The sequence below is a fragment of the Motacilla alba genome, chromosome Z (assembly GCF_015832195.1).
Source record: "Motacilla alba alba isolate MOTALB_02 chromosome Z, Motacilla_alba_V1.0_pri, whole genome shotgun sequence".
Classification (NCBI taxonomy): Eukaryota; Metazoa; Chordata; class Aves; order Passeriformes; family Motacillidae; genus Motacilla; species Motacilla alba.
This window is the reverse complement of record NC_052046.1, coordinates 64,240,054-64,524,392: the sequence shown is the minus strand read 5'-3', so window position 1 is coordinate 64,524,392 and position 284,339 is coordinate 64,240,054. Positions and strand designations below refer to the sequence as shown.

Genomic DNA, 284,339 nt, shown 5'->3' with positions numbered 1-284,339 from the left:
CTTCACTGCTGTCTCAGGGGTCAGCAAAGCTGTGCAATCACTGTGTTGTCAGTATCCCGCTTATGGTTTGTTTGTTTGCAAAGAAGACTTCATAATTATTACAAGGTATATCTGCTTTCAAGGTTTGCTTTCCACTATCAGGAACAAGATAACTGCATCGAAACCAGAATGTTTCCACTAACGGAGTATGATATTGTACTGAGAAGAAATGGAGTCATGTTCTTGAAGCATGGTTTATTCAGACGGTTTTCTGCCCTCCAGATTAAGTTATTTTTCTGCCCTGTTCAGCAGAAAATATGTACAAGGTTCTGCATTAGGAAAGCCAGAGAGGGTCACCAAGGCATTTTTCAAAGGGATGAGTTATTTAGGTGGAAAGAGTTTGAATCCACAAAAATATTTTTGGGAAGTGCATAACTCCCTTTTGTAGCAGGTTTTTGAAGGATAAAGGCACTGGGGTTAGTTTTTCTGCCTTCTTTCTCCCAGACTCTGGAACTTGAAGCACTAGAAGCTGGAAGTCATTTTCGTGGGAAATTATTTTTAATTTTTCACAGTTAATCCACTTTTCAAACACAGCAATTATGAGATACACATTAGCAAAAGCTGCAACACTGCAGCACTCTGGGACAGGAATCTGAATAATAGCCAGACTTTGCTGATTCGTGAGCATATGACCATTTCCTCTGTCAGCACCACAACCACTCACAGGACAACATGGTAATTTTATCTAAATGAATGGGAAGGACTTCAGCAACATGAGAATGAGACAAATCTTAATCAAGATGATCTCCTCAAGGGCATTTTATGCCAACCAAGCCAGATATTTACTCACAAAAAAACAGAGCCAGGAAAGACATTCATTTTTCTGGGGAAATGATGCTGCTTTCATCTAAAGGCTTCATCGTTTTGAAGAGAGTGTCCTGTTAATGAAAACACACAAGCAAAAAGACCTAAAGTAATTTCTCAATATACTGTAGGACAGCTAAAGGTTTTGAAGATTATGTTTCATGGGGGGTTCATTTGCATGTTAGATTAGATTAGCTGTAGTAATGTATAATATCATATCTATATTTATCATTCGTAACAGTATTTTCCTAATTTTACATTGCTGAGAACATCTGCTGTCTAGCAGATGAAAAGCATTGTTTTTATTCCAGCAACCTGCAGTTACTGTGATTAGGAAAAACATTTGAAAAATGAAATAGGGGATTATGTGTTTCAATAAAAAATAAATGATAAGAGGTTTTTACATTTTAAAATAATAAAATATTCAAATACAAATTAATTTCTACATTTCTTAATGAAAATACTTGGAAGGAAGAATGACATCCTGCAAGAAATTGAAAATGTACTTTTACTTGTCCCAGTTAGGAATGAAAAACAAAATTCAAAATGTGATCACCAAGAAGTAAACTTATTCATATTGAGTCAATACTAAAGGATATACAATATACAATAAATTGCAGCTTTTTTTTTTTCTTTAAATCTTCTGTTGGATTTTGGCCTGGATTTTTCTGTAAATAACACCATTGTTCCATATTCTGAAATAAGACAACATGCAACATTATTTAGGAACACCATGAACTCTTTAGCTAAATATTCTTCTTTAAAATTATTTATTTGCATTTTTTTTCCTGTAAGGAAATTTAGCATCATGCATGTGTTGGTCAAATCAATCAGAGTGAAAAGACCATTTGCTGATGGCCCAGTGCAGTTTGTTTGAGTGATGGAAGCAAGATCCAGTGCGTCCTCGTGCAGCAGCACAGGAAAGAGCCAGCATGCCAGCTTGTACTCTATGTTCCTATGTGAGATAGAGAGACTACAAGTTATGATTCACAAACAAGTGTGAAAATTTACCAATGAAATAGACTTCTCTCTACATAATTAGCAAAGTAATCTGATCAAGGAATGGATTGAAGCAGTGAGAACTACCAGGAAGTAAATTGTCAAACTCATTCTGCAAGAACTGAAGAAGCAGCCCTAGACAACAATACACTCATTATAATCCACTGTCAAGGAGACAACATGAAAGCTAAAATAAATAAGAGCAATTGTGCAAAGGTAGAGGAAAAAAATTAAGTAATCACCAGTAAGTAAATGAAGAGCAGCAGTATACACAGTGACTGACATTCCCATGGGAAAAGGGGATTCTCAGAGTAAATCACAGTAGATACAGTAGGGGCAGGGAAATCTAATCCTAGCTTTGTATCTTTGACACAATACAAGCTGGCACTGTTTGGAAAAAAGAAGAAATACCCATAATCCCAGTGAAATTTGAGTTTGAGTCTGCTATGCCTTCACGATGGTAAATACCTGTGCTAGCAAGGTAGCGCAAAACAAAAGTTCACCGACATCTGCAACAGTCACTGCTGCAAAGCTTGTTCATCTGCAGTTACTCTGTTCCACTGCTGGGTCGTTGCCAATTTCATTATGATTGCAAAACAACTGCAGCATAATCCTAACATTATCAACAAGTTGTAACAACAGAGTAGAGAATATGGCCAGATGCTGTTAAAAATCATTCCAAGGACAATCTGTGGGAAGTAATGTAGGCTCCACATAGGACAAGGCTGTTGCTTTGAGCTGATTGCAAGTGTGGATTTGAAGGAGTTCTACCCACAACATAGCAATGTAAGCAAGGTAATCCCACAGGATATATTCAATGCTAAAAAAGGAGTAAGACCATCTCTCTCTATCAAGCAGGAAGATGGATCAAGGATCTCGATTTCAATCAAGAATTTGCAACAAGTGGAGGGAGTGGGATCAGCAAGACCCCTCCTCCTCACAGATGCACAAACAAATATGCAGGAATGACAGAAGAGGCAGTGCATGAAGAACTCTTACAGAGAACTCTAAGTGCTGATTTGCTGAGATAACAATTGGTTGCTAAAGTCAATGAGAAGAAAAGGTTATTCTTGAAGACTTTTAAAAGCATATTCTGACATTCAGATCAGAGCAGTGTATAGATTAATGGCAGCTATATATCCTCCGTTAAAGGGTGCTATGCAGCTTTCATAGGGAACTTATTTAACATCAGGTTTGGAGATGAAATCTCAATACTTGTAATCAGCTACTGAGATCTCTCAGGAGCACCGATCCAGATTCAGAGACTTCAGGCAAAGGATAAAGAACAGAATTTTAAAACTCATGTTTCCATGTCATTAGCCTTTCTCCTAATTTCTTGAGTTTTAGTTGTTAGAATGAAGGAGATACTGTATTGTAAGACTTTTTTACAGAACAATATTATTTTCAGGTCCACGTAACAATGACATAAAATATTTTTCTATTTTTATCTGTCACAGTCTCAGGCTGTGAATTATTTTCTTATGTATTATTATAAGTATCATACTAGTAACCACAAAATGTAAGTTCTTACCCAGCAGTATAATAGCCTGTAACTACTACTCAGAACTGCCTCCAAAGAGATAAACTGACTGTGATCCATTAAGAATAGCCAAGTAACAGCTCCAAAGAAGCAGTGATTACTCAATGTTAGTGGTAAAAATAAATATACAAAAACTGCTAAATATGCAAATGAGCCTATGGATCCACACGGCCACGTGTGGACACACAGCATGCTGCCATGCTGACCCCCAGGCTCCTTTGGACAAGCTGGCTTAGATCCCCAGGGCAGCTTCACTGGGTCTGCACGGTGCTGCAGTTGGGCTGTGAGCTGACAAGCTCATTCAGGTATGTCTCAGTTGTGGTGTGTTGCACATGCAGGCTTTTCACCAAGTTGACTGAGGCTTAACAGTCTGGGACATCTAAGCCCCTGTTGATACAAAATGAAAGCTTGCAAGCTTCCCTGTGCAGTGCATTATAGCCACTATGTATGCAAAATATACTTCCAGTTAACAGGAAGAATGGAGGTTTCCTTTAAAAGTTTGAGTTGCTGCATCTAGAAATAATAAAAAGATAATAAAAAAGAAAAGAAAACTCTTTCAGAAGAAAAATTGAGCACAGCACTGTTATTAAACCTGTTACTGGAGAATTGCAGTGCCAACAGAAATTAAAAAGAAAACTTGTTAGCAAAAACAATTTCTTCAGCACTCAGTGTACATTAGGGTATGTACAGTATGTGCATTACTGTCCTATTGTTTGGATCCTCAGGAGGAAGAAGAGATGAAGAGCAACACAAAGTATAAATACATTTAGAATTTATTTCTGGATAAACAAAGTTATCTCGTCACTGTGACAACATATGGAGCACTAAAAGACAAAGAGAGAATAGGTGAAAAGAGCAAATTATTTAAAATCTTGGAAGGACAAATAAAGATGTCTGATGCATCTGTAGCCCAATTTATTTATTTATTCCATAAGTTGTTTTGCTTGAGGTTGCACTAAGGTTACATAAAATATTCCTAGTCAGAATTATACATGAATATGTACACAGACACTCTGCAAGCATTGTACTACTTGTCACTGCTTTTATTTTAACTTTATTCAGATCACCCTAGGCCCTGTGGGACTGAACTGTTGTTTACTGTCTAGAAGCTGAGGCATGATTTTCTCTGGAGATAACTGCCTAAAAAGAGCCTTTTGACCCAATGGAAAGTCTCTACTAAGAAACCCTTAAGGGAACACTTTCAAGATCTCCGTAGTGCTGAGGATGAAAATTTATAATGCAAAACCAGGCCTCTCCTAATTAAAAGCATGAAATTTTTTCGGTTTCAAGTTTTTCTCCCCTCATTTATTTGCATAGAGTGCCAAACTGGCATTCTTACAAAAGCATTGAACCCTGGTAATTTTGGTTCAGAGAGGGGCAAATGGGTAGACGGAAGTGCTTATGGGAAGTTTTTCTTCTCTTGTCCCTTTGCAGCTTCAGTCTAGTTGCTGAATCAGTGGAAGAACAACGACTCAGCAGAAATATCTGTACATATCCACAGTGTGTAGCCGCTTGACCTTAAAATCTGCAGGTGGTACCGTGATGAAAAGAAAGTTCTTGCATAGTAGGAGGTAAAATAAGGGGGCACTGGGGATGGTCACTGAAGGAGCATTCAATGGTGACAAGTGATGCACTGCAATTAATCAAGATCACACAAAGAGAAATACAGTTTCTGATCCCATGATATTCACTAAAATCACACAATTTTTCTACTCTACCCTCTGGGATAGTTTTTTGTTGTTATTGTTGTTTTAACTGTGCAAAGAGACACACTACTTTTGCTTTCCCCTCCACATAACCTTTCTTCCTATTAATGTTCCTGCAAGGGAAAACTGGAAAGCATTAAGCAATAAATCATACTGTAAAATAATTTATTCCTAAACAAATAAAACACACCTATGGGACTTTTTCTTTTTTCAGAAATTCTAACCAGCAGCCTCTAACATTCTTCTCTTAAGCATTCAGGGAAAGTATTCACCTCAGAGATTAAAAACCCTTTAAAATAATTATGGTGCCTATATATTGTATGCCAGACAACAAGCATAGAAAATGCTTATGCGTTACTAATGTAAATGCAGACTGTAAGACAGGAACAAATAACTTCATGCAGCAAAAGCAGATAAACTCAGCTACGAACTAAAACCAAAATTCCTGACGGTATACACAAAGTGAAGAGTTCTAGAGAAACAGTTTCAAAAGAATTATACACATCTGAACACATACTGTGTACATGGAACCTCACATTCAGCTTTGAGAGTGAAATTGCAACACCGGCTTTATAGCCATTAAAGCAAACAACAGTCTGTCAGCTTCAAAGAGTACAACAGATTTGCTGGGGGTTATGCAAAGAAGCGAAGGTATCTTTCAGATGCAATAAGATGTCTTTCAGCAAGTCAGCTTCAAGTTTCCTTTCAGCTTCAAGTCTTCTGCCCCAGCATCATTTCCTCCACCTTTGCCTTCAGTGTCTCAGTAAGGGAACAGCAAACTGCTCTGGCCCTGTGAGCAGTAAGAGCAAGCAAGAAAGTGTGACTAGGAAGCAATCATTTGTGGACTTCATGTATCAACTTCATCAGAGCCAGGCTTAAACCAGGACATTCCTCCCTGATCTCTTTGTAAGCAAACAGTCACTGGTGACATTGAAAGGAGGACTGCAAATACATGTTCTGCAGCTGCTTTGCTGTCCAGCTGATGGAACTGTCAGAATCAAAAACATGAAATAAGAACTGGAGTTTTAACAGCTTTGTATCTTTGGTGTACCAAGACTAGAAAAGGCACTAGACACTGCTACAGCCTTCAATAATGAACAACAGATTCACAAACCCAGATTAATGTATTTTCTGTGCCTCCTGTTGCCCCTGCACATAAGATCCAATAGAAAAGGCAGAGGGAGGAAACCCAAACAAACTAAGAATAGAGACTACAGGGAAAGCAAATAAACCAGAATAGTTCCTGGAAGAAAATTAATTTTAAGGGTTTTAGTGGTGATTTGGATTCGACAGATAGAGGCAGCTATCCAGGCCAAAGGGACTACACAAGAAAAAGCACCATCCAGAGACTCTAGAGAAAGACAAAGAAAGGAGATAAAAAGGAAGGAGCATGACAAACAGAAACAGACCAGGAAAGAGAAGGAAAACAGTAGTAAATGGGAAATTTTTTGAGTACAGCAAGACAGTGAAGTATGATGCCAATGAAGACACACAAGAAAGTGGTGGTGTAGGCTAAACTACAGTCTCTAATGTCCCTCAGCAAAGCAGCTGCTTCATAGGACTGAGGGAGCAAGGCTGGCAGAAATGCAAAGTAAACAAATAACATTATAACTCATTATAACTGTATGCACAGCACAGACATCTTTAAAAGTTTTGGCATCAATGGGGGAGAGGAACGTTGTGTTTTGACAGATTGTCCTGGCTTGAGGCAAACTGTCATGTTTGTCTAATAGTGGGTACCATTAAAACCTGGAAAACTGGCAATATAAAAAGTCTCTTCAAACCTTCCTCTGTAAAGCAAATCTGGAAAAATAGCCATTAAAACTCTAACCTATTTAACCTAAATAGGATAGCTTACTTAAATAGTACCTCAGTCAACAACCATTTGAATTCTTCTTTCGTCTTCCATATGCCCTTGGAGTGTCATTGTGAAATTATGACAATGACAACAGTTTATGTGTTACAGAACAAGTCATTTGTTGCAGAAAGCTGTTGTCAACAAGCCTGGTAAAAGCATCTGGCTTGCTCTGCAGAGAAGCATTATTCACAGCCATTCATATTTTTAAATCATATCTGTGTACACTCAATGTTTACCCACAGCAATCATCAACAAATGCTTAACTGTGATACTTCAGATCTACAGACTATCTGTAGTGCTACCTCAATGCCCTGAGGTCTCTCTCATAACAAATTTTTTGTATTGTGTTTTTTGTGGTCTGTCTTTTGTGGTTTTGTTTGTCTGTGTCTCTCTTTGAGGGTTAAACACAAGAATAACCCCCTTTATAGAAGTAAACAGAGAGAGAATGGAAAATGGTTTCTACATCTGTCATGTGACCAGAAAGCTTTTCTTGCCCTCTCTAAAATTTTATACCAACTGCATTTCACCGAAGAGCCAATGCAGTTACTGTACCTATTCAACTATTTATAGACCTTTATTGGTATTTTTGTAGATAGATACCTTTTCGTAAAAGTGGCAGAAAACAGTAGATCTGAACTTCGCCTTGAAGACAAAACCAAGTTAGTGAACTTCACAAAAGCCATGCTATGCACTTTGGTGATAGGCAACATGTTGCTTTCCATCTTGCAACCAGAATAACTAGACTGCAATCAGGGAACACTCCTTAGTCAGCCTTTTGCAAAATAAATCTCATCTAAAATCCCAAATGTCAAAGCACAGAGACTTTGTTGGTGTCATGTAGGAGAAATGTCAGTGTCACAAGAAGGTGAATGTGAAACTAGGCCAAAAGCACCTATCCTTTGTGTGTAGTTCAAAATGTACACAGCATTCCCTAGCTACTGAATGTTTCTTGAGATTCATGATCCATGCATCTGACCTCATACTATAAGGCTGTACACTTTCTAGAGTAAAGTTTGAGTGCAGATTTCACTTATCATTCTGGCAACTACATACGTAATTATCAGAAACAAGGAAAAGAAAAATCTCTGTAATCATAACCCAAACATGCAAAGGTTAATATTTAAATCAAGCAAGACTTCATTTTTGTCTGCACTGTGAAAGGTAAATAAAGATCAGCCCTCTAACTGGATGCTACAGGAAGTGATTTATATCCAGATTACACAGTACTCAATGAATCTCACACTCAGCTTTCTGTTTAAAATCTGAGAATATACCCTTAAGATTATTATTTCAACTCTTCATCTCATTAGCTGCTCCACTGGACTTTGATTTAAATCAGATAGGAAAACCTCTGTTCTTAGAATCCCAATGGAACAAGAAAATCCCTATCTAAACATTTACAGGCATTAAGGAGTGCCTATTAAAAAGGTTTGTGTTGGTTTAATGCCTTACCCCAAATTATAGTAAATGTTCAAGATTTTTTATACAAACACATAAAATTTCTGAAGATACTATTTTAAGCACTTCCTGGCTTTCCACCTAAAGCCACTGCATGGCTGAACCTAACTATTTAGATGGCATTCATTTTATTTATTTTGCTGTGGTTGTGCCTGCAGCCCACACTCACATCTCCCTTGTTCAGCAGTGATGCAAACCAGGGACCTATGTGCTCTGTGCTCATCTCTAACTCAGGTTCACCGAATATCTCCAGAAGAGATATTTTTATGTTTTATCCTTTCTTTCCTATCCCATATTTTCTATAAATTCTTCAAACATTTTATTCTGTTTTTAGAAATTCTCTGCTATTCCTAAATGGCAAGCCCCCTGCCAGGGCTCAAAGCAGGGACTCAGCTTTGACTGTTTTCCCTCACTTAATACTCATTCACATGCCATAAATTCTGTATGCTTCCTCCTGTTAGGCATTACTGCCCTCCTTCCCTTCCTAACAGTCCCTTATGTTGTTCACATGCGTGTTCTAGATGTGCTTGCATTATATACTTAGTTCCATCACAAAAGCGCAATTTTCTCCTACACCTCCTTCCTCACTGTTGCCATTGTTTTGGCCGCTGCCTGAGTGAGGACTTTCTGGTCCAAGGAAAAAACACTTCCCTCTGACAGATTTCCTGCTTCCTATTTTATACTTCATTTTCTTACCTGGATGAAATCAAAACCTGTGGTGGTGCCAGCTTTCCAGGACAGTATCAACACTCCCATGCCCCACAGAGAACAACTGGAATGGAGCACATGGGCTCACCAGGCACAGTGCAACACCCCTTCTGTTTTCTGATTCCTGACGAAATCTGCAGGCTCATCCAGTCTCCTGCCACGTGGCACACTCACAAACAGCCAGAAGACATAAAACTGACTGTGCTGTAGGTCCTCAGACTTTGACCACAAACCAGAATGTGGCAGCTGATATTTAATGCATTAGCGGATAGTAGAGGGACTAATTCAAAGATTGTCATTGAATAATAATAAGGTGTTTTCTTTTTATGACAGGGCCTGCAGCAAACCAATTTTTCAATATGACCTTTTTCCTGGTTAGCAGGAACAACTATATTCTGATCAAAAAACCCCTTAACTTTCAGACTTCATCCTAAAGTGTTTATTATTCAGGAAAGATGTAATTATTAGCTATTTAGCAGCAAATGCAAGTTATACAGAGAAGTCTAGCTTTGGAAACATAATTGGCCCAAACATAATGGTGATATTTAGGCTGGAATAAAGGCCAGACTGAAAGCAGCCAAATGAGCAGTGGTCTTGCAGATGATTGTGAAAGAAGAAGTTTGTGAAAGAAGAAGTTTGAACATGCCATTTTATGCAATGTACCCACAAAGGCACTATAACACAGTGAGTAGATAATTAAACAACAACCAAATAATGATTTATCAGGGAAATAATCTAAAAACTCTGTGGGATGTTGGAGAGTGCCATGAGTTAAAAGATGAAATAATTCCTTTTGGCAATTTTTATTTTAACTCAATTCTTACCATACAAGGATTTAAATTCTATTATGCATATAAATTCTGCTTGTTTCAAAAAGAAATTTAAAAAGAGATGCTAAACCTCAGATGAGAAGCAATTATTGTTAAAAAAAAATCCCATTTCTCATATGCAGGCCAAAATTTAGGCACCACTACAGAAACAACTTTTCTTCACATCTTATCAATCAAAATAAAATTTATCTTACTTCTATGTTTCTCAAATGCTCCTGCTTTTTAGTCTAAACAGGTGAAAGAGAAAGTTGAGTATTCACCTCTGATAGTAATATGTCACGATAGTTGACTTCCTACTGCCCAGCCAGGCCATGGCATTTGGCTCCTCATCCATACCTCCATTGTTTTAAGAAAAGAAAAACATTTGCATCAGGAATTGTTAAGCCTTCACTGTATTCAATTCCCAGGAAAAACATTTTAGTTCATGTCTGACCACTCCTTCACATTTCATTGCATCCAAGTAAATTTTCCCTGTATTTTAGATCTTCTAAAGCAATGTGATTTTAAACTGCCTCATCTTATTGAAGTAACATTTAAAGAAAAGAGAGGAATTTTGTCATGAGATTCCTGCTGGGGTAAACCAAGCAGGAACCTCTACCATAACAAATAACCAACCTTATCTTCCTTGGGCTGGATTTCAAAGAACCTACAAATGCTAGGGGCGTAGAACTGTTCAGCTGTGTGCCCACACAGAGAAACCATGCACCTAAAACAGCACCAGCATGATTTCACACTATGCAACACCTCCAGAAGGTGTTTCGACTCTGAAAATGAAGATAGACAGCATGAGACAGAAATGTTTGAACTAATTCCCTGAGAGGGCCTGAAAACTCTGTAAAAATGTATTTCAGCCTCAAACATAGTCAAGAGAACCCCCAAACAATGCCAGAAACACAGATGTTTTTTACTGTCCTTGTTTATTCCAGTTTAAGGAATGCTCCTCAGAAATCTTGCTATTAATTAGCTGTGCATGTGAAAATACAGGCCAGCCACAGAAAACTCATATTTGGTTATTAGAAATTATTAAATATCATTAGTATATATCACTGCATCACTTTGCTACTTCCTACTAATTCCAGTTTTCTCCTCTTTCTAATCAATCCTCAATACTTAGCATATGCTTGGTGCTAACACACTGTCCTACGTTACAATATAAAGATGTATTCTATTCCCATCCTCAAGAGCTGTTGAAACCAAGAGGGGCATTGTTTTTCCCTATCTCCTGTTAATGGGCCCATCAATGCCGTGCCAGATGACTCAGAGATAACTCCCTCGGGGAGCCATTTCTGTGTAATGGGTAATCAAGGACCCACTGCATGACTCAGAATGATATCAGCTCATTGTGAGATGCTCTGCCCAGGAGAGAGGAGCTAGGCATCCCCACCTGGACATAATCTGGGCTTTGGGACACAACAGCTGCCCTTACCCACTGGTTTCCAGAGAACAAGAGCTACCAGATCTTTCCTATAGGATCACCACTTCAACAAGACCATTTAATCTGGACTGCTACCTTACTAGCAGGGTATCAGGTTGTATTCTGACTCTGTCAATGTTTTTTTCTTTTGTATTATTGCATGTATTTGGTTTTTCCCCTTTTCCTAATAAATTGTATTTCTGACTTGGAGTCTCTCACTGGTTTTGCTTTCAAACCAGAACACACATAGTTCATATTAAATAATTAATCTACCTTACAGACTCATTTCCAGTTAGCATCCTTTTAAAATCACGGTGTTTATTTTGATCAGGCAAATGACAACCCGTGTTAATTTATTTCATTCTGTTTAAGTGATGAAAGAAAACAACCTCTGACCTCAGTATCAGGTAAGTTTATGGAACAGTTTATATTGAGTGTCATCATGCAGCACTCACAGGATGGCCAGGGTATTAAACCCAGCCATCATGGGTTTAGGAGGGGTAGGTTGTGTTTGACCAACCTGATCTCCTTTTATGACCAAGTGACCCACCTGGTGGATGCAGGAAAGGCTGTGGATGTTGTCTACTTGGACTTCAGCAAGGCCTTTGACACTGTCTCCCACAGCACACTCCTGGAAAAGCTGCAGCCCCCAGCTTGGACAGGAGCACTCATTGCTGGGTTAGGAACTGGCTGCATGGCCGAGCCCAGAGAGTGGTGGTGAGCGGTGCTGCATCCAGCTGGGGCCAGTCACCAGCGGTGTCCCTCAGCGGTCTGAGCTGGGACCAGGCTCTGTTCAATGTTTGCATTGAGGACATGGATGAGGGAATTGAGTCTTTCATTAGTAAGCTTGCCGATGACACTAAGCTGGGACCGTGTGTTGATCTGTTGGAGGGTAGGATGGCTGTGCAGAGAGACCTGGAATGGTTGGATAGATGGGCAGAGTCTAACAAGATGAAATTTAATAAATCCAAGTGCCCAGTCCTGCATTTTGGCCACAATAACCCCTGCAATGCTATGGGCTGGGGACGCTGTGTCTGGACAGGGCCCAGGCAGAAAAGGACCTGGGGGTGCTGGTTGACAGCTGGCTGAACATGAGCCAGCAGTGTGCCCTGGTGGCCAAGAAGGCCAAAGGCATCCTGGCCTGTATCAGGAATAGGGTGGCCAGCAGGAGCAGGGAGGTCATCCTTCTCTGTACTGGGCACTGGTGAGGCCACCCCTTGAGTGCTGAGTCCAGCTCTGACCCCCTCAGTTTGGGAAGGACATTGAGATGCTGGAGTGAGTCCAGAGGAGAGTACAAGGCTGGTGAGGGGCTTGGAACACAAATCCTGTGAGGAATGACTGAGGGAGCTGGGGTTGTTCAGCCTGGGGAAAAGAAGACTCAGGGGTGACCTTATCACTCTCTACAACTTCCTGAAGGGTGGTTGTAGTCAGGTGGGGGGGTGGTCTCTTTATCCAGGCAGCAACTGACAGAACAAGAGGTGCTGCGTCAAGGGAAACATAGGTTGGCTATTAGGAAGAAGTTTTTTACAGAAAGAGTGATAAACAGCCTGCCTGGGGAGGTGGTGGAGTCACCATCCCTGGATGTGTTTAAGAAAAGACTGGATGTGGCACTCAGTGCTACGGTTTAGTTGAGGTGTTAGGGCATGGGTTGGACTCAATGATCTTGAAGGTCTCTTTCAACCTAGTCATTCTGTGAATTCTGTGAATTATACTGATGTGGACTATTAATAAAGCTAAATATTACTACAAGACACATTTCTGACAGAAGGTTTTGGGGTTTTTATTAACAAATTTCTATCCTTGTATTTTATTCTGTCATTTAGACATTTATTTTTAGAGCACAAATTCAGACACCAAAACCCCTTTTATAGAAGTACAGATGTGGAATGGTATAACTTACCATATTTAATGCCACCTCACTGCTTTTTTAAAGTCCACAATTAAAAAGTCCTACTACTAAAAAACCAGCAAGAGTTTACTTAAAAAAAAAACAAATTTCACTTTCTATAGGAAAGGACAGTTCTTATAAATTTCTCTAAATCCTAGCATAAAACCAGTAAAATTTCAAAGTCCTTTTCCCCACTCCCCTCAACTGGTATAATTTATTTTAAGCTAATTTCACTATTGCACAACTCCTGTCTGTAATTATTTGTAATTTCATCTTCAGTAAATAAGCTATTTTAGAATTCAAGAATTAAAAATTATCTTTCCATATTAGTACTAATAATTTAAAGAAAGAATGCCATCAAGGTGGAAGATAAGATGTGCCTGGAAAAACCTAGAACCAGCACAATCTGAGAATGAATCCTACAATCTATGACCTAATAGTGGCCTTCCATTACCTGAAGGGAATTCACAAGAAAGATGGAAAGGGACTATTTATAGGAGTATGTAAATGACAGAACTAAGGGGAATGGCTTCAGACTGACAGTGGAAGTTATATTAGGAAAAAATTGCCCAGAGAAGCTGTGGATGCCCCATCCCTGGAAGAGTTGGATGGGGCTTGGAGCATCCTGGGATAGAGGAAGGTGTCCCTGCCCACAGCAGCAGGCTGGAACTAGATGATCTTTAAGCTCCCTTCCAACACACACCATTCTATGGTTCTATTTTTTTTTTTTTATTCTAAATACTATTATTACCATCTCTAAGGGTCACAATATCTAGAAGCCTGCAGCTGACGAGATATTGTCCAAAGAGATAAACTCTTAAACCAAAATGAAGTTATAACTTCAGTGAAAAAGAACAAAAAGTAAAGGAGCAACAAAGACAGGAATTGTGCTGGCAGGTGACAAGAAAAGTGAATTGTTTCTGCCCCGTTTTGCATGGACTAGATTAACAGTAAATACATAGCTATGTGTGATCTCACTCATGTCCAGAGTAACAGTCTACCTGTATTAAGTTTAAGCAGATGTCTTAGGAGGACATGTTATTTCAAGCCCTGAGCTGCAATAGTGCTATTAGGTTTTCCCCACTGTAGATGGTGTAGCAAACTCTCCACCGTGCTTGTTCACAACTCTTCTGCAAAGTTTTATAATTTCTGCAAGACTATAAAGGTGACAGGGTCATAGGTACAAAAAACTGTAGCTTTGCAGTATGCCTCCTAAAATCACTCCTAGTTATTGATAGCAATCCAAACAGTCCCATTCATGCTCAGATCACTTTTTTTGGAGAACTATTAAAGAAAACTTATGATTACCTTTCTTCATTGAAAGCTTCCTTTTTGTTCTCTCTAAGTCCCATTTTAAAAAATTGCTCATCTACTTCTCACTGATTTAGGATACATAAGGAAACATCAGGCAAAAGTAACAGACCTTTTTGTGTGCCTTAATAAGCCTAACAAAAGCTGTGAAGTATCTTGACACAGAAAAAGAAGCTTTCACAACAAAATGTATTTTAGCCTGTATTATTGCAGATGACAGGGAGCAATGATAGCACCTAGAAGAGAGGCAAGTTTCTTACCATTCAAACAGGGATATTATCCAACAATATTCCAGTTAGCAAAAATCATACCTGCATTGGCTTACAGCTTTTGTCGTTATCTCTAGGCATTGTTTGATCTTAATATCAAATTACTTTTACGAAGTTATTGAAGCAACTAGAATTTTCTAGTTTGTGAATACAAAAACCAGGAAAGGAAATGTCATCATAACTCTTATGTTTTCTCATAAACTCTTCCATACAAAAACCACAGGATGCCTTTTATACACATTTCAGTTCTGTTTGGTGCTGTGACACCATTTTTTTTTTATTTAGAGGATTACCAGTGACACAAATCTAGCATTGAGAATCAGGTTCAGTCGTGAAGAGCTCAGACTCTGATCTTGTGGCCACTCTTCAGGAACTTGTTCCTGGGTGAAAACAGAGAATTTATCATTTCATTTTTGTAAGATACCACTTTCAGCAATGTCTTCATCGTGACCAGAGACAGGACCCAAGGGGATGGTCTGAAGTTGCATCAGGGGAGTTTTAGGTTGAATATTAGAAAAAGGTTCTTCCCCCAGAAGCTGGGTGAGCACTGGAACAGGCTCCACAGGAAAGTATTCACAGCACCAAGCCTGAGCTCAAGAAGTGTTTGGACAATTCTCTCAGGCCGTGGTGTGACTCTTGGGAGGGTCCTGTGCAGGCCCAAGAGTGGTTCTCCATGATCCTGGTGGGTCCCTTCCAACTCAGCATAGTTTTTAATTCTATGATTCTTTTAAAACTCTTTAGAAAATTCAGAATGAGCTTGTAAATAGTTTGGAGAATGGCTAAAGAAAATTATCAGTTTTTTCAGACTGTTAAAAAAATTTTTTTGGGTGTTCTAACAAGCATCAACTACCATGCCTAAAAGCAATATAAAGTATACCTCCAGTTAATGGGTTTGGGATCATCTTTTCAGCTTAAAGTCAATTACCATTTACAGACATGAATTCCTAAAATCTCCTAATTTGTCCCTATATTTTGCATTCAGACTTGCTGGTTTCTAGTAAGAGCAGCAAATAATAATAAAAGAGCAGCATCTATAATAAAAGATCATTCACATTCAGAAGTAATGGCTAAATTCAATAACATTTAAAGTGCTGGTACTTAGCTTCAAACAGCTTTGTTTTTCCATGGCATATGAGGAAAATGACTGAAAGCAAAGCAATTATTTCCCAAATTGTTTAAAGAAATCACTGTGATGCTTAATTTTCATATAAGTATTACAAATTGCAGTATCTTCTGAAACCAAGTAGGTTTGGTTGCTAAGGCTGCACTGAAAATAGTAAGCTTTTTCAACTTTCCTCTAAATTTATTTTTATCCAAAAAACACGCACAAAAAAAAGATGATTTGGCAATAAAATAATATCAACTGTGCTCATTTCTATCAGCTTTAAAGTGAAATATATATTATTGTTGGGGTTTTTTTAAAAACGGCTTTAGAGAACACAATTTTTATGAAAAGGATTTGAAACAGATGTTTCACTTTTAAGTAGAATACACTTGCAAATGTCTTTAAAATTAAAAATAACAATATGTCAAATGGAACAAAAATTTAAAAACTGACTCATTGTATTGCCTGTAGTCCTTTCTTCTTTTTGCTATGAATAGGTAAAACACTGCATTTTTGCCAAAACTGCTAATGTCAAAAAAAAAAAAATCCACAAAATGTTTACGTCTTTGTCATGGTTTGACAGGCACCCATGAAATATACAAAAAAACATTCACTCATTCTTCTCTGATATAATTGAGTGGAGGAGGGAGTAAGGAAAATTGAAGGGTTCATGAGTTAAAGATTAGGAGAAAATACTTAAGGCTTACTCAAAAGGTATAAAGAAAAGAAATAATTAACAAAATTAAAAGAGGATAATTAAAACTAAAATAAACATTTAGATCACCTTTTTGCCCTCCAGCCCCTCCCATCTTTCCACCCACAGTGCAAGGAGACAGGGCATGGGAGTTTTTGTCAGTTTTTCACTCAAAATCTTCAGTTCGCTTAGGGAGACAAATTTCTTCTGCTATGCCGTCGGGTTACCCCCATGGGAGACAGTCCTCTGTGAACTTCTCCAATGTGGTTCTAATTTTCAAGAGTAGCACTCCTGCCCGATCTGCTGTAATGTGAGTCCCTCCCATGGGCAAAACAGTCTTCTCAAACAACATGGTGTGGGACATTTTAGTTCAGGGTGTGTAGTCTTTTAAGGATAAGTTGCTCTAGTTTGCAAGCCATGGCTCTCTTTCTCTATTTCTGGAAACAAGGGTGTTCTATCTCTCTCTGTGAATGTCCCACTAGAATACAGCTTTTCAGTGTCCATGTGCTCCAGCGTGAACACCTTTACTCACAGGCATCGAGTGGACCTCTGCATCTGCCCAAGCACTTCATGAGTTACAGGGAAACCATTTGTTGTATTGTAGCCCTCATTGTGCTTGTAGAAGAATCTCAGCTCTGATGTTCAGAGCACCTCCTGGCCCTCCCTCCTTTCATCAACCATAGCGTCACCATGTTGTTTTCCTCTGGTGTCCTCACCTTCCCCTTTTGTCTCAGCTTGAAAAGACAGGTGTCTGCTAAGGAATGCAGGAGCCTCTCTTGAAATGAAAAATGTAACCCCCCCCCCCCAAATTATTAAAATTTTGAAATTAAGGGGCTCTCAGGCAAAGATATGGGAGTAGGAATAACAGTTCTTTATTAGGAAAAAAAATAAAAATAAAAAATAGAATTTAAAAGAAAATGCAGTAATGCAAACCAACAGTGACAGAGTCAGACTACGACCTGACACCCTGTTGGTCAGGGTGTTGGTAGCAGTCTGATTAAATGGTAGCTGCAGTCTTCCTAGAGTGACAGATGTAGCTCTGTGGAAACAACGAACCTGTAGAAAGGATGTAGTTTTCCTCTGAAGGTCCAGTGGTGGTGTGGATGGGCCTGGTCTTCCTCTGGGAGTCTAGTGGGAAAAGACTGCTGTTGCAGTGTGATGTCATAGTTTGCCTCAGATCCCCCGGGTTTCTCCCTGAAGATCCCTTCCCCAGATGTGTCAATCACCTCTCCTTTCCCCACCCTGACCCCTGCCGAGCACTGTCAATCTTGAAACTCCAGAAGGACATCGAGTGATTGGGCAAGATCAAAAAGATGCCTCCTATCCCCTGGGGGGCATTGGGCCATCCAGGTGTCCTTTGTCCCTTGGGACCTGCTGTCCCGTACCTGGCTGGTGGGTTTCCTCTCCATCCTCTCCCCCTCTCCCCCAGGTAAAAGGGCAAGCAGATCACACGGTCAGGAGTCCTGTTGGAGCTGTTGCCAGATTCAGGGGCCATGTAGCCCAGAATAAAATCTCTGGATTAAAACCTTCCATCAGAACTGACTCCTTACTTCACCATTGCCTTAAAGCTTCTCTGGCACAGGAAACCTGGGGAGCAATCCTCTCTGAGAGTAAGCTCCAGCCACACCACAAGAGCTCTGGCATGCCTGGACTTGCCCTCACGTGCTCTGCTGCAACATCTAGCTAGCCAGAAGTGTCTCTGGGGTGAAACATCTCTGTTGCTGCTATTTGGCTTAGCTGCAGCGGCCAGGCAAGCCAAGGCACATTCCTTCAGCAATATTGGTAATATTCTAAAAGGCTGCCTGTGGTGTTCTAAACTGCAGAGTATATCCAGGTAGGAATACTTGGCTCCTCCCCCTGGGCAGAGCATCTCACAATGGGATGATGTAATTTTGTCAGTCATGGTGTGAGACTCAATGGTCCATTAACAGAAGATACCTCCCTGGAGGGAGGATGGGTCATGGAAGAGATAAAGAAAACTGCCCCACCTGGTTTTAACAGGTGGCAATAGAATACACACCTGTGCTGACATCTTGCATTTGCCACCTAAGACACCTTTTCTCTAACTTGGGAGAGAATTGGTGTCTGTGGGTTCTTTTCTTAACAAGTTCTATCAACTGAACAGTTCTTACAGGGTTTAGCAGTGCTGAAAGGTTGATTCTGTCCAGGCTCTGCAATGGGGAATCGCTCATGTTGGCCACGTGGTCCCCACTTGCTGTAGTGCGGTATTTAAACCATTTTGGTTTAAATGGTTTCTCCCAGTCCTCTCCCCGTTGTAACTAAGTGTTGGCTCAGCCCCGGGTTTCCCACCACCCTCCTGATTGGTCCCCTGTTCCCCAAGTTCAAGTTGTCAGTCATATTCCTCCACCCCTGTTACCATTGGTTTTTGCTTAATCATTTTGTTAACCCCTCCTTAAGTCCCTGTCTGTCACCTAATGACTCCACCCTTTACTCCAGAATATTCTCTCCTACACATTGGGTGATTGGACCAAGGGAAGACACCCCGCCCCATTCTATTTTATATTTGCTAGCTGGGACATCCATTGTGGGAGGTGGGCTGAGAGAGGCATCGGGGATGCCTTGGGAGGAGGCATGTGTATGAGGCAGTCCCCACCTGTCAATCAGTGTGCCACTCACCCGCTCCCCACTCCTTCGTTCTAGAAGGTTCTGTTGTCCTCTGTCCCCCATTAGTCCCCTGTCATGAACCACTCCCTTCCCCCTTTCCCGTTGGTCCGTGCCCTGTCAACCCGCCTTAACTCCTCCTCACTCTCCGCCTTTACCCCCCTCGAATATATACCCGGACCCCCCCCCAAGGTCGGGGCTTTTTTGCCTCTGCTGCTCTTCGGGGAGAGTTGTACCCCTGCTCCCTTCTATTCCTTTCCTGAAATAAACTCCTCCGGACTTAGCAAGCAAAGAAGCCCCCCTGCGCGTCATTTACTGGTGAGGCGTCGATACTATCCGGGCTTGGGCGGAAGGTTGGCTGAGGGCCCAAGGGACCTGTCGGGACCTGCCCAAGGACAAGACACCCCCGCAGCTTGGCGCCCGAACGAGGGACCTTGGGCATCCCCCAAGTCCCTTTTGAGCGACTCCAGAATTCTTTGGATGCGTGACCCTGAGGACTTTTGGAATACAAGCGCCGTTCGGTGCCGGCTCCGAGACTAGCTCCCCCTTCGTTTTCTGGAGGGCTGCTTGGCTCGGGCTGCCGACAACCCCTGGCTCTGAGCAACCACCGCGGCTTCGAGGAAGCTTCCAGACGTCCAGGGACCGGCAGCAGCCCACCAGCCCCTCTGAAGACCCTAGCTACATTAGAGTGAGTGACGGTTTTTATTGTTTCGGTTTCTTCAGAGGGAGGGACATTAATAGCCACACTTTAAAAAATCATGGGCAACCGCCTGACCGTGGCTCAGCAGGGGATATATTTCCAAGTTTCTTCTACCCTGGTTGAGGGAAACATTTCTTTTAAAAAAGGGGATTTGAAGGCTTTTGTTAAATTTCTGTGCAAACATTTTCCTGAGGTTAATCAGGAAAACATTAAATCAGTTTCGTTTTGGGGAAATGTGGGGAAAAGGATTTATGAGATGCAGGTCGTGGGGAAATTTAGGGTTGGGAAATATTTTCCTATTTTCGATTTAATTTACAGCGCCGTAAAGGCGAAAAGGGAGTTTGGGGACCCCAGTTCTCCTTCCCCGCTTTCCACCCCCCTCGACCCTAACCCGTTTTCCCCTATGAGTGGGATGGGCGCTGGATCCTGCCAATCGGCACAGGGTCGCCGTCTGCCCCCTGCCACCCCCCTTCCCACTCAGTCCCTTTCCTTGCCCGGGACTGGCCACCCCGGACAGGGCTCATCCCGTCGCCCTGCACCTAAACCCCCTGTTCCCAGTTTAGATCCCAGTTCATTCGTTAACTCTCAAAATGGCGCTCGCCACGTGGCGGGAGATAAAAATCATAGAGACGGGACACGAAATGGCGGCTCCTCCCACTCCCCCCCTCCGGGTGCCCATCAACCGTCGGGTTCTGCCCTTCCGTCGTGTCCCCTCCCACCTATACCGTCGATTACGTCAGCGTCGGGACCCTCCCTTCCCTCCTCCTTGGGCACACCTATGGGCGGGACCTCGGTGGGCGGTGCTAACCACGCCTCCAGCGGCAGTCCCAGCCCACCCTCGTGCCGGCCCCCGACCCCACCCACTGCTTCCGATTCCCACGCTACTGGAACCGGATGTGGCGTAGACCGGAAGAAGGCCATATTGGCTTTCAAACAATCACACCGCCGTGCCCTGCCGGCTGACCGCAAGGCACGCATTCTCATCTCGTCCTCCGATGAGGAGGAGGAGGAGGATGACAACCGCTCCTCTTCCGATACCGGGCCGGGTAGCAGCTGGCGGAGGATCCGTAAGGAGGCTTTGAGGGAGGGGGACTTGGACCTAGTGAAGGACCTTGACAGGTTTGCGGCTCCTGTTGTTGTGAGGAGGGGAAATCAACCGAAGTGGGAGCAAATTCCGTACAAGGAATTGAAGGATTTAAGGAGGGCTGCCAAAGATTATGGACGTAACTCTCCATATTTTAAAAATGTCTTGGACTTGATGTTTAACGGATATGACCTTGTCCCCCACGACCTCAAATACATTGCCTCATCCTTGTTATCTCCCACTGAGTACATGGTCTGGGAGGGACATTGGAAAAAACTGCTGCGGCCTCTTGTGAATAAATACAACCTGCAGCAGCTCCTAGGGGAGGGCAACGATGGTTTAGAAGCCCTCATGGGTGAGGGTGAATTCGATCGCCCTGAGGATCAAGTACTGCTACCTTTTAACTTGTTAGCAGACGTTAAGCAGGCAGGCAAAGCAGCACTGTTAAAAGTGCCGGATGACTCCACACCTCTTCAAAGCTTTGCCTCCATTCGCCAGGAGGAGACTGAATCTTTTATTAAATTTGTTGACCGCATGAGGGAGGCAATTGATAGACAGATTGACAACCCGGACGCGAGAGGGGAACTGTTAATAAAGATGGTGATGTCTAATGCAAATGCAGAAACAAAAAAGATCCTGAGAGCATTGCCCCAGGACCCTGAACCAACTATCACCGACATGGTAAACGCCTGCACTAGAGCCTCCTCCCTCGAAACCACTCTGACCAAGGTTGTTACTAAAGGCATGGGGGAGGCCATGACAACGGTAACTAAGGAAATGGGGGAAACCATGACCACAGTAACAAAAGAAGTAGGGGAAGCTATGATGAACTTACAGAACATCAGGTGCTTTTACTGTGGCCAATTAGGGCACGTGCAAATGAACTGTCCACACTACCTGGGACATTATAACCCTGCTTCCCCCGCAAGATTCCCCCGAGGTCCCCAGCCTTTCTTTCAGGGTCCGAGATACACCTACAACCCGGGAAACGGATGGCAGAGCGCGACACGGCCCCGCGCGACGACAATAAATGGACGGCTGCCTCGCCCAGCGCTCCCCACCATCAGGGAGGACGAATTCCCAACAGGGTCGTCTCTCAGACTCGAGACCTTGACAACGGGATCCGGTTCCTCCGTCGTACCCGCAACCTCAGCAACAACACCAGGTACCTGCTCCACAGCGGTGTCACCCTCCTGCTGACCGACGAGGACCTGGTAAGAGTACCGGCGGGCTTCCTGCCCCCTCCTTATTGTGAACAAACCACCACAGTGCTCATCCTCGCTGACACTCGCCACACACCTGAACACATTACAGTCACACCTGAAGTCGTCACTCTCGAGCCCAGAAATGAGGTAACTGTTTCCATCACTTGCATAGAGCCGCCTTTTACCCTGCAGAAAGGGACTCCTTTTGCACAGATGTACATCTTATCTGAGCAAGACCCCTGCGCTGCGGACAACGATTACAGGGTTTTTCTATCCCAACATGTCACTAAAGAGAGGCCTGTACTGCCCGTCTCCATCTCCTATAAGGGGAAATCGATCAAAGTGCGGCTCATGGCAGATACTGGGGCAGACATCACCATCATCCCCAGATCTATGTGGCCCAGCAACTGGGAATTGGTGTCGCCTTGTGGGACCATTTCAGGCGTTGGGGGGACAGTCAATTCACTACGGAGCAAACACCATGTATGTGTAGAGGGACCTGAGGGTCAAATCGCCACCATTCGGCCCTTTGTTATTTCATCTAATGTAGCCCTGTTAGGCAGGGACGTGTTGTCCCAGTGGGGGGCCCGCCTCGACATCCCTGACCCCAAGTGGGATTTTTAGCATGGGCCACTGTGGAGCGCACTACCCCGCCGCTGCGTTGGAAGACCAATACGCCGGTGTGGGTAGACCAGTGGCCCCTTCCTCAGGAGAAACTTAAAGTGCTCACAGAATTAGTAGAAGAACAGGTCCGCTTGGGGCATTTAGTACCATCCACCAGCCCGTGGAACACCCCTATTTTTGTTATCAAGAAGTCAGGCAAGGACAAGTGGCGCCTCCTGCAGGACTTAAGAAAAGTAAACAATGTCATTGAGGACATGGGACCCCTGCAACCAGGCCTCCCCTCACCCTCCATGCTCCCTAGGGATTGGCCACTGGCAATCATTGACATCAAAGATTGCTTCTTCAACATCCCCTTGCACCCGGGAGATGCCCCCCGATTTGCATTTTCCGTCCCCACCACCAATTTAGCAGAGCCCTTTAAAAGATATCACTGGACCACCCTTCCTCAGGGAATGAAATGCTCCCCTGTGCTCTGCCAGACTTTTGTAGCGCAGGTGTTGTCACCAGTCCGGAAATTGTTTCCTGATGCGGTCATCCTCCACTATATGGACGACATCTTAATTTGTGCCCCAACAAAGACGTACCTGGACGCGACTCTCACCAAAACACTTTCAACCATCAAAGACGCAGGATTCCAGATTGCAGCGGAAAAGATCCAGCTCTCTGCACCTTGGAAATACCTTGGCGTTTTGATTACTGAGCGAACCATCGTGCCCCAACACCTCGCTATTAACGACGATCCCCGGACACTCCGAGACATGCAACAGCTTTGTGGGATCATCACTTGGATTCGCCCGCTCCTGGGACTCACCAACGAAGAACTGTCACCCCTCTTCGACCTTCTCAAGACACCACCAGGAGACCCAGGAAGTCCCAAGAAAAAGAACAGCGAGCTGAGTCTTCCCTGCCCTCTGACACCTGAGGCGAGGAAGGCGCTGCAAACAGTGGCCGACGCTATCAGGACTCGGCAGGCACACCGGGTTGATAGCACGCTTCCGCTGAATCTCTGCGTATTGGGTGAGTGCCCCAGGTTTTATGCCTTGTTATTCCAGTGGGATGATAGGTTGAAGGATCCACTCCTTATCATTGAGTGGGTTTTCCTTCCATATCAGCCCTGAAAAACTGTCACCACCCCACCTGAGCTAATTTCAAAATTAATCATCAAAGGTCGCCAACGGCTATTAACCCTCGCCTCTTGCGACCCAGCGTGCATCTTCCTCCCTTATAATTTGGACCAATTGGATTTTATTTTACAAACTAACGAATACTTACAAATTTCACTAGATAGCTATCCCGGCCAGATTTCTATACATTATCCTAAACATAAGCTTTTTAAGCACACGTTACATTTGGCTCCAAAATCTCTCAAAAGTAAAACACCTATAGCAGATGCTGTCACTGTGTTCACCGATGGTTCGGGAAAATCCCACAAGTCGGTGTTCACCTGGAAGGACCTGGACACTCAGAAGTGGGAGTCTGATGTCCAAATTGTTGATGGCTCCCCCCAGATTGCAGAACTTGCTGCAGTAGTGAGAGCATTTAAAAAATTCCATCAGCCAATTAATTTGGTCACTGATTCCGCCTATGTTGCCGGGATAGCAGGACGGGCAGAGCACGCCTTGTTAAAAGAAGTCTCAAATAAAAAATTGTATAGCTTGCTCTCTGATTTAATTTGGCTGATCTCCCACAGAGAGCAACCTTACCACATTTTGCACGTTAGGTCGCACACAGAGCTCCCAGGGCCCATAGCCGAGGGCAACCGAAGAGCAGACTCTCTCGCCATGGCTGCATTAACAACCCCCTCAGTCCCAGACATTTTCGCACAGGCTCGCTTGAGCCATGCGTTTTTCCACCAGAACGCCCCTGCCCTGGCCAGACAATTTAAAATCTCCAAAGAACAGGCCAGAGCAATCGTTTCCACATGTCCAAATTGTCAATCCCACGCACTGCCATCAATAGCAGTTGGCGTGAACCCAAGGGGACTGCAGGCTACTGAACTTTGGCAAACTGACATTACCCACTACACTCCATTCGGACGACTAAAATACATCCACACCTCAATCGACACCTTTTCAGGGGCTGTGTTTGCCTCCACTCATACAGGGGAAAAAGCCAAAGATGTTATTAAACACCTTCATATGGCCTTTGCAACACTAGGCGTACCCAAAGCAATTAAGACTGATAATGGCCCTGCTTTTACCTCTAAGCACTTTGCACTTTTTATACAGAATTGGGGCATTAAACACAGCACCGGAATCCCACACAACCCCTCAGGGCAATCCCTAGTAGAAAGGGTCCACAAAGAAATCAAAAAATTATTAGACCACCAACACTGTGTTAATCCCTTCTTAACTCCGGCGGAGAAGTTGTGTAAAGTTCTTTTTGTAATGAATTTCTTAAATTGTTCGGATAAGGAGCCGAACCCCCCCATTCTCCGTCATTTTCACAACTCCACCTATGCTCATTTAAAAGAAAGGCCACCAGTGTTAATCAAAGACCCTGATTCAAAAGACATAAAGGGACCATATCCCTTGGTAACCTGGGGGAGAGGGTATGGCTGTGTTTCCACCGAGCAGGGCCCTCGATGGATCCCAGCAAAGTTTGTCAAGCCGTTTGTGGAAGCCTCAACTCCAGCCGCCGCGGACGCCGAAGTGCCCACCGAGACTGCACCCCCTGATGAGAATGCTCAGGACAGAACTGTGGCATGGCGCAGGAGAAAAAAGAAAATCTCTCCTCCCAACCTTGCGGCAAGAGTACTCATTACCAGGAGATACTTACCCACCATGCCGGACACTGCTATTCTCCCATCCCCACCTATCCCATTCCCCTTTCCCCCTAACCTCATTCCTAGAACCCACAAACCCCAACCCTAACCAATATCCCCTTCAAGTATTCGAAAAAAGAAGGGAGGGGGAGAGGGGGAAGTAATATCAAGGGACACGATAGAGGTGTGGAACCAAGAGTTTTTAAGATACTCACCCCGTCCTTTCTATTATAGAAACCAACTTTAGGATGGCTCACAAAGCTCCCAGAACACCCCTGATGCTCCTCATCTGCGCCTCGCTCACATGGGTATCTGCAGCCTGGATCGTACAGCAGCCGAAGGAAAATATCTGGGTCACCCTTGCAAAGTCCATACAACAGGACAGCTTTTGCATGGCCATGGGAAAAGTGGACGACCCACTGTCCACATGCCTGGTGGGAATGCCCCTGTCCCCAAGAGACCATCCATATGCTGGTAAGGAACCCAACCCTGTAGACACCTGGGATGAGTGGACGAGGATCCTCCCGCATGCACCACAGGAACCCCAGGAATTGGACTTACTGGGCTCCTTCCCTGCCACTTACTGTGTCAACTTTTTCTATAAACCAAAACAAGAACATTGGCACATGATTGGACAATCCCAAGAAAAAATGGGAAAAATAGAAAGAAAAGATGTGTCCCCTTATTCCAAAAAATATACCAACTGGTGCAACTATACCAGCCACAAGGCATCTGAATCCACGTTTACTCCCAGGTTGCTCCCCAGAGGTGTGTTCCTTATCTGTGGGGATAGGGTGTGGGCAGGGATCCCATCTAAGATCCAAGGGGGTCCCTGCAGCCTTGGCCAGCTCACTACACTCACCCCGAACAAAACACAGATTCTGGATTGGAAAAAAGACAAACAATTAACGAGACAAAAACGTGCGTACACTCAATTCGACCCTAAATGCAATGACCAAATTTATGATTGGAGTGAGGGCAAAAGGATCGCAGCATCCATCTTTCTGCCATGGTACGCTGCTGCGAAAGCCCTCGGGGAGCTTTCCCATCTGGGGTGTTGGTTGAGTAAGCAGGCCAAAGCTACTTCAGCCGCCCTGTCCGACCTTTTGGCGGATGAAGAAACCACCAGGCACGCAACCCTCCAAAACCGGGCTGCTATTGACTATCTTCTACTCGCCCATGGCCACGGGTGTGAAGACTTTGAAGGACTCTGCTGCTTCAACCTTACCTCCAGAAGCACCTCCATCCACGAAAATATCAAAAGGATCCAGGACCAAGTATCCACCTTACTTACAGAGACAAAGATTTATGACCCTATGGACCGGGCGCTGGCGCAATGGGGTATTCCTGGGTGGGCCACTTCCATCATCAAAAGTCTAATCTGGGTGGTTGTCATTCTTATGATAGTCTCCATAGCCATCATGTGTCTTAAAAAGACCATAAATAAGGCATTCAAAAATGTCTTTTTAATTAATAGAAAGGGGGGAGATGTGGGAGGTGGGCTGAGAGAGGCATCGGGGATGCCTTGGGAGGAGGCATGTGTATGAGGCAGTCCCCACCTGTCAATCAGTGTGCCACTCACCCGCTCCCCACTCCTTCGTTCTAGAAGGTTCTGTTGTCCTCTGTCCCCCATTAGTCCCCTGTCATGAACCACTCCCTTCCCCCTTTCCCGTTGGTCCGTGCCCTGTCAACCCGCCTTAACTCCTCCTCACTCTCCGCCTTTACCCCCCTCGAATATATACCCGGACCCCCCCCAAGGTCGGGGCTTTTTTGCCTCTGCTGCCCTTCGGGGAGAGTTGTACCCCTCCTCCCTTCTACTCCTTTCCTGAAATAAACTCCTCCGGACTTAGCAAGCAAAGAAGCCCCCCTGCGCGTCATTTACTGGTGAGGCGTCGATACTATCCGGGCTTGGGCGGAAGGTTGGCTGAGGGCCCAAGGGACCTGTCGGGACCTGCCCAAGGACAAGACACCCCCGCAATCCATTATGTTAGCCCTACCCTTCTTGCCTTTCCTCATTGGTTCATTCAATGTAACCGCCCTTCACTCCACCCCCTACATAAAATGCTGTCTTCTGTGCACTGGGTCTTTTGTTCAGTTGGCCTCCCTGGAGGAATAAATTCTCTGGACTGCACTCCGGCTTAAGATCTCATTTTCTTCGCCTTGCCTTTCCTTCGCCGTCGCCTGACTCCTGCAAGGTGCTGCTTGGAGCCTAGGGTTTTATCGCCCGAAGCTAGCCCAGGCAGTGCCCCCTCTGCCATTTGGGCTGCGTGTCAGCTCCCACCTGGCACAAGCCTCCTCCCAGACTGGGAGTAGAGCCTTTTGCGGACGCCGCACGGCACCCACTGGCACAGCACAGGTGGCGCCCGCTGCCACAGCACCTCTCTTCACGCAGGGTGCTGAAAAGGAGAAGCCGCTGCCAACGCCCCTGTCCTTCTGTCCTCAGCACAGCAGGCTAAAAGTAGCGAGGCAGGCAAAGTCCACTGCTGGCTGTGCCAAGATGGCAATGGCCACGTGCCCACTTGCAGTGCCAGCCCCGCCTGCATGCCTCCCCATCCCTTGGAAGGAGGACTGTGGGCAATTTTTCTTCCTTTCTTAAATATATTTTCACAGAGGAGTGACCAACTTGTCTAATTCGTTGAACTTCAGAGCCGTCAGGGATTGGCTCTTCCAGACACAGAAGCGTTGAGCAACTTCTCTCAGAAGCTGTCTCTGTCACTTCGGCTGCCCCCACCAAAAAGTGAGGCTGTGTTAAACCAACATTGTCTTTTTGCAAATAGTTCTCTATCTCTGCTTTTCATTCATCCAAAATGAAGCCTATGAATTGAGATTGAATTACAATAAGAAGCAAGATGACAGCACTCAGTATTTCCCAAATAATTTTATTCTGCTTAAAGCATTTGTGCTGTCAGCCGCAGCAAAATTTATTGCCACGGAAATCTTGGAAAAGTCAAATGTGCTTTTCTAAAATTCAACATCTCTTGCAGATATAAACGAGGCCCTATCTGTGAAAGCCTCTCTTTCTATTAGTTAAAGTGGAAATGAAATGCCACTTCCCATCCCCTTTTTAGGCAAGAAAAAGGGAAAAAAAAAGGAGGAAAGAAGGAAAAAGCCCCCTCACAAAGACAAGTTCTTATATAAGCAGTCACAAATAATGCTTGTTACCCTAGAAACTGCCACTTCCCATGGGATTCAGTTTGCTGCCAGGCTCCACAGCATTCTAACAGAAATTTACTAGGTTTTGGTCTTGAGAAATAATTCATGTTTACACAACACAGACACATGTACACTCCAGAGGGTTAACACCCAAGCAAGGAAGGCATTTATGTTTCTGAGTAATGCTTTGTGTACTTTCTACTTTTACTACTTAGTTCTGAAACCCTGTCGGAGAGTTGATTGCATAATTTTTCAAACACTGAATTTGAAATTAAGTTAGCTTTGTGATGTAGAGAAAAATAGCTAATTTAACTAATAACTAATTGGGACCACTGAGGCAAGGGGAAAACAAGAATTCAAAATAAACAATGTGGATAATATGCACAGGGTCATTGCAGAGCACAGGTATATGAGTGTGCCACTTGTTCCAGAAGAATTTCTCTATTTTGTATCATTCTAGCAAGATAAAGCAACTCATAGATGGTGGTGCACTGTGACTGCTAACACAAAGTGAAGAGTGGGAACATAATGGAAGGGAGAGTGAATTAAAATCTTAAATTCATGAGACATACTAAGCCAAAATAAATAGCAAAACTGTCAATTTTCAGATTTTTGGCAGCATAGAACACCACCACTTTTGTGTTCTAACATTTCTTTTTGTTTTTTTAGGAAGATGTATGTTAACAAAAATCATCTTTTTGCATCATTACAGTCAACATATCAGATGTTGGCTTTAATCTGTAGTTATTTGTCAACGTTTTTGTGGGTCTTAGGTCTTCAAAGAGACAAGAGCAGTTGTGGGTTGCAGTAAAGTTGTTCATTGCATGAATGCATCAGTCTCGAAGGCAAGGAGTTCAGAGTATTAAAGTCTGTGCTAAAAACTTTCTGGCATAAAGTCCTGAGCAGAAGCAACAGCAGAAGCAGCTCCCGCCTTTCTTCTTCGTTCTTCTTTCTTCTTTTTTTTTTTGCACCTCAGTACAGGGGGATTTTTATTCATAAATCATCCAATCAGCTAAAGGCACGATTCTAAAACATTCTTTCTACACCAACCTGATCTTAATTCTAATTTGCGAAAGTTGTCTCAATTCTTACCCAAAATTTATGTACATGATTTTATCTATTTACGCAAATATAGTATCTGCTTTCTTACCTAAAATCTACGTATGTAAACGTGAGTAGTTTTACCTATTCTATCTAGAAACACAAACAATGTTCTACTATGTTTTTGTTATGACTGGAGCTAAGTTAAACTAGGCTCTAGGGCTTTTACTAGCTAACACAGTCTCTTAAGGCACTTAAGATGTAAAGATGTAGTTCTACTTACTTAAAACTAAGACTTACACTTCTATTTCATATCTGTGTGGCTTAATGTATTTCAGCTTCGCTAGAGGCTCTAATTCAAACTCTGCATTCTTTTCTCTCTCTGAGGGACTCAGAGAGCCTTCCAGTTCATGCATTCCAACATTTGTTCAGTCCAAAGTTAGATTAGCACAGAATAGCCTAGGAAACTATTTCATAAAAGAGATGTTCATTAAAATACAGCTGCTTCTCATCAATAGGGAAATGTGAGCCTGGAAGTAATTATTACGCGAGAATTGGTCAGAACTTTGTCTTTAACTATGCTTGTGACAGTAGTTTGTACATAATAGGAACATGAAGTTCTTGAACATGGGTGATAGAGGAGCCTGCTTCTACCCTTTTAATATTGCAGACTGCACTACCATGTAGCAAACAAGCACAGTAAATCAAAAACCAGATCATTTGTAGCCCTGTTCAGTCTATGACTGCAGCTTGGGACTTGAAAAAGATTGGAAGCTTTTAATGCAGGCCAGTCTTTGTTCAGGGAAGTCTAAACTCTCTGCGCTGCTGTCTAGGGAAGCTCTGGCAACCGGATTTTAGATTTTTTTCTTATAAAAAGCAAATTAATATTTTAAATAAAAACAGAGTTTTCAATTGGAAATTAAAATAATTTCAAAATGTCTGTTGTAATATGCCTAGTGACAGTGAAGCGAAATAAGAAGGCATAAGGGCATAATGGCTGGAGGTGCAGTTCAGTTGAACATGCAGCTCCAACCAAAAATTACGGATCTTACATGGATATACTGAATGCTATATTAAGATCAGGCTAAACACTATAATATGACACTCCCAGTATTACAGAACACTGTAACAAGACACTCTGAGTCTTAACTCTTTCAGCTTTAGGCAAGAATGGAAGGGGCAGAAGGAAGGGGCGGAAGGAAGGAAGTGGCGGAAGGAAGGAAGTGGCGCAAGGAAGTGGCGGAAGGAAGGAAGTGGCGGAAGGAAGGAAGTGGCGGAAGGAAGGAAGTGGCGGAAGGAAGGAAGTGGCGGAAGTGGCGGAAGTGGCGAAAGTGGCGGAAGTGGCGGAAGTGGCGGAAGTGGCGGAAGTGGCGGATGTGGCGGATGTGGCGGAAGGAAGGAAGGAAGGAAGGAAGGAAGGAAGGAAGGAAGGAAGGAAGGAAGGAAGGAAGGAAGGAAGGAAGGAAGGAAGGAAGGAAGGAAGGAAAAGAATATCGAAATTCAATCTCCAGTAACAGAGTTTCACCAATCCAAGGTTCAGGCCAATAGGAAATACATTTCAACCCACAAACACCTCTTAAAAGGCAATCAAGAACATTACAAACCACTATAAATTATGGACCAATTTTCAACAGGGGTGAGTGTTTGAATAAAGATGTTTTCATCCACTGTGTGTAATAATAATTATTAACTGCTCTCTCAAGAATATTTCCTGCATCTTCATCTGTTACCAGAGTTCAAGGCAGTAACTGCTGAAGCCTTAGGATGCTGCAAATAATACGAGCTGTCAAGTCTGACATAAGACAAAAGATATAGTGTAATTAGTTTAATTTGTCATGTTCCATCATAATCTCCAAAGAAGATTATACCTGACATTAATAATATGATAGCAATTCATGAGAAAAATTAATTTTTAAGTTAAAAAAATTTTATATTTAAAAAACAGACATCCATAAAGGTAACAAGCCTCAGATTGTGAGAAACACCAAACTAAAGTTCCTCTACGCTACTGATTACTTAAAGGTAACAAGTCTATTTTTAGTTTTAAGAAATATTTATGAAAAAATGGGGCTTCCTTTTATAATCCACTGCACAAAGGAAGAATGTTTCTGTTCTGCATTTTGTCCTGAGAGTACCCACCAAAACCCAACCGGCTTCCAAAACTTTCTTCCCTTTCCAAGGTCCACTTCTGCCTCCCGTGCACTGGCCATCTCTCCTCCAACCCTGTGGTAACTTTCATGTTTTAATAATCTCAGCTGCACATCCTCATCAAAGGCTTTCTGAACACTCACTAGACAGTTTTACCTGTACCCTTTCTGACTCACTCAGGGAACACATACCAAGTTTAGTCTACTGGGATTTCCCTTCAGAGGGAAGCCATGCTATTCCAACCCCTCACACTTCTCATGTGTGCTCAGGTTCCTCGAGTGATGCCATAGCCTAGGCAGCTTATTTGCTCCTCATTTCCATGGGGTTCAACACTTGTATCTGCTTCCTTTAAATCAAGCTCGTTCCTCTAGACCCTTGCTCCCTCTGTTAGCAAGGAGATGCTGGATGACTTTGTCAAGAGAGTCAGAAGATGGAGCACAGCACAGACATATCCTACAAGGGTGGGGGCTGCAGACAGGTATTTTTGCATTGATGTGCTTTACCAGCTGTTGCTCCATCTGCAAGCCAACCAAGCCTGGCATCACCTCAGTTTTAATGGGCAGCCTGATGTACCCCTGCTCCAAGAACAGTAATTCCTGCGTGGTTGGAACACATTTTTTCAGAAGGGACTTTGCTCCTGTCTGAAAATATGACAACTCCCTTAATAATCAGGTTTTGACACCAATTGATTAATTCAATGTTTAAGGGAAAAAAAATCAATCCAATATCCTTGGGCTGAGAATTCATGCAGTTTTTCTGGTACAAATAATTTATTGTGTGCACAAGACTTTCCCCAACATTTTCAGCAATAAAAATTTCCAAATTTGTCAGTCTCATCACTCAAGCACCTCTGACATTTTGTCCTCCAGTCATCTCCTCACTTGTTCCCTAATTGACTTCCTGCTTTTGATGCATTTAGAGAACTTTTCACTACCATCTTTCATTTCCATAAAGAGTGAATTTTCCAACCATCTTATAGTCCTGTTTCCAACTAAGCAGTCCATCATACACTGTCTGCCTTGTCCTGTGCATTTAAGCAGGCTTTTGAATTATTAACATCAGCCTTTCTTAACAACAACCCTGTAATAGCTACCCAAAATCTTCTCATGAGTCAGATATGGTTTAATGAAATGCTTTGCTTGGAGGTTTCTTGCTTTTTGGACTGCCTCATTTCTAAATAATTAAAACATGTTTAGGATTTCTGTGGATAAATTCTGTGTGTTACCTGACTTCCTCATTCCTATAACAATTATAAATCTAACTATAATGTAAATGTTACTCCAGAGGTATACCAGTAACTCATCCATAGGTAAGTGTTCAGCTGGAACAAAGTGCAGAAAAGTTTCTTCTAATTGGCCAAGAAAAATTCTTTGAGAAAGCAGCCGTCTGTTAAATAAATAAAAAAACTCCCTACATTTAACACACATTCTAATAAAGATCTTTTTATTCAGCTATAGTGTGTAATTAGGGTTCATATTAACTAATGCTGATCAAAGAATTTAAAAAAGGCAGCCTTTTCCAACTTCAGAATTAGGTTTGCATTTTGATAGTGGGCATTTAATCCTTCAGCCAGTTTATAGCATCCTGATGATGTCATCTTATCTGGATGATTAAAAACAGCTTTAGTCTTCCAATCAGAGAAAATATTGTCTAAAAGGGAGCCTTAATCAGAATGATTACTTGTGTGTAGAAATTGCCACAGCAAGCAACATTACTAACCCTCCCCCTGCAAGAAATTTAAACTTCTGCCAGTTTATCAGTCAGGATTACTACCTTTTCACATCACATGAGAATTAAATGAACTTCTGGATGAAACGCATGAGAAAACCTTTCATGTGTGAGTAGAATACTGCCTATTACATATTGTTAGGAGTTTGCTTTTCTAAGTTCTCTTTAAAGGATGCCTTGGATGATTCCAATTACTGAATGAAGCCATGGTCATGTCTCCTCCGATTGACACATATACTTTTGCCCTTTTTTTTTCTGGCAATATTTATATGAATTAGTATTATGCATTAGATGCTGTAATAAGGTTTATGCCTTCTTCCTTCGGCTCAATATCAAATAAATACAAATAATAGTGCTCCCAAAATTATTTCTTGTGATATAAGCAAGTATCAACTAATAATATTTTTCAAACAGACAAAACAAGATTCTTTCCCTGGAAAATTGGCCACCTGAGGCAATCTTTTAATTCCAAAAAGGTCTTACCTTCTGGCTGAAGTTCTAAAGTAATCAACAAGAACTCCACAGGAGATACGAAAGCAGGCAGCTGATTGGAGGTTTTACAGCAAAAAAAGTGTCACAGCTTTGTATTTCTGAAGTCCAGATCCTCTAATGTTAAAACCAGTGGCAATCTTCCCATTAACTGGAAGCCTAAATCATGTAAGTAGGGAAAATGCCAACATTTATATGCATTTAAAAATATACCTCTTTTTGAGGCCAGACAGAAAAGTTACCAATTACTGCAGTAGGAATTTCAATACTGATTAAAATCTTGGATGACTCTGCAGTTAATTATCGAAAGCATGTATTATATGACAAGAATATGTAAGAGTAAAAAAAGATTCCCCCCCCCCCATTTCTTAGAACCTAAATCTAAGAAGACAGAAGAAGTTATTTCAAATGCATTACCGGCCTATTTAAAATGGAAGGCAGATAAAAACATTCAAATATTCAAAGACAGCTGCGCCTCAAATCCAGTGTTCAATTCTAGGCCTCCCACAAGAAGAAAGTACATTGAGGTGTTGGAGTGACTCCAGAGAAGTGAATGGAGTTGATGGGGCTTGGCCTCGAGAAAAGGAGGCTTAGGGAGAATCTTGTTGCTCTCTGCAATGACCACAGAGAGGAGGGTGTGGCAAGGGGAAGGTCAGGCTGTTCTCCTAAAATACAAGCAACAGGACAACAGGAAATAGTCTCAAGTTGCACCAGGGGAGGTTCAGTTTGGATATTAGGGGAAATTTCTTCCTGTTAAGGGTTGTCAAGCACTGGAACAGGCTGCCCAGGGCTATGGTGGCATTAACCATCCCTGGAGCTATTTAAAGACCTGCAGATGTGGCACTCAGGGACATGGGTTAGTGTGGACTTGGCAGTGGGTTAATGGCTGGACTCAATGATCCTAGACCTAAATGACTCTGTTTCTAGAACTGGGTATTCCAGCCTTCTAAAAGCCTCTCTGAAATGTTAAAACTAATATCTGTGAAGCACTTAATAATCTCTGAAACACAGCTGTGTTTTAAAATTGGACTCATTGGAGCAAAATTGGATTCAGATTGGAGCAGTCTTTAGAGATCATTGTATCCCACCTCTGCTCGTGGGAGTGGTGAATGATTCTATTTTTCCCTAAGTCTGCAGTTCTACTTCAAAGTTATTAAACTGATAGGATGGCCAATATTTACATGAAGGTTTATCTACCATTTTTACTGAGACCCCCATCAGTACTTCTTGCTTCAATATTTTTTCCAACTATCTCTTTCACAAGAATAATTCTGAAAAAAAATCAGCTAAATACTGAAAGTCTCATAAAAATAAAAATAGTTAAATACTGTAGAAAGCATTGCTATAGATGGACAAGTAAAAATCTTGCATAGTCAGTCACTTGGAGCTGTAGCTATTCTGTATATCCTCCTATTTTTCTTCATAAAAATTGGAAGATGTTCACCACGATTAACATTAAAAACTTAAAATCACTGAGATAAGGCAAAAAAAATTAATTTGCATTTAATACATTCTTTTTTTCTGCTCTCATCCACTTAATTTAAAAAGTTGGTGTTCCACCACTCGATATTCCAGTGCACAATGACATTCTCTCTCCCCTTCTGCTTTTATCCATTTGCAGACTATAGTTCACACCATGAAGCTCTAGCCTGCAACATTCCTGACCTGAAATAGACTTCTAAAGGCATTCCAGTAGCTCATGCTTTTTTTGAACATTTTTTGACTTCCTGAAAAATCAGCTAATGTAAAACACTACAGCAAATTGTGGCTTGCTCCATTTTTTCATAGGGTTTCAGCTGTCAGTGCTGTTCTCAATGTTCTTGCATATTTTAGCACTTCTGCCTCATCACAGAAAGAACAGCCCATGAGGAGCTTCAGCAGGGGAAGAGTCTTGCAGAATGCAGCAATAATCCTACCAGACATCATACTTGGTATTTACCATAATATACAACAAAGCTTGAAAGCTTCTTAATTGTTTTAAACTGAAATTAATAATAAAGGAACTTAACAGACAAAAGTTTTGCTCTTTCAGAGAGCTTCCCAGACTACAAAATTGCACCATCTACTTATTCACACTGTGTAGGGCTGTTCAGTATCATAAAACACCACAGAACTTGAATTCAGGCCATGCTCAATTGGAATAAAGATTATTTATTCTTTCAGAACTCTCATCGGAATTTCATCTAAGCTTATGAGTATGAAAGTGTTACACACACAGCCTCAAGCTCTTGCTTCCTACCATCACTGCAGCCCAGACTGATCACAGCATTCTGCTGAGACATCTCATCAGCCTCCTTAGCCAGGCAGAAACACATTTCATTGCTACCTAGAGAGATTTGAGGCCAGCACACCATCTTCTTCCACATCTTGCTTTTTCTGACACTGGAACTACACTCCTGCTGTTCTTGTACCGTGCTCCTCTGAGGTTTCCAATTAATTTCTCCAGCCCTTCCCTGATACATTATGGTGAATTCTTTCTGTCCTTCCACTCGCTACAGAAATTAAAGCACTGTGCAAGGCTCTCCTTCTCCTCTTAAAGAGAAACTCCCCCTCTTTTTACTCCAGGACGATTTCTTGATAAGTGATACTAAGCATAAGCAAGGTGAAAACAACTTGTCTTCTAACAATGGATGCAATGTGTTTAGTTAATTTCCTTACTTTCTCTTTTGTTTTCAACAAGACAACTGATTCTAGGTTTTTCCCCCAAAAGTGATAGTCTTCTTTCCCCAGTTCTTCTAATGCAGCCTCTGTAGGTTTACATCAATGTCATTCTCTACCGCCAAACTCCCTAAGATTAAGTTAAGAATGGTGTGAGACACACTGGGTATTGAAATATTAGGGTAATGATGCCTTGCTCCTTTCAAATATTTGGGCAATGTTCCCTTGCTCCACACTCCTTTTCAATGTGGAAAGGAAGCCTTCCACATCCTGCAGACCTGCAGAATGAAGGTAGTTTGATCTTCCCTGAGTACTTTTGTGATGGAAGAGAAAAAAAATTACCCTGGCAAAATCAATGGAAAAAGTCACATAATCCATCAGAAGGTTTACGAAGACTTGGAAAGTTGGCATTACCTTCTGGCTAAAACAAGGTACTGTGACACACAGGAAAAAAAAATCAGTAGGTCAAACATTATTGTGCTCTTCTAAGGATCTGTGTATCTGGCACATGTTTGTGCCACTCTTACAGTGTTCAGTGTCATCACCCATTATGGAAACTGATGTCCCAACGAAGAAATTACAGCAAAACATTCATGCAAAAAGTCATCCTCAGATTCATCAATAAACCCGCACTTGCCAGCTCCAACAACGTGCAAAGGGATGTGCATTTTACTGTTGGTTGCCAAGCTTGACATTGTCTTTAAAGCTATTAGCATTGTATTAAATCCACATTTTTCAGTTTTAATCTACATTTTTCCTACAACAGCTTAACAACTTATTATACTTCTCTTCTCTACTGTAGCTCCACTATAAAAGTAGTCTTATTCAAAGCATTTTTTCTAGTTTTTGCTGACTATATTCTCACAAAGGATGATCTCTTCCGATTCAGTCCATTCAGCATGTAATGCTTTAAAGGTGAAAATAACTAGCTTCAACCACACCACACTACAGAACTTTTAAAAACTGATTATGTTGGAAAATTTGTTTCTGATTCCTTGGTACCATTAAAACTTAGAAAAAACATAAGTTATCTATTAACAATTCCTTGCTTAGTCTGTATTAAAGGTAGTGTAAATAGTATTTCCCATGTTATGAGGGCTGCAAGTGCGTTTGAGTTAAGTGAACACCATGACCATGTCTGAGCACACTGACAAACAAATCACCAAAGATAAAATACCAACATGTTTGTTATGTCTGAACTCAGCTATGTCTGAACTCATCGACCAATCTCTTAGTGTAGCCATACAATTATAGCACTGGACAGTGCTATAACAGAAAGGTAAAGGGGTGGCCCTTTTCGCAAAACAAAGGAACAGAGCAAAGCATCTATTTCACAGAAATCTAGGACCCTGATTTTCAAGTTGTTTTCAGATGTTCCCTGGTCTACAGCTGTATTTTTAAATGTCCTCTTTTTCTCCTACACAGCAAATGAATTCACAACAACAGCTGTTTATAATACCCTTTTTATTTTTCAGCCAGAAACACAAATTAATTTGATATTTCAATAAACAGTAGAGTTTATTCCTTAAATAAACCCACTATCTCTTTGGCATCTGACCATACTCTGTTTTTCAAACTAAAGACAAACAGGAAGACTTTACTTTCAAGATCAATGTTCAATACATTAAATTTACACCAGTGCAGTTAACTTTGAAAAGTACACATTGGGGTTTTTTTTTGTGTTTTCTAATAAACCTAAAAAAGATTACCAAACTACAAAATGCTCACTAGTGGGCTACCTTCCTTTTAACTGTGAAGCGACAGCATAAGAACTCTTCATTTCCCAGAGCACATGCACTAACTAGTACTTTCTAGTAATTCTGAGCGATAAAAAACAGAAAAAAAAAACTTGACTCTATCAGAAACAACTGATCAAATAATTTATGCTTCAAAGCAATATGAAATTATTTTTAACTTCTGCAGAGGTCATCAGGCAAAATCAAGTAATGCACTGCTTCAGTACAAGACTGCACCTAAAAAAAATACAGGATGAAAACTATTTTTCATTTTTAAACTAAAGTAAAATTAAAACTAATTAAACAAAATGTTTCAAACACATCTAGGAATACTGCTGTCACAACTGCATTTGATGTCATATTTAGATAAAATTACCCAGTGCATTATTCCACTGCAAAATTCAAGATCTCTTTAACGCTGACAAGAAATATTTCACTTGCACACTTGTCAAGAAAAAAATCTGCCCTCCAGAGCTCGTGTTCAGTGCTTCAAGTCAACAAAATTTCCAAAGCTATGCTGAAGTTGATACCTTCTGCTACTACAGATAAAATGAAAATCACAAATTAAAATCAAAAACATTACCAACATACCAGTACAGACATTCCATTTTCTGTCTCTAGACAATGTAAAAAACAAAATCTAACAAAAAACAAACAACCCAAAAATCCCAAAAACAAACAAAAAACCCACTTTACTTCCTGAAAGATTTGCGTTAAATAACTTAAAAGATTTATTCTGAATATGTTTTACAGAATAAAAAGGACAAAGCAATTACTTCCATGCAGAAACTAAAAAAATAATTTAATAGGATTCAAGTAGCAAATGTTTATTTTATGAATAAATCTCACCCACATCACCAGTAAAAGCGCAGTCTCAAAATGTATGAATTGGATTGTTTAAATAGCAAGTGATTCATCCAGTCAAACTCATTTTCCTGTCCATGCTGTAAGAAAAACACATACATTTTACTACAGAAACAAAAAGTAAACCCAAAAAACCTCCTTGGGTACTTATCCAAGAGCAGTTTCTGATATCAAACCAAAATTAGCAACAACCAAGCAGACATCACAAATTTTTCAGTGCTGAATTACTGTAAACACTAGATGTAGCAGTACAGGAAAAAAATATTTTTTTTGTTAAAATGTGTCCAAAGAAATATCCCCTAGTTGCAGTCAAATTTGCATCAGAAGCTGCTGGATCAGGAAAGATTTCGCTCTCCAAGTATTTGTAGAACATTGCATTTCCAAGACCGTATTCAAATAAATTACTTCCTGGTAACACTGAGCTGATAAAACCACCCACAATGTGGACAGTCATGTGCACAGTACAACAGTGGATTTCTGCAGCAATAGACAAAAGATCAGAAACCATTTCTAAATTTAAGATGATAGCTCATGTGCTATTCCTTGCCAACATACGATCCCCTCTAAGAGTAAGGTGTTGGAGCTGGTATTGTAGCACCTCTGCATCAGCAGGTTCCTTAATGCTCATTTTGTCTAAATTGAGGTAGTCTAGGGATTTTGAATGAGCCCTTTTACCTTTCAGAAGGCAGAGAGGCAGGGGACCATGAAGTGCTTTGTAAGATTCATATGGTAAAGCTTTACTGTACCTATCCCCTGAGCTGGGCATCCGTCTCCTCCTCCTTCCATTTACTGCTGGGATCTCATAGGGCTGGTAGTACCTACTTCTAGTTTTGTACAAACACGAGGAACGTGAAAGTCCTGAATCAAGATGTTTGGAGCCCAAGCTAGGACCAGATTCTCCTTTATTCTCTTCACTTCCAATATACTTATGGGCCAATTTTAGTAGCTCCTTTCCAGTTGTGAAGCCAACCAGGTAGTTAGAATCCATGTGAAGGATCTGATATCCTGCAACTGTCTGCCTCAATGGTGAGCAGGGGGTGCTGGAACAGCGTGGCTTTTCTGCTTCCGTCCTGGCTGCAGAACTCACCTCTGCAAGAGGCACAGAGAGGGTGGAGAGCGCACTTCTGGTCTCTCCAGTCACATCAACTTCCATTTTAAACACAAAGCTTTGCTCCTAAAAATAAAACAGAGCTTGATCAGAAAATGCAACACAAGGTGCTGAGAGAGGACAACGGAAAAGGAATTTTTTATCATCCAGAAGTCATAAACAGTACTTCCCTATTCAGCTGGTCTTAGCTCTGCATGGTGTCACATTAACAGACCTATCACCACAACTGTCTTTCAAAATTATCTTGGGTGGGTTTTTTTAATAAAAGATACCATAAACATACCAATAATTCTAAATAGCTAAAAACATACTTGAATACTATCATACACAAAAATGAAGCATCTTTCTGGATCATTTTTTCAGCCTTTTGGTGCATTTGATTCTTTGTAGTCCCGCACCTCTTGGAGCATCTACATCCATTAGCAGATCCACAGCACCTTCCTCCATCTTTACTTTGTAATTTGTCTACTGACAATATTATTAAACAAAGCTCTCAAAAAACATGCCTAAAAAGTACGAGCTCATTCAGATATGACCATGGACCAGACCTGATCTGAGTGTACTGCAATGCTTCCATCTTCCAGATGTGCACACAGCTTGCTTTAAATTAATGGAATGGCATCCTAGCTGTTTCATACCTGTCTGATTAGGTCATCAGCAATCTTCACATACTCCCCAAGAAAATTCACCTATCATCTTATTCACAATCAATCAAACACACACTCTTTTATTCTAATAGGCTTCTAATGTATTTCTAACAAAGTAGACTGTGTTTAATGAATACAGCATTAGATTCTTATAAGCATCTTAAGAATAAGCAATATTTATTTGGTTTTATCCTATTTCTCTTGGAAACAGATTATTTTACCCTTCCCTCACAACTATTCCAAATGCATAATTTGCTGCCTTTACAAACAAAAGTGCTCACTGCAAGCTATTATCACCTCTTACATGGAAAGATATGGTCACCATCAAAGCAAGTATACACCAGCAGGTGCTGGAACACTGGAAAGCCTCCTTTTCATTTCTACTTTCAGCATCATCTGAACCATTTCAGTGATACAGCTACTTCACAAAACAGATCACATTTGTGATCTGCTTTCTTCATTTCCTGCAAATCCATGCTTTCTTCATCATCAGACCCACCTTTGCTCTAAAGGTCAGCTAGTGTAGTCAATATACTTGACAAAAAAAAATCAGCATAACTATGTCACGTTTGAAGGCAACAAAGGAAGGAAAGTTAGCATCCAAGTGTTAAGCTGAAAGAATACTAAAATTCACTATATGTGATCATAAACTACATTCAAAAGCTCAATAATATTTCACAAATAAGTTTAACTTAAAACACGCTTCCAGAAGTTTACAAACTTTTGAAGCTACTACTTGCTGCCATTATCAGGCTTAGAACGTCACAGGCCAACGACACAACAAACAAGGAAATACTTTACTCCATCTTCTGCAATTAGACACCCCCCAAAATTCCACTAAGACAACTCTCCACTGATTTGTTTTAAATAAGAGAGGGAGCTGTGTGCAATTATCACTTGGCAAAAGAAAATACTAGCCTTATGCAAAATATAAGATTACCTTATTCCTGTGAAGGGACAGGGAAGGAGTAGTTCAAATAATGTTCTGTCAGAGAGCGGAAATCTGTTTCAAGACATATTGGGGGCTTGGAATACGTGGTAGGGGGTGGGTGAGGCCTTGCTCTGGTGAGGTGGTACCTTGCCCCAGCCCCACAGAGTCTGTCACTCATGGCACAATGGAGGGAGCTCCCCAGAGTTGCCTCACCCAGCCCCCTAAATGGCTGAGCAACCAAAAGACCCAGCTGGGAGGAAGGCTTTTTAAGAAACTGACCATAATGCAAGTATGTTGCTCTTTAACTCTACCTTCATCTTGGACCTTTACATCACTGGAACCCTGGATGTGGTAGCTATGTATGTTTTTCTACATCTTTCCTGTCTTTCTCCATTTCTCCTTCTAACTTTCTTTTCACAGAAGATATTGTCAAATGGGTTTAAAGGTTTTCTATGTTCAGTGGGCTATGTCTGTGCTGTGGTGTTTCATGTTGTATTAAATCAATTGACAAAGTTCCTCATCATCTATAATTCACTAGTAAACTTTGTGATTTTTTTACCTCTTGAAGGTATCTGGTTGGTATTTCTACTTTGCACCTACACAGACCAAAACAATCTTGTTTTAACCCTGGATTTAAGTGACTGGGGTCTGATGTTCCTACCTCTCCTTCCCTCCTTAGTCCCCAGTCAATCTGCTGCTCCCTATGCTAATCAATTAGGAGTAAACAAAATACCCACAGTTCTGCCAAAGAGGATTTTATTTGCCATTAACAGACTTATATTACGGAGAGACTATTTTTATGTTCCTTTAGTCTTAAACGGTCTCTTTTCATTCTCAGTTGTGGTATACTTAGGATTCTTCATTACCAGTTTTGTGAACCATAACTTTTGCAGATATACTTCATCCAGTGAGCTTTTAAGCATTCTGGGGTTGGACTAATGGTCTGGGATTGGACTAAATTATCTCCAGAAATCCCTTCCAACCCTAACAATTCTGTGAATCAATCAAACAGGTAAAACAGTTAAAGAATTAAAATACTGAAGCAAACCAGACACCAAAATTTTTCACTGCAGAAAGTCCACACAACTAAATAATGCTTCCCATGACATTTAAATGAATTCAATATATATTTATGCAGTCAATTACCAGTTGTAGAATAGCAAAAGCAGTTGTTTCCTACTTTAACGCCATATCAAGCAGTGAAACAGTAAATTTCATGAGGCTTCAGCTGCTGAGACAATGATATTAATGACAATTTCTAAAGCTGAAATTATGTACCACCAGGAACCACAATTACTGGAGGCACAGCACATAGAAATTCTGCATTACAATTTTCAGCTACTCTGTGATTTTAGGCAAGAAACCTAAGTATCTGTTCTTGCTCTTAATTCCCAAGTTTTACCCTGCAGTTTGGAAATCTCTCCTGGAACCTTTCAGAAAGACTCCATTTGTTCTGTTATAAGAAACTGAAATGATGCTAGAAAATGTATAAATAAAATGGACTTACAGCAAGATTGGAAATTAATCATATTACCTAGTCACATATAGACAGCAAAACCAACAAAACAAACAAATAAAACCAAGCCCAGAACAAACAAATCACTTATCACAGCAGTATGTGCCCTAAAGAAGAGGAAGGAGGAAGATATCTTCATGCACTTCTGGGATTCAAAATCTGAAAGTAACACAAAGGCTGCTCTTCTCAGAGCACAACTTTTAAAATTAATTTATTTTGTTTGAAACATGGGCATGTGCTCTGGTAACCAAGAGCAATCAACTTGGAAAAGTAACCATGCAGAAGGGAAGGAGTCAGCACAATAATTACCCTGGGTAATTACTGCACAATAATTACCCTCACTGTAAACCAGTACCAAGGAAAATGAGAGCAGAAAGTCTTCAAGACAGCAAGGTCCAGCCTAAATACTAAAGGTTCTGAAACTACAGAACTCCCATTCTGTGCTGCAGTGTGAAGAACAGTTATCAAAACCAAGAAACCTGTCAAACATTTGAAAGCAACAGCAGCATGAGAAGCTGGTGTCACAAACATCAAAAACTAAAGGGACTGAGCTAGAGACTGCTAGCCAGTGACAGGAATGACTGGCCAGCTCCATAAGCAAAGGACCAAAACTCAGCATGGATGTGTTCAGCTCTTCTTTCCCAAGATTTTTAATGCCAGTTACTCAAGCTGCCATATGGCTTCAAAATTATTTGTATCCTTATCTGGGAAAACAGCCAGAAAAGACATAAAGACATTATTTAGAAAATGCCTATGAAAAAAAAATAGAAAATAATTTGAGATTCACAGTGAATGTCTGTACCATCGCCTATAAACAGATATTTAAAACTTTTTGACAGTATCTTTAGGACATTTCTACGGTTATAAAGCATTTGATAACTTCTGTTATGTTCACTGCTGTTTACAAGTAAAAGCTCATCAGTAATAACACTGGAAAAAACAGTACTTCAGTTTAAAAAGATTCTTTCTTCAGATCACTGCTGGCTTGTCTTCTTGCCTCTCAAACAGAATGACAACAGAGTGATGCCAATTCAAGACAATTTATAATTAAAGATTATTTTTGAATCTAAGCAAGGAGACTATGAACAAGATGGAATATACTTTGCTGCTGGTCTGCATATTAAAAACACATAGAAAGTAACTGAAAGTAGCAGTTACCAAGAGAATTAATTTGACCAATACCTACCAGAGTGGCCATCAGAATAGAATTCAATGAGATTTTACAAGATTTTATCAATTCTCTGTATATTTAAAGTAAGCTGTCATATAAAGTAACCAGATGTAATCCAGATAAGTACTGAGAAAATTGTCTAAAACACAGAGCAGAGAAATAATGAAGATAAATACTAGACAAACTATTAACAATCACTGTATGACCTCAAAGAATACATTAATATTTTTGGGATAGTTCTTTCAGTGTAAAACCATCAAAATTTCCACATTTTGCAAATATAAATATTTTCTGGTTATTGAATCTTCCACAAAGTTATCAGATACCATTCATATCCTTTTCATAACACGGGACAAATGAAAAACAGACATGCATGACACACTAGGGCCTGATATCACAATATATGCACTGTAAATAATTTATTGTTGAAATGACTTCTTGCCATATGCTTCACTGAACTCAAAATCTTGTGGTTTTTTTCTCTGATAAAGTGTTAATTCTTCTGTTACATGCATTACTTACTGTCTTTCTGAGGAAAGAAATGTGACTTACCAAATACAAACTTTAATTACTCAGTATTTGAAAAGAAAGAAAGATGAAGAGCATTTTTCCTTGATAAGTCCTGTGCTTTTGTAGAAAGTCCACATTATTTGGAACTACTGTAAGTTACTCTTTCTGGGAGTTGCTGCTATCAGGGCGACCCCCAGATGTGTTAGAAAATCTTTTTCCCAGCCCTGCTGTCGAAGAAGGAGTCAGAAGTCTTCGGCTGTCGTTCTCAAGGTTGTTTTTTAATTGTTATATAAAACATTTTCTGTCTGGCCTGCCACGATCTGTTCAGCAGGTCAGCCAAAGGCACACTCCCCTCCCACGAGGCTGGTGCTATCTTTTATACTAAAAATGACATGTACTATATTTACAGTTCTGCTCCAATACCTATCACCTATGTTAGACAGTCAGCTTCTATTCTGAACCAATCTAAAAGTGCCAACATCACCCAAATCATGGAGGCTAGGAAGAAGAAGGAAGAAAGACAAGGCATGCCCTGATTCCTCCGTCTTGGAGCCCATGTACAAAGTCCCAAACCCCCATGTACAAAATCCCAAAATTTTTCCCTTCACCCTGTGATCACTACTATTGTGCTATCTAAACTTCTGTGACTTGTAATTCTTCATACAGAGTTGGTAATGTGCCTTTGGCTGCATGCCAGGGTCTCAGAGCCCCCTGCCAGCAGCTCGGGCCATCCAGGGCACCCAGAGGGGCGTCCTGAGTTCTGACAACTCTTAACAAAAAAAACCTGGTTCTCTGTAATTTGGTACTTCTATTGTTACTTATCTCCTCAGCTAGAATCTGAAGTGATTTTACAATATGCCTTTTTTTTTTTCCTTTTAGATAAGCATTAGGTTTCTGTACTTTCAGTAAATGTTTTCTTCTTCAGAACTGATTCTTCCTCCTAGATGCCAAGCCTGTATGTAGGCCATACTTTTAGTTAAGAATTACTAAGATATGTCACGTTGATAAAATGATAGTAATTGCAATAAGAAAAAGGATGCCACCATGATATTTTATGAAAAATCCCTTAGCCAGGATTTTGTCTCCTGAGAAGCTGAGAAGCCTCAGAAAAGAAATGTAAACAATAATTATCTGCTGCTTTGGAATGTGGTAGGTGATTGTCTGATTGGTTCCATGTGAATTGTTTTAATTTAATGACCAAACACCATCAGCTGTGTCGGACTCTATAAGTCTGTCACAGGTTTTTATTATTCATGCTTTCCTAGCCTTCTGTCTCTATCCTTTTTCTATAGTTTAGTATAGTTTTAGTACATAATTTTCTTTTAATATAATATCATAAAATAATAAATCAGCCTTCTGAAACACAGAGTCAGACTCTCATCTCTTCCCCTGTCCTGGGGATCTCCAAACAGCACAAATGGAGATGGCAGTGGTGATACCAACTGTAAAAGAGTCAAACATACTGAACAGAGATATCAAGCCAGTTTTGACACTTTCCCTTCTCTGTGCTGCCATTACTTGATATATACAGTGCACTTAGAAGACAAAAATGTTTATCTGTTAGACATCAGGAGTAAGTGAAAAAGCCCAGCATATGTGAAGCCAGGACACCTTTAATTATTTCAATTGTATCCTTGTGAAGAGTGAAAGATAAGGTCTACATCATTCCCCTTGCATTCTGAAGGGAAAAAAAAATGTTTGCTGTTCCTTACAAGAAATTCCATACTTCTCTAAGCTAAAGAGAATGAGGGCAATATGAAATTGTTGCACCACATAGGACAACATTCAGATGAAGTAACAACTCAGTGTAGCACAGATTTACTTCCTCAAAATTACAAGCAAGAAAATGAAATTATGCATAAGACATACACTGTAATCCTACAGACCTTAAGAAAACATGAACTGATATTACTGAATTAATAAAGCCAGCACAGTAACTTCAGAATGTAATGTAAAACAACAGCCTACAAAACAACTAGTAAAGTGTGTGCGTGTGTGTGTGTACTGGGGGGAATGTTGTTCTTGTCAACAGGTCAAAAATTTAGCCATTTAGCTATGCAGCGTAACAGGCAATAAATACCACATGGCTCACAAAAAACTAGGATTTACTAAGTGTTCCTTATGAAAAGATGATTACATCAATTTCTACTAATATGCCCCTACTCCAAATAGCAGGAACCAGTTTTTAAGATTCTTGTTACTAACAGTTTTAAACAGAAAACTATTATGATCCAGAAAACTACCTTTTAAAATTGAGGACCATCATAAGTGCACTATTGAGAAACTACAGCTAGCAACACAACTGAGTACCTCAGACTGGATCAGCATGACAGAGCATACAATTTACAGAGAAAAGAGACACACAGAATGTAAGGAGTCTGACCAGACTAATGAATTTTGTATGAGCAGACTTAGCAAGCAGGAGAAGTGAAATAAAACGGTGGGAAAGAAGGCCATTTAACATCACTCTGCCAAGCAATACTAGACAGAAGTCTTTAACAGACAATAACTTCTCTAAAATATTTAGAGCCTTCCACATGGACAATGAGACTCCCTTGTTGGACTGAATCACAGACAAACACTTCCCCTTCACTTGGTCAGTAAAATGATGCTCCTGGCCAGCATAAAGGTGGCTGTTTACCATGCTAACTCATGAAAAAAAGAAACAGTGAGATACATGCCAAGTAGCTGATGCATATTGTAACATAAATAATCTTTATTCATGATTGGATTAGGAAGTAAAATAATGTTTCCCTTATAATTTCATTTTTACTTCTCTGTATTTTTGATCTTCCATCTTTTCAACTAAAATCTAAGTTTAATTTTCAAAGTTCTTATTTTCAGGTCAGCCCACTTGGGAAGACACCAAACAACCTGAGTTGTCAACAAAAAACTAAACTGCCTTTTAAAAATAAGAGACAGAAACAAACAAATAAAAGGAGAGCGCTTAAGGTATTCCGGTTTTCACCAAATAAATCCTGATTTCTTTTCTTTAAAAATCAAAGGGACTATGGGTCTCCAATGTTTTTGTGCTAGAAAAAAAAATTCAGGTTGGGTAGTATTCTAGACTCACAAGTTAGTGCAGGTCAGGTGACATTATTTTGAAACATCAGCCTAAACCATACCATATTCAGCCTTTGACTGGGAACAGCTATTCAAGGAAGGAAACTTTAAAAATAGACCTACTCATAAATATTATGAAAAATATATTCAATCAATGAAATTTAGTTTTTTAGGTTTTTTAACAGAAGCACTTTAAGCCACTTGTTCTTTGTCTTACCTTGCTACAATTTGCACCAGATATTTAGATATTTGGTGGAAAGGTTTTGATGCCTTGAGAGGCCGCCTAGAAAAAGAGGCTAGACAGTGTTGAAGGAATAAAGTAGGTATTTATTAACAGGCCTTCAAAGGATACACCTTGAGCAGTACAAGAGCCCGGCTGTGGCTACACTCATGATGACAACTGGTCACGAGGTTTCACACTTTTATTTTTGTTCAATTTACCTATTGGGGTTAATTGTCCAATTACAGCTTCAGGTAATGAAGTACCTCCTCCTAGTTTGCTCTCCTCAATTCACTGTTGTTAATACTTTTTGGGCCTGAAGCTGCAACGGTGTCCTTGGTTCTCAGGCTGGAAAAGGATTGTTTTGTCTAACTAAACTGTGAAGAGAACTTGCTAATTTAAATGAAGTTCCGAGTTATACACTAATGCAGTCCAGAATCTGGAAAATATGAAACTTAAAACTTAAGGTATCAGTTTCACACTCACTTATACCATCCACATTGATAAAGGTCACTTTCTCAAGCTTACTAGAGCAATGTACATAAAGGCTTTAAAGTTTTGTTGTTTGCCTGCTTCTCAAATGCTCCTTCCCTTACTTAAATGCTGCTTTAAAACAAGTGTAATGCAAGTATAGAGTAACAATTAATAAAAGCCCAACAGTACATACAGTCACAGTAAATTTCTACTAAACTTACAACTAGTGTGAACAGAAATCTTCTTCCCAGAACACTCAGTTCTCACTCATCTGACTTTGCAATACCATACCGCATTCGCATATGATTGTGATTACACACTGCTGGTGGCCAAGCCAGCCGCATAAGGCTGATCAAAAAAGAGAATGTACAGAAAGCTACATTATAATGTCAGCGGTCTTATCAAGAGCTTAATTTCAGTGATCCTATTGCCAGTGCCTCATTTCCCGCCGCTTCAAAGCTACTGTGAGAACCACGCTCTATCCTCATTATCCTAACAAATGCTCTTTCTCAAGGGGGAAGAGAGACAACTGAAGCAAGCACATCCTGTTAGTCAGAATATAGTTCAAAATATACCAACAGCAGGAGGGTGGTGAGAGGAGCAGCTTTCTGACATTGATTCATTTCTGCATGCAGCTATGCAAGCACATGAATGACATCCTGGCCCATTCTAAAGAATACAGTAACAAAGATTTGTCCATAAGAAGCATTTGCTAGTGTTCATATTTTCTTATTTTCTTTGTAATAAAGAATATATTTAGGCTAGGCAAAATATATCTAAACCAGCATTTAAGTAATATATACAGAGAATTAAGATCTAAGATTGTTTTCCTACATTCTGCATAGCACTCAAAACAGCACAGCAGCTGTTCAAAGACATTTTTCCAGTAAATGTGCAGAGAAAGAACTGGAAAAACATGCCTGCTAATGAACCAAAGCAGTTTAGCAAGTTTAATACTCTGAAATAACACTTTATTACACCTTTGAGCGCACAAAGGCAGTCCCTGAGCTTCACAGGCCATACAGTAAATATTAAGACAAAACTCTGAGCCTGTCTACTCTTCACGAAGCAAAATTTATTACAAAGCAATACAAAAGTTACCCACAGAAGGCTGTGCACTAGTGCACGTTGTCATGGTCAGATTCAATAGTAAGGTCATATTCAAGTCTATCACTTGTCTGAGTATGGGGCTGCCAGCGCGCTTTAAACTGCAACTGAGGAGACGGCTATGCATACTAAATGCATACATACACTAATACGAGATATAGCTGCAAACAAGCAAGTTCTGGGCTTTTCCACCACTTACACCGCCACCCATCGGGTGGCACGGAGAGCACACAGGGGCAGCCTCACCGCAGGCTGCAGGCCCCGCATGGCAACTCCTCGGCTTCCCTGTACACATGGTAATCACCACCAAGCGTCCTGCTCTCCTAGGGCTGCCGGGCAGCTCCTGCCTCGCTCCCCCTTACCGGCTCAGCCCCGCGCAGTCGGGGCCGCGGGGCGGGTTCCGGGGCCCGCAAGAGCGCAGGGCCGCAGCCCGGGCACGGCCCCGCGGCTCCCAGCCCGCGAGCCCCGCTGCCGCCGGCAGCGCGCGGAGGAGCCGGCGCCCTCCGCAGGCGCGGTCCGCACCGCGCGACTCCTTAGGCCTCCCCGCCGGCGGCACCACTGCCCATCCAGAAGGCTCCCGCCCTACGGCCCCTCCCTGGGACCAGCTCCGGGAAGCGAGGGCAGGGCCAGAGGCCGCGGGGCCTGGGCTCAGCTGCTCGCTCTTACCTGCGGCCCAGCGCGGCGGGGCCCGAGCAGCAGCAGCAGCTGGCGGGGGCGGCGTGTGGGGCGCTCCGGTTCGCCGGGCCCGCCCGGCGCCGGGCTGAGGGCGGAGCGCAGCGGCGGCTGCGTGCTGTGCATCCTGGCCGCTCCGAGCTCCCCCTACCTCCCCGCCGTGAGCTTGTGTCTTTCAGCTCTCCTCAGCGTGGTTTAGTCAGCGTTAGGCCCCCCCATACCATTTTCCATCGTATACAGCTGTAAGAGTGGATCAAGCAACCATCTCTTGGTGACTTTCTCATCAGGAGAATACCGCCCACTTGTGTAGTATTTCCAACCAGACTACAAAGTTTGAACGCCGACTAGACAACAAACCTTTAGTAATGCGTTTTGCTGTCAACCAATTAGATCATTTCCCTATTGCATTTTGCTGCTCGAACAAAGATGCTATTACTGCAGCAAATCTTGCAAACAATTGCTTAACTTGGCTTTTGTAAGTAAAATAAAAAGAGAAGGGGAAGAAAAAGTTTGATGTCATAGTCCTGTTTTTCCCCTTTAATAATAGTTACGAGCTCTACCACGCAGCTCTTGAACCCTGAGAGGTGGACTTAAGCTAGGTTTTGTTCCTGAAACTGAGTCTTTAAAGACTTATTCTTAAACACACAGTTGAAGTTTATTATTCTGATTGGGAAGGCATGGATGACCCCTGTACCGAGGCTGTGTTCTGTTCTCCCTCTAGTCCCAACAGTCCTGCCAAGAAAGTTGCAGGTGCTTTGGTCTTGAATTGTGCTGAAGGGTGTTGGCATTCCATATGCATCCAGACTAACTGTGAACCCAAATTTTTCTGGAATTTGTGTTCCTCGGAATTTTCAGCTAGAACAAACAACCCCATATAAAATAAACCCCAATGTTTTTATAAGGAATTTTAATTACAGGCTCTGCAAGTCCCTAAGAGTCATAGGGTTTGCAGGATCACAAAAGTGCTCTAAAAACTAAATTAGTAAATTTAGCACAGAACATGGGGAATGAATCTGGTCAAGCAGCAGTCTAAAAAAAAGGAACCTGGAGTGTAGTTCAGGGGCATTATGATGCTCCTTGTTGCTCACAGTAAACAAACTGCTTTGGTTCATGTTGATACCTTCAATACTAGCCTGAGCGGGAAATCCCATCTTCCTATGTTGTACCGAGATATAAATGAGGCTGTAAGATCTTGTGAGTTAGTATATCACAACTTTCTTCCAACAAACTCCTGCTCTCCTCCCAACAACTTCCTGCTCTCACTGTCAACTGAGTTTTCAGTCAGACTCTGAAATGGAGTTCCAAGGAGGAGAGCACAGGCAGCAGTTGGATATTTTAGTATTTAATTAGCTGTAAAGTTTATTAACATTTATCACACTGACAAAATTACCATGGTGCAAAACTTTTAAATTCCTAGGCCCCAGAAGAAAGGCAGATTCTGAAGACTTGTCTCAAATCTAGTATTCAAATTCCAAACCAAATATTTGAAAATGAATCTACAGATTCCTAAATCCCCATAATTTTCAAAATTTTGCATTTACAATGCAATCATCCTGTTAAGATTTTCTTAAGATAAACTACTATATTTCATTGCTTTTGTGCAATGTTTATCAAGGCATCCAAGGTTTTACATGAAAAATAAAGATAATTTAGAAAACTTGGGCTTTGTTTTCCCATATAAGAGCTGATTAACACTTGTAATCCTACTGCAACACAGAGAGAAAGAGATCATTACAAGCCATTTTCTCTGCATCATCCTGGCGAGAACATGAAATACCAACATCTTAGACTGTCTGTGCTCATCTGTAGCTTCCCACATCAATGACTGTCAATTAGAATGACAAGACAAGACAATTTGTAAGTAAACACAATATTAAAGGTAAAATACATGGAAAACAGCTCAATTTCTATTATCCTCTTCAAGCTCTTCCTGATTTATTATCCCTACAGTCCTTTTATCAAAAGCCTTAGTTTTCTTGCTGTTCCTGTATTCCATGTTTGTACATTGGAAACTGCTATGGTGTTTTGAGCATTTGTGAAGTTATTAAACTCAACTGCTGAAAGCTGAGCAATTTATAGAATATTTACTCATTGTGTTTCTTTGGCTTTCTGTACATAGATTTAATCATTAAGCCAAATAAGACAAACATGTTTACGAAATACTCACTTTCCTTTTGCTTTTGAAGAATTGTAGCCATTATTTTGAAAAGTGTAAAATAATTTATATTTTTTAAAAATTATAAAATATTTATATTTTTCAAAATAATGTAGCAATTATTTTGAAAAAAATATAACATAAACCCACAATTTTTGCTGGAAATCCAGAACCACATTTAGGATAAAAAACAGGGCACTAATTTGAGAGGAGGCAGGGAAGAGAAAAGCAGCTCTGAGGAGAGTATGGCTGATGTGGCAGAAGAATGTTATATTAGGGGGGCGTGGAGGGAGGTGGGTGGGTGGCGTGAAAGGAGTATGTTTATATTAAAAGACAAAGAAAGAAATACTACATACTGCCATATAATTTGGAACCTTTGCCATCCAAATTCAAAAGTTTAGTAATTTCTTAAAGGATTATTTGGGTAAGTTAAAAAACTTAGCAGACAAGTGAATATAGTGAAAATCAACTTAAAACCTAAACAAAATTTTTAAAGCATATAATTTATTAAAATACCATCTTAATTTTTATATAACAGTTAAAAATAAGTTTAATAAGTGTGAAAAGCATCCCTTGATTTACTTATTGGCTCAAATTGACTTTTTTGCCTAATTAAGCTGATTTCAGCTGGACTAACAGCTGTTTAAGCAAGATGAATTTTGTCTGATGGACACAAACACAGGAAAGAATATGAAAAAGTGGTGGGTTTAGAGCCTTGTGCATTTTGTAGATCTTCAATTAGTACCAGCTCTGATTCAGAGCATCTTCAAGCTATAAACAGACCTGTTCAATGTGAAAGAACACTCTGTCCTACACCTTGAGATCTAAAAGTTATTGGGAAAGGGAAATTAAATTTTGGACCAGTCTTTAGCAAAATTTGCACTTAGTGTGCACATGTATAGGGAGAGGCAACAGAAAATAATTGCCAAGGTTGCTGTAGGCTGTTAATTGAACATAAGTAAGTTTATCAGAATCAAACTGTGCATTGTTAAGGAGCAAGAGAAGTGATGAAGACATGTCTATGAGTGGACCTGGTTGCTCACAGAGTTGGAACAGTTCCATCCTTCAAGGCTCTCAAGTGCAAGCGGGATTAAGTGACATTGTTTGGTCCCACAGATGACCCTGATTTGAGCAAGACACTGGACCACAGTCTTCCTGAAGTCATTTCCATCCTGAGTTACTGTGTGTTCCTATGACCCTTGTTTAACATTATTGCTTTTGTATTGAATGCATAGCCTATGTTGAGTTTAAAATGTATGGCAATCAATAACAGAATAGAATAGAATAGAATAGAATAGAATAGAATAGAATAGAATAGAATAGAATAGAATAGAATTAGAATAGAACAGAACAGTTGGAAGGGACCTACAGTGATCATCTGGTTTAACTGCCTGATCACTTCAGGGCTGACCAAATTTAAAGCCCATTATGAAGGACTGTGGAATCCTCTGGCTCCTTCCCCTCAGGGAAATCCCCAGAGCCTTGCCTTGCAAGACTGTGTCATAGAGTTTTCCCCACCTAGGCTGTTAGAGAGGACTTAACCCATGATTTTCTGCAGCACTACTGCCAATCTACATCAGATTGCCTCCCCCATTGGCCACCTAACCCTGCCCACCCCAATTATTCATCCTTCATCCCCCCTGCAGGCTGCTGCCCTTGGCCCTGCCCTTAGCTCGCCCTGTACCCTCAGGTCATTGGTCACTGACCCCATTTTTAAGTTGTGCAAATGCATAATTTTTGTCTTTTTTCTCTGGTCCCTTTGGTGTGGTGGATACAATAAACCCTCGCTGGAATATGTCAAAGACATAATACAAAGACATAATAATACAAAGACCCTTCCTTATATATAAGTTTTACATACAATAATTTAAGTCTAGATATATTCCCAGCTGTCACCCAAAAGAAAAATGAAAAAGCTATCAAGAGTCTGAAAACAAATAAGACAGGAAGTCTGAATGGACTTATACTCAGATTTTAAAAGGTTCACAAATTTTTAGTACTTATATTAGTATACAACAAATAATAATCTTATTAAATAAAGGAGAAGTTATTCCTTCTTCTGGAGAGATGAAATAGGAGATCTGGTAAGACAGGTGCACTCAGACCAAACAAGCTTTGTTGGAAGCAAAGATACTGCCATTATATTAGAAGTATTCTGGATCTGTTGCAAAATGCATGTCACCCAATTACCTTGTTTTCTCTTGTCAGTGACTTATCTCTTTGACTGAACAGGATGGAGATCTGTAAATTCTAATTTTCAGAACTCTGGATTAGAAGTCTATTTCTATATATTATATTTGTACATTGTGTGGCACAGTGACAACTTTTCAATCAAGTATGTTTTTGCTTTTTTTAAAGCAAGTTCACTTTAGAACTGGTTTTGTATCAATGCAGAATTTAAGCTTCCTGTGAGGTCTTTTCTACACTAGCTTCTACCTTTTATGATGTGGATGTTCTCTGTATTTAGTGCATTCTCCTCCTCCTAGGCCCACGTTTGATGCCATTCACACACTCACACATTCTCTTTTTTATAGATAAAATATTTGGCCTATTTTTTAATTCAGCATATGTTTTTCACAGTAATACACTCTGGACTGCTTTGGTGTCACACCAGTTTATATATTTCAGAGCACAAGATGGTTGTTTTTAAGGCTAAGTGAGGGAATAAAAAAAATAGCATTTAAAAATACTGCATGAAATTTGTTCTCACAAAAGCAAGCAAAATGAAACCATTATTTAGAAAGAAAAATAAAAGAAATATGAACTACTACTAGAAAGTATACTTCTTTTACTGCTTCTTGCAGAATTGACTTTCTGGAAAAGTTTTTGCTAGTTTTTCTTCAGCAAGTTACATATAGGACTGTCAAAAATACAGTTGGTGTAAATTGATTAGGAAAAAATGCAGGAAAAATAAAGGAACATTATGCTTCTCTCATGTTAGATGACAGAAAGTAGTCTTAAATCCCTACATTCTGTCACTTGTCTATTGCACTGAAATGGCTTTTAAAAATCTTTATTACATGTCTTCTGACATTATCCTTTGAAATGTTTTTGATGCTATTGTTCCACGTATGATCATTATTTTTGAAATAATATACATATTATATGACAATATGTATAATTATTTCTTGTATGCATACCTCCCTAGGCTTGTTTGTATGGATTTCTACAAAACTGAACTTTGGAAGCACATCTGCTTTCCCTTAACAGCCTCTGCATGCTTGGATAATTACATAACTGAAATTTATTGATTATAATAAAGAAACATAAAACAGGATTTAAATTAATTTTAGGAGTTTTCACACACATTTTTGTGGTTTGGTCTGTTTTTTAATGATGCTTCATTTTTGAAGAAATGCTAAGCTAAATAATTAAACTACATTGCAGGGTGATAATATTTTGGGAGTCACAGTCATATTTTGACCACTGATTTTCTGTAAACATATTTTTTGGCCTCTGCCAAATCTGGTTGGAATAGGATGTATAGTTCAAAAAAGTTTAAAACAGAATTAAAAATAGGTTCAAACCTGTACAGTCCACTTTGTGTCCTACTGTCAGTCTCAACAGCAAGTAGAAGAGCACTCACAGTGGTCCTGTATTTGATGATGTCATTCTGGAACATGACAAAGCACAAAGAATGTGTGACTGCTACTTATCTTTTTGAGGAGAGATTTCACTATAAAATGATACCATCATTTCTTTTATACCACATCCTTACCACCCAGAGTAATTTTGGCTTATTCGTAAAGTATTGGCATATATGTAGATTGTTTTCCACTGAGATGACTTTGTCAGCTACTCACTATACTTCACAGTGCTTTTAAAAAAATACAATAGAGAGAAATTGACAGTGACCTTGATTTTATTTAGAAGCACATAAAAAAAGTAATGTCACAGCTTTGGTTGACTGGAATGATACATATACTTAAATTGGTAGGTTTTCCTTTTAAATGGTAAACAAGGGTACATTCAGTTGTATGCAAGACCAAACATTGTAAATAACACAATTACACTACGGAAAATGAAATGCTTGAAGTATATAGCTGTGAAACCCTTAATATTTTTGGTATTGAATCAGCATTGTTAGAAATCATCTGCTGAAGCCATTTTATATATGGTAAACACTGAAAAAAGACCCTGTGAAAAAGTGAATGTAAATAGTAACTACTGAATGTAACTAGTGCAACTTGCACTGGCTCTGGAGACAAGTAAGAGCCCTACCTAAACATTTTACTCATAAGCTGTCTTCTGCAGCTTAAACATGAAAGGAATTACCTAACTTTTAGTTATGAAGTCCATTCTTACTACTCAGCCACTTGAACTTAAAGAAGTGGTCTATATTTTCATACATTTGGGGTACTCATAAGCCAGTAATTTTTATGCCTCAGAAAAAAATTACAAAAATTGCTTAGATTGGATAATTATTCTAAATAACACCATAACTCCACATTCCACCAATTTAGAAATGCTTCTTACATCTCATAAAATGTTTAATGTTTTTTTCCTTTTTTTATTTTGTGGTTTTGTTTTTTCCTTTTTTTTTTTTTTTTTTTTTTTTTTTTTTTGTTGTTGTTTGGTTTGGTTTTTGTTTGGGTTTTTTTTTTGGTTAGTTTGTGTGGGATTGTTGGTGTTTTTTTGGTGGTTTTTTTGTTTGGTTTGGTTTTTTGGTGGTTTTTTTTTTTTTTGAGAGTTGCTGTCAACCAGTAGATTGGAAGGAGGGAGGTATGAAAATTCCCAGGTCATGACAAATCCTGAGTATTTTGCAACAGTATGCACTGAGTTCTGGTAGTCCACAGTCTCTCTCTGTGCTGAAAGGATGACAATAAAGCATAGGTGGAATATTTACAATTTTTAGAATAAGCCTAGTAGCAGACCAGCTGTAACCATTTCTCATTCTACAAAAACTGCTTTTTAGTATCACCTTTTTATAGAAACCCATGGCAAGGAAAATAAAACTGTCTTTTTTAGTAAGCAAAAGAAGGTTTTGATAAAAACATATAAAAGACAGTTTTATGTGCTGGATGATATACAGGTAATCTGTATACAAGCATGTGTACTAAACAATAGATGAGAAGGTAGATTTGAATGTTACAGGTCTGATGTAAACACAGGGAAAAAAAATAGTCAAAAGTGCTGATACATGAACTCACTCCATCATGCCTAATTATTGCAGCATATATAATATAATATAATATAATTAAAATGCAGAAAATATCTGCTTATCTCCAAACCAGAGAAAAGAGATCTCTTTGGAAATGTAGTTAAATTAAAAAAAAGTCAAGATGCATGTTCTGTTTCAGCACACAGAAGAAATTCACAGGGAGATTATAAACTCCTGAAAATAGAAGTTTATGATGACAACAGACAATGCTTTTCATTCCATTTCATTACAGACAACAACAGAGCCACTGTAATACGTATCATATTGTTTTTGTACATGTTTACAGTAGATATTTGAAGACACAGAAAAGGTTCATGTGCAGCTTTTCCATTAAAAGCTGTGACATTCATCAAACTATGTTTTAGAAAATGAGAAAAGACACTTGACGTAGATACTGTGCACACTAGTTAACCATGTATAAAGATGTTTAAGTGCACTATGAATTGCAGATGCAGACATGAATGGCTTTTGACAGCTCCGTAACTTGCTTGAATGCACACTAAAGATCTGTTTAAGAAGATGTTTCCAGTTTTGTCCGATCACTTCTTTTCAGAAGGAGTTTCACCAGAAAGTTCTGCATCTAGAGAGGCCTCTTCAAGAGATGGTTTAATATTAGATATATTAACAGGACATCCATGAGTAGCTGTACAGATAGAGAGAAAATATGTATTAGGTTTTACACTAAACATCCATGCTAAAAAGCACAAAGGCAAGAAAAATGCACGTTATCTAGCACAGAAACAAATAAGCTACACTATCTAATGAAATCAGGAAATCCAAGTGAAATTTGGTCTCTAAACAGCACAACCATCCAAGGACAGTGTAGCGGGCCAACAGTTCAGACTAGTAATTATAGACCAGTCAGCCTGACCTCAGTACCTGGCAAAATAATGGAACAGTTTATATAAAGTGCCATCTCACAGAATTTACAGGATGGCCAGGGTATCAGACCCAGTCAGCATGGGTTTAGGAGGGGTAGGTCATGTTTAACCAACCTGGTCACCTTCTATGACCAGGTAACCCGCCTAGTGGATGCAGGGAAGGCTGCAGATGTTGTTTATTCGGATTCAGCAAGGCCTTTGACACTGTCTCCCACAGCATACTCCTAGATAAGCTGGCAGCCCGTGGTTTGGACAGGAGCACTCTGTGCTGGGTTAGGAACTGGCTACATGGCCGAGCCCAGAGAGTGGTGGTGAGTGGTGCTGCATCCAGCTGGCGGCCAGTCACCAGTGGTGTCCCTCAGGGGTCTGTGCTGGGGCCAGTTCTGTTTAATATTTTTATTGATGACATGGATGAGGGTTTAGAGTCTTTCATTAGTAAATTTGCAGATGACACTAAGCTGGGAGTGTGTGTCGATCTGTTAGAGGGACAGAGGGCTTTGCAGAGGGACCTGGAATGGTTGGATGGATGGGCAGAATCTAATGGGATGAAGTTCAATAAGTCCAAGTGCCGAGTCCTGCATTTTGGCCACAATAACCCCCTGCAACGTTATAGGCTGGGGACGGTGTGGCTGGACAGTGCTCAGGTGGAAAGGGACCTGGGGGTGCTGGTTGACAGTCGGCTGAACATGAGCCAGCAGTGTGCCCTGGTGGCCAAGAAGGCCAATGGCATCCTGGCCAGTATCAGGAATAGTGTGGCCAGCAGGAGCAGGGAGGTCATTCTTCCCCTGTACTGGGCACTGGTGAGGCCACACCTTGAGTGCTGTGTCCAGCTCTGGGCCCCTCAGTTTAGGAGGGACATTGAGATGCTTGAGCGTGTCCAAAGGAGAGCAACGAGGCTCGTGAGGGGCTTGGAACACAAGTCGTATGAAGAGAGGGAGCTGGGGTTGTTTAGCCTGGAGAAAAGGAGACTCAGAGGTGACCTTATCACTCTCTTCAACTTCCTGAAGGGTGGCTGTGGTGAGCTGGGGGTCGGTCTCTTTCTCTGGGCAACAACAGACCGAACAAGAGGACACAGTCTCAAGCTGTGCCAAGGGAGATGCCAAGGCTAAAATTAAGGAGGAAGTTTTTAACACAAAGAGTGGTCAAATACTGGAATCATCTGCCCAGGGAGGTGGTGGAGTCACCATCCCTGGATGTGTTTAAAAAAAGACTGGATGTGGCACTTGGTACCATGATCTAGCTGAGGTGCTAGAACATGGGTTGGACTCGATGATCTTAAAGGTCTCTTTCAAACTAGAAATTCTGTAATTCTGTGAACATACTAATGATTGAACACATCATCATGTTATTGGCAGCTTTAGTCCAAACAGAGTCACTGAGCTCTACATTAGGTGCTCAGAAAACATCTTAGAAATTTAGCCATTTAAAGAAATAAATTTACTCTGTCTTACTTGGAGATAGCTGTCATACTTGAAAACAAAAGCTAATGAACTTCAGGCCATAGAAAATGAAACAATTCAGAGGATAAGAGAAAGTAACTATTAACACAGTTTTACTGTTAAAGTTATTTGTGCAATGCCATTGAGTTCTCACTGACCCACAAAATAATTCTACTGATGCTGGGAATGTTAAGAAAAAGCTGCCCTATGAAATAATGTAATATGTAAGGAAGAATTATAGTGCTGGAAATAATCAAGTTAGTCATTCTGCCTTTGACAGAATTTACTTACATAAGGTTAGTTTCTCCACCACTAGCCTTTCAGGCAAAGTTTCAAGTGGAGTTGGTTGAATTTTTGCAGGGGTAAATGTATTTAAAGAAATTTTTCTTCCTGAAAGGGGCATCATGTAAGTTGGAGAAGCTGAAATGATGGGGAGAAAAAAAATCATTAATAATTATTCTGACCTAAACCAGATGTCAAAAACTGTAGCCACAGGACTGTGTATCCATCCAGCAAAATAGATACCACATTTATACAACCAGCTGCTCAGCTACCAATTTTTGACTCTAGTGTCAAACCCTTCCAATATGAAAGACAAGTCTTAAAATCTCTTTTTTACAACAGAAAGCAACACAGTACATTCACGCTGTTAAGGCAGAATTTCAGTAACAGGTGCCTTGCCAGAAGAGTGCTATTTCTCATAGGTTATGAAGATTGTACCTGAATAGGCTTTAAGTCCAATATGTCTATAAAAAGTGCACACAATGCATTAATCTCTAGATAACCTCCAAATAGTACAGGAAAGCAGGAGAACTAAACATCTATGACTTTAATTTTATCAGATCTATTTTCCAATCACTCCTTGGTAGAAAGGTGACAACCATATGGTAGGAGTATGACACATTTTGTTTTTCAATATTTCTTCATCTTGTATACTCTCAATTCTGAACTGCTTTTGAAGACACACAAACTTCCTAACCAGTATAAAAAGACATTTTAAGTAGCTGAGAATTTTCATATACTTACAAACCTCTCTGAACTCTTTTTCAGTAATATCAATTTTCTTAAATTGCTTACTCCCTCTCAAACATAGGAGTATTTGAGAAGGAGTATCAAATAAGCTGCTGATTAAAATCTAAACTGTATAAAATAATGGGGGGAAAAATGAAAAAATCCTGGAGCAGAAAAAAGGGATAAGTCCAATTTCAGTTTACCAATGCTGTTGTATCAGTACTTTGATCAGGAAACAGTGTAAGTTTCCTGATCAAAGCATTATGTCTTTAGACTCTTCCTTAGGAAGAATTATTTTCAATCACCTAACACATCCTATTATGTGGTAAATCTGACCTAACTTAAACAATTTCCAAAGACACAGCACTAGAATCACAATGGGAAATAATTTCTCCAGACACATGCACATGGATAGAATTCAGCTGTATTTCCTTTCAAGATCACCCAAACACGCAGCACAAACTGCTAAAAAGCTAAGTAATTGCAAAATACTCTACAAGTGAAACCCCAAGTAATACTGAAAGAAACAGGAAATAATGAAGTTTTAAGTGTAAATGCAACACTATTCTGCTGAGGTTAGTGAGAGTACAACATTAAAGTATAAAGCTGGGAATACTTCATGCTCCCTGAAAAGCATTACCTGTAATTCAGCTGAGTGTGGACAGTACAGAGAAGTCAATGTAATAATAAAGGAAATAAACTAACTATGATTTCATTAAATCTGTAATTTACTACCTAAGCCAACAGAGATGCTACTTCAATGAATTATATGTCCATACCCACAGAAGGATAGTGCAAAATGTAAAATTATGGTTTATGTACATTTTCATTTTCTTCAACAGCAGTATCCTTTTTTTTTTTTAACAAGTTTACTTGTGAGCTGCAAACACTGCAAAGATTAACTAGACAACAGTTAAGAATTTAAAATTAACGTAATTACAAACTATAACCAGTACATGTCTCCTGTAGATTTTCCCTTGATGGAGCAGCAACAGAAGCAAGAAATTCATCCACCTGCTTCAGAGACAAGGAATTGTGTAGAGTTTCCAAAGGGCAAATAGAAGGCACCATCGAATACAGTTCAAAACCTAAAAGAAAAAAATAATAAAAAAAGAGATTTCCAAACATAAGACAGGATTTAACGTACTGCATTAATGCATGATAAAATTGCTTAGTTTACATGAGCATGTGCAGGCATAAGTTTCTTGAAATCATGGAAATTAAGGATTACAGGAGTTGAAACAAGATGAGCCAGTTTCCAGCTAAAGATACAATAGATGGGATACAAGTCCCATGTACACATGAAGTACCCGTGTACACATAAATTATTCCAACACAAGACCTGTGCCCTACTCCCAAATCAGTTCATGTAAGATAATCTCCCTTTAAGGCAAACTTATCAGATCACTAAAAAAGGAAAAAAGGTCAGGAAAAGGTAGTATTTCTCCTACTCATTCTGATACCTGGCACAAGACTAAATAGGTAACTCATTCATGCAAGAAAGTAGGATAGCTATTTTGTTAGCAGACAAGAGCTAAAAATGATGTATCTTCCAAGAAATACATTTGCAGAATTCATGTTTTTTCATCTTCAGTATTCTGTGAAAACAAGCTGTTGCCTTTAATATCAAAGGAAAACCACTGTTAGCATTTTTATACTTGAGGTTACAGGCTTTTACTTTCTGAGACAGATATACACCTCCCTTTATGCATTTAAAAACAGTACTGAAAGACTGCAAGTTTCATATATTGGAACAGGTATGTAAAGCAACCCAAAAATCTAAAAATTTACTGGACTTCGCTTTTCTATGTTAGTATTGATATACACTAACCATGCATATCCATATTACTAACAGATTAAGAAGCATTTAAACATCTTGGCTAAAAAAAAATTGCAGTTCTCTAAAGTGATTCAAGTCTGGTAACTCAATAAACAGCGTTTCATCCAGTTGCATTTCAGAAGAGGAAAACATGTCCATTAGTGTTTTCAAGATACAGCTGTAACATTACAACTTTGCAATTCAACACTGTAAATTTCTTCTAAGACATTTAAATGAAGAAGCAATAGTGAATGAAATAATGTTTAGAATTTCAGTTCAAGGTACATTTATTAGAGACAGCATTATGACTGGGAACTGTTCTTTCCCATAAAATAATAAGCAACAATGTTCCTGTGATATCCAGTGTTGTCCATTCACTCCCCATCAGTACTTTGCATAAAGAAGAAATTCAGCAAGATTTCAACCCCTAAATGTCTATACTTATATTTAGACCCATCTTGGCCATATTCAAATTTTGGGATCCATTGCTACAAATATTCAACCAACTGAGATAGACTTATGTCAGCTTCACTTAAATTATAAACAAAATGTTGCATTTCATGAAAACGCGGGGTTTGTGTACAAAAGAAACACCATCATACTATTAATTTCTATTCTCCTATAAAGTCAGTAGCTAGCCTTCAGTGTAAGCATTAAGATGTTTACCATACATATTAATATCCTAAATAACTATATGCATGCATGTAAAGCGCAAACCCTTTCGTTGCTTTACAGTAAAATGTAAGATTTCTCTTTTCCCTGACAGAAAAGTTCCTATCACTTGAATGAGAATTTTTTTTTTTTAACTTTGCAGTTAATGAAGTGGGACAATGTCAGGTTAACTTTTTAGTAACTATTATTGCTATAGTGCATGTTATAGAGAACCAGAGAAGAATTCCAAAATGCACTAATGCCCTTGAAAAGAAAAAAGAGAAGAAATAAAATTTTCTTGTTTTAGGAATTTCCCTTCCAATTTTTTTTTTTTGTTGAATTTTGATAATTCTGCTGTCAGCTAGTCATATCCCAGCATGTCATTGTAGTGTCTTTATTTCTAAGGGATATGGCATAAAACATAATCGGGAAATCTATGTGTACTGATTTTTTGAATGTTTTCTGATAAATATTTTATGATGGTATAAGAAATAAATTTTAAATTTTATGATGAAGAAGCCACACAGTATCCCTTTAAGAAGGCAACTCCCTGTACACTAACAGCCTTTGATTTTTGCCTGTATTTATTCTTAAAGCATCACAAGGCAAGCCAATGAAAGGGTTAACGCAGCATCTCAAAAAGCCACCCTGCTGTTTTAAGATTCAAAAACTGTAGAGACATACCACTGGAGCCTAGAAATTCCACAGAGGAAATGGACCAGCACCTAAAGAGGTGTGGGTGTTGTGCAGAGGCCCAGAAAAGAAGGTATGGCACTTTCAGAAGATACTTGTTTCACCATGTTCCTTGAACTAAAGATGGGGTGGGGGTGGCGGGGGGGTAGTCTGAAATGAGTTAAGAGGGTGTGATAACAACATAAAAGTAAGAAACAAACAGAGTGAAAGGGACAAGGATAATTAAAATGATAGTCCAGAGGACAGACGAAACAACATCAACAGGGTGTTATGTTAGTAGAGAACCCCTGAAAACCTGCAATATACTTAGGGTTCATAGGAGCTCATACTGCATGCATCTTGTCAAAGATGTGTGGCAAAACTGCCACATTAAATGAATCAGAACAATAAGTGTGATCGATAAAAGCTATTTAGATCCTTTTTTTAAAAGAATGAAATCACAAAAAGTGACTAAATGGAACAAAGAGGAATTCTATTACTAGCCACAGATTCTCAAATGCAGTTCTTACTTTCTGACCTTGTATGTTTTGGGAATATTGTTTGGTTTGAGTCGTAACATAAAAAATGGACTCCTGACTTTTCTATTTGAGATGAAACATTAGATTTGGCATTTTAGATCAAACACAGTCTTAAAAATAAATTTAGCCTTACTACAGTTTTCCTTCATAAAGCACTGCAGTGCAAAAAAGCCACTATCGATTTTAAATGAATGTAACAAAATACAACTCTGCTCCTAAGCAAGGCTAAACAAAAACTCAAGTCTTCTTTTTTTTAAAAAACTTTCTTTCTAAGCAAATGTATTTTGAATCTAACATGAAAATACTGATGATTTCCACTGCAATTTCAATATCACTATCACTGACCTCAGCCAGCAGTCATGCACATTTTAAAACTACAGTGAAGAGATCTGGAAAAGCTACATTCAGGTCCAGTTGGTCCTGGGTATATCTGGGGCCTATTCAATCATGTAGAAAGGGAGGCGCAAAATATTTTGCTGAGGAAGAAAAAGACATACCTCTGTCCTGTGTGTTAAACGAGAAATTTTGAAAACTGAAGACAGTTAACTTTCACTCTTGAAGCTCAAGAGGTCAATGCTGCTCAAGAAGTCACAGCTCTCTTGCTGTGATTTTTAGTGCAATATTTAAATAATTTGCACATCTGATGAACAGAGAAGTATGATAAGGTAAAATAAATTTTTGTCCCATAAAAATATAGCAATTTAGCAGGAATAGAACCAAAGCTTCTGCTTCAGTTTTTGTAATTTAGCATCATTTCAAGAAGATAGTCATAAACTCCAGCTGTCAATTCAGTGATTTATTTTAGAATGGGCAGGCTCAGAGAATCAGCTCAGCAGGAGAAAGACAAAGAAGAAACAGCAGCTATCAAGAAGTCTATATCTAGACAAGATCAGATTTCACTGTCTGTATCTTGTACCATACACATCTGATCACACAAGAACTTCTGGAGAATAATTTATTAGAGAGATCATGATTAACAGTAGTACTTAATTTTTTTTGCAGATTTTTCTAAGTAATTAATTTTGATGTTGTATTTATACTAATGAATGGTAAAGAAAGTATTTAGGGTATCTAATGATTACAAATATATTTGGAATTGTGCTTGAAGTTAGGAATGACAGACGGCTGGATGATACTGTACACCCCATATTTGAAATAAAAATAAAAGGGATGAAGCAAGAAACCTTTTGTTTTTGATTTTGTTTTTAAAAGAAAAGCAAAACGTACCATTGGTTGGGTGTCGAGCAAATGAGATAGAAAACCTTTTAACAGCAGAACCGCGTGTGGTGTCTGAGAAAGAGAAAAACAGGTACCTGAAATTTGTAACAGCTACCAAAAGTGGGAGATTTTAAAATAGAAAAGGAAGAAGAAAGGAAAAAAGAAAAGATGAGAAGGTATTAGAAGTGAGTGGCATGCAGAAGAGACCAAGGAAAAGGGCTAAAATCTAAGCAGACGTTAAAAAGAAGAAAATGTGGATTGTTGGTAACTACAAGATGTGTAATGACGTGTATGAAAACAAGCAGAATGAGCTGGTGATTCTGGCATACAAGGTTATTCAGGTTAGAGTTGAATACTGAGAAGTGAAGTGGGGGGGGAGGGGCAAAACAGCATGAATACTGTTTCACCTCAGAGTTATGAAGGTGTGCTTTGGTATCTTTAGATTCTGAAATCTAGTGAGTGAGTTTCTTCTCTATGCCAGATTATCCAAAACTGAGAATCTCCTGCTCCTTTGTAATCGGAACCCCACAAAAAAAAGGTCAGGAATCCTAAAATTTTCACCATCAGTATTTAACTTATTACTTTATAATTTCATTCCTTATATATGCTCTAAATAATTTAATTTTGAGATCAATTAGCAGTAATAAAAACCAGAGTTTTATTAAAGAATTTAAAAACAAAACTTTCAGTTTACTTAAAAAATGCACTTGCTGGAATCTCCTGGCGCACATTACAAGTCTGTGATCTGATGTTCAATTCAAGACAAACAAGAATTAACTATGCTATTAAGTTAAACATAAGCAAGCTATGGGCAATAAAGAAGCAATAGAAACTCATAAAATTAATACTAAGGCCAAAGATTCTAGGATTCCATTAAAATCTTTAGAAGTTCAATGTGGCACATGGGTCGTGCGTGCATGTGCTAGAGTGTGCACATACCATCTATGAAGCCAGAAGAAGTCAGCTTTTTACGATGCGTACGAGCATAATCCTGTAGGTTAGGTGCACTTGAAGAACCCCCGAGCACTGAGGTGCTAAACAGGCCCGCACAGTGAGACCCTGATGGGAGTTAGAGAAAATACATACAACAACCAGGTGTTCGTCCATTCACATTGGGGATGCATGCAGCATGCAAGCACATGGCTCTTACCACACAAAAGGCAGCTTTTGGCAGTGCCTTGGACAGGTTCACAATATGCTTGTAATGTCAGAGTGGGACTTGTAGGCTGAAACTATCATAATTTATTGTGCTTCTACTCATGAAACAGCACACTCTGTTATATGTGCAAAGAGAGGACTGGCTTTAACAAAGTGAGTTCTTGTCCTGTTTTCACTTTTGGTAAAAAAAAGTTACCAGTTAGCATCAATGTAAACATAAACAAAACAACAAAACAAAATGAAGATGAAGATGATAATGATTGATGATGATGATGCGAAAGTTGTGTCTTTGAATACCTGTATTCCTGAAACAAATATAAACTGGAAAAATGCTACTCATTGCTTTCATCCAAATCAACCTTTGAGATGACAGGCTGCTATGAAGTACTCATGCAGTTCCACAGACTTAGTATGTGGAAATAATTCTAACCCCAACAAAATCTTAAAACAAATTGGAAATACTCTATTCTTTACTAACAATGTTACAAACTGAAAAAAACTGAAAGTTTCATCAAGTTTAACTTGACTTCCTTTCCTGAGAAGACTTTTGCACAGCTCCATGCAAGTGACAGTACTTTGTTACAAATCATGCATTCCTGCCACTAGAATGGGAATTAAAACAAATCACTGACAGCCACAGATAAAAATATAAAAATAACTTTTGTAATCATCAACCATTAATGAAACTTACATACCACAATGAACAAAATGGGGGAAAAAGTTGCAAGTTTTTTCCTTTACACTACTAGTTGAAAGGAGAAATGATTTTTCATTCAGAACTTATCTTTTACATTTTAGACAAGTAATGGCAGATTTTCTTTTGAAAACCAGCAATACTTCCTTTCATTACTTGTAACAGTCCAGTGAGGGGAAACATTACTAGCACATGTGACCAATTAGCCAAAATAAATTGGTGCCTGGTCTGTGGCAAAAGCCTTTCACAACAAATATAAACCTTAATCTACAAGGAAATACACCAACTTCCACAAGCCATATTGTGTCACACAAAAGAATATTCCTTTAACTTTAGCAAGCACATAATAAAATCCAGGACTTCAGTAAACAAGAGGACCTGATTGTATGCATTTTGCTATGGGAAAAATATAATGGGAAGAAAAGCATCACAGAAAGATTAGACATACAAAAACCACGTATCTTTGTCAATAAAGGAAAAGCTACTTCTAAGTTTATGCATCTAGGTGATGCAGTTATATATATTTATTATTTCCCATGAAAAGACACACAGAAAAAAAGCAATATTGATTTACAGCAGTGCATAATTTCATTTTTTTGCATGTGAATCATCTGTATGCCTGTTTTAATAAATCAATAGAAAAGCACCACTTGAATTAAGAAAATTTTAAAGAAGCCTTTGAATTATAGCATGATTCATACTAATGCTGAAAAGAAGAAATTAATTTTAGGAGAGGAGTATGTGCAAAACCCTTGATTCTATCAAGAAACTTTATGTTTGTTCCCATGCCCCTCCCCTCAGAAAAGCATCTTCACTTTCATGAATTGCCCACAATAGAAAACAGAAATTTTAAAGAAAAGTGTTTTAACTGTTTCCAGAGCAGGTCGTTTTAATCCATAATATTCTTGCAAAATCCAAAAGCTCAATCAGAAACTACATTATCTTAAATATCTGCTTTATGTTAAAAACAATCCTGTATACCTATTGTGAGCAGTACATAATCAGTAGTATGAAGGATCTCAAACAATTTGCTCTTTTCAGTTATAACTTATTTTAAAATTTTGTTGCAAAAAAATTTGTCCAGTCCATAGGCAGACACTCAGCCTATGTTATTAATAACAAGTACTATTGGGTCCTGTTAACAAAAAAGCTATTCTAAGAATATACAAATATAGAGAACAGCAGGCAGATGAAAAGCTGATAACATCAAACAAAATTCAACTGTAGGCACATACCTAAACCACTCTGCTTTTGTTCCAGAATAGTTCTTGGTGTTCGTAAGTTACTATTGCTTTCTGATAGGACCTGGATGTAAGAAACAGAAAAATAAGGGAAAGTAGAACAGCAGCATGAAACATCCATTTAACTTGATACAGCAGCCTGTTTCAGACAGACAGGTGTTAATAAGCTGTATGATAAGTGTTAGTAAAAATATGTAAAGGAAACATGAGAGATCATGCAATATCCCCTTCTGAAGGGAGTCCATTTCACATATGAGTTCCTTGCAATGAAGTGGTGCAAAGCAAGAATGAGAAAGGACACAGACCAAGGCTGATATGAGAACAAACATTTCAGACATTTTATTTCATTTTACCAAATGCACTTTCCTAAACTGCGCCTGTATTGAAAAAAGGAGGGGAGGGAAGGAAAGACAGACAAGCTATTGAGGACACCATACGATCACTGACCATGCACAGGCTCAATCAGTATAATCTTCAGATGCTCACAGCCTTTGCTGATATAAACTTTTCCAGTGTATATAATTTTAGAATTTTCTACAATAAATTGTGAAGATTTTCAAACTAAAAGGATATGGTTACAGAACACCATCCATTGTCCTACATGTTAACAATATCTTGACATTCTGAATAGCTTTAGATTTTCACTGGTACATCCAAAACATTTACTGTTTCCTTTTTTCCTTGCTTTTCCCTCACCCCCCATTACAAGGAGCAATGTTCAAAATATTGTATGAGTCAATGGATGATGTACTGTGTTGGGAGTTTCAGATACCTCCGGATATAGATGGCAAGAATTATTAGTGCTAGAGTTTTTTCCCTGCAATAGTTAATACCAGGCCACTGAAAATATGATATATGCAAAACAAGTTTTGAATAGCAACATGAAGTACCAAATAAATTATTTTAAACTGAATCGGTTGCAATTATTTATTTTTTTTTTAATTTACCTACCACCAAATTAAGCAATGCTGGTTTTAAAGTCTTAAAGGACAACTAAACCAAAGCATAATTCTCTTTCATTAGGAAGTACACCAAGTCTTTTTTACTGTGGTAACATTTGCAATTCCTATAAAGAAACCAAATGTTTATGAAAGCGTGTAACACATTCAGTGGAAAAACATGCACTTGGTCTTTTTCCCCCAAACATTCTTGGCACATAATTTTAAAAAGTGGAAGGTATTGCTTGAAACATAATCCGTAACCAGGGATTAGATGTCCTTAAAGACAGTTGTTGCTTGGAATGCATAAAATGTTTAATGAAGTAAAGTTTAAAAACCTGTTGCCATGAGCCAAAAATACTGGATGTGAAAGCCAGTGATTTAGGGGAGACAGGGGAAGAAGTGATTTGTTCCCCTGATCTGCGTCTTCGACGCCCAGTACCCACACCACTGGTGTAATGCAGCCAGGTACCAATACACTCTGGGCTAGACACACTCAGGGGGCTCTCTTCCTGGAAGTGAGAAAGGGGGCAAAAAACAGCAAAGCATGCAAAGTTAGATACAACAGAGCCAAATGAACAGAAAAGAAAAAAACCCAATCTGCTTGCACCCTTTTACATACTACCTTTAAAACTATTAAACAGCGAAGAGAGAAGAGTAATAATCCTATTTTAGAAAGCTATCAGTTTCACTTTTATCTCTTCATCCGATTATACCTTTTACTACAACACTTCAATGAAATTTCTAGTGGACTAGTATTGGATATGAGAGAAAATATTTGTTATGAATAATTGATTCATAATTTTAAGAATTTTGCACATGTTGGAAACAGAACTTCTGTCACCCTTGACATACTGTTTAATAGTTTTTCCCCTCCTAAGTACATTAAACTTTCCTATTTATTACTTAATAGTTTCCATCTCTAGTCTATAAGCTTATCTGAATGCTTATTTTGCTTATTTTTAAATTTTAGAATTTCCTTTGAGGCTTTACAGCTGACTCATTGATAGTAGCACCAAACTGACTGGTAGTAGTTTTCCAAACTTAAAAATGTCCTAGAAGTTATCTGATGCTGGACACCTTATCAGGACTTCAAGGGAGTGTCAGGCTAAGCACCCTCCCATATCTACATCATTACATATCATTAGCAATAACATTCTTTGTAATACAGTTTGCTTCCCAATGCCAATGAGCTTTACATTCTGGTTTTACCACTATAACTCAGCTTTTTTTTCTTTTCATGACTCAGTCACAGTTGCATTCCTTCTGTAAATATTGCTGACTATAACCCAGATTAAAGTTTACATATAATCTCACACCTGACAGTGTCCTTTCAAATTAATGGACATAGGTGAAAACATAATTACCTTACAGGAGGAAAAAAAAAAAACAAAAAAGGGGTGGAGGGGGCAGGGGAAAAGAAAAAAAAAAAAAGGAAAAAAAAAAGAAAAAAGTTCAAGGCAGTTGCAGTTTAAGTTGCAGTGACTTTTTAAAAATGTTCCAAAATACTGTTTAGTTTAAATATTCCAAATACTAGTTTTGCAGATTTCAGTAGGCCAGATGGAACTTCCTATTTTACTTATAACACAAATATGTTTTACAGTGCTTGTTTTCTCTAAATTGGCTATTTCCTTCCAGGAAATAAGCACGCTCTGAATGCTGAAACACATCCCATTTTAACATTTATTATCTGCACAGTCAAAATTTGGCAATTTGTGCTTCTGATATCTTGTGAAAGTTAACTTCCATATAGTTTATGAAAATGGTTGAAAGTCTGAAGTAATAGACTTTTAAGCTGTGCATAAGTGAACTCATAGCTAGGAGGGGAGTTTGCATGATCATCGCAAAAACAGCTTTTAAAAATCAAAAATATTGATGTTGTGAGCAGTTGTTTATGAAAAAACTTGCAAATAGAAAATGTAAGACATTAACATTTATTATGTCTGTTAATTTATGGAAGTCATGTGAAGTCATACAGATATCCTTATAGAAGGGAACCATGCATCTTTTTCTCTCCATACTGCCAATAACCAAGTGATTTCCAAATCTGTAATGCTTTTACTGCATACAGACAACTCATTCCCAACACAAACATGAAAGAAAAAGCTTTTGGTGTGAATCTTCATTTCTGATGGTTTTAAGCAACTGAAAATGAGGCAATAAGACGCTGTTAGTCTGCTTCTAGCATTAATATCACAGAAGTGCTTCTATGCACTATCTGAATTTCCATTCAACCATCCCAATGGTTTCAGTGATACAGCTGTGCATCCCCCCCACCTCTGTGACATTAAGCCATATCTGTGAAGCACACCTAGATGTCATGGCTTTCAAGACAGCAAACTAGATTGTTCAAGATGTTACCTACAGAATTCATGAAACAAACACCAGCCACTTAAAAAGAAAGCTTTCAGTTTATCTTTCTTACCTTCAAAAGCTTGACAAGTGGAGTCACTTTCACTCCACGTGAAAGCAAATACAGCAGAAGATGTCTCACGTCCTGCACCTCCCCATCCACCCTAATCCCTCTGTTCCCTTTAAGCACAATCACCCTGAAAGTTTGCTCAATTCCCAGTAGTAGCTCTCTTGTAAGGATGAATACAAAAGCAATGTATGTTAGTTTGTAGATGTAGGTTTAGACTGAAAGAGTCTTCATTTTCAAATATCAACTTTTCTAAAATAGCTTAAAAAAAAAGCAAGGAAGTCTTATCACAGAATAGTAATAATTAAAAAAAATATCCCTTCAGAGAAATTATTGCCATGGAGGATTTCCCACTGAGTAAGGGCAAACCTTCTGTAAGATCTATCATGCTGGTTCTTTATAATCAAAAGCAGAATTACATGTGGTTTTGTTTTCTTAAAAGCACGCAAAAGTTAATGTCTTTGACAGAAATTATCTGGAACACAAACACTTACTTCAACAGAACCAATCTTCCTGGATCTTGGAAGGGGTGACTTTCTGTGTATGTGAATTGGGTCTGATACCATTGGCTTGAACATCACTACTGATCGATCCGTTTCATCTCGTTTAGGAGCATGTACCTCCTCATCACTATCATTTCTATGAGAGGTTTTCTTTGAGCCTTCATTCTACAGAAAATACATAATTCATTCTCAATTTCTCTGCACACCTTCAAACATGTAGACAGAAGTGGCTCTTAAATAAATATTCCGCATAAAGATAAAACAAGCTAATTTTAAAAATACAAGATGTAAATCACATATTACTGAAAAAACTGTTCTAGACTTTAATAATCTACATAATAATCTGTTTCTTCTTCTTCTATTTAGAAGAATTCCAAGTTTTGCTCTCATTCCTTCCTCAAAAAGCAGTCGTAACTTCACCATATATTCTGGAAAATATCAATCCTTCCTCAACAATATGTATTCATAAACATGCCAAATTACTTTCTTAAATAGGTCTTCCAGTTCCCAGAATATTATTCATGTGACACTCTGATGTTGATATCACTTCAATTTTTTATTTATAGAAAAAATTGTGGCAAAACTTTAGAACATCCAAATTATCTGTGTCCTTCACCTCAGTGCCCATTCAAAACAGAAAATATTGGGACTACTTATCTTTTACTGCATGGTTTTCTACCTAAAGAAAAACCCATACTTGTATTTTTTACATAAGAATTTTAAAGTGTTTATTTTAAGTATGTTCATATCCAAAAAACCTAAGTTTTGCTTTACAGAAAGGCATAACTATTACCTCTCTGGAGGCAGGTCTGTATCCATATCCGGATGGCAAATTTTTATCTTCCTCACAGCCTTTAGCTCCTGGACTGAAATGCAGCTCTACATGAAAACGTTCTTCCGAAGAAAGTTCCTGAAGTAAAATAATAGGTTTATACTTTAATAAGTAGCTCAGCACTACTAATTTCTGAAGATATTTATTCATTTTTAAATACCTTGTTTGGATCCTCATAGAGCATGATAACAATCTGTGTCATGTAATTGAGTTCATTGACCACATTTAAGTAATCCATAGCTCGTTTCCATTGTTCATCTTTTGATTCCTTATGGAGGAAAAAAAAATCAACAAGTAAAACTCAGCTATTTTCTTTAAAAAGACAGATGATTTCACTTTTCCCCCATTTACACAGATTTTCATAGTGGAAGTGCAAAGCTCATCACAGTTAAGGAAAATGAAAAAAAACTAATTATGAACCTCCATGAATGACTTAAAATTGCTTATCAAATGACTGAAAAGTGAAGAGCAAACTTTTAATATGTTATTTCAGTGTGTCTTTCATGTTTTTTCACCAATGATGATATGTAGACAGAGGCACTGTTTTCAATTCTCCTGATGAGAACTGCTAATATTGCAAAAAATTCATTTCAGCTAGTATATTGTGAAAAATGTTTTTAGATATCGCACTAACAGAGATATCAGCCAAACAGAGTAAACAAACTTTCTAGTATATAGAGGAGGTACAAGCATCGCATCCCAAACTACTTAAATGAAGAGTCACCTTTTTCATGCTGTAGCAAAGCATTTAGTAATCCACCTTAAAGAAAAATTAAGAGTTTATCAGACTTAAACTTGGAGTGTACCTGTTGTAGCATGCCACAGAGATTTATAAATGCTTTTGCCATCACTGAGTTTAGTCATCTATTACCAGAAGCAAGTATGTCAACCCTGAATCATAACTTGAGAATAAAAGCTGGAAGAATTATTGATGACAACAGAAGAAAAAAAAGAAGTATCTGGCCTTTCCACATCTATTTGTGATTCTAACACATACAGCCAACGGAACACAGCATTACTTTGATGGAAATTAGCATGCTAATTAATGTGCGATTTATAATGTGTTTCTGCATAAGTAATAGAAAATAAAATGTTTGAAAAAATGTGATAAATTTCAAAGACACTTAACGTTTCAGTTGATACAGTCAGAGGAAGAGTCTGGATCCTCTCAAAATATCAGGGTTTTAACAGAGAAACTTACATCACATAAGGCACCGTAACGAAGGGTGGATAACAGGGAGTGGACGTGACTCTCACTGGTGAAATACAGTCGGGTACGAACATGGCGTTCTGGGGACATAACACCCCTGGAGTAGCTTAAAAAAAAGAAAAATGTTATTAGACCATGATAAGATGTGTCCTTATTTTTAAAATAGCTGTTAATAAATAAATAAATTATACTTTCTAATTTCTATGAGCTAAGAAGATACTTCAAATTTGAAACCTACAGAATAGTTCTAATTTTTATGGTAATTAATGTAACCATGTAAAAAAGTAACTGGCTTACAGAGGGTGAAGCTTATTTACAGTATCATCATCTTGAGTTCTCTGAAGGTCAGAACGAATTTTTCTGACTAGAGGAGTACAGTAGCCTTTGGCAATCTCCAATTTCTCAGCTTTAGAAATACCATATTCCTGTGTAAAAACAAACTGACTTTTAAAATTCAGTTAAAGATTAATATGCCTTCTTGTTCACAGCTTTTATATTAAAGCAAATTAGTCATCTGTTAGTTTGCTCTGGCTACAAACAATTTTTTAAACATTTTTACTACCTATGATTAGTGATGTAGCTTCAATTAACAAGCAGTTTGCCTTTTTGCTGTTTGACTTGATACAGACAAAAAGTTTTTCCTTTATTAGTTAAACCAAAGAAGTGGATTTACCTTCTCGTATGATAAAGCTCTTTTTCGTAACCATAACATCTACGGAGACATTCTGCCTTCTTGTCACCATCTCCATCTCCTATCCTGCCCCCAAAATGTTGTGTTTTTTCGTTTCTTTTTTTTTCCTTTCTTTTAACAGTCACTAAAGAGATGTATTGGTATGTCTACCTTAGTTTGGAGTAAGCCACACCAGAGACTTCAATTTATGACAAATAACAACACAAATGGTATTTATGTACAACTGGGAAATTACTGGTGATATTAAATGTTGTAATATCATCAATATTTAAAAGTATGTTCTTCCAGGAGCTTCATACTCTGTGCTGCACATGGTATGAAAGTTAGAATGGATCTTCTTTTTACCCTAGAGAGCAACACAAGCACTCTTCCTTTGCATTATGTAGGCTATCAAGTTTTATTTGTTCTTCTTCCTTCAGTATGTGTCCTCGTTTTTACCTGCTCTTCTCTAACTTTCTGATCAAAATTTCAGATTAACAGACCCACACACAACAATGCATTCTAAGCATCAGAACTATTTTTGTCTTTTATGTCAAGGAGTTTGAGAGATGGGGAGAGGAAGAACTCCCTTCACATGTTGCATACAAGATGGGTAAACACCTCTTCTGTAACTGCAGGGACACTTGGGGAAAGCTTTAGTCTCTTCTGTCCTGTTATCACAAATCAACTTCATGACCTGCCACCTCCAAGATTTTAGACCAAAACAAAGTTTAACAGCCTACAGAGCACGATTAGTTTAACTTGTAAGTTTAACTTGTCCACTTCTGGCCTGAAATTCTATGAAATTTAATGTCTACATTCACATCATGGAGTCTTACCATTTTGAAAGCAGAAAGGTCTTTTTAAATTAAAATTGTTTAAAATTAGTTAAATTTCATAGATTAGGATTAACATTGTCATTTGGAAAGAGCCAATTCAAAAATTATATTTCCGTAATACAGAGAAACTAAATTAAAAGCAATTTAAGAAAACCTAGTTATTCACAAAGGCAACTGTTAAAGCTATGATGGATGGTGAAGATGAACCATTTTATTTTAATACACTGCTGCAAGGAAGGAGGCATGTTCACACCCTAAGTATCTAGAAAAATTCACCCTGAATTAATTAATTATGAATTAAATTTTTCTGAAAAAATCCCAGTCAGCTTGCTACTGAAAAATATTAAAGGCTTCTATTATTGCAATATGTGGGAGCTCCAAAAGAAAATGCAAAGTAGACATTTTCACAAAAATTTTAAAAAGCATTTATTGTACACTTTCTTGTATTTAATAACTGAAAATGCTTACCTGAGGAATCACAATGTCAGCTAAAGCCTTTGAAAGCCTATATAATTCCATTGTGTTTTCTAATTTTAAGGATCCATTGTGTTGTACATCATATTTTATACAGTCATAAATATCAGGAATTTTGCTAATATCATATCTTCCATTTTTTGTTTTGAAGTCTTTTTCCAGCTTGGCCCACCTGCGCAACATCAGTTCTAGAGTTTCACTGTGGTACAGCTGAATATCTGTATAGACATGTATCTCTTATAAGTAATTAAGGCCATTCAAGTAACAAAAGGACATTTTAATTACATAGTAGTAACAACTGATTTATAGAGGGATCAAAGTAAGTTATTATTAAGAAGGGAAGACAGCAGGACATGAAATTAATTTTAGTGCTGAAAGCACCACAATTACATAGCTCTACTATGACAGTAAAACACATTGCTGCAGAAATGCACCACTCGCCCTTAAATATAAATGTACCTAGATAAATTAGCTTTAGTACCATCAATTTTTCCTATTACTTTTGTGGAATGCTGAGTTTCAAATAACTAAGACAAGAATTTCTGCAAACATTGGAATTTCTGAACACCGAAGAGCCCTTACCTGAAATATAACCACATGTTCCTCATGCTTTTTACTTCAAAACTATGCATGTGAAATCAGACAGTGAACATACTTAATCACTGGTTGACTACTGTTCTGCTAAAAGTTAGTTTAGTGAAGAAGTTACATTACAATTCTCTTTCATGTATGTTAACTAGAGAAACTAAATACAAGTACAAAAACTTTTCAGTACCTGCAGACTTTGGGTCTTCCATTCTTTGCCTGATCTGAGAAGTCAAACTCTGTATCAAGTAATAGACCTTGTCACAAGTCTTTACAGGATTTTTAATAACCTGCATTGATTTTATCAGTGAGATGCTTCCAGATGGAGTGAGCTGCAATTTGAGATAAACACAAAATTAACTGAACAGACTAGATTTGAAAGACCTGGTGAGGTAAGATGGAACATGTCAAAGATACCAAGTACTGGAGAAAAAGAACTCAAGCAGATTGCTATGACCATTTTTAATAATTTATCAACTATCTATCACCTCTGAGGCATTAAGAAAATACACCAAAACGTAGTACCATTTACTAGAGATTGAAAGGTAATAAGAAATTCACAGAGCAATTAATTCTATACAGTAAATGTGAGTAACTACAAGAATTCATAAAACCATTTCATTATTCCAAGACAGGAAAATTGGGAAGATGTTTAAAACTTCGTATATACTTAGCAAGCTTCCATATCTTCCTTTCAAGTAACTTCTGTATTCAAAAGCTTACAAAAGTAAATTCTGTTAGAAATGTTGTCATTAAGCTACATGCCTCACAAAATATTTTTTGCTCTATAGGAACCAGATTTGCAATAGTAACTGGTACCTTAAAAAAAGTTTGCCTGTTCCTATCATAGGTTTTTGTTTCTACAGGACTGCAGGACATAAACACAAAAAGAAAGCCTTTAAATGCACATATAGCAACATATTAGATGTTCTCCAGAACTGAATAAATTATAGAAATGGTAAAAGCTACAAACTATCACTATCAAGGTGAGTGTCACTAAAATAATATAGTCAATGCATATGTGAGGCTTAGCCTCATTTTTTTCAGAAAAGTCTGAAGAATTCATAGTGACCAATGATATGGAACAGTAATTTATACACAGAACACACACTTATTTACACTTTCCTCAGTTTACTGAAATGGCTGGAGTAATTTGGATGTGGAAAACTTCTGCTCTCTACCTAACACTAAGCAGTTCCTATCTCCCTGTTATGATGTAAATAAATTGATTACTTATACATAATAGGAAGGAAGGCACAGGAATAAACCCCATACAATTTTCCCAAATCACAAGTAAATTAAAAAACCTACACAAATAAAGGATCACCCCAAAGTTTTTATTGCTTTATAATCCCTAAAGTTAGTAACTCAGTGACCAAAGAGCACTCTATTAGGTCTAGCCAGTTTCAAACCTTATTATATCTATATAACAAACATCAATAAATCCTTGCATTTTCCAGTTACTGTTGAATCCACTGCTAGGAGTGGTTTGCATGATACATTATATATTTAAATGAATCCACACAGGGTACATACATGCAGGGTGTATTATTCTTAATTAATTTCCTCTCAATACTTTTTCAAAAATAGTAGTTTAAGCTTAAACCTCATTTGAGGACTTGTATTTAGTTGTTATACAAGACAGAATATAGAGACGAGCAATTGAAAGATAAAGAAGTTTCTTAACTATAATGAACAATACATTTAAAACCACAAACAATGACACGGTCTGTACTAAGTCAAACTATATTACTATGTACTAATTTAGCATGTTAATGAGATATTTCATTTAATTCAAAGTATTCTACTGGTTTTCATTATCTTAGTATTCTAAGTAAAAAAAAAGACCTTGCAGCAGATTAATGATTGAAACAAGCGCAGTAGGTAGGAAAGCATTTTGTTACACCACACACTGTCAAAGTAAAGATTACAAAAAATGCAAACAATATAATGTCATTTCTTAAATAATTAAAATATTTTAATGGAACAGTGTAAAAAGTTTACAAACAAGATCCCTGCCCACTCCTACTTCAAAGTTTGTAGCTATTCTGATTACCGTAATTGCAGGATGAAGTTATCTCAGCCCCAATGGGTACAGCCACCTTTGCACTTCAAACTATTTGCAAGCACGCAAATAATTTTGCAAAACAGATACATAAAATCACTGCTCAGTATTTTGCACAGGAATTTTCATAGTTATTTATTTTATTTAATGGGAAACTAATCATATGCTAACCTTATCATAGTCATCAGCAGTAAATTCTCTGTCTCTCTGGAGAATTTCATGGAGCCTTGCTTTAACACGATGTTGACAGCTGCTTAAAGAATCACTGTCACTGTCCAACAGACCATTCATATTAGCACTTTTTACCATCTGGACAAGAATAGGAGTCAGCTCTCCCTCTAAGGCCAGTAGTCCCTGAAGCAAACAATACCATTATTCAGGCAAATAGATGAAGATGAAAAAATAAATATCTTAAAAAAATGCCCAAAACACTAACTTAAATTCAAGATGGTATCACTTGGCTATAGGCACAATAACTGTATTTACAGAGAAATGGGTCCCTATACACTGCTAGTCTGCAGGATTGATACAGATGGTGCAATAGTGGCGGTGACATGCCACAGAGAATTTTCCCCAACACCAGCTGTTCGGGTCTTGGATTGCAGGGAGTGCAGGTGCCCTCTCCCTGAGGCTGGAAGAAGCAGCTGCCTGACTTGTGGGTAACATGCTTTGCTCAAGGACTTGTGTTACCAGAGAGGAGCTATGGGAAGGGTTTGCAAACCAAACAGCATCTGGCAGGATAAACAGCAGATAGGTAGGGTCTTACAGAGACTCTACAGAGGCAAAACCCCAAGCCATGTGAGTCACAGGACAGTCAAAGGCCTTGAACAAGAGGTGAATGGAGAATGAAGAAGTCTGGAAATTTTTGTGACTTTTCTGGCAATGGAAGGGCTTTGGAATAAAGAAGGAAATTGTGCGGTGTCTCTTCAAGCCTGCTGACCAAGGGAAAGCAGGTGAGATGGCTGAAATATTTCTGTACAAACACATGCAGCATAGAAACAAATAGGAGAAACAGGAAGTCTGAAGACTTATAGAGCTTTAAGTTAATTCACATTAGAGAGATATTGTAGAATTGTTTACATGAATGAACTTTTGCTGTAACTAGATATAGGACCTTTTGGAAGCCAGGTAGACATCACAGTATCATGGTAAGCCTCTATCACAGATCCCCCAATTTAAAAGGGGAAATGGATGAAACCTTCTTAACACAAGTGGAGAAAGCCACCTATCTGCAGGCCTTGTTTCCATGAGTACTCCTGGCCCTGGATACCTCTATGGCAATATTGCAGGGGACAAGGAACCAAGATTTCTGGAAAATGCGTAGGACAATTCTTTCACAGGGGTCACTGATGAACTATTGAGCACAGGCATTGCCCTGGGCCTGTTACTCACAAGTGTCAGCAAAGTAAAGGCAGACGGCAGTCTTGGTAATTGAAATCTGATGAAGTAACAGATCCATGGAGAAGCAAAGAAGACAACCACTTGCATTAGAGCCCAGGATTTCAAGTGAGCAGACAGTTCACTTGTCAAAGCAGCTTGTTCACAGAATCTTATGGAGAAGAGGACAAAAGTGCCTCAGACAGGGCTGTTTAATTAAAAACTGTCTTCATCTGCTCAAAAAACTTCAAATGTTTGGCACATTATTTGGATACTTTTTCACACTAAAGTACTCTTTGAAAATACCTTTTTCTAATAAACTGTAAATCTCTCCCAGACTTCAAAAGAAAACACAAACCTGAGAATATCAGAATTTTAGAAATGAAAATACCATTTCACATTGTACCTTTGCAAAAGCTGCTGCAGTCATCTGAACTCGTCCCTCATCAGAAGCATAGATTTTGAGATCATGTCGGTAAGTGCTATGTAATCTAAGTAATCCACATCCAGGAAATCCAGCATAATCTCCTACCAAATAAACATTTTTCTCAAACTCTCATCTTGCACTTGATTATTTTCAAAAGTGATTTATGACACTCAGTTGATTTTCTTGGAAAATTATTATGATAATTTTCTTTTTACCTTGTCCACCTGGATACATACACCTGAAAGCTCTTCCAAGCTCCTCTGCTTGAACCCTGCCTGCAGGGGTCAGCTCTCCTCCCCATTTTAGAACCAGAAGCAGGGATGGCTCATTTCTTCTATTATCTAATTTTACACAGGGAAAAAAGCTTAGTACTTAAGTATATTGTTAATTTTTTTTTTCCAAATGAACAAAAAGTATTTGGTCTATAAGAAGCTTCATCAAAGGACCTCTTCAACATTATGAATCTTTAATAGTATTCTAACATTAGGGACATATTGACCTCGTGAACTAAATGGGCACTTTAAACAGAGAAAACTTAAGTAATAAAACTATAAAGAGAATAAACGTGAAAAATATTTACCATGGATCTGAAGCAAAAAGTAAATCAAGACAGAAAAATTAAAACAAATTGGATGCTAAACACCCTACAATTTGTGAACATTTTAAAGATAGTAACTGTTGAGTGAGATTTTCTTATACTGGTACAAAACACCACTTTGGTGAATCACTGAAGTTTCTTTTCATGTTACTCTTCTGTTGCACAAGAGCAGGATTAGAAGACACATTTACTACCGAGTTTTAGGTGTACAATTCAGCAGATGAAAATACTGTGAATATCTGCTAACTATACATTCTTTCAAAACAGAATATTCCCTCTTTTTAATATCAAGACATGTTATACCAGTAGTCCATGATTACGTATATACACATAATATTAAGTGGTTAGGTACAAAAGTAGTACAATACCTTCCTCTTCACTGGAAGTCTTAGGGCAGCCATGAGGAAGATATGTTAACTGAACTTTGCGATTGATGCCTGAAAAATGCCCATACCTTAAGCAGGAACAGGGAAAAATGAGAGGGGAAGAGGGAGAGAAACATTTTAAATATCTTCCTCCAAAACTGCTAAAATCCTGTAAAAGGATATAATAAATCTCTGTTTTTCAATTATTTGTGCATTTGACCAACATTTATTGAAGCAGTCCTTAGAATAAACATTAACTCAACAAGCACAGAATTAGCAGAAATAACAACTATGCTATAATGAAACATCTTAAAATACAATCTAATTCTACCTTTTACAACACTGAACATAAAACTGGAACCTTCCTCCCGGCCCCCAACAACAAGCAGTACTGGACATGGCACAAGTAATTTATCTATTCAGATCCAAAACTACAGCGGCTATCAGTATCCAGAAACGGGTCTCACAGTGTAGATGGCTACTGGCTGTATAGCCCATGAAGTTCTCAAGCAAAACTCAGTATTTAAAACAATTATTATAAATTTCAATAATAATTGTCTGTTGCCTGATATTTTTTAAATTAAAAATTCCTATTACCATTTCACAGTCTTAAGATACCAGATCTTTAATAAACCTTGAAGCCATTTTTTTCTGCTGTTTTCTTTGTTTTGTTGGGTTTTAAAGGTTTTTGGTTTTGTTTTTTTTTTTTATTGTTCCTAAGTATTTCAGGCTTAGTATACAAAGACTTATTTATCTTCAATCCTCAAAGTTTGCTGAAAGTAGACAAGTAAGCATGGTGATAATTCTTACTGGCTTTATCAGATGTCATTATGTCACACTGCAAGAAGCAGACCCTGCTTACAAGTATTTTCATTTTAAAAACATGCAAGAAGACAAAATTTGACATCAACAAAAACAACCTTTTCTTTTTGAATGTACACTGAGACAGTAGATACAACAATAAGTTAAATGAAAAAGTCAAGAAGAAAAAAAACAGAGTGATGGCCCATTTCAAACATGGCATCCCTTCTATTCACAAACATTGTGCTTGAATTCTTATATTATTATGTATTTGATAACGTTGCAATCCACACAGTAACTGGTGGAACAAGTCAAAACAGCAGATATAACTTCATTGCTATGAAGCCTGAAAATTAGACACTTACATTTCTAACACAGTCTTTAGCTGTTCAAGTTTTGCTTTACTTTCTTCAATTTCAGAATCATTGTTTTGCCCAAGTTCTACAAGGAGCTGCCTTGCTATATCAAGTACTTCCTAAAGAAGGAAACAGAGGATTTAATTAAATAAATGGATTTCTACTTACAAAATATTACAGTAAAACAAATAAAGAAACTTGCCTGCAACTGTTTTGGTTTTTTCAGTTTCAGTTTTCCAGATTTATATCCATCACATTTTTCAAAGAGATCAAAAAATCTTTAAGATAAAGAAAATTAATTTAAAAATTCAATTAATAAATTAAATTACTACTACTTGAACAGGAGGCACTTAAAGTGATCTAAAATTAGTATAGACCTTTACAGTATTTGAAAGTCAGGTTAAAACCTGCAGTACAGAGGTCAAACCAAGTTTTATTCAAATCCCATCTCCCCAGGAAGTTTTCAATACATTAGGGAAATAAGAGTACTGAAAATGACTTAGTCAGTCTCCTACTGACTTTCTAAGTATTAAAAAAAAGAGATGATATTCTATATATTTGAAAGATATATTATTTGAATATGCAACTATACCAATTCTTAATCTTCAAGAATGATTCTGAACAGAAGTAGGGACCAAAACCAGCAAGTGAGCAGTCCTACTCTTCTTCAGCATGCTCTGAATGCAAGAATCTAGTGCCAAAATAAATAATTCCTTTTTACTGAAACCTAGTTCCAGGTCAATTATGTAAGTTGTCTTATGAATGCCAACATAAAGATGGTACCTTCCAGAAATTCAGAGTCATTAAACTTTTACAAAAATAACTAGAAAAAGTAATATGACATTGCATACAATAATAGTTATGATAAAAAGCAGAAGGCAGAAGCCATGGTCTAATGGAGAACTGGAAATATTCTCTGCTGCATTATTTTTAATAAAGGCATTTATAGACAGAAATGCATTTTGCACAAAAATCAAACAGGACAGTTCACAAGGCGCAGTATGTGTTGAAGGAAATCTGCACAAGTAAGTTGACAGTCCTGCTAGAAAGAGAGGTGCATACCTGCAATTATTTGCAGTATCTAAAACTGTTAGATTTAGAGGAAAACAAAATTGCCATTGTGCAATTCCTGGTTAATTCACTGCTTGCTTAGCCCCAAAATCCTATACTCTAAAATATGGGAAATAACTTTTACCAGGATTCTATTTACCTCTGATGTTTTACTTCCATTTTCATTTTTTGCTTTGGTGTTCGATCCCCATGGCGTATTACAGCTATAACACATCTAAGCTCCATCCTGAAATTTCAAGGGTTGTATTTCACAAGTCTGTACACAAAGGTCTTTTATTTTAATATTAAACCAACTACAATCCAGACAATTGACAAAGTTGTAGTCATCCGACATAACTACAGAAGTGATGAAGTATATAGTAAGAATATAAGGTTAACTGAAAATAGTGTAAGGTATAAAATAGAAATACTGATTTTAAGACTTAAGTAACTATAGAATATCTACTTTAAGTAGTTTTTAAAACAATGATTTTGAGGATCATTAAATGAGAGAGCATGTGTATTAGAAGCACATATTAAGTTGGTGCTGGAACAATGATTAGCAGTGGAAGTTATGCATAAAAGACGCTGAACTACAAAATCTGCTGTTCTATACTCAGCTCAACTAAGGGTGAGAAGCTCTGCCTGCTGATATAGCAATAGTGATTCCTTCCTTGTTTTCAGCACACAAACAAGCATTTACAGACCAATGTGAGCATGCCTTGCTAAGAGAAAAAAATTCACACAGAAGTTACATTGGGAGTTTGCACAATTTAGGCATAGCTACTGTTTTCTTACATTGTTCCAGAGGTGGTTGGCACAATAGGAATGTCTTCAGCTTCCAAAGGAATTGACCATGGTATTTGAAATTGGGGAGCAAGTTCTCTCATTATGATATTTCTAAAATTGGAGTTAAAAATAAAAAAAACCAAATAAGTAAGTTTAAAGCACAGCTTATACAACACATGCAAACTCAAAACAGATTATATATATGCATTTTTATTAATGTAGCTTTGGAGTACTAGCAGCCATGAATATATAGATACATATTTTTCTTTTAATTGCACAATAAAGACCACTTAATAATTTAGAGCTATTACAACTGCTACAGGACCATTAGACTACTGGCCCTGTATTTGTAACGAACTTCAGCTTTTCAACTCCAGTTCCTAAAAGAGTTCCTTGGATAGGAATTATTCTTGTTCATTTATACATGCAGACAATTGGCTTTGCTGCCTGACTAAAAGTGCCTAATAATCACCAAGTCCTTTTAATCAAAGAGTTAACTGTTGTCTTTTACTAGTAGTTTCTCAAAAGTTTCTGTGATATAACTGGAAAAATAGGTACAGTCTCTCACTGTAACTATAAAAGGACAATGCAGTCTCTGCCTCAAGAAGGACAGTACATATAATGTCCTGTTTCACAAATATTTCATCAAAATACACTGAACTTCAGACTAATAGCTATGTAACAAGTAGTAACATAGACAGGAAAAAAAGGTCCACACCTTAAAGTAGAATAAGCCAAAATATAATTGCTAAAAATCTTGAAAAAACTTGCAAAATCCTTCACATAATAAGATTCCAGACCATTAGATCATGCAAAATTCATGCTGCATCTCATCAGTGCAATCTTACTGTAAAGCAGTCACAATGTGCTTAGCCTACTTAACATTTCCTTGGCATAGAGTTCTATACCCAATTCTGTATGATCCCTCATTATACTTTTCTTTGCCTCCAGTGGCAGAGACAAGATGGTATGATAGAAGACGCTATGATTTTATTTCAGTTTGGTTTTACAAGTATGAAATCCACAAATATACAAGTAAACACCAGCTTCAGATCAAGGACAATGTACAGCAGTTTGGACATCAAACAGCAGCAGACACAACCATCCAGCAGCACTTCACTACTTGAAAAGATCTCAGCTACCTTTAAAAACTTAATCTTGATTTCAAAATATTTATTCAGTTAGCTATAAGCACTTTTAAAAACACAGATGTTTGGGATAACTTTAGGAATAAGGAATTCAGTTAGTATTTTTTTATTGACTTAGGGTTCTCTTTAAGGATTTTTCAATTGTTTAAGTTAATGACTTTTAATGTGATATTTTATTTTTAATCAATAATTCATAACTAATAGTAATAAGAAATAATATTAATAGTAACAAGAACTTATTCATAGTAATAAGTAAATAATAGTAATAGGAAATTTGGCAGTACATGAACTACAATAATATTCAAGGGAGTTAATAAGCAAATCTGAAATAAATCAGAAAACTCTTACCCCAGTATCTTAGCACAATCATCATAGTATTTCATGGAGTTTTTCACAAAACTGAAGCCATTCACATCACAGACATAGGACTGTCCATTAGCACGTAGCAAATCAAAGCCACAAACTGTTTGCTGTTTTAAAGAATAAAAGTTCAAGTGATTTAGGATTGCTTATTCTAAACAAATTTTGTATTTTAACTAGCTATTCATCTGAAAACACAACCAAAACATGTCACACTTTACACTTACTACCTTGTGTGAGTTCCATGTTAGGTTCACCCATATCATGCAAACATCTTTCTGTTTTTAACTTTTTATCCCCAACTTGATTTTATGCTTCCTGTATATTCCTAGCAGTATTAGTATTGAAGGTCAAGTTCACAAGAGCACAAACTTCAAGACTCACAGCAACCATGGGCCTAAAAGTCCCCCTTTCTGACAGTGGTTTCACACTACATACGGTTTTTAAGGATGGCAGGCAAGAAATCACAAAAAATTGAAAAACCATTTTTGTTAAAATTTTACAAGTTAGTTTTGACATTAACATACTATTGATGTTCATTAGTAGAGGATACTAGAAGCTATTTCAACATTACTTTTTAAGATCTCAAAGCCCACTTCTCTGATAGAGGCCCATACCCTACAGAATGCCATCACAGTCACATACAGGTAAAGGAGATAGAAAGCCTTCTTATAAAACAGGTGAAAGGAGGGTAAGAGAATGGATGACGTTTTGAACAAAAGAATCCTTGTAACTATACACCAATCTTAAAATTATACAAAAATCAAAGCTATCAAATGAATATAAATTTATTCAAGTAAGTAAGTACCAAATTAACAATGAATCTGTATCCGATGAAAACACTAGGTAACAGAAGTTTCAAAAACTTTATTGAAAGTGTGTTTTGCTAACTTAGAAACTATTATCAAAAAGTGTGAAAATACTATACACAAAATAGATACACTGTGGGCTAGCAAAGCACAACAGGAACATGTAAATTCAGGAAACTAATGCAACACAAGCAACTTATCCAGAACTTTTCAATACAATAAAGGAAAAATCAACCTTGGTTAAAAAAAGATGTCATATGGAAGTTTAACCTTCCAGCTTCTAGGAGTTCTGCACTAATTACCACTACTGGCTCATGCTCTAAAACACTATGGATATTTCATGTAACAAACAATTAATTAACACTAAATGTTTGATCAGATAGGAAAGCAATCATCTTACCTTAAAGGCAAGGCATACTTTCCAAGCAATTAACTTCTCTCTTGCATTCAGGATGACTGGATATCTCACTTCTTTTCCTTCGCTGTCTCGTTCTACTTTGCCATCCAGAGCTGGAGACTTCCGGGCCTCAGCATGAGCATAGTCTGGACCTACTGTGTATACCTGTATTGAAAAACAGGAGCTCTTGATCCAGTCTATTTAAATGATGTTGCATAAATTTGCAAAATGTATGCATATAACTCAAACATGACAACAACATCAAAAGATACTAGCGGTTTCCGTCATTGAAAAGGTCACACTAAAGTATCTTCCTCGGTGGCATTCTCTGCCTTCAGAGAACACACATCATTTACTGACAGCCTGGGATAAAACAAGAAAAGGAGTAATTATAAAAACTCAATTATTAAAAATTAATTTATCAGTTATGATAGCACAGAGATGTAAATGTTTTCTTCTCCAAAACATCTGCAGAACCTGGAGAACAGGTTAATTTGAGAATTATTTCAGTTTACTTACAGAAATCTGGCTGCAGGATTAAGCAGAATTTAATTTAAACTTAATTTAAAAAGTATGTTTACATTTTAGACAGGACTAAACAAAGCAAGGATCTGCCCAGCTTTAAGATGACAATCTTAAGACGACAATCTTAAAGCTGGGCAGATTCTTGCTTTGTTTAGTTCTGTCTAAAATGTAAACATACTTTTAAAATTAAGAATATAACTCCAGGCAGGTGCTTGAGAGAAAAACTGTGTTATCTCTCTACTGCAGTTTTCATGTTCACTGAAGGGTTTGGGGCATATGCTAGAAGAGATCTGTCAGCAGCTCTCAAAAATAGGCTACAGATTCTTTAACTAAAAAACAAACTCCAAGCATTGATTAAAAAAGTATTCAGCTAAAGCAGATAAGTGCCATACTGCCAATTCAGGAGAGAGGGTAAGTTTAGCGAAACTGCCTAATGTAACGTCGATAGTCTTGTTAAAAAATCCATTATTATTTGGAGTATTAAAAGCCCACTGCTGCTTGATGACTACACTGCAACTAGGCAAAATAGTCCCTAATCCTCAAGCCATTTAGATCTCTTCTTGTTGCAAGAATCTTTGTGGAAAGTTTGTAAAGCTCTTAGACAAACATCTGTAAACACATATTAACCTATTGCAAAGTGTTGCACAGAATAACCTTCAGAGGAGTACACCAGGGCATTTTTCTGAGAACATGGAAAGAGTATTCCCCTCATGCACCAAGTGATACCAAGAAGCTGACTGCAGTTATAGACCTTACACTCTTCTACACCTGCAATTTTTAATCTAAATATGGTGATCTCTTATGTATATTGTAAAACATTGGTTTCACATGTTTCGAAGTGGGCTTAAGATAGCCAAAATAAACACAAAGGAAAAGAAGTAATCTTCACACAAGGCTGTTTTAACACGTACTTTGTTATTGCTCTGTTTTAGCATTCTCTTGTAGTACCTAATACCTCTGTTAAGAATCTAAATGAAAGAGTGAAAATTATTACAGATAAGGTCCACAAAAGTTATTTTCTTTGACTCCATTAAATTTTAGCAAGTAACTTTTGCTTATTAATTCGCATACTGAGATCTACTTCAGTTAAGATTTCTTTGCAACCTTTAACCTTCAGATAAAATATCTAGGCAGCATCTGTTGGCATGGGAAAGAAGATGCTGTTCTGACACTAATACGATACAAAAGAGGAAGACAATATATTGGGTAGCAAGCCTCCAGCACCCGATTCTAACAATGCAAGCACAGCTGCTCTACATTACAAGTACTATGGTTTAGCTAGAATCAGAATTGCGCATTTTTTACTTAAGAACTGTAGTAAAACTCAATTAAAATTAATCTTTGACAAAGATTTAAAACTGACAAGCTCTTTGAGCACTTGATTGTTCTAAATATAAATAAGAATGCACAGTTGTCATACCTTCACATCAGTTCCATCTGTAGGCATGAATTCCTCATAAATATAGGAGCCTGTTTTCCTCACACTGCTTTCAGGAGAATAAACACTGCTTCTGCTGCCAATCTGAAAGATGTATTTTTCCATTAAAAAACTTAAAAGAGTACTGCTTGAGAAACTTTGAAACCACCTAAAATAACACACTTGTACTAAGAAAACACTTCATGTACCAAATGAAGCAAACTTTTGACCATTACCAAAAGATTTTTCTAAGATTTTAGAAGTACATTCCTGGTGTGTGCTAAGAATCTGCAGTAGCTAACCATCTACTGCAAGAAACATAGACCTTCATTCAATCTGTATGTTCTGAAATTTCTCTGATCTGCCACTATTCCTAAGCAAGCAGGACATGACAGAATTACTATGCAATCCTGTTAGACACCTAAAGCTTTTCAATAGCTTTAGTATCATAACCTCACCTTTCGAAAGAGCCTCTGGCTTCCACCCCCAGCAGACGTTGGATAATAAATGTAAACATTGTGGTCCTCAGCACTAACCGGCTTTTCTACAAAGGGCTTCTGGAAAATTTCTCCATTCACTTCCACATGATCTTCTCCTTCAATCAAGTTGCATTCTGAGGAACAGTGCAAAGAACAGAGCTGTAACGGTATACTAATGGCGTGCAATTAGTAAGAGATCTACATTAATTTGCAGTTTGAAAAAATAATATTCTATTATATCTTTGTTTCTCTGATTTTCACTGACTGCACAATGACTGATGATCACATGCAGAATATTTTTGCTGTATCAGGTCTATATTATGTTATTTAAATACTGTGTTCTGGAATTACTGATGATTCCCTCAGTGTCAGATAGGAAATCGTCTCCTGCAGATGCATAAGGTGCATAAGATGATATATTTTAAGTGTTTTGAAGACAGAGAAGTGCTCGTTGTCTTTTTTTGCCAGTGCCTTTCTCTGAAATATCAGGGAGCTGGCAGGTGAACTGTACACACAGTGTGGTGTCAGATGCTACAGCCATCTTCCATAGGGTTAGAACCATCTCATACTGTGTGATAAATGCACCCTGAACATAAAATTAGGTCCTTTGGTACTGGTATCAGCAGTCAGGAATCTGGTATTCAATGCTGGTTAACTGCAAGCAGCAGCTTTAATTTCACTTTTGAAGAAAAAATGTGTCCTTTTTTCCGTAGATCACACAGACATTTTAATACAAAATTCTCTTGACCTGTCATTGCAATCCCTTACTGTTGCTTAAAGTCTTCATTTTAGTGGAAAAAGTTCAGGTTTTTATGTAGGTACACAAAAAATTATTTCCAATTTATATTCATAGTACAGCATTTGCAGATAGATCTAGAACAGATTTCAAATATATGGCTGATTATACTCAGAAGGGGAAGAATTCAATAGCCTGACTTGTTTCTGTCAATATTACTTTCCAAAGGAAAATTACTAATAATTGTGGTTAATATAATATCCTGAATGCTGCTCTTTAGAAGCTCCCTTTAGTAAAGAGACCTTTATATTCTAGTTATTCTATGATGTCTGTAGGATGTATGGTGTCTAGAATCATACTTCTCAGTTGCATACTTGTACTGCCTTTGGCAGGGATGGAGTTAATTTTCTTGACAGCAGCTGGTATGGTGCTATGTTTTGAAGTTGTGACAAAAAAGTCTTGATGTTTTTGTTAATGCTGAACAGTGCTTACGCAGCCTCAACCTCTTTTTTTTTCCACATACTTCACCACACAGCCAGTAAAGGTCAATCCACAACAACACTTTAAACAGTGGCGTAGAAATCAAACTGCAAAAATGAATTGTCTGTGAAATTTAGCTTTCCACTATGTCCATACTGTTCTCCAGTGGAAACAGTGAGATGCTAATGGTTGCTATTTTTTCTCTGTTCTTTTTACCTTGGGGATTGTTTGGATCCCGGTTCAGAACTGCATAGCGAGGAAGTAAAATTCCTTCAGCTTTAAGAATACCATAGACTTCTCTTCTAGAAGAAAAGAATATGAAGAAATGAGCCAGCAAATCCTGCAAATATTTGCATTTTGCAATCTATGAGTAAAGGAGGAGAAAAATAAACACAATTTTTTTTCAAATCACACAGGGTAAGGTTACATATAAAATACTCTATTTACTAATACAATGCTTTAAAGGTCACTGACACAGCGGTACCTTTGCAGTGATCTCTTCAACATCAATAAAAATGCACTTTGCAATGCCAGTCCTTTCCTATTTGTCAGTGCAACAGACATTTGCACAAAACAATTGTCTTGTTAAAGGAGATTTTCAACTGTTCAACTTTATACAGAACAGTAAGTGAAGGCATCTGAAATAGCAAGTCTGCTCACTGTTCAGAAGGTTTCAGTGTTCATATATTTTGCTGTTGTTTTATTAATGTTTGCTATGCATGACCTCAGCTCCAAAAGAAAAATTGCTTTCATTAACCACATACCTTTGAGTACCAACAACATCTGTTAAGTATGATCTTTACAGAAAAAAAAATACTGTAAATCACATGAATTCTACAATTATCTGAGCTTGTACAGCTGCTATACATACCTATCCTGTATGTATTTTAAGAGTTTAAACTTTTTTTATTTGCTAAGCTTTAGAAAGATGTATCAGCAAATTTCTAACTTGGTAAATCTTCAGATACATTAATGTTAAAAACAGCAAAAGAAAAAAACCACACCTGAAGACCCATTCCAGAAAATTATGCATACATTAAAAAAGTGTAACATTCACTGTAACTTTATTTAAACTACTGTACAATTAGGGAATCAAGGGAAGGTTGAATTAGAAGAGATGTTAAAAATCATCTAATTCCAAACCCTCCACCATGGGCAGGGACAAAACATTGGAACTGTCGCTATGCAATAACAACAAATTTTTATAGTCTCTGACAAAAATGGCTTACTTTAAAAAGGTGATAAATGTTATTTACCTGTCTTGTATGTGATACTGCATATTCAAGTCATTGATTATGAATGGATTCCTGAGTTTTGCATAAGCTACTGCTTTGTCCAGTGGAAACCCTAAAATGTTTATTAAGAAAAACAAATTAAAATTACAAGACACATTACCAGTAAATAGTTTGAACCTTTGCATTACATCACTATTTCCACTGGTTTCAAACGTATTTACCAGTGGGACAGCTATTCTTATATTGTGTCAGACAAGACTTTCTCAAGCAATGGAAACAATATCACTTAGAAGTCAGTTGTATTATAGTAAAGAAGACAAAAGAATCACTTCCTAGGAAAATCCAATAAAACTGCAAGACAAAAAACGTAAAAGGACTTTCAAAGAGCTTAAATAATTTAGATGTCACAAGTATTTATGGTATTATTACAAGATTTACCTTTAGAGTGAAAAGAAATGAGACAGTCACATAAAGGCCAATTTTCTACTGGCTCGTTCAAAATAACATCCTCTTCAAAAATCACCACAGTTATATACTTAAACATGGAGAGGCGTTCAAGAATTTCTTTCATTGGTTTGGACTTTGATTTCTTAGCCATTGAACAAATCCCAACTGCAATTTGTCTTTCTGGTGGCTGGAAAGGAGGCAGGGGGAAGGGAAAAGTAATTTTTATGTGTTCTCAAAACACAACAGGGTTTTAGCAGCACAATACTAGAGCAGGTATTTTCTCTTAAAATTCACATGCTACCATTAATTTAGTTTTTAATCAGGTAAATTGCTAGCAGATAACAAAATGCAGCGTAACAGCATATCACACTGCATCCTCACAAAAAACGCCTCAAGAGCGAAACCGTTTAACAGCTCTATATTACTTTTTTTGAATATTGTTACCAGGAACAAACAGCTATGATCAAAGGCTAAGTCAAAAGTGTCAGATCAGAACAAAATCATACTTATGGCTTACTCTGAAATTAACTGGCAATTGATTTTTCAACTATGTCATTTTTTATGTCTAATTAACAGTCACAAGGCCTCTCATACACTAATATTACAAGTGAATTATGAAAAGGAAAATTAGAAAACAAGTAACTACTTTTCTAGATTTCTGAACCATTTAGTGCATAAACAGTTTGCCTTTTTCTGCATACTCTATATTTACTTTCACGTTAAACTTTCAGTAACTTTTTTCTGTCAGTGATATTTCTAAAGACAATGGCCAACCTACTCTGCTCTATAAAGGAAACAAACAAAAACCCACAGATCAATCCTTTAATTCAACTTACTGCTTTTTGAAAACCTAGCCAGCTACCTTCCCTTGCCAAAACAGGGGAATTGAGCTACCTGAGCTACCCGAGTGCTAATTTTGCACTGCTACTCTGCATTTCCAAGTTACTTTTAATCACGAGAAGTGCTTTAGCAATGCTGTCTTGCATTTAAACTTTTTAGACAAATTCACAATTAGTGAAAATTTAATCTATTCCATAAAATGCAATGTTGCAAAAAGAACAAACAACAAAGAGTTTAAAAAATGACACTTTGACTCATGCATAATATCATTAAGAGTTTGTCTTAAGCAAGCTAAAAATCAGTGAGCACAGTGCTCAAAATACAATTCAGAACACTTTACAGATATAATAAACTAAAGTATAATTACTGATGAACTTAGTATGCACTTTCAATACACCAAGAGAAGGAAAGAAAAAAAATCAAAAGTTAACTCTGAAGCAGTTGACAGCACACAAAAGAAAAAATCCCAATAATTTTTTTGCTTCCAACTATCCAAATAAATAAAACAGAGGCTTACGCCATCATCAAGTTCATTCCCAGAATCCAAATCAAGTCTCCAAATCATGCACATCAACCTCGGTTGCCCTGAAACTCTCTAAAATTGAGCACACCTACTTCACAGTTCAAGGTATACTTAATTCTCCAGTGTTCCTTCTTTTCCAAACATTACTGACACATTATGATCTGAATAGGAACAATTTCTCACTTTAGAACACCATTTCAGTACTAGACTTATGTGAGCTAATGCCATTTTGGAAAAATAATTAAATACTGAAAAATATTTTGAAAAAATATTTTTTATAACCCATTTTTGAAAAAAATTTGGAAATCAAAAATAATGCTTGAGAACAAAGAATAGTAAACAAGTGTCCCTACAGTACTTACAGAGTCATACTCTTCCTCCTCTTCTTCCCCATGGTCATAAAAGTGTTCATAATCTGTAGATCTGGCTGAATCCAATAATCCTTCTCCATCTTCTCCACCCACAAAGAATCTGGGAGGATCATTCTCCGTCGCATTAACAGACATGGTTACAAGACCTATAGAAATCTATGTAAAAATTGCAGGCACTCTGGCAGCTGAGATCCTGGGCATGTTTCCTACTTACACGGGAACACCAAAGTGCCCTGCTCTTTGATGTTGCTTGTGGACTGTTGCCACTGCGATTGTGTTGTTTACCAGGCACTGTTTAACTCGTTATCATCTGCTCATTACTGATCAGAATTGCTGCTCCAAGAAACCCACAGTGCACTGCTGCTTCCCTGAGATGGTATAATTTTTAACCTACAAGGAATAGACAAGGAAAAAAAAAAAAAAAGAGAAAAAAGAAGACACACTTGATAAAGGGAGATAAAATAAACTCTTTTTACTTAGAAAAAGTGTTTGGACAATATGTACCTCTGAGCAAAGCACCAGAAATAAAACAGCATGCACCACACACAGTCTACACTTTTAGATGTATGTTTAGAGCATGGAGAACAGTTTCAAAATTGCTATCAAACTACTGTTGCATAAATTTTAAAACCAGAAAATATAACTCACAGAAGTAAAAGCTAGCAAATACATTTTTTTCCTTACTTCAGAGGGCTTAAATGGAGAGCATATATTTTACATGAAATATACAACAAAAATATTCTCCAATATTTACAATTTTTAACTCACTATCCATGGCATTGGCTGTTTTTTCCACAGAAATTTTGTGATCAAATGACAATGGCAAACAGACTACTGTTTGTGCTAGTGAAAAACATAAAGCCACCCTTAGGACTATTAAAAAAACCCTAGTCTTAAAACTCAAATGAATCTTTTCTATGAAAACAGAATGTGACAGCTTGCATCAAAGTGTTGCCTTATTTTCACTGAGAAAAATTGAAAATTACAGAGATGAACACTAGCACTGCCTTCTGACAAAAGGACTTCTAACCACTAATGTAGCAGTGAAGTGAACAGATCTTGTACCCTTTTAACCTGTCATGTGAAAATAAAATATTGGCAAAATAACTTGTATACAGAAACAGACCCACAGACTAGGCATGTGTTATTTTAACTAGGTAACTGATGCTGTGAGATGTATATGGCTTTATAAGATTATTTATAATGCATCACTACTACTTACAATATTAACAAGCAGTTACTTTACAAGCAGTTTAGAAGCTCATCTGATTCAACCAGTTAGGTTGTTCACTTGTACGGCATTACGCAAGTGCCATTCAACAGTGATGCCTCAGCAAAACTGAATTTGTTTTCAAATATCAGTGAAAATTACTTTGGCTGTCCTATGAACTAAGTGAAGCAATAGTAAATTCCCACTAGTGGTTAACCATGAAGGGGAATGGCAAGCAAAGCAAAAGTTGCTCAGAAAGAATCTGTCCTAATTCAGAGGCTAGGTGTGGGTGAACAATGCTGTCTTGGTTTTGGAGACAGGTTTCAGGGGAAAATGCCCTGGAATGAGCATTTCCTCCAAAGAGAAAAAGCTCTTCAACAACTCCCTTTTCTTCTGCCAATGAGAAATTGATACCAGCAATCTACCCAGAAATCTACCCTCCACACACCCAGACACCCACCAACAGCAGAACAAAAAAAGCTCAGAAAAATGCCCAGGGAAAAAAATACAGAGGCTGATCGCATGCCCAGGAATAAAATGGCTGTTGGTCCCTTTAGCCTCTGGGAAGGGGAAGAGGAGATCACATAGCAGCCCAGAGCAGAGCACATGGAAAAGCTGTTGAATTTCTGGCATGAGTCTCCTCTTTGCAGCAGGCAAAGTTGGTGGATTTTAATGTCCTTTCTCATTTTCGTTCAGCTCCTCTGAGCTCTTGGGTTCAGGGTGGTCCTGCGGGCTCCCCAGACAGGCCAAAAGGAAAAACAAGGCAAGCAAAAAACAGTTCAAGGGAACAAAAAACCAAAAAGCTGCTCAGAGGATTCCCGGCACAGCCTCCAGGCTACGGGAAGGGAAGTTCCAGGAAGTTCCGGGAAGGTCCCAGGAAGGGAAGGTTCCGGGAAGAGAAGGGAAGGTTCTGGAAAGGGAAGGGAAGGTTCCGGGAAGGGAAGGTTCCGGGAAGGGAAGGTTCCGGGAAGGGAAGGGAAGGGAAGGGAAGGGAAGGGAAGGGAAGGGAAGGGAAGGGAAGGGAAGGGAAGGGAAGGGAAGGGAAGGGAAGGGAAGGGAAGGGAAGGGAAGGGAAGGGAAGGGAAGGGAAGGGAAGGGAAGGGAAGGGAAGGGAAGGGAAGGGAAGGGAAGGGAAGGGAAGGGAAGGGAAGGGAAGGGAAGGGAAGGGAAGAACCTTCTTGCTTCAAGTTAGCAAAAAAACCTAAAAACCTAATCCCACAAAAGAGCAATGAGAAAAGCAATGTCCCCATTCCACACTGTCCAGAACACACTGGAGAGAGAGAGATTGAATGAAGCCCATGCCCAGTGTTCCCAGGCTCTGGTCCTGCCCCCTAGTTAATCTTAAAGATACTGCACACATTTCTGGGCATAAAGCAGATGATCAGGGAATAAAGTATCATCATAAAATTACCCCAAGACAAATACAAAAACTTCAGACCCAGAAGTTGAAACTGAGCTCTGAGCATAAGGAACCTGGGCTCACAGAAGAGGATTAAAAAGATTAATTTCTTAATGCATTTACTATGTATCTGTTGTTCTTCAATTCTGCTAACAAAAAATTACTTTCCCTTAGAATGTGGAACTGTAGCTGTTTGCCTTTCAAGCAGTAAGAACAAGAAGAATTTCAAACCCCTAAATCATCTGACTGTCACAAGAGTTAGAAATTGGGTGTTCAAGTAAAGTAATCCTGTTTATGACATGGTAAAGAAAGAGAGCTTTCCAAATCCTATTTCTAGCAAGCTTCAGAAAGGCAGAGGTTATTCCCAACATGTACTGGCAACTAACACAGAATTTTATAAAGATATTAAACCAAAAAAGATGCCCCCAAAAAACCACTGATGAAGCAAAAAAATGAAGTTCCTCTTGTATCACCTTCTATCCTACTACCCAAAATCTGTATTGGCTACCAGTTTCTGAACAGCTTTCTAAAACTTAGGAAAAAGAGGGAAGAACAATGATTTGAAACAAATAAGTTGCAGGTCTTAAGATTTTTAGGCCTTCTTTCCCCTACCTATTCCTGTAGTACACTTTGTGAAAGCAGAAGAAGTTATGAAGTTTGTGTACAATTGGTGACTGGTTATTTCATGGGGATATCTGACACTAATCAAGTCTTTCTAGCCCAAAAGGCTTACTTCTCAAAGGAAGTAAAACCAACACAAATAGACTGAAGGGAAAGAACAACACATTTTTTTATAAAGATACTACCTGAAACACTAACTTCCCCAACAGTCCTATCTGAAAAGTCATTGTTCCGCTACCTTCCTCATTCAAGAATCTGGAGACTTTTGCTCTTATGAGTGGTAAGTACATTGCAGTAGGGCTTCATGTGCAGAAAAAAGACTTTGAACAGCCACATAGTTTGCTTGGAATTAACAGATTATTTTCTCCAAGATTAACACTGTTCACCCATTTGAGGGCAAATGAATAACTAGATTGCCACTCCATGCTACTCACTAGGCCCCAGAGTTTTCATGCTGTTTGTAAAAGTAACACGGAAGGCTATGGATCAGAAAAGGATACTGACATTTTTCAGGCTTATAAACTACTGCATGAACTCTACTGAAAACTACTGATTTGCATATAAACTGGCATTCTGACAGCTGATGGTTGCCAGTTTAGCTCCCTGACAGCAGATACTGTAAGCCAATGTCATTCCCATAAATTTGTGTCAGGATATATTTAATAAATTATCTATTTTTTTAAATTATTGCTTTCAGAGATGGGAATTAAAATTCTTTTCCCCCATGTCCTACAATAAAAATTGAGATACCCCCTTCTTTCTTGTGGTATTTGAAATAAAAATAAATCAAGAAAAGGGACAAGCAAAGAGAACTACTAAGTGACTGCAACTACAGTGAACAACTTACACAAGTCTCCCAAACACCATCTACGGTTATCTGACATCAAAAATGCAGTAAGATCACACTTGAGTTAACACATGGTTCTCTAGCTGTATGCCAAGAAGAAATAATAAATGGCAGAGCAAGAAGACGGAGCTCTCTTCCTGCTTCAGAAATACTATTAGTGCTGACCAAAAAAGCTTCAGGTACATGGTGCCCTATGCAGAATTCCATCTTGCTGCCCCTTGAGCATGTAAGAGTCTTCCCAGCACCATTTTTCTGTATTAAGAAGTGAGCAGCAGCAGCAATAGAAAGGGCATAGGTACTTTATGTTAGATCTTCATTAGCCTCATTAGACAGTGAATGTTAGACAATTATGTACTTATCTCAGCCATGAACAACTGTACTGTAAGCCAGACAAAAGCTTTGTATGTTGGAACATACACTGACCTATTTCCAAAGAAATAACATCCTATTTCCATCAATAACACCCAACAATCATCTCTCACTGTGCTATGACATCTCCAGGTAAAATTAACTACACTATGTTCTGTTTAAACTTCACCTGTTGCACAAGGCTTCTCTTTCACAGCTTATAGATTTAAAAATGTTTATTTTTTTGAGAAATGCACTGGTGCTCTTAAAAAGACTTTCAACCAAATGTCTGGCCTGTCTGCAACATGACATATCTTGGCCAAAAGCGAAAAAAACCCCCAAAAATAAAATCCCAAAAAGGATAAGAAACCATTCCAAATATATAATATCAGAGATTTTGATAGCCTGTGCCCTGCATTCCAAGTTCTGTGGTGCTCTACAAATTTTTCATCTAATGGAACATCTCTCAATTTCCATAAGAATATTCTTGTCAAAGGAATTCCACAGAATATTCAGAAAGAATAAGCCAAAACCTAGTCTTCACTATGTTAAAAGATATATCTATAATTTTCCTGACCCCATCCTACATGTTTCAGGAGCTCAGGAATCCAGCCCTGGTGTTTCTCATATTTACTTAGACCATAATAAATATTACTATTCCAGTAACTTTCAGCAACAAATCAGCTCAACGTAGCGGCAGTGGTCTGAGTAGTCGTGAAAAAGGAGCTCAAAGTTTTAACACTCACATTTTGAATACTAATAAGAACATATACAACTCCTGTACAAACAGAAGCATTTCACCAGATTGTCTTCTGTGTCTCTGCAGCCATCAGAAGAACAAATACACACTTTCTATACTGAACACTAATGGAACAAAACTATAGCAAAAGTGCTTCTTATCTATTATCTCAAGAAAAAAGACAACACATCATGCATTAAATAGTTACAAAATATTTTTAAATTACCAACCACTCAGGAAGACAACTTTTTAAAATGTCATTATATCAAAACAGTTTACCTTCCTTGTGGAATTTACAAACAAGTGACAAAGAATCATAAGCAGTGCTCATCTGTTACATGATTTTGCACATATATATTCATAATAGTAACAAAACAGACCACTGCCCCGTCCTCTACCTCCATACTGCTTCTTTTTGTCCTGGTTTAGGGAAAATTTGGGAGAAAACCTATAAAAGGGTTCCTCTAGAAAGCAAATTCAAGTGGCCCTTCCCCTAATTGGTTCAGGAAAAGATTTCTTTGGAGAAAAATAGAAAAAACTGTTTATTTCACAAGCAAAGCATTCACTAGCACACACACACAAAAAAAACCAAACAAACAAAAAAACAACATTAAACAGTAAAACCTCTCGCTGCTTTGAAGAGATGACAAACTCAGAAAGTCCCCTTGGTGGGCTGTAGCTCAGCTCACTCAGTCTCTTATCAGTCCCTCTGGCGCTGGAAATGCCGCGGCCCAGGCCCAGCCCAGTGGGCCACAGGTGGGAGTTCCTGGTGCTCTTCTGGTGTTCAGTCCAGAGCAGGTTAAAACAGGTCCAAATAAAAAGAAAAACCACAGTGCAGGGAACTTCTCTGCCTTAGCTAGCTAAAAACTAGCTAAAAGCAAAGGAGAGCTCTGTCCCGCTGTCTGTCCATCCACAGACAACACAGTCCAGTGGAGGAGTGAGAACAGTGTCTGAAAACGAACTGCGTGCTTCTTCTCTCCCCCGCTTCATTCTCAGAACCAATCTTAAAGGTGCAAAACTTATTTTTGGGCTAAACAGACAAATGGGGATATGAGCATCATAAAATCACCCCAGGACAGTTTTAAATACGTTTCACTTTTTTCATGCTGTAGGCATATTCCAACTGCATCCCTTTTCAGCTTCCAGCAATTTAAATATAGCACTAAAACACAAATAATGTTAATAGAAATTTTTCAGATAGTCTCAAGTTGACAAAAGGTTTTCAACATCTTCATGCTAGAACCACTATAGCTAATATTTTCATTAATAGTACATTTAACAGCGAAAATCTTCGCCTGACTCCTGCTGAGGCATTTTACCCATTTCAAAACTCAAATTCTGCAATATGATTTATGGTGCAAGAAACCACCAAAGACAGACAGTTTGTTGGGTTGCTGGTGACGCAAGAAAAAAAGCATGAGGAGGAAACAAGGTGAAAGCAGAGGACAGACAGGAAGAAGACAGGACCAGTGGAGTCTGATAGTTGAGAGCACCGAGCACTGCAATCCCAAGAGCTCTCCATGCATGTGTGACACCTTTCTACAGATGATTCAAAAAAAGTTGATAATACTTCAAACTTAAATGTGAGACTTCAGAACTGCCAACAAGAACCAATACTCAACAACAGCATTTTTTTCAGGTCTGACAAACAACCAGAAAGAGAGAAGAGACAGGACAGTCAAAAAGCAGAAAAAGAGGATGCCAAACACAAAAGCTGCTGAAGACAATGCTGCCAGTAAATATGTGATTTGTTTATTGCTTTACCTTACTAGCAAGAGATACATTGTCCCTCCAATTTAAAACTGGACAGAATTAAAACACATAATTTCTCCTGTGTCATGTAATCAGTAATAAAAAAATTAACATTTACATACAGATGTTGTTCTGCTCCCCACACGCATCCTGTGAGGTGCTCTTAGCAGTAGCTGTCAGCACATTACTGAGATGGACTAAATCTGAAAAAGTTTTATTTAGCAGCTCTGTCCCAGGATCTCTTAAACACAAAGAATGTTATAGTTACTGCCTGATAATTTTTACACAATAATAAAACCTCAAACCCAAACAAGCTAAACAAACAAACCAACCAAACCCCAACAAAGAACAGAAATAAACAAATCAAACAATAAATAATCAAAAAAAAATCACGAAAATTCAAGGGGATATAAGGGTTTTAAATAAGTACTGGAATTCACAAGGTCCAAGTATAGTATATGAAGCTGAGAAAAACCTCTGTCTCTCTTCAGCAAATACTAACTTCAATAGCCTTACGAAGTTTATCATACCTTCAGTAACTCAGCTCTGCTCAGTAACACTAGAAACGACATTGATGTGCAAAACAACAGACAAGAAATAGGCTAAAAAAGGTAACAAAGGAAAAAAGGGTATTATAAAGACTACATCACACAGATTTACAAGAACTAAGTCACCGGCTCCAATCTTGCATCAAACACTGAGCTTTTGATTTCACAATATGCTAACATATTCCCTAATCATGACAAGAATCTCAAGAAAAGATGAAAAGTAGCCTTTATTTGTTGCTTTTAGCCAGATGCTGATACCGCCTACAAGCCAAGCACTGCTCTTAGACTGCCACATGAAAAGATCTATGCAAATGACAAGACAAAAAGATAGATCTATGCAAATGACAACTGCAAACATGTTAAATTCTTTTTGTCAGTAGGAGCACTGCAGATATTTTTTACAATGTTCCAGAAGCATTACTATATAGCAGTTTATGCATTACTCCACCAAATTACAGCAGCTCCCATTCCAAAAGAGACGATCCACCTTCCAGTTTCACTGTACTGAAACCTGAAAAAACCTTCTCAAGAATAAAAGGAGTCTTCCTTGCCAGGTAAGTGCCAGTACCGGGATTTCCTGGCAAGGTTGTGGTGGTGAGTGGGCTGCAGGGTTGGTTTCTGTGAAAGACACCAGAAGCTGTCCATATGTAAGACAGAGCCATTCCAGTCAGCTCCAAGATGAATGTACTGCTGCCCAAAGCTGAGCCCCTTGGCCATGCAGGTGATGCCTCTGCTATAAGATATTTAGGAAAGGGTAAAGAACACTGCACAACAGCTGAGAGGGGTGGCAATAACTGAGAGAAACAATTCTGCAGACTCTGAAGTCATTCAGAAAGGACATGCAGGAAGTGGTCCAGGCACTTAGAGATTCCCCGACAGCTCGCTGTAAAGCGGGCTGTGGCCCTGTTGCCCATGGAGGTCTACAGTGGAGCAGAGATCCACCTGCAGCCCATAGGGAACTCCACATTGGAGGTAATGGATGTACCTTGAAGGAAGATGTAGCCCACAGAGAGTCTGTGCACCTTGCAGGAGCTGTGGCCCATGGAGCAGACAGAGGGCCAGAAACGCTGTTCCAGGATGGAGCCATCTTTTACTTCAGGGATCATATTAAGTGCTCAAGTGGCTCTTTATGGATGAATAAATTAATATATTAGAAAAGTTATGTAAAAAATGTGTCATTGTATTATAAAGCACCATAGAATGGTTTTGCTTTGAAGGGTCCTCAAAGATCACTTGGTTCCAAACCCCTACCATGGGCAGAGAACATTCCACTAGACCAAACTGCTCCAAGCTTGATCCAACCTGGCCTTGAAGATATCCAGGTATGGGGTATCCACTTCTCTGGATAACCGCACCACTCCCACAGCAAAGAATCTCTAAATATTTAATCTAAACCCCTTGTTCCTCATCCTGAAAGTCCTTTCCCCTGGTCCTATCACTACAGACCTTTGTAAATAGTCCCTCTCCAGCAGCTTTCTTGTAGTCAGTTTCCTTTTACTTACTGGAAGGTGCTCATAGAAGGCCACTAAATTTGTCAAATTTGCCTTAGTGAAGTCACATTGGCTGTCATCCATCACCTTCTTATCTTCCAAGTGCCCCAGGAGGATCTGCTCCATGATTCTGCTTAGTAAGCACCTGGTGGCCAATTAATGTGTTTTCTGGGGAAAAAAACTATGCACTGTTACTCATACTCCATCTTCAGCAGTAATGTATACATGCAGATGTTTTTACCCACACACTTTTCAGCTTGGTGGTTAGGACACACTTCTGATTAACAGAAAGCAGGGAGCTGAAACCTCTGAAACCTCCTCTGAAACAGGAGAGAACAGAGATAGTATTTGTCCTGTTCCATTCAACTGCTCTAGCCTAACTGCTCTAACACTAGGCTATTATAATCCTTTCACCTTCTATCTTCACCACTAAGTGGGTTTTTGTGTTTTCTTTGTTTGTTGTGCTGTTGGGGTTTTTTGTTGGTTGTTTTTTTTTTTTTTAAGTGGCCTCTGGATTGCTTTTTACAGGAGAGGGAATCAGTATTGCTGATTCAGTATTCCAAGCAGAAGACAAGTTCTTAGTCTGCCAAATCTTACCAATGAGACACTTCCAAGCACCCACTCTCAAGCACCAGGAATCTAGAAATACCCACCTTACTGGCATTTCCTACTGGAAACAACTCTGCTCAGGAATACCTAACATTTCTCAAAACTCTGTATAGCTAGGCTAGCTAATAAGCTTCAGTTGCCTAAGTTTTTTTCTGTGGACCCTTATTATTTTCCAAGAGCAACAGGTGTTTGCATCAAAAAATATTTGTACCAAAAGTAATATTGAGTCTGATCCTCTGTACTACAGTATCTTAGTGACAGAAAACTGCGAAGAGCCATGCAAGCCAGGAGTCTGTTAAGAGGCCAGCTTTGTAGCAAGGAAATATATACCTTCTAGGTTGTTCAAAAATAATATTTCTAATCTTAAAGCACAACTGTTCCAGTTTTCAAGCCACCTGGCTGATTTCCCCACGTCTACCTTTTCTCCCAGTAATTATATAGTTAGTTAGGCAAAGTATTTTCAGTAGTTTTGAATTACCAAACCTAAAGTGAAATAACTTTTCAATGGGTCTTTTCCTGACCAAGCTCTTTGCTTGCAGAACTTATTTTTCCCTAGCAGTTCACCAGTAGAAGAGTAACTTTTCAGCACAAGTAAAACTCTGAGTTTTATCTTCAAATATTGCAGTATCACAGGCATATTTCCACTCTCTGGTTGAAACCGCAAAATAAACCATTACTATCCCTTAACAGAAGCGCTAAAACAGCCTTAGAAGTCTAGAAAACTCCATCTAGCAAGTATCATTCTCTTATCTTCCACACAGAAAGGCAGTGTTATTTTAAACTGGCAAACTACACAGACTGGTATCTGGCATGTGTTTTAAGTGTCTCCTGCATAGCAACAGAATAGATAACCTTCACATTCATTAACCTCCAAGTTCCTTTCTAAATCTCTCTGTCTCTAAATACTCTGTCAAATATACCACATAAAATCATTTATATTTGAGATAAGTTTGAATATTTCAGGGAGACTGGCTTCCAAGATTTTAAAAATCCCACTCACAGATGTCAAAACAGCTTCTCCAGATTCTCACAAAGAACTTTAATTCGACTTTGTAGAGATTACAAGTTCTGCAAAAAAAAATCTGTACTCAAGTTCATTTGGCTCAGCCTCTGGAGGCTTGATCCGTTAATTACAACCGCCAGAAGGGTGAAACTTTCTTCCATAGAAAGAATAAGACAACCAAGACAAGCCAAAAAGTATAAAAATTCGAATTTCTCACATTTTGAACCATAAGAGGCCTATTACATTAGCATTAAGCACAAAAAAGTTTTATGGAGCAAGAATAAACTTTTTACTGATCAAATCAAACCTTGTTCACCAAGACAAGGACGGATTCAATAAGAATTTTGATACTCCAAGGAAAAAAACAACAGCCTTGGCTTGTCACTTTGAGTACAAAGATGATACAGAAGGGATGCAGACTAGTTGGAAAGATACAGGCTAAACAGATAAAGGGAAACAGCGCTTAAAAAGGCCGATACAACAATGCAGAAATACTGTTACAAACAGCTGTAAAGGTACACCAGGAGTAGAAGTAGTTGGTATGATAAAGAAAACTACTTATTTCCTTGTGGTTATGATACAGATATCCCCTAGTCTTCCTGCTCGTGACTAACTATAGGGAAACAACAGAAGTGCCAAACCCCCAGCATTTTCAAAGATAACCAATACTCTATAAAGTACCCACCTTCCGGAAAACACCACGAAAACGAAGATAAATATAACACAGGCTTACAGTTTTCCCATCTCTCTCATCTCTGCTCCTGACATGTAATTAATTCTCACCTTCGGGGCTTCTGGTGCTGCTTCTCCCCCATCCCCACGTTGATTACAGACAGCCATCTCCCTTGTTCCAACTTATTTTATACTGAATTTATCATCAGTTTTTGGGATGTTAATAGAGTGCTCCAAACGCAGAGCTCCAAGAGGCGCTCAATCACTTCCGTCCCCGTTTAGGCACACACCACCTTTCACCCCGTGTGCATCTGTACCAAAACGCTTCACCCGACACTGGCAGCGCCGCACACCGCAGCCTCACACACCCGGCGTGCGGCACCGCCGCTGCTTCACCGAAACCCAGTCCGAGAGCAGAACCACCCAGAGACAAAGCGCTGACCGCGCACATGGGCCGTGCCCGCCGCAGCAGCCTTGGGCGTGCCCGAGGAACAGGCGGGGGAGCCCGCGGGGCTCTGCCCACCGCACGCTGCCCGCCCACTGCGACATCGCCGCTCACGGGAACTCCCGCTCGCCTCAGCCACCACGGCTGCCTACCTGCGTCCCGGCCGGGCCAGGAATGGGAGAGAAGGGGAGGCGGGAAAGGCGGGAAAGGCAGGAAAGGAAGAAGGGAACGGCCGCCTCACCTGCCCGCAGCAGCCCCGCAGTCCCCCCAGGAGGCGGCGCCGCGGCTGCCCCGCCTCGCCCCCTGCGCTCCCTCCCGCCACTTCCGGGGGCGCCACAAAAGTCTCGGGGCGCCGCCGGGGCTGTGGCTGTGGCTGGTCTGGCCAGGAAGCTGTGGCCCCCGCGACGGGCCTTGCCGGTGCCTCTGCCGGAGCAGGTGCGTGCCCGCGGCAGGGCGGATGCTCACGAGTGCGCCCGCCGGGCCGAGAGGGCGGCGAGGGGCGGTGGCGGGAAGCAAAAAGTTCGCGTTGGCGTCGCTTCGTGCATGCGCGGGCGAGGCCCAGAGGACGATCACTCGCGACCGCCGCTCCCGGCATGCCGTGCGCGGGCGCGATGCACGCTGGGATGCGTAGTGCTGTGGGCGGGAGGGATGCGGAGGCGCCTTCCCGAAAGGAATCAGTGGAATTCTGGATGGCGGCTGACGTTACTGCGGGCGGCGAGACGCGACGTCGCGTGCCTACCCACTCAGCGTCATAGGCGCCCTCCCCAGCCTCTGTCGCACGTTGCAAAATCAGGGAGGAATGTAGGCGAGTCTGTCCGTCTGATATACGCATTTTTGGAAGCACCTGGGTTAGAAAAGCGGTGTTTTACTGGTGACAGCCTGTAAGGGAACAGGAGGGGGACTTCTTACATGAACATATACAAAAAGAGGGAATGCGTTCAAAGAGAACAAGTTTAGACAGAATATTAGGAAAAAATCTTTGCTGAGAGGATGGTGAGGCACTAGAACAGGTTGCCCAGAAAAGCTGTGTCTGTCCCATTCTGGAAGTGCTCGAACTCCAGTGGGTTTGGGGCTCTGAGGAATCTCATTTAGTGGAAGGTTTCCCTCAGCCTGGCAGCAGTTTGGAAGTTGATGATCTTTAAAGTCCATCCCAACGCAGACCAATCTGTGACTGATTCAGGGCTCCACAGGCAATTCCTGTTTCTAGTAGGAACAGCAGTTAGAAGTAGGGGAATGGGTCAAAAGCTGGACTAAAAGAATAGTTTTGCACTTAGGATTGTGTTTGTCTGTAGGAGAAAATGGGCATTAAATGATGAAATAGCTCAGTTTTAGCAGGTGTGACTGTTTAGGCTAAGCCACTAAACCTAAAAGACGAATGGTTATATGGAAGTTTCCTTCTCTTTGCTAAAATATTTTCTAGTGTATACTTTTTGAGCTTCTACGGTACTAAAAATTGGATAGCTGATTTTATGTCTTTGATTTTTAGACTACCAGATGCATTATGAGTATTGAGATATAGCATATGAATTACCTGAAAAATAAGAAAACCAGAAGATTTCATAAATTGCTCTTTTTAGGGCTGTTTTATGTGGCATTTTTGAGGAGTAGGCCAAACAAAGTCAATCAGGTAGTGGGGGAAAAGATTAGTAGGGGCACAAGAAATTAAATGTTCAGGAAGGAAGCTCATATTAGACAGCAGTCCAGCAGAGTTAAGTACTTAACAGTTTGCTGGATCAGGATCCTACTAAATTAGTGTATGTGGGTGCTACATAGCGCATTCTTTCTTCATTGGCTTGCCTGAGCTCTTCGAAATGCTTAGAAACTGAAACTGCCGCTGCAGAAATGTGCATAGCATGTCTGCTTAGCAGAAGTGTACGCTGTGGTCCTGCTTAGAAGAATTTTGTTGCTGTGAAACTACATTTTATTAAAAGGGGCAGTTTTGGAATCCATGGAGAATATTTGCTGCTTCAGGCAAGTTTAAAAAGTACAGGAAGAATAAAGATTGTTCTGTAAGATCTTTCCTTCCCGTGTGTGAAAGTCTGTCAAACCAAAGGAATCCATCATCCCTGTGGTTAAGTGACAGGTCATACTGGGCTAGTTTTGACTTCAGATAACTTAAGTGCAGGACTGGCCTTGAGGAGGCCCCTGAGTAAAACTTGAATGTGTACCCCTGGCAGATGGGATATTTTAGTTGCCCTTCACCAATGTTCTTTTACTGTCAGAAATACTAGTTAATTGATTTCTTTTAAACAACAGAAAAATGAAATTACTTCATGGCAGCCTCACCTCCTTTTCTGCTGTTAGTTATCCAATTTACCAGCTCAGTGAGTTGGTTTTAGCATGTGCTGTCAGATATAAATTTACAGGAAGCTGCAGTGTCAGAACAGTCCTGTGTTCTGGCTCCTCTCCTTCCCTGTTCTGAAACACTGTCTTTCTTCACAGGTGAGGTCGTGGTGTTGGGAAGTACATCTGTGCTAGTTCTCTCAGGTATGAAAATTTTACTTGAAAACACTAATGCTGAATGACAAGAGACTTGGCTTATTTGAAAACCAGCTCTCGGTTGTATAAAATGAAGAATTCAGTGAGGCAAAAGCCTTGTCACATTTTGAATGGAAAGTTCCTGTCATGCATTTGCCATTGCTAACAACAGTGCTTAGCTCAGGGTGCAGGTTCCAAAAATGACATATAGCATTTTATTTTCTGGGAGGAAAGGATGAAATGAAAGCCGGCATAATCACTCTTAAGAGGTGTTTACCTCCTTCCCACCACCAGTATAGTAAAGGTAGGTCAGAATCTATAAATTGAGAAATAGACATCTTGTCCTACACAATTTGTTTCCAAATAGCATCACCACATAATGAGATGTTGTGCATTCCAGAGTGACTGGATACTGTCACTTCCCCATAATTATAAGCCACTCAGCACATATGGCAGACAAACTAATTTGTCTTTTTAGCAGGCTACATAATGTCACAGTCTGGCATTGGAACATTGGCAGGGTAAAAAATAAATTTACTTAATGCTGTGGATAACCAGTATTCACTATGAAAGTATGACATGGCTGACCCTAAGCTTGATCCTGCCCCTGCAGACATTGATGAGAGCAGGATTAAACTGCTGCCTCGTCTATGCCGCTGGAAAGTATGTGGGAAAAAAGCAAACCACTCAAATGATGTAGAGGCTGCATCAATAATCCTGCCTGTGAATATTTCAATTTTTATTATTACATAATTATTTTGATGCTATTCTTGCTAAACCCATACAGGTTCTGTATCAGTGGCCCATTTTACTAATGACATTATTGCTTATTAATGTTGTCAGGGAAGTCAGCTTGTGTCAAGGAACGAACTGTTACCTCACATGCAGAGTCTGGTTTGGAATTTCAAAATCTAGTTGTCTGATTAATTAGTGAAAAAAACAAATTTCCATTCATTTCTGTCTGGGAAGTTGTTTTTTTCTCTCTTTGCCTGAGTCGATTTTTTTGAACTGAGGTGGATCTTTGGACAATTTCAAGCACAACCGAATTTGAGAGGTATCCAAGAATGAGAAGAACAATTTCTTTCTCTCTGATACCATTTCCTTTCCTTGTCCAATGAGTGTAGTAGAAGCCTCCATTGTGCGGAAATTTTAAAATATAGTTTGACAAAACCAGCTCTGCTTAGAACAAAATTAGTGTTTCAAGCAGTGCTCCTTGTTGCTAAAGTTGATGGTGGATGTGTATAGTGGATGGTGCAACCTCTTCTTAGAGGCTACATAACCAGGATGCCTCTGAGCTTCGAAGAAATCAGTATAAACTTGACAAGGTGCTTCTCTGACAATTAATCTAATAAATTCTGTCCATTTTGTCCAGATTGGCAATGGTTCGTAGTGGAAAAAGTGGTGGGCTTCACTTGAAGCAGATTGCATACTACAAGCGAACAGGGGAATATCATCCCACAACATTATCAAGTGAAAGAAGTGGAATCAGGAGAGCTGCCAAAAAATTTGTTTTCAATGGTAAAACTTTTCTCTCAAATTATGCTAAAAATAGACATTAAGGTGAAGATTTGCTAATATGAAAAAAGTGAGATCTTGCTCTGCAGCATTCTGTGATTTTAATAAGCATTCTCCATGAGACAAATGCTCTGCAAATCCCTGGTTAATATATAACAGGATGTTTGTAGAAATGGAAGCTCAATCTGCTTTAGTCTATTCCAGGACAGGTTTATTTATCTATCTAAAAGCCAAATCTAGTTTTACATATTTTTATACTGTAGAAATATGTAGTCACTGCAATCCATAATTGAAAGGATTACAGAAAGGGAAATAGATCTGCAGCTAGAGACAAGGAATGCTCCATCCAGTGTGGGGAACGGCTGGCAGAAGTACAATGACAATTTTGCCATCAGTCACCTGAGAGCCTGCAAGCCCTTCCCAACTTTATTGCAGCCTTGGGAGATATATGAGCCCCTATGATCCATTGTAGTTTGCTGTACTGTCTCAATCCCATCAAAACTGCGAGTGTTGTGTAGAGAGAAGGCAGGGAGGAGTTAAATCTTTGACTATCAGTGTCACGTTGCTGGCAGGCACTCAACAGCTTCACAAACAACAGTTTCAACACTCCTACCTCCCCTTTCCAACCCCAGTGTTTGTGCTTCAGTCAGATTTCCTGTGGGAATGCTGTTTGCATTCTGACTTGCACTTAAAACTCCTTGTGTCCAGATAATAAACATAACTGAACTAATGGCTCTTTGGAGGCCATAATTGAAATGTTTGTAAACAAAAAGCTATGTTTACAAAAGTGAATTTATTGTAATAAATTCTATTCTGAGTCATGCTCAATAATTTAGTAAACCAAACAGAAGACAAAGCATTTGCTTATAATTTGCTGGTACTTCTTTCAGAAAACAAGTTGTTCTATGTTGGAAAAGACAGAAAACAAATGCGCCTGGTAATTGTTTCAGATGAAGAGAAGAAAAAAGTCCTCGAGAAATGCCACAAAAATGCTGCTGGCACTCATCATGGTATATCAAGGACACTGACTTTAGTGGAGTCTAATTACTACTGGACCTCTGTAACAAATGATGTCAAGCAGTGGGTATGGCTTCATAGCTACAGAATACTTTATGTAGTCTGTTACAAGTGTTTGGTAATCCTATGAACTTTGGTACAGCAAGTGCCCAGCCTGTTTCACAGGAGGAAATGTAAGCTTGCAATCAAACTGCAACTGGTCATCTTGGCAGTGCATGGTGTTTCTTTTTACTCTTTTACTACTGGCTTGCACACCACTGTGGTGTGGTGGGGAGCCATAATCTCTTTTGGTAGGCAGGACACATCCAGTCCCTGAGAGAGATTTCTTGTGCAAGGACTCTCACATATCTTTCTTAGGATGCAATGTGCCATCACAAGGATGTGTGACCAGATAAGAATATGAAAATAGTGTCTCTGCTTTACAATAAATTGTGTTCAGGAAATAGTCAAACACACCAGAGCTTGGGAAAGTTCCTTCTCCTCCACCCAAAGATACAGGCATAGGAATCCCTAGCAGAATTGGATTGTTCAGGAAAGTATGTAAATAGTTTAAGGCCAAATTACTGTTGCTATTGGCTTGCTGCACCATGTCAATACTTTGAGTTCATGTGCAACTGTTACATGACATGAAAATGAGTCTGTCCTTTCAATTTAGATTGGACAAAGGTGATCTGTCCCGTAGATTAAGTTGTTGTGCGTGGAAGATAATGTATACTTCCAGTGTTTTTCAGCCACAGCATACATAGATGAGCCAAAAGGGGAATGATTAGGACTTCCTTTCACTCTCAGTTGCTTCCTACTTCCTTTGTTATTTACAAATAGTAATGGATTTTAAAATTTGTACTGTGGACTTGAAAGAGCACAGTGCTTTCAGAATGGAGAGAATTCAGCTATGAGTTCTTTTACATGTCCCTTTCCTGGCCTTCACTATTGTTGGTTTTATTTTGGTTTTATGCTGTTTCTGAAAAATAAAAATCTAAGGGTAAAAAATTGTAAGAAAAGTGATAAATTTGTTTTGCATTGCCTGGTCTGACCTGATTTACAGAGAAATAGTGGAGATCTATGATTCTGATGGTTGTCATTATCTCACCGTCACTTTTCATTGATAACACTTTCTCTGACGTCTTCTCTAGGTGCATGCTTGTCAGCATTGCCAGGTGGCAAAGAACATAGCCACCAGAGTACCCAAAATGCACCCTATCAAAGCAGAGGACCCATGGACAGCAGTCACTATAGAACTAATGGGACCTTTCAATGTTACCAACAGAAGTCACAAATACATCATAATTATGACAGATTTGTTTACAAGATGGACTGTTATCTCACCACTGCATGACACTTCAGCAGCTGAAATTGCTAAAGCAATCATAAATGTGTTTTTCTTATATGGGCCACCTCAAAAGATGTCTATTGATCAGGGGAAGGAGCTTGTTTATCAGGTAATTATTTACATGGCTGGTTAATCGCTTTTTTGTTGTTTTTTCCCCTCAAGAAAAATACATTTTCCCTTATACTAGATTTGAATTTCAGAATTTTTTCAGAAAGACTTTAGTACTAATTTTTTCTTTAATTGAAAAAGAATTGGTCAAACCAATTATTTGTAATTGTAATGCTATGCAATGTTTCCTATCACTTTTTTGTTTGTAAAAAGAGCACAGTAAAATTATTTCCTAGCAGTCATAGTGCAGGTTTTGTCACTCGCTTGAATTGATATAAATTTGTACACTGCATTCTGATGTATGTCTTTCATCCATTTTGCCCAGTAAAGCAATAGCTAAGGGTATTTTTGAAGTTGACTTACAATGATTATGAAGGACTTACAACACTTTGTTCGTCTAAGAGATGATGAAGTTATCAGATTGTGACATGGAGGTAATGACAGATTGAGTTAAATGGCAAAAATGTGGTTAGGAACCATCAATCACTGGTTCCTAAGTCCTACTTAATGCTTTAGCTCCCATTCACAGTCCTGGTGTGTTCTGCGCCAATATATATGCAAGATTTTTTCCAGTCACCATCGTATCAACCAAAGGGGTGGAAATCTGAGGTGTTTTTACTTGAAATGGGATACAAAACAGGAGAAATGTTCACTAATTGTGTTCTTCTTATTTTGAAGATAAATGAAGAACTGTTTGCACTGTTTGGAATGAAGCAAATTGTATTGTCTTATCCTCAGACACATGATGTAAATGAAAGAATGTCCAAGACAATCAAAACTTTCCTTAACAAGTATTGCATAGACCATCCAAATGATTGGGATGAACATTTATCTGCTATAGCCTATGCTTTCAATTTGACAAATTTGGTATGTGAAGATTCTTCTTCTTTTGACTGCAGTCCTCCAAAAGGTTGGCAAAGCTGTATGCTAAATTTCCTTGCTTTTGGTCCCCATATAAATAGGAGCCAGATCAAAACACCCCATATTTCCAAATGTTCAACCGTAACCCACATGTTGTTGAGCCCATGAATATATGTGTGGAAGGAGAACACAGTAGTTTTGCCAAAATATTTGAAGCAACTAAAAAACTCAGTCAAGCACTGGAAGAAGACAAAACCTCAGGTTGCCAGGTAAATGTTATGTATTTGCATTTTACTAGTAAGAACATTGAAGATAAAAAGGTCCGAGGTATAAAGTATGACTAACCTTTTAAAATAATGGGGGGGGTTGAGTGGTGGTTTTTAGTTTGTTTTCCTTCTCCTGTGATCCCTTAATTTCAGTGTAACACATATGTATTTGGAAGGAGTAACCTTAAAAGAGACCTATTGTCAGAAGTTTACTGTGTCTGACTTGGGGGGTGGAATAGAGAAGTAGAAAACTATTGCTTATGGAGTAGTGATTTATGAAGATAAAAGAAATTTCTTCATCACTTGTCAGTCCCACATAATTAAAAACTACACACATCTAAAACCACTCAATGTCATGCTTAATCACTCTTAACCAATGCTACAAAATTGCATGAGTACTTTTGGGGAAAAAAAAGTAATTCACATTTATCTTTCTGTAGGCAGATAAAAAAACTTCAGATGAACAAAAAATCAGAACTAAAATCACAGTCAAAAGGAAGTCAAAACAATTAAATACCCTTCAACTTAAAGTTGGTCATGAAGTCCTCAGGCAAAGAAAAAACTGGTGGAAAGATGGTCGTTTCCAGTCGGAATGGATTGGTCCTTGTATCATAGATTACATCACAGAAAATGGCTGTGCAATATTACGAGATTCCACAGGATCCAGGCTGAAAAGACCCATCAAGATGTCTCACCTCAAGCCATATGTAAGAGGGTCCAGTGAAAAAGGTGTATACAATAGTTTTTAAGTTTGTATTTTTATATATGTAAAAAGAGTTGGGTTGTTTTGTTTTTTTAACTTCTCTGTTGTGCTGTTGGGTTACTAGAATGAAAAAGTATCTTTCACTAACCAGTTGGAGTTATATTACTTAGCCTAATAGCTAAGTAAGGAGAACAGTGAGTGTGAGTGACATCAAACTCTGCAGAGCATGGAACAGAGCTCATGAATAATGTTCAAAGTCTTTTTAAAAATAGCCTCTATTAAAGTTGCTTCTAATCACTGGCTTGGATCTATTTGTGCTGGCTGACAGAAGTATAAGAACATGCTAGAAGTCTAAGCAGGCTGACCTGTATTCAAGGAGCATTTTCTGCATCTATTTTTGTGTAGGCAGAAGTTACTTTAATTTTGCTTATGCAAAGGAAACTTTTTTTTTTTTTACAACATTGGTGTGTTTTCTAAAGCCTTAAAATAGAAGACTACATCAGGGAACTGATTTTGGAATAGTTGATTTTAAATTGTCCTATTAAAGAAGTTAGTGTTTCTCTTACAAGAATAAATAGACTTGTCATGCTCTGTGGTAGGATGGCCAGAAATTTCCAAAGATTTGGATAACCAACTTCTGCTCTTGGTCTTACATATTCAGCATGCCCTTTTTCAAATCAAACAGTGGCAGCTGTTTCTTTTCTGCTCATGATGTCTTTGAGTCACCAGAGGCATTTTCAAAAAAATTAAATACTTAGTATACAGAAGACTTCAGTCACAGAACAAGCTGCTTTGTACTTCAGAGTTCTTGGAAGAGCAGAACAATTCCCACACTATTGGCACGTGTGGTCAAACTTTGGTTCTTGTAAATATATAAACTACATTGAGATGGTAATTTCTTCCATCACCTCTTAAAGCTGAGAGATTTACAAAGCTGAAACTAGTTCTGGAATTTCATGTAACGAGCTGAAATATTTATGTCAGTCATCAGTTATGCATTTTGTAACTAAGGTACTGATTTCATGTCATGTAAGGAGGTCTCTATTTTTTTTGGATGATCACTCTGGGCCTTCTGGTTCCTCATTAAATTGCTGATGCATGAGGAGGAAGTAACATGCATATCAAGTATATAGATAATGAACAGCTATTACAATAATTTTTGGTAAATTGTGTCACTGTATAAAAAAGCTGAAAGTAGTGGTCTTTGTAGTGTTAGAGGCTAATATGTTTGCTGTTGAGTAGTGCAGAAGCAGTGTGAAAATGCAGAATTCCCTTTTTAAAGAAGTGACTGTCTTGGTCTTGGCTGGGATAGATTTTGGTTGGGTTTTTTGTTTTGTTTTTTTTACTTACCTACTTTACTTACTTTTTAAGGTTTTAGGAAGCCTGTTGTGTGTTGAACTGAGATTTCCCAGTGAGAGCATGAAGAAACCACATTTATCCATGTGCATGCACAAAGTGAAAGAATCTACATGTCCATTTATTTTAAAGCTTTAGTTCAGTAGGTGACTAAGATAGACATCAAGCTAATCATTGACTTAGCTAATAAAAGCTCTAAATGTGGGTCACCCCAAGGATTATTTTGTGGATTTAACGAGATGCCAAACATTGATCCTCAGTGAAACCGGGAAATTCACATAATCAGTTTACTGTCACTCAAACATTCTTATCCTGTTTTGGAAATTGTATTGAAAACTAAGTTAGCACCTCACTAACATTTCAAGTACAGCTTCAGAACTCTGAACTAATGGCTACTTTCCTTTTACAGGCAACCATTACATTCTACAAGGTGCAGTAGTTTTTGACCATGACTATATTGGCTTATCTGAAAGATCTAATAATTCAAGCCAAGCACACTCTGTTGCTGAAAAAGAAATAAATGCCTACAAAAGAGATATCGTGTCTGCTGTACAGACTCCACCTGCAGCCTGCAGAGACCAAGAATCAGCAGATGGTAAACATGAGTCTGAGCTGAGAGAAGATCATTGCATTGAACCAAACACTACAAAGCCAGAGCAATGGTCTTCACCTTGTTGGACCCTTCAGACAAAGACAGAAGATACTTAAGCATAATCTTCTATCACATTTCATTGCCAAGCAGTTTGGAACTACTGTGGCAAACTGAAAAAAAAAATTAATAGCTCCAGCTTCCTTAGCACGATCCACTTTACTCCTTTATAAATCTAAGAGTGCTTCAGGTATCTAATTTGTCTGGGTGTTAAGAAAAAGCACTAGTAAAAGCACATATTCTGATCATGCATTTAAATTCCAGATTTTGTTGGTAGAATGACAATGTGACCATGCCTTACTGTTATCCTCTCAGGACAGAATGCATTATTTCACTGTAATCACCTTATCCATTTAATCCTTGGATGACTTGCTCCTAATGTGCACTGTGAGATGAATTAAACCTAAGCAAGTTGGTGTAAAGTTTCCCTCCACTACTGAGAAGCTCATGTCTTCCTTTTCCTGTTATATAACAGTTTTCTGTTCATTCTGAGAAGCTGCAGCATCTGACTGGTACAACTTTTAATTTCTAGTCTAATCCATTTAAGATCTCACAAAACAACAAAACTGCCAAAATCAAATACATGTAGTGTTCTATACATGAAACAATGAGGGCTTCAGTTGTTCCCTGCTCATCAAAAGTCTACTAGTGTAGGCAATTTTAGTATTTCAGGCATGTGAAAAAATCTTAAGAGCATTTAATATTAATATGTGCTTTTTCCACAAACATCTGGTTTCTCCATTATTGTTACCTCTTGACTGAGCCTGTGCATGCTGGGAAATTTTCCATGGAGAGTGGGCTATGAAAGATGAAGCAGTGGTATTAACTTATTCTCTGATTTGCTTGAGTACTTTGTTACTGGTCTGGACTTCTGATGAGAAGACTGTTTCTCAAAGTCAGCAGCATAGGAATTTTTTCACGTGGAAAACTGATGAGTGGAAGTCAATTTTTGTTACTGTTTTGGTTTTGTTGGTTTGGTTTTGTTTGGAGGTTTTTTGGGGTTTTTTTTGTTGTTGTTGTTTTTGTTTTGGTTTTTTTTTTTTGGTTTGGGGTTTTTTTAGGGAATTGTCATGAAGAAAACTAGCAGAAAACTGAATTGAGGAATTCAGCAACTTATGGATGATGCTGTGGAAAATTTGCTTATCTTGCTCTCTGAATGTTTGTGTTCCCTCTCATTTCTGCTCCTGAATGTCATGTGACTTAATACAGGTTAAGGAAGGTACTATTTATGAGGAGTTTTCAGTTAATTTTAGGCAATTGGATGTGGTCATCAAGGCTGATTAGGTACTTACCTCCTACAGAAACTTACATGTACAGTACAGTATGTCTTTAATGTCATGGGATGCATCTGTGTGAGAAAAGAGCTCAGCACTATGACAGAATCCTATCTTAAACTTGAAATGAAAAATAATTAATACTCAAACTGTTTTGTGTCTTCTGAAAATGCAGTCCTACAGATACAGTTTTTCTCCACGAAGACTTCAGAAAGTCTTTCTGAGTACATTGTGTCTATGCACACATGGAATAAATATTTATTTTTGTATGTCATCCTTTTGAAGAAAATATTACTGTCGGGGATAAAACTGGAGAGTAAGGCATTGTTTGTAAGACTCATTTCTGATTTAGTAGCTGCAAAAGAGAACCAGCCTCTCTTGTTTTTCTCTTACTCCGAGTGATCACTTCCTGAATTGTGCATGGTACAGCAGCACTCTTTTCTGTGGTAGCCCTGGGGTAACTCAAGTGCTGTAGAGTTGTTAGAGCTACACTGAAAAGAAAGAAAATGCTGCAGTGAGAGAGTAATGGGGAAAACACAGAAACATTTAACATACTGTGTACATTTAACATATTGCTGATTGCTCAGGCTTCCTGGTAATTTTGATCTACAGTACTAACAAGCAGGCATTTGTGACTTACCAGTGCACTGAAATGTGGCCTTCTATGGATGGGGGAGGTTCATTGAAATAAAATACAGGGTTTTCAAACTATTGACATGAAGAACATCACTGGAAAATGGAAAAAAAACACTGTTTGGCCAAAACTGACACAAGGAAGCAAGATTTAGCAGTGTCTTCAAGAAATTGGTAATATACTCTTGCACCTATTAGAAGACCTGCCGACTTGCTGTTTATATCTCGGTAACAAAACTACGTAGAAATTTTGAATGAAAAGCAGCACACTAAAAGCTTTCGTTTGAAGAAGGCGGCTCTTTCAGATAGAAGTAACCAGACAGTAAACTGAATTTTAAAGCATTTGATTCTGGAGCAGTTAATCCTGAGAGATGCATTCCCTGGTCAGTTCTCCTTGCAGCTTGTGTGTAGATGAAGGGATCTGCAGCAACCTTGCTGCACTGGTAGCAGAAGCAGGTGTGCCAGTAAACAATAACTGTTGTAGGAAATACAGCATGTCGCCACTGCCAGGCAGTGCTGCCCTGTTACAGACAAGTAGTGCAGTAATGAGCAGATCTCTTGGATACAAGTTTCTATAATTCTGTAATACCACATACTACTCATTACTCACATGGGTGAGCCCTTTTTGGCGTGCTTGAGAAGCATTTCAAAACTCATCAGCAGAACTGGAGCATTCAGGGCTGCAGCTGGTGGCTAGAATTGGTGCCTTGAATATGTAAAATGATATCTGAGTAAGTGGGTAAAAAGGAAATAAATCAGATTTCACTAATTCAGTACCTAAAATTAGTTCATAGTTCTTGGCAATTAATGCCTTTGAATTCCATATGCCTCACTTCCCCCTTCCGTACAGAGTAACACCATATCAGATTCCAGACAAACTGCAAAAAATACTCATTACTCTTCACAAAGCTGGCAGACATAAAAGCCCTGATAAAAGCCCCAACAGAAAAGCCCTTAAGAAAATGACTTCTATGTTGTGCAGCATTTCAGTGATATGCAGTAAATAATACCTGTGCTTCCCCACCAGATTGATTCTGAGTCTTTAGCTAGTCAGAAACATCATCCACCACTCCCAGAGAATAAAGACCAAGAAGAAGGAAACCAGAGCGCATAGTTACACTGTCATACCGGCAAACAATTTTTTTAGAGTCTTAGCTTTCGTGTGCTCGTCTCCAGCGGGAGACATTCCGGGTTTGTGTTGGAGCGTCGGTCGCACGGTGGCAGCCCGGATCCGCGGCGCGCAGGGCTCGCAGGGGCGGCTGCCCGCCCCGCCCTTCCGAAACGACGTTCGCAGCAGAATTTTCGGTAATTTTCACATCGAATTGTCGATAATCACGGGAGCATGAATACACTTCTGAGAGCAACATGACCCGCATTGTGTGAAGGCTGCGGGACTGACCTGTCACGTGAGCCAGAGTACAAAAACACTTTACGTGCTTTGGGGAGTTTTATACCACAGCTACCAACTGTGGTAAACTTTCAGTACAGCTTTACACCTGCCAAGCACCTTTCAGTACTCGTTACACCTTGGTTGCTGTGACCAAGATCTCTCAGGCAAGTGCCTGGAATAACGCCATGCCTCTGTTTCCTTATGTGTGGCACAGTGTGTGTGACCCGAGAGCCGACCCGAGGAAACACGGCAGAATAGTGGAATTCAGTCCTTTTTCCTGAAAGTAATTTTCTCTTGAGCAGCTGTTTTAGGATGTGTCATGGTTGAAGGAAGCAATAACAGATGGGAGAGGGTACTCAGAGCAATGAGGATTGCAGTGGTCGGGGCAGGGTTCTGCCCAGAAACCCTAAATAACATGTAGCACCAACTTTATCCACTTTGGTAGCTGCCTGATCTCCAGTCTGAAAAAAAAAAAATTCTTCAATTCTAATTAAAAATAGTAGAAAATATAGGTTTTTTTTCATATGTCTCAGAAGAATAACTATAGTCTGTAATTAATAATTTCCCTAGTTTGCTGAACTGTTACCACTGACTATTTTCTAGGAAAAAAAATTACTGCATCTTTAAACCAGTACTTTGGCACAGTGCCCTACAAGAATACTGCCCATACATCATCTGTATATTTTCTAAAAGCTTATACAGTGAAATCAGACAGAGCTTCACTCACAGGATTTCATGCTTCACATGCAACCCATTAATAAGAAATATGAGTGGAATGGAGATGAAGAAACAGTAAAATAAAGTGCCTTCATGACCTGTAGTATTTAGAAAAAATCTAATGCAGCTTCCAGATTGACTACCACACAGTATCTCTCCAAAGTACATGCCTCAAATGCCAGCTGAATATTTAGGTTTTTAGCCACCATGTCCAGAAACAGCAAGAAGTTTGCAGGTTTTGCTTGGACTAGCAGCTATCACTATAGATCTTAAATTCTCCTCTACACTATCAGCTCCCCTCTTTTCTTCTGCCAGTAATGCTTAGCTATACAGACAAATCTACTTTTTCCCCATTACTGGAGAAGAGCCTAAAGAGCAGTTACTGTGTAAATTTTACTAACATGTTTTGATAATTCATATAAAAAAAAATTTTACATTTAAGAATTAATAAACCCCAACAGGTAAAGGCAAATCAGGGTGCTAAAACTGTGATTTACTAGCATCTGTTTTACATAGAAAATACAGTGGCATAATTTCAGCTCTTAATTAACTTGAATATTTGGTTCTGTTTTTGCATTTTTTTTTACTGGACAGTACAGGAATCCATTCAAACTGTAAACTATAAAATGACATAGTCTTTAAAAATTTAAAGGTTGTCCTAATGTGCAATTAAGTAATTAAATAATAAAGTTGCTCTTGAATTGCTCAGCAGTGATGGTCCCTACAACTTTTACTGCTAATACATATGAAGTCTTTCAAACAAGTTTTCACTTGTGTATTTGAATCACCAAGACCCTTCTCTGTAGCATGACACATGCTTAATCCTAATCCATTGTAGCACGGCAGCCATTACTGACCTAAGGACTCTGATAAAACTTAAATAAATCTCGTTTTGGCAAGGAAGAAGCTTTTGCAATTCACCACAATGATCTATAATTCCTCATTTACTCTACAGTGCACTGCTTGATTAGAAATCTACTTAATCAAGATGTTTCCCAAGGAATCAATTTATACCTAATAATACTTGGTGGCAAGGACAGCTGCTTAATTAGGATTGTAATTTCAGTTAACTGGGACACCTTCAGGTGACGAGGGTGGCAACCTGTGTGTTACAGGTCAGTGCATCCTCCTCATGGCACCTTGCAGTTGCCCCAGTCTGCCCTCACTTACGCAGGTTCACAAAAAGTACCAAAAATTACCCAATGTCACTTGCCAGTGGATCACAACCACCTTCCCATAACCCTTCCCATGGGTCAGACTCTTTAAAACAGGGAGATACTTAATACAGTATAGAAAGGTGCTTACCTACTTGGTCAGCCTAATTTTAATGAAAATATTCAGCTCATACAATAGCCAAGATTCTTCCTTCTTAAAAAGGCTTAAGAAAAGATTAATCAACAACACATGGAAGGTAGTACCACATCTTTTAAATCTTAAAATGTGCAATTACATGTTGTTCATTAAAGCATAGTCTTACCTGGAGCAACTACTGAAAACTAATTTAAACATGCTTTCTAAAGTTTAGACTGAATAATTCAAACAGAATTCATCATATTAGCACACAGAACCTGTTAGGATGGATGATGGTCTGCTGGCTTATTAAAATGAGAACTGATTCAGAAATCTTGCAGGCTCCTTTTTACATTAATTTTTCTATTGCAGTATGGAATCTCTGGTACATTGTTTTCATAAGATGCAGCTTTCATAAGAGACTAAGAACATTCAGTGCCTTCAAGCAGGTTCAGATGTTCCAATACTGCCATTGCACCTGTACAAAATTAGGAGTATGAAACCTGAGGTGCTGAAATTTGATTGATGCTGGAAAGTAGTTGGTGGCCTGTCCTTGCAGTTATTAAAAATGACCGAATGTCTTGGGTTGAAAGTGACCTTAAAGATCACCTAATCCAACCCCTCTGCCATGGGCATGGACACTTCCCACTGCCCCAGGTTGCTCAGAGCCCCATCCAACTTGGCCTTGAACACTTCCAGGGATGAGGCATCTACAGCTTCACTGGACAACCTGTGCCAGTGCCTCAGCATGCTCAGAATAAGGAATTTCTCTCTAATATCCAATCTAAATCTCCCTCTTTCAGTTTAAAACCATTGCCCCCTTGTCCTATCACTATAGTCCTTGGTAAAAAGGTTCTGTCTTTCTTATAAACCCACTTTAACCACTCAAAGGCCAAAATGAGATCTCTTGTCCAGACCGAAAAACTGCAAGAGAGGTACTTCAGCCCTCTGACTCTGCTTGTGGCCCTCTCTGGACCCAACTCCAACGGGTCCACATCCTTCTTATTTTGGGGACCCCCAGGGCTGGATGCAGCACTGCAAGGTAGAGTCTCACCAGATCAGAGTAGACTCTCCTCCCTCATCCTGCTTCTCTTTAGGCAGCCCAGGATTATTGTAGAGACCAATGTCTGAACTTCAGAGAGCTGAGATTATTAATGATTAAAGCTCATTAATCTATTTTAGCCTCTACTTGCAATTAAACTCTTTGGCTGATTCACTCTCAATAAAGCATTATCTAGAATTGGAGATACAGCTCAAGTAAAGAAAAGGACAAAGAGGGAAGCTGCATATTACTTCCACTGAGCTCTGCTAATGGAAGCACAGAACACCCAACATAAGGTGACACCTTGGACATAAGGTGACCCTTATTGACTGCTTTTGAGAAAACCCTGTGATCTTTTAGAACTGATAGCATATATGCCACCTACCACAGCTTTCTTAACTGCTGTCACTGAAAACTTCCTGTAAACTAGTGACTGAGCATTTTGCAGACAGCTTCAGAGGATTCTTCCCAGCTGATTAATTTTTATCCATATATACGAGGATAAAGGCCACTGCCAAAAATACATTGCCTTGCTTTCAAAGGTGAGAAAGAAACACACGGTTTCCCTCGTAACATTAGGAAAACAAAAATTTGCAGGAGAGGAAGCAAGAGTATGCACGAAATACATTTGACATGAAACTGTGTCTGTACTCCAGCATTTCAAATGGCCATCCTGGAGATTTTGCTGTATGTGAGAAAAGAAACCAGCCTGTAATGGATTTTAAGTTTGGGGTTTTGGCTTTTTGGGTTTTTTCCAAGAAAAAGGGGATTTATAAAATCTTGCTGCAAGAAGAAACCTTACCTTTTTCTCCACTATCATTACCCTTATTCCCCCATAGACCTTGCAAAACCACCACAAGGCGCTTAAAGCCTATTTTCCAATCTCAGTGCCAGCAGTAGCCTATTACAACACCTGCAATGATGATAATGAAAACTGTTTCATAAAACTCTGTGGCAATTACAGCTGTGTACACTCTGCTCATAATAGCAGTTTTAAAAGAACATTAATTATGCTCTGATCCTCAAACTGGACTGATTAGTCATAATGATGTTACACAATGATTCACACTCTAGATGACTCATACAGAGAGGATAATTATCCAGCAGGACTTCCGTAAGTCTGCTGTTAAATGAGAGAGCTCATTACAGGACTGAGGGTTCCTGTTGAATGAATGAAAAAGAAAGTGTGGAGGAAAAGAGAAAATTAGAGCTTCTAATCAGGCAGTATTAGATGCCTACCCTGACTAATTTGCATATTTAATTTGAGACACAGGTTTCTGCTCAGCTGTGACCATGTGTTTTATTAAGGAAATACCTTGCAGCTTTATTATAAAAGTAAAATCCTTCTTTAAATGTTTAAGTTTGACTTTGTACGTGTACGAAGATTATTATTCTTTGAAAAAAAAACCAAACTTGTGACATAACAAAATATTTTTCCAGCTTCCATGTAAAATAGCAATTTTTTATCAGCTGCTAGAATGCATTAAAAATTTTACTGTTAAGTGTCTCCTGTAACTTTTAAAAAAGTCATATACAAAAATGTGCAAGCAAAAATTCCAAAGTACACTCTGACAGCCAATGCTCTGCGAATACTTTATTACACAAATTACATTCAGCTTCTGAAAATAGTGTTCTAACAGTGATACCATCTAAAAATAAGACATTCCAGAAACACATCAAGTTAGGAAGAAGAAAAAAATTAAATAGAGACTTTTTTCTTTCCTTCAATGCAATATCATGTTAGTGATTTAAAAAAATAGAAGAAGACTTAGCAGCTTCATTTTCTTCTGGCACTGTATATTCTCTGTAATGCAACAGGTTAAGGACATTGAAGAGGAAAGGCACAAAACAGAAATTGGCAACTCAATAATTAAGGAAAAAATATTTTGATGAAGCAGATAGTAAGACTTATTTACAAGATCCCCATATTTGATGATAAAATACTACTGCTTTAAATCAGTCCTGCAATTAGAAGACTTTGCTTTATTAAGATGTTCACATAAAAACCAACGGTACTGATATGGAACTTCCATATACTCCTTCACTTAAAAAACATAACTAAAACCAAACAAAAATTAAAGGAACCAGTGTACAGCTCCACACAGACTAGAACAGTTTACAATTAAATATACAAGATCTTAAACGTGCTTAAGGGAAAAGAAATCTGACATTCTGGGTTGAACTGTATAATGGAGAACTCAAAGGTTAGTTTCAGGATGATGAAGGTGCTGGTGGCAGTGGAGACGCTGAACACTCTTCCTCGGAATCAGTGCCATCATCTTCGTCTTTTTCTTGATCACTTCCTTCAGTGCTCAGCCGGTCAAACCCTTTTCGACTGTAGCCTTTGTGACTTGCAAAGAAGTTCCCAAGGTTAATTCCACCACCACCTTTCCCTGTGAAAAGGAAAGGATTTTCATAAGGTTTGCTTTAACTGTAAGGGGGGAATAAAAATCTATCCACAAATTAAACATTACAGTGGTGATTGTTTCAAGTATCCTTCCAGAAACTGTTTTTAAAGTTTCAGCCTATGAGTCACAAAAGCTAAGTGTATATAATAGGAAGGAAGAAGGAAATTATTCTTAGAAGTTTCAGACTATGCTTTTTTAGCATCCATTATTTCATTAATTCTGCAGAGGTTATTGGCATTCCTACCCATTTGCCCTTAGTTTCAAAGTGCTTCATTTAATTCACCAGATCTACAATAACTCATTACAGCTCCTGCTCTCCCACTAGTAGTGACTCATCCTCTTTAGTGGGCAGATAATAACAAATAGAAGTTGTTGTAAAATAAATTTTCAAAAACCCCTGATCTTTGCCCCCAATCCTTCCTTTGAGAAAGTTCCATCAAATCTGTTAGTCAACATGAATACAGAAAAAAGCCTCCACTTATTGCATTTGAAAATATCTTCAGTGACTACTTACCTCTAAGTCTGCCTAAAATTCTGCCTGAACTAGAATCAAGTTTGCGTTCCCCATCAGCTGAAAAATAAAGTAAATTTCAAAAATAAATGAAATCCTGAGTGTTCTGTGATCAAATAAGTACCTGCATTTTCTGATAAAAATCACAGACATCCAACAAACTAAATAGTAGCTCTAAGAAGCCATTTATGGCAGTACTGTAATAGACTAAAATGTTAGCATATTCGATACGCAATCTAGAACATTTGGTATGCTAACATGTTTGAATATAAAAGTCAGGAAGCTGTATGCTGAAATCTTCAAATAAAATACATCAAATTCAATTGCATAGCCATATTAGACTGCTGAATGGCCTATTCTGTCACAGTAGGTCCTGACCAGTGGCAGAACTGTGTTATGTACTCCATGTACATTTTCTTCTCTGGATGAAAGTATCTTGATAAAAGAATTTTGTGATACGAAATAACACGTCTAGTGATCAAATGCCCATCGTAGTCTGCCAGTTTATGAAAAATAATGTTATTACACAATACAAATTTAGAACCATTTACATACCTTCTAAGTACCAATTAAAGCTTTCAGAGCTATGGATTAAGGTGCACTATGGAAGCATGTCTGACTTACAGAATTGACTAGGTAGGAGAGAGCAATAATACAAAATCTCTTGTAACGGTATCTGCTTTCATTTTGCCTGTATCTCTGTAATACCCATATGGAGTCTTTTGTTCTTAGCAGTTTAAAGATCCCATACTAAAAAATCAAACTATGCTTGCAGTATTAAAATTTCTGAATTCTAGGCAATACAACATGAATTTATTCTAGTCATTTCCGAGATACCAGTTTTTGCCTTGACACCAATTAAAGTTTTTTATACATGTTCTGAAGAGGTGCTAGCTTGAGGCTAGCTTAAAGGCTCAGGGGGCTGTAGGTGCTGTGTCCCTGCCAAGCTGTAGGTTTGCATGCAGCACCACTGCAACTGATCAGGAGGGCAAAGGCACAGGGAACTGCTCTCTTCATACCCTCACCCCTCGGTGTTCTGTGATATTTGGAACTGGAATAATAAAAGCCTGTTCTCTAGAACAGTTTACTCACAGTTACCTCCATAGACAGTTGTCTTCCTCCACCGAATAAATACTAAAATTACCAGCAGGACAACAACAGGGATAATAAGAAGAGTTGTAATAAGAACAAAGGAAACTCCAGTGCTGCTGGCCTGTTGTACCAAGTGCTGCTTATCCACATTCTTTAGAGGGTCTCTTGATTCTGGTTTGTTTTTCAATCTGGCTTCAACAATTGTTTCTGATTCTTTAAAAAGAAAACAATTTCCATATGTAATCCATATGCATCAAGCTGCTGCTTGAACAGCTGTTGCAGAACAAGGAAACAACAAGCTAGGATACCTTAAGTGCTTTGTAACAAGAAAAAAAAAGAACGAAGACATTTTTGGCTTTTGCTGATGTTATCCCAAATAAAAGGAAGAGCAAGTCTGAATGATACCAGTCACTAGCAAAGACTCCCTCCCCTTTCCTCAAATAAGGAAAGGAGATGTGCCAAACAGTTCCGTCCTAAAAAGTATCTACTATTTAAAATACAGGAAATTACCCCAATGATCCATTTTTTGCAAATAACCATTTGGTGTAACGTCAATTAAACAACTGATCTCCTTTTGACAAAAACATTTCCACAAGAAATGCAGAAACCCAGTATACATCATATTATCATAAAGACAAAGAAACAGTTTAAAATCTTTCTAATAAAACTGTGGCAAAGGGTTAAATTTTCAGAACTGTTACATTCCATGAAGGAATTTTGGTTCTACAAATCTGGAGAGCTTTTGAAAACTGCATTCAGTCTTGCTGACTAATTTGTTAACTCTATACCCACAAGGAGAAAAACTACTTCAGAAAAACCTTTATGATGTTGCAAATGCTTTGTGACAACTTTTAGTAAGTAAAACTGTCTACTATATGTAGTTTGAATTCAGACTGAACAGCATGTCTTTACAAGTAGCTGCATCACAAACACTTTCAATCAACACTGTTTTGATTATGTATCAAAATTAAAATGATGTTCTACTCTGAAGGAGTAGCAAATGGTTCAGTTGATAAATGATAAATAATATGACATAACAATGATAAATATTATTATAAAAATGACAAATAATATCATTGTTATCACAAGTACAAGGACAACAATGAGACAATGAAAACAGGCTGTCTGTTCAAGAAGAAGTTACCACTAAGGAAGATTTTCTTTCACCATCTTTCCCACCTCTGGGCAAAGTTACAGTTCTCCATATATTTTCCCCCCGTGTCACAGTAGTACAAGCATTAGCAACAGTCACCAGGAGGCTGTCAAAGTGCAGGCTACTCCTCTCCATTTATGAAGCATTATGACACAAAGTCCATTGGTTCTTCTCTTCCAGTGGAGTTGAAAGATGTTAATTTCAGCCTACCTACTCTAAACAGTTTTAGACATTGCTACTTAAAACCTTTTTCTTACCCTGGTGTTACTATTGCATTTCTTCTCTATGACATTAGAAGTGTCAGCTAAAGAAAGCCAAAAGGTATTTACAGATCCCTAGATATACAGCATGCTGTAATGTCAACACTTCCCTTTCGAGTGCTTCAGGCAGGCTGGTGTAGCAATGGAGATAAACTAAAAGGGTAACAGTGATGGCAGTAAGCATTTCATTGTTTCATTAGCCTTCCTTATTCTACTTTATTCTATATGCTTTCAGTTGGCAGTTGGGATTTTTTTTACTTTTCTCTGTCTGTATATATATGGCTGAGGCAAACAACATAAGCTCTGAATTTAAGCAAAGAAAACCAGTTAGGAACATTTGAATATTTTAAATGCCTTTATAAATAGTACCATAATGTGTAGTGTTGTTCTGAAAGGGAAATGAACTACAAAAAAGAATACAAATGGTTAAAATTACTTTTCATCTCCTTTAATTGGTATTTTACTCCTTTGAATCTCCTCTGTGTACTGTCTCCTTATATTGTTCCTATATGCTTTCATGTTATTTTTCCTTTTAATTTCATTTTCATGCAGATTAAATAAACAAAAAATCTAGTAAACCTATGGGAAGAAATGTAAACAGAAAAAAAATAGTGTTTCTTGCCATATGGTGTGACTGACAAGGCTGTGTACTAAAAGACTACACAGGAATATAAACCAATTGTTGTTTCAAATAATCCTTTTTTGGTGGTGGAAGGTTGTAGAGCAGGGGAGAGTGCTGGGGAGTAACTGTCACTGTTGTGTTTTACAGCTATTTCTGCATCTAACGGAGCTGCCACAGATACCAATCTGGAACATACCAGATGGTAGAATGGAATTAACCTACTGGTAAAATTTTTATTCTGTGACAGTGAAGCACTTGTCATCACTGGAAATAAAATGTTTAGTTTGGCTGTGAAATAGCATCTACCAGGTAACAGCGTTACAAGCTTCCTTCTACTGCTTCCTATAGGAACTCACAAAAACAGGTCAAACTAGTCAGCATTTTGTCCCTTCAGCTTGGCAGAAGCAGCCCTAGTCTATGTGAACATACTGATCCCTTCATTTTCATTATGAATCAGACTAACCTTTTGTCTCCTGTACCTCAATACCAGCCTTTTTAACTGACCGATGGTTCATTTCTGTAAAACAAAATCATTCTTCAGGACAACTGATATTTCAGAAGGCACTCAGTGACATCTTCCTGCTATCTTTCTCAAATGTACAGTAAACATTCCCATCAACACCTGAATTGCACTACAGAGAGTCAATATAAACTATTCAGTAGTTGACAAGGCCAGAGAAAAAAAGGAAGAGCTCAGTTCATGAAAGTTTCTTGCAATAGTCAGCTTTTATGAAACAGAAAGATTTTATGTGTATGCCTAAAGGTTCATAGATTCCCGCAAAAATAAAACTGTTTAGTATAATCAAAATCATAGTGAATTACAGGCTGGTTGAATCAGGGTTTCTTAGCTACTCCTCTTTTATACTTCAGCAAAAACTAAAAAGAAAATCTTATACAAGGACTTCCCTCATCTAACCTGTAAAAATTCCATTACTTTTTTATTCTCATGTTTCTTTGAACAAAAGCTGAGAATTGTTCATGTTCAGTTTACTAGATGCAGATAAAAATATATCCAATCAGAATTACAATTTATCTCGTCCAGTCTCCTGTTATTAAGAGCAGCTGATACCAAACGCCCCAAAGGAAAATCCATTAATTATAAACAAGACAAAAAAGGAATAAGTAGCTTAGTCATTTATAGCAGCCGACTCTTACTGGATGACTAACATCCTGAAGCCTAAGACTTCTTGTCTGTCATAAATTTTTTTATCCGATATAATGGAGCAGTGGATTATATTTTTATTCCTGTAAAACATGTAACCTCTCTCTGAATCCTGCTAAATTGAAGTCTGACTAATCAGGTTCCTCTCCCTGAACTGAGGCTGCTTGCCTTGGGGGTTACTAGATAAACACTGGCAAGTGCTTCCTCTGTATGAAAACAGGACTTCAAATTATAGATTAATTTCTAGATTAATCACTAGATTAATTTTCTAGTGATGAATGCTCCTAATGAAATGAATATAATTTTTAATTTGACCTGTGTTTTTATTTCATACCTTGGGAGTTTTCTGCATGATAACCTCACAGGAAGCAGTTGAGTTCTCAGCCAATGATACACTGAAATTACTAAAATTTTAGAGTAACACTTTTGTTTAAGCAAGTACTGACAATGGATGTGTAAGGCAAATGCATGTTGATTCCTTCTGTGACAAACTCATGTGCCCAGGACTCTTCTTTGACAGAGTGCACAACAACGCTGAAGTACAATCTTAATGAAAACTGAGGAGCAGCACACAACTGCTGCAGGTGAAGCTTGTAGTGCACGTAGATCACTCATTATGCCACTAGGCTCTTGACCAGGAGTACTAGGTAAGTGATAATGACCTGAAGGTACAAAATATGAAGTTAGGACAATAAGGACAAAAAGAACGTACTTTCCACAGATGCAAACTTCCACACTGCTTTGGCATGAACATCTCCAACAAATACTGTTCTGTCTTCTGAAGCAACAATATCATGTGGCATCACAAAGTTCTGTGAAAATAAGCAGTCACAGATCATTCTTAAGTGTCTATGCTTTCACAAGTCCTCCTTAACACCTAACTTGAGCCTGGTCATATTCAATCCTGCTTTAGACTGGAAAATGCAGCAGGTGCTGGGGTTAAACCCAAACGTGTGAAAGGACAGGAATTCCATTTCTATTAAATGTTTGCCTTCTCCAGGGATAACAACATAGAGATTATTCCATATATTAATGCTAAAAATTATATTAATATTATTTCTATTCATATTGTTACATTCTGCTTTATCCACTGAAACACATATTTTCAAAAACAGTCTTGGTTTGAAGCCCACACATTTAATTTTTGTTAAAGTTCATGTGCAAAACAGCTATTTGCTATACTCAGAAAAAAATATCTATCAATATAATTTAAAGTTGGACTGCAAATAAAGAGTGTATGTGGTACCAAGAAGTGGGAATATTAACATTCATTCCTTAATCTAAGACAATATACAGAAACTGTTAAAAAAACCCCCACAATTTTAATGTACGATACTGCATGAAGGACATTTAGCCTTGACTTACTCACTAGTATTCTGTAAAGAGAGATATAACCATACAGTTGCATATTATTTCTCCTTAGGAATAAGCTCTATTTTTTGACAAATTACTAGCATCTAAATATATGAATCTTTCAATTTCTTCATTAGTCTCTTAAATTAACTCTTAAGAACTGTAATGGAAGTAATAAAGTAGGCTTATCCTGCCTGAAGCTATTATCTGTAGGAATCATCTAGAAGTTAGTATAATTTTCAAATGCGTACCATACGTAGAAGCTAATACCCAAAATTCTAGTGTTTTTATTTAGTACTATAAAGAATTCCTTTTGAATACCTTACATTATAGAATGTCTTATTTCCAGCAATAAACAATTTTCCAATTTCTTATGGAAGTTGGAAAAGTAGAATGTTACCAGTGTTCTCATATATATATCATTATATGTAACAGGCACTCTGTGCAGTACTCTACCTTTCTAAGTGGAATGAAAGTATCAATTATTTCTCCAGTAGAGAAGTTCATCACAAATCCTTGCACTGATTCTGCCTCTCCAGGATAGGGCATTCCATTAACTGCAAAGAGGAGACCACCTGCAACAACATTAGATTTGCCTTAATAACACACACATAGCAAACTGCAGTGAAGATGGAACTGTAATAGTTTAAATGAAAAAAGCTGTCTGAGAGATAGAGAGACAGAAAGATAACTCAACAAGAAGCTAAACTACGAGAGGAAAGTTAAGTGAGGTATAACTCACTGAAACTTTGTCATTTAAGAGATGCACACTTAGTTCAAATAAGAAGAACCAGCAAGACAATATTTTACATATAGTTTAAATGTAAAAGGAATGTGAAAGTGTTAAAACATAACCTCAGGAATGCTGTGCTATGGATGGTTGACCTGATAGCACAAAGTTCTTTCAATGCATCAAAAGCAGAAAGTCAGCTGGGGAGTAAGTGGGACCACAGAAGGAAAAGATGTGAAGGGCAACTCAGGGATTAGAGGCCTATGGCAAAGAAATGGGTTTTGTCAGTTTTTTCTGTTTAATATGCTGGGAAGTTTCTAACACTCAATTTTTTTTCTTATTAAAGAGATCAGAGGAGACAGCTCAACAGGAAGCACAAGGTATAAGACAAGTTGGAGGTTATTAATTTATGAGATTTAGATGGCATTCACTCAAATTCAGAAGAAAACCAAATGTGAAATCAGACTTCAAGCCAAATTAAGTAACCCAGCACTGCAAACAGCCACTTGTCTAGAAGACTAGCAGGATGCTGAAGTAGTGCCCACCTACAAAAGGGTGCCTGCAAACACACATTACCAACTCTGGCATCCTTCTCCAGTAAGATGGTAGAATCCATAATGAAGACTGAGACATGGGTGAGTGTGAGCTGTCAGAACAAGGTGTGGCTTCTCTAAGGGTTATACCTCAGCTCTGAACAGGGAGAAAAAGTACACAGGTAAGCAGATTCTACAGACATATTTGTGCTTTCAGAAAACCCTTGACAAGGTAGTGCATCAGAGGTTATTGAATGTGAGTTATCAAAGGGCTGAACAAAAGATCCATTAATGAACAGGAAGCAAAGAGCTAAGCTTAAGGGCAGAGCTAATAATTCTTCAGGACAGAGAAGTCTGAATAGTGTGATGTTGAAGTGATCAGAGTCAGAAATTTTATTCAATAGTTTTCATCAATGACTGAAAAATGGGGCAAACAACAACACCTAGCAGTCTGAGGAAGATAACTGAGTTCTGTGGAGAAGTCAAAAGCTTCATGATACTAAGGAAGTCCAGAAATACTTTTTATACAAATAAGTTGTTAAACAGATGACAGAACAGCTTCTGGAAAGACAAATGTAAATTGATGTTTCTTCCAAAAAATAATCTAGATCATGCCTATGTGATGTTTCAACTTGGAGCTGGTAGCTACAGCTCAGGAGAGACATCTCTAAGCCATCCCTAAAAGATTCCTGAAATCTCCACCTCCAGGTACAGTATCAGACAAAATCTCAGTAGAATGTCTGGCATCATGAGGAGCAGAATTAGGAATGGAGGGGACAGTTCTACACTATGCAAAAACTTAGCATGCACACATATTGAGTACTGAGTGCTCTTTTACTCTCTGCATCTCAAAAAGATTCCAATGAAGCTAAAGACGTTGGAAGAGAAAGGCAAATATGATACTTAAGGGGCTGAAGCAATTAAATAGCTTATGGGGAGAAGCTAAGGTAGCTGGGGTTCTTTGGTTTGAAGAGGATAAAGCAAGATGAAGGAGCACCAGACTGGGGGAGTGTGGAACTGTTATTCAGCTCCCAAAATTCTCAGACTGAGTAGCACTCAATAAAACTAGGTCACTTTTTATACTAAAAAAATAAGTAAAGTGGATAATGAACTTCTGGAGCCTGCAGTGGTGGAAGGCCAATGAAGCAGACAATACAAGTCAGTTTGAAATGGGATAAGAATTTATGGGCAATATGTCTGTAGAAAGATACTATGAAGAACAGATCAAAGGTTACCTCCTAAAACTGCTAAATAAAGGGTTTGTGGATGCATAGTGAATAGGAGAGGAATGACTACAAAATGCATCCAAGCTTACACACACTCTCAGAATGCCTCTTTCCACTGTCAGAGACACATAGATATCAAGCCTCTCATCCAGCACAGCATTTTTTTACATTCTTGCAGATACAAAAGAGAGAAACATGATATTAAATTTGGTATTAAGGAGTCAGGAGCCCAACATGCCAAAATGCCTCATCCAGTTCTTAACATTTACCTTACCTTCAGTATCAGTATTTAAAATCCAATCCCAAAACATAATATAGTTCCCAGAACTTAATATAGTAATTGTTAACCAGACTGTGATATTAAAAATCACAATGTTTTCTGTTTGCTTTCACTTCTCTGGTTTCATGAAACCAAAAAACCCTTCTTGTTCATTTGGTCTTAATTTTGCTCTCTTCAATGGAGTTCAAAATTAGTATTTAGAAATGTTATTATTAATTACAATTCATTATTTACTGATTAACTGTGCAGTCACCAGGAAGCAGTAAGATCATCTACTTGTTGATTTCACATTTAGGGAGTAATCAGTCATTTTTTAGAAACAGATTAGATGCAAGCTTTCCTCGTCTGCAAGCAGGAAAAACAGGTAGCTTTCAAATTTTCCATTGCATCAGGACTACTCTAGAAGATAATTAATCTTCATCCCAAGATAACACAATAGCACTTCAGGAAATGTGACATCGTGGCACAAAGTAACTACTTAAAATATGAAGAACAAGAAAAAGGATTACCTGAAACGTATGAAACTGCAAATAACTCTCTTCCAAATGCTTTGTGTTTGATCTCTCTTATGAACTCCCCAGTCTCCAGCCTAAAGCACTGAATTCGACCATTTTCTCTGTCTGCAACGCACAGCTGACTTAAGTCAGGGATCAGGGCTAAGCTGTGAGGGATACGAAACTGCCCAGGCCTGGATCTGCCTAGAGAAGTCTCTGCAATAAAAAAAAAACCCCAAGTTTAAGTACACACTGAAACTATCAGTCTTACTTAGAAACAGCAGCATGCCACATAATGCAATGTAACCCTGGGAAAAGACTAAGGTCAGCTTGCTTTCTTCCTAGAATTTAGGTAAATAACTCACAGTAGCCTATTTTGTTTTCTTTATAAATCCCAAATTTAGAATTTGCAATTTCCTGAGAGTATTCAGCATAGTTACAGTGATACATAAATGTGAGTCAGGCAGAAATATAATTATTCATAAAATGTAAAATAGATGAAATCACAGCATAAATCTGGCAAAAAAAGATTTTTTTCTTATATGTTTAAGAAAAAATCTGACTTTATGAAAGTCAGAATATTTTCTTGGTCCACAAAATAGGACATGACAATATTTATTCTGAAAACAAGATAACAAACCCCCACTTTTTATTTTTAGTAAATATATAACCACTACAAGTAGCTGTAGAAAAAGTCAAGAGAATATTTGGATGCAAGAACAATGCTGAAATTCATGTAGGGCCTGGAAGGTATTTCAGTTAGAGAAATTAATTAAAAAAATTAATAGTAACATCAGCAAGTTTCTGGTTCATGATGAGCTCATGGTAACAGCAGTATGAGTAAAGTACCAAGAGCCCTGACTGTACCTTCTCCCCATTGCATCACAAACAGTCCATTTGGAGAGAACTGAATAATCCGACTGTTGCAGTAGCCATCAGAGACATAAATGCTGCCAGTGATTGGGTCCACGGCCACATCAGTTGGTTGACAGAAATGATTTTTGTCACTGCCTGGTTGCAAAGGTACTCCTAAGATCAGTAATGGCTCTTTGTCATTGGCTCCTAGCTTGAAAACCTTTTTTTCAGTCAAAAGGAAAAGAAAAGAGGTGTCAGTTATGGAAGTTGAAACCAAAGACCTTAGGTGGCCTAGGGAAGAACTCCTGTAACTGTGTATAAAATAAATTTACATTCTAAACATAATCTTAATATATTGACCATAATATTTATTATTAGTTTTTCAATAATCCTGATTCTAGCAAACTGCTTAAAATACAAACTTCCTGTCATTGCAAAGCAAACAATTTAGTTTCACTTTCTAGGCTTAACTGCATCAATAAGCAAAAGACAGAACAGAAAATTACAGAAGGATTTTGATAGGCTGGAGAGAGGGCTCCATGAGAACCTTGTGAAATTCAACAAGGCCAAGAGCAAAGTCTTGCACCTGGACTGGGGCAATCCCAAGCACAAATACAGGCTGGGAGGAGAAGGGATTGAGAGCAGCCATGAGGAGAAGGTGTTGGTTTGTGAGAAGTTCAACATGAGCTGGTAATGTGTGCTCACAGCCAGAGGTTAACCATGTCCTGGGCTGCACCCAGAGCCCCGTGGGCAGCAGGGGAGGGAGGGGATTCTGCCCCTCTGCCCCGCTCTGCTGAGACCCCACCTGCAGAGCTGCCTCCAGCCCTGGGGTCCCAGCACAGGAAGGACACGGAGCTGCTGGAGAGTCCAGAGGAGGGACACCAAGGTGATCAGAGGGATGGAGCACCTCTGCTGTGAGGAAAGGCTGAGAGAACTGGGACTGTTCAGCCTGGAAAAAAAAGGCTTCTGGGTGACCTAATTGTGGCCTTCCAGTTCCTGAAGGGAGCCTAGCCTACAAGAAAGATAGAAATGAACTTTTTACAGATGCACATAGTGCTAGAATTCCCCATTCAAGTGGGAATGACTTCAAATGGGGAGTTGGTTTAGATTAGATATTGGAAGGAAGTTCTTCACCACAAGGTTAGAGATGCCACTGGTGAGGCTGCCCAGAGAAGCTGTGGCTGTCCCTCCTCTGAAAGTGTTCCAGGCCACGTTGTATGGAGCTCTGAGCAACCTGGCCTAGTGGAAAGGTGTCCCTGCCCATGGCAGGGCAGCTGGAACGAGATAATCTTTAAGGTCCCTTCCACCTCAGACAATCATTCTATGGTCTGAGTGTGTGATTCTATTATTTCTACATGCTGTGTCCTCAAAGCAAATTATTCAACACAACTATATTCCATGAAGTGCACAGGGGGGAATTTCTGTAGGCACATTTTTAATGTTATTCTGAACAGGCCTAGATAAGCAATGTATGTCAAATCTCTAGGAAAATATATTTTTTTTTTAGCAAAATATTATGGTCCTGATACTAAAGCTTCAGAAACATACCTGATGAAGAGCTACATCAGTGACCCAGTAGTTACCATTTTTATCTACACTCAAACCATGTGGTAAATAAAATCTGCAAGCACAAATGTAGAAGAATGAAGTTAAAATCGTTTTTCTGGAGGAATGATATATATGTGAAGATTTCATTTTTTATCTACAGATCAAAAATGCTGCACATACTAACTACATGTAGCATTTAATGAAAAATACAGCTTTACAGATTAGAATTTTCTTGACAATAGTGTCTCAGTTATGAAATTCAGTTGATCTCAGATATCTCATTCAGGCTACCTTAGCATTTATAAGGACAATGTACAATATTCACTTCTGTTAATCTGGCTGGTAGATGAAATTATACAAAATGTTAAAAAATAGAGGTGATAGAGATATTAAATTAATTTTATTATTTGTTGACTTTGTTTATTTATTTACTTTAAGATACTCAGGCTAGAAGTTCACAATTGTATATAAATGCACAAACATAATATAAAACACAAAAAAATTAGTTTAGGGACTCTTTGGCATAAAATATGTGGAAATATTAGTTCAATTAGTAACAGAAAAAAACCCCAACTTACAGACTTTTGCCTGTGGAATGGAGCAGTTTTGCATTACTTGGATTCAAGACAATAATTGTGTTCTGTTCAATTGGTCCAAGTCCTCTTTGCTGATAGACAAATTTGCTGTCAAAAGAACTGTACAAAAAGAGTGAAATAGAAAGCCAGCATTAGAAGGTTCTACTGATGAACAATATACACAGAACTTAAAGCCAAGTTTTGTAGTTCAGTTCCAGTGTGGGGTTATTGGCTTTTTTTCTTTAAATATAAACCTTATTACATCACTCTATAATTGTAAGAGTTAATAGTGTTGTATGTCTGAATTTTCTACAGAGGTTATGACTTCTAAACTAAAGGAGCACCAAATCAACACAGCAACAATTAAAGATAGTCCTAAAGCAAGTAAGTAAAAACCCCTTTTCATATTATTTTGTTTAATAATTTCATTGTCATGGCAACCCAGAAAAGAGAAATTCAACAATATAGCTTAAGAAAAAAATATAGGGAATCACTAGGGCATATCTGCCAGTAAAACCAGGTATACTTTGTACCATCTAAGGCAGTCTGTGCATGTTTGTGTGTCTTCTGCTTTTTCAATTTTCATATGCAGTTCAGTATTTTGCTAGAGCTTACTACTACAAGATTCAGTTCTTATGGTTCTTACTCTTTTCACAGTGTGCTTACGCAAGACTATAGGATATTATATGCATTCCTCCTAATCCCACAAAATTGCACTCAATTTTCAAGGTACATGGAATATATTCATAAAAAACATTTGTACCTGTCACTGTTTCATATATTAAGAATCAGGATAAACTTTCCAGAGGACATTTACTAGGCATGAAATTATCATATGCTTCCAAAAAATAAATATATAGTTGTCTAGAGAGATATATAGATATATTGATGTAGATATAGAGAGATATATAAAAATAAAAATAAGGTTGTCAGAGACGTTGGCTCTTACTCTAATCTGTTAAAATATATGTTCAGCTTTTAGTGAAGGTAAACAGAGTGCAAAATATTTTGAACAACATTTCAGGCTAAATGTTAGAGCATGATGTTTGATGTGAATGAAAAATGCATGAATACAAGGACCATTCCCTGCTCCCACTTTGTATTTTAAAATCCATTTGTTAATCCCAAGAGAAATCCAACCATGATTGATGCTCCTTGGAAAACAAGAATATACTTTGTAGTCACAGAGAAGGCTATGAATAAACCATTAAAACTATGTATTGTACAGCTCTAACAGTCTCACATCTCTATAACATTAAATATTTATATGTCTAGAATTTTTAATGTGGAAAAGTAGTATTGGCTTTATATATAACCAGAAATATCAATACAGAATATGTTTAAGTTTCTGCATAGGCTATGATTAAAAAATAGTATTTAGATACTGCCATTGCCTATCGTAACTATCTGTAACTATTGAATTTCTGGTAGAAATAATGTCTGATGTCAAAATAATCCTTTTGACAATGAATGGTTAAAAAAAAAGTGAAAGCTACTAAAACTCTCCTCAGAGTTCTGCCATCATGCAGAGGAAGACAATGGATAATGGTAATGACACACAAAGGCCTATACTGGTGTTGTACCTGCTTGTTTGAATGTGATTCAGCAGGTGCTGTTATATTCTTTACCATTCATGAACAGTAATCTGCCATAAGAAGTCCTCTTTATTTTGAAGTTTTATTTTAAAAGGGGTCTAGCACTCATAAGGGCTTGCTCTAGCTATGGATTACCAAACTGTAGCATCAACAATGGACAGATTGAACTAATCTTATTTTTAATCTACATAGATAGCTACAGAAAATCTACACAAATTATCAAAGAAAAGAATCTTAGTGATGGTAGATATCGTACAAAACAAGCCCCATCACAAACATGATTGTATCTGCAGAACTGACTACCTAGACTACTTAAAATAATTATTTGCTTTCCTTATTATGATTTTGCTTCTTAGTAATGGTGCTGTCTAGACGCCTAGAACAAGAGCCTAAGTATTTCCTGCTCTTACCAGATCTTCTGGGAACTAAGTGATTTCAGTGTAAACAAGAGATTGTATGGTATGCAGAGAAATTCTAGTGAACTTGACTTTATGGGAGTGATCTTCCATTCATCTTCTCCCTGTCAAACTTCTTTTCTAGGAAAATGACTAGAATGCTACAAAATCACAGTCACTCTTTTTTTCCCAGTGCTTGAGATTAATTTTCAGGCAATGTTCCTTTGTTTTAACTGATAAATAAGAACACAAGCAATGCTGACTACTTCCAGCTTAAAAGCAGCAAGACCAAAACCACACAACAAAAACAGCTAAAGACAGTAGTTGTATTGCTCTAAAACATGGTTTCCTGATAGGTTCTGCACTTTGATACTGAAGGACAAGTAAAATCCACTGCATATCTACTACCTCTAATTTCAAACTCCAATGTAATTTCATAGTTATGTTTCCACTTCTCATCTGTCCACTTTACAGTAATGCAAAGAATTTCTTGCTGAATTTATTATCCTTCTTGTGGGCTACACTGTAAATTGAGACAGACCACCTGATCTCATAACCTCTGAAAGCACAACCCTGAGGTCTTGATATTCTTGATCAATATCCATCACCACTGTGGTACTGTACTCAGCCTGCCTACCTTGACAAGAATGCAGCAACAAGAATGTAACTGATATTCTCTAATAAGTTCTTTATAAATTGGAATAATAGCATACATTTTTCATCACAAAATGCAAAATAACTTCCAGCTGATTCACTGCTTAGCCAGCTGAATAGTTTTAATTTTTTTCTTTCTACACAATACATGCTGGTTATAGCAAAGACTGTTCTGAAACGGAAGAGACAATGCTGTAGAATTGTCTTAATTATTTAAGAGGATTATTTTTTTAGAACCATATACTGAAGGAATGTTACAGCCAATGCTACTGCAAAACTGCTACTGTATTACAGTGCTTGTCACTGCATCACCTTTGTGCTTTAAAGTAGACTGAAGTTACATTTTGCAACAGCATAGATCATTCAACCTGCTATATTAACCTGAATGAGGATCCAGCTTTTGTGGCATATGTTAATAACACATATTATAAATATTTGTGCATAGCCCAACAGCACAGATTGTTTTTGTTTTAAGCATTGAAACAGGAAATAAATTCTGGGCTTTCAGGCTATTGATTTATCATGTTTCTAATTTGGTAAAGAATATTCGATTAACTGTGTATTTGTAGCTAATGATAAAAGTTAACTTAAAAGTCTGATAACTTCTTATGCCTCCCCCATACAACTGTAATGATAAACCCCTTCCAAATACCTTTTTTTTTTTTCTTGAAAAACGAGAACACCTATTACTCCTTCCTTTTTCATCACAACGCATGAAAGGGACCTCAAACTTAATACCCATGTATGTACCCAAAGGTAAAAAGGGAAGGCTGACTGGGTGAGCACATTTCTGTGTTCCTCTTCTCCATGCCACAAAATATGGAACAAGTGCTTAACAACAGGCATGTTTTCGAAATACATTTTGAAATCATCATACTCTATATAAAAGGCCTACAGAGTTCTAGTTCAGCTGACTTAAGGGTCCCTAACAACACTAGATTTCCTATACATTGATTAACTATGCTCCACAAAAAGAAGAAAGAAAGTAAGACTTAGTAACAAAACCCCTCAAGAACTAGGAATTAATAATTAGTTATCTTTATGGAAGGCCATGTGTAGTGTTACTGAGCACTGGTGGTACATACATACTACATATTTCCACACTACATATCAACTCCAATCTTCTTCTGCAGCCACAGCATAATGAAGCTGAAGTTCTATCTGTATCTCAAAATGGTTGATTCATCACACACACCTGTTGTTTTAGGGAATTTGTTTTGTTTTGTTTAAAACCTATAGCTTTCCCAATACTGCTGGATCTCAAACTCAAGTTTTGTGCTCTGGATTGTTGGTATACTTCGATTGCCAGACACTCAAAAATATGTATTTTAGAAGGACCAGCCTATTTTCAAATATTTTTACAATTCGTTATTCAACAACACAAAGAACAGCACTTATGTTCCTGAGTAGAAGGATAAAAAACCAGCTTTTACACAATACTTGAAGTCTGAGTAATATGAGTTATATAATGCATCATTTAGTCTGTATTTATATACACTTAAGCTGGAGATATCGCTGATGCATGAGAATACTGTATGAAAAACAAATGATTGCCTTATCTGCTGCATTATGTTATTTACCTTAAAACCCATATAACCTTTTTTCTTTCATGAAACACTATTCCAAGCATAATTTGTTATCATAATGTTCAGAATACTGTCCTATTTTTCAGACATGATGTTATCTTTAAATTAATTCATCAGGATTTGAAAACAGCCCTACCCTTTAGTCTTATAGCTACATATATATATGTGGAGAACAGATGCTTAAAAAGGAGAATTTTTTTTTAAAAGATTGTATTTGAAAAGGGTACCACATCACATGTTACAGGCTTGTACTACTTTCTCCCAGTATTTCTTGCAATTTCAAAAGTATCTGTATAAACACATATGCAATTTTAAAAATCTAATACATAAGAACACTGTAAAAAAAAAAAGATAGTACTCTTTATTGGAATATTCTGTTCTTAAAATAATATACCTCTGATTATATAATTTTACAAAAACTAGAAGGACCACCATTCTAGAGTTCAGTTTGAGTGACGCTAAATGTAGCAAATTTTATCAAATGAGTAGAACAAAGTTAGCTTTGAGAGAGTACCTTGTAACAATCCCTTTTTTTTCAATGTACATAAACACAAAGAAGAACAGACATAGCTTTGCACATCTTAAAGCCAAGTACTATTTGTAGTACACCATACTAAAACATAATTCACTGAGGCTAATTATCCCTGCTAAGAGACATGGAGAGGTAGGGATAATTAATCTCAGTGAATATCATACTAACGTGGTCATATAGTTTAAGGACATAATATACTATGTTCTTTTCCTCTGGAGACATATTCTTACTGTCTAAAGACCTAATAACTCATCATCTTGAATTGTCAGTCACCATTTCTGTTCTGAGTCTCTGAAACGCACTTTCAGCCAAAGAACTGAATTTTTAAATGGAAAAAGAACTTCAAGATCAAGTTCTCAATAAGAATTGTCTTTTCTTGAGAAGGTATATAAACAGCACACAGGAATTCAACCTTCTGACTCACCATTCAGCAAGGGTCTCTACTTACTTTTCATCCCAAACATGATCACCTCTGTGGAAGACAACTAGGTTATTTTCAGGGTCCAGAGCCAACCCAGAAACTTGGCCTAATTTGAGGTCTAACCCAGCCCACTCCACAGCCTCTTCTATGTGGAAACCTGATGAAATAAATAAATAAATAAATAGATAAATATGAAAAACCAGAAAGATAATCATGTAGTATATTTCTTAAAAAAATCCAAATGTGGTTAACTGGGATTTGGTACAGACTATTGGGAATTACATGGACATTTTGTTACATGCAGTACTTCCATTCAATGCATTGCAATTCAATCCCAAGCATAGTTTTAACACAGTAAAGCATGCACAAGCACTGGCAACCTGCTATGTATGGATGACAGAAATGTCAAAACTGCTTTTGACTCCATTATTTTCTCCAACTTATATATGTATACATACTCTAGATAGTTTTAGAAGCTCTGTAAATACTTTATACACTGAAAGATTACAAAAATATACAATGGAAATCAGCAGGAAAATTTAAGTATTAACTATCAGTGTTTGATTAAAAAATGCATAATAATGACCATGAATCACTAAATGTGATTTATGTGTAAGGGAAACATGTGGAAGGTGAATCATGTTTGGGTGGTTTTTGGGTTTTTTTTTTTCTATTAGAACTTTTAACACTAAGGAAAGAAGACTTCTTGTCCTAAACTGTAAAACTCAAGTAAGGGAGAGAAGTTTCGTTTTAGAGATTAACATTAAAAAGATAAAGGTATGGTCTCTTCAAGCTCTCTTATGTAAAAGCAGACTGACAATAAGAATAAAAAGTGCAAACTGTTCAATATTTGAAAAGTGGCTGAGAGTTGATGGCAAGGATTAATTTCTCACAGATTACCTACTTAAATAGTATTTGGAAGAGATTGCTCTTGTGTGGCTCTGGCAGTGTATTAAGAGACAAATAAACTAGATTATCAAAAATAAAAAATGTCATGGTAAAAGAGATCTCACTAATGCTGACAAAATAGAAAGAAATGAAAACCAAAAAATTCTAAAATTTGTTCTACATGTTAGGAAATCCACCACTCCTTCCTTTCAGAAATTGATTTGTTGAGCATAATTAAGGTATTTCAATGCATAATTGAAATACAATGCATAATTAGCATGGAGGCACATATAGCCAAACTGATGGCAAATAAGAAGCTATTTCTTTGAAGCTATGTGAAACTGGAGCCACTTCACTAACAGTCAGTGTGTTTGAAAGCAACCATGCTTTTACTTTGCAACTTTCAGTTCACCCAAAGTTTGTGAGTTCTGCTCTCATCCTAAACACCAGTCACTGGGGTACCATCTAGGCAGGTGAAAAAGATTTCCAAATTCACAAAGTGCAAAGACATCCTGCTTTGAAAGAAGGATGATCACAGACCACAGACCTTAAAACACAGCACCCAAGGAGCCTGAGAGGGTTCACCTTCACCTAGAAGTGATTTCCCAATGAAAGGCAAAATTTATGCGAAACCATGTATAAAATCTTTGAACCACCTGTGCAACCCATCTGTCCTGATAATACCCTTCCCTTGCATTTCACTTGGAAGAGATGTAGTCTGAGGAGGAACAACTGGAATGGAGGGAAAATCATCCTCTACAACCTATCCAAGAGAAATATGAAACCAGTGCTGAAAACCTACAGCACTAGGAGATGTTTTACCTGTTTGGACTCCAATATCATAAGCTAGAGTAGGTGACCTAAAAGAAACCTAAACGCTATCAGCAGCTGCAGTGCATCCAGTAATCAGAAACTTCTAAAACAAGAAGTCCTGCCCTTTAGAAATCACTTTATGGTAAACTCCAGAAAGCTTGTCTATGTTTCATGTTACAGAGGCCTCAGCCTATTTTAAAAAAGCTAGAAAAAAATAAAAGACTAAACATAGGACCTCTATTTTGGCCTCTATTTAGTCTCTCAGAAGACACATACTGTAAAATAGAGAATGTTTCTACTTAAAGGAATAGATTTCTGATAGATCAAAACAATAAAATGAATGTCCAGTGAAATACAATCTAGTCACAAGAGCTCTAGCCTCAATACAATACAATCTTTAGATTTTATCACATTTTTTCCAAAATTTGTTAATTAGTATTGTATTTTCTTTTTCTTTTCAGTCCATTCTGAAAGTCCTTTATACAGGTTTATCTCAAGGCAACTAGCTTTTAACAAAAACTCACTAAATTTAGACTTCCTTTATCTAAGACTTATTACTTATTTCCCTACATGAATAAGTGGTCCATGGAACAGTTTCATATGAGGCTAATGAAAATTACTTTCCCCATAGAAGTAATTTATAATTACTTAAAAAAAACAAGATCACCAGTTTTCTTGTGAATGAGATCTCTAAACTAGGTACCAGATCTTCTAGTTTTCAACTTGGAGTAGTTCCTTTCATTAAAAAAAAAAAAAAGAAAACAAGGAAGAATTACCTAAATTTAGAACATGCAATTAAATCTCTAAAGAAGTGAAAGATGAAAGCCTTATTTACTGACAAAATTGTAATTTAATATCCAGAATTTCCTGGAAGATCATTCTAGCTTTTAACTTTGTGAACTTTAAGTCATGTTGTACTCCCTGCCATGAGAGCACTCATTTATGTCTTGACAAATTTAATTAAGCAATGCACAAAGGAGTTTTGGAAATTGGAGAATTAGACTCTTTGACATATTTAGAGGGTATAATTGTACTAGTTGCAGTGATATTAAATAACCTGACAGATTATTGACCAGTCTAGGTTAACAAGCTAACCACAGTGCAGGAAGAGCAGTAGAATAAAGTTTGAACATTTATAACAACTTTACTTACAACATTTTTTGAACATTTATAGCAACTTCACGAGTGAATTAGCTACTTAGTATTTCAGGTATTTGGTACTTCAGGCCAATTACATGTTAAAATTGGAATATTTGCAAGACTAAAAATATTAAACTATTTTAATACTGGTGATTTTTAAACAGTTAAATGAAATCAATTTAATAGCAGAGTCTTGCCCTAAGAAAATTGAGAATTTTTTCAATTCAATATAGTAAAGGTTTTACAAAGGGGATAAATTTTTCATTAAATCAAGATAACTTTTCTTCTTCCCCTGAGGAGAAAAATTCTCTTACAGAAGATTTTGTTTTAAATACATAAATACTTCCCTAAAAAGAAACAAAATATATGCTTAAATATTTTATTGCTACAAAAGTTTTTAGCAAAAGATGGTAACGACAGCTTCTGCAGGTCAGGAATTCTGTAATTAAAGGTATTACAAACATTAAAAAACACCCCAAAAAAGCTTATTAGGAAAATGTCAGTTTCCTTTTTTCCTATACCTCAAAACTGCATAATTTAAAAGTTCATTTATTAATTAGTTCCCCACCAACAAATTACCCCCAAATGAATACATAGCTACTGACATATCCAAGAAAATACTTTCTGTAGTTAGAATTCATGCTATAAGATATGTCAAACGGAGCCATTTATTCAGCTCACTGCCATTACCTCTTCTGGATCAGAGAAAACAGAAAGGAATTTTCTTCTTTCTTTGTATGCACCACATGTTATCAGTCTAAACTGAACAAACTATCCACATGAAAGACATGCTATCCACATTACTTTCCTGAACATTTAATTCCACTCAGGCTTATGCAATTATTTATGATTTACACCTATGTCAGGCATATAGTAAAATTTCACCTGTTTTTTTGTCCCTCTGCCAATAATTTTATAGGCTCTTATTTAACTGGATTGCACAATGTAATGTTGGCAAGTCCTCATCTTTGGTTTTCTTTTAAATACAAACCCAGGACTTATAAGCAGAGACAACACATGTTAACATTATGAACTGAAATAAAAATCAAATGGTTGATGGATGATACATATATGTGTACAAAAGTACTTGGAAACATCAATCTGGGTGGTTACAACATAAAAGCTGGCATGTGTGGCTACAGCTTATGGATACAGATGGCTTTCATGCACACATATCAGCTTAATTTACGAGATACTCATCACATGCTGCATTATCTGGCTTTCCACATTAGCAAGTAAGGCTAGGGACAGTCAATATCACAGAGACCAAAATGCAAGTAAAACAAACACAGTAATTCCACGGTTTCTGCTGTCATAAAAACCTGAAGGGAATAAATTATATTTCTAGCACAATAAAACTGCCTGTACAAGAATATTTGGAGAGTCAAGCCCAATTTGAAATCAGTATGCAGAAAATGTTACTTCTGAAGAATTTTTCAGGATTACCTACCACTCTTTCTGAATGAGATAAAAATATCTGATAGAATTACAACAATAAATTTTATAAAATTGTGTATCTGACAGATCAAGGTAGCCAGCAAACTCATAAAATGTATTGATTATCCCAGTGACCATTTTACAGTAGTTACTTTATTAAATTCTTCACTTCCTGTGACTACTATACCCTATGTGTACCTTGTTTTAGCATAATCAATAGAAAATCATTAAGTAAAAGTCGTAAGAGTAGAAAATAATACTATACTGAAGAACTAGTGTTGTGCCATCAGCACACATGCTTTCTTCACATATGGAGGGGGAAAGGACCCCAGTGAAACACCTCTAAATTAGAGGGAGAACATTTCAATAATTAGGAAGAATGTAATGTAAATCACTTCCAAGCCTCCATTGAAATTCCCTTCAGATTTTGCTAATGTGGATCACAGCTCTTGCATTGCATTTCACTGTTTAAAATTAACCCCAACCCACCTCCTTTTTGTTCTTTTTCCCAGCCTCCCTCACCATGTTTAGACTGTTGTAAAGAGAAATGTCTGTTCTCTGGTGGCCTCAAGGTAGACTCTAGTCTGTGGAATTTCTGAGTTCTGTCTCTCACAAGAATAGTATTGTCCCTTTCATCATGATTTGTGATCTCTCTGGCAAGATCCTTCTTTTGGACTACATTAGCAATCTCTGCTACAAGATCTGATTCTGCCTTTTCTGTAGGGTTATGCTTATGCACATGTACAACATCTTTCCTTCCTCCTAGCAGCTTAGAAAGAAGTGAATAGAAATCACCTGTATAGAAAAGAGAAAAGATAAAAGAGAAAATAAACCAATTATAACAGATTGAGTCGTTTTAGAAGGCTTCAGCAAGGTATAATGTAACAAAGTTATTCAAAAAGTTATTGACAAAAGTAGCAAAGAGGAACTGTTTCATCCTGAAGAACTGAACAAGACAGGTTTCTAGTATGAAAAGATACAGTCAAATCCTTACTGAATTTAAATTACATACAGATGCACACTTTTACCTGACCCTCTCGCATCAAAAAATCATCACCTCTGGAGATATGTTCTTGGGAACAAGGAACAAGAGAAAAAGAGGAAGGGAAAATGAAAGGAAAGGGAAGGAAAAAGTGTGTACATCTCAGTAAAAAAATATTTATGATGGAATTATCTGGATTTGCCAGGCTACTGCAGAGAGAGATAAATCAAAGAGGGAAAAATTCTATAGTTTATCAAATTTTTCACTTACAAAGACAGTAATAGACAATCATGGTACTTTTAAAAACATATTTCTGTTTTTAAGTCTGCCATTGTATAAGAAGCTTAAGCTATAAGAATACAGAATTCCCCATTTACAAGCAGATTCCATAGCACCCACTGTAAAAAAAAAAATGACATGATCCATTAAATTTGCTTTTATTTATTCAGTCTGGGTTATACTCCTTCTTTTTCTCCAAATAGTAACACTCCTTAGTCATGATATCATCTGGCAGTGGAGGCAAAACTTTCTTCTCAGTGTGCTTGCTAGCAATAAATTTATGACTGTAACTTTCTTAGGCATTCAAGAAACATTTCAGTACATTCCAGAACAATAGCTCACAGCAAAAAAACCCCATGAAAACAGAACTTATTAACCAAATATCTTGGCTGCCTGAAACTATTATCAGTTCTATTAAATACCACTACATCATTTGAGTGGAAAGAGACATTCAACATACTTTAAAAGTTACTGCAAGTAGGTGTCCTTTTATTTCAAACACAAATCACCTGTAATTTAAAAACTGTATTATTTTATGACAGGCTATATGGGACATTTTTTAGAAAAGTGACACCATAAATAATGAAGCAACAAGGACAAAAACACCACCCCACCCTACCCCTGCAAAACAAACAAACAAACAAAAAAACCACAAACAAAAACTGTCATGGTTTGACGCTGGCCCAATGCCAGTGCCCCCATGAAAACCCATTCTTCCCTGGTGTCTGCTGTGAGATGTGATCAGAGACAGAGCAAAGCAGGCCTCCACTTGCAACAAAAGAAAAAAACTTTATTATTACACAATTACAATAAAATTAACACACAGAGCAGAATGGAAAACCTTTTAAAACATTTCTCCTCCCCCCACTCAATTCTTACAGAATATTACAGAACCTTAGATCTTAATCTAGTCCATCACCCTTCAGATAATCAACTCAGTCCATCTCCACCCTTCAGATAATCACTTCTCATTTCATTAAGGAGAGAAGGAGCCCTCCTTGTGCCACCACAGGTAAATCCCCATCACTCAGCAACTACACGTCGTGACTTCTTCCTTCCATGTTCAGTGCTCTCACCACTGCACATGGACCAGAGCTGCTCTTAGGGTTTCCCCTTTCAAGGACGCCTTGCCCAGTTCCACAAGAGAACGACAGTCTCTCTCACCTCATTTTTGGGACACCAGTCCCCCCCAATATTTCACCCCCTGGGGCCGAGGGGTCTCACCATCTCTTCATCACCTGTCGTCTCCGCACACATCACTCCTTTGGCGCAGCCTCCCCCTAAAATGCAGTCTCTGTATTACAGGAAAGGTTCTATCCATGGCTAATACAAGAAAAGTCCAGCCAAAAGCCACTCCATCATCTCCTCCACCTAGGATTCTCTCAGCTTCTCCCAGTCTTTCTTCACTTGCACCACTCTGGATCACACTTGCACATTCCTTCTTATCCGTCTCTCTCTCCTCTCTCAGCTCCCGGAGGATCAACATTTGCAAGGTTTTCCATCGTCTCACAGAAGGGTTAAAATCACAGTCTCAGCTTATCTCGAACTCCCACACGACGGGGGGGGAAAACGGGCACTCTTCCCCTCGTCGGCCCCCCCCTTCTCCTCCTCGGCCAGGCCAGTGCTATCGAATTTCAAGATAGCACTGGCACCTCTCTCTCTCTCTCTCTCCTTTTAAGAAAGGGGGGGCTGCCCACTACCTCTCCGAGTTCTTCCACCCTTCCGTCTCTTCCGTCTCTGCCCAAGGCTCCGGGCCTACCTCGCTCAGCCGCGTGGCCTTTCCCCTCCCCCACCCAGCCCGAAGCTGGGCAGGGGAGGTCTGAACTCTCCTCCGACCGGAACCAAAAGAGGAAGATCCCCCCTGGGAGCTATCGCTTTTAACCCCTGTGTTCTCAGAGGCGGATCCATATCCTCAATGGTCAAACCAGGTGCCAATATCCACATCTGGGCACCTATTGGTTTGACCACTACCACCTCCCAAAAACTCATTTCCTCTCAAACCACGACAAAAACAAAAAACCCCAAACAAACAAACAAAAATTAAAAAAACCCCCACCTATTCAGAACCAGAATTCAGAACCAGAAATCATCATTTGCAGCCTGGGACAGAGGAAATAAAGTCTTTTGAAAATGATCCTTAGAGGATCCATCATGCTGTTAAACAGTCCCTGTTCAATGATTTTGAGTAGAATTGCCTTCCTTGCCCTTGGAAATGAAATATCCCAGATGACACAGTTTGTCAGAAAATGATTACTGAAGTAACAAGGCCAATTTCAATAATATTAACAAAGCAAATAAAAGAAGAGACAAAATCATTAAGCTCTACAACAAATAGGAATTATTTGCTTCCAATGCAATTCTTAAAGCTAGAGCACTCCATTATCTTAATACTGTCATTTAACAAGTCCAAGTACTGATTCAAAACAAATCCAAACATTTCAAAAGTGTATCACAGGAGTTTTGGATACAAACTATATCTATACTAAGAAAATTTTTTAATTACTAAAGGAACCATCAACTGGTGCTGAAGCAGAAACGCAGCTGAAATTTCCTTTAGTAAGGAAACATTTAGTATTAAAATACTCTACACTGGCCTTTTTCTTCCCCAACATTTTAAAAATTAAATTAATGTCACACAAACCAAATGTTTTGGTTTTGTCTGTGGCTGGAGACCTACAGATGACCTATAAGCAACCATTTCCAATGAGAGGTCTGAGTGGTAAAAGCATTGGTCTCCCTAATGTAACTATGAGAAGTTTCCTTAAACAAACAAGCCTGATGCTATTTCAAACTGCAGGCCTTTTTAAAGCAAGTTTAATCATCCTTGCACAGTTTACGCTCTCCTAGCTCTGTAGCAACTGTCTAATCAACTGCCTTGTAATTATTGGCTGAAAAGTACAACAACATACTACAGTTGTTACAAAGTTTTCAGAATGCTAACAGTTTATATGCTCATTCTACTTGAGTGAAGAAGTTTGACAGCTTCATGCTCCAGCCAAAAGCACTGTGTTTTATCTCTGGTGTGCAAGTGTTGTCACAGAATAATTAACCTGGTCTCTAAAACAGATATTGCTTCTTGATTGAAAAAATAAAAAGAAGACAAAAAAGTTCTTTTGTTTACGTGTCTGATATTAGCTGCTTCAAAATAAACTGTTAAAAGATAGGGCTCAATAGAGGACAAGAAGAAAAGAGAGCAGGAGAATTCAACTCAAAAACACGAAATGCCCAGGGAATAATTTTTAGGACAGGATGCTTTCATGAAAAGTCAGTGGTCCTTATGGGAGCTATTAATCAGGGATTCAAGTCCGTGATCTGTTTTGGTTTTCTCCTAGAGCTGAGCCAATGACCATAAGATACATGACAAACCTTTGAACACTGGTTTATAGAGTAGGGCAGTTCGAGTGCTATAGCCACTTTCCATGGGCATACATGAGATATTTTTGAAGCTGAGCTTTTTCTGTTAGAGCTTTCACTAAGCAGGGGTTTTGTAACCACAGCAGTTAAAAATATTTAGGAACTATCTGAATGTATGGAAAAGGGTGTGCATCAGAGAAAAGAAGTGGTTAGAAGTGTAGGTGCCCTGAAACTGTGATCCTTTCCTTAAATGAATGCGTTTGAGAAAATGAATATGGAATCTCAACACACACAAAGATCAAAAAAAAAATCCAGGAAGTCTACATATGTGACCAGTATCTCCAAACTTTTGGCACGAACACTAGGCTGAAGTGTTAATATCCTGGCATTTTGATAAAACTCAGAGTATTTAGAAAGCACAAAAGACTTGAAAACAAAGAATTTAATTTTGCTGATTACCCAGGGTTTGCAACCCTACCCTAAATTCCACACTCTGAATGCGCATCTAACTTTTTTCAGCTTTGCTTGTGATGTCCAGGCAGATTCCAATAATTTGTAAGCAGTGTAATTTTAAGAAATAGTTCAAAATTTACTAGACATAACTAGCGAAGAGCAGACTCATGTTGATTCTGAATAAAAGCTGCTCTGTGTAAAGCAATATCCAGCAAACATCAAAGCACAATCTTGTGTTACTACTTTGCCGTGGTCTTGTACCAGCTGGAACAGTTGGAGGTGTTGTTTGCCTGAAGATACTCAGTAGGATAGGAACACTGGTCAATGCTTGGTCTTGTTTGTGATGAGACAGCCTGGCCTTTAGAATGCCTGAGTATAACTAGACAAAGACATGGGTGAATCAACAACTTGATCTTACTGAAGAAACTGAAATCTAGCAGTGCAGGCTCTGAGAATCTGCCTGATTAGGTCACTTTCAGAGAAGATACTTGTATTTGTTATGTGCAAGCTATCAGCAGTTTCCTCTACAGAAAAGATAATTGGCTACAAACACCTGCAGCTTATTCTTTCTGGAAGAAGTGTTAGCTGTCAAGACCAACATCTCAAGAGTGAAACAATCCACAAGCATATTCCAGTAAATTTAAACCTCCTATGGTGGCTCTACACTATCGAAACTCTTTTATACATCAATGTATTGATTTACAGTCAAACAATCAAAGTCATAACATTGCAGAGAGCATAAATCAAGGGTCAGAGAATGAAGACCAAAACATTCAATTTAAAATGGCTTATTTCCATGCTTGTTGTACACTTTTCCTGCTTCGATATGCAATTTATACCAATTGCCTTTTTATTTTTTTTTGCTTAGATATGATGGTCTTTTTTTACTGTGCTGAAAATGCTTTTGTAAAGACTATGAATAGCCTTATCCTAACCAAATCAAAGGCTTTGATTTTTTTTTTTTTTACAACTTTGAGCAGGATCATTCACCGTTGAAAGAGCAAGCAAATCCTCTGCTATTCTGAATCTCCCTAATTGTAATTTCCTAGAAGTATATATCACTCCTAGTATCTTTTGTGGAGGCCCAGGGGCCTACCATTGAAACTTTAACCTCAGGGCAAAGAGAGACACCCCTCTGAATGCAATGGTCTCACCCATGGGCATTTGCAGGCTCATGTTGATGCAGCAGGTTTTGTTGGTACCACCCAGCTCAACTGCTGTTTTACCTTGTCTGTACTCCCCCTAGAATGTTCTCCTCTCTTGTCCCCTATTGGTCCTGGCTTACTGTATCGCTCCGCCTGTTTTCCCCCCATATAAAAATCCTGTGTCCTCAGCCCCATTTGGTCTCTGTCCCTGGACCCTCTTCAGCGCAATAAACAGCATCTGGAGTTGCACACAAAGACCCGTCTCTCGCCTCCTTAGTCAGCAATTTAAGCAAGCGTGCTCTGGGCTCTGGGAGTGCAGGTCGCTCACAGAGGCTAGTTGTGGACACACCACAACAATCTTTTAGTAGGATTTTCTTCCAAGGTTTAATTCAGTCACTTTTATCTCACTTTTGTACTCTCTTTAAGAGATCTCATACAATCTGAACCCTCAGCATGTTGTCAAAGCCTGAAAACATCTGAAGATTTTCTTGTATGTCTGGCCTTAATCTAAAAATGTCTCAAACACTTCATTCTACACATCCCACATCAAAACTGGAACACAAATTTTTCTTTTGTTTCAAGCTTCTCCTAAGGATTTTTAGTCACCCACCAAATCAAACTCCTCTCTTTTCTCACAGCCATATACAAACTAGCAAGGGTAGATTATATAAAGCATTGATTTTAGAAAGAAATGTAACCCATGCTGGCATAAAAGTACATCCTCTTCTTGGTTGATGATGCTGCCATGGTTTTGCCATGTAACCTTATCACAAAAGCACACTATTGAAAAACTAAAGAACTACCTGCATGCTGATTCTCCTTTCCTCTTCCTTTCAACATGTGCCCCATAAAATATTGTAGGTCTCCCTTCACATTTCCCCCTCTTTTTTTTTTTTTTTTTTTTTTTTTCCCTTAAGGAAACCAAAGAAAGATGGGCAGAGAGTAGAGGCGCGGTATCTCCTTCTTTCACTTAAACCAATCAGAGATTTCTATCCCAGATGCAAAAAGACCTCATTCAATGTATTTTCATTGTAACCAGCTTTTCTAGGAAATGCAGAACTTTACAGAAAATACGCAACTCAACACAGACATTTCAGTTTCCCAACTCACAGATCCAGCTGCAACCTAGCAAAATATTCCCAGCTGTCTAACAAATACCTTGCGCAAAATACTTCTGTGTGTGTGTACATGTATGTGCAGTCATATGCAAGTATACCATACAACTGAAAATAATTAAAAGATGGGATAGGCATCCAACAGGTAATAAATAGGAGATTATTGTGTAACCTTTATTCAGACCCCATTTCATAGAGATTATGATGTTAAACTTTCTTACAAAGAAAGTTTCTCCTACAGTCAATGGTCATCACAATATATGTATATTTAACTTTATTCAAAGATTCCCTTTCCAAAAACTCCTGAAAAATATTTTAACTTAACAGAAAGATTTCTCCTAACATTTTTATTCCATCATGTCTGTTTATGAAACACATGCTCACATTAAAGTACTTCAGCCTGTACTGCAAAATTAAGGTCCTTGATTACTGCTGCTTTGCTAGACAAACAGAATGGTCATTTATTTTGCATGTCCACCTAGAAACATCTCAGAGTGTGAATTTACAGGGTACTTTGTATCATATTCCACACCTTACATTCAAGCCACATTTCCAGTCAGTTTCAACAGGAGCTCTGGATTTGCAGACTTAGCTTCAGTTCTTTGCTTTGTACATCCTAAAAGACTGGGAAAACAGATCTCAACATCAGACTACCCAGATACCTAGAACCACTCTGCAAGTCTTGTAAGAGTCTAGAGAAAAACACACTGTAATCAGAGAGCATCAAATTGCCTTAGACTACAGAGCCGTATTATTTTCCTTCTGTTGTGTACTACTTCTCTCACTACACACATTTTAATCTCTAACACGGATCAATGAGGTGTTTTCTGTGCAACCTATCTCACCACTAGGACAGCAATTGTAATGACTGCAAATGTGAAGCTTAGCTTTATAGAAGCTAACATCTGAATGCTGGACTGAAACTGCAATATTACTTTAAACAGGAGATTTAATGGGATTTTAGATAATATATTCAGCTGTGAAAAAGGGACCTCACATGAATCTGTCTGGGACACTGCAAAAGAAAGATCTTAAGTTCCTTTATACTGAACTTTCCCATTTGAATTCCAATTAAATGTCTATTAAGTTATTATTCCAACTGTAATAACTGAGTCTCATGGCAACGAAGAAATTATGAGAGAAAAGGGAAAAAAATCCCACTGTATTCATAGTACCAACACTAGTGCTGAGAGCAACTGCAACTTCGACTCACTTCAGATTCCATCATCAGAAGCAAAATATATGTTACCGTTTTGGTACTAACTCCTAAATTCCCTAAGTCAGACAGAAGTAAAAATGTACTTTTTAAAGAGCTATGACAAACATAATACCAGAAGTACAATGAAAATCTCAACTCTTTTCTCTCCCATATACGTGTATGCAACACACATATGGGTACACACATGCCATTCTAAAACAAAACCCAAAATCTAATTTTTGGTTTATATGCTGCCAGTGAATTTTCAGCTCAAGCCAGCCTTGAATTTTGCTTTAAGCCATTAAAACATAATTATATTTGATTACCTTTAATATATTAAATGTATTTTATAATAATATAAATATAATAAAATTTTGGTATTAATTTTAGTAGAAAAATTTTGTCCCTTCTGCTTCAGTTTATGGTTAATACACACAAAATGGGATATCAAATCATGAACCAGTCAAAACATTAAATACTGGACATTTGATTAACCATCCCCTGTCATACACTTTCCTTGTTTTTAAGAAGCTATTCTCCTATTGTTTATATGCACAAGTTTCTAAAGCTTTCAGGTACACCATCAGCAAACTTTCTCAGTACTAAGGGCTGCTTCACTCCTTGCATACCAAAACAAACCTGAACAACACTACACTGTACTATGCCACAGAAAAGTGATCAACAAGGAGAATGAAACACATTTAGGTATTTTTTCAACAGGTAAAGACATATGACAGAGATAATGATTGCTAACAAATACATGATTTTTGCTCCTCTGTATTATTGAGTATAATTTAACCAAACTTCTATTGAAAAAAAAATAAACATACACATTATTTGTTTTACTAGGGACTTGATGATTCAACAGGAACGGGAAACTTTCCAATACACCAAATGTCTAAATCAATTGCATTTTCTGCAATAATTCACTTCCTATGAAAAGTTAATCTTCACTGTTGTTTCAGAAACTATATCATGAGGTCAGTTTCATTAAGATAAGTTCAGTTAAATTTTAACACATCAGGGATTTGGCTTTGTCTTCATGCAGAGTGCTGATTCACTTTGTGATGGTTACTGCTTGTTTCTATATATTTGCGTTGTTTATTAATGTGCCTCCAATGAGTGAAGATGATGAAATTGAAAATTTAATGTAAAAGCAATGATAACACCTGGATGTACCAATATAATAAATATCCTGTGTGTGACCAGGAGGTCCTTCTATACCCAGGCAAATATGATATACACATTATTTGCAGGCAGATACTTTCGTAAGGCAGACTTTTTGGTTTTCCCCTTTTGAAACAAATCCTTAGATTTAAAAGTACTGACAATAAATGTTGTCTCTTTGGCCATATCTCTAACCTCCAGGTTAGTAATTACCTCTGACGCCTTTTCTCTGGTTCTAGAATTATGAGCCAAACACAGTTAAGGGATGAAAGGGTTATCTTGGTATCTAATAAGGATCCTTAGGTGCAATAATTTGTCAAGGTGGAATAGTTGAAATGCATACACATGGTATATTGCATATATAATTTTATGGACTTTGTAGATTAGTATATTTGACAAAGGTTCCTTAATGAGAAGTCTAAATGAATGGCATGACATTTCTTTATTTTAAAGCATTCTTCCCTACATGGGGCTTGAATCCAGTTACCAAGCATGTTCTAGAGAAGGCTTTGGTTTCTCAAGATAGTGTAAGGCTTTTTGGCCCCCAACTGTGAGGCCTTTAGGATGTTTGGTTTTTTGCCCAGCACAATATCAGGACTATGCCAAGATATCAGGCTTAAAGAATTACAAGTATGTATGCTAAGAATACTGAGAATATATAAAAGGTATATAAAAAGAAAGGGCAAAAAATCATCATGGCATCACCTCCATGGGAGCACAACAATTGAATAACTATTTCAGAGTTTATTGAAATAACAGTGAAGTAACAGTGTTTATTTCAGTTGCCTGAAACTAAGAAGGGGAAAATAAGTTGCTAAAAGATAATAAATCACAGAGAAAGAAACCCATGCAAGATCAAACACAGAATTATTGGAAAATTGTTGATGTGCTTTCTTCAGAGCAAATCAAAGGCTGAATTTACTGAGCAACAGCTCAGCAGCAACAGAACTAATCAAAGACTCAGTTCTGGTGTCTCTGTTCTCTGTAGATAAGGCTATCATACAGAATATGTCATGCCAGACCATAAAGGGAAAGCCTTATGTCTTTTACCTCTGTGAAAGGATGTATTTGTATAATGACCTCAGCCCCAGTGGATGTATACATGTGCTTCCATGTAGGGTCCACTGCCTCCTCCATCCAAACTGTAGAATTTTCCTGTCATTAAGGTTTTGTTCAAATTTGGTTCCTACTGGCTAACTCACTGAACTTACTTGAGGAGATGGACGAAGTGGCAACACCATTGCTTAAAACTGATTTGCTCCACAAAACTGGACTCCTATTTCTATGTAATTTTTACAGGCACATTTTGCAGACCATTTTCAGCTCCTGGTTTCCCCAGTCTATCTAGGCAGCACTTGCAGAACCAAAACCTACTTCCTAAGCCAGCCACTCAACTTTCCCTCTTTGGAGACAAAAATAAAACCAAACCTGAACTGGTTTTTATCTTATTTATCTTAATATAACAATTAAGAACAGGAAATTAAATTCACAGCAACTACTGTGTTATGGTATTTCACATCATGAACCCAAGTAATTCCAAATGAACAAAAAAAAAAAAAAAGTGTGTTTCCATAGAAACAGGTTAGATTATGACATATATTAACTAGTGCTCTCAGCAAACCAGACTGCATTGCGGAAATGTCTTCAAAATACATTTCAAAGACAAAAAAAAAATAAAAATTTAGCAGCAGAACCTTCTTCAACACTTATTTTCAAACACTAATGAATTCAATAAAACATATATATATAACAAGAACCTTGATCAAATGCTAATGCACTTATTGGTAATGTAAGGGTAAACCAGATTGTCAGCATGAATTTCAACATAAATTTGTAAGCAGATAGCTCATTCTGCTCTGAAACAGATTAAAAAAATTGAATTGCTTTTCTTTCTTAAAAAATACATCTTGACTTGACTAAGATAAAGATCAGATATGCCACTGTAAATACTGTTTCTAATAGTTCAAAGTTCTTTCATTCAAGACAGTTTCACACTCCAGAAGCTGGTTTTATGTAACCAAAACTTAATTATTTAACTATAAGAAACAGCAGACTACATAACAAATCTAACCCCTTTTGGAGATGTTATCAAAAATTCTAAACACTGTCCAATCTTCGCTCTTCTTAAAGGCAAAAGTAAGTGTGCTCTAATTTAGTCCTTGAACCTCAACATTGTTCAATGAAAACTGTATCAATCTGTAGCTGACGAGGTCTTCTCCTTACTCTAAAGAAAAATCCTGACACTGAGGCAATTTTTATCTAACATTATATGACTCACAAGAACTTATAAGTAGAGTCTAAGATATTTCTGAAACATAAATAATATCCTGAGTATTTCTAAAATCTTTATAGCACTCATAGATTTTTTTTCCTCCAGCTAAGTGCTATGTATATTTCTGTGTGAGTTATAATGCATACATATACACAAATATAGCAAAAGTAACTTGTTAAACAGCTGCACTCAACTTCAACTCAATATTTGCATGTACAGCAAATACTGAAGCATAAGAACATTATTCTCTAATACACACATGGTAATACAAACTGAGAAATCAATGAAGAGTTAATAGCAAATAGTTACATACAGAATACATGCATGTACAAATAAATCACAACCTTTGTCAGCAAATTAAACAAAGAACAGGAAAACATTATGAGATTAAAATGCATTAATAAATTTTACCTACAAGGCTAGAGATCAGTGGTAAACTAATTCTTTTTATCATTTCTTATAGCATACAATCCTATTAGCTTTACAGAACATTGCAAATAGCATCAATTAAAGATAAACAGATTAAAAACTTCATAAATCATTAAATTATTTATGTATTTTACATTAACAAGTCCTTTACTTGACATAGAAATAAACAAGTACATACCCTGATCCAAAATCTCTGCCTCTTCTTTTTTGGCCTGCTGCAGCAAATAACTTGCATCATTATCTTTGGTTTCTAAAAAAATGGATTTAGGATATGATGTTAGCCTTTGCATGTGAATGAAACTGAGTATCCCCCCCACTGTGGAAAAATGCCCTTTGGAAATGAACATTTGGTGCTTTTATATATAAACAGTAGTTGTATTGAAAAACACAGCACTAAAACAACCAGAATAAAAAAATTAAGATTTATATTAGAAGATAGAAGTAGAAATAAATATAGAAAAAAAAATGTACATAGAAATAAGCAAGTGCATACCCTGATCCAAAATCTCATCCTCTTCTTTTTTGTCCTGCTGCAGCAAAGAACCTGTATCACTATCCTTGGTTTCTGAAAAATGGGTGTAGAGTATGATGTTAACCTCTGCATGTGAAGGGAATTACCACCCTACTGAGGAAAAAAATACCCTCCTGAAACAAATACATGGTATTTTTATCATAGTAGTCATACCATACAATGCAACAGTAAAAAAGTGAAATAAAAAACTGCAACTTGTACTTGCTACACAGACACATCAGTCAGACTACCTCTAGATAATACTGTTGCTGCAATTTATAGGCCTACAACTGTTCAATGTAAAAATTTGATTCCTCCCACAACACGGCAGTGGAATCTAAAAAACCAGGGCAATATTATGATTCAGTTTTGTAGGAAATAGACAGAAGACAAACATTAAGAAACTGTTAATATAAAGTTTGGCATAGAAAAAGAAGCCAGTCTTCAGGGCACACAGGCCACACAACTGTAAAAATATGTTAGAAATTGGAAGACAACATGAGAAAGAAACAGACAAAAGACTATAGCAGACATTTCCAACAAAACCTACAGCAGAATCCCCTGATGCTTTATTAATTAGCAATTTGAATTTTATGCAGAACTGCATTACCCCAAAATGAAAATTTTGCATAATAACACAATACAGAGAAATACATCAATGAGCATAAGACGGCATGAATAAAAAGGATTACAAGTGTTTTTCACCTTCATGATGTCCATGCATCATCTTCATCACATCAAACTTGACTGGAATAGGAATATTTGCCTCCTGTGGAATATTTCTGAACATTTCAGGGTTTGTGTTCTGTGTGCAGGTCATATATGAGACAGCATGCTTGGCTTCCATGTAGTACATAATGTAAAAGTTGCACATTTCATCATTGGCAGTACCCCTACACAGTACAGAAAAGATGTGGCACTTAGAAAATAATGAACTGAATGGCTATTATTTAATTCGTCCAACTTGTTTAACAGAATACTAAAATATTACAATCAAATGTTTAGACATCCCAAACTAAAGCATGCAATACCTGCATTGCAGTGAATATCAGAAATTTCTTTTGATTTATACTGGAGAAAAGCAGTGTGGACAAATGCAGCAGGATAAGCACAACCACATCTGCTTCAGACAAAAAGCCCACATATCTCAGAACGTCCTAGCAATTTGCTTTTGATTTCACAGAAAATCGCATCACCTACTTAAACTGCTCTTCCTTCTAATTTCTACAGAATACCCCATAGCGTTCCCATTGTGTTATCAACTGGGCACATGTTCTGATTAAATATGACGGAGCTGTATCATTCATTACATTACTAATCACTTTTCTACAAATCTTGGACCAATGTTAATTTGAAATTGTTGCAAATAACATACATGTTTCATTCTATTTGACAAATCTTCCCTCTTTCCTCATCAAGTGCATTCATTTACTGTCCAGTCACACTGGTTCTAATACTGCAAAATTTATTTTTGTTACATATTAAGCTACCACAATTATCTCTTAAAGAGAACAGAGCACTGCCACCTTGGGAATAACTTGTTTGTAAGCTTCTGTAACAAAACATAAGTGCAAGTGGAATGATAAAACACTAGCAAAATTCAGCTCTTTGATAAATGTTGTACATGTACTTGAAACAGAAGTGGCCCTTCTCTACTGCTACATAATCCTGTCTTCAATAGAAAAAACAGCTGGCACAAATAAGTTTATTTTTCTGAAAAATACTACTTGGTGAAGCAGAGTATGTATGGCCTCTTTATAACTGTGGTCTGATTCTTCCTCTGCCATATAGGTTGATACTTTTTGTTTAGAGCTACAATCCTGAAAATTAATAAGCTAGGACTTCTTAATGGAAGTTCATATAATATAGGGGATTACATCAAGATTTCTAATTAGCTTTCACAATTAAACAGTGAGCCTACACTCATTTAAAAAATACAGAGGTGTTCTATTAGCTGTTTGCAAAAGACATCAGCGCTGACTTTTCCAGCAGCATTCTGCAGCATTCATTTATTCACCATAGCAACAATAATAACACAAGCCAGAGGGGAGAAAGGGAAGCATGGGAGAAGAGACTGTTTCAAAAGGGGAATTGGTTATTTTTCCATGCATTGGAAGTTTGGCATCCCTTGGAGACTACAAAACTGGGCAAGCTCTGCTTAAGCTTTTAGAAAGCATTAATCTTCACTGTTGGACCTCCAATATCCATCACTGCAAATGCTTCCTCTTTAAAACTCCAGTAAAAAACTGGATGTGGAAATTACACAAACTGTGGTTCATCTGACATGCTACTGTGTCTAAGCATTTGTAGTGGTTTAATTTCAGGTGGCAGTAAAGTACTGCTGCTCACTGCCCCCAGTCCTGCCCTCCCCAGAGTGGGACAAAGCAAAACTTGTGGTAAAATATAATAATACAAAATATTAATTGTTAATAAATAAATAATGGTAATACTAAAAATAATAATGGTAATAATAATAAACAATATTACATGATTCATACAATATACATTCATATATTATAGTGCAAACAAATAATAATAAATATAGAAACATAATAATTATAACAATTACTGTAATGAAAAGGACAGAGAGACAGCTTTCCCACTGAAAGCATACTAGTACATTGAAAGAAAATACCACCATTTTCCTAAGACTGTTTCTTGAACTGTAAGGATTATTCAACAAATAAGAACTACTCAGGGTAAATTTACAGAAACATGACAGAAATGCTTTGAGCTTGTGAAAAAAGGTCAGCAGTTAAATTAAGGTTTTATGTTTTCAGTGTCATGGTATCTGTAAAAACCTCTCCTCAACTCACTTTTTCCAACTGTTACACATCACTATCTTAACTGTCCCCTGGAAAGTTTTAAATCCATGTTGAATCCTTAACCCTCCATTGAGATGCAATCTTAGGGTGCTCAATGCATAAAAATCTCTTTCCTTGGAATGCTGCAGCACACACTCCCAGAACAGAGAGATTTCCACAGGTTATTTTTGTTTCTCTACATATGCATTAAATTATAGTTCAAAGAACCACAGCCAGCTAAGAGAGTATTAATATTAAATACATTTTTACAGCTGTATTTGTCCACTTGATCTTATAGGGCTGTGTCTATCACCTGCAGCTGAGTAGCATCAGTGAAGCATCACAGTTCAGATTTTCCTATTTTTTATTATTAGTAATTTCTGGTTTGAGTGTTTTTCATAAAAGCCTGTACATTTTTATACTGAAAAAAAGGAAATTTCAGTATTGGTCCAGATTTTTTAAGGCTAGATTTTGCAATAGGTCAAAATATCAGAATTTTATAAGCTTCTATACATTTTTGTTTTGAAATAGTGTAGAGAATTGTGAAGCTTTATTATTTCACATTAAAAAGTTAATATTGTCACCTGATTAAAAAATATATTTTCTAGAATTGATACTCTGAATCCTTCTCTAAGAACAGATCAGCCCAACATCTGACTAAGTTGTCTGGCAGTACAGCTTCACTTCAGAAGCGTTCTGAACACTTCAGCAAAGCGAATATTCACATAAGTAACATCAATGGACATTGTGTGAAGTTAAATCTTAAGTAAATCAGACAGCATAACAAAACATTCTGGCAGAAACTCTTTCTTAGAATTACCATGGAAGAAGACATGAAACAAAAACATTTCTACATATAACCAATGCCCTGGTAAAACAGGTTCTGAAATGGAGCAAATAGATAAAATTTACCCTATATGTGTCTCTGTAGTTCTGCCTTCCCCACTGAACACACATCTGGCTGCTAAGATATCATCATAGCTGATGTCTACTGGATATTTCACAGGGTAGAATGCCTGAAAAAGAGGATGATTCACCACAATCAGTAAAAGTGCTTCATATTCTCTCTGTTAATAGACGCTGAAGAGAAATACGGTGCTACATATCTGAAATGACTTTTGCATCATAAACTAATTATGATAATACTTGGCAATATTCATTTCCAGGGGCACAACAGCACACAATCGCTGGAAACACCATGATGGCAAATCTGTGGACATGTGATTTCGAATTCAGTTTCTCAGTTTGAAACAAAGATAATTAAAATTTACATTCAGAACTGAAAAGAACCCGACCAACCTGTGGTAGTTGTGGACTCTGCCTACCAATCAATGTCCATTGACCATTTCTCACTCTGTATCCACTTACTACTTTACCTATAAAATATCAATATACATGAGAAGTGAGATATACTTAAAAAATATGTTGCAGGGTCAACATTTTTCTGTTAGGTATTTGATATTCCTATGTTTCTCTTACCTAGTCTGTGTGTGTGAACTCTGTAGGCAAAAAGGTGCATTGGAGACCTTTTGTAATGGCAGGCAATGTCTGCATCAACCACTGTGAAAATATGATAGCAATAAACAATGGCAAACAGATCATTTATCAAACAGAGAGAAGTTGAATTACTGTACTTCATTCAGCATGGTTTACAAGAAGCATACGTACAATGGACAACAGATGATTTCAAAAGATAATAGAAGGTATCCTATATTTCTGCACTGTCCATCTCAAGACATCTTCAAAGAAAAACTAATAAAATATAGTCCAGGTTACTTGAAAATTACTTAATCTGCTGACATATATATAAAATCTTTCTGGCTGAAAGCCAGAAGAACTTCTCTTGGTGTACGCTACTACTATTTAACAAAATAAAGTAATACATTTATTTACAGACTATGTTGAGGGTTGCTTAGAATAAACATAGCTATGGTAAATAATCTACTCAGGGGAAAATTAAAATAAACAGATATAATTCTAAACTGATACGATTTACAATGAAGTCTTGATTATAAAGGCCCACACCTAATTGACAAAGAGACTTTGTCACAGAAGTGGTGTACAATGTTTACAGGGTAGTGTTAGATGCAGTAACAATAACTAAGGAAGAGCCTACAGAAAAATCCTGACGCCTTTCTGAGAGAAGTTACACACTTCCTGTTTTAACAAATTTCATGCTCCACTTAAGAGCTGTAAATTTGACTGAAGATGAGAAGGAAGTTATCTGCAACTACAGAACCGTTTGTTTGCCCTTTTCCCTCACCCTTCCAATTGAAAAATTAAATTCCTACATTGACCAAACATTCTTGGGGATAGTGGAGGATTAATTTGGCGGATTTTCATATGGGAGAGCAAAATATTTTTAATTTCAGTTCAAATTTAAAAATGTTTCAAGTTGCTGAATTCACTAAACAGTTGGAGTCAGCTGAGCCTTTGACCACCTCATTGTATTTAGGCAGCTAACAGTGAATGGAACAAATGGTGGTCTTGGTTATCTCCTTAAAAATTTGGTATAACAGAGTACAGTCAGTGTCCAACTTCCTTAAAACAGTACATCCCATGCCAGCCAAAGAAAGGATTTGGGGAGTTTCCAAGATGAAGTTTAGATAAAATTCAGTATTCTGTACAGAAACAGTTGGGAAACTTTTTATTACAGGTTTGATTTTTTGGTTTTTTGTTTGGTTTTTTTTTTAGCATTTTGACCTTTTAACCAACCAGGACTTTTACTCCCAACATGGGAATAAAATTCATAAGCAGCTCCTTCCTTGTAGAAATTCATTTTTTAAAACTGAATTCTTAGTAGAAGCACAAAAGTTGTGAATGACATATGAAGAAGAGTCCAAAGCAGTTTATGGCTTTTTAGAGGGGAGAGGAGGAATTAGAAAAGAGGTAGGGCATTTTTTATAAAATATAAAATGAAAATAAATTAAAGAAATACTCACTATTATTTGTGCACACTGTGTTCATACATAATTGATTGCCTTTACTGATGTAATCATAGGGAAATATCTTAATCTTAAACATAACTATTTTTTCCCTCATTTGTTCAAGCAGTCAAATAAATAATTTGTCCATCTACATATCAGCAAGCCTCAGCCAAATTTTCTTCCACAATAAGCAACAATAATAGGTCAGATGCTGAAATCATATAATCACTTTGTAAAATGATAACTCACCTTTCTTGCCTGGTGGTATGACTGTGTTCACAGACATCATAAGATACATTCCTGCAATCAAGGGCTGCCTGCAATGGAAAATCCAAGCTCTGGTAAACAAGTCCTCTGTAAAACATAACTGCAAGTGACTCGACATCCAGTACCATTTGATACCACTAATTTCTAAACATTGGATTGCATCTGAAACAGGTCTCCTAAAAATGAAGCTGTTTCAAAGCAGTTCCACTCTCCCTCTCTTTTTTTGCTACCATTTCTAAAGCATTTTATGCAAAGTATGTGAAATAGGACAAAGCTATCATCTGCATAATTGTTGTTCTCATCCCAGATTTCTAAATATGAAGCTCTTAAATTATATCAACCCAGTACTCGTAGCACAGCTGTGTCAAGTTTCTTAGCAGTAATGAATTTTTTTGCCAACAGATGATACAACTTCATAATTCTTAATATTGTGAAGTATGTATTATTTTTATTTCAAATGTTGTCAATGGAATCCACAATTACTATTCCAATTAAAAAAATAGGTAAGCATTTTTAAAGATACTCACTTTTGATGTGTCAGATGTAAAGTTACACCAGAGCAGTCCTTGTGTTTATCTGTACAAATTGTGAAAGTTTCATCATTAGCAACTGAATCCCTGCAAATTACTACATATTAACAAGATTTTTTGGCTATGTAAAAAAAACCAGAACAAGTTTTAATCTTACTGTGTGCAGTAAAATTGTTACACTGTGGAAATACTACTGAAATTTGCACAAATCTGATCATCTCAGTACTGCACTGCACTTGTACTAATATAAAGAAAAACTTCAGTGGATGAAAACTACTGTACTAGAAAATTTAGATCTTTATCAACTAGCATCTGGGAAATGAAACAGTATCATGTTTACACTAGTAGAAAAAGTAGGTTTTTTTCAAACAAATGTATATTTTAGTCACATTTTGAAAAATGAAAGGTTTATGAAAAGCAATAATTTTAGACATTAATAATGCAGCTGCCAGAAATCCTCGTAATCAAAGTCAGCAGGTGAACTTGATATACCAATACAGACAACAATTCTACTTAAAATTGGATATCCTCGAAGGTGAGTAAAAATAGCTACTTCATTTGTCAGTGTATTGTATCATCATTAGCTGATACTTTTGGCATTTTAATTTAAAGACCTAGTCGTCTTGACAGTTATTAAATTATAGTTTGCCATCTGGGAGTTCTATCTTTGCTCCTTTTTAAGCAAGTTTCTTTTTCTAATGCTTATACAATAACAGCGGTAGTTAGAAGATGGATCTAATTCCAAAGTAAGTAAGCAGAACATTCTGAAAAAATATTATCCAACAGCAAATGTTTCAGGTAAGAAAGAGATCAGAGTATCTATAGTAACAAGCAGTAACTTCTGAGAGTTTTTCCTCTTATAAATAGCCAGATTGCAAACTGAAAAAGTAGTTCATTTGATCAGAAAAAAGGATAATGGCCAAAGTGGGACAACACATGGAAACTTGACAGAAAACTTGAAACTTGACTTAAAAACTGTCAGTTCAGTTTTTCACACATTAGCTATTTCAGTCACCCTACACGTCACTAATAAGGGATAATACTCAGTTTGCTTTTCACCACCACTGATCATAGAATTTACAAGAATTTGTTTTCACTATGTTCACAAAGTAGATCTGTAAATTAATGTAGGTGTTATTCAATTGAAATAGCTCCTAACACAATTTTACTGTGTTCTGAAAATGCTCATTATCATGGCTTCTACAAATTCTTAGTTACTCCAGCTCTGTGCATCACAATAAACACTGTTGGACTTAAAAATCTGAATCACTATACCACAGCTGCACCTTTACAAATAGCAACAAAAAAATCTAAGTCTTCATTGTACACAGAAGAGAAAAATAAGAACAGTAGCTCTTTCATCAAGATTACTTACAAGAATCAAGACTACCAAATCAAGAATCCAAAAGTGCCAAAAAGACTAAGCTATTAGGACAAAAGAAGGGGAATGGTAAGAAAACATTCAAGAGAAAGAGAAACTAAACTCCTTTTCAATGGTTTTATAAGTTCAATATATGTGTATATTGTTCATCCTCCTCCTTGCAGGCAGCTTCACTTACAATCCCAATACCTCAGTGTTTGCTACAAAGGTCTTTGTAAAGTCACTTCTGCCCCACTCTCCTCATCTTAAACTATTTTTTTCTTACTTATGTAGCACAGATGACGTTCCAGAACTCAGTTTTTTATAAGTTTAATATTGTTAGAACTCTGCACTACATGAATTCCAATGGAAATTGGAAAATGCTTGCTTCCTCTCAGAACATTATTACTTAAAGTAATAAAATTTAAAATTTAAAAATACAATCAGTCATTTTGTGTCTCTCAGTTTTGGAATTTAGTTGAAAACATCACCATTCTAGCTTTTGAAAGCAGCTGCAAAATTATTCCCAAGACATCAAACTAATTTCATATTTGAAAAATGTAGCCTTTACTAGGTCATAGTCATAAAAGTAGCACCATAGGAGGAGGAGGAAAAAACCCTCAAATATTATTTCTGTTTGATAATATTAAAGTATTTTGACACAATTTGAATTTTCAGAACATGTAAAAAATGCTGACTGCATTTTCATCTAAAGAGAGCAATTTCAAAATGAACTGAAGATAGCTGGAAAGTTGCTACTAATTATTACAATTGTTACTATATAAGGCAATCATCTAAATCAGAATCAGGAGAAGCACAAATGAACTTCAAGTTCATTTTTGAAGTATTTGATCTACAGTGTTAAGAACAAAAGAATGTGTTAAGAATAAAATAATGGATGGATACATTAGTCTAAATCTTTTAGGAATTCCTACAGTGCTTTATAATTCTGTTTGTAGTTACATTTAGTCATAACTGAACTAAATGTTTTTCTAACAACCACAGAGGGATGCTGGAACTGACGTTTCCCTGCTTCTTCTTCCTTCAGTTCACCTCTTTGAAACACTCAAAGCTTTGAACTGTTCACCAAATAATGCTGACAAGTTGTGTTGACTTTTGCATTCTGTGCAAGCATAACACAATCATATTAATATTAATCATATTAAATATTCCCCGCCTTTTTTTACCCATATCAAACAAAGCCCATGGTGTATGTTACATTGGCTTCAGATTTTAAGGATGTAATTTTTAAAAATTGTGCATGACACTATTGCAACGATCATTCAAAGTTTAACTGCCAATAAATGTTTAAATGTTTTCTAGGAGAGATATCTCAAATACTAGAAATACTCAACAGCTTTTCAAATTAAACAGTCACACCTGATGTGAAGGCAAATTATGCTAAAGAGAAACACCCTCCTTCTGTAAGCTGATTTTGCTAAGACTTCCGAAGCAAGCCTGACAGACTTTCTGCTAATCTGTCGATCCAGATCCACAGTCCTGAACTCTTCAATTACATGCATGATAATCTGCCACAGACATTGAAACTTCTAGGACTTCCTAGATAGTTAAAATTTTATGGTTTTTTTACTCATAAAAACAAACACTCTTCAAAATCTACTTTCTTTAGACTCTGAGTATGGGGATTATCAATTACTGAGCACTCTGCTCAAACTATTTATTCAGCTTCTTCACTGCTCTGTTTCCAGTATTTCATAGGAACAGTATAGGTGACTAGAATACTTACAAGCTCCCACTGCAACAGAGTGGCACTTTTTATGAAGCTCCAAACCCCTTGTTATTTCAAAGTCAGCCCTTGATTTGTACCAGAATCTCCACATACTGTCTCAGAATTGTCTTTGCTTCATTAAACTCAAGAAGTAGCCTCAAAGGTGAGCAAGGCAATTCCAAACCTAATGCCCATGGGGAAGGAACTTTGTACAAGTTATATTTTTTGAGCAAAGACATTCAGCACAAGAAATGAACTTGAGGTACCAGAAAAGAATGAGACAACTAATACTGTATTTAATATTGGTATCTTATATTGGATACATAAAACTATCTTGATTTATATTTTTATTGTAAGTCAAGGTGCTCGTACTTGCCGATCTGTTCACTCCTCCAGTATCAATTCAATAAAATTTATTTTTAAAAGTCTAGTATGAAATCTGGAATGAAACTGTACCTTTACTCAATTTGTGAAAAACAAAATGCAAACACAGACTGCCCAGTGACATTTTCACAACTTACTTTCCAGACGGAAAGGAGACAATTATTGATCCTGGTTCAATATAAATTTTTTAACAGATGAAGACCTCATAAAGGTCACAGATGACTGATTTGCTAAAAGGATATAAAAATATATCATAGCCATGAATTCTGTGAATATGAAAAGCTAATTTTATCCAAGACACTGGCATATTCAAGAGAATGTCAAAAAGAAGCACACCAAATCTAATGTTCAGAGTCAATTCAGAGTAATGTTCAAATAACAATATACAACTCACATTCTATTCAGGAAACAGACCTTTTTAAGACACCTACTAGCTTAGTGGCCAAAACTAATTACTCTCCCCAACCAAAAGAAACAAACCCTAAGACAACACTATGAACCCTACACCCCACTGAGAAATTATATGTTATCATATGCAATGTAGGTAACATAATTCTTGCAGAGCGTGATAGCGGGGAGAAATAAATCTACTCTTAGTGAAAAGCTGGAGGTTAAAAGAACAAGCTGAGAATGCAAGAATTCACTGTTCGTTGTGTAAAAGAAGAGAGACAACAAGAAAGGGAATGAAAAAAAAGCCAAAGCTGAACAAAGATGAAAGACTTCCTCATAAATTTGCTCCAAACATATTGACAAAAAATTATAAATTGCTTCAAACAATGCAACAGATGCACACATACAAAATGACAGAATGTGAAAACCTTCCATTTCAGAATAGCTAAAATACCTTATAATTTATATCTTCTTAACACTTTCACTCTTGGGGATAACAATTATAATCTTACACGTGCTGGAAAGGTCTAAGGTAATAATATGGCAGATTAGAAACAGCATTAGTCTTTGTTATACAAAGGGAAGGGAAAAAAAACCCCAACATTCTAGGCATTAGAAAAATACAATCTTTTTTAAAATTCAGATTCAAAGGTGCTTACATAGAATAATAAAATAAGACCAGAATTACAACTGCACTCCATATTCTTACAGCCCAAGTTCAAAGCTGACTGGGTCCCTTTACAGACCTAAAGATGGCTAGATTTACTTTAATTTGAATCTGAGCTCGAGACATTTATGACTATATGAAGAGGCAGACAAATTTCTGACATTTTTTACTTGTTTACTTGTATCCACTATCAAGCATAAGTCCACAATAATTTTTGCTTTTACAATATAAAAAGTAAAGAAAATGAAATAGAGAAATTAATATTTTTCTAAGATGGCTCTTCACACACTTTTTTGTAGAATGTATTTTTAGTTCTCCAGATTAAATTTTAATCTTTTTACTTTAGACAAGGTACAATAAATTTTGTTTTGTTATCTGAGAGTAAAGAGCATATCCAAGTATGAATTCTTAGCTCAGGATTATCGGTAAGAAGGGATGGAAAGCAGAATTATTCTAATCTAATAAAATGTCCTAAACCTTTATAGTAGTGTTCATAATTTTCAACTAGTTTCATGAGTGTTTTTAAATTTCAGGAATAACCTAAAGTGATTTTTCTTGTAATTAGATGTCTGTTGATAACAACAGGCATAAGTATAGAGTCAAAGCATAAGAATATAGTCACTGAAGATTGTATGTGAGCCCATGCAGTTGTTGCAATTCAGAACAGAGGATAAATGATGAAACTTGCTCAGTTAACTTGGTACGCTTCCAGTAGTACAGCAAGGATTCCAAAGTATTGTTCAGAGTTTACTATTCTGACTTACAATTACAAATATAAAATATTTGACTTTATGTAGCAGTTATTTATGTATTAGCACCCAATTTTACTTCCTATCAGTTTTGGAGGGAAAAAATGTTGTAGATAAAGTCATCAACTCTCATGTTCAACTCTTCTAAAAAGAATATTTTTCATTTCTTTAACCAGGTATTAAATTAATTCTGTCCAGCAAAGGGCCATGAAGATTATGGCAGAATTGGTGCATCTCTCCTGTGAGGAAAGGCTGAGAGAGCCTGTTCAGAGAGAGATGGATCTGAAGGGAAGGTGCAAAGAGGGAGCCAGGCTCTTTGCAGTGCTCAGCAACAGGACCAGCGGTGATGGGCACACACTGAAACACAGGGGGCTTCTGCTGAACAGAAGGAAACTTTTTCACTGTGTGAGTGACTAAGCACTGGCAAAGGTTGCCCTGGGGTGCTTCTAACCCTGAATGTACCTGGAGATAGGCCTGGACAACAGGCTGTAGGTGGCCCTGCTTGAGCAGGGAGGGCGTGGGCCAGACGACTTCCAAAGGTTTGTTTCAATCTTAACCATTACATAACTCTGTGAAAAACTCAATGACAAGTATAACCATATTACTATGCTTGAAATGAGTGTTTCACCTTAAAAAAAACCAAACAAAACCACCTGGCTTGACTATATAATGCTTTTATCCCCAGTCGTCTTGTTCTGTTTATACTGAATAATAAGTTTTGCACTTTTAAGACTTGTTCCAGAGAGTGAAGAAGAAAGAGAAGAAGCGCACAGTTTATTTTCAGACACTGCACTCACTCCTCCACATTCCTGCTCCTGGAGATATTTTCTCCCAAACCGGTTGGGGGGAGGGGCCAATTGAATCTGCTTTCCTAGAGGAGCCCCTTTGGGGGTTCTCTCCCAAATTTACCCTGAACCAGGACAAATACATTCAGTGGCACCCAACATGAGGCTCGAGAAAGTAGAAAAAACGTTTATTGACTGCATGTTGGTTGTGCTTGCTCTCTAGTGGGTTAAAGCAGTCAGTAGCCATGTTGCTCAAATTCGTAATGTCTCTTGAGGTAGACACCTTCATATAGTTCTGGTCTCTAGACCTTTTTGAGGTTTCAATACCTTTCTAGTCACTAGGATTATTGTCCCTAACACATAGTTTTTACAGTAGAGGGACACAGATTAGAATACCTATTGTGCTGGCTTGGGTGATAATGATTTATAAAGTGTTTACAAAGACACTGGAGTCTGTTTATGATATCTATGGTTTATGGTTTCTTCGTCCTACCCTGTGTCCCAGTTCTAGTAGCATGTTTTGAGAATTTATTAGTAACTGCTTTAAGTTTTTTAGAGGAGGAGCAGGGAATGAGACTTTCCAGCCTTTCCTTTGCTTCTTCTCCTTTGAATCTGTAATGTCACTTTTGAGAATGTTCAGTTTCCCCTGAATGTTAAAGAGCCCATCTTTCTTGTATTTAATCTGCTAAGCTTCCTCTATATAGTCTGCAGCTTCTCTAGAATGAGGGCTGAGATGTCCAGAGGAGCTAATGAGACCCCTGACCTAGAAGTAGACCCAGGCATGGAAAATCCTGAGTGGTGTAGAGAATAGGAAAATATGGGCCAAACCCTGAAGGAATTATCTAACCCTGTAGACTGGGATTTTCCACATGAACAAATTCAGAAGAAGTCAGCTGAGGCGGGGAAACGCCTGAAAGAGAAGTGCCATGATGACTCTAAAGAGAAAAAGTTCATTGCAATAAGCTGGGCCCTGGCCTATGCTTATTGCACACTGCTAGATACACTAGGGCAGCAGACAGAGGCAGGGGGCAGGCAGATAAATCAGCAGCTATCCCAGTCACTCAGGCTGCAGGCAACACCCCAGCTACTCAGGCTGTAGCTAAACCAGACAGTGAGCCTAAGCCACTGGCAGTTGCCATAGGAAAGAAACACACAAGCAAAACCAATCGGCCAGTGACTGACGATGATAATCTGGAGGAAGGACCCTCAACACCAATTGCTGATACAAAAGCCAAAATTAAAACAACTGACGCAACATCAGAAGCCACTATTGAGTCCTATTCCCTAAAAGACCTTCACGGCCTAAGAAAGAATTACACTCAAAACCTGATGAATCTATAATTAGTTGGTTGGTCCATCTTTAAGATGCTACAGGCGAAGCTACAGTTTTAGATGGTACTGAAGAGAAGTATTTAAGATCCCTGTCACATGATCCTGTCATCGACCAAGGAATGATGAGGGGAACTAACCCTTACAGCTTCTGGGCACGGGTCCTGGGAAGTGTAGCACAAAGATACCTGTGTGCAGATGATGTCTATATGCAGCAAACCCAATAAAAGACCATAGAACAAGAGAGTCAACGCTTGAAAAAAATAGCAGTAACAAAGATTGTCTTCTCAGATAACATAAACACTATAAATTCAGACTTAATACCATGTACATCTGTGATGTGGCAAAAACTTGTACGACTTGGGCCACAAGAATACGCTTCTGCTTTAGCAATAATGAAGTGGGATGACAGTGAGGAGACTGTGCTTGCTACGGCAAAGAAGCTCCGAGCATATGCAGATGCTGCACATGGCCCAACACATGCCAGAATTGCAGTGGTGGAAACACGTCGGCAAAAATTAAAAGACAAGATAGAGAAGAATCATAAGAACTGAAAGAGGAGATTAAAGAGAGCTTTCTCCAAGTCTCATCAGTACAGATCAGAAATTCTGATATCCAACGCAGACATTCCCCAGATAGAAAGAGAAGGTACACCCCATGAGCTGTGGTTCTTCCTGCGCGATTGCGGAGAAAACATGAAAAGATGAGATAAAAAAATCTACTGTTGCTCTGGCACAATGGGTGCATAAACTCAAGACTCAGAGAGAAAGGTCCAAAAGTGAACCAACTCCAAAAACCCGTAACCAAACTGCCATATATGATAATGATGACGATATTTTCAATCCCCTTGAAGAAACCTCCAAGACATATGCCCAAAGAAAGAAAGATAACCAAGCTTAAAGAGGCCCTGTCTCTGGCCAAGTAGAGGCTAAAGAAGACCGTGTTTTTTAGACTGTATAAATTCGTTGGCCTGGCACATCTGAACCGTGAAAATATAAAGCTTTAGTCGATACTGATGCGCAGTGCACATTAATCCCATCAAGACATGTAGAGACAAATTCTGTTTCTATTGCTAGTGTGACAGGGGGATCACAAGATTTTACTTTAGTAAAAGCTGAAATGAGCCTGACAGAAAATGAGTAGAAGAAACACCCTATTGTGACTGACCCAGAGACCCCATGCATTTTAAACATAGACTTCCTCCGAAGTAAGTATTTCAAAGACCCAAAGAGACTCAAGACCTTTAAAATAGCTGCTGTAGAGACAAAAAGTGTCAAGCAATTGAACACCTTGCCTGGACTATCAGAAAACCCATCTGCAGTAGGACTCCTGAAAGTAAAAAAGCAATGAGTGCCAACTGCTACGTTGACAGTTCACTGCCAACCGTACCGAACAAATCGAGATGCCGTAATCCCCATCCATTAAGTAATCCGTGAACTGGAGAGCCAAGGAGTAGTCAGCAAGACCCATTTACCCTTCAACAGCCCCATTTAGCCTGTGTGTAAATCTGAAAGATAATGGAGATTGACTGTGGACTACCATGCATTAAATGAAGTGACTCCACCGCTGAGTGCAGCTGTGCCAGACATGCTGGAACTCCAGTACGAGCTAGAGTCCAAAGCAGCAAAGTAATATGCCACTATCAATACTGCCAGTGCATTTTTCTCCATTCCTCTGGCAGCAGAATGCAGGCCTCAGTTTGCCTTCACCTGGAGAAGCATGCAGTACACCTGGAACCGACTGCCCCAGAAGTAAAACTACCATAGACTGATCCAAAGTGAACTAAAAAAAAGTGAAGCTCGAGAACATCTGCAATACATTGATGAGATGATTGTGTAGAGGAAGACGGCAACAGAAGTGTTTGAGAATAAGGAAATAATCACCCAGATTCTCCTGAAAGCTGGCTTCACCATCAAGAAGAGCAAAGTCAAGAGACCTGCTCAAGAGATCCAGTTTCTGAGAGTGAAGTAGCAAGATAGATGGCGTCAGATTCCCAGATTGTTAATGTAATCAACAGAATCACAGCAATGTCTCCACCATCCAGCAAAAAGGAAACAAGCTTTCTGAGGTGCCATAGGTTTTTAAAGAATGCACATTCCTGAATACGGTCAGATTGTGAGCCCTCTCTACCTAGTCACCCATGAAAAGAACACTTTCCACTGCAGCCCTGAACAGCAACAATCCTTTGCCCAGATTAAGCAAAAGATCGTTCATGCAATAGCCCTTAGCCCAATCAAAACAAAACCAAATATGAAGAATGTGCTCTACTCTGCAGCTGGGAACCATAATTTGTCCTAGATCCTTTAGCAGAAGGTGCCTGAGAAGACTCAAAGCCAATCACTAAGATTTTGGAGTCGAAGCTACAGAAAGAAATTTTAGCAGCCTATGAAAAAGTCCAAGCTGCCTCAAAAGTAATAAGCACTGAAGCACAACTTCTCCTGACACCCTGACTACCAGTACTAAGGTAAATGTTCAGAACAAAGGTTCCCTCTACCCACCATGCCACCAGCGTTACATAGAGCAAATAGATTGCTCTCATCACGCAGCGCACCCATATTAGAAAACTGAATAGCCCTGAGATTCTAAAAATAATTACAAACTAACCAGAAAATAAAAACTTTAGTCTCACTAATAAAGAAAACCAAGTGACACATGCTAAAGAAGCGCCACCCTATAACCAACTGCCAGTGGAAGAAATACAACATGCTCTTTTTAGTGATGGTTCTTGCCGCATTATAAGAATGAAACAAAAGTAGAAAGCAGGTGTATAAAACCCCACACGACAGGTTGCAGAAGCCACTGAAAGAAAAAGTAGATCAAGCCAACTTGCTGAGCTCAAAACTGTTCAACTAACCCTGGAACTTGCTGAAAAAGAAAAGTAGCCAAAGCTCTACCTCTACACTAATTCATAGATAGTAGCCACTGCTCTGTAGAGATAGCTGAAGAAGTGAAAAGAACTTAATTAGCAGCATAAAAGAAAACCGATTTAGGCTACTGAAGAGTAGAAAAACATCACTACCAGAGTAAAGAGGCTACGTAGTGAAGGTCTGCCATGTAGATGCCCATGTCCCCAAAAATAAAGCCAATGAAAAACACCGAAACAATAAGCAGGTAGACCAGACTGCAAAGATAGAAATGCCAAAGATAGACTTAGATTAGCAACACAAAAGAAAATTATTCCTTGTTCGATAAGCCCATGATACTTCAAGTCATCAGGATAAAAATGCCTCCTATAAGTAGACACAAGACCAAAGAGTGAATTTAACCACAGACAGTTATTTCGCAAGTTATCTATAACTGTAAAACGTGTGCTGCCATCAAACAGATCAAGTGAGTGAAGCCTCTATAGTAGTGTGAACAGTAGTCCAAGTACAAGTATAGAAAAGCCTGGCAAATTGACTACATCATACTGCCCCAGACATGCCAAGGTAAGTGCTATGTACTGACCATGGTAGAAGCCACCACAAGATAGTTAGAAACCTACCCTGTGCCTCATGCTACGGCCCATAACACCATCCTGAGCCTTAAAAACAGATCTTTGGAAGCATGGTACCCCTAAAAAAATTGAGTCAGACAACAAGACTCATATCAACAACAACCTTATCAACACCTAGACTAAAAAACATGGCATTGAGTAAGTATACCATATTCCCTAGCATACACCACCTACAGACGAAGTGAAAAAGTTCAACAGACTGTTAAAAACCACCTTGAAGGCATTAAATAAAGGATCTTTCAAAAATTAAAAGCAGCATCTGAAAAAAGCCACCTGATTAGTAAACACTCTGAGCTCTACTAACCGAATAAGCCCTGCCCAATCTGAACCATTGCATAGAGTAGATAGAGACAAAGTACATGTCAGAAATTCATTAAAAAAGACAGTTTAAATCAATTCTGCCTCGAATACACACAAACCCATTTGTAAAATTGTTTTTACTCAGAAACCAAGTTGCACATGGTAGATAATGCAAAAAAAATAATAGAAAACCACAATGTGGACCAGAAAGATCTGATTGTTGAGTAAGAACTATATATAAATATCACTGCTTGCTGAATGTTGTTTGCCCATTGTCTGTGTATAGCTGTATATTAGATATATAAGGTATGTGTTTGTAGAATTAGAATATATATTAGTTTTAGTAGTAAGCTGACAATATGAAGATAAGAAATAGAATGTCCTAGGTTGACTATATGATGCTTTTATCCCCAGTCGTCTTGTTCTGTTTATACTGAATAATAAGTTTTGCACTTTTAAGACTTGTTCCAGAGAGTGAAGAAGAAAGAGAAGAAGCACGCAGTTTATTTTCAGACACCGCTCTCACTGCTCCACATTCCTGCTCCTGGACTGCGTTGTCTGCGGATGGACAGACAGCAGGACAGAGCTCTCCTTTGTTTTAGTTAGTTTTAGCTAGCTGAAGCAAATAAGTTCCTTGGACTGTGGGGTTTTTTTTTCCCCTTTTCTTTGGACCTTTTTTTTAAACCTGCTCTGGACTGAACACCAGAAGAGCACCAGCAGCTCGCACCTGTGGCCACCAGGCCGGGCCTGGGCCGTGGCATTGCCAGCGCCGGAGGGACTGATAAGAGACTGAGTGAGCTGAGCTGCAGCCCAGAGGGGACTTTCTGAGTTTGTCATCTCTTTTGGAGCAGCAAGAGGTTTTACTGTTTAATATTGTTTAGGTTTTATTGTTTAATAAACAGGTTTTTTCCACTTTTCTCCAAGGAGGTATTTTCTCCCAAACCGGTTGGGGAGGGGCCAATTGAATCTGCTTTCCTAGAGGAGCCCCTTTGGGGGTTCTCTCCCAAATTTGCCCTGAACCAAACCAAATACACAAGCCAAACAAACAAACAAAAAAGACACTATCTCACAAAAAAGACATGTTACATTTTTTCCAAACACAAATACTGTAACTGATTGGCTAGTGAATATTATCTGTTCACAATCTACTCAAGTAAGATGACAGATTAAGTGTGTTCATACCTGTTTGTTCCAACTTCATTAAACAAAACACTGAATTATATATGGAAACCCCAAGTTTCTCCCTAAACATACACTTATTAATCTGTTTCTTGATTACTTTAAGTCATTTGCTCCACAGTTTTTGAAGAAAAAAAATGGTGTTCACCTTTCAAATATTTATAGAGATAAATTAAGTTTATGAAGTGAAGTTAATACAGAAACTGTATCCCAAATGCTCACTGATCTTTGCAAATAGCATTGACAGAAAAGTTATTTTCTATGGGTAAATATTTTTGATGATGTAGATGATACAACTTAAAGAGCAAATTTCTAAAATGCATACCTCTAAATGCACTAACATCTCCATAGTGTACCTGGAGAACAAAGTATCTGCTACCCGTTTCTCCTCCAACTCTGAAGCCAACACCTAAGAGAAGGAAAATGTATTGTTTTCAGAAAAATAAAATGTAAGATGATTCACCATCACAGACAATATAAAAAAATACAAATCATTTTACTGGCTAAGAGTGAAGGGGTAGAAAATTTCAGACACCACTGAAGAAAACTTTGTCCTGAAACCCAGGAAAACCACCAGCACATGATCCCAAAAAGACTCAGAAGCTAGGACCATAACTTAATTATGAAAAAGTATCTGCTTTATGCAGATAACTCTCTCAATCAAAGAACATTAATTCAGATTTTTTTTTTTTTTTTAAATCCAAAATAAAAAGGAAGTCCGTGTAGGGTTTGGTGAACCTTTCATTTCTCATACAACCTCTTCATGATATAAACTAATTAACAATAACTTACTAAAACAACATTGAGAATGAGAAGAGAAAAAGATCTGCAGTAAAATATTTTTAGATTTAAATTAATATTATAGGCAGAAAAAATCTTGAGAAAATTATGCACCTATGTTACTTGATGAGAGAAGCAAGTACAGGCACAAAACACAATAGAGAAGCTTGAAATAGTCTGAAACAATGAAATTGCAAATTATCACCATCACAAAAAGGGATTTCTCTAAACCAATTCTACAATGAACATTTTTCAAAAGAAGTAGAAAAAACAATTTCTTTGTATTTGGTCAGAGAATCCCACAGCAAAATGCAAATCCCTACCTTATAAATGGGATTGCAGCATCTCTGTGCCCAAATGAGGAATCTTTATGAATACTCCCTACAAACCTTATATTTTTGCACAACTTACCAACAAGGGTAAGGTTTAACAGCAAAACTTTTACATAATCCTCTAAGTACAAAACATCTACAGAATCCTCCATGTAACAACTTTTTTTCACTTGACATTCTGATAACCAAATCAAATAACGTTCATGTTGGTAAGTGTGTAAATGGATTATTGAAAAAAGCATTTTCATGATACTGCCCCTGGCTATGAAAATGGGCATTAAAAGATGAAAGAAAAAAATACTTAGAAATCAAGATATTTTCAGATCAAGGCTATACTGATGGTAGATATTTCTAAGACCCTTCATGGTTATTACAAAAAAGCACTTCACCCTGTTTTCCAGACATACCACTCCAAGTAGCTTAAAATGTTTTGATTTAATTCAGTAGAGTTGTATATTATACAAGAAAACGGGTATACAAGCATGGTGCTCAACTGCATCAAAGCATTAAAAATGAAAAACACATTAAATTGTCAACATATACCTTAAACAGGAAAAATTCAATGTTTCAATTGAATTTGTTTGTGCTTTCCCAAACAAACAAAAATATTTTAATGTAGTTTGTGTGCTACTGAAAGATACATAAATGGTAACCTTCTACTAACATATAATAGGAAATGCAAGACTAATGCTATATAAAAACAATCAGTATATTATGATACTTATCTCTATCTTTTTTACCCTTACAGAAACCCATAATGGTATAGCAAACAGAATGAAAAAAACCCACAAGTATATTAGCAAGCATAATACATTTCATAGTTAATTAGGTTGATGTTTATACAGTTTCTATCAATTAGACATAATAAAAATATTACAGGATGTTCTCAGATATGCCAGATTCTTACTTCCATGTCCTCCTTTTTTCCCTGCCCCTGCACACAAGAACTCCATATTAAAGGGCGAATACCTTTGGGCAGCTTGGTGGGTGGAGCATTTCTTGCCCAAGCATACAAAATGTTAGATTTATCTTTGCATGTTCCTTCATCACAGTCCCTAAAAATACGAGGAAAGAAAAGGGAATATAATTTTTAAAGTTTTGAAATCAGAAAACAGCAGGTGAGTTACATGCAAAATCACTAATTTTAAGATCTATGAAGATTTTTTTTTTAATGCATGCTGATAAACAGTTATTTTAATGTAGATTGCTTTCACAGATATTGGTATATGTTCCACTTGCTTCTATTTTCCTCACAGTCCATTAAGGCAGTGTTAGACAGTTCTGATAGGCCCTGGTATCGTATTAATCAGTGATGGAAAAAACGAAGGAACATTTCGTGGTAATGAACTGTATGAAAATTTCTAGCATTATTAACTCAAGTGATACAAAATGACAATGGCTGCCACATTTACACAGAGGAATAGGACTCATGCACAAAGCAGGAAAAACCCCCACAAAACATACAATTGATTATTTAATATTAATTTTAAAATCATTGTCAAAAAAGTGACAAAAAGCTGTAAAAGAACCCACAGATTGAAGGCACTCATGCCCTGTACAATCACCAAAAAAATCCCAAACAATCGCCAAAAAAAAATGCAAAACAAAGCCCTAAGGAAAAACAAAAAGAAAAAGAAGGGTTTGCCAGGTTAACAGGCCACAAAGAGGTCACAAACATTTACAGTAACAGAGCGCTTGAGTTGTCCTTAGCCTCTGCAGCTAGCACCTTGCAGGTGACACTGAGGGTGAAGAATGAAAGAATCCCAAAGACTGGTAAATTCTAGATACCTTAAATCGGCAAGAACTAGTAAACCTGAGGCAGAGACACCACCAAGTCTCAATAGCCAGACACAGTAGTACAGACAGCACAATGTACCTGGACCACATCCAAGAAGGCACTAACTGCTATATGTGGGTGTAGGCTGTATGATGATACACATGGACAATCAAACAAGGGACCCTAAGGAGCTTTCTGAACACTCACCTAGAATACAACTCTCTCTCTTTATCCTGAATTAGGGAAAAGGTTTATTTATAGGGTGTATCTTCTTCCAATGGCAAAGCATCCATGGCCCTGAGCAAGAAGTGTAGAAGGTGTGCAGCATACACAGGTATGACTTTTAGAAAGCTTCACCCTGAAACTATTCAGATTACATCAATAGACTCAAGCCAGACGCAATGAAGGTTGGCGTCTATGCCAGCGTTTCATTCTAAACCAAAAATGGCGCAGACTCTGCTCTGTTTATCACAGCCTGTAAAATGATACTTAGGAAAACATTTGCATATGTAAGGCATGGTTTCAGTCATCTGAAATTGTGGGGAAAAAACAGAGCCACGCAGTGTGAGGAAGAGTATAAGCACAAAAAAGACCAGAACATCTATCAGATGCAACTCAATCATATTTCTGCTGAGAAAGGCTAAGCCATATGTGCAAATGATGATGATGCTTTCCAGCTATCTCTCAGAGATAACCAGCTCTTCTGGCATGTGTATCAAACCACATCAGCAGGATATTATGCATTTCTTTCATCCCAGTGAGCTTTATTGCAGCCTAGCTACTGTATTTAATTCTGACTGAAAGCTCTGCCCATAATCATGAGAGTAAACACACCACTTATTTTTAGTAGTTATACTCACAACATGTATTTCTAGACTTTCATAACTAACAGTTTGGTCACTTTGCCCTTCAAACATGCCCACAATCCAAAAGACAATCAAAACTTACTTCAAGGTAAGTGAAATGCGTTGATGGATTCAGCTGCAACTGAAAATTATGCAGCTTCCCACTGCTACTATACAAAAAACCCAAAAGACTTCATGGATCTAACGTAGCATTGAGCTGCACAACTTGGGAATGTGTTGAAGAGATTGTTTAGGAGGAATGCCAGAAGGAACTACAAGCACAGCCACAGCTTTACCACCACACTTTGGGCACAACTGTCTTTAATTTATACCACAGTATTTCCAAGAACACATTAATTAGGAAAAAGCCCTGTGTAGGCTGCTTCAAACTTTCTTCCAAGAGGCTACCAGAATGGAGGGGGAAGATTGCAGGGGACAAAGATAAACTACAGACACTGGATTTTAATTTCATTTAAAAAATAGTTAACCATCTCATTTTGCCATCAATGATACTCTTGAAACATTAAGTTTTCAGAAAAAACAAACCTAGAGGAGATTGCAAAGAGAAGGTAATAAGGTAAACAGATTGAAAAGCAGGGAGCTAGTAAAAAGTATATATTTACCTAAAAAAAAAATCACTGAAATTCATAGCTGCTTTGCATACAAAAAATTAGATTCAAAACCAAATGAGTGACACAGAATACCTTAAAAATGGACTATAGCTGCATATTATACACTATTGTTCTAAAAACCGATTTTTACTCAAAATTTGGAATTGAGTGGGGTAGGAGAGAGCTTACTGACTGCTTCTTGGATCTTGTTGTTTTTTGCAAACTCTCCTGGGCTTCCCAAAGGCATTCTTCCCAGTCTTGGGTAAGCTCAAGAGCTGTTTTTATTAATGGCACTGGGGTTTTGACTGATTACCTAGACTGAAAGCAAAATATTTCACTATGTCAGCAAGACCAGTATTTGGCTATCCCTTTAGCACATTTGCATTGGTTATGGTAACAAATAGCTTATTTTATTTCTTTCTCTATTACACTGCGCTCCTGAATACTAATCACTACTTTTTTTAAAAGGGTAGTTGAGGTGATTGAGTAAGACAAGTCATCATTTTTAGCTCTTGAATGTTGCAGAACATTCTGGGGCAGGGGCAATGGTAAGAAACTACACCTAAAAATACAGTTCTTTCTACTGTCCCCACTCTCCCTCATGCAGTGAAATAAAAGTCCCTCAATGAACTAGTCATGACATCTTTTGCAACCTCTACTGAACTATTGATGTCAAAGACATTTAAACTCATTCTTTCCTGCCAACAGAAACAACTGTCTGATAGAGGAATCACCAGGTGGCCATCTACGACCTGCGCTTATACATTTGTTTGCATAAGATAACTATTTAAAGTTGCTCTCTCTGATCTCAAAATAATGGCTTTATCTATGAATCAGCTCATTCATAAGAGATTATTTCAGTGTTAGGTTTGATACAGTGCAAGACTAGTCTTGCCAGACTCACAAGTTCTGAATAATTCAACATTTTCTTTTAAAGCATTCAAGTGCATTCCTGATAATATACAGAGAATCTGAACTTTTATCAATCAGTTCAGGCATGTTACATCAATTTCAACACAGTTTGTCAGCTCAGGCAAAACTTGTCATTGTGGCTGAACTGGTTTTAGATCAATTATGATCAAGGAATAGAAGCAGCTATGCCATTTTTTAATGCACTGACCAATACCTGAGGCAATGAGCCCTGGGAAACTTTTTTTTTTCCTGTGGAAAGGCCTGTACATTTCAAGGAGGGAGAACAACCTTTAGCATTTGTTCAGATAAAAATTCTGCCACACTGCAGTGAATGTTGAAACCAGCGCAAGTTCCACACAACTTCAAAACCTTTCGGAAGGCCAAGAACATTTGCAAGAATAGCGTCAATTCACCAGAAAGGCAGCAGGCCAGATGGGCAGCACAGATTTTGGCTTAGAACTGCTATGGCCAAAGGGCAGCTAATCCCAACAGAGTCATCTGGATGCTTCTCATTCCTCCCCACTCAAAACTGGCCAGAATGAAACTTCACATCTCAGGAAACCTAATTTTGATCTTCCATTCTGAATGTTCCTAACAGCCTATTTTTCCATAATACAACTAATCCACATTGTTATGGTAAAGAAAAACTTGACTTGAAAAGCCATATGTAACTAATACTGCCAGAACTTTGAAAAAGAAACTAGAAGAAAAAAAACTATGTGGCATGCCTAATTGAATCAAAGCTGGCTCTGTAAAAATGTTGAGCATGTAAAAAGTAAGGAGAGGATCGCTGCTAAAAAAGTCTTATAGCGGTCTGTTCAAACAACTGTTCCTTCCCTACTAGATGGAAGAGCAAGAGAAGACATCATTTGCTAGCCTTCAGGTAACTAAAGGAACAGCAAATAACCAAACAAAATAAACAACAATGAAGACCAGTAACACACAGTTGCCAGAATTTCTTTAACAAAATTAGGTTAGAAGTTTCTAGCACTTTTTAGTCTATTTTATGTAGAAAACACATGATCATCTTTCTAGCCTTGCAAATAACTGCGGGTAGAGCAAGATAAAAAGCTGCAAAAGCAGAGATGTGAAATGATGAGGGAACGAAGAGCTTTTATTTTGAAAATGCAAAGCAAACACAAAACCTCAGAAAAAGCACATAAAAATTAGAAAGATCTAATCAAAATTAGATCTAATCTAATTTTGCATATGAAAAATTGAAAATAGCAGATTTAAACACAACACTAACATATTTGATCTGGCTAATTTTCCCCACAGTAACCTTCAGGGTGCTGGGATTTGAATGAGTAGCTAGAAAGGTGTTGATAACACATCAGTGATTGGGAAAGATCTTAGGAGAGGTCACAGCCAGGCCAGCTAACCCAAACTGACCAAAGAAATGTTCCATACCATATTATATCCACTCAACAATCAAAGGTAATAGAAAGGAAAAGAAGGGTGTGGACACACACACACACATATTCATTATTTATGACATTTGTCTTTCAGAGCAACCATTACTTGTGCTTGGAAGTGGCTTGGTGATAAAAAGAAGAGAATAAAATATTTTGTTTCCCTCCACTTCTGCACAACATTTGCTTTTGCTTTACTAAACTGCCTTTGCTTTGACTCGTGAGTTTCTTTCCATCCTGAGGAGTGGAGGGATAGAGCAGCTTGGTGGGAATCTGATGTCCAGCAAAGCCCAATCCATCATAACTAAATAAGTATCTTGTCATTTGACAGGTAAGTCAATCAAGAACAAAACCAACATTAGTTGCCACACTGCAAAGGCTGTCATTGGTGAGTCTTCTGCTGGGAGAGTAAAATTACAACCAGGGAGCTCAAACTACCTGAGCTCTAGACTCAAAACAGGGATTTCAGTCTGATTCAAGTTTTGAAAAACTTTGGTTTTTGGCTTTGGATCCATCTCTTCTACAACCTCAGAACATCAGTTAGTTGTGAATTAGGCACTGTCTCATAACTTCATCTCAATACAAGCTCCTGATCAATCTGTAACAACGTAATTCTATCATGTACAAATTATTCCAAGGCTCTATTAAAACTACTTCCAGAAATATGAAGACAGCACAAGCTCCAAGTACAATCTACACAGTTTTAAATAGGATACTCACCTGTTTTCAAAAGGTCAGAATGGAAAAGTTTTATGTTGACATATTGTCCCCATTAAAGTATTCAAGTATATTCTATCATTTGAGATACAATAAAAAAGAGCACAGAAAAGCTGACTGTAGGGAAAAGAAATTCATAGAAAGTTTATGCTTTCAATTTTACTTTGGCCTGAACTTCTTAAGCATCTGGTTTTTTTGCACAACTGTACAAGATTACATTTTCAATATTACAACTATTGGTTGCTAGGTAAACGGAGGTAAGACTTTTGAGAAAGATGTGTTGTGTATCTTTAAAATACTAATCAAATCATCTCCTCAAAACAGGCATTCAGAATGTTTTGGGGTATTTTTCCTCAAATTATATTATACTATACTGTTAGTTCTAAATTCCAGGTCTAGTTATCTTTTTGGAAAATATTTAAAAGATAAAATATGATTACACAATTCTATCAGAACACCTATATTAAAATTGTTCTACGGTTCAGAATAAGTCACATAACCTTTGCAGCATCAGCAAAAATCCTCATCTGCTCTCTCATGAAAACCTACAGAAACTCTGCAAAATTACTGTTCTCCTCACATTGCCTCCACACACTTATTTTACTGGCATTGGGTGTTTCCCTCTGCTCTCACTGTTTAGGCATTTTGAAGTGCAAGTCAAATACCAAATCACTTGATAATCTTCTTCAGTTTATCCTTTGCTCAGTCTCATTCTGAACAACTTGCTACATGACTTCATACAGAGAAAAGCAGTCAACTATAGTTTGAAGATTGGATTTCTTGGTATTCAATGACACTCTCTTTACTATAGCTTCTGCCTCCTCCTTGAAGACTGTCAATTAGTCATGAAGAATATGGAGGAATTAGTTAAAAAAAAACCACTTTAAGAGTGGAAAGACTAGATTTATTTTAATCTATACATTTCTTATATTATACATTTCTTATACATTTCTTCTCCATTTAAAATTTTCCTACTTTTCCAAGAGATTCTGACAGTGGAAGAGGTTTAAGCAATTAACACCAAAAAAGAATTGGTTAATAACAAAAGCAAGATGCAGCTCTTACCAGTAATTTTCAGTAGAGGAAGGTTCATTACATCCAAAGAGTAACATGTGATGGACTGTGTCCATGCTGGCATGAGGCTTAAAGTCAACTGAAAAAAAATATGGCAAAACAGTAAGCTATCTAATCTCACCGTAAGTTACATAACCAAGATAATATTGTGTCATTTTCTCCTGTAATACTACAAATAAGGTAAATACATCCCCACCCATTTATTTGCCTCCTGCATTCCACTTACACATGTTCCTTAAATTTTCATTCAACAGTGCTCCTTCTAAGCTAAAACATTGTATGTACCTCATTTATTTATAAAGAAAAAGAAACTAAGTTCCTAATGAAAACCACTGTATTTCCCACAGAAGTTAAATATGATACTAAGTTAATATATCACTGCATCCCAAACCACAAAATTTTACTGTCACCAGTCTAATTGCAATCTACCTTTGAAATCTGCACTTGTAACTTAAAATACTCTCCTAATTTTTTGTACTTCATAAAAAATACAAACAAGCAGTAAGTTACAGTTAAGAGCAACTGAATCTTATGGATTAGTAATATCTTCTTCCAGTATTCTACCTGGCTTACATTCTTCCTGCATCTTTCTTGGGTCAACAGTTCCAAGAAGGGATTGAGTCTCACTAATACGTCAAATCCTTTGGAATGAAAACCAAGATTTGTTTAAAGTCAGCATGATCTCACTAACCAAATATTTCTCATTATTAGAAACTTAAATGTGAAAGTTCACCTCTTGTTCACCTCTAAAATGTCTGTTCTTTAAACTATGCCACAGATAAAACACTGGTTTGGTTTCTGAAGTACTTGTGAACCTGTTTAGCAAAGTAAAAATTTTATCAACATCATGGGATAAATATTCATATGAATGTATAATGATGGCATTTCTAAAAGCATTCTACATTCCACATTCTTTTATTACTACAGAAAAAATATGCCGGTGCAAAGAACGCAATGGTTTTTAACCTTGGGCTACAGCAGAAATTTTGAAGACAAGTTACTCCTGCCCCTACATGTACACAGACAGTGAGAAGTCTCCAATTAACTGTCTTTTAGCTATTAAGAGGGAAGACAGTGAAGCTGCAAACCAGTGAAACAATATTTGCTCCTGAGGTTTATGGCACTACCTGCAGTCAGAAATCAGTATTTTAACACAGAGCTGTGGCAGAGTTCCTGAAATGAATGACGATATAGCTTATCGTCCCAATTTCACAGGGGAAAAATATCAAATAGCTTCTAACCCGATTTCTGGAGCTGAGCTCTGTCCTCGAAAGTAAGGAAAACCAGCCAACTGTCAAAGCATGTAAGTCAAGTTTTAGTTGAAGATAGGTGGTCAGACTGTAAGGAAATGAGCATGCCAGAGGTGAGGGCTTGGTTTGGGAAATAAGAGATGTATCCATATGCCCTGAGAAGGTACTTTGAGTGATATATACGAATTAAAAGCTACTAAAGTTGCCAGCATGAAGAAAGTCCAGAGACAACCCAACATCTTTTTTTACCTACAAGCAAATTCTACTTTTTTCATAGACAAAAACCTAATCTGTGTTATGGAGACAATTCTTGTTTTGATGTCTTTATCAGTAACGATTAGTAGTAAAATTATAGTTTATGTTTGCATGGCAGAGGCAACGTGTCATTCTGTGGAATTCCTACCTTACTTTTCAGATGTCTTGGGTGTTTTAAGCTGCTGCTATCAATCAAGAGATTAAATTTCTGAAGGGGTTTATAAGCAGTTCACACACGTGAAATTTAATTAACTTTATTGTCAAAATTAATACCTGTAAAAAATGTGCTGTAAGTACCACTTATAAAGGCAGTCTTCAATAACGGTAAAATTGAAGGTTAGGCCTGCTAGCTCTAAAGCCACCACCTGTCCTGCTGCTTAATACTGTCTCTGTTTCTTTTTATTTTTCTACCACTCTCCTATTGCAAGTATTTATTCTAATGAGTGTTTCAAGATTCTTTTATTCGCTCCACATAGTGCCTATTACAATGATGTCCTAGAGCATGGACAGGACCTTCAAGCACTTTTAGAAAACTTCTTACAAAAACCTGACTAAATTCTATTCTTACCAAGAGAAAACAATGTACCAATTTTGCTAACAAAGCAAAATCAGATTTCTGGCTTACACTATTTTAGCTGATATACCTCATCATTGCTTAAGGAAGCACTGAAAAACCTCACAGGCAGTCTATGAGCTTAAGACAGCTTTGTATAGGTGGTTACAGTATGGTTCCTGTACAGCTATTTTCTTAGCAGTACACCCAGGAATATAACTTTCCAAAGTGAAGGTTAAAAGAAACAAACAAAAATATCCAACTAAAAAATCCTGTGTTGCAAAAGCCATACAGATTAATGTGGGATTCAAGCCAAATGCAGTACCTGTCACAGAATGAGAAAGTGGCCAGGATTCGAAGGGACCTTAAAGATCATCTCGTTTCCACCACCCTGCCATGACAGGCACACCTCCCACTATGCCAGGTTTCTCAGACCTCCATCCAACATGGCCTCCATCCCTGTCCCCGCAGGGATGGGGCAACCAAAGCTTCTCTGGGCAGCCTGAGCCTGGGCCTCCCCACTCCCACAGTAAAGAATTTTATTCTAACAGAATTTTATTCTAACATCTAATCAGAATCTACTGTCTCTCCTTTCCCCTTTGTCTTGTCACTCTGTGCTCTTTTAAAAAGTCTCTCCCCATCTTTCTTGTGGGCTGAAGGCCACAATTAGGTCACCCAGAGGTCTCCTCTTCTCCTGAAGAACCTCAGCTGTCTCAGCCTTTCACCATGGCAGAGGTGCTCCATCTTTCTGATCATCTTTGTGTCCCTGCTCTGGACTTGCCACAACATTCCAGCAGTCCCTGTGCTGGGAACTGTCACTATCAAAGGCTTAAGAAATACCAAATAGCAGTCCTATTTTCCTAGTTGACAGCCTCCAAATTTTACAGTAATGAACAGAATATTACTCAATAGTAATTTTTTTAATGCATGGAGAAGTGATATAAATGATTACTAAAATAACAACAACAGCTTTCCTATACATACTAAATTGAAGTCTGACCTAATTTCTTGATCAAGTACTACTTAGAACTACAAGCTCAAAGAGAAACAGGAATAAACAGAACATGACATCAGTTTAATCTCAATAGTATGTACTTAAGCAATGTATTTAAAAACATAACTTCTAATAAGTTAATCTTTACAAACAACAGTTCCATTTTAAAAAGTTGATAGATTTTTTTTTAAATATTAATGCCTTCTCTATCACAGAATTAACTTTAATGAAATTTATCATGAATTCAGTGTTCAGTGGAGTTTGGCAAATTAGGGAGACATCAGAGGCCTCCAATACAGTGAGGACATCATTGCCTGGGAATCAAAAAGTTTATACATTCCATACCAGAGTAACAAACCTAGAGTCCTTTATGGATGAAAAGTAATAAACCATCTAATTACTTCAATGTGTGTTGCTGAATGTAGAAGGCTCGATTTTATTTCTACAGCACAATCTGACAGGGACCTGTTATGAGTCAGTAAGAAAAAGAGGTTTATTTACTGGTCACCCATATAAATGAATATAAGCAGGTGAAGGTGACAATCAAGTTTTTTGGCTGAGAGGTCAGACTAAATTTTTGTGAGTGTCTGTAGAACACCATTTAGCTCTCTCTAGAGTTTCATTATGAAAAACTGATTTTTAACAATGCTTCCACCACTAAAGATTCACCTGAGTTTCTGGTTTAGCTATTTATTAATAAACATTGATGAAACAGGATGCAGAAGAAGAAAACCACAATGATATGTTTTAAAAATAAAACTGGAGTAATACTTTCTTGGGAAATCACATATTAATCTTACTCACTAATAGCAACATAATTATCTCACAGCCATTTCAATTTCCAGAAGCAAAGGGTATGTTCCTAACATAAACCTAAATGTACACCAACCCACCTTACAAAAAATATTCTCCTTAATCAAATTTGTCAGTGTTAACAGCCATTTGGGACAGAGAAACAAACAGAAATCTCAGCCTTGACAGTCTGGTCCTCACCTAAATAACCTAATACAGAAAACAGCATCAGCAAAATTATACAGATGCATGGCTGAAAAAGATCCATAGGGCAAAACCTGCTCTAATTCTCCTCCCAGCTGGCAACATTTCATTAAGTAAGTGTGATTGATTCTTTCCTCTTATAATATCTGAGAACTGACTCTGAACAAGTTTGTGAATTCTGGTAGTGTGTCCCTCCAGTTTTGAAGTACAAAGTTATAGCCACTGTCCCTGTGCAAGCATGAATGTTTACTGGTTTTCTTTAGGGAAATAGCAAAGTTGAAGTCTGAATTCAAAGTCCTTATATACAAATTTAATAAAAGTACTGAAAAAAAAAGTTACAAAAATTTTTTCTACTTAATAACATATGTAGTACTGCCCACATACAACACTAAAAAAGAAGCTCTCTCTGCCAAGGCTCTTATATATCACCAATATGAAACAAAAATATTTTGCTGCAGATTTCATTATAGAGCCCTCTCTTCCAAGATGTCTTGGAGGAAGGAAGAAACAAGAGTAAAAATAGGAAGGCAAAGTTAAAAAAAGGAATGAATTAACAAGTCTTGATGAAACTGTAAAGACAATTGGTCATAAAAATGTCTCTTTAAACCATAAAAGGAAACAAAGTACAAGGCATTTACATCGCAAATAAATTGAACTGAAGCGAGAATATGTAGCTTTACTATCAAAAGGTCTTAGGAATCCAGTTTATTGTTTCAGTTATGTGTATTCACACAGCCTCATGTTGAAGCTCTACAGAACACACAGTCTTCTCAACATCACTAAACAGCAACCCAGTGACAGCTCTTATGCTAGTTTTCCACTGTTTTTGTCACAAAGCAAAACAGTATGTTTTAAGGAAAGTTAATCACATCATTTATTGGCAATGCAATGAAGCCAGATCCAACTTAAACCATAAAAATATAGACTCTATCCTTTCAAAAAGGTTAAACATTCTCTGTGTGCCAATCTTCTGTGCTTATTTAAGCAACAAAAAATACATGTATGCAAGTCAATAGTTTTCTATGTAGGTATTTTATGAGGTAGGTCATGCTACATTCTTTCAACTCTCTACAGCTTGATATGATTGAGTCTACTCTTTCTAATGATCACGTAACTTCCATGGATTATGAAGATCTGAGCCTTTTCTATGAGGAACACCTTCCAGTGAAGCAAAATTGAATGGATCACATACTTCAGACTGACCATATGTCTATTCATTTCCACCATATGTGGAAGTGACAAAAGAGGGAAAAAACAAAAATTTTCTTCTAATTTTAAAGCATACAAAAAAATCATATATATATATATATATGTGTATATATATATACACACACACACACACAAACACACATATATATATACACACACATATATATGTATATATATTCCAATATATATTTCTTTGTAAGGAATGCTATCATGGAATACTTTAAACAAGCTGGGTTTTTTACAGATTGCTCATCAGGCTCCTCTTGATCTTCAAAGCTCTACAAGACAACTAGAATGGTTACTGTGTCCAGAGACCTTATTCTGCTTTGTAATGAAGGGTACTCAGGAATACTGATCATTAGAAAGGTGACCAAATTCTGTAAAAAATCAGGTGAACAATATATAAAATTTTAGGTCTGCAGAAAAAAATAAAATGGGTTGCATTGCACAATTTGCACTGAGACTTTGCATAACTTTTAAGCAAATTTTTCAGTAGGTTCTTTCAAGCAACAAAAGAAGTTTATGTTCCTTTAACACAAGCAACAGAACTAGATGTGCAGCAACGTAACAATGAAGTAAACTATGGAATTTTTCAACTCAGTAACACACTAAATAAAAGCTGCTTAAGTAGGAAGTTAGTAGTATTGCCTTTCTATGAATCAACAAAAGCAGAAGGGTCTATTGCACACACAGCACAGCAAGCATAATTTATTCGAGAGCAAACACTCACACCCTTCCTTCTATGCTCATTTTTCCTTCTGGGGCCATACTTACAACCAAAATGTGATATCAGATTCTCACCTCTTTAGAAAACAGATATATGGAGAAAGCACTTTAGAACAATTTAATCATTTTTCTTAGTTACTGTAATACAACATGAAAATCAAAACACAATATTCTATCTTCTGAGGGATTGCCACAAGAAAATCCACATGGAACAACAATCTCATAATACTCTACATCAAAAACTACACGGGATTCCCACCATACTTTTATTAAGCATATGTATCCTAAAATGCAACAAAAGTGTAAAGAAAGAAAAATATTGTTTCCTTTTGAACAGTTTATAGCATGTTCTGAAAGCAAAACTATCTTCAGCCAAACCAATAAGCCTTCTCTCTATCTGAACAACTGTATGTTCATGGCAAGGTACAATAAAATTTTAACTACCACAAAGATTTTCTGAACAGATGGTGTTCTGCTGATTTATATGATGACAGCATTTGTAACACATTACAGTATTTCCTTCTACTTGTCAGCTATCTTATTCATGCCATGCCATTAAAAAAAAAAAAAAAAAAAGAGGGAGAGGGTTTGGTTTCTCCTCCAAGTAAAATCTTTCCATAGCCAACACTGACTGTAAGCACATAGGATTTACAACCTGTACCAGGAGGTAAATAAACAGTCTGCTCAGCAGTGCAGAATTAAGTATCCGGCCAGAGACAGAAAGCCAATACTTTGCAAATGGACTGTTTGGTCCTGACTGCCAAAGGCATCTGCATGCAGCTCCTTAACTGCTATTACTCATGAATCTCCTCAGATACGGTTTTATCTTGACTCTAAGTAACTCTCTCTAGTTTGTTTCCACATTAGACATGACAAATGCATTTTGGAAACCCTGATATCCAAAGATTAAGTTAATATGAGTCAAAGGAAAAAAAGGAAATGTTGAGGTTCTTCAAAATGCCTTGCTTAAGTTCTTTCAGTTAACCAATACTCACCTACATAGGCTTCATCATCCACTGGCAGGGGTACTGACATGCAGAGGTAGGTATCAGACTGTTAAAAGAAAAGAGTATAAACTACCTTTAAATTGGGAAAATTCAGAATTTAAAGAACAGAAAAAAAGCATCAAAATTCCCTACACTTTCTGAAAATGTATGTGAGAATACTGAACAAATGAATATATACAATAGGACCATCTAGAAAAAATATCATGTACTTTACTGAGATACTCAGGCAAATAAAATGTAGGTTATCTGGTTTACTATTGTAAGAAATAAATTCATTGCCAAAATTTATTTACATGTAACAGAGATCAGTCTATAACGTTATCAAAGTGGCTATTAGGTTGGTAGGTACACTATTAACTATTTTAAACCTCTTTTTTCTTAAATGTTTATTTTCCAACTTCTAAGGCTGTTTAGGAAAGGAATTGTATCATCTACTGGAATTTCACTACACCCATGAACTCAAAATCTGACAGGCCTTCACTTTCATCAGGACATCTAAACATATAAAGATAAAATTTCTGCTATGAACAACGTCAAACTTAATTTAAAAGAAGACTCTGTGGATAGGGGTAAACAATTAAATGCAACAGAGAAGGAAGGTACAATGGTGATAATAATATGTGATTATACAGAGCAGTGATTTGCACAGATAAGAAACCATTTTTGGTGGTTTTGCTAGAAAATGGGATGGATGAATGGAGATTACCTGATACGATTGATGTGAATGCCTTTGTGTACTGTGATTACATGCATTTACACAGTTAAAATAGTAAAGCCTTCTAGAAATAGAAAAAGAAATACTCTGTGTTTTTTATTTAACCTGGGTTCAGAAGATTTTTTTTTTTTTTAAAAAAGCACAACCTAATTTAGGACCTTATCTTCAAACTGTGAAAGCCAAAGGCAGCAATGCTCCACAATGCAGTAGAAATTAAGCAATTTCTAATTAATGTTCATGTGCAGTACCTGTGCCAAAAGAATGCACAACTCAGGTATACATAGAACATTCCTAAAGTCATGTAAGGGCTTGGTTGACACTCATGCACCCATAGAACAACTGCAGTTATGAACTGTAAGACAAATCCTGGCCCTCCCACCCCTTCAACATGCCCAGTAACTAATTTTAAAAATGCAAGGTTTTTGGCAACCTTTCCCCCACCTTGACATTACAACACACAGAGAGAAGGATTTTTTTAATAGGAATCTGAACCAAGTGATCTGTTTGTATATGTTTCCTAGCTGTTCAACTGATGGCTCCTCAGGTAAAATCAATAACTCATAATTATAAATGTGCATCTGGATGAACTGAGTACTTTTCACTCTTTCTGATGGAGAAGTCTAATATTTTGCTGCAAAGAAGATCTAGTAGAAACCATATTTCTGTTTTGCACTTGTTGAAATAACACCTCTTGCTTTAAATTACATGTTCCAGAGGTATTTTCCCCAATAACTTGAAAACCTCATTTTCTCTTCACTCCTTTAAAAACCGCTATCTGCAACAATGAGTCATCAACTACTGCACCAGAGCATACTGCCCTTTTCAAGCATCTGAAACCCTTTAAAAGAGATGTAGACCCCTAATGATATATACGTATAATTCTCTGCAATGGCTTACTGCCAAAAAAAAAAAATCATTCTTTATCTTGCTTAATGAAATCAGATGTGAACATGACAGTGGAATCTCAATATTGTATGTAAATCTTAATGTTAAGTTTAAAAGTCCTAACTGTCTTCACTTTTACTCACTTGGTTCAGCAGAATATAATACACTTCATACCTTAAAAGTATAAAACCATAACTTGTTTGTAATAGCTTTCATGGAGTATTTTGAGAGTTAAAAATACTGGGTCAGATGTACTACCTCTTTTAAAATGCTTTTTGGTTGTTTCCTCTCAGCTTGCTGAAACTGCAGGAATGTACAGTTTAATGTAATTAGATTCACTGATGTATCATCTGAGATTTGGTGTAAACTGCAACTGCATCTCTTACTAGCACAGCTAGAAATATTTCACATTATAAAACTTCAACAATTCAGTTTATGAAACCAACATTTTATAATTAAAATTAATTTAATGAAGAGATTTTCCTCTCATTTGAGGCTACTTTTTTGTTGCCTATTTTTCTCTGAGAAGTACATATAGATATATATTTATAAAAATTACCCTGATTTTTTCGTTCATTTTAATGAGTGATATTGGAGGGAAGGCTTTGTTTTCCTAGCTTATTGAAAGAAGAGAAAGAGGCAAAAACTGCAATTCTCTCACCTGCTTAGGTGTCACTGCAGGCATGCGAATGTCCAGTACAAAATCTGACATACCAAAGGAAATCACTGGCTGGTCACTTCCAAGGCATTCATTGGAAAGAGATGTGCTAGTATCTTTATATCTGAAAAAGAAGGAAGAAAGATTTTTTTTTTCAAGTATTCATTTTTGTTATGTCTTTCTTAAAAGAAGGGTCTTTACAGAACTAGCAAAGAAGTCAGACAATGCTGAGTTGTTTCAGGAGTGATCTGAAAATTTCACTCCATCACAAGCTGAGGGAAACAGGTAAGTTATGCAGTACTTACTGAAGTACTTCCTGATCTGAGCAATAAGATAATTAGTTTGGAAAATGTTAGCTGAAAACATAACCTATTATCTCATCCTAAAATTGTTGGAAGCACATGGATGTACAGACAGAGAATTAGTTCACTACACTATGTCAATTACTATTAATAATTCACAACAGTTTTGGGGGGTTTTTTTGAGACTATGATTTATAATTCTATACAGATTAAACTTAAATTACATGCAAAGGGGAAACTTTTAATTCAAACACGGTGGAATTTATAGCAATTTCTATGCTACTACAAGTAGCAAACTAAAACAGTAAACTTGGCAACATCAAGGAAATATCAAATTCTGTATTGAATGCAACATATAAATAAATTGTAAGAAAAAATGTAGATCACTATAAAGAACTGAATGGTAAGACATGAGAAACATTGCTGCAATATTGATACAAGTTTTGGCTATGTATATACATGTATACAGAAGTGACATGGTACCCAACCTCAATAACAGTAAAATGTAAAATCCTTTTCTCAGGAGCTAAGAGGCTACTTCTCTTGTCCGCACTGCATTAAAGTTTACCTAGGCAATTTTGAATTCAAACAACCCCTAAATTTCTCAGGACTGTTCAGCTTAGTTGATGTTTCCTTGTTAAAACATGATCTTATCCTGCAAGCTAACTCCAGCATCTGAAATATATTTACTCTCTGCGTAGCCTAAAGTACATCTGTAGTGTTAAATAAAAAAAGTTGTATTAATTGCCATTTTATCCTTCTATCTAATGAGTAATCCTATGGATAAAACATGAATTTCTGTTTTCACTATGACAACAGTGTCATTTCAAATTGCAGAAAGAAAATTCTGTGCAATGATCAACACTGAACAAATACCATAACACATTTTTATCTAAGACATGCTTTTTCATACATTTGTAATATTTTGACTGCATGCATTCAACACATAATATTTTCTTGCATAACCCACCTCTTGAAGTCTGAAAGTGGGCTTCTGAAACCCAAACAGATGTTTTGAAACAGAAGAAGCAGTATTAGCAGGTTGCTAACAAAGCCAGCCATGTCCACTCTGCTATTTCTGGCCTGATTAGGCAGGCAGAAAAAGGGCAGTGCAGTTCTATCAGCTGTGATCTCGACAATCAGGTAGCAGCAGCAGCAGTATCATTTCACTACTTCATTATTATGTGCTCTGCGGGCATCCTCCAGCTTCTGACAGACCATCTGTCTTGGAAGGCGATGCTCTGTAAATCAGGAAGGTGGACGCTACTATTGTTGCCTCCTTTATTAGCTATAAAATGCTGTTGAAGAATCTTCCCTTGAAGATAGATGACACTGTACTTCTGTCCACTTAAAGAGCTGAAAAGGACTAGCACTCCTGTTGCTTTCTGCCCAGGTTGTGCAGTTAAATCTGCATGTTACTTATCAATCCACAGCACTGGAGACTTCAAGTGGTATCACAGAAACCAGCATCAGTCATCCTTCAGAACCTGTAAAAATAGAAGGAGCTTAAGGATGACTAACACATTAGAGCATTAGTTCTCAGCAAATCACTGTTGAGGCATTTTAATACAATAGGTTTTTTCATGAGCTTTAGCCCAACCCAGTAAAGACTGCATTGGTTCTGTTGAGTTCTTCTTTTCCTACCCTTCCCTGCATAAAGGATCAGAAAGAGACACATTTCATTTTGATATACAAAATGTACTCTCAAACATATTTTACATGATGGGAAGAAATATAAAAACCTCCTCAATATATAAAATGCTAAGTATGGAGTACTTCACATATGCAAACACTAGTATAATGTGTTCTACAAGCAGAAAAAGAAAAGCACCAACTTGACATAGTAAGAATCAAGGTTCGTAAATTTTATTAACTATCACCAAATGTTTCTGCACATACTGCAGACTGGGAGAATATTTTAATTCAACCTGTAAGAAACCATTTTGTCATCATTAAGTATCTGTTTCTTACGTACTTTAGCTGCTTTCATACCCATTTCAGGAAAAATATACTTAAAAATTATTTTTGGAAATACAGTAACCAGAACTGTTGACATCAGATTGCTCTATAATTAGTTGAGTAGTTTTCTATCCTTTCATACACTGAGGGTATGTCAGCATAAACCATTAGTCCCCCTCCTGTTTAATTTCAACTCTTCTTACTTCCCCATTGTAACATACATGGTATTTAATTTCAAAATTTTAGTACTCTTAAATACTTATGCTAGAAAATTACACCATGTTTTACTGAAGACATATATATTAGTATTCTTCTATTTTTTGAGAATTCCAGTTTTCGCAGAAGGAGTTTCCATTCATAATCATACATAACTGTACTATGTAGTAATTCTTCTAAATTAGTATAAATAGAATATATTAAATAGTGCATTCTAGATTAGTATAAATACTAAAAAGAAAAAAAAAACCAAATTAAAATACCTTCCAGCCCCTGGAAGACATATAGTCAAAATACTTTCATATAAGGATGAAATAGAAAATAAGGATTCTGACATGAAACCAATGAAAATCCATGTGTTTCAAAAAAAAATCACTCCCATTTCAGGACACATGTACCAAAAATGCTTCTTATAAATCAAAAGTGCTTAAGCATAAATTAAGAAGCCATACTGGCTAAACAGTCACTGCCTGTTGGTAAACAGCTACACTAGATTTGCATTGAACTATTTGCAAGATTTAAAAATCTGATTATGGTAATCAACATTAAACTTGCAAATTTTATTCACTGAAGGATGGCAAAAAAGATTTAGTGACAAACAACTGAAAATAAACATATATTAGTTTTCAGCTTGCTGAAAATATGTCCAAAACCATTCATGCAAGTAATGATACAATCTTAATTCCTCGTTAATGTAAAATTTCATGTCTCCACTTGATCTAAATAGTTTTCATTGGTGAACTATACAAATCTGCAAGACATATAAAGGACTGTGCTGTGATGAAGACCAAAAATCATTTAAAAACAAAGAAAAAAGACAAGTGTGACATGCTGAAATGCTTCACATAAGTTAACTACAATAACATAAGGCTTCACTACTTTCACTCTTATAGGAATAACTACACAACAGTAACTGTTCAGTGTCTTTGTAAACTATCTGACCAGAAGTTCTACTACTTTTCTTTAGTTGCATTACCCAAGAGATTCTGTCTTTTTTTTTCCCCCATACCATCGTGGAAATGCACCTGACAAGCAAGAAATTTGAAAAAAAAGGGATAGGAAGAATATAATGAGTTGTAACACAGAATTACAATATTCTATTTTTTTTTCAAATATGAAAATTTATTTTCCAATAACTAGAAATAAGAACAAATTTTTAGTTTATGCCAGCTTCACTAAGTCTGAGATCTATAGATCAAGTCAGTTACAAACATCTACATGGTATCAAATTTAATAAAGGAGATTTATTTAATATAAAAGAAATAAAAGAAAGGAACTAAGAAACCAGATCAATAGTCCCTCCCCATCTGAAATACAAGGGCTTCTTTATAGCAGCTTTCAATTCTCAGTACAAGTTAACCATGGTAATAGCAAAAATCACCAGAATATATGTTAATGTTAACAGAATATGTGAAAATTTGTGGCTGACCATAGGAGGTGGGGGTAAACCAATAATTTGGAATAGTCTAAAAAAACCCAAAGAAATTAAGCTGTAGTGAGATAAACACACATCTGTATATTCTCCTTAAAAATGGTCCAATTTCATCTCCAAGTGCTTTTTAAGGTTTATCAGCTGGATAAATGTGAAATATCAGGTTTAATGTATTCATATGAAATATGAGGTTTAATGTACCTAATACTTCAGATTATACCCCTGCCCAATGAAATGTTACATTGGGAAGGAAAGGAGAAGAAAAAATTTAAGAAGGCAGCACTATCCTGAAGCTATTCCAATGTAATTTTAGGTATGATGCAATACTGAAAAATATTAGATGAGGGAAAAAAGCAAGGATGAGAGATTCAGTAATAAGATTAAACAATTAAGGTTCATTATGTGGACATCTAGATACCACTGTTATGCTTTCAATTTGGGGTAAGAGATCCCAAGGGAACAGAAGTAATAAAGTAAAAGGCATAATTAATGACAAAGACTACAGTGAAAGCAGAGAAAGGGAAATGAAAATTAGATTGGGAAATGTAAACATGCTATTTTATTCCACATGCTCCACCCAAACAAAGAAAAAAACAAGTCAGTAAAGAAGAAAAAAACAGCCTAAAGCAACTAGCACTAAGACTGAATGGGGGCTAGGGGAGGAGAGGCTGGGGAGGACAGGCAGACAGGAAGCTGGATTTCAAAATAGAATGCAAAACAGAGTAACAATATATCATTGTGACATTATACAAATTAGAAGTCTTCCTTTCAAAAGAATAGCAATTAATTTCCAAAAATCAGCTACATAAAAAGTTCTGTATTAACTGCAAGTTTATAAAGCATATTATAGTATTTTCTTATTTTCTGTCTAGTCACTGGAACATTTTATATAGAGTTTAACATTTTAAAGAGAACATCTTTAACATTTTAAAGAGAACAAGCCAGAAGCAGAATCCACACCCTTCACCACCACTACCTTCAAAGAAAAGAGAAATTAGAAGACGATCATAATTCATGGGGATTAATATCCAAGTGTATCACAGATGGTAATTTCTCATACATGAATTTCTGGTTTTGTTTCTTATGCACTGAAGTCATGGAAATGAGCAAGGATTGTGCTCTGTCTTCAGCTGGAGCCAAGTTCACATTTTGTCTTAAGCAAAATTTTAAGCTTAGACAACAATTGGATATACAGAAAAATAGCAGTTCAACAAATGAACTGCAGCTAGGCCTCCAGGTTGGAACACTTTGCTTCTAATTACACAGGATAATCAATATGTTGTGGAATCTGCATATGGATGAAGTAATGTACTAAATGCAGCCACGTACGCAATAGATTCATAGGAAAGCACATTTCACAAGAAGCCACCAAATCAGACAACCTTTTGATACCCAACATCAATTAAAAACATCTCACAAACCATATCTAGGGGTTAGGAGATGTATAATGCAGATAACACTGGATTGGGACCAGTGATTGGTACATCAGAGCCTTGTGCTGATATGCAGAAGGATGTTGACAGGCAGCAGAAATGTCCTTATCTTGACCCATGAGCCTCTCGTTATATTTTCTCTCCCCTGCCCAGCTCAGCAAGGGAGTGACTGAATGGTTTGGGATGGGCACCTAGTGCTTAGCCAAGGCTAACCCACCAGAAGGACTAATGATGCCTTTGGCTGCATGAGCCAAAGCATGGCCAGAATGTGGCAGAGGGGATCCTTCCCCTCAGTACTGGTGAAGCCGCACATGGAGTGCGGTGTCCTGTGCTGGGCTCCCTGGTGTGAGAAAGACATGGACGTAATGGAGAGAGTATAAGCAAGTACCATGAAGATGCTGAAGACACTGGAGTATCTCTCCTACCAGGATGGGCTGAGAGAGCAGGGACTGTTCAACCCCAAGAAAGGCTCAGGGAGATCTCATCAAGGTCTAGAAATATATGAAGGAATGGTATAAAGAGGATGAAGCCAGGTGCAAACTTATTCAACATCTTTATCGGTGATCTTGGCAGGGGATCAAGTGCCACCTAAGACAGTTCACAGATGACATTAAGCTGGGTCAGAGTGTTGATCTAGAGAGAAGGAAGGTTCTGGACAGGCTTAATCAATGGGCTGAAGCCAGTTGGTGAGGTTCAACAAGGCCAAGTGCTGGGTCCTGCCCTTGGGTCACTACAACTCTCTGTAGTACAAGACTGCCCCATGGAAAAGCACCTCCAATCACCCACACTAATTGTTGGCTGCCTTGTATATTTCTCTTCTTGCTCTGTGTTTATTCAGGAAGATGATGCCCTCCACCCCTGCCCACCCCAGCAGTGCATCAATTTTCTATCAGATCAATTGGTTAATATGCCAGCAGGCAACTGCTGGCCTTCCATCGCAACAAAAAAGGTGTGAGCATACAGCTGGGACAACCCCCTGCTTGGGGAGCAACCCATACTGGATTTGATTAGTATTAAACATGTTTTTAAAAAATGTAAATGGTAACTTTTCAAATATGACTTGCCTTTTGCTTTAATTTATATTGTGCTAATTCCTATCTTCTGCTACCAACAAAAACTTCAGATATGAATACCAAAGGGATTATAAAAAAAGAGAAACATGATTGCTCTTAATGTTGTTTAAATTAACCTTCTCCAAAATTTGTTCTCCTGAGAATAAGTATGATGCCTATTTTTAAAATAAATATTATACAGAAATCTATCGCACAGTCCATCACAGGAAGAACAATATTAATACACTAAATAAAGGACTGTGATTTGAATTTTTTTGTATGCATTACAGCAGTGAAACTGGATACATTCTAACAGGATTTACTCTTTGAATGCTTTCCAAATAGTTGAAATTGACAATATATATTTCTTTTCCATTTAACTAGAAGAATAATATGGTAATTAATATTAAGCTCTCCTTAAAAGGATTGTTTATAAGGGCAACACAACATATGAAAAAAGTTCAATATCTGAATCTAAGCTTATTTTGAGATATTTTAATGATCCATGAAGCATTTGTATGGGTTTCCTACTGGGAAAGTAAGTTCTACTTACTATCTTAAGATAGACTATCTGTACCAAGAAAAATAATAAACTAAAATCCTTCAAATGCTCCGTCAATTCAGTAAGTATGGTAAGTTTTACCCACTAGACAGACTTTTTTGTTGTTTTTAAAATTAATTGAAGTTTTATACAGCAAAGAAATGGAGGATGAAGAACTCTTGACAGTCTTCCTTTTTGGAGATCAACATGTTCACAGCACAACTTGCACTTTCCTAACTGCTGTAATGAGAGAAAATCACAAACCCTATAGCCCCAAGCCATAAATGAACCCTATTAATAAAGAAAGCATTCAATTGTATTTAGTAGGCAACTCATACAGCAATAGTAGTTATGGAAATCACAAACAGAAGGATGCAAAGAAACAGATTATTTTATATATATATATATGCTTATGCAAAGAAAAGGCAAGGATATTATTCCAAGGGTGACTGGGCAAAAATTTATCGAATACACAGAAACTAAAATGAGCCTCAGATTTTTTTTTGGTGAGCATCAGGATATGCATGAGAAAACACAGAATAACCAAGGGAGGCAAACAAACCACAGCTCAAGGTGTCAGAATTGCTGTCACCAACCTCTGCACCTGTCGGAATCCAGAACATCCCTCTGGGTGTCCTGGATGGCCAGAGCTGCTGGCAGGGGGCTCTGAGACCCTGGCATGCAGCCAAAGACACACGTGGGGTTTTGATCTTAGCCCGTGGAGCAAATTACTAACTCTGTATGAAGAATTACAAGCCACACACACAAGTTTAGATAGCATAGTAGAGATAATCACGAAGTGAAAGGAAGGATTTTTGAGTGCTGTACAGGGGGGTTTTAAGCCTTGTACGCAGGGGTCCAAGTTTTGTACATGGGGGTCAGGGGATCTAAGATGGAGGGATTTGGGTGTGCCCTGTCCTCTTTCTTTCTTCTTCCTAACCTCCATGTCTTTGGTGATGTTGGCACTCACAGATTGGTTTAGAGTAGAAAGTCACTATTCAATATAGATAGTAGGTATTGGGGAAAAGGTATAAACATGTAGTATGTAATATATGATATAAAAGATGGCACCAGCCCCCTGGGAGGGCAGTGTGCCTTCGTCTGACCTGCTGAACGGGCCACAGCAGTTCAGGGAGAAGAATCTTTTAGATAACCAACAATAGACAACCTTGAGAACAGACAACAGAGGACTACTGAGTCTTTCTTAGAAGGCACAGGTTGGAGGAGAGACTTTTCCATCTTTCGGGGTCACCCCAATCCGGAGGTGAAACCCCACATCTGGCATCCCTGGGTGGGCAGGAGACCCGACATGCACCCAGCTGTCATTCTCAGCATCTCCCAGATATGGGACAGAAGGGACAAACTTAAAAGATTAGGCAGATTTGATTATGTCAGATAAACATCTAGAATTGTTGATTTTTTAATACAGTGTGACAACTGTGTGGAAACAGAAGAAAACGTGTAAGAAAAAAAAAGATGCAGAAAAGATTTAACTACTACTTTATAAAGTGATCTTATTGAACAGCCTCTTCTTAGGACTTGGTTATTTGCCAACAAGTAAAGCTGTCCTAGGACTACCTTCCCAGTCACATTTTCCTCCCATTCCTAAAGTAAATACAAGAGACGCCACTCCTCAACACAATGCATACTCAGGTGTGAGACAAAGAAGTACCTGAAAAAGAATTTTAATATTGCACAATCTAGAGACACTTGCCAGTGTGTTTCAAACCAAAATAAAATCATTGTTCTTGGAAATTCTACATCAATTCTAACCTAAGATTTTTCAAAACATGATAGAGAGTTCAAGGTAAGATTTTTTACTCATTTTCTCCATCACCATACTGTATATTATTTGGCATAAACTTGTTTAAGGAATTGTACTTTGACTGACAGAAAAGAAATATATATGCAAACCAGCAAAAAAAAAAAATTCCTTCCTGTTTATATAATGCAGTAGTGCTTGCATTGGTAAAGCAGGAGACTTCAGGCAGAAGTTCACTTTTACAGCCTGAAACTGCTCTAAACACTCCCAGTCTTCTCTTGGGAGTCACAGATATGTTTCAGAAGTCTGAAGACAAGAGAGCATGTGTTGGTTCTCCTACTCTGCATTTTAATAGCATTTGAAAAGCATATTATTCACAATAAATCACCTTCTAATGCTTCTGCTTTGACCAGGTATCAAAACAGGCAAAATTCTCTTGTCAAGAAAGATCAACACTTTTTATAGAAAGAAAACATCTTAGCAAACTGCTAATTTCATATAATGAAAAAGTGAATAAGCTGGATGATACTAATTACTTGCTTAAAAGGGAAAATACGTAAGATGCCTCAGTTTTCATTTAATATCCAGATCACTATCAGTAGCACAATGTAAAATTAAGAGTTCATTGAAATGCCCTTTGTTTTCCCTTTGTTATGCAAAAATATGAAAGGGAGAATGCTTTAAAGAGTTAGGATTAGCCTCCAAGGATAAAGCAGATGAGATATCATTTCAAGTACTTAAGTTCAATTATGCATTACATATGAACTATGAATTAAATTCACTGCACATTCCTTTGCTAAGAAGGACATTGAATTAGGTTAGGCTCAGCTGCAGGGCTCTTTGAGAGACAACAGAAGCTGCCCCCATGCCAGACAGAGCCAGTTCTAGTCAGCTCCAAAATGGACCTGCTGCTGTCCAAAGCTGAGCCCCTTGGCCATGAGGGTGATGCCTCTGCTATAAGATATTTAGGAAAGGGTAAAGAACACTACACAACAGCTGAGAGGGGTGACAATAACTGAGAGAAACAACTCTGCAGACCCCAAAGTCATTGAGGAAGGAGGAGAAGGTGGTCCAGGCACCAGAGATCCACCTGCAGCCAAAGGGCCCACGCCAGAGAAGGTGTATATACCCTGAAGGAAGCTGCCCTTCCTGAAAAGTCCATGCTGGAGAAGGCTCCTGGCAGGAGCTGCAGCCCATGGGGGATCTACACTAGAGCAGTCTGTTCTCAAAGATTGAACCTATGTAGAGAACCCATGCTGGAAAAGTTCAAGGAGGACTGTCTCACACAGGAGAGACCTCACTCTGGAGCAGGAAGAAAGCATTTAAACGGACTGCAACTCCCATTCCCTATTCCCCTGCACAGCTCAGGAAATGAGAAGAATTGAGAGTGAAGTTGAGGCTGAGGGAAGCTGGTTGTAAATGTGTTCTTACTTCTCAGTATCCCATTCGTTAATTGATAATAAATCAAAAAATAGAAAATCCTGAGCTGGAAAGGGGCCCACAAGATCACCAAGTCCAGCTCCTAGCCCTGCACAGTACAAGAGGCAAGAGTCACACCATGTGCCTCAGAGCATCGTCCAAAGGTCTCCTGAACATCCCAATGCAGGGACAGGGTAGGTGTTTTTGTCAGATTACTGAGCTGGAGCAGTTGTCAAAGATACTAGATGAAACTAAGCACTGGAAAAAAAAAAAAAAAAAAAAAAAAAAGAAACAGCAGTGTGTAGCTAGGAGCCAGGACAGCAGCAGGGACAGGAATACTGCTACTGCTAGCAAACTTCTAGCTGTCCTTGGATTTGCCATTGTAATGCACCTTTATGCCTGTGGCTCTGTAAATGGTGATTCCTAGTTCAGTACAACATTTTCAGAAGAATGCTGGAGTGATTACTTCCACAGTTTCTATTTGCTCAGAAGGATGCTGGAATGACCTGTCAATCCAAATACTATTCATGACAACACCTCCCAACTCCAGACACACCCCCTGCAAAAACATGCCTCAATAAGCCTTCTTGAGATAACAAATATATGGCTATTAGAAATTTAAAAAAAGAAAAAAAAAAAAAGAAAAATCAAGAACTTTTTCCTAACCCCTTTAATTGTATGCCTCGTTTAAGTAATTCCAGGTAAAAATATGCAACATATTCCTATATATCCAGTCTAGGTCATGTAGTTAACTGAAGCATTGTAGCTTCATAGAAGTTACGAGCAATTTCAATTAATGAAAATAAGTCAATAGAAGTTTCTTAGAGTTCATTACAAAAGTAATGTTGTAGTCTTTCCTTGTTTCACATGGCACAGATAATAGCACCTCTCAATTAAAGTAAAAGATAATGAGGAAAGTGGACGATGAAAACCAAGTCAATAAATCCAATTCCATTTAATATTCGCTGACATTGAGCAACATAAGATCCACGCTAAAAGCAGATAAATGAATCCTCAACTATTATAGGCCTTTTTATGACACAGTTTTCACTAGTTAAATGCATTGTTTTCAAAACTAGTACCTGTAAGAGTAAAAGAAAGAATTCTGTAAAATCAAAATAATGCTAGAAATCTAGCACCTCTAGAGATACAGATTTTTAGTATCACAAAATATAAAAATGCTAATACTAAGATAACTGAACACAATGAAACAGAACAGTATTTCATTCACATTAACATTATGTGGAAATTTTTAAAAATATAAGGGTAAGTATAGCACAATTGCCTGTAATTATACTAGCACTAGGTTTTTCTATGCAGTGCCTAAATATAGGTACAGTAATAGCATATACCAGGAAATAAGTGGATAATCAAGAAGGAACCCAAGTTTCTCTGGTAGAAGGCACCATTACACATGGGAAGACAAGAGTTCACGAGAAACTGGAACAAAAACTAAGCACACCAGAAAGGAATAATAAGGGAAAGAAAACCAGAAATGAAAATCAGTGCAAGAAAGAAGTGCTGAGAACATACTATGCTCCATTGCTATGTACAAAACGTCCAACACCATGGTGGAAGTCAGGAAAAGGGACTCCACACTGGAGCAGGTGAATGTGCTCTAAAGGAAGCTTCAGTCTATGGAAACTCCATACCAGAGCCAGCTCTTGGCAGGTGCTGTGGCCTGTAGACAGGTACCCATTGTGATGGACGTACGTGTCCCCTTAGCCAAACAGTACAGGTTCAAGGGAAGATAAAGATATGAGCCATTACTGGGCCAAGAACTCCAGTTTTATCTGTTCTCTGAAAACCCACAAAGGAGCAGAGTGACCCAGTGAGCATCCATGCTCATGAACTTGGAACACTGATCATGCGATTAAAAAATGAATAGCAAGTGGCTTTTCCAAGGATCATTTGTCACAGAACAAAGGAAGTTACAGGTACAAGGAGTCTCATGCATACTTGTCCCATTGTACACAATTTGACTATAAGCAAACCACATTATTCCATAAATATGACAGCCTAAGTGAGCCTCTTTGAGTTCCGCTTACCAGGCAGCATGGAAGTGATCTCCCCTGAAGCTGGGTGACATCTCAAGGTTGCTCCTTGAAGTAAAGAGGCCATTTTCCCAAAGGTAAGTCTTTTTTAAGTGATTGATATTGCATATAGACTTGGTAGAATGGTAACTTTGATTTGTGCCTGGTAATTTTGAATCATTGTTCAAATTATTGGGCCACACAGTAATAGAGCAAACTCTGGCACCAAACTGTACTTCATTAGTTTTACAACATCTTATTAATAACCCTTTTGCTAAAACCCTTTGACAGTGGTTCATTAAACGATCTAAATCACCAATTCATGACACCCATTAGGACCAGTGACCCTGCAGGGGGCTCACACTAGAGAAGTCTCATCTGGAAAGACTGTAGCTAAGGAGAGGACTCACATTTTACCAATTCTTGATGAATTATATCCCATACCCCACTGGAGGGACCTCACATGGGAGCAGGGACAAGGGGAGGATGTTAGATCCTATGGCCTGGCCCAAAGGGACAAGGGTTGGAGACTTAATGGAAACACCTTTAATTTGTTGTAATCCATGATTTGCATTTCATGTTATAGGAATTCCTTTAAAAAGACCTACCTTAACCAGCAGCAGACAAGCCTCACGCAAGGCAGCACAAGCGCAGCTGTGACCTGACCTGACTTTTGCACCCAGTAACTCCCCACAATATACCACCTCTCTGTCCGGAGCAATCACCAGAACAGATGAAGCTCTGAGTTATGGACTGAATGAAATAAGTGAACATCTGTGGGCATTTTACAAGGGTGGTCCGTACATGAAGGATCTGTGAATATATCAAAAGACAGGAAGTGGTGTGTAGGTGGTGAGGATAATTGGGCTGTATTGGATAACATGGGACCTGAGCTTGATTTGAACAGCACGGAACTGGGGTTTGAGTGTGGGTTTGTGGGCATAATTTGTACTGATTTTGGCTTGGACTTTTTTGGTCAAGTAGCTTATAAGGATGTATGCTTTGGATTTGTAAGCAAATCAGCACTGAAAACAGAAGGATATTTTAGCTGTTGCTGAGCAGTGGTTACACAGAGCCAAGGCCCTCCCTGCTTGTAACACCACTCTATCAGTGAGAAAGTTGGGAGGGGACACAGTCAGGACAGCTGACCCTAACTGGCCAAAGAGATATTCCAAACCACATTAAGTAGGATTGTGGGGACATCTGGAGTGATGGCATCTGTCTTCCCAAGAAACCACTACATGTGAAGGAGCCCTACTTCTTGCAGGCGATGAACACCTGCTAATGGCAAGGAGGATATGAATTCCTTATTCTCTTTTGCTTGTGCATGCAGTTTTTGCCATCTTCATCTGTCTTCATCTCAACCTCATGAGCTTTCTCATTTCTCGTTACTGTCTTGCCCAGCTCACTGGGGGCCAGGGAGAGAGGATCTATGTGGTGCTGACATGCCCACCAGCCTTAAATCACCACTACTTAAATCACAACAACAAAATCACATTTTGTTAATTTGCTATCTCCATAACACAAAACAAGCCAAAAGAGAAATAACCATGAAGGGGAAAACAAATAACCAGCATGAGTATCTAAACTACCATAAATATGTTCCCTGCTCTCTACAACTACACCCCAACCTCCTGATAAAATTTCCTCATAGAAATGTATTTTACTCTGGTTCTTGGAGCATGAATGAGGATGCTCCAGCTTGTTCATTTCCAGAGTAAAGTCAATCAAGTGGTCTTCCCTGGAAAATGCTATTCAGCTATACATCACTAGGACTGAAAAGATGATGCATGAAAAATAGTAGGACACCCATCCCAACATCTAAATTTTAGACTCAATTCCCAAATCAAGTTATCTTAATTTCAAATTGTCTTAGCTAAAGGAAATACATTACTGCCAGCATTACTCACAGCACAGTTTGAAAGCAGACCTATCTTCGAATGAAAAGAAGAGAAATCAGATACCTTTGAACACAAAAGGAAGAAAGGACACTACTGAAGAAAATCTTTCATGCTACAAGGGGAGGTCCTCACAAGTGCCAAAAATTAAAGACATACTTTACCTTTTAAAGATCTGGCACCTATTAGAAAAACTGTGGAAGATTTCTGCCACAAAGTATTCCAAACTTTAAAATAGTACTAGTTTCTTTATAGCAAAAATAAGAAAAAAAAATTTATGACAAATCTGTTGATAGACACACATTCATTCACTTGAAATATGAACCACAAAAAAAATTATTTCAAATCAGTGCATAAATGTTAAGAAACAAGATCTTTTCTGTGACAGATAACTGCACACAGCTGCACACCTTTGAGAGTGAAGAACTGCAGCAAATGGGAAGAACGAAACCACATCACACCCACACAGGAATGCAATTCCCATTCAACAATGTTAAAAACTAAGTAGATTTCACATACTTACAATTCAGTTTCTATATATAAACACACACACAAGTTCAGTCCACCAATAAAAGCAATAAAACAGGAAGTTTCAAGAAAGTTTTTAGAAGTTTTGCTGTAGACTAAAGTTCCTCAGAACTGGGTAGAGCCAGATTTCATGTCAGCATGATTTGGTTTTGATATTTACAATATAATTTAAAGCTATATAAAAATCATGCATCTTGTATGAGGCTGCCAGCTCAGATCAAAAAGATCTGCAAGATCATCTGTTCTCATTCTTAGAAGACCAGTACACTTCACCCACTTTATTTGTGTCCAGTAAGGCTCTTTTTAGTTTATAAATAGAATCTTGCACAGAATGGGTTAAAATCATAATACAGGAAGCAATGTCTTTACTTGATACTGATTTATTACTGTTTTCCACAAAGTGCTGACAGATGTGGGTATAAGATTAACCATTATACTGCCCTTCCTATACAACTCTACAAAATCCTCAAGCTTTATGTTTTCTGACTCCTGCACAATGGCTATGATTTCAGCTTAAACAAGAATCTTAAGACTTAGTTTGTACTTAGCAAATTTGTTGAAATTAATTCAGATGAAAAGTATTTCTGCAATGCACAGTTTGAACAGGACCTAAGAAGTCTGGTTTAATGATTTCTGACCCTGTACATCAGAAAGCAAAAAATTTAAGCTCTGCATTTTACTTCAGAGGTTGCCTTGCTGATATCAGCAAATACCTGTCAAGAGAAACTGGAAGATGCTAGAACCCAATCTGGATTATTTAGCTTTCATTGCATAACCACTGTTCACTGAAAATTAAAATTAAATTTAAGATGTACCAGAAACCTCCAACAGCAAACAGAAAAAAAAAAAGTTTATTTTTCCTAACCTGAGTACCTGGGACTCCTACTCATGGCTGGACTCCTGAATTCCACTGTAGGGAAGGAAATGGAAGAAAATTCAAGAGCTATAATGATATCTCTTCATATTGTTGTGGTTTAATCCCAGCTGGCAAAGGACTCAGTTCTTTGACTCAGTATTTGTCTTATTGCTTATGACCACTATTACAGACTCTATATTGGTGTTGCAAGTGAGTTATCCCCCACATAGAACAATGGTAAATATGTAGGTAGCTACTTTAAGTTTCTTTCTTTTTTAATTTGAAAAACTAAGAAAAAAAGTAATTATTTTATGTATTTTATCTTTTGGTTCAGAATGCAATCTCTTTCCTATGCTATTCCATCTGTCAAGTGATTATTCTGATTAGCTGAAAAGGCAGCAACTAAAAATGCTGTTTTACTAGGTGATTTGTCTGTCATTAAGCACCTTGTGCATGCCAGCATGGCAGTATACTTCTCTAGGAAGTGTTTGTTAAGTAACACCTCCTATGAAAGAGTGAGCCAGGAAGTATTTGGAAATACAGAATTTATTGGGAATCGATCCAGTATTGAGGAGGGGATGGGGCAGCTTCATAGACAACAGCAAAAAAAGTGAACATCACAGGAAGAAACCTTTCAAATATAAATTTATCCACAGGCCAGCTCAAAACCCTACCACTTGACCCCTAATACTATTTATTCTATTTAGAGATTACATGTTATGGAACAGAGCTAAAAGCAACCTAAACAAAGCAGCTTAGAAGCTGCAGTGAATTTTTGTGAGGCACCCTCATTTGTCTATTCCACCTTCCTCCAGAACAGCCCACTCTTCTAACTGGACATAAATGACTGTCCTTCATCACTAAGAGAATATAGAATACAAGTAGCAAAGAGAGAAACCTATACTTACAGGACCTTTTACCAATTTTCTGCTAGCTTGCTTAACAATATTCAACTACTTATTTAACAATAACAATACAGACAAACCACAAACCAACATCCCACAGAGAAAAAGATGTTTCTTCAAAGATTGGCCTTTGCTAGAACTGGACAAAGGGAAACCCTCAGAACACTCGGCACAGTTGCTCACCCAGCAAGGTGAGGCAGGCAGAGGGCCAGGGGAAGTGCAGAACTGTCGGCAGGGGATTAAAACAGCCCTGGAAAGCAACCACAAGGACCAGGGCTGGCAAACAGGGACCAGGCTTGGTCAGCCTTGAGAAAAGAATGTTTCCAGGAATTCTTATCACTGGGGCCTACAAAGCAGAAGACACCCCTTTCGCAAGGAAAAGACAAGCGGTAATGGATATAAATTACTCCTGGGAAGATTCCGTTGGACAGCAAAGGAACATTTGTCATAATGAGAACAATCAGCCTTTGAAATAATCACCCCTCAGATGTGGTGGATTTCCCAATGTTGGGCTCTTTTAAGATCCCTCTGGACAAGGTGCTGGTAATCTTGACTGGACCATGCTTTTGCCAGGAAGGCTGGATCAGATGATCCTTGAGGTCCCCTTCCAACCTGATATTCTGTTACTCTTGCAAGAACAGGAATGATGAAAACTAAAACCCAAAATACCCACCTTGAGTCCCAGATTTTAAAAATCATTTACTGTACCCTGTGTCACAATATTTTGCTACTCCAACAAATTCTGTAAGTAATAACAAAAAGCTTTTAGTACTCAGCCAGTACATTAATTCCTACTTGTATGCAATAACTTGTCAAAGTAGCATTTTAGCTCCTCCTAGATCACAACATCGGTTTCTTTAGCAAGAAGGCCCAAATCCCCCTTTCCCAGGTCCCCACTCAACAGGACTGATTTTTCTGACATAAGGTGAAAGCTGTCAGGAGGTGAGGGGTGTGGGGTTGAGGAGAGAAAATACAAAAGTGACACTACATAGAAATAGCAGACAATATTTTGAATAGGACTTTTGGATGCAATACTTTGGACACAATTTTTTAATATGTCATACGTCTATTACTCTGTAAATTATAAATACACTGTTTTGTTTTCCTAAATTTTCTCCTTTCTGGATCAAAACCATGCATTTTTGCAGAAAAGAAAAAAGATCAGTATAGAATTTTCCAAAATGCTCAATTTGAAGTGCTATATAAAATATTACATAGACTTAGCTTACGTTACTTTTTACTGACACATTTTTACTCATAAGTAAATTATTCAACCTGAGGCCCAAACACTGAATCTCAACCAATTCCAGAGATGCAGTAGTTCAAGTATTCAGGAAGACATCTGAGACTAAAGTAAAAAAAAAACCTCCAAAGATAAATATTTTTCAGGTCAGAACTAAAAATCATTCACAAAAATGTTTCCTTGTCACATTATAAGTCCTCCTTAGCCATTGATAAAATACAGAAAGAAAGCAGACTTTTAAATGTGTTTTGATGTAAAATACGACACGAAATTTGTACAACAAAATTCACTCAGTTTATGATAATGAAGAAGCAGGTCAGCTATCAGCAGACTAAACACACTATCACAAAGTCAGTACCTACTTCTATTGTTGAGAACAGTTGGAAGTTTTTAACTCTATTATGATCTCAAGTGGGGAAACACTTGTTTTTCCAATGGATTACATTGACAGTTTAGTATAAGACAGGTTATTTCACCAGCTAACAATGCAAATCAATGTAAAATAAAAATAAGGTAGTACTACATTAAAGGGGATCTAAAAAACCCAACCATGATGGAAAGGGGAGAAAGAGTTTAGTTTTACATGTCAGTTCCAGTTCTGATACTCTTAAGTGTGTATGAAAGCACTAGGGTATGATCCCTTGGCAGGAAACATAATACATACTCCAAACTCACCTTGGAGCTTACCTGCCTTAACTCTCAAATTAGGTGTTTAAGTTCCACAAACACACCATAAATCCATTGTTTTCACCCCAGCTGCCTTTGAGCAATTCAGGCTTGAAATCAAGCTACTAAAGAACATGGCATAGGAAGGTGAAGATCAAGGCTTAAGTCTAAGATGGAAGCCAGGTGACCAAATAATAAAGAATGACAGTAATTCTGCATGAAATAGTATAATCCTCACAGCATTTTTCAGCTACAATCAAGATATTTTAAGTGTTAGTGTAAGTAGTTGGTACAACTTACATAATAGAACCTCCACACCAGCAAGAAGAGATTTGTCTTTTTCTCAGGTCCAAATCACATCCCACGCTTCCCTTCCCTTTTTCTATTCAAGGGGTACCCTCAAACCTTTCCACAAGATAGGGCTGCAGGTCTGGTGATATGCAGCTCTCTTCCAAACATGGCTGTTTGCTCTTACCAAAGGTGGCAGCCTCAGTGACTCAAATTTGGATTCTTGTCTTCTTTTATCCTCCAGAAGCTGTCCAACTTTTTAATCAGACTTTAGCAGCAGGAAAGGATAATATCAATATATCTGTTACTCAAGCATACTTTTGGTGCGGTTTGGGTAGCCTCTGTAAAGCTGTTACATTTTATAAATTGCATCAAAAGCAGAATAATTTCTGCTAGTTTTTAAGCAAAACCCATAAAAACTTACTGCCACAAAAATCCAGATGAGAAACCTGGGTAAAGATTCCACATCTACCACATGATATAGAAACTAACCACACCCTTCATTAGATCACTTCCTGTTGTCCTATCACTTGTTACTTGGGAGAAAAGCCTGACAGGCACCTGACTATAACCTGCTTTCAGGTAGTCGTAGAGAGCCATCAGTGCACACCTAGAAGTTTAACTCCCAGCTTAGGGCTGTATGCACTGCTTGCCTCCTCTACATAAGCAACCTGAAGCAACAGGATTGAATCTTTTTTGTGTTACTCCACAGCAGCAGGCACACAAATTCCCCAAGTACCGCAAGACAAGCTGTGCCAGGATGCCAAGAGCCTGAGCTGCACATTTGCACTGTAGTTGCATGGGATTTCAATCATAAAGGCTCTATCTATTAGCACTGTAACTGTACAAAATGCATTAACAAAATACCACTGTGTCACATAGCTATTGTTTCCTACAAGGAACCTGATTAAGGATAGCAAACTATATGGAACAAGTAGAAAGAAGCAATTTTGAAGCAGCAGGCATCAGTGTCACTATTACAAGATGGCTTAGAAACACCACAGACTCCTTTATTCCTCATTCTGACTCTATGATCCTTTTAAAGGCACTCAAATGAGGAGACAGCTCCATACACAGGTCTAGTTTACAGAAGCGAAGGAGAATGGCTGTGTGAGGAAGCATAAAAGTGGTACAGAAAAGAAACCCTAATGCTGTTTAATTGCATGAACTCTTCATATGTTTTTAACACATAGAAGATAGATGGAAGGTGATCTTCATTTACTCGTTACATGCTCACCACACAAGACTTTTACCCAAAACCTCATGGCTAGTCACTGAGCCATCTCAAATGTGTTGTCAAACAGTTTTAACAGATTTTAATACTTCATATGAAATTAGCATTAAGATTTTTAAAGGTGAAGACAGGAACAGAGGATGCAACAAGCATTTTCTAGTAAATTTAGAATTTATTCTACAATCTGTTGCTTTCCCCATATGTTCAAATTTTCCTGTCCATCCCTTTCTCAAAACAGGCAATTCTATATAATCTCTCATTACTTATCCTGTACTTTCATAAGTGTTTTGTATCAGATGACAAAATTCCTCTATCATTTATCAGTCTTGGCACTGTACTTTAGCTAAAGAGAATTAAGTCTGGTTTGGCATTAAATTGCAAAGAAAAACACTTTCACTTTCTTAAAGTTATTTAGAAATCAGAGAGGGCTGATTGAATTTGATGATAATTGTGCTGCTTTTGGAGAATGACAAAAAAGTGACGAACACCACCAAAAATATAACTGTGCTAAAATAAGCTATATTTCGCACTACATGAATAAAAGCCGGTACTTCTCTCCTTCATCTGACACTGACAGATGATGACACTGACACTGACAAGTACGAAACAGAATGCCTGACAGCTTTCCAGGGGACTTTAGCAGCTACTGCTGATGCACTGCAGAAAAGAGATTGACACCAAAGCATATTTGCACTATGTGCTTTCCTACCATCCAGTTAAAGACATTTAAGCAAAAAGACATCAATTACAACTGCTCTTTTAAGATGCTGCTTGAAAATAGATGCAGCATGTCACTAGTTGGTTTTAAATAGCAAAGTAATCCTAAAAATCCATTAGCAAATACAGTGGGGAACCAGGCATTCCGCGGCAGCCCTATCTTCAGTTTTGTCAGTCATGAAGTTGTACAAACTAATAACTAGAACATAAATAATAGTGCCGATAAAAGAAATCAACAAATTAATTCCAACAATTTGCTTTTGAAAAAAAAGTAGTTTTATAATGCAAATCTGCCAGCAAAATACAAACGTTTATCTATTTATATATGAGATGCAAAACCAACTTTTAAATACAATCAAAAAAGGTTAAATTGTTTTCTTGTTCAAAACAATCTTACTAGAATATTCCCAAAAATGCATTTAATTGATAACTATAACTAAACATATTAAAAGTGAAAAATCACACATTTTCCCCATGCACTCTTGTACATCCCATACAACAAATGTAATGCTTGTCTGTGTATGGTACCTTTAAGACAACAGACATATCTTCATCTTTCTAGCAGCTAGCTGACTTCACTGAAGAGGTTTTTTAGTTGGTTGCTTGGTTGTTAGCTCATGCTCAGCACCGAGTAATACTGACTGCCACTCAGACATACTTCACCTACGAGCTCCATCTGTGTTTAAATTACTGTAGCAAAAATATCCACTACACCTCCAATGGCTCCACAATTATGTTATATTAAAACATAAAAACTCCTTTAACCAAAGGAAGTTTTCCACAGTAGTCATAGGGTATTGCTTTCAGAGGAAATGGTTAAAATATTGAAATATTGATGAAGTTTAATGGCTTCCTGAAGATAAGTTTTCTGTAAAAAAGGATGTTGAAAATGCCTTGTTAAACTCTCATTCACTCATAAAATAAAAATGCAAGCTTATAGTTTACACTCAAGTACAAAAAAATAATATTATACTTGGGTATTTATCTTCCTTTTTGAAGCATTTTTCTCTAAACTTCACCAATAAAGCTTTTAAGGCTACATTAACAATGAAGAATCTTATGCTCTGTTGTCCTACATGAACCTGATGAAACACTGATAGATAAAAGATGTAACATACATCTGTCAAACATAACAAAGAACTGCACGATATTCAATCACATTTGAAGAGTAAGCACACTTATTACAGAGCTCTGACACATAAATAAGGCTAAGAAAAACCTAATACAAGAAAACCATTCCTAAAAAACACCAAGGATGAAGAGCATGAAACACTTACAAAAACTAACTCTTTATATACTTCTCTATGAATGTGGGTATCATGTGTACCCTATATATAATTTAGATATATCTTAAGAGACTAATTCACAAGTGCTTCCATGGAATACTATTCCTAGTGCTTCCATGATACAAGGCAGTGGCTAATTCACTACAGATTGGGAACTACAGTGCACGTTCATGCAAGGCCTCTTGTAACCATGTCAAGAACTAAAATCAAGCCCACCCATACCAGAGGACTGCCTGCAACAAATCATCACATCACTTCTTGCAAAGTCATGTTGCCCTCAATAAAGCTCACCAGAGAAAGTACACACCACAGTTAAACTGGACACTCCAAAAATCTTACCCTAGAGCTGACTGTCAGGTGGAGTAATTCCCAATTACAATATCTCTTTTTAGTTACAGACAACAGAAATACAGAAATACACTTGTAGTTTTTACAAGGTAACTTCTATTAATGGGTGAGCTACTGTAACCAACAAGTAAAATAAAATTCACACTTTCAAACTTACTTCTAATTGAAAGAGAATGTATTTATAAAGCCTCACTAGCTCTCAAGAACAGAACTGCTTTGTGATTTTTCTTTTTTGTTTTTAGCCTGATGAGTTGAAAAGCAAATTTGTATTAAAACAAACTCAAGTTTTTCCTAAACCAAAGAAATCGCCACGCATCACCCTCTTAGGATGAAAGAAACAGGTTACAATTCTTTTACTGCCCCAAACAAGATGGCCTTACATGGCTTTCTTATGTCCCAAGATGCATAATTTGCTATTTGACACAAACATAGATGAAAACAGACAGTCCTCTTGCCAAGATTTCCTGAAATCACAAGTTTGGGACCAAGTGTCTGTAATGACACTTTTGTGTCTTTAATAGAACAGATGGCATGCTTAGCTGTTTGGGTTCCTCTGTTTTTCTTTGATGGTGCCAGATGACCCTCACACAAAAGAAGAAACTGAATCAGCCTTTTATCTCCTCTGCAAAACCATTGCTCCTTAAGAATCTGGTCAGTGTAGAAGAGGAAACAGCTACTATTTTTAGCAGTTTTGCAAAACTGCATTGATTCATACTCAGACAAACTGATTAATTGTTCCAGAATTCTTTTGTGAATTCATCTGTGTGGCCCAGGATGAGATATAAACCTGAGAAAAAGCACTCCACACTAGTCTGGTCATTCACTGAACAGTGACCATATCCAAAAAGTCTACAGCAGTCATACCTGAGCTAGCAATCAGGCTAAACTCAAAGAGCTGTCAGCCAGGGAACTCCTGAGGCATTCCCCTTCGCAGGTAGGTTTCTTCAAAAAGGAAAGGGAGGGATGGCATACCACTAAATGGGGTACTTCACAGTGGTTCAGATTAAATCTAGGTTTTCTAGGAAAACCTCAAGGAAATTAGTGCTATGAGATTCCTTCTGATGGACTGTATAGACTTATTTAAACACCAGAATGTGGCAACATTGCAGTTCTACAGTACTTTTCTGAAGAACTTGCTCTTTTTTTCCCCTTTAAATACACATACCACTTCTGCAGAAATTTCTCTAAGAAAGCACTATGAATAAACTACAACCTTCAAATTATGTTCATTTTTTAGTTGAAGAAAAAACAAACAAACAAAAAACCCACCCTGGAAATAGTACAGTGGTTGTAACAGTTCTGTTTTCTTGTAGCAGTCTGACCTTTCTTCACAAGTGATGGATCCACTGTGCTTCTCACACGCTAAAGCTTCTTTCAGGTATGGTAAGAGACTCCTTACACCAAGTAACAAGATTCACCAGCCTACTTCTACTACTTGGCTCTAAAACAAGACAAATACTTCTAGACTGTTTCAGCAAGTAATGGAAGTCATACAAGGAAACCTTACAGGAAGGTCCAAGACTTTAAATCCTGTAGAAAATCAAATGGACTGGCTTAGTTCTAGACTTAAAGCTCCCTTTTGACTCTCACCCTTTCCCACCACGAAGAGCTTACAGATCTACATCCAGAAAAGTGAAAATAAGATTCAGGCCCAGTGTAATGTGCAGCTTTCACTGAAGTAGATATAAAAGTTGTTTTCAGCCAAGATTCCAGCAGCACTGCCAACTGAAGTAATTTACTTCAGTACTAATTCTAGTGCATATAAAATAATATAAAAATAGCACCGTTTAAAAATCCCAAACCAACCAGACAAACCCTCACCTACAGCCTGAGGTAACACATGATGTAACTTCGGAACAACACTGTGAAAAGTACTTATTACATGATTGGCTCTTTGCAGATACTATATGTGTTATGTTTTATTAATTAGTAATACTATATTTTTTAAGTAGGGTGGTAAATATAGTTTTAGGTTCTTACATAATGTAAAATAGAAACTATGTGATGCAAGACACTTTTTAAACTAGTTTAAGAAAAGGATGAGATAATCAAGAAATTCTTCGCACAGAGAGAACAGCAACAACACACATAAATCCCCAAGAGAAGAAATATTGCCTACTTATTGGAAGAGACCAACTACTTCCTGCCTTTGAGGAGCCAACAAGATTAAGGGGGAGAAGTTGACAATAACCAGAGAACACCCTTTGTTTGAAAAGAATTTATGCATCCTCTATGAGATATATGAATATGCAACAGGCTATTGCTTTTAAGGGTTAATCCTTTGTTAGCATGGGTGTTTTCGGGGTGTAATTGCCCTAGGAAAGCATCTGGATGTCAGTATACCTTTGCTTTTTATTGTCCTTTATTGTCCTAACTCTGTCCAAATTCTTATTGCTCTAATTTTTATTACTATTTTTTAACCATTTTATTACTACTAAACATCTAAAATTTTAAAACAAGTGAACGGCGTTTTTCACAAACATTATTTTATTGAATCATAAATAATTGCCTCTTCTAGATGCATAACACTGCTTCTGTTCTTGAATTAAATATGCAAAAGATTGAAAATAAGAAGGCGAAACAATCATGCAGCTTCAAAATTTTGATATTTAATCAGGAAAAACCCCAATATAACATAAAAAAAGATCCTGAAACTTGGAGGGTATGGAACAGAGGGATTGAAAAACACAACAAAACCTACACATGTTTGCATGTACAAATGAAGACATTCAAAATGAAATTCTAAGAAAAAAGTATCATTGAAGTGTCATTTCCCCTACATGTAGAACACACTGAATACTGTCAAGGGATTCTCTTGATTTTTAAAAAATTCCCCAGAATTCGATGTTGTACATAAACAGAGACAGACCAGCCAATTCAGACTAACAAGCTCTAGAGAATGCTAAAATGTTTTTGTTAGCACACTATTATTTATCGTTATATATTTAGCTTTATAGTTTTTTCCCTCTAAGATCATCTAAGCCACCTGTCACTACAAAATTATCATATTCACAGGATGACAATATTCCCAACACCAGAAGGCAATATTTTCAGAACAGGAGAATATGTTTTTGGAAATCAATATGCTTGTTACCAGTGAATATGGAATGGAACTATTTATAAAAGCCTTGAACTTTGAAAATCCATTCAGGAGAATGTCAGTTCTTCCTATGTAACAGTTCCACCTGATTATTATTATTATTACACAGATTTAAACAAACATGTGCATATGGTTCCAAACAAAAGAAAAGCACTTAGAAAAAAACAGATACAAAAAAATTATGGAGATTGTTGTTCATTTTCATACAGCTACAGAGGGGAATCTCTGTATCTCTGTGGCACAGTTCAAGCATGATTTTTGAAATAATGTAGGGAAGAAAAAAAAACACAAAAAAGACACAGCTATTGCACAGTTACTTATGGATTTTTCTACATTTTTTACACTCCTGATTAAATTATCAAATCTTACAGAAATACATGAATGTTTATCTACCAGTAATTACATTTTGTCAGAACAAAAAATATCAGGTACTTTGCTGAAAGCAAATTCTAGCAAGATTAGGGCACACTTTTTCTCCTTATGACTGAAATACCAGGCAAAACACAGAGCCTTCAGTGCCCCATTACACATGCATGTGTACAAATAATGTCCGAAGAGATAGGATTCAATTGAGTAAACCTTATTGATTCTGAAAGACTACGCATTTCCTCCATTATTATTAACCTCTGTGCAAACAAAGACAAGCTGTATGCTTTAAATATATAACTATGCAAAAATACTTAAAGCTTTGTGCTGGAAGAAAATCTGGCCAGATCATGAAGACCAAGAAAGGCAAGGTGGTCTTAGCTCCCACATCCAACCATGGTAAGGTTAAGCATATATCCCCAACATGCATACAAACCTCATGTATAATTGTACACATGACCAGCCATGGGGCAAGGAGGGAGGTAGAAGGGGAGGGCGTCCTAATTTAAAACCAGCACATTCCTAGTGTCAGGTCTTGAACTCAATTTCCTTGTTCAAACAAGGTCAGAAATGTGTCTAGGATGTCTATCTGAATAGTAACTTCCCTAAATATCAGGAAAAATATTCAGAAACTGACGACAGAATCTCATGTGCCAGCTATTTTTTCTCACAGTTGTATTTGAACAGGGATATTTTAAACTCCATAAAAACCCACCACAATTTTAGGGTACAGCTGTACTGGCTAAGTTGATACAGCAGAATACGCTAAGAGCTAAAGCTCTGCAGGGCAGTTAAACCAGTTTTCTCTACTGTGACAGACTTTGTGAGTCCACAGATTCCAGTGGAATGGGCTCATGTTGCCAGTTGGTGGAAAAGCTCTTTGCAACGGACTAGGTTTATGTTGCATCAGCCCACTAAACAAACACATCCCATGACTGCTGTAGAGAGAAAAGAGCACCAAGAGAGCAAGACTACTGTTTTCAGCATTGAATTAACTTAGCATCCCCAAAAACTGTTAGCATTACCTTATATAATGTTCTAATCTGTTCTCTTCTTCAATAATATAAACTGAAAGAATTCCCAATTTACCCTATTCAAGTCTTCTCCTTCCTTCAAGAACTTCTCCTTGAGCCCATGTTTAAGGTAACTATCTCTCTCTTCATCTTCATCTTTCTGATCACTCTAATTCTGTGATGTCCTTTTATAGGTCAGTACCACAGTATTGTTTGAAAAAAACACATTTCTTTCTTTAAAGTAGTTCTTATCCTTTCCCCTCAGTCCTCCTGTAATCCTGCTTGTTTTCAGCTCAGAACAGAGAAAACAGCAATGATTAATGACACCACTATAATGGAAGATCTCCAGAGTGCACCCAAACATTCACCCTTATAAATGACCTAGCAGGATTATAATGAAAAAACAAACAAAAAGCTGTTCTGTAATGAACTGTTTGAATGTGAAACCCAAATATGGAGTCAAAAAACTTAGCGGGAGGAAGAACAAATCAAACCCATTAATAAACATGAAAAGATGCTCCCAACTCCAAACTACTACTGCTATGTCATTAGATAGACATTCACTAAATAAACACATGTATTACATGCTGGTTGATTGTGTCTAACATGCCAAACTGAAAACCAATCAAACAAAAAAAGGGTGAACAAAAAGGAATGAACAAAACCCCCATAGTCTAACCTCCTAAGATGAAACAGAAAAACACAATTCCTAAAGCCATAAAGGAAGATACTGTGAACAATCAAGAATTGCATTAAAAAACATAAACAGACTTTATTTTTTTAAGTGCCAAATATCAAAGTTAATAAGCATCAGAATCAGAAGGGGAGTTATCAGTTTAACTAAAACATTATTATTTCCTATATTATTATCCAAACTAATAGCTAGGCAGTCAAGAGACAAAAAAGAGCACATATATCTTTATACTAGAAAGCAAAAAATATCCTCAGTCCACAAAGATTTAAAGATACTCAAAAGGCACAGTATTGTCACTAGACTGCCTTTCCTATTCTTCTAATGCATCACATCTATTACAATTTATAACATTAAAAACTGTCAAATGAGTCAAATTAGTGCATATTAAGCATTTTGCTTAAGAAACATCAATAGAGGCCCCCTCTCCCCAAAACAGACTTAAGTGTCTAAATAAGCCAAGGAATGTTATGATCAAAAAATAGAAAACAAGTACAGGTTAGGAAAAGTTACTTGCATACTATATATGCATGGGAGAGAGAGAGGTACATTGGTGGTCTTGTACAATACATACCACTTAATGTAGAATTTCCTGCAACAAACCCCTTTTTTAATATGAGATGGGTGTTAATTGCTGAGTTATTGTTTTAATAATAAATTTTTTAAGTGAACATTTTTCTCTTTGGTAATACTCCCCATTACATAATTTCGATCATCTTATGATTAAAAATAAATCTCTGCAAATTTTAATTTGTAAAAACCTTCCTACTATATAATGAGTCAATTTGGTTTTACTTCAGGGATTTTTATTTTATCTTTTTTTTAATATTTATGAAAATTACCTAGACTTTGTCATTACATTTAAATTACACTAAGCTATGCAATTGGTTCATCTAAAACATACTTTATGCATTTAGGGAACAATGTAATGGAATAAAAAAAAAAGAAAAAAACAACACTGAAACTTCAATGTGAGGATACATAAAAACTATTCAATATGAAGCAACAGTCACTTACCTTCCAGTCTCATTAATTACTAAAATAACACTGGATAACAGAATGTATGGAGAGATGCTTATGATCTTTAGAGAGGGCTGAATAATCTCAAGTAGACGCTGTGAACAGCCCTTGTATGCATCATCAGTAAAGGCTTTGAGGCAAAGGATTCTATGGTAACCACGCAATGTGCTGAGAGAGAAGCCTTTAATTGCTTTAACAACTTCCTGAGGCTTGTGCTACTACGTTTCCATTTGCTCAGAAAGAAATGAAGGTTGTCACGGGGCAGTGTGTGTGCTACTGTGCAGAAAAAACCCGGCACTGAATCCTGATTCTATTAATTGTGATGCGACTTTTTAAATTACAAGCGTCATAGCTTGAATTCGTTATTGAAATCTAACATCTGCAAGATCTGTCAGGAGCCAGAGGTCAAGAAGCAATACTGTCAGGCAGTAATTTTATAAGCATTTCTGCTTTCTCTATTTGCATGCATTGACACCATCACATTGAGATATTCTCCAAGTCACAGAAGAGTTTTTAAGTGTAGAATGTTCTTTTGCACTAGTACTAAAGGCAGCTAATACTAAAGCTCAGGTGTAACATAAACTGACATGCTGTGAAACAAGGTGTTTATCCTGGTATCATGTCTCTTTTCATCTTCAATGACTATTAATCAGTAGATCACTTAGGAAGGACAAAACTCTGGGAAATATTACTAGCAGCGACATGATATGGCCCAAAGACAGCTGAATAGAATTATTTTGGCTGTTTTCTAGAAACTGAACTACCATCTCTTCATTTTGCACACAAATAGCTCAGCAGATATTTGTTTTCTCAAAACTCAAGAATAACCATGTGACTAACAATCCAATCAGAATTACTGAGTTAGTTGGCATTCCCTCAGTTCGGAGTATCTAGAAGGGCCACCATAAACAGATTTTTTAATCAATGTCATTGTTCCAATTCTAATATTTATCAAGCCCTTGTGAAGAAGTTATGCTTTTCACACTTGGGTTGAAAGTTCTGATCATCAGATGCGTAGGTTAAGAACACTACTGGGCCAACCATTTTCACAACTAGACATCATCTGGTCTTGCCAACCAAATTCTGCGCTCTTATTTTAAAAAAGCACATTTCATGGCCCCCTTTCCAAGCACAAGGGAAAATTTCCTCAGATGCTTCACACACCTGCTTTGCATAGGAAACTTTCTATACACACATGGTTTCAAAACCATTGATCTAAGGAGCAATAGTGCACTGCCCTCCACCGCAGTAACTTTTTGCATTATATACACACACTTCAGAGAAAAAGCAGAGAGAGAACAGAAGTAAAAAGGCAATCTGGAGACTTGCCTTTGTCACAAAAACAACTCACTTAAGTCTCCGCTATCTGCAGCAATGCAGAAAACCGTAACAATGTTGATCCTCTGTTGAGACCAGTAATATGTCTCCAGTGGACACTAACAGCAGTCAGCCATGCATAAATACAGAGCAAAAGAGCAACTGAAAACCATAGCTCAACAAAAGCAGAAGACCCTCCAACTCTACCTTTAGAGACCAGTGTTACAAGCAAGGTAGCTCCTGTTAGGAAACCCAAGTCAAAAGAGCCACAGCAGTATGAACAGCTGAAACTTCTAAAACCAAGATACATGAGATGTCAAGGTGCTTACCACCCCAAATTAATTTCCAAGTTAATAGCTCAAAAAAAAAAAAAGGAAAAAAAGAAAAAAAATCACATCAGCCTGAAGCCAAATATAAAAGCTTGCTTTTAAACTGAAGCAATAAACTTGTAACTAACTACTGAGTGGAAAATATAATTACAAAAAAATGAAAATGAAAACACACACGATTTTAAATAGCTAGATGACACACTCAGCCTTTAAAGTGACATTTTTCCAAAACACAATTCCCATCCTGTTTTGGGAAGGGGAGGATCAGACAGTAGCTGCAGAACTAGTAAATTACATTGAACCTCTCATAGGATGTAATAATAAATAAATCAAATAAATCCAACACCTTAGATCGGATTTAGCAGCTAAGTGACTGTCTCAGTTTTTTCCAATTAGGATCTCAGGTAGAAGTATTTCTCTGGGCCACTTCCACAACTTCCTGTTCATCTCTACTTAACTCACTTGACTGCTTTAAAAACTAAATAAAAGGAAAAGCTTCATTGTCCAGTTCTTGAAGAGTAACTTCATTTAGTATGGAATGCTAATACTGTCAGGGTCTGTATATATACAACATCCCTCCTGCAATTGCTACAGAAAAACAACCAATTTAGGTTAGGTATCAAGTAGGGAGACAGGTATTGGAGGCAGATTAAACACACCAGATGACAGTTTTTTATTCTTCTTAGTATTTCTTTGAGCTGAATAAAGTTTGGTTTTAAGAGGGAAAAAAAAAAAGAAACCACAATAAGCAGTAATTTTATTTTTGTATGTCTGTAAACAGCACAAGTTTAGGATGTCAGCACAGAATAAGGCTGCAAATAATGATGCAATGGCATGTAGAAGAACCATCTTGATATCATTTTTGAAGCCACATGTAATGGTTTCCTCTTATACCTAAACTTCTAGGACTATTATACTAACACTTCACAATTGCTCAAGATTCTCATTTCTACAGCAATAGAAAGAATCAAAGAGTAGCTCAAGCAATCACAACAGCATATTATGAAGTCCTGCTTTTAGTAAAAGAGATTTCAATCTATTTCCTGGCACTCTTCCACAAATCTCTTCCTCTACCCAAGAAGGTAATCTGAGGGCTGGAGCATCTGTCCTCTGAAGCCAGGCTGAGAGAGTTTAGTATAAGCTGTTCAGTCTGGACAGGGAAGGTTACAGGGAGACCTTATACCATCCTCCTGTATCTAAAAAGGGGTTTTCAAAAAAGGCGGAAAGGGACTTTTTTAGAAGAACATATACTGTCAGTACAAGGGCAAATTGTTTTGAACTGAAACAGAGTATATTTAGATAGCATTTAATGTTTAGATAAGATAGAATGGTGGTGAGGCACTGGCACAGCTTGTCCAGAGACAGCATGGATGCCCAGTCCCTGGAAGTTTTCCAGGCCAGGATGAATAAGGCTCTCAGCAATCTGGCCTAGTAGCATGTGTCTCTGTCCATTGCACAGGAGTTCAAACAAGATGATCCTTAAGGTCTTTCCAAACCAAACAATCCTATGAGTTTCTATAAAATCTCCCCTCCACATTGAAATCTGGGCATATGCCCTTTAAGGCAGTAACTGCATACCTGCTAAACAGGTAGGTATAGAACAAGCTGTAAGAGGTACCAGCTTACACAGAAATGAACATTTACCACATGGTTAAAATATTGCTGAAAATAATTAGATTATTATTTGTCAAAACAGGAAATACTAAATTGGTATTACACATAAAACCCCAAACTATTAGTATTATGGAATGTAAGGGATAACAAATACCAAGTTAAATTAGAAAATATTTTGAATTAGGAGATTTAGTGTGTTTTATTTCATATATGTACAGCGGCAACTAAATGAGGGAGATTTCTATAATTTTCTATAATGACATATTACCAAAACAGAGCTACAGTTCTTATCACAATCAACATCAGTGGCAAAAAGGAGGCAAAAAACTCTCCAGCAGCAACTCCTTACTCTATAGCATTGGTTCCTGGACTTGGTTATATCATGGAGAAAACACACACACATAAGTAATGCAGAATTATTATAAATATATAGAAATATATGATAATCTACAGAAATTGTATACAGAAATGTATTTTAATTTTTTCATGTGCTTGTATTATCAAGTCTCCACAAATCTCTTACTTAGCACCAGTTCCACTTCAAACATTTGGACTGGCAGTCTTAGAAGGCTTTCACAGAAATAGCATTAATATAAGAATGCTACCACAATTTCCTTTTTACAGACATTGTTTACTCCTGCACGTATCTTCACAATAAACATGTTTTCTGATATTGCAATGCTGAAGGAGGGGACCACTGTGCACAAACTTCTGGAACAATCACCATCATCAATATCTTCAAGGAAAGGCAGGTGGGGGGAGCAAAGCAGCAGCACAACTGTGTTCTCAACAGGCCACCTTGTTTGTCTCAACCACACAAACCTTTTCCCCTTAAAGGCCTGGAATATATCCTGTTTGTCTAAGTCTATGCATCCCTTTAATTAGCCTTCTTAAAAGAACATCTCCTGCCTGGGCAAATTTGCTTTATGTAAATAAGAGCTTATAATAAATAATAAATAAATAAAAATAAATAAGCTACAAAAATGAACACCAGAAAGAGACAGGACTTTACTTCTAAAATAGATACAATGTAAAGTATTAACAAGTTGTATATAACCTAGCCACTTTTATTGATATGTTCACATTTGGAAAAATCTAATTGCTCAGTATGTCTTCTCTACACTTCAAGTACAGCTCTGGAGATTGAGGTCTAACATAACACTGAACCCAAATACCCATATACAGTAAGTCCTTGCAACACAGATCCCTGAAACACACAAACAGGTTTTTTTGTAGAAAACAAGACCTCTTACAACTCATACATTTCTTTAAAAGGACTCTCAGTGTACACAAGAGACATTTTTAAGATGTCATCTTAAATTTGTAGGGGTGGAACAGTACACAACACCATTTTTGAGAGCAAAAAATGAGGCACTTGCCAAGATTGCTGCCTTTACTGTTCAAACCTCAAATTTTACGCTTCTGTATTTCAAGCAAAAATTTCAAAGTAAATCCTAACTTTGCATCATCTAAAATTTTATTCATGCTCTGTCCAACTGCTCCTCACAGAGACACTGAAAAATAATCAGATATTAACTTTCTTCCACCACCTTAACTTCATGCATGCTCAATGACACAATGCCTTCTGCAGCTCTGCCAACAGAATGATAACAGAACTTTTCATAAAAATCTGACAAGAAAAATTCCTAATTTGCCCTAATATAGGGTTGGCCCTCAGTCATTAAATGCCACCACTTGTTTACTGCTTTGCTAGTTTAAGGGGTGACTAAAAGTGCACCAAAGGTCAGCTAAATGCTTCAGAAAACCAAATACCCATGCTTCAAAATTCCTCATTCCACTCCACGGTCCCGCAGTAACTTCAAAACTTTCATTCCAAGGAGCATGCTCAATTTACACTGCCTCCAAATCTCAAAGAAGACTCAGTGACATATCCATAACCAAACTAATTCTGAAATGAGAAACTTATCTGAAGAAGGGCTTTTTCACAATCAACTCTTTTTCAGATGCATGTAGCTTTTTTTTTTAATAGCAAAATGAGTTAAGAAAATAACTGCTTGTGGCACAAGAATAAATTACTTCCTGTTAATGTTCCCAACCTCAAACTCTACCACCGCAAGTTGAAGTTTGGGAGAGCGGACTTTTGTGAGTTACCTTTCCAGACAAGCAACCCCTAAATGAAAACAAAAGGAGAATTTGACATGCGGCTACAATCTCTCTCCTGCACCCACAGAATGTCTGACAGAGGGGTAGGTTAAAAAGATTAGAATATTGGACCTAGTTTTCATTCTGAAGTGATTCACAGTTTCACAACTAGCACATCTCCACGCTAGGTATTTTACAGATCAAGTGTGTTATTTCTGTCTCCCAGCAGCTCCTCTCTAGCCTCTACACAGAAATGTAAAAGGTCATTTTTAATCAAGGAACCCTTAATATTTAATTAGAACATGTGAATGTCTTGCAGAACAACTGGTAGGCAAGCTCAGCAAGGCAAGACACATTTACTAATTTAGCTCGACTGAGACAGACTTCACAGCAAAACGAGCAACTTACTCTCCTAGCTTTTTTTTTGGATTCTGGTCCTATAGGTGAGTAAATACAGTTTATGGTGGAAGCTTTATTTTTATTTGAAGATGACTCATAATGGCCAAATTTATTACAAGACAACAGACATGCTTGATTTAGTCAATTAAAACAAAGGATTTGTACCATGGATTGTGAAATAAAAGTTCAGGTAATGATCTCTGGAACCAAGAGCAATACATAAAGCTGTAGTATTTTCTCAAATAAGGTTTCACATATAAACAAGAAAGCATAAACATAAAAAATAGAACCAATGCGACTGCATCATGTCTTTGTTAATGATTTCTTTGCCCTATGCATAATAAACCTGTGTATGTCTAAAGAATGAAAATCAATATATTCTTGATAGAATAAAAAACATACAGAAAATTGGTTTTGATTGGGATTTATTATTTAAATGGAGCTTGCTTTGTCAGCATGCAGAGAAAAAAAGTAAATAGAAGCAGAGAAGGTATTTTCTTTATAGTATATTGGAAAGAAAGACCTTGATGCTAAGAGAAGCATACTGATGCTTCTGATGCTTTAACTGATTCAAACAAATCACCTTTGTGTTTATCTGCATGTAAATCTATTAAAAGATCCCTCTAGTATATTTGCTGTATTTTCAATACAGCAACATAACCTATATACAGTTATAATCCTTGGCTGAAATACCACAATTTCATTAAAAGCATATTCTTTGCTTATATATAAACACTAAACTGACACAGAAAACAGTGCTTCAAGGCAGATAGATGACTGTACCTGCTCTCTCACATATTAGACAAAAGCTGACCCAGAGCAGGACATGAAACTGCCAACAGCAGCAACCACCACCACTGAAATAAACCAACTCCATTGAATGACTGCATAAAACACTTTATATGCATGTAGAGGCACATAACAAACCTTACTTGAGCCAATCTCTTGGTCTCCTTATATGCTAGAAAGTTAGAGGAAATGTCATACTAAACATGACATTATCAAATCTCAGGAGAAGTCTACAGCAAGGAAGACATACCCTTGATCATGTCAGGAAATACTTAAACCAGCTGAACATACATAAGTCCGTAGGTCCTGATGGGACGCACCCATGACTGCTACTCCTCATAATCTTTGATCAATCATGGCAATTGGGAAAGGTGCACAAGGACTGAGGGTATCATCTGTGAGGGTGAGTAGGAGCCCAGTGAGGTTGCGGAGAGACTAACTTTGGAGATTTACAAAATCCATCTGGACATGGTCCTGGGCAACCTGCTTTAGCTGGTCCTGCTTGCACAGGGTGGGTGTCCACAGTGAGCTCTAGAGGTCCCTGCCAACCTTGACTGTTCTGTGATTCTGTAAAGAAAACTAACAGTTATTTTATCTGTCACTAGGTAATTTGAACTGGAAGATATGGATGTGCAAACACAATGAGAAAACTTTAACTAGTTCTATGTCATTTGTCCTGTAGGACTATACATACATAAGAAGAGTCCCCAGAATTATCTTAAATTCCTCAGAATATTATCTTAAACATCAAGTTTTGATTTTTCATTGATAGTTTTATTTGGTTTACATGCCCAAGTACTAGCGGTAAGGTGCCTGCAGGGCAGAACCAGGGGGCTTCTGTGAGGAGAGAATGTGCCAAAAACATGTGGTACCACATGACCAGAGCAGGGGACTGAGCCCTTCAGCCAGGAGGGTGGTACCTCTGGGGAAGTACACTTACAAAAATATTGCACAGAAGAGTGTGAAAACCACAAGTGAAGGACAACCCTGCAGACATTGGGACAGTGAAGAAAGAAGGAGGTGATTCAAGCAGCAGGGCCTGCAGGCCCTGAAAAGCCTCACACTGCAGCACATACCAACCTTGCAACCCATGAAAGACCCCATTGCAAAGCAGCTGGAGATGCCCTGGAGGAAGCTGCAGCCCACAGGGAGTCCATTCTTCTGTATTTTCAATTGGCAATAAATCAAATTAATTTTCCTCAAGTCAATCTCTTTGCTCATGATGGTAACTTATCAGTGATCTCCCAGTCTTTACATTGGGCTGTTCCACCTCTGCTTTCTAAGCTCATCCTGTTGAGGAGGGAGAGTGAATGAGCAGCTGAGTGGAGACCTGGCAAGGCCAGCCAAGGCCAACTCATACTAAATCCCACAAAGATTTTAAAATAAGCAGGCCATACTCAGTGAGTGATTGACACAGCTGTTCAGACTCTGATTTCACTGAAGTAGTAATGCAGCCATGAAACCAGGCAAATCACTTTTATATGTGACTATGCCCATCTAGCACCAACTGAAATTTCAACTTGCAGTGCAGAACATGGTCAGCAAGTGATAATTGCAGCCCTTGACAACTACTATCCATTCATTAAAAAACAAACACAAAAAAAACCCTCCCAAAAATCCACAACTTCAAATAGAAGTAATAACCAGATATAACACTTGAAAAAGATCTTACCTCAAAAAGCACCTGGTCTAAGCATCAGTTCCCTACTAATAACCCTACTAATAAGTGAATATACGCTATTATAAATTGAAAAGAGAGGATGGGGACCTGGACTCCACCTTACTGGTGGAGTAAATAATAGTGACAAAGGTGGCTTTAATCCAAGGCTACCACTTTTACTGGCTCATGTATTTGTCAAGATTACTAACAAACCCTAGTGAACTACAGACAGTATCTTCTACTTGAAACTGCCAACATACCAAGAAACATGAACCCTGAAAAATTTTCTTATCATATTTTAGTGAACACAAATTCTTCAAAAAGCACTCACATCTAACAAGATTATAATTTACAGTCTATTTTTTAAATGTATTGTGTACAAATACCCACTAAATGGATAGACAGAAGAGAATCTCAAGAGAAGAAATTATAGAGAATAGGGTAACTAATATTAAGAACATTATTTGTAGCAGCAAAACATTCAATTTACCTAACGAAGACAGAAAACTGTACTTATGCAAACAGATATAGCTGGGTTTGACATTAATTAAATCATTAATCATTTCTGTTTGCAAGTTAAGGCCCCAGGTGCTATGTCTTCCAAAACCAATCAAATCAAGGGAACATGCTTTGCCAAGGTCAGCTGCTCTTGATCCACTGTTAGGCTCTAACAGTAGATACTACAGAACACTGGAAGTTCACATTGAGGTACCATCCTAATGCAATCACTCCTCTTTCTGGGGGTGTGATATGGCAACTGGAAAAGCCCCAGTGCAGACTTTCAAAGTTATCTAAGCAGCAATATTGGCTTGAGAGCACTTTGTTACTATTGCTACACTAAGCTCAGGTTTTATTTCACTTTATATAAGAGCTGTAAGACCAGTGCTGCTCACACTGGTAATGTATTTTTTTCCAAGTTTCATGTTATGCAATTTAAGTATCAGAGATGGCAATAAAGGAAGTACCTCAATGAAAATTGACTTCCCTAAACAGAGAGAGATACTATTCCATGGCCGTTAGATCCATTTCCTACTTAGCCAGAGTTCTGGACCTACAGCAAAACCATTTCAGAAACAAATCACACCAAGAAGTATGAGGGAGACAGGAAAACATATGACAAAGAGAACAGCAAAACTAGCCAGTGAGGCAACAATTCTGAAATATGAAAAAAGCAGCAAAGAAAAACCTAAATCTTTGAGTAGGATATGAAAGTTTAACTACTCCCGTAAAATACATTTCAAACAGAACTTAGAGAATGAGTGACACAGTTCTCACGAGACAGGTTTCATTTAAAGTGTTGATACTGATTTAAATCCTATGTCAACTTACAGAAAGTTCACACACTCTCAATGACATACCTGCTCATAACATGCCACCAGATCTCCAACTACAGTGCACTCTAACTCTACAATTATAGGCTCATCTTGAAGTGTTGTACAGCTCACGAGTTCTACGTAATGAGAGCAGTACAAAGAAACAGTCCTTTCAAGTATGAGGTCATAACCAAATATTAGTTATTAAGACTAGTTATAATTTATTTATATTGAGAGGGAAGTATTTATATTAAGGGGAAGTAACAAAAAAAGTAAAATGTTTTCTTAATCTTCTTGAAACTTAAGGTTGCAAAATGGAATAAAACATTCACATAATAAATGCACTGAGAATATTAGCAAGTTTTCTACTATTTGTGTAAAGAGTGAAAGAACTAGTGCAGGAAGCTAATTATTTACTTCTAAGCAGCAAGAACAGGATAGGGACAAACCTCAGTAAAAGTCACTTCGGAAGACCCAAGAAGAAAACATTTCCATAGATCAAAAATCTTCTCCCATAATCAAGCAGTAGTATGAGTCTAAGCACAGACACTTGAGAGAAATTATGCCAGATCAAATGAAGTTTTCCAAAACAAACTGCTTCATGCTTGCAATTAATTTATGATCCAGCAGCTACTGCAAGAAATAGTCACAGTAATCAACTGAACAGACAACTTCTTGCTACATTAGCCAACTATGAAATACATTTTTCAGCAGGGAAAAAGATAGTAAAGAAACACAACAGTATCAAAATGAATAATTACTGGAGTGCACACACAAGACTCACATGGCTATCCCAACAGGAGGAGTATAGCCAACACCAAGTTGGTAAGACTTTTGCAGATGGCCAAAAAACCATTACCAATTCTCTAACACATTGCTAGCTTTGATGCCTATCAAAAAATAAAACAAAGGGACTAAGTATGTAATTTTTTTCCAGTCTGATTAGATTCAAAAGCCTGGTAAGGCTAGTGGAAGGACTAAATTGATCACCAATTCACTACACATGCCCATAATTTCCACTGATATGTATTGTCATAGAAACTAAAGTACACAAATCAACCTAGTGATATAGATAATGTAGGATTGAATTGTCTATCAAAGGCCAAGTATCAGACACAGAATACTGTTAGAAGATCAACCTCCAAATCAGAGATGTCTTTTGAAGATCACATAAAAACAGTAATGAATGTCTAAAAGCAGGTACGAATATTTTTTTTCTTCCTTTGCCACAAGCAAAGCAGAAGATTTGATAGCTATTTACTTTGTTCAACTCAATTTCTTTTGAAGATGAAACAGATCACGCCATATAAAAGCAATTACAAAGAAGCAATATGCACTCAGAAACCCAGAGGAAAAAAGCAGGTATCAAACTTCTTTGTCACTCCTGCACGTCACTCCTGCAAAAGTATCTGCCAATGTGCCCCACGCCACCCTGAGCTGCATGCAGTGGGCTATCATGAAAGATACATCCATACTTTTTTGTCAGAGGAAGATATATTGTGAACATCTTGTAGATGTATCCTCTGCAACAGAAAACAGTTTCACAAAAGGAAATGTTATAAGTTTTACTCCAGCCTAGAATCCCAAAATACAAAATTGACAGAAAACCATGAAAGAATGGTTTATGAGGATTTATGAAAAAATATAAACAATGAAAAGATAAAAATAGACCACTAAAACAAATCAGGGCAGTGGATAGACTAAGTATACCTACTGCTTTCCTAATCAGGAAAAGAGCACTCCTGATATACCAGAACCATTCCCTACCCCAATTTGGTAGCTCACATACAAACTCTGTATCAATTAACTGGATCTGGGTCTTCCCCAGTGGATCCGGGTCTTGAAGGTGAAATGGGTGGCTGAGATCTCACAGAAAGTTAACAAACCCTATATTGTGTTGGCAGTACAGTACACTGGAGCATTCATATCTGCCAGTGGGTGATGGTTCTGATGGTTATACTGATGTGATTGTGCTGAGGTGATTGTACTTCACAGGGTCCTATCCCTATACCTAATAAATAAACTAATTACAGTTTAATCACTTGGAGAGACAGAGAAGGGGAAAACATAGAAACTTGTTCTACTACTTTGGTATTACGGCTGGGTTCCTACTTGTGTACTCTGGCAAAAGTGCAGGTCGCTTAAGTACATAAATATATTACTCAGTATGACTTGATGGCAGGAAAAGCTTTTAAGATAACAGGGAGACAAATATTCTTCTGGGGTTTCTGCTATCACTGTGAAAAAAGTTGTTACAAATCCTGCTGATTTGGAAACTTCCTGAAAACTGATTGCATTAAAATGGTACAGGCTAGCCAGAGGCTACATAAAGATCATTCAGATCATTACAGCTGTCAGAGGCTGGAGTCATTCAGAGAGCCCACTCACCACTTCAGTAGCACCATCTAAATAGCGAAGATGCCTGACTGCTCCCAGAGAATAACAGCTGGTTACTGACTGCTAAACAAGGCTGCCCCACACAGAGATGAAATGCCCAAGTGCTCTGAGCCAGTGAGCTGTATCTGAAGCTGTGGCACGGGATGCAGTGAAGGCTTTCTTTGGAATTCCAGCTGCTAATGAGCCAGAGCAGAAATCCACACCCTCATCAAGTTTAGCAATACACCCACACAGCGTTGCCATCAAGGTGTCAGCACAGGCCCATAATTTGCCATTGGCTGGTAGCCTGGTATTTGGAAGACCTCAATACTTCCCCACGTTGTAAATCACTCTTTTAGGGGGACGATGTTACCCACATCACTGAACAAGAAGCGGGAGAAACACTGAGCAATGTCACTGAGGCAATGTAAAATCATATCTGGGAAATTAACCCCAAGAAAATTCAGAGAACTGAGCCAGGAGTAAAATTTGGAAGAAAAATTTGACAGGCACTTTACAGAATGTTGCTCGAATCAGCTGAACAAACTGTACTTTATATAGCAGAAATACAAAGTAGAAACATGGAAAATTCTTGGTTTGTGATGGTTTCAGAGGTAATATGATATAATATACCATATTTGGCACAGACAGGAAAATCATTATATAATATAAGAAGAAAAAAAAGGTCAAGTGGGAATGATGCATTTCTAAGCTTACATCTCCAACCGCAACAAAGTAAGTGCCTTACAGGAGAAAACAAGACAAATTGTCCTGGGTAACAACAGTGTGCCTCTACTTTGGGCATAGCAGTTCCCACTGTATGAGCAATTAACCCAAGGGAATATTGTTTCACTGACTGGACACTGAGAAATTTAAAAGAAAAACTGCAGTGGAAAGCAACATCTTTTGAAACAGCTGAGCAAACCTTCCTAACCTGTCAAAGAAAGGGGGGAGCAAGCACTACATTGAATTAATGGCTGCAAGATGGTGCTGCAAGAGCAATCTGCTTCAGAAATCTTTGTTCTGACTCTTGGGCTTCCAAAGGTTTCACACTGTGGTCTAGGAAATGAGAAGCAGATGACTGGATAATACACGGTAAACCTCACCATGGTTTGGGGTATAAAAGCATTGCTTACTTAGCCATGAGAGACATGTAGATGCCTATACTGCAAATCATGGTGAGCTACTGCAGGAACACAATGCTGTTGCTGCTCAGTTACCTAAGATATGTATTTCTGCAATAACCACTAGTGATGATGTGTTAGTTGAGTGGAATCTCCTAAGAAATCAAGTAATTCAGGGATATTTGCCATCTACAAATGAAGACAAAATAAGAGGCAATCCTTGCTCCAGAGAGACCATTTAAATGTCTTTAGTAATACCTGCAAATAACAGAAGCAAGAAAAACTGCCACAACAGCCTTAGGGAAAGATAGAGCACTTGGTGGTGCCAGGCCACACCTGACAGATATTACAAAGGGCCATTTCCAAAAGGCCGGGGCTTGCAATAAATACTGATGCTGGCAGATACATCTATAAGCACCTGACTGTATTGCCTACCTCCCCTGGCAACCAGAAGGTTATTATGAAAGGCCTTCACTTTTTAAATCAATGGTTAGGTATTCCCACTTGCATTAAATCAAATAAGGGTTGTCATTTCCAGGAGAAATGGTCCTGTTGCAGAATGGGGAACACCAGGTAACATGAGTTTATCACATATCCCTATCAGCCTTGTGGAGCCAGTTTAATAAAGCCTACTACAAGACTTACCAAAAACCAGCTGTGAATTCTTCCACCTACCTGCCCTTTGGTGGGTTTGGCCAACAGTGCGGACAAGAGCATTAATAATTCTGAATAGAAGGGTGTGAATCCAAGGTAACAACACTTACAAACTATTGTCAGGTCATCACCGCACAGAAACAGACACCAGGTTCCTGTCTGAGACAGAGGAGGGGGGCGCACCTTGATACTGGAAGGACAATCTTGTTTACAGTGATCCCTGCCAAGATACTGGCCCAGGTGCCAGAAACTATGTCCTTAATTTCAGAACACTTTGCCAATACTCATTAACCCATTCTACAACAGGTATTTTGGAAAAATTATGCCTCCCATTCCTACAACAGAGAGCAGATGTGGGCACTCTCCCTGGGAATTCTCACAGTTACATTAAACTCACAGCAACATCTGCTGGCAACCTGGGAGTGACAGTGATGCTCAGTCACACTTGCCCAGCATGGTTTTGGGCATAAAGGACACTCTAGTGGGAACTAAAAGGCCAAAAGAGCTGATCAACATCCAAGGATGACTGCAACGGGAGCCTCGAAAATGGATGTGTGGGGGAAGATCTCCATGCTCTGCTGACCCTTTGAAGAGATTGCTTTACCTTGCCCTTGCTATGTACTACTGATCTCTTACAGAGCAAAATAATTTTCATCAACGAATTTTCAACTTTCTTTCATACAAACTAAAATGCTGAAATATCTTTGGTATGCTAGAGTTAATAGAATAAATCCATGCCATGGAAGAAAGACCATAATAACTCATTGCCACTATGTGAAGAGCTCATTTAATTCTGATTATCTCTCAGCATTGGTTGTCAGAAGCATGTGGGGGAGGGGTTGCACATGTGCCACTTGCAGGAGTCAAGCAGGAGAAGATGGGAGAAAGCCTTGGCTCTGGGGATACTTTTGTCTGGCAACCATTTCATGTCTCACATGGGACAGGCACGCAGCAGACCACCAGGGACACTGCACCCTCCAGAGGGGGTCTCCAATAGACGGAAAAAGGTCTCCACCAGCGGACTGCAGTGGAACATCAGAACAGTGTGCCAGTGGTCTCCTGTCAGCAAGCAGATCGTGGGAGGAGACGGGGGGGGGGGGGGGGGGGGGTGTGTGTGTGCATAAAAATAACTGAGTCACAAGCCCGGGGGCTTTTCCGACTCAGGCCTTTTGAGTCAGGACTTTGTATGTTGGGGCATTTGGTCTTGTCTTTTTGCCCACACTTGAGGTCCGTGTATTACTCTGCCCCTAGCCTGGTTTTGTCCTTTTTGCCCTGGCTCCAGCCTGCCTTTTGGCTCTTTCGCCCTTGCTGGCCCTTACTCTCCTGCACGTACTCGCCCTCCCCGTCGCTGGGCATTTGGCTGGGCAGTGCCCGAGCTCCGAGCCTCGTGTGTCGCCTGTGTCCTGCCCCTGGCCTGTCCCAGCCGCCGCCTGTCCCGCCTCCCCGCGTTCCTGACCGACCGCCTGCTTCATCCCTGCGTTCCTGCCTGCCTCTAGCCCTGCTTCCCCGGTCCAGCCCGCCGCCAGATCCCACCGCAATCCCGTCCAGCGTTCCGGACTCCCGCCCCAGCGCCCCCTCCCTCGCTCGCCTCGTGTCCGGCTGCCCGTGGCCGCGGGAGCTGCGCCTGTGGAGCCGCGCCCCGCCGGGAGCTGCGCTGCCTCCCCCGCAGGCAGCGGGCACACACCCCCTGACACTCGGACGCCGACGGCACTCCCTGACTTATGCTGGTAATGCCCACTTTTTCTGTTTCACTGCTCTCTCCCCCCATTATTTTTCATCTTCCTTCCTCCTTTTTCTGTCTTTTCTAGTCCTCTTTAGTAGGTCAACTCCCTCTTTGTTTTGTTACCAATAAACGGTTCCCAGATAGAAGACTGTCTCATTTGACTTATTTTCATCCCAGACCATCTGTTTTCAAAGAACTCCCCACAGTTCCCCACAGTGGGACATGACACACTACCAAGCTGTGAAACTTGTGACTTAAGGAAAATATGAAAGATAATTGTTCTTCCTGGGGAAATTATAGAGGAAATTCCTTATGGGAATTATAAGGTAATTTCACATAAATTACTACATTTTACTTCAGTTTATTAACTAACAATTTAAGCCTACTTTAGATTTTGAGATGACATCCTAAAGAAACACATTTTCAGGTGTGCAAAGCCGTCAGTCAAAACAGCCTCAAGCCACTTCCAGAGGTGGACCCTTACCATGTAGCAACAGGAGGACAGAGCACACAGGTGGAGTCCCACCTAGTGTAAGAGACATGGACATACAGCACAAGACCAAACACAGGATGCAAAGATGATTGAGGGACTGCAGCATCTGTCATATGGGGAGAGGTGGGACTGTTTACAGCCTGAAGAGGCAGCCTGCCTAAGATGGGGTGAAACCTAATCAATACACGTAAACAAAAGATTGATCAACATGGGATGAAAGCATGTCAGACTTTCACAGCAGTGTAAACAGTCTAGAAAGAGTCAACAGGGATAAATTGAATCAGAAGAAATCCTACATGCAAAAATGAATACACTTGTTCATTGTAAGAGTGGTCAATTGTGGGAAAAGCTGCCAAGAGGAGCTGTGGAGCAGCTGAGTAGCTGTCTCCATCCACAGAACTACTCAAAACCTGAGTGAACAGAGTCATATGAAACCTGATATAGCTGGTCCTATTCAACTGAGGGTGGAGTTGCACTACCTCATCTCCAAAGGCTCCCTGCCACCTCAACCACTCTGTGATCCTGTATTAATCTCACAGGCAGACAGCTGGGTGAGACAGTCAAAAAAAAGACAAAAAACCCTTTTCTCGGTTGAAAAGAAACAAAACTGGAAATCACTGTTTAATTAACATTCTAGTAACTGTCATGTGTAATAAAAAATATGTTATACACTAACAGCTTTTCTAACAGCAGCTAGGTTTTCCAAACTAGATGCTACAGCAAATTAACTTCTGAAAGGACTACAGTAAAGTAACATTCATAAAATGGTGATCAAAATACATTGACATTGTCTCAATACAAACAACAGTAAACAAGCAGAAAGCAGTAAGTATTTCAAGTCAGGATAAAAAGGATGCTTTCAAATCCAGCATAAATCCTTAATCTCTTCCATAATGAGACTGGGATGCTTATTACCATAAAATCCATCTCCTTAATTTGAGGTCAGGGTACAACATGCTCACTAAAGGAAATAAAACCAACTGAATTTAACCAATCTGAATATAAATAATTAATGGAAAACTAAAGAATATAGCATAGAAGTCTGCAACAGAGCTGAGAATTAAAACAAACACTAGCTTTCCCACCTCCCTTTAAGTGGACTGCTGTAAGCAGGCAAGGCTGACTTGATCTGTTTTCAAATTCCTTTTCTTCACTCCTGCTTTAGGGCACATGAGTGAAGTTCAGGAAGAACTCTATTAAAGCAAGCTGACTTGTAAAGCAAAATAATCACTGACACCCTGGAACAGTCACAAAGCAATAAGCATTGTTGTTATTCTTGATAAAACTCAACTACAACCACCTTCAGTACCAAAAAAGATGCAAAGGTGCAGTTTCACAAAGTGTTAACTCAACTGGGAAGGGGTAGAGGGAAGAACCACAAATGACAGATGGGTATGTGCTTCTAAAGGAAAAAGCTATGGCTTCCTGAAAAGATGAGGATGAAGAAGGTAAGCATAGTTGCATACCAGTTATGCTGATTAATGAATGCATGTTAATGAATCTCACAGAACAAAGCATTTGACTATTCTCAATAATTACTAATGTAATCCTTTAAATATCTGTAAAGACATGAGAAGTAATACATTTACTGTGACATGGGTTAGTTTTATGGCCCATTCCAGTCTTTGCTTTTCTCTTCCACCTCACTTCACATTAGCCTGATTTTCAACCTTACAGTCTTTCACTTCAGTTTTTTTCAGTCACTAGCTCATATAAGCCGATCTTCTGTTCCAGTTTTCTTCCCTTGATCCAGATCCTTGTCAGCTCAGCCCGAGAGTTCACAGAGCTTCTCCCCCTCCTACCAGGTCATGGTCCCAATGGTATCTACAGACACCACGTTTCTTTGCACAGACTGAGCCCCATTTGCTCGCACAGACTGACCTTCAGTGCAACTCTTCCCCTCCTCCCCAGTTCACCTAATTCTCTTTACATTCTCTTCTAGTCTCTGTTTGCACTCCTCTTATTTCTTCACAGCAAAACAGTACCTCAACTGGAGGTATTCAACTGGAAGACTTCACCACCAATATTCAGTAACTTGTCAATGTTACAGTCTGTAGACCACAGAAACTTACTGTGGGAAGTATCAGACGTCAAGGCTGTTCTAAGACATCAAGGCTGACCAGCATCCCATAGTTTAGAAATGTACCATGGACCTACTGCTACTTACAAGTACATTAATTCACCTTAATTTCAATAAAAGGTGCTTTATTTAAACTGAATCAAAGAGAAAAGGAAATTTAATAGATTCTGAGGTAAAAAAAAAAATTTGAAACAGACAGAAATTAGAAATAGAGTGGCAGAAAAATATAAACGTGCATTATCTTAGCAAATTATACCATCTTTCTTCAATGAAACAAAAGTTCATTCCCCAAGACAAAAGAAAATGCAGTGAAGCAGGTCAGGGGTGGGGAGATAACTATTTTTTCATCCATACTACAACATGGGGGATTATTAAATGTGAGGAAAGTGGATTAGAAGATGTAAAAAAAAAAAAAAATCAAAATGAATGGTTAAACAAAGACAATTGAAACAAGGTTTTAAGTGGTAATTTCATTAACTGTTTCATAAATATAGCCCCATATTTGTATATCTGAACTTCCTCTGATTAAGCTTCATTCCTCTTCCTTGTGTCCTATCACTGTTCCCCAGAGAGAGCAGATCTGTATCATCCGCTTCACTCCCTCCTTTGAGGAAGCTTCAGTCTGCAGTGAGGTCACATTTAGCCTTCTCTTTTCCAAGCTGAACCCAATAAGCTCTTCGTTTTCCCAGCATGTAATGAAACAAAGACAATCTGAACTTTTCAACCCAACAACATGAAGTCTAAAACTAAACATGACTGTTCTCTATACAGAAGTATATACAGAGAACAAAGTATGAATTAAGCTACTGAATGATACTAAACAAGAACAATGAGAATACACGATGACTGTGAATAATTTAGATTGAAAATTAGGCTGACATTTTTGAAACAAGCCAGAAAGGTATGCTCTAGGCCCTAATTTTTAAGATGAGTAATTGTTTTATCATATGGATCAAAGGACAATACTTAGAGGTCTGCAATAGAAAGGAAAAGTACAGCTAACAAATCACAAACACGCCCCCCCCCCCCCATTTTTATATGCGGGTGGAAGGGATTAAAGCAATACAAATCTTCTATTGTTTTGTAGTGGCCCTCTAGTGTTAACCTGGTCCTGTGCTCTAAAAAAAAAATAAATTTTACAAACCTTAAGTTCAATATAAACATTTCCTCATAATCCCTTTTTGTTCCCAAGTATGAAAGACTAATAATCCCTTTTTTATTCAAGTATGAAGACCTGAGGCATATACAACACAGAAGACTGAAAGCAAGTCACTTGCAACCATCAGAAGAAAACTTTTTTTTTTCCTTATTTAAGTCTTGATTAACCCTGCACACTAGGGACTCTGATGCAGAGATAGACAATTTAAAAACTTTTGAGATACCATTGTTTTGTAGGGATTTCTACAGTAAAGTACTTGCATTAGTACACTAGGACCACAAATGTACAACAGCACAGACTAAAATACTAGAAAAGGACTGAGACAACCAAGTGGAACCATAAGATCCAAAAAAGAATATTGATAACTGTGGAGCGGAAGTGGGAGGCAGCGATGGAGTATAAGACCATACCACATTCATGGACTGGAAAATAGGATATGATTCACCATCATCTTCAGCATCCTTTGTCCAAAAGGAAGATAAATGCAGCAAAGATCATGCAACATCATTACCAGGCAAGAATAAACCAAAATACACAGTGAGGACTTGGTAAACAGCATCCCTTTCTTCCTTGACACTGCAAGTAATCATACTGATGAGATAGCCATCTGTCCTGGTCCTCATAAATGTAGGACTGCAAAAGCAAGACTATGAAAGGATAACACAAATCTATGTGATTTCAAATACAAGTTTACAAAAATTAATTTGTTCAAAAGCAGAAGTCATGTTTCCACCTATTCAGTGATCCATTGTGAACTGCTGCACTTTAAACTCTCATCTCATATGATGACACACTATTTGGCTATTGCAGAACCTTGGTATCTTAAACCAGAGCACTTGCCAAGTTAAATCTGTTGCCTAAAATCCAGGAACTTCATCACTGCAGCATGAACAGCCGAAGTTATTATTTATTGCTTTTTATTGCAAAACACTCTTTGTTCTTTGCATAAAATGGTGGGTTCTGCTGAGTATTTTCATTGTCAATGAAACAATGATGGGTGGTGGGAAAGCAAGAAAATCCTTTCCTCTCCAACACACAGAAAGTGCTCACGGGATTTAGAGTACGGCTGCAACAAAGCTCTTCCAACTAATGACTACTAAGTATCTTCCTCAGAAACACACTGCCTGACCTTCACCTATTAAGCAAATTGGAAAAGCTTGCTTTCTTCTGGCATCTCTTCATATACAATCTATATGCACCCTTTCAGAGGCTAGTACTCAATTTCATTCACATTCTCACATAGATTTGAAAGAGAATCTCTACCCAACTTATGTTTCTCAACACTAATAATAATAAACCCCAAAATTTTACATGTATACCTGAAAACAGTGCTTAAAAAAAACCCCTAACCATAAATTTTGATTCCCATACATACTACACAATTTTTGTGAGTACTTGTTCTTTGCTCACATGGTCCCAAGTTATATCTCAAAATCCTACTTTATTTTACTTTATGCTTCCAGAATGTTGTCATAACAAAAGGGCTCCACACTTGCATTCCCACATACCTTTAATACAAATTCACCTTGAAATATTTGTTTCATATAAGTTAAAAAGTAACCCATAAAATTTGAGATCTACTGAATCAAGTTTTTCAGATAAAACTTTTACATCTTTCTGCAGAAAAACGCTTTCAGTTGATTCAAAATGCCTGAACAATTTATAAATAACACCCTCTCCTCCTTACCTTGGCCCACTGGAAGACACTGAATTTGAGTACAGGCAAGTTTGAGAGAAAGTAAAACTGAGTCCTTCACTTTTCACAGAGAAATTAAGGGGGTTGTTCAAGAAGAAGTATGTTGTAAATTCTCACTGTCTTTCTGCTGCCCTATGCATTTCAATTTTTTATGTCCTGACTGCCTCAGAAAGGAGATAAAAAACAAAAAGGAAGAGAAAAAGAAGGGGGAAAAGTGTGAAAGGAGGAGAAAAATATGAAAAGTGGTGAGGAAAAGCAAAACAGAGGGGGGAAAGCTGAAGAGGGGGGAGGTGACAGAAGTGGGGGAAGGTGATGAAAAAGGTATTGGGGAAAGAAAGAGTAAAAGAAGGGTAAAAGAAAAAAGAATAAGGGCAAAAAGGAGAGAGGAAGAATAGGAAAAAAATTAAGGAGGAGGAGAAAAAAGAGGGGAGTGGAACAGGAAAAAAAGAGAAAAAGGGAGGAAGAAAAGAAAAAAAGGAGGAAAACAGTTGTGACTTGAAAAACACCTTGCATTCATTTGATTGGGTCAAGGTCTGAAGCATGAAGAAAACATTTCTCACTAGTTAGAGAATGTCCAGTGTTTCTTTCTGCCACTTAAACATTAGATTGAACTTGGATACCTTAAGTAGAGACTTTTTTTTAAATTATTCAGAATATTTTGACTATATAGACTGTCATCCTAGACCAGGCTGTTAATCCAGTCTAGTAACAATTTGCTCAGATCAGCCAGCACTATATCTTGTTCTCAAGACGCAAGTCAACTAACATGGTATAGCCTGCTAATACTGAGCAGAACATGGTAGATTTCATATAACCTACTCTTTTAAGTCTTTAATCCTATTTGTTAGCAATTGTTTTAAAAGCATACACTACAAATACTTTTTCTAGCTTGTTTGGCTTCATTTGTGATATATTTCAAAACTCCATTTGCAGTCGTTGTAACTTTGGATAGTACTACTATAAACATCCCAGGAGATTTATTCATCTTGAATATCACAAGCAATGGTCAGATCCAATTAAATGGATTAAATGGAAACCTGGCAAGTTATGAAATTTCTTTAAAGTATTGTCTTAATTGCATTGTGCATGCCATCATTTTTGAGTGTGCAACATGAATACTTCTGGCAAGCTATAAAGTGAGAACTTCAGAACAAATCCCAACCTCTTGGCACCTTTTGAGCCATTACTACATGTAAAACAGAACCAATGTGATAAGAATTGTCTTCAATAAGTATGCATTTTACAACAGAGCTCCTCTGGATTCACCTCCAAGGAATCAAGAAAAAACATATTTTCTGACCATTTTATGGTATCGGCCACATGCAGGGAAATAACCTCCACAACAAGCAGATTCAACCCTGTCTTGCATTATTTGACACATGGGAGACTTGAGACTCTCTCACTTGACAAGAAAGCAGATAAAGCATCAAAATGGTGGGTTTGTACTTTGGATTGTATCTTTGAGATTACTTTAAGCTTGCTTGCACATACACTTGTGCTGACCTCTGCCTCCATGTCAAAGGAACTATCTTCTTTTGGCTACTTGCTAGCCCTTACCACCTAGATCTCTCATTTTCACCTGTCCCAACAGTGAGATCACCACATCAAAGAAACTGAGTACCTAAGGTCTAAATTCAACCCACTTTCCATTTTTTCTGCCTGCACTAGTCAGCTGCAATCTTCCAGCAAAGTTATTTCTGAAAACTAGCTCCTGATTTCAGATTTACAGCACAAAACAGAAATATAAATAAATATCCAACACATCAGTACTTTAAAAAATAAAGTTCAGTTAAAATTTTGCTATTAAACTGCTATTTCCTGAAAGCTATATATTTATTACTGATGTTTTTAATGTCAGAATCTCTGCAAAGACTGAAGTGTCCCAAATCAAAAAGGAAACAAAACACCTGATTCCTATTAATCGACAGATCACAGAGATTTGTGATATTGAAAATGCCTATTGTCTTGTAAGAAGACTTCCAATTCCATGCCAAACACTTATTCTTTAATAACTAGCTTAAAAATTCTAATTAATGCCAGTGATATATTTTTATTTTTTACTCCAATCTATAAGAACACTCTTCTGCAAGCATGCAGCAGTCAATGTATCAACAGTCTACAGTAAAACCTACCAACCTGCCAATGACAGCACCTCTGTGTTTGTGCAATCCATAAGTCAACCGCAGAACTGACCATGGCTTTACCATTGCTGAAGAGCTTTGGGACCCACCCCTTCACACGGCAGTTCTCACAGCACAACCACACTCTGGCAAGTGGACAGTTATATGGCACATTCAAAAATATGTATGAATCAATTTGCAAGAGATTCATACACAAAATATATATATATATTATAGTAATGCCTGAAATTAATACACGAGTTTTAAAGGAACAGAATGAAGAGGGAAGGCTTACAAAAAAAAAAAGAAAAAAAAAACCAACCCCCCCCAAAAAAACCCGCAAAACAAACAAACAAAAAAAACCGAACAAAAATACAAACAATAAAAAGCCGCTCCCAGGGACTATTGGGAACCATACGCTAAACAGCTGGAAGCCGAAACTAACAGAATGACAGCACTTTAATGCTTCCCATGGTTGGACATCCAGAGGTGAAGAAATGACAGCGCCAGCGGGCCAGTGCCGAAGTCCGGAGGGGCTCTGCCTCTCCGCATGCAGCCGAGTTCCTACCACCGGCATGCCGCCCGGCCCTTTAAGCCGGACCCGACGACGGGCGGGAGGCACCGACCCCGGGACGGGCCTGCTCGCTGCCCGCCGGGGCTCGTGCTGGCAGTGCCGGGCGTTGCGGGAAACTTTGGCGGCGGGGAGGGCACCGTGTTCCGGCCGTCCCGGGGAAGCTCGTCCCTCCCGTCGGCTGTGCACGGGACGCAAAGTCCCGGTGGGGAGAGCGGAGGCTCCGCCGCATCAACCCCTTCAGGCGGCGGCGGCGGCGGCAGCGCTCAGCCGGGAACAGGGAGGGCGGGATGGGGCTACCCCCGCCTCCCAGCGCCGCAGCCGCCGCAGTCCGCAGCCAGCAGGGGAAGAGCTGCTCCTGGCACTCGCACGGCCCCGGCCCCCGGCGGTGAGAAGCGGCCCCCGGGCGTCCGGGAACCCGCCCCGAGGCATCCGCGGGAGGCGCGGCGCCTCGGGCAGCGCGGAGGGGAGCGGCGCCGCCGCCGCACGTGCGCCCAGGCAGAGGCAGCGCCAAGCGCGGCCGGGCGAGCGTCCGGCCAAGGCGCGGCACCGGCACCGCCGCGGGGCTCGGGAGAATCACCACAACTCAGAGTACCCCCCTGCTTCTCCCCTCCCCGCAACCCCCGTGCCCGGGCGAACGCGGCGCAGGAGGAACTCACGGGAAGAAAGCGCGCCGCACCGCTGACTCCCAGCCGCTGACAGCACCGACACCGACACCGACACGGGGGTCCGCCGCCGCGAGCCCCCTTCCTGCCCCGCCCCGGGACCGCCCCCCCGCGCCCCGCCCCGCCCCGCCCCGCCCCGGCGCTGGGGACGCGGCGGCGCTCACGTCGGCCCGGGAGCTGCGCCGCGCTGCACCGCTGGGCGGCGCTGTCCGAGCCCGCGCTGCGATGATCCGCGCCGGGCTGGGCTGGGCCGGGCCGGGCCGGGCCGGGCGGGGAGCGGGACCCGGTGGGTCTGCGGTCACAGGCAAGAGGCTGGGGTTCGCAGGGGAAGCCTGGAGTCCTCAGGGGAGGGTTCCGTGTTCTCAGTGAAGGGGCTGGGGTCCATACGGGAGTGTCTCGAGTCCGCACGAAACGGGCTCGGTGTCCGCTTGGAGGGGTCCGAGCCTGCGAGCCCGCAGGGAGGGGACGAAGCGCCCCGTGCCCTTCTGACTGCTCTCGGGCAGGAACGGGCGGGTGTGCCATCGGTCCCGGGGAATGAAGGCCCTTCGTGCCGGGAGAGGAAAGGCTGTGGTTGCGGGGTCGCAAGCGGTGGTCAGCGAATTGAGGGGGAGGCTCTGCTGACTCCGCTGCGGGGTGCAGGGGCGGGTGGTAATAACACCAGCTCGGGACAGCGGGGAGCCACGGCGTGGCATCCTCCGAGGGATGGGTGCTGGGCATGGCACAAGGCAGATCCTGGTAACGAAGGATCCAAGGCGAGGGGGCCGATTGTGGTTGTAAGCTTGTCGAGAGCTTCAGTGTACTTTAATGAGATTTTGTTTTCAGTGAAATTCGTAACATAACATAGCGAGCTGAAGATTGGGCATGTGTTACAATGAGCTGTATCTGAACCACACGTCCCCACCGCATGGAAGCCCTGTTCAACATCCCTTCCTGAGCAGGTTTGTGCGGGAGACCTTCGAGAAGTTTATCTGCATAGGTAAAATGGAAGAATTAGGGCCCAAATCTGTATTGATTTTCAGGGGCATTGTGATGAATTATTCATTTATCAAACAGCACTGTCCTAATTCTCCTTAAAAATACAAAAAATACATATGGTAAAACATAATTCTGCCACCCTCAGATTAAAATAGTACTTTTTTTTTCTGGGGGGATCTACTAACTTCATTATGAACACAAATCTGGGTAATTTGGTCTGTGATAGATGTTTCAGTATTTCTAAAAAGGCTTAGATGTGTTATTAACATGGAGCATTTGCCTCATTCATATAAAATGGAAAATGCAACAGAAATTAATTCTTTGAAAGCTTATTAATATTTTTAAAGTTAAGGGGCATCAGTAGAGTTCTGGCTTAGTCTTAATTGCCTGGTCCTTTTTCTTCAGAAGGTGAAAATTTGCTTTTGTGGGTCTATAGGACATAGCAAGCAATTAGTGATTAATGTGTCCCAAAGATGCTTTCAGTCTTTGATGACAAGAAATACTAAGCTCTTTGAACAGAAATGGTGACTTACTAGCTTCAGCTGATTTGCAGAGTCACACCAGCATTTTTTTTGTAGAGCTCTGTGTCACATCAAGCCATCATCAAAGTTTGTGCCAGACTTCCCTTACGTTATTGATCTGGCTCATGAAAATGAGCACTGTAGGTGCAAAGACCTGGTCTAAGGATTCCAGGACTCGCCCAGAGCAAAGCACATGGTGCTTTTATGAAATAACAAATCAATAAACACCTGTTGCTGAGGCACGGGCAACCAAAAGGCTTGCCCCCACCTTAAGCTCTATGTGGCCTTACTGAAGGGTGCAGCTTTGCAGTCTCTCACAGGGGGCTACATTCTGTTCTAGAACTGTTTCCCATCCTAGCTGCTCTTATGTAAATTCTTTAATTGGTGTAGATTAATACATTATCAAAGCAATCTTTGCAAGGGAGAGCATGGACAAGAATTTGGAGGACCTCAAAATAGTCTTTAGCACAGGAATGTTCCATGAATTAGAAGGTCTTATTTTATGACAATGCTAGGGGCCTACAAATTCAGTCCTTTTCCTAAGTGTGGAATATTTGGCTTACAGGTAGTAATAAAAGGAATCAAAGTATTTGGGGAAAAAGAAAAGAAAAAGAGAAAAGCATTGAAAAGCTATATTATCAAGTCTTTGAAAAGAAACTGAAAGAGACCAACTTTGGGGCCTACTAAGAGGATAGGCTTTAAAGTTTTCTTTCTGAATTTTGAAATTTTTTTTTTGTTCAAAATTAGAGAAAATTAAAATTTCAGCTTTTTCTGACTACCTTTGTATCAAAGCTAATAGTTTGAGTAGAACCTGTCAAATCTACTAGTTTTATTTATGGTTAACATGAGGCAATCTCCCTTAGACTTCATGTTTAATGGCTTTCTATATCATTCTACTGAATTTTCCTCAATCTGCTCATGCTACTTTCATTAGTTTGAGAGCTGTTTTCGTATTGTTTCACAAAGGCAATAAAAATGAGTACAAAAATATGATGCTTAATTTTTGTCTCTTTATGAAATCTGAGACTTGGCTTACAGTGTCTTGTCCTTTGAATTTGAAAATTTCTAATGTAGAAAAATAACTCTTGAACTTTATTCTGTGACTTATGCTGTTACCTCCTAGTGTGAAGCACTGAAAAATAAACAAAGCAAGCCCCACATCCTGTTAAGTACTAGATTTCCTGTAAGACAGACTTCACTGAGTTGAAAAACTATTTCTCATCTTGCATGACTGGATATCTACTTTTATAATAGCTTTGTGAGGGAAATAAAACTGTGGGGTTTTCTTTAGCTTGCCAGTTTTTCATCTGCATTAGGTCCAAATTCAGCAAGGACTTGAATTTTGAGATTAGGTACATGCTAAAGCAATTAATTTTAGACCTTTCACATAAAAGTTACATAAAAGGTAAGATTGGTCTGTGGTAGTAATCTCTTGATAAAGTACTTGGGCTTTCTTGTATACAGGTATAGACTTAACTTAATATCCTAAGCTTTTTCATTGTGGCAAACTGATCTTGAAATTTTTCATTATCCATGCCTGAACCACGCTACTGAACCATCACTGCCTGCCATTTATAGATCTGTGAGAAACTGTTATTTCAATTTGTGCAAAACCCTTTTGAGTCATACAGTCTTCCTGCTTATACTTCCATAACACAACGATGTTGTTACTGGCAAGCAACAATAGTAAATATTAAATCATAAAGGTCAGTATCATATATCTTGATGAAGTATTTTAGATAAGTAAATTGATTCAAGGGTCTGAGCTCTTTGCTTTGAGCACAAATTAATCTATTTTTGCTTCAGATACTTAACTTCCTTTTACTGTGTTTTTTTGGATTTTGTTTTGGTTTTGTTTTGTTTTTAGGAAAAACAAGATACAAACTTTCTCTTTTTTCTCTTGCATATTGAAAGTACAGACTGTATCATACACTAGAGAGCTGCATGGAGGTTTTACTTTGCAAATGGAGCAGCATGCTGGAAGCAAAAAGGAACAAAACCCTTTTGGACAGCTCCTTTGATGATAGAAATCAACCCATGATTTCCTTCAGGCTGCAGTTTTATTCATCACTATTTCCTAGGTTTTTTTGTAGCACCAAGATAAATTTCAATGTAAAAAAAATAGTCCCAGTGAAAGAGATATATATTATAAAGATATGTAACACAGCTGTCGTTAAAGTACTTACATAACTTGGTATAAAGCAAAAATACACAAAACAAATACCTTTATATTGGAGGCTTAATTTTATCCAGGTGAATGGAAATATGCAACAAATCCAGTTATGCAAGCTTGCATCTGTAGCAAAACTTGAACTCTCGTGCAGTAAATGGTCTCTGCAGACTGCAGATGAGGTAAGCTTTTGGGTCACTGCTGTTTATTTAATGCCTTTCCCATGTGTAAAGGATGTTCATCTCTACCTCTGGTAGGACAGTGCTTAATTAATAAAACAATAATTAATGTCAGTGTTTTGAAGACAAATTATTCATAACTACATCTTACCTAGAGTGATGCCATACTTTGCATACCACTGAAAATGGTTTCTAATTGTTTCAGAACAGAAAATGTTTACTGTTATCTCTCTGTCTTCTATTTTTGTGCTGCTATCCGACATATACACTATCCTTTGAATCTTCATACATGAGATGGCTGAACATATGTGTAAGTGATCACTGGTGCCTCAATGTAGGTAATCCAGTTGTCATTAATTTGAATGTGATAACTCAGCTGTCCTTGGGAAATTGTCTATATTTCTCTTACGGCTTTTTGTGTGTCTTTAAATAATCTTACTCTTGCCCTTTTGCCTCTAGGATATCTACATAGGTATCTCTGAAGAGTTGGGATTTTTCCTGAACTTACCTTTTATTTGTTTGGGTGTTAATTGTGAAAAAAAAAGTCAGATGTCTGTGGTAATAACAAAAGACTTGCAAAAAAAGTTGAGTTTAATTAGAACCTACATTCCATCCTTAGATTGTCTCCTAAGAATTTGGTGTAGGGAAACAGTGGACTTGCATTCTTTGTTCATACCTAATTGTATTAAGCAGAGACTGAGAGTAGAGCCCTACTAAATTAGGGATTTAGTAGCTCACTACCAAATTCTGACATTTGAAAGACCTGATGACTAAGCTACAGATACGGTCTTTAGTGAGGTGCATTATTTCAAAAGTTAATTCTTTCAAAAGTTTCTCTTAGTGGAAAAATACTTTTTTTACAGAAACAGAGGTACCAGCAAATGAAAATGTTTTAAGAAAGTCTATCAGTTGTCCTTGTTTACTCTGGAGGGTTTTGCTGATATTATATTACGTGCATTTAAGATGTACTTACACTACCCTTTCAAGATTAAACTACAAAATGTTTACAGATTTTAGAAAACTAACCACAGGTGCACTGAAAAGAAGGGAAATTGGGTCGTTATTTGTTACAAAACCTTGAAAGAAAAATAGTCATGATAAGAGATTTAAGAAAATAAAGACAGAAGAGTAGTGATGTCAAATTCTCCCTTGCATGTATGTTCCTAATTGGCTATACATATAACTGATTGTTTGCCTAGAACAAAGCTAAATCTGCTAACAAAGTCTACTGTACAAACTGTTGTTTAACTTTTAGAATCCATTTATTCTATGCTAACATTGGCTTTTGAAGGTAACTGCATTCAGAATCACTTGAACGGAGGTAATTCTTCGAACCAGAGGAAATAATGCTGTGACAGCTCTATATAAATAAGCAGATTTTATTTTAAAGTGTGGAAAAATAAGCCCTTGAAAAACTGTCAACATTTAGCTGTGATTTATGTAGGGTAAATTTACCAGTGTTGTGCCAGGCTTAAACCACTTTTTTTATGGGTTGAGTCATGAATGTACACCTTTTGAAAATCCAGGTAGCTCAGTTTGTCATGGGATAACTCATGGTGTGTTCCTTACAAGGTAATTATTGGACACAGTCAGTGCAAAATATTACAAAATTTAATATTCTGGACAAGGATGTAGCCTCAAATGAACATTGAGAGAGATTGTTCAGGCACTTATATACAACGTGACCAAGACACTGTGCCACATCAGGCAATGGTGGGATGTGGGATGGAAGCCAGCTGTCACATTGTTTCACTCAGTAAAATGATCACCCATTCAAAATTAATGAAAATGAAGTTACGACACCACTAAGAGAGGCAGTGAAAGAAATTAAATGGATCTATTTAATACTTACTTAATACTTTTGGTTTATTATTAGGAGTATTTAAATACTAACTGAGCTTTGCAAAAGCAGTGTAAAGAAGACCAAAAAAAATTTGCCCCCATATTCTACTATGTCCCACAGAATCTGTAAAGTCTTCATTTCTCCAAGACTGAAAATAAAGATACCCAGCTGTGGATGTAGAATGAATTAAACAATCTGCCAAACTCACCATACTAATGCACTTCTATTGAACTATCAGTGAAAAATACCCTGAATTTTAGGACAGCAAGGCTTTAGTTGTACATGGAATTAGTGGAAGAGATCTCCTGCAAAACTACCCTCAGAGATACAGGACCAGAACAGACATGGCAACTAATGTTCTTCTTGAAACTAAAATGCTTTGGAAATGTGTAAGAAATGAGGCAACAAAGACAGGATAGAAGCATGGCTGAGCGAGTAAGAAGGAAATGCACAGGCAGTGGGTACAGGTACATGTACCCTGAAAAGAGAAGGCTGATGTACTCTTTTTCATAATTTTTCGCTGGCTGTCATTCTTCCTACATTTCTCAAGTCCCTGAACCTCAACCCAGGGTGAACAATGTCCACCAATCCATCTTAAGAGAAGGTCAAGTTAGCGACCACCTAAGGAAGCTGAATATATACAAATGTATGAGAAGAAAAAAGTTGCATCCCAGGGTGCTGAGGAAATGAGAAGATATAATTACTAAGCTACTCACTCCATGTTATATTTGAAAAGTCATGGCAGAAAGGTGAAGCACCCAGTGACTGAAGAAAAGGGCATTATACTCCTATTTCTAAAAAGGGTAAAAAAGAGGAATACTGGGGAATACTGACCAGTTATCCTCACTTTATTAACCAGATAAAGGAACAGATTCTCCTGTAAATGATGTTGAAGTGAATGGAATACGGGGAGTTGATTAGGGATAGTCACCATGGCTTTGCCAAGAGCAAAATGTGCTGGACTACTTCAGTGGCCTTTAATGATGAAGGAACTACTTAAGTGGACAAGAGAAGAGATACTGATGTGTCTACCTGAGCTACCCTAAGTCCTTTGATATGACCCTTCACAATACTCTCTAAATCAGAGAGACAAAGAAAGGCCGTTTTATAAAGGCCAGTTGTAGCAGGACAAGGGACAATTGTTTCAAATTCTAGAAGTATAGATGGAGATTGGGCATTGTCATGGCCCAGTGTGAGGGACCCACAAGAATTACTCACTTGCCCTCTGCTGCCACAACTGGGCAGAGGAGGGAAAAAGAAAAAAATAGTAATAAATGCTTCATGAGTGAGATACGGACTGGGAGAAAACACTTTAAGGGCAAAACCGGGCTCAGCTTAAGTTGCAAAGTAAATTTGCTAACTGAGTCAGAAGAGGATAATGAGAAGTAAAATAAGCCCTGAAAACATTTCTTCCCCCCAGCCCCTCCCTCCTTCCCCCAACAGCTCAGTGATACATGGCATGGGGGTTTTTGGTCAGTTCATCACCGAGATTTTCTTCTGCTGCTCAGGGAGAGGAATCCTTCCCCTGTGAGGCTGTGGGGTTCCTCCCATAGGAGACAGCTCTCCATGAACTTCTCCAGTGTGGGTCCACTCTCACGAGCAGCAGCCATACCGCACCTGCTGCAGCATGAACTGTCCCCATGGGCAGACAGTCCTCCCAAAACTGCTGTGGCATGGGTCACTCTTTTCACAGAGTGCACTCCTCCAAGGACAGGCTGCTCCAGCCTGGAAGCAAGGGCCTTCTCTCCACCGGGTCTCCCATTGGATCACAGCCTCCTCCAGGCATCCACCCACTCCAGCAAGGGCACCTCCCCCGTGGCTGCTGCGGGTGGATCTCTGCATTCCCTGTGCACCCATGGGCTGCAGGGGCACAGCTGCTTCACTGTGGTCATCACCACAGCCTGCAGAGGAATCTTGGCTCTGGTGCCTGGAGCACTTCCTCCTCCCCCTCCTTCTCCACTGACCTTTATGTTGTGTCTCCATGTTGTTTTCACCTTGTTCTCACCTCCTCCTCTTTCCTTGACTAGAAGCCAAAGCCTTGTGACTTTGTGTTGATTTACTTCTTAAGTATGTAATCACAGAGGTGTTACTAGCCTGTCTCATTGGCCATTTTTGGCTAACAGCATGTTCATCTTCAGAGCCATCAGGGATTGGCGCTGCTGGACATGGTGGGAAGCTTCTGGCAGCTTCCCACAGGAGCCATCTTGTAGCCCCCCTGCTACCACAAACCAGGCTGTGCCAAGCCAATACAGGCATAGAAAAGAACTTTATTGTAAAGGTGATGAGGTACTGGAAGTGGTTGCCCAGAGAAGCTCCGATGCCCCATCCCTGGAAGTGGTCAAGGCCAGGCTGGATGGGGCTCTGAGCAGCCTGGTCTAGTGGAAGGTGTCCCAGCCCATGGTGAAAGAATTGGAACTAGATGTTGTTTAAATGTCCTGTCTAACCCAAATCACTCTGGGATTCTGTGGTCTCATGATTCTATTATTTGATTATTTGAAGACTTAGTATATTTTCATTATTCCTCATTAACCCAGGATTTACTCATCCTTTAGAAAGCAAATGAGACACTAGGAATTACACCAGAAAGGAGGGATCACAAACTCTGCCCCTCTTCCACAATGAAGGAGAAAGGATCCCATCAACATAGGTTGTTTGAAGATGATGTGCAAATTGCTCTTTCTTGAAAACAGAGCAACCCGTTCAGACATCAACTTTGACTCTGACATCCTAAAAAGTTGCCCATGCGTTGCATGTGATCTCTGAAGAAAGATATCCAACCATTTTTTTTCAGACAGATTTGCTCTGTGCAAACCCTTAGAAATGTACTTAAAACAGCAACACATCCTTTTCTTTCTTGTCATGTATTTTCTCTTTTTCCAGTTTACTTCTTTTATATCTTATTTATATTTACATGGTAAAAGGTTCCCTCTGGATGTATCTCCAACCAGTTAAAAAAACCGGAAGGAAGTGCTGAGATAAAAAGCAGGAGGAAATGCTGGATCTGGCAGATGTCCTTTGGGTTTATGCTGAGGTACTTGCAGAGGCCGTTTTCTCTTAAGTGAACAATTATCACCTATGGAGAAAATAGCAAGCCACTGAGTGTATTTGGAATATGTCAGGGGTATGAAGTCCACCAGCATGCCACCAAAACGAAATTTCTTCTGGCTTACATGAAGAAAACTGAGCAAGATATGTGAGCCTACGTGAGATTCTTTCATGCATGATATGCTTATTTGTTTTGTCAGTGGACTCAGTTTCCAGAAATTGAATAATTTCTTTTCATCCCACAACAGACAAATTTTTTACCTTGGTCCATTATTCTTCTGAAATAATTGAACTTAGTATTGCTGGAGCCAACTAGGTTGTTTTTTATCCAGTTTCTAGCATTATGGAAGATATAGTATATTCATATTATGTATTTGGATGCCTCTTATATGTAAACAAAAAGGTTTAACACCATCTTGCAATCCTTTTTTATCTCTAATGTAAACTTAAACCTGATTATAAACTCCCTATTTTCATGTGAAAACACTGGACCAAATATTAGCGAAAATGCAATTTGTTCTTTTGATGCCTGTCATGGTCAAAGATGCAGGATAGTTTTTCAAAAATTCAGGATTTGCATTTTTCTTGTTTGTTGTGGGTTTTTTATTTTAATGAAAGGAAATAAATTTATCTGTCCATTGTAAGATATTTATCCTTGTCTTGTAGATTTCAATATTTGCCCCCTTGTTTTATTTCCAGTCCTCCTGAAAATAGCAAGATTTCTTTTTTTGAAAAATTTTCTACCAACCTACCTTCTGATGGTTTTTAAATCAAAAATTATGTGTAATTCATTAATTGGCTGGTAAAAGGTCTGCTGTATTGTATGAGAATAATTACATGGCAATGAAGATGTGGAACATCTTTCCAAATGTACTTCAGATTTGAAATACCACAGTATTCCAATATCTTGAATTACCTTTGGCATTTGTTGCAAATTCCTGAGTGAATGAATGACACAAATGTCAGGATGTTTCAGCAATGCTTTTATATGAAAATACTCTGTGCATTGATAGCAGGTGTTATTATAAATTCTAGATACTAAATTCCTCAGTCTGCATCAGAATGGTATTTTCTTTCATTCAGATAAAAACACATGTCCAGTCAATCTCATGCAGGAGAGTTTTAAAGAATTCCATCATGACAGCTGCTTATTATGGACATAATGTTCAATCAGAAATCACAATTGTGCAAATATAGGTAAATTGCTGATGACAGGCCAGAATAATTGCCTGAGCCATCGGAACAGCTAACAGCAATTCTTGTAACTTTGTCTTTTTTTCCAAAAGTTGATGAGAAATACGTGATGTAGTCTTACTCAATCACTTCCATGTCATGAACTGTTCTAGAATAAACCTAGATGCAGTCAAGTCAATCCTCTTTTGCAGATTGTATAGTGTTGGAAGGGAGGCATGAGTCTGAGATGGTTCTGGACTCTTCTGGATGTAACAAATACAGTGATACTGTTCAGATGCCCCACAGAAAACAGTAGAGGAGACAGAGCAAAGACAATAGCCCTGAGTGCGAAGTTAGAAGAATGGTGCAAGTTGATCAGTACAACAAATGTTTGTGCTTAGGCAGGTCTTTTGGATCTTACGGAAGCAAGTAGTGGGGGAAAAAAATGTATGTGGATGAATACTGCTACTATGCTATTTTTGTTACATTCAGAAGCTGATAGTAAGATAGAGGTTCAGTAAAACACTTAGGTAGTATCTGTCTTCTGATCGAAGTAAGGTGGGTCTGAAGCTTCTATCTGCTCAAGTGATGCTATAGTGATTTTATCCAGGTAGGAGGTCACTTGGAAAGTTGTTTTACACAGAATGTGGCAACCTATAGCACGTGGTTTTGATACAGACATTTTTGTCATGATCCCACTAATTAAAGAAAGAAAGGAAAGGAAGGAAATAGAAAGAAAAGGAAGTAAAGGAAGAATAGGAAGAAAAGGGGACGGAAGAAAGGGAGGTTCCGGGAAGGGAAGTCCTGGGAAGGGAAGGTTCTGGGAAGGGAAGGTCCGGGAAGGGAAAGAAGACATTAGTTCTATTAAACCACAATTTCTAGTAGTGGGCCTTTTGTTTGGGGTGTTAGAGGAATAGAACACTAACAAGTCTGTCTCACTGTGAACTTTATACTATAGATCACAAAACAGAGTAGCTACATTTTCATTAAAATCTATTAACAGTAGGGGTGGGGTTGCATAATTCAGACAACCTCCCATATTCTTAATTTAAACCATAGTGGAGAGGTCAGTGGGAAATAACAGTGTAGAAGGTTATTCTATTCATAAATGTGAATTATTTACTATAACCTTCATGTAAGAAATAAAAGAGAAATGCTGCAAGAAACTTGTCACCCTCAGTATACAATTAGCAGGCTTCACTGAATAAGAAGGCAAATGCAAATTTTTTGGAGCACCGTTCCCATTGACAAAATTGTTGATTGATTTCTAAAAAACAAACCCAAAAGACACAACAAACCCAAAGAAGCAACAGCTAGATGAAACACTATGGGAACTGAGAAATGCTTTAACATTTCCTCAATTACTCTGAAAATATATTTGAACACTTCTAAATGGTCCCTAATGACTGCTTAGTCATTTTTCTACTAGAGTTCTGAATAGAAATATTCCAGAATAACTTGGGTCTAGGCTTTCTGTTTCATTATAACAGATTTTCCTCAAGGTAAAATGAATACTTCTGTTCATACAATACAAGGATTTGAAGTAAGCCCGGTCTCACTCCCTGAAAACCCAAAAGCATTTTGCATGCTATGTTGGAAATCAGACTTATTTCTACAAGCTTTCCTTGGTAAAGACTCTTAAAATAGAGAAAAAGATTTTGAAAATATGGCTGCTTAGCACACATGCAAATGAATAGTGATGATTTTGCAGATAACTGTCCAGTCTTCCATATCTTTGTCTCCCAGACTGTACTAAGGCTGAGAGTGCTAGCTTTTATTTATTTTTGAAAAACATGCTGTATTTGCTTTTGTGAAATTAAAAGTTCTTTTAAATGTCTCGTTTCAATGGCATTTCTGCTCCACAGAAGTTACTTCTGAAGCATGGTAAACCTTCTCTTGTTAAGGAGAAGTGGAATATCTCATATTTGCTCGTATCTCATAGACAGGTCTATTCATAATGTAATTTGAAAACTCTTTTACTTAACTAATTAAATTGTGATGTTGTGGATGCCCCATCCCTAGAAGTATTCAAACTATGGCTGAATGGGGCTTTGAGCCACATAATGCAGTGAAAGTAGTCCCTACCCTTGGCAGGGGGATTGGAACTAGATGATCTTTAATGTCCTTCCCTGTGACGGTCCATCCTGGAGAGAAAGGACAGTGAAACAGCCACTCCTCAGGTAACAGTAATGGCCCTGAGACACTGAGATGCGAGGATAGCTAACATCCAGTCAGGTTATGGTGAGAGATGGATGAAGAGAAAAGAACGATGGGAACGTTTATGTAAATTAAGTTATTCCTTATTAGGTTATGTTCTGAACCTTGCCCTCTGATTGGTTCCATAAAAGGTATTGTTTCTATTTCTCTTAGTTCGCTGGTTCCCTGCCCTGAGTTAATGTATATATAAGGTTGTGTTTGCTTCATTTCGTGGTCTTCTGGAATAGGTCTACATAGTGTATGGTTTACGTCTTATTTGCACCCTTTTATTTTTCTTTATTAAACTTTGATTTTAAGGCACTCCAGTCGTTCCTGTCCCTATTTTATTTTATTGCCATGCTCCCGACTGATCTGGTCCCAGGGTTGCATGCGCTGGCGGCAACGAAGGGCTCGTCCACCACACAACGCAACACTTCCCAACCCAAACATTCAGTGATTCTATTATTCTCTTATAAATGGCATGAATAGACTAAAAAGCCAGCAGGATTAATGGGCAGGTTTCCCTAAAGTTCAGAAGGAGTGGAATTGTGACTGGGGCCAGCTATGACTCCCGTGAATATCCACGGTTTGCTACACTCAGCTGAAATAAACTGCCCTGAAAGCACACATTTCTGAAGCAAGGGCACTCAATATTACAGGCCTTGGATGCAATTTGTAAGATTAACAGCATACATAAAATATGTGTGTCCAACCTCGCTGACCTTTTGCTATGTCTCCATAAGTATAATCCACAGTGGAGAATTTAATTCCAGGTCCTATTAACAAATTCTGTGTGAATCTATGTGGTTATATTGCTGTTCTACATTGATTTTAAATACTAATTTTTAACTTCTCTGGAAATCAGGCGGGCAGATTTCTTCAAGCATACATCTGATATCATGGGATGATCACAGTCAACAGAAAGAAAATCCATCAGGATCCAGATTTTTTTTTAATTGTTCTTTTCATATTATTTTCTTTTTTAATTGACATATTGAGCAAACAATCCTGATGTTATACAAACTGTACAGACACAAGTATTCTGTCCATGCAACTGTCAGTACAGCCCAAAATCATTAACAGGGGGAGTAATTTCTCAGTAAAATCTTGATGTCTTAGTTATAAAACCTTTAGTCAAGTAGAATCATGAAGTGAAACAGATAAGCCCAGAAAGCCACCTGTTACATTACACTGCCCTTCCATTATACTGCCACAGAGTGGGGGTCATGATATTTAAAATGAATACTCTTTCATTTAAACATTACAAACCATTTCATAATGTTCATCATTTCTGAACATTACAAACAATACAGCTTCATAAGTAAATAATGTTCAAATATTATTCTTTAATGCTCCGAAGTTCACCAACCCCTAAAACCAACAAGGAAAACTGGAGTGATTTAGGATAACTCTCACTAGGTAAAAGCTGGTGTTAGTTCACTGATCTCAACAGATATACATCACAATCTATCAGCCGATGATTAAATCAGCCATACACAAAGAAAGGAAAATTAATATGAAATCTGAATGCTTGCAAGCAGCAGCTGACTGAGGCCAAGACAAATGAAAGTATAACTTTCTTTTCATTATATTGGATTCCTTTCACTGAAGGGGAAAGAAAGAAATGCTAAGCTATTCCTTGAATAAATATTCATATCAGGAATTGTGCAGAACAGCAGTGTCCGGATGACCTGCTGGGAAGCCTTGGAATGCATCCGAAGTCTTCCTTGTGGTCACCCAGCCTGGAGACCTGTCTGCAGTGCCACAGTTCCCAGTGGTGGGTAGTCTTAAATCTAAACAAGGATAATATATGGAAAGCTGTGCACACAGCTAAGTTCCTAGATGAAAAATCAGAGAACAATTTCAGACTGTTTACTGTGTGGATTGTTGTAGAAACATACAGCAAAGGAAGGTTAAGATTAGAGAAAAGATTTTAATTATGGGATGAAATCCCTAGAAAAATGTCATAAAATGTGATAAATCTCAAAATCACATGACTTCTCAAGACAAAAAAGAGTGTTCTTCCACTGTAGGAATTCAGAGCCTTGACAACCTGAAAAGAGGAAAAACTGAAGTGATTTCTTGGTTGCAAGTGACAGGGACAGAAATGGTCAGTAACTTTTCTTAGGGGAAAGAAATGAGCTGCAACAGATCTGCATCTCCTTTCTGCCTTAGCCAGAGCTTGTTCTAAAGGCTCTAAAGTTTGTCCGTATTAGCTAAAGTATGAAAGCAACATTAGTGATAAATACCACTGCGCAAAGACCTCAATTTCCAATTTAGTTTGTATGGGGATGGGAGGAAGGGAGGGGAGAGCAAGTTTGATAGAAAGGAGGAATTCGAAAGAAGACCAAATCATTGAAATTAACATGGCCAAATCTTTGATTAGATTCACCGGACATTTAAGAAAAGGACTCTGCCTCGATTAAAGCAGTATATTCAACATGCAAGACTAGAATTCAAACTAGTTCGGAGTATGAATTACGTGAGTTGAGAACTAGGAATGATTCTGCATTTGGGGCTCTGCCAGTTTCAGAGAAATAGAATAGCTCTCTTAGCCAAGAAGTAACTCCTCCTCTGTAGGGTTTTATTGGATGAGTAACTGTACAAAAGCTTAATAAGCTTACAGCCTATTAACTGTACAAAAGTGGTCAGAGACCACTGATCTCTCCACTATGGTTTAAATGAAGAATTTAATGGGAGGTTGTCTGAATTATGCAACCCCACCCCTGCTGTTAATAGATTTTAATGTAAATGTAACTACTCTTAGTTTTGTAGTGATTTTCATTTCACAGCAGTTGTGCTGGAGTGTGTATACCTATTAGGGACCTTGAACATTTGTTTTTGAAAGGCATATGTATTTATCTTCTCTTACCTACATCTTGCAATGGTCAGAATATCAGACTATAATCTTCCTTCAAAGTAAGTGATTTAGGAAGAAACAACTTTTTGGTAAATTACTGTGGAAACCCTGGGGGGCATCCCCTGGGTTGGGGAGACTCAAGAAGCTTCCCTCAAAAACCTGTTAAGATCCCATTGGCTCCTTCCCCTGTTCCCATGTCTGTTCCCATGTCCCTGAGTCACTCCCTCCCTATTCCCTGATTGGCTCTTGTTTTTGTACTGCCCCAAGACCAGGTTCATCCCCTGCCCCTTTGGAGGGAGAAACCTTGAATCTCCTCATGAGTATGCTTGGGGACTCGGAACATCTCACCACAAGGCTGAATTAAACATCTGTGGATACCATGCAAAGGCCCTTTTTGCTTCCTTACCCTGGACTTTACTAGCAGCTATTCAGGCAGCAACAAATTACCATGGCTGTAATACAAATTAACTCATTATAAATTAACTTTTTTTACTTGAGAGTATATCAACATGGAATACTAAAATGTGTTCCATTCATTTCAATTTTATTTTTCAAACATCTCAGAGGATAGAAGAATACTGCTCTATTGTATATTGGGGTAGAACTGCAGCATGGGAGCCTAAAGTTATATATATTAGTAGTTATTTACTTTCCCCTTTTTTTTTCAGTCGCAGGAGATAGCAAATGAGGTACTTATGACAGCCTTTTTACACATTTTTAATCTTCGCTAGGACACAGTGAAAATCACATTCCATGTTTCCAGAAGCCAGCTGTCTGAATTTAGTTACCCAGGAAATAAAGATCCTGTGTTTACCTCTCACTTTTGATAGAGTGGGTTCCTGCTCCTGATTCAGGTGGGAGGGTTACTGTTACATTTCACCTCTACTTCAGCAAAGGGAGTTTAGCTGAAATTATTGCATGCTAATAGTGGAATCAACAGTAGTGATTTTCCCTTAGCGACAAATCTTCATTGGAAGTACAGTTCTGCTGGAAATACAGTACTCTGTCATACTCACAGACATGGAATGGTGTTCTTCCTTCATAAATTGATGCAGAACAGTGAGACGTGTTTGAAGTTGTATATAACAACTTAATGGAAGAGTTATCTCTCCACTGTACTTGAAATACATTAAGTCTCTGTGAACTTCATAAACTGAATCACAAACACTCTCTTGTAGGGGTCTTATTTGTGTCTGCAGACTAAGAAAACAAAAATACAGCCTAAGAAAATAATTGACTTTTCATCACATTTCATGCTAAAATACCTCACAAATTTTTGAAAAATATTTAGACATACCTAGAAAATTCAAAGGTTTTAGTATTTCCAAAGAAACCCTATGCTAACACTGCTACCACTATTGTACAAATACTGGTTTTTCTTTCTCAGTTAAAACTGAGGGAAGAAGGTTACCTGATTTGTGTGTGTGCCAAGTTTCCAACAAAAGCTGATAAAAAAAGCTATATTCTGTTTCTACCTCTGTGAGGGCTCATAGCTTGTTTCGAGATGTGGTTAGGCATGCTGCCTCAAATCAAAAGAAATTTTCCATAGCTAGTTATACTAGTGATGGATTTTATTTCTCAGATATTATAATAATATGCAATTACCAGCTCAGGAGAGGTTAGCAGTGCGGGAGCAACAGTAACGTCATTGGTCTGTGTTGTTGATCTGTGTTCCATGGGCTTCCTGTTGATGCACGACAGAAGAGAACATGAGGATGAGATTAAAGTTGACACTGGCATAGTAATGTGATTATTGATGCTTTAGAAATTTATAGTGCAACTTAACAAAAAATCTGTTAACAGCAATTTAAAGGGCAATGTATTCTCAAATTTAATGACACAATCACAAAGTTATTTGCCTTGGAGTATATAAATATCTAGTAGTTTTTCTCATGTAGGATTTTGGTTCATTTAAGAGGTTAGGTAGCAGTTCAGTAATTAAATTACGTAATTTACTACATGAGACTTCCAGTTACATAAAAATTTAATTCAGTTTTACTTCCTACTTGTCTAAGAGACTTTTGTAGTGGGAATATGACTTTAATAATCTAGAGGTGTGTCTTCTGTTGCTAAAACTTCTTAGGTAATTATGTCTCTGTTACATTGATGGCAAACTTATGAAAACCAAATGCACCCTCCTTAGGTGCAATCAGACCCTCTTTATCTCTTTGATTGCGAGCTAAATTCAATCTTGTCATTGAAACTACCCTGGGAAGGTTGATATTGAAGAGCAAATTAATTGTTGAAATTGACTTTCTTTTGGAGAAGCACAGGCCATGATGGCAACCAAGCCAGAGCTTGTGGCCAAAATAAGAAAGCTTGCCCTCAAGAGCATTGCAAATATCTCCCCACTGAATGATCAGGCATCTTTCTTCCTTTTTGGAAACTGTCAGAGTGACTCATACTGGTACATTGCTCTCAGGCATCAGGCTTAACCACATGGTGTTAGGAACAGGTCACTGAAGGGAGGGGAGGGAAAGGACATGAAACAGAGAATGAAAATGAAGTTTTGATAAAAGGAATAGGAAATAGGTAGGAGTGCTAACAGAACAGAGATGAAATGTAGAATTCTTTGTCAGTTGGTAAGCATGTCATGAGTTTGTTTATTCTCAGGGTTGTGAAGTTGGTACTGTTTTGTTTTTCTCCACCCCATGCACATAAATGTGTAGCACTGTAGTGCAGTGTCTCTGATGTGGCTGATGCTGCAGTGCAGACCTGTGCCATCCCTGGTGGAGGCTGAGGAAAAGGTGTCACTGACACCCTTGGGAGATGTGGCCATAGTGGTGAGCCTGCCTAATCATGGGGGACAGGGGGAAGACAAGGCATTGCAAGCCTGGGTCATACCCTGGGGATTTGGGCTTGCAGAACTGCTTCCAGAAGAGAAGAAAAATGTTCTAGGGAGATCACACATATTCTTATCTCTTTTTTTCCCTTTTCCCTTTCCCTTCAATCTATTACAAAATAAATTACCTAAAATAAAAAAAGCATTCTAAAACTATTTTTTAAAAATAGTTTGCATGTGTTGATGTATGAAAGCTAGTTTTACATGGTTTAGATGCTGGATATGATGATGTTGGCATGTTGAGGATCTTCCAGATCTTCTGTTGGACATAGAAAATCAAGTGGACAAGATTTTCCATGGAGAAGTTTCTGGTGCTCTCTATCTCATCGTGTATCTGTGTTTATGTGCGTGTGTGTATCTGTCTGTGTGTGTGCGCCCACGTGCGCGCGCGCGTGTGTGTGTGTGTGTGTTGTGTGTGAATAAGCTGTACCAAAAGAAAAACTAAAAACTAAAAAAAAACACAAAAAACCCGCTATATAATTGTCTCAGTCATGCCAGGGTTGAAGGCTTTTCTTAACAGCCTTCAACTGTGAGTGCAAACAAGTGTAGCAAGCAAAATATACATTCAGAGAATAAATTGTATTCTATGTGTAGGTGGAGCATTAACTCTAAAACTAGCTAGGAGGCCAACAAAATATGTCAATAGTGGATTTGACTGTCTCAAAAAAGAGATACTTTGTTAAAACACTTTGTAAATATCTATCTGCAGGCTTCCTAAATTGACATCAAAAACTTACTTTTGGTCAAACAATGTATGTAACTATCCTCCCTAATAATGCCCATGTGCCTAACCAGTAGTTCAATCATGTATCGCTGAGGTTTTTTGTTTTACATTACCTGTGCAAGCTGTTTGGGCCAGAGGAAGTTTTTGCCATTACAACAGAGAAAAGAAAGAGGATTTTCTTTGAATATAGGCAGAGTATAAACATTATTTGACATCTTTACTCTTTTGTAGCCTGTGGTGTTACATTTTAGTTAAATGGTATGCTCTGTCTCACCCCTAGAAAATGTACGGTTTATTCCAAGCCTGTGATCCTCCCCTGCAGTATCATGTATCTGTAATCCCATTGGCCCAAGTCTTATTCCACACCCACTTTGAATCTCCTTGTTAAGCTGTGCGGAGGGAGTCGAGACGTTTTCTTGGCCCCTTTTCTCCCTAGGCTGTCCCTCTCTCCCCCTCGCTTCCCCTTCCTCCCCCTTTCCCCCTTCTCCCTCAGAAACCGTGCTGCTCCCGGGGGTGGGACCTCAATAAACCCTCATCTAATCAGCACCCTCAGAAGCCGTGTGGAGTCTCCTTGCCTGCCTGCCTGCTGCTACCAGAGAACACCCAGCTTAGGGGGCCCCCACCCCCGGGAACCATCAAATGAATGCCAACAGTAGCCCATGGAGTCATCTTTAATGCAGTTCATGACATGTTCGAGATCTAACTGCTTAGTGCCCATAGACTATCAGAAATCTATTACTTTAAACAGAACAAGAGGTATTGGAATTAACCAGTATTGCTGATGGGTCGTGCCTTGGCTTGCCTGGCCCTGCGTCTGAGCCAAACAGCGGCAACTGAGGTGTTTCACCCCAGAGACGCTGTTGGCGAGCTGGATGTTGCAGCAGAGCACATGAGGGCAAGTCCAGGTATGCCAGAGCTCTGGTAGCAGCAGGATGGAGTTTTCCTCTCGCAGAGGTCCCCTCCTCAGGTTCCCTCTGATGGAGAAGCTGTAATGTGATGGTGAAGGAAAGGAGTCAGTTCTGATAGAGGGTTTTAATCCAGAGTTTTTATTGTAGCCCCCTCTCTCTGAATGTAGCAACAGCTCCAACAGAACTCCTGACTGTGTGGTCTGCTTGCCCTTTTACCTGGGGGAGAGGGGGAGGGGACGGAGAGGAAACCCACCAGCCAGGTACGGGAGAGCAGGTCCCAAGGGACAAAGGACACCTGGATGGCCCAATGCCCCCCAAGAGGTAGGGGGCATATTTCGAACTTGCCCAATCACTCGATGCCCTTCTGGAACTCCGGGATTGACGGACAGCGCTCAGCAAAGGTCGGGATGGGGAAAGGACAGGTGATTGACACATCTGGGGAAGGGATATTCAGGGAGAAACCCGGGGGATCTGAGGCAAACTATGGCCTCACACCGCAACAAAGAGGAACACAATCTTATGCAGAAAAGACAGAAAACTATGGAAATGAGAGGTCAAATGCCTTTCCAAAGGTAATGCATCTTCTAACACTACTGGTAGTGTTCATGTTTCTTGAATATTTTAAATCTCACAATAACATCTTAGTCCCAGGGCATCTTACTTGCTGTTTTGCAATTTTTCTGAGATTTGTTGTCTGCTTATTTAGTTTCATGCCAGGCAAATCTAGCCTCTTCATTTTCTAGCCTTGTGTTCCATCCTGTCCTCTCCAAACTGATTCAGCAATTCCTTGAAATTACAACCGTGAAATGGCTAAATTAACCTTACCCCCTCATTTTAATAATCATAATAATAGTAATAGTAATAGCAATATTAATAATAACAATAAAAATAATAAGAGGAAAATATTGATATCTTTGAAAAATTGAAGTAAATTTAACTATTCACAGCTAGGAATAAATTAGATAATCAACTACTACCTGTGAAAAATATTTAAGGAGGATACAGTTGGACATTACGCATTGTAGATAGAAATGTGTTTTCATTAAAAACAATGTGCTGTAACAGCAGAAATAAGACTGATATTTCCTTTTTATGATCTAGAATATTTCTAATTGTCCACTTACAGGACACTATTGGGCTCAGGCTCCAGCTTCTTTCTCTTTCTCTGAGATGATGTAAGCATCATATCTATTCCCCTATCCAAATTTAAAATGAATCTTTTTCTGAGAAAGTAAGATGGACTATTACAGAGGAAGAAGAAAGCCCATGCCACCACAGCTGAACAAAAATATTTTAGCAGAAGGCCAGCACTACAAAAGAAAAGTCTCCCCAGAGGTTCTTGCTTTATTCACAGCTAGAATGACCTAAAAATAACATATTGTTGCACAGAATCACAGCTATATAATTCCCCTTGCAGTGTTACCAACACTTCAAGCTAAATTAAAGAAGCCATTCTAAATTTAATTTTCAGAAGCTTATCTTTCCTCTTCTCTGACTTCTGCTTTATAATCTACCCTTACTTTTTTTCTGTTTAATTAAAGAAATACTAATTAATTCCCCACATGTCTGTCTTGATAATGACATATACTTGAAAACGCACTTTTTGATGCACACCCTCTCCTGTAGTTCTATTTCATAAAGAAACTCACGAGGCTTTTCTAGGATCCAGATAGAAGCTCAGCAGTTTTCTAGTTTCTGAACAGTCAATGGAGAGAGTGGCATGGAGGTTAATTAAGCATAAACTAGGATTTTCTGACTGGATATATTTTCTCCTATTTTGCTTCATAGGATTCACTTACTTAAAAGCACATCATGGTATACCCACTTGTTAAAGGTCAAAATTATTTTATAGTAAATCAATGTCAAATATATTTTTGTGTTAGGCAATTATTTTTAGCACCTTATTTATTGCTACAATGCTAATGGTAGCTAAAAAGAAGGAAGTGTATGTTAATGAATGTTCACTGGATTTTTTTTTTCAATGTAGCCTCTTGTTTCTGATTTGCATTGTATAATGCTCATCAGTCAGTGCCAAGAACCTTATGTGTATCAGCAGCATCTTCTGGAACATCAGTGGCCATATTCAGTTGCTGTACATTGTATGTGGAATAGTCATCCTCTGCAAGGAAAATATAAAACAGTGTCATTTGATTGCAATTTCATCGTCACTCATGCTAAGGTGCTGACTTTAAAGGGTTCTTATCAACACATCTAACTAATAATTTTTGTTGGGTTTTTTTTTCAGGAGACAAGAGTTGAGAGGCAATAAGTAAGAGCTCAAGTCTCTGCAGGACACACAGCTTTGCAATGGTTTTTGTGTATGTGCATTTACTTCCTCTATAAAAACTTTGTGAGAGATTAATCAAGACCCTGAAGAGTAAGAGTATAAACTTTTTCTTGAGACAGCAAAAAGCCCCTCATCATCTCCTGCCAAAAAGTAAACTATACTTCCACAGAAGAAACAGATACACTTTTGGGCAAGACTGGTGGTGAAGGTGTAGAACTTTCTTGTTGCGTGAGGTTGGTTGTTGGAGACAGGGACAACACAAACTCTCAGAGATCCATGTGACAACAGCGATGGTTTGTTATGGAAGATTCCTTATATAGGGGGTTTGAAACTCCAGGGTTTAAGCAGCTGATTGCTTGGGATCTCTCTCCACCCAGATCTCTGGCCAGTGGTGCATCATCGTCTAGGCTTGAGCAGGGTTGGCTGAGGGTCCCCTGTAAAGGTTTGAATCCAACCTATCCAGGGACTTGTTTATCTGTTTTCTGGAATGAACCAGGCTAGCTGAATTGGATTTGTGTTACAGCTACATTTACCTTGTCCAGCTACAGACCACCTGTAGCTGTGACAGTGCTGTGACACTTTCTCAGTTTCTGTACAGTAATCTCTGAAGAAGTTGCCAAAAATAAGAAAATGCTTGAATCTGGGGGATATAGTGCAGCTGTAGCTGTTTGGGTACTATGGACTTTGTCAAAGTACTATGGCCTATAGCAACTCTCTATTCCTTCAAATTATTTTAATTCCTTTTTAAAGTGTTCTGAAATGCTTCTGTTTGGATAGGGGGCAGAAACATCATTACACTTCCCCCCAAAGTCAGCTCTGCTTCTTGCACCAGAGTGAGGCATCTATTAGAAGAAGAAAACCCCCACTCTGCAATAACTACTAATGTCAATGTTTAAACACTCTTCTCTTAGCACGTACATTAAGTCCTCACGGACATAAATTAAATATATAAACCCATTTCCTGCTAATGTTTCACATTTGTTCTTTATTTGGTCTTATATCCAATCCAGACTGCTGCAATTCAGGGGGAGAGAGGGGGAGGAGAGAATGAAGGTGGGAATGGAGCACTAATTTCTTATGAAAAGTATGTCTAGCATGTATTAACTGTGTCAAAACTCAGACTATTGCAAGGCTGAAACAAGAGCTGAGCCCCTATATGGCTGAGATGGCATTATGCTTGACATTTCTAGGGCTGCCTGGAGCTGGGATTAATCTCTGAATTGACACTCTTGTGGGTTAAAGGAGAGGAAGAGCAGTTAAAAAGAAATGGAAGTGGTGGTTTGAACTCAGTTACAGCAAATCAAATTGATCAACTTTTTCTTCAAGTGCTAAATTTGCAGAAATTTCCTAGAACCAGCTCATTGCACTGTGTGTGTGAAATGAGGGCAGTATTGAGTGAGTTTTCAGAGGCAGACTTCAAGTCATGTGAAATTATCTCTAACAACTCCACTCTAGTTTACCTTAATCTGCTACTCTGTGTTACTACTCCAGATAGAGTTGTTGTTTTTCTTTTTTGAAATGGGAATCCACTATCACATTCATCATACTCCTGCTATTTATTTAACTTACCACACTTCAAATGTTTCCATGGCTTTTTGGGCAATGAAAAGGGATTTTAGGGCTTTGGGGTGATTGGCTGAAGGATCAGGGTCACAGGTAGTGTTTTCTTCATGCCTTTCAACAACAGCAAAGAATAGAAGGGAATGGGCAGGGTCAATAGATTTACATGCTACTCCAAGGCTGGTGTCACTGGCAGAATTTGGGGGCTTTTTGATCATAGGATGATCTATACAATGCCACGCTGGCTGACACCTGATGAGATGCCGTTTTCTCAGAGGGGAAAAAAGGGGTTTTGCACAGGAGTTAGAAGGGCTTATCAACAGAACTTTAAATTAGACTGGAATGGAGAAAGGCAAAAGAGCAGACTTGCCACTCATTAGTAATGGGGAGGGACATGAAAGTTTGAGGGACTATGTGTTAGTGAGATCCTTCAGTCTTCTCCATGGGGTGTTGGCTGCAATGAGATGCACTTGACCAACACATGCAGCATGAGTCCCTGAGATACATCAGTGTCATCCCAAGTGGAATGAGTCCTCTGACAGAAGTGTGTTGTTGGATGGTTATAGACTGTTCAGGAGGGATAGGCAGGACAGAAGAGGCAGTGGAGGTCATAGTGGTAGGGTGGCATTGTGTATAATGGAGGAGCTGGAATGTGTGGAGCTCACATTTGGCAATGGCCCAGTTGAGAGCCTCTGGATAAGTATTAAGGGACAAGTAAGTAGTGCTGATTTCATGGGAGTCTGCTATGGACTACTGAGATAGGATGACACCACTGATGAATTATTTTCTAAGGAACTAAGAGACACCTAATTTAGCCACCCTTGCCCTTATGGGACAATACATCTTGCCAGATATTAACCATATTATTAGTATAGGAATTATTGCCATATTATTAGTATGGGAATAACACACAGGTGGTACAAGAAGGTCCAAAATGCCCCTAAAATACTTGTGTTATAACTTAACTGGAAGGACATAGACCTGTTAAAATGAGTCCAGAGGAGGGTCATGAGGATGATTACAGGGACAGAGAATCTTCCCTCTGAAAAAATGCTTAGATAATTGGCATTGTTCATCCTAGAGAAGAGAAGACTTCATCCTAGAGAAGGAAGTCCTAATAGCAGCCTTCTAGTACCTAATGGGGGCCTACAAGAAAGCTGGTAGAGAGACTTTTTGCATGGGCATGATGGCTTTAAACTGAAAGATAATTGGTTTAGATTAGACATTAGGAAGAAAGTGTTTACTTTGAGGGTGGTGAGGCACTGCCACAGGCTGGCCAAAGAAGCTGCGGATGTATCATAGAAGAGTTCACACCATAGAAGAGTTCAAGGCCAGGCTGGATGGATCTTCAAGCCACCTGGTGAAGGGGAAGGTGTCCCTGCCCATGGGCAGGGGGATTGGAATGACATGATCTTAAAGGTCTCTTCTAATCCTAAGCATTGTACTAGTTTATGATTCATGGTACAGGTAATAAAGGAGGCAATTATGAAAGGTGCCCTTCTTGGTTTGTTTCTTTTTAAAAGAAAACTATGAGTGAAGTAGTGACTGGTGGCCATCTTGGCCACAGTAACCATGAAGGAATCAAGTCTGAAATCTCTGATAAAAGGATGCAAAGTGACAGCAAAATGTCAGCCCTGGACAAGAGGAGAGCAGACTGCTCAGGGAACTAATTAGAGAGGTCCCTGAGAAAACGCTTTAGAAGGTACTGGGGTACATCAGTGCTGGTCACTTTTTAAGCACCACTTCCCAAGAGTACAGGAATGGGTAATTCCAAAATGTTAGAAGTAGGGGAGGCAAAAGGCTGGCTTGGCTAAACAGGCATCTTCTTCTGTGACTAAGGTAATAACAAGAAAGTGTATGACCAATGGAGGAAAGCTCTGTATGCTCATGGGGGGCATACAGAGATACTGATCACCACTGTAGGGAGAAAATCTGTGTGTCTGAAAGTCTTTTGGAGCTGAAGAAGACCAGAACTGTGGGGGACAGTAAAGAGTGCTTTTTAAATGTGTTAACAGCAAAATAGCAATAGGCAGAAATAACATTGTCCCAAAGATCTGGCTGATGTCATCGCCAGGCCTTTCTTTTTCATTTTTGGATGATCTTGGGCATCTGGACATGCCCTGGTCAACTGGACACTGGCAAATTTCCAAATTCCAGCTCAGGTCCTTCTATGATTTACAATTCACTTCCAGGACCCTGCACACAGGTTTAGAATTCTCTTGAACTGAGTGTTATGTAAGATATGGGCAGGTATAAAGAATTTTTGTCTTTTCCTACTCTCAAATATTCAAATATCAATCCTAAATGTGTGGTTTTTTGACTGAAGGGAATCTGAATCCTTAAAAGCAGATTTTCTTATACTATTCTCACTGTTGCTTTATTTTAGTATGTTATAACCCTGCACAGAACCTGGAGGACATTGTAGAAATATGACACAAGCTGTGAATCATAGGAGTCTTACTGTAGATGCTAGGAGAAGTTGTTTCAGTAAAGTCACAGAGGGCTGTAAAACTGTATTAAATACTGCCCACTCTACTAAACTGTAATATAGCTAAATATTTCCTGTATTTTGACACATGATTTAGAGAGAATATGACACATTAACAAAATATAGAACTCAGCTTTACAATATGTGAAAAGCAAATCTGGCATATATTAGAAATAATATATCAAAATACTGAAAACACAGCAGAAATATAGTACTTACACATTAAATTAGTCATTTGAAAAAGGAAAAAAAAATGTATTTCTAAAACTACTCAACACAACGCCACTTTCAAAACAAAGCTGGTGAGCAGCAAGAAATTTGGCAGGATGTGCTTGACAATTCCATTCTGCCTTAGGAAAAACTATTGTAATAGAAATATTCCAGTATTTGCTTCTCAATGGCAGGCAATCCCAGAAACACTGAGGTCCCAATAGGTACAAAATTGATTATGAAGAAGAAAAGAAAACCTATACTTTTTAAGAACAAGCACAAAAGTATACTATATAGCAACTGGAATTAAACACAAGCAGTTTTTGAAATTGAATCATAGCTGTGTTCAGGGAGAGGACTTAGGGATTCAGAGACTTTTCATCAGATATTTTTTTAATTGAAAACTCATACATGTTCACTTTAGTTCAAAAGAAACTTCTAAACAGAGAAGAGAAAAATTTGATCCATTTTACTCCATTTTAAAGGTAGCAAGTGAAGAAAATAAGCCTCTATCACAAGCATGTAAATCAGTGAAAATGCAGTGTCTAAAGCAACTTGTTCCTCTCGTTTACTCAGTGTGTCTTCTCCTGTTTATGCCATTTATTTGTTAACTTTTTCATATCTTCGGTTTGGCATTTAAACTCAGAGAAAATTTGTGTTATTTTGCTAACAAAAGCATTAAAAATTGAGATACTCCAAATTTTTATTGACTTCCTAAGATGCATCAATTCTTATCTAGAATGATTAGATCTGGTAGATCCTTGCTTTGCTCTCTCAAAGCTCTGTTTACAATCACTGTGAATTTCTTTGCAGGACAACCAAGACTGTTTCTGTAAGTCAAAACCAGTAACCTGTCCTACAAAAAACACAGGCATCAGTCTGAATCTTTTCTCCTTATCATGTTTGTAATGAAGAGGGATTTAAGAACAAGGTGTTTTCCCCAGGTACTAATAATGTTTTCTTTTTTCTGCCCTGCCTCCTCATGCAATATGTGTACCTGATTATGTGTCAGCAGAGTAGCTGTGAAGCCTCTGTCATTTCTGTAAGACAATTCACCGTAAGATAAGTACAAAATATGTTGCCATACCTTGTTTAACTTTTAACTTTGAATCAATTTCAATTTTAACTCTGAATCTGAATCTTTTCTTTTAAAAGAATTCCTTGATTTATACATGCAACAAAAAGAATGGTTTTTAGTAAGCAAAAGTTTTTAGAAAGGGATGCTGCCTATTGTAGCTCTCAGATGTACTCAGAATATTCCAAAATGGATGTTGAAGACTTATACAGCAGTAAAATCAATGTGCAGGAGAAGAGCAACCAATTCCTTCTGTGGAACAAAATAATTTGCATGCACTGGCTTGTTCATGAGGCTGCCTGCTTTTCATGTTGGGCTGGAGTGAGAACAGTGAGTGCACAGCCCATGTACCTGTATATTAATGACATGACCTTTGCCACCTTTTGAAATGTTATCCTAGAAACACTTAATCACAGGGTTAAAGAAACCACTGGGCCACTTCAAATTGATACCAGACAGTTTATAAGGAGGAGATACTCCAACATCGGCAGCATTGTTAAACGCTTACTTTGCATCTCCCCTCACAGAGAAACATAGAAAAAATCAGTTCAAGCCTGAGATCAGTTTACAAGTAATGACAGAGTGATATAGATATGTACAGATTAGAGAATTGCTGCCTAAGAGCTTAAATCCAGTTAATGCATACAAAGAATATTGCCTTGATAAAATTAATCTGTTACTCTTAGAAGTTCAAAGTAAGGAAATAAGCAAAGGCACAGTTGTCTGTTTCACCTGATTTGGGATTTGGTTTAGGTGATTTGAAACTAGAGAAACAAATATCACTATTTGTGGTGTTACATTTTAGTTAAATGATATGGTCTGTCTCACCCCTCAAAAATGTGCGGTTTATTCCAAGCCTGTGATCCTCCCCTGCAGTATCATGTATCTGTAATCCCATTGGCCCAAGTCTTATTCCGCACCCACTTTGAATCTCCTTGTTAAGCTGTGCAGAGGGAGTCGAGACGTTTTCTTGGCCCCTTTTCTCCCTAGGCTGTCCCTCTCTCCCCCTCGCTTCCCCTTCCTCCCCCTTTCCCCCTTCTCCCTCAGAAACCATGCTGCTCCCGGGGGTGGGACCTCAATAAACCCTCATCTAATCAGCACCCTCAGAAGCCGTGTGGAGTCTCCTTGCCTGCCTGCCGCTACCAGCGAAGATACTGCTTAGGGGCCCCCCAGGGACTCCCCAGGGATCCCCCAAACAAACAGCAAGAACTATTTTAATTGTTTGAAATAAAAGCAAAACATACCAGTCTGAAATAACTTAAGAGTGAATTGTTTCATTTTGGGGGAGTCCAGGCTAGCTTAAGAAAAACAGGCGGTAAGAAGGGGAGAAAAATATCAAAAATAATGGAGAAAAATTTAACTTCAAAACCTTCTACACTACCTTGAATGCAGTAACATACCTGCCAAGTATCTGGACATCCATGAGTATGATTGACTGCAGATCAAAAAAAGCAAATCTGAATTTTCTGAGTTCCTAGTTGCTCTGTGCATCCACCATCTGTTCAGCATCAGCATGGGCCCATTACTTGATGTGCCAGCCCCTGGCCCTTTTATGTGTGGTCATCCTGGTATTTGTCATGTAAGATCAAGTGTTTATAACATTGGGCTGGTAGTAGTTGAGAAGTTTTGGGGGGCAGGATATTCACACAATGTAAAATTAAGAATCTTAGTGCTGACTGAATCAGAAATGAGCAGATGTTTGGACTCATGGGTGAAGAGGTCTGCTGCAGGCATAGGCTCCATCTCTCTGCAGTCACAACAGATTTGCAGCTGGCATGACAGTCCTTCTGGAGGTGTGGTACAGAGCAGAGAGCTAAGTAGCCCATCTGTTTTAAAGGCATTTGGAGGCATAGATGAATGAGTCATGAAGGAAAGCACATTTCCCACTAAACGGCCAGATTTTGCATGTGTACATTCATACTTGCTATTATTATGTTCTCATTTTAATGTTATTGTCACAATTGCATTATCAAGGTTTTGTTGTGATGCTTTGATGCTTTACCAAAATGGAAGGTGAAATGACTTCAGAATATAAGTTGGTCTGTTTCTATCCAGTACTTGATTCACTTCCAGGTTGTTCCCTTCATATTCAGAACAGCAGAGGAAAAAGCAATGCTACAATTATTAATTTTTCAGGACCTGGAACTTACACACTTAGATAGTTTTCTTCTGAAGCTGTAACATTATCAGGAGAAATTATAAGAGAGATGGTAAACTCTTCTGCATATACAAAAAGCAAACAGTTTTAAAAGCAAATAGATTTCATTGAGGTGACAAAAGTAGGCAGGAATATGAAGAATTCAGTAATAGTCTAGAACATGCTCTAGTTAATGTGATTCACTCACCTCCAGAATTTCTTTGGTTTAAACTATCCAGGTAAGTATCGAAGGCTGTATCTTTGGGTTAACAAAATAAAGAGTATAAAACTTTTTATTTGGCAGAGGGCTACTTGTTTTGTACTTTTTATGTTATTACTAACATGAGAAGCATTCTCTTCCATTGGTTCTTAATTTTTGTAAGTCCTTATCAAATACAAAGGAATTTGTATTACCTGCGAGCTGCATCATGGTAGACAGGTTAATTTTCCCTCTTCTGTAAGAGCAGGAGAGTGGACTACTTATGTTAAGACACACTTTAGCTTTGGACACTAATGAGTATCACCCGGAGTTACAAACTAGAGATGAATAAAATTCTCTTGGTAACCTTTTTACAATATATGATTTTTAAGTATGAAATCTAGCTCTTATGCCACAAGTAGAAAACACTACAGAAAATATATGGAAATATATTTTCTAGAACACTAGAAAAAAACTTAGAAAATGTGATGTTGATTCCTACAGTCCATAATTTATATAATAATCTGAGAAATAAAAAGGTCAGACATACTGTTACACAATTCACTCAGCTGCACTCTTCATCTGAGCGAGTAATATGACCGCTGGCTAGATCAGTTTGTGCCTCAGTAGAATAAATGGAAGGATAAAATTGCATTCACAGGGGAAAAGGCATGGGAGCAGGCATGTGTGTGTGTGTACATGGACAGATATGCACATGTACTATCAGATGTATTACATTATCAGCTGAAGGAATAAGACAAAATTGCAAAGCTGTATTGAAGAGTAGCTTCTAACTGGGTTATTTCATGTGGCTTTTCTGTCTTTATCATGAGAGAACATGGATAAAGACCTGTTAAACCATTGACTTCTGGCTTAATGGGATCTTTGCTGTAGGAGAAAGCCCAAAACACCATCTGGCTGGTTCTCAGCAGTGTAGAAAAAGTCAACCACTCTACCAGAGGAAACAGAGGAGAGTTGAGACAGAGGAAAAAAGGAGGAAAAGACAATGAGCAAAAAAATTGCTGTCAGTGTCCTACTGATATATTTAAGCATTCTACCAAATGCTTTCAAAGAAATAATGAAAAATTATTAATAGTACTGCATCAGATAGACACCATAGTCACATTTCTGTAAGAGCGAAATGATTATTTTTAAAGCAATCCTTGAAAACAACCCTCAGCAGCTCAGGGTTTCAGCCTGTCTGAAAACAACTGGGTTTTTTTGCTATTCCTGGCAGTCTCTGGCAGGTCAGTGCAGACAATGCTGAGTTCTGGCTGCCCTCCATGGAACCTTGTTTTCCAGTATGTTGAAATTAAAGCCATTACATGGAAGCTAAGACCTCACGGGGGGGCTTAAAGTCACAACTTTTCTTCTGCCCAGGAAAAGTGATTATAGAGTGTCAATATTCATGTAATAAAAAACAGAACTTCTGTTAGTAAAACTAGATAAAATAGAATAAAAAATATTGCTATACACTGAGGTGGAGATAAGGGAGAAAAAGTGGGATTCTGAAGAACTACTGCGTGGGTTTTTGGTTTTGTGGAGTTTGGAACAAATGTTGCTGCAAGACTGTGCTAGTCTTGAGTGGTGCCCAAAGCAGCCACAGCAGCCCAGCTCTCCTAGGAGATGGGAGAGGCCCAGGCTCAAAGGGCGTCATATCCCTATGGCAGAATGTCCTAACAAACAAACAGCCCAGGCTTGCTCAGACAATGGTGTGAGTGGATTTGTGTCTTCTTAGGCAAAAAGCCATAAGAATGAGCCACACTGGAGGCCAGAATTTATGAAAGTGGGGGAATCTGATGATGTTTTTACTTCTGTAGAAATTAAACTTCCACAATCCCTTAAGTGTTTTTCTTGGCAACCAATACAGCAATTTGTAATGTGGTGCACTTAGCCAATATGTTTAAGGAAGGAAATGTGTTGTGGTAAAGGCACTTGACTAACTTTCCATTTCTAGCTCTACTAAAAAAATGTCTGTGTGATCCTGAGAAAGAATCCTCCAGCAAGACTTGTCCTGCATCTTCCAGGTATATAATTAATTTGGAATACCAGAATCAGAGCTTTGTGAATGGTACTGTCACTACACAGATCAGCAATTTTTAATAATTCAGAATATTAGGCAGATGATTTTATGAAAAACCCCCAAAACCTCTGCCTATCCAAACAAACCTACTCCAAAAAAAAAAAAAAAAACAAAACAAAAAGTCAAAGGAAAACAAAAAACTTGCCCCCCACTAAACCCCCAAAAATAGCATCCCAAAACCAAACCAGCCAGCTAAAAAAAACCCCATAAAACCAAATGGGCATGCGGGAGGCAAAACCCCCTATTTTTCTTGTTTGAAATTAGGAAACTTTTGAAAATATCTTCTTTCCAAAGTCACAGAGTTGTTCCTTTGTCTTCCATTTGCCTTTTTCTTTTCTTTTTTTTTTTCCCTCCTCCTTGTTCTCTAAGAAAAGAGAAACGGCTTTCTCCCATGGTCTATACTCCACAAACCTATCTAGTTTAGATCCTAAAATCACCTTAGTAGCAAGAGGTGGAGACAAACAGCTATTTTTTCCTCCAGTTCAATGTGGAAATATCAAACTGCTGTTACCTGAGTTACTGCTAGGATTACTGTTACATGTTTGAACTCATTGAGCCATATGAAGCAAGTTTTTTAAATGTCAAATCTGTACTACCGGACTGTCCATGGAGACAGAGGGGGTGACATTTGTGCTGTTGTGCTAGTGTTATCTGCCTAGGAAGAGGAATATAACCAGCATCATGTTTAAGCTGATAAATATGACGATAACAGGATAAAACATTCTTTAAGCACCGATAGCATGTACTTATTACTCCAGTCCCATCTTGGCTGTCACATCAAATAAAGGAAGCCAAGACAGAATAGTTACAAGGAATAGACTATGTAAGAGGATTAGACAAAGGAAACACTGGCATCCAAATATGTCTTTCTGGAATACAAATTTTCTCCTTAGATACAGAATTCTTCTCCCCCCTCTAAATAAATTCTGTAACACCTTCAGGTTCTGTAAAAGCCCCCTGTTTAGGAGGATAAATCACAGCAGCCCCAGCAGCAGTGGAGCTGCAGTCTGCAGCACAAATCAGAGTGGATTTCTTGAGGTAAATCTGCAAATAAAAGAGAGCTGTGCTCTTGTTTCCTCTTCCTAGCATTTACAAAACCCAATAGCACAAATATAAGCATCTATTTTTTGAAACAGAAAATGATTCAGCTGATGGAGAGATCAGGAGCTAATGAAGCAGAAAACTACTAAGTGCAAATGATATTTTATGGTATTTGATTGATCATTTTACCCAACAGAGGTTATTACAAAGATACCTCATAAGAGATCTCTGCTTAGGGGGGTATGCTGTTTCAGGAAGAGATTTGGTTGTGATATTTTCAGTTTGGGGGAGTATTTTTGTTACTTGAAAGTTAAAAAATACAGAGGATCAGCATCTTTGCCAATATCTGGCTCAAAAAACCAAGCAATCAAACTCAGGTCTTGATAGCATTAAGCAGGTCTTGATAGCATTAAGTGCCTTGACAGTAATTTCTTCTTCTCCAAGTTATGGATGTATTTCACAAAGATTAAGAGAAACATTTCCCAGAGCTTATCTGATGGTAAATAATCAGGGAGCTGGCCAGATGGGAAACACATAGATTTCAAAGAAGCTGAATTGGTACACTTTTATTGCACATTTTCTTGTGCTTGGGTATTCAATCTCTTGTAACGTGATGTTGTTGGTCTGAGACAGAGACGACATGAACTCACTGAGCGTCCTGGACAAATAACGTGTTTTATTGTTCGGAACTTTTTATAGGGAGTATGAATTTCCTCGGCTCAGATAGTTGATTGGCTGGGATCTCTTTCTGCCTACATCTTTGGCCAGTGGTGTTTCTGCATCTAGGCTTGAACAGGGTTGGCTGAGGATCCCCTGTATAGGTTTGAATCCAACCTATCTGGGAACTTGTTTATCTGTTTTCTAGAATGAACTAGGCTAGGCCTAATTGGATTTGTGCTTACCTTGTCCAGCTACAGACCGGCTGTACTGTGACAGTTCTGTGAAAATCTCTAATTAGATGAGATTATATATGAAGCATAGAGACAGATTCATTTTCTTCGTATCTGTTCACCTAATGGTGATCAAAGGTGTGATGCACAAGCTTAGTTAAAACATTCTTTTTTGTTTGGTTGGAGTTTTTTTGGTTTGGTTTGGTTTGATTTTTGTTTTGGTTTTTTGTTTTTGTTTTGTCGTTGTTGTTAGTTTTTGGGGGTTATTTTTGTGTGTTTTGTTTAATTGGTTTTGATTTTGGTTTGGTTTGGTTTGGTTTGGTTTGGTTTGGTTTGGTTTGGTTTGGTTTGGTTTGGTTTGGTTTTGTTTGTGGGGTTTTTTTGTTTTGTTTTTCCTGAATGACAGAACATTCTGGGTAAAGGAAAGTTGAGGGTTTTGGCTTCTTTTTCCTCTCATAACTGATAATTCATCTGTATGGTGATTTGTAGAGACAAGTTTATAGCTTTCTCAGTCAGCTCCACTGAGCACTTCGGAGTCCTGAAGCTGTGGCTGGGCAGTTTACCTCCTTTGTCTTGAGCTGAAATGTGTGTTTAGCAACAGACAGCTTTCTTTGCCACCCTAGAGGAAATACAATGCTTAGCTCACCTATTGTCTGTGCTCCATTTTTCTACCTGCCAAAAGAAAAGAAAAAATGTGGCTGGGTGCAGGAAAATTTAGTGGAGAGTGCTTTATGTACTGAGTCACAGACACCAGTGAAAGTATTTTAGCTGTTTGGAGGCTACACACTCAGGCA

The 284,339-nt window shown here is 38.1% G+C and overlaps 6 protein-coding genes across 40 annotated transcripts; 3 read left to right on the top strand and 3 right to left on the bottom strand.

Moving 5' to 3' along the window:
- The first annotated feature begins 20,201 nt into the window (after nucleotides 1–20,201).
- LOC119696072 lies at nucleotides 20,202–25,735 on the top strand. Its single transcript, XM_038125590.1, has 4 exons — nucleotides 20,202–21,839; nucleotides 21,959–22,739; nucleotides 22,847–23,948; nucleotides 24,231–25,735. The coding sequence occupies exons 1-4, from the start codon at nucleotides 20,202–20,204 to the stop codon at nucleotides 25,729–25,731; spliced, it is 5,022 nt and encodes a 1,673-aa protein (XP_037981518.1). The 3' UTR covers nucleotides 25,732–25,735.
- Nucleotides 25,736–31,302: 5,567 nt separating this feature from the next.
- MACIR (macrophage immunometabolism regulator) lies at nucleotides 31,303–51,009 on the bottom strand. 15 transcript variants are annotated; one of them, XR_005255428.1, is made up of 5 exons: nucleotides 50,853–51,009; nucleotides 40,186–40,613; nucleotides 39,425–39,519; nucleotides 34,176–34,340; nucleotides 31,303–33,350 (listed from the first exon to the last, which is right to left on the bottom strand). XR_005255428.1 is itself a non-coding variant. In XM_038125085.1 (3 exons), the coding sequence occupies exons 1-3, from the start codon at nucleotides 50,982–50,984 to the stop codon at nucleotides 39,489–39,491; spliced, it is 591 nt and encodes a 196-aa protein (XP_037981013.1). In that variant the 5' UTR covers nucleotides 50,985–51,009; the 3' UTR covers nucleotides 38,287–39,488. The 15 variants fall into 15 exon arrangements, 2 of the variants coding, with proteins under 2 accessions (XP_037981013.1, XP_037981012.1); XR_005255427.1 differs by having other exon boundaries at nucleotides 39,429–39,519; XR_005255421.1 differs by having other exon boundaries at nucleotides 31,306–33,350; nucleotides 39,425–40,613.
- Nucleotides 51,010–56,857: 5,848 nt separating this feature from the next.
- On the bottom strand, nucleotides 56,858–107,734 carry PPIP5K2 (diphosphoinositol pentakisphosphate kinase 2). Of its 10 annotated transcripts, none has more exons than XM_038123781.1 (31): nucleotides 107,487–107,734; nucleotides 95,554–95,952; nucleotides 93,820–94,015; nucleotides 93,403–93,493; nucleotides 92,363–92,448; nucleotides 90,910–91,064; nucleotides 90,455–90,556; nucleotides 88,513–88,674; nucleotides 87,292–87,413; nucleotides 85,805–85,906; nucleotides 85,167–85,253; nucleotides 84,159–84,234; nucleotides 83,966–84,075; nucleotides 82,803–82,888; nucleotides 82,052–82,177; nucleotides 81,816–81,937; nucleotides 80,204–80,386; nucleotides 78,158–78,299; nucleotides 77,377–77,600; nucleotides 75,697–75,824; nucleotides 75,391–75,505; nucleotides 74,350–74,457; nucleotides 74,151–74,267; nucleotides 73,349–73,522; nucleotides 70,774–70,947; nucleotides 69,492–69,561; nucleotides 67,344–67,463; nucleotides 66,414–66,476; nucleotides 62,462–62,593; nucleotides 60,786–60,914; nucleotides 58,714–58,817 (listed from the first exon to the last, which is right to left on the bottom strand). In XM_038123781.1, exons 2-31 carry the CDS (start codon nucleotides 95,695–95,697, stop codon nucleotides 58,714–58,716), a joined length of 3,750 nt encoding a protein of 1,249 aa, XP_037979709.1. In that variant the 5' UTR covers nucleotides 95,698–95,952; nucleotides 107,487–107,734. The 10 variants fall into 10 exon arrangements, 9 of the variants coding, with proteins under 9 accessions (XP_037979707.1, XP_037979714.1, XP_037979711.1 ...); XM_038123782.1 differs by having other exon boundaries at nucleotides 107,398–107,512; XM_038123780.1 differs by lacking the exon at nucleotides 107,487–107,734 and adding an exon at nucleotides 106,912–107,229.
- GIN1 (gypsy retrotransposon integrase 1) lies at nucleotides 107,545–117,588 on the top strand. 5 transcript variants are annotated; one of them, XM_038123789.1, is made up of 9 exons: nucleotides 107,545–107,680; nucleotides 109,688–109,732; nucleotides 111,096–111,241; nucleotides 112,129–112,322; nucleotides 113,389–113,694; nucleotides 114,372–114,560; nucleotides 114,656–114,823; nucleotides 115,261–115,549; nucleotides 117,289–117,588. In XM_038123789.1, exons 3-9 carry the CDS (start codon nucleotides 111,103–111,105, stop codon nucleotides 117,585–117,587), a joined length of 1,584 nt encoding a protein of 527 aa, XP_037979717.1. In that variant the 5' UTR covers nucleotides 107,545–107,680; nucleotides 109,688–109,732; nucleotides 111,096–111,102; the 3' UTR covers nucleotide 117,588. The 5 variants fall into 5 exon arrangements, with proteins under 5 accessions (XP_037979717.1, XP_037979721.1, XP_037979718.1 ...); XM_038123793.1 differs by having other exon boundaries at nucleotides 115,261–115,527; nucleotides 117,289–117,464; XM_038123790.1 differs by lacking the exon at nucleotides 117,289–117,588 and adding an exon at nucleotides 116,895–117,281 and having other exon boundaries at nucleotides 115,261–115,527.
- A 7,860-nt stretch (nucleotides 117,589–125,448) lies between these two features.
- On the bottom strand, nucleotides 125,449–250,240 carry PAM (peptidylglycine alpha-amidating monooxygenase). Of its 8 annotated transcripts, none has more exons than XM_038123236.1 (27): nucleotides 250,134–250,240; nucleotides 198,919–199,435; nucleotides 197,650–197,770; nucleotides 195,377–195,434; nucleotides 188,390–188,477; nucleotides 182,020–182,105; nucleotides 180,264–180,347; nucleotides 167,568–167,616; nucleotides 167,023–167,090; nucleotides 165,326–165,406; nucleotides 165,146–165,222; nucleotides 164,759–164,862; nucleotides 161,748–161,935; nucleotides 161,025–161,096; nucleotides 160,710–160,781; nucleotides 148,660–148,932; nucleotides 143,887–144,016; nucleotides 138,680–138,796; nucleotides 138,102–138,174; nucleotides 136,566–136,773; nucleotides 135,714–135,914; nucleotides 132,892–133,010; nucleotides 131,795–131,894; nucleotides 130,384–130,437; nucleotides 127,886–128,098; nucleotides 126,797–126,853; nucleotides 125,449–126,267 (listed from the first exon to the last, which is right to left on the bottom strand). In XM_038123236.1, exons 2-27 carry the CDS (start codon nucleotides 199,008–199,010, stop codon nucleotides 126,086–126,088), a joined length of 2,967 nt encoding a protein of 988 aa, XP_037979164.1. In that variant the 5' UTR covers nucleotides 199,011–199,435; nucleotides 250,134–250,240; the 3' UTR covers nucleotides 125,449–126,085. The 8 variants fall into 8 exon arrangements, with proteins under 8 accessions (XP_037979164.1, XP_037979163.1, XP_037979167.1 ...); XM_038123235.1 differs by having other exon boundaries at nucleotides 127,892–128,098; nucleotides 148,627–148,932; nucleotides 250,134–250,239; XM_038123233.1 differs by having other exon boundaries at nucleotides 126,086–126,267; nucleotides 148,627–148,932.
- On the top strand, nucleotides 249,454–272,820 carry LOC119696071 (proline-rich protein 2-like). Its single transcript, XM_038125588.1, has 3 exons — nucleotides 249,454–250,099; nucleotides 250,167–251,077; nucleotides 271,821–272,820. Exons 1-2 carry the CDS (start codon nucleotides 249,454–249,456, stop codon nucleotides 250,976–250,978), a joined length of 1,458 nt encoding a protein of 485 aa, XP_037981516.1. The 3' UTR covers nucleotides 250,979–251,077; nucleotides 271,821–272,820.
- The last annotated feature ends 11,519 nt before the right edge of the window (nucleotides 272,821–284,339 follow it).

Bases quoted from the DNA above. Each gene is read 5' to 3' on its own strand.
- PAM (XM_038123233.1), bottom strand. From the start codon at position 199,010: ATGGCTGGCTTTGTTAGCAACCTGCTAATACTGCTTCTTCTGTTTCAA. The intron at 188,478-195,376 runs GTGAGTATTGGT...ATTTTTTTTCAG, and splicing joins GGATGATGAAGCCTATGTAG to TTGACTTTAAGCCTCATGCC. The intron at 161,097-161,747 runs GTGAAAAACACT...CCCATTTTTCAG, and splicing joins GATGCATGGACATCATGAAG to AAACCAAGGATAGTGATACA.
- MACIR (XM_038125084.1), bottom strand. From the start codon at position 50,984: ATGCACAGCACGCAGCCGCCGCTGCGCTCCGCCCTCAGCCCGGCGCCG. The intron at 40,614-50,852 runs GTAAGAGCGAGC...TTTTATTTTTAG, and splicing joins CCCGCCGCGCTGGGCCGCAG to GAGCAAAGCTTTGTGTTTAA.
- LOC119696072 (XM_038125590.1), top strand. From the start codon at position 20,202: ATGCAGGTCGTGGGGAAATTTAGGGTTGGGAAATATTTTCCTATTTTC. The intron at 21,840-21,958 runs GTAGGGGAAGCT...TTCCCCCGCAAG, and splicing joins TGACCACAGTAACAAAAGAA to ATTCCCCCGAGGTCCCCAGC. The intron at 23,949-24,230 runs GTGGGTTTTCCT...ATCTCTCAAAAG, and splicing joins GATCCACTCCTTATCATTGA to TAAAACACCTATAGCAGATG.
- PPIP5K2 (XM_038123781.1), bottom strand. From the start codon at position 95,697: ATGTCTGTTAATGCGACGGAGAATGATCCTCCCAGATTCTTTGTGGGT. The intron at 88,675-90,454 runs GTATGACAACTG...TTTTCAATACAG, and splicing joins CAGATGGAACTGATGTGAAG to GTATACACAGTAGGTCCAGA. The intron at 74,458-75,390 runs GTAAGTTTCTCT...TTCCTCCATAAG, and splicing joins GTTACGGTGCCTTATGTGAT to GAATCAAAAGATGAACAATG.
- LOC119696071 (XM_038125588.1), top strand. From the start codon at position 249,454: ATGCAGCCGAGTTCCTACCACCGGCATGCCGCCCGGCCCTTTAAGCCG. The intron at 250,100-250,166 runs GTGCCCGGGCGA...GCTGACTCCCAG, and splicing joins CTCCCCTCCCCGCAACCCCC to CCGCTGACAGCACCGACACC.
- GIN1 (XM_038123789.1), top strand. From the start codon at position 111,103: ATGGTTCGTAGTGGAAAAAGTGGTGGGCTTCACTTGAAGCAGATTGCA. The intron at 112,323-113,388 runs GTATGGCTTCAT...CGTCTTCTCTAG, and splicing joins CAAATGATGTCAAGCAGTGG to GTGCATGCTTGTCAGCATTG. The intron at 114,824-115,260 runs GTAAATGTTATG...ATCTTTCTGTAG, and splicing joins ACAAAACCTCAGGTTGCCAG to GCAGATAAAAAAACTTCAGA.